Source organism: Ranitomeya variabilis, chromosome 5 (assembly GCF_051348905.1).
Source record: "Ranitomeya variabilis isolate aRanVar5 chromosome 5, aRanVar5.hap1, whole genome shotgun sequence".
NCBI classification, from domain to species: domain Eukaryota; kingdom Metazoa; phylum Chordata; class Amphibia; order Anura; family Dendrobatidae; genus Ranitomeya; species Ranitomeya variabilis.
In genome coordinates, this window is record NC_135236.1 from 316,313,850 (window position 1) to 316,559,887 (window position 246,038).

The 246,038-nt window shown below is 44.8% G+C and overlaps 2 protein-coding genes across 3 annotated transcripts; one reads left to right on the forward strand and one right to left on the reverse strand.

Annotated features, from left to right (window-relative positions):
• Positions 1-62,875: 62,875 nt before the first annotated feature.
• Positions 62,876-158,757, reverse strand: CDNF (cerebral dopamine neurotrophic factor). Its single transcript, XM_077264634.1, has 4 exons — positions 158,549-158,757; positions 96,215-96,342; positions 76,666-76,807; positions 62,876-63,142 (listed from the first exon to the last, which is right to left on the reverse strand). The coding sequence occupies exons 1-4, from the start codon at positions 158,652-158,654 to the stop codon at positions 62,964-62,966; spliced, it is 555 nt and encodes a 184-aa protein (XP_077120749.1). The 5' UTR covers positions 158,655-158,757; the 3' UTR covers positions 62,876-62,963.
• A 58-nt stretch (positions 158,758-158,815) lies between these two features.
• On the forward strand, positions 158,816-197,048 carry HSPA14 (heat shock protein family A (Hsp70) member 14). 2 transcript variants are annotated; one of them, XM_077264632.1, is made up of 14 exons: positions 158,816-158,985; positions 159,948-160,028; positions 160,112-160,194; positions 162,275-162,323; positions 162,887-162,992; positions 163,070-163,160; positions 163,656-163,760; positions 163,989-164,150; positions 171,304-171,459; positions 174,042-174,144; positions 177,096-177,311; positions 178,043-178,216; positions 178,771-178,838; positions 196,498-197,048. In XM_077264632.1, exons 1-14 carry the CDS (start codon positions 158,929-158,931, stop codon positions 196,574-196,576), a joined length of 1,530 nt encoding a protein of 509 aa, XP_077120747.1. In that variant the 5' UTR covers positions 158,816-158,928; the 3' UTR covers positions 196,577-197,048. The 2 variants fall into 2 exon arrangements, with proteins under 2 accessions (XP_077120747.1, XP_077120748.1); XM_077264633.1 differs by lacking the exon at positions 196,498-197,048 and having other exon boundaries at positions 158,825-158,985; positions 178,771-178,842.
• The last annotated feature ends 48,990 nt before the right edge of the window (positions 197,049-246,038 follow it).

A 246,038-nucleotide genomic window follows, 5' to 3' on the forward strand; every position in this document is an offset into this window, starting at 1 on the left:
TTTGTCATTCTGCAGGTCTGTGGCTGGGATCAGCTGTCTCGTTATCTGCTAGTTGGTTTCCTATTTAGCTCACCTGGACTTTCAGTTGTTGCCTGCTGTCGATGTATTCAGTGCTATTTTGATCTCTCCTGACTACCTTCGTTATCAGTCTCTCCAAGAGAAGCTAAGTTTCTGTTTGTTCATTTTTTGATCATCATTGTTCGATATGTTTCTTGGTTTATTATCTGTCCTTGTCCAGCTTGCTAATATGTGATTTCCTTGCTTGCTGGTAGCTCTAGAGGGCTGAGTTTCTCCCCTCACACCGTTAGTTGGTGTGGGGGTTCTTGAATTCTCAGCGTGGATATTTTGTATAGGGTTTTCTACTGACAACACAGTTTCCTATCTGTCTTCTGCTATCTAGTACTAGCGGGCCTCATTTGCTGAATCTGTTTTCATTTCTACGTTTGTATTTTCCCCTTACCTCACCGTTATTATTTGTTGGGGGCTTTCTATATCTTTGGGGTTATTTCTCTGAGGCAAGTGAGGTCTTACTTTCTATCTCTAGGGGTAGCTAGTTTCTCAGGCTGCGTCGTGACGTCTTGGAATTCAGGCACGTTCACCGGCTACCTTTAGTGTGTTTGGTTAGGATCAGGATTGCGGTCAGTCCAGTTACCACCTCCCTAGAGCTCGTTCTATGTTCAGTTACTTAGCTCGTCAGTTCTGTGATCCTCAGCCACTAAGGATCATAACAGTTCACATCAAAACAGCAGCTCTGGGAGGCTACTCTAACTTCATGCAAAGAAATACAAGCAGAAACTCTCCAAAAACTCACAAGTTCAATGGATGCAAGAATTGTGAGGCTGATATCAAAGACGGGTTCCTATGTTAACATGTAACTTGGCCTGTTAGGATGTTTTGGAGTTAAATAGCTTTTTTGTTCTGTGAATGTGACCTCCTAATGCTGCAAATTCTTCAAATGAGCATTTTCAGTTCTTTAAAACATATCAAATGTTTAGAAATCCTACTGTGCATAATAATTTGGAACAGTGCATTTTGAGTTTTTATTCATTTGAGAGATTAAACTGTTATCATTGGGAGGTCTCTTCAATAAAATTCAATGTATATGCTATGCTATGACTTTTATTAGACTGACTGTCATTTGCACCGACCATTTAGGACAATCAGAGAAAAATGTCATTTGCATAATAATTTGGAACATAGTGTAAATACACACATGGGGTTGTAAAATCTTTATTCTAAGCTTAAACCACCTGAAGACCCTCGTTCTGTAAAAGAAAAAAAAGGAAAAAGCAACAATATCCCATACCTTTCCGGCGTGCAGTCATGTCCCACGCTGTAAATCCATCTGAAGGGGTTAAATAATTTTACAACCAGGAGCCTGCTAATTCAGCCACACCCTGCCTACAGATGACATACGGATCACTGCTTAGGAAACATTTCTGCGTATTAAGCCTGTAAAAAACGGAGTGTGACCCCGGCCTAAGACGCTGCATTTTTGACGTAGCGAAAACACACAGCATCAAAAACCTTCCCAAAGCTCATCGTTGGAACGTAGCCTTAGGTGGCCGGAGACAAGCAGTGTTTATTGGAATTAAGCAATTAAGTTGTTTTATTCACTGCATAGATATGAAAAATGCCACTGATTTAATTGGCACTTTGCTTAAAATTGACCAGACTGGTACTATCCAAATATACAGCACAGTGCCAATACATTCTTTATTTCTGGAAATTACAGATTTCTCCACTATGAACTGTTTTCATGATACATGGATATGTAATTTGAATATTCACTTTACTGCCAAATTACATTGAACACCCCAAATAAGACATAGCAGCGGTTTATCCCAATATTCCACTATCCTCTTTGAAATGCTGTCTCCTAAAACAAGAGGTGAGACATCTAACATGCCACATCCCCCAATGTGAGGAAGTTAAGAGGAGCTTCCAGACTTACAAACTTGCAGTATGGTAAAGCTATTTAACAGGTGAATTGCAGATTACTGTGTGCGCAGATTACTGTTTGCACAGATTACTGTGTGTGCAGATTACTGTGTGCACAGATTACTGTGTGCACAGATTACTGTGTGCGCAGATTACTGTGTGCACAGATTACTGTGTGTGCAGATTACTGTGTGCACAGATTACTGTGTGCGCAGATTACTGTGTGTGCGCAGATTACTGTGTGCGCAGATTACTGTGTGTGCAGATTACTGTGTGCGCAGATTACTGTGTGTGCAGATTACTGTGTGCACAGATTACTGTGTGCAGATTACTGTGTGTGCGCAGATTACTGTGTGCGCAGATTACTGTGTGCGCAGATTACTGTGTACACTGAGCTGTGTAACACCGTCCGTGCTCTGGAAGGTACACTCTAAGGGTATGTGCACACGTTCAGGATTTCTTGCAGAAATTTCCTGAAGAAAACCGGAAATTTTCTGCAAGAAATCCGCATTTTTTTTTTTGCGTTTTTTTTCCGGTTTTTTCGCGTTTTTTTAGCATTCTGCAAGCGTAATTAGCTTGCAGAATGCTAAAGTTTTCCAAGCGATCTGTAGCATCGCTTGGAAAACTGACTGACAGGTTGGTCACACTTGTCAAACATAGCGTTTGACAAGTGTGACCAACTTTTTACTATAGATGCAGCTTATGCAGCATCTATAGTAAAAGATAGAATGTTTAAAAATAATAAAAAAAATAAAAAAATGCTTATACTCACCCAGATATCTCCTCACCGGCGTCCGGCTCCTCTTCCTATAACTGGTCTGTGCGCACAGGACCTTCCGTGACGTCACGGTCACATGACCGCTCACGACCAATCACAGGACAGTGACGTCATCGGCAGGTCTTTCGCCGCACACCAGCTACAGGAACCGAACGGCAGCGTGCAGTGGAGGCGGGAAGACATCGAGGGTGAGTATAGGACTGTTTTTTATTTTAATTCTTATTTTTTGACCACTTATATGGTGCCCAGTGCGTGGAGGAGAGTCTCCTCTCCTCCACCCTGGGTACCAACCGCACATAATCTGCTTACTTCCCGCATGGTGTGCACAGCCCCGTGCGGGAAGTAAGCAGATCAATGGACCCCTAGGTGTGCGGAATCCCCTGCAATTCCGCATTTTAATGAACATGTTGCTTTTTTTTCCGCCATGCGATTTTTTCGCGGAAAAAAAGGCTACATTTGCACAAAAAATGCGGAATACACTTAAAATAATAGGAGGCATATGTAAGCGTTTTTATCACGTTTTTATAGCGAAAAAACGCGAAAAAAACGCGAAAAATACTGAACGTGTGCACATGGCCTAAAGGTACCTTCACACTAAACGACTTTGCAGCGATAACGACAGCGATCCGTGACGTTGCAGCGTCCTGGATAGCGATATCGTTGTGTTTGACACGCAGCAGCGATCTGGATCCCGCTGTGATATCGCTGGTCGTTGCTGAAAGTCCAGAACTTTATTTGGTCGTCAGATCGGCATGTATCGTCGTGTTTGACAGCAAAAGCAACGATGCCAGCAATGTTTTACAATGGTAACCAGGGTAAATATCGGGTTACTAAGCGCAGAGCCGCGCTTAGTAACCCGATATTTACCCTGGCTACCATTGTAAAAGTAAAAAAATAAACAGTACATACTCACCTTCTGATGTCTGTCACGTCCCCCGGCGTCCGCGCTGCTGCTCAGAGCTTCCTGCACTGAATGTGTCTGTGCCGGCCGTAAAGCAAAGCACAGCGGTGACGTCACCGCTGTGCTTTCCGGCTGGGGCTTACACAGTGCAGAGAAGCACAGCGCCGGGGGACGCGACAGACACCGGAATGTAAGTATGTAGTGTTTTTTTTTTTTTACTTTTACACTGGTAACCAGGGTAAACATCGGGTTACTATGCGCGGCCCTGCGCTTAGTAACCCGATGTTTACCCTGGTTACCCGGGGACCTCGGGATTGTTGGTCGCTGGAGAGCTGTCTGTGTGACAGCTCTCCAGCGACCACACAGCGACGCTGCAGCGATCGGCTTCCTTGTCGATATCGCTGCAGCGTCGCTTAATGTGACGGTACCTTTATTTAGGCATTGTATTCGACATTTATATAGGAACTATACTCCTATGTTATTATATGCAAAAATATAAAAGATTGCGTAAAAATATGCAAGTTCAGAAGCTTAATGGTATGTGGAGCCTTATGCAAAAAAACATATTTTTTGCATACGGCTCAGTTGTTTCTTCCTGATGCAAATCAACCAGATCACAATTGATGCAAAAATGTACAAGTTGCAATCAAGGTATTTCTCTGTTTACTCCCAGGTGCAGCTGCACAACATTACATGAAATTGTGACTCGCACCAACTAATGCATTGGACAGGTGGAAAAGATCCCATTGCAAACGATGGGATCAGTTTCATCAATTTCTACATGATGCTTTTATTAAATGACAGTGCAGTAGTGGATATCTGAGGACACAACCTAAGGCCAGGGTCACACGAGCGAATGTTCTCTAGTGCGAGACAATCGGGCCGATTATGCCAATGACATTCAGATCAAAATCCGTCAGAGTTTGATACGAGTGTCACCTTAGTGTGATCCGATTCTCTCGCATGAGTGAATCCATCTCCTCCACTGCCTGGGTCTGAGGTAATCAGACTGCACTTGGATGACATCGCACCCATAGACTTGAAAGGACGAGTGGGATCCATATATCAGATGCGCTCACAGCATGCTGTGATTCTTCTCTCATGCCAAATCGGCATGAGAAAAAGATTGCAGATCTGAGCTGCCCCATAGAATAACGCTGGGCCCAGTGTTATCCAATAAAACATGAGATAGCATTAGGCCGTGACATACACTCATGTAAGCGAGCCCTTAGGCTTCACTAACACTGGCGTGTAAATAATTGGTCCCATTCTCATCCAGGAGTTTTTTCTCACTTGTCATCCATATGCAATCGATTTTTTTTACTCAGCAGCTATTAATCATTTACAGTTTCCTATGTTACAGAATTGTAATGTATCCATAAAAATCAGATGCTGTACTGATGGTTAATGCGGCATTTGTTTCTCGCAGTGCCCAATTTCGGAGTGAAATCATAGAAATATAGTTAGCAAGGCCAAAAAAAGACATTTGTCCATCCAGCTCAGCCTATATTCTGTCAGAATAAATCCCCAGATCCATGTCTTTCTAAATAACCTAATAACTGTAAGATACAATATTGTTACGCTCCAGGAAAACATCCATGCCTCTCTTGAACCCCTCGACTGAGTTCGCGATCATAGCATGCTGCGATTTTTTTTTTCTCATGCCGAATACAGCTGTGAAAAAAAAAAGCAGATTTGTACTGTCTCATGGAATAACATTGGTTCAAGGGCACTCTATCGGATTGCACTCGTCCAATTTATACTCTAGTGTGAGCGAGCCCTTTCATGGGAGAACTGATTGTGCTAAATGGCACAATATGGCTATAAAATATATACAGCTCTGGCAAAAATTAAGAGACCACTACATCAAAACCCTGTCATGGGCAGCCCAATGTCCAGACCTGAACCCCATTGAAAACCTCTGGAATGTATTTAAGAGGATGATGGATAGTAACAAGCCATCAAACAAAGAAGAACTGCTTACATTTTTGCGCCAGAAGCAGTGTGAAAGACTGGTGGAAAGCATGCCAAGACGCATGAAAGCTGTGATTAAAAATCTTGGTTATTCCACAAAATATTGATTTCTGAACTCTTCCGGAGTTAAAACATTAGTATTTTTGTTTCTAAATGATTATGAACTTGTTTTCTTTGCATTATTTGAAGTCTCAAAGTACAGTACAGTTTTTTTTAATTTTGACCATTTTTCTTTGTTAGAAAAAAAAAAATATTGCTTGGAAATTCGGAGACATGTTGTCAGAAGTTTATAGAATAAAAGAACAATTTACATTTTACTCAAAAATATATCTATAAAGAGAAAAATCAGACAAACTGAATATTTTGCAGTGGTCTCTTAATTTTTGCCAGAGTTGTATATGCACAAGTATATGTAAAGGAAACTTTCATCAAATTATTATTGAAAATGTACCGATGGCAAAATTATTGACAAATTGACCTGTAATTTTTATTTTATACCCCCGGTGTGCCCAGGCCCTGCAATACATAAGCAGGGCTTCTGAAGGAGCGCACATAATGGGGAGGTTTCCTAGGCTCGTTTTCAGCATGCATCACAATGTCTGTTTACAGGTACAGAGTTAGGCCACATTCACATTCAGTATTTGGTCAGTATTTTACATCAGTATTTGTAAGCCAAGACCAGTAGTAGGTGATAAATACAGAAGTGGTGACATGTTTCTATTATACTTTTCCACTGATTGTTCCACTCCTGGTTTTGGCTTACAAATACTGATATAAAATACTGACCAAATACTGAGCGTGTGAATGTGGTCTAATAATGCAACTGAGTGTAAAGATGGAGATTATGGATTGTAAATCGGCATTCTTTAGTCCGGGTGCACACGATCCAGAACTAGCAGCGCTTTGGACGCTGCACATGTTCGCTGCATCCAAAATCCTGCTGTCTATTGAACACAGGTAAATCCGCATGTGTTCACTGAACCGTATGGATTTACCGCATTCAGTATATTTCTATTGATGTAATTTCTCTTGCGGAGACTAGAAATTGACATGCTGCGGTCTGGAAAGACACGCCGCATGTCCGTCTCCACAGGTAAGCCGTAGGCGTCTATGGACGCATAGTGGGCATGGGATTCCTAGAAATCCCATCCACTATGCTGTTACATCTGCAGGTTTGACACTGCATAAATACGCAGCATCAAACCAGCAGTAGTTCCTGATCGTGGGCACGTACCCTTACAGCATTCATTGTTTACTGGCGCTTTTGTGGTGTTACCAAAGTGACAGATTATTTTCAAATCTCAATATTGAAAAAGAATAATAGGAAAATATAATTCTTCTTCTTAAGAAAAGCCATGTGAAGATGAAGTGGCAAAGTCCTTCCTAGCTACCCTAGCTGTCAATTTCATCTACAGATCTGACATTGCTTTGGTTGAACTTCCTTTTTTGTATTTTGCGTCAATGGATATTGCAGCCATCATACAATCTCATTTACACGTAATTCATTTAAGATCGAGGATATGTTGCTCTTTTTAAGTAGTCTATTAACAAATGTAATCATGATAGCACTTACCATTGGCACGGTGATTATTGTAGGCCTGGGAATGTGAGTGTGGATGGTGTCTACTTCAGATCCCGATATCTTGGAGCCGTAATATGATGCGCAATTCTTGATGCCATTTTTCTCGTAATGACAACATTGACCAAGGTCGTCCTCTGGAACACAGCCCATCTTTCTGTTTAGTCCACTGGATAAATTTGCACATGGCTGCCTAATAACAACAGTGCCCGCATCTGACTTTTGTACCTCAAGTGTATTGTTGCCAGATGGGTCAAACGGAACATTCTCCCTTTCATGTCTAAAACAGGTAAGAAGCCCAGAACAGGGAAATGCATGCATTTTCTATGCAAAATACCGTATCTTCACCTGAATGTGGTCTGCAAGTGTCGCTGCTCACGGTTCGCCTGGGGGTGGGATATCACCATTTCATCTTCTCGCTATTAACAACTTCCGTCATGTTAACATCCAGGTCTAGAGATTATTAGGATTCCAAATTAAAGAAGAAAACTGAGAACATCTACTGACTTTCTGTAATCCCCTGAGATCCTGAAACAAGCAGCTACTTTGTTTCTCCTTATTCACTTTCTCCAACCACAACAGTGCTACCATTGAGATAACTGGAGGGAAAAGTACTGAAAATTCCTTTCATCATGATCCATGCTCTTAGCAGCTAGGAAAATATCCAGTAAGGCAGCTTGAAAATTATCTACCACTACAATGGCAGGTCAGGGAACAAGTGACTGCATATGGAGTTACCTTGCTCCATGCGAATAGGCAGTGTAGCCTGATCGTTCTAAGTACCAGTATCCAAGTGTGTATCAGTGACATCATAACAAAAGAATAACCTACTCCAGTTACCCCCTTAAAATATGCATGAACAAAAATATATTGAAAATGATGTTGGTAATGAAGATCAAGATTACCCGTTTACGATCTGTTGTTGCCCTGAATAATTAACCCCTAAACTGCAAGGCTTGCATCAGGTTGCACCATTCTCCATTCCTTGGCTTTGCAAACTTTCGCTGAATCAGATGTGTTTTACAATTTCTTTCAATATTCAAAAACGTTTTTCACATTTTCTATTATGGAAGTCAGATCATGCAAATTGTAAATGAAAACTTAAATTTTTAAGGTGAAGGTTAACACTAAAAATATGCAAAATATACTGGTTGCATAAGCAGTAATTAATTCCAGTAAAAGTGAGCCATTACTATGGGTGAATCATAACAGTCACTGCAGGAAAGAAGTCAGTCCTATGTAGTTTAGCTTTCCTATTATTTTACAAGATGAGGACTAAGGTGTAATACATGGCTTACTGTAACTATATGACAGCTGCAAAATATTGGGTTATTTCATAATGAACTTGTTATTATGCATAACAGTTTACAGGAACCAGCATGTAAAGTGCATTTTTGTCATTTCAATGTAAAGTACAGTATTATGTTTACAAAAATTGATTTAAAAAATTGTAAAAAATAATTCTTAGCAAACTTCCAGTTATGAAATGTATATAGCTATCATTCCTAAGTACATTTTTACAGCATTAGTTTTAATTATCTTCTTAGAACCTCCTGTACATGTGATTACCAGACTAGTTAATTTTATTGCCTCAGAAAAGCAGAGAAAAGTGTTAATATCAGTCACAGATCAGAAAAAGTATGGGAGGTTGTTGAGGTTTGTTTATGGCACCAGCCATCTAAAGGTCCAGAGTCTGTTCACTCAACTTCAAAGCATCCTCCTCCTGGTATGAATAAGTGAAGCTTGAATTCTGGGGTAATATGACTTCATGGTGATCGACGTGGGGTAATATATGGAGTTAGTATTAATTGCCTCCCCCATGCATATGACACCAATTTGTTTTACGGGCTATTCTCCCTCGATATGATGGACAAAAGATTATGAGGTGAGATTGTTCCTTTTTGTAATAGTGGTCTATTAAGGACTATCTGAATTGTGTATGGCCTAAATGTATGGCCACATAAATTTTTGCTGAACGTTGAGGAGTTTTTCGCTTTTTAAATTATATGTATTATCGCACATGCTTGTGGTTGTGTCTTTGGTTTATATTTAGTTTAAGTATTCACCTTCTTTTCGTAAATAGCTTTTTAACTGCCAAGAGAGCAGGTTTTGCCTGCAGAAAAAAATGTAGCAAAACTGCAACATATGAACATAGCCTTATACTACTAGACATGTCCTTGCCTGACCTATCATATTTGTACACAGCGTGGCTTCTGCCGCTGCCACTAGATGACCACACACATCTCCTGCACTTGTTCAGTGTGTTTTTTAGCTAAAGTGTACTACTGATGGGAAGTGTGCCTTCATGAGGTATAATGATAAGTCATCTGTGGTGCCCCTGAGGGTCCAGCGCCACAGAGGTACTGCACCTCAGCTAGAGGTGTGGTACCCCACTCTCAGGTAAGGAGGGGGCACTACACGATACCTGCAAACTAGCATCCAGCACCACACCACTCCATACCAGGGGATCGTTGTGGACCCTATTTAGGGAAGGCCCCATCTCAGGCTGGAGGGCGAACTAAGTAGAGGGTGTGGCTGGAGGAAGTGGAGTGTTTTTATGGAAACAGGGGAGAGGTGGAGTTAGTCAGTTAGGAAGAGGAGTGTGAGAGAAAGGAGTTGGAGAGGAGCTCCAGAGAAAAGAGGTCCTAGGGGCCAGGGAAGTGAAGAATCCACCCGTGGCGCCCGAATCCATGCCAACCGTAGTCGGGTGGAGGGACCAGGTCGCAGTGGGAGACCGGCTACAGACTAGTGGAGAGAGTGTAAACTCAGCTAGCAAACTGGAGGCTGTGGTGTCTGTATGTGGGTCAGCCAAATCTACATACAAGCAGACTGAAAAGGCAGTCACATAGGGTGAAGGGGACCAGGAGGACATCGCACGACAAGACCTGAGGCTGCTGGCTTGGGACACTGTGTGTAAGGCGCAGGGCAGGAGAGTGTGAGCCAGCGCAGAGAGATGACCTGGATAGGTATACACGAAGGGGGTCCCAGAAAAGTGCACCCAAACTACCTGAGAGCTGGATGGACCACCGACCCGGAGTACACAGCACCCGGCTGTGAGTAAAGTGTGAAGACTGCACCCAGCTGTGTCTTCAGAATTATTTTCTGCGTCACCTGCCCAGTACTACAACAGTTACCATCATTAACTCCATATCTGCCCTGGGGCCCCACTCTACCCGTGGAGAGCTGAAACATCTCTGCTGAGTCACCATCGGCCCCAGTGGACTTGAACCACAGCGTCGGCCATCCCTTGCCGAACACCACGGGTGGCATCACAAATTAATCCTATATAACTTTTCCCCTTTCATCATTTTTATTGCACGCCCAGGGCCACGGAGTCGGGTCACGGCCCCGTGACATCCCCAAAGAACTGTCCGACCCAGTTCCGCGTACCCCACGGCCTTGGTGGACGTTGCACATCCATATCAGATCGGGATTGGCCTGACACCCAGCACCCTCACCGATCAGCTGTTCTTAGTGCCAATGGCAGCCAGATGTTAGCAGTTGCTGAACTGAACAGTACAACTTGGTCAACTATATAGTGGCCGCGGCCGAGTACATTTGCTTTCATTCAAAAGAATAGAAGTGGATCTGCAGTACCCTGCCACAGCTAGTACACAGATGCATGTGTTATATTGTTCCGCATCCATACACTGGTGGCACTGAGATGGATCTGATATTAGGTAGTGAAGTGACGCATTAAAAATAGACATTAAACAGCATTTACTGGAAATTAGAACTATATTTCCCAGCTTGGAACATGCTCTTAGACCGTTTTCACACAGCAGTATTTTGGTCAGCATTTTATATCAGTATTTATAAGCCAAAGGCAGAAGCAGAACATAAATAGAGAAAATTTGTAATATAAAGATTAACAACTCTTCTTTGCTTTGGATCCAATCCTAATCTTGGCTTATAAACTGCACATAACATTTTGCTGTGGATATTTGTGTATCTGAAAGCCTGTGTTGAACTACAGTATATAGTTGCTTACTAGAAGTAGTAATGTTTCAGATCATTAACATGTTTCTGATGCATCTTGTTAGCACACACCTTTGCATTATTACATTTTTCTGACAAGTAAAAGAACTGCATATTGTTGATTATTACAATGCAATTGCCACCACTAATAGACTGCTATACAGCGTGTCAGTAACCTAAGCCCTGTAATATGTAATAAGTGGGTGACTTCTGATTTTCTTATGCCGTTTAGTGGTGCTTTTCGTCTACCTTTAGATTAAAGTTGGAATATTTATTCAGGTGTTTTGACTCACACATGCTCCAACACATCATGAATCTCCAAAGCATTGCTGTCAAGTAGCAGAATAAATGTATTGTGAATCCAATTTATTTTATCTATTGTTCACAAGCCAGTTCTGGAGTATCATCAGATATCCTGTGCTGAGTGCGCTGACGTATTTCACATCCTTGCCTTTCCTTCAAGTTTTTCTAACTTGTCATCACAGGAAAGTTATATTGTTCCTCTGTTCCACTAATGTAAAACACATTTCTTATCCTTTGACTAGACTTGCAGAAAGTTCAAATAACCTAGGACAAAGTTTAAAACTCTATCTACAAATCAGCATGTATAATTGCTCCATGCCAGCAAACTGCCAAAACTTCTGCTTTTATACATGTGGGCATGTGTAAATGTTAGTGTAGTGGAGTGTCAGCGTAATAATATCCTCACCGGTTGCTGCAGTCTCCAGTATCCGACGCCATTTTGCTCCTCACCTGAATCATGTGACGTTAAATTAGACTCTCCAGAACACATTGCACTCTATATGTGAACCGGAAGTCTCTTTTACAATATAAGCCAATAAAGCCTCATTCTGGCGCTCCATAGGCGAACACTGTAAAAGCTACTTCCAGGTCACACTGAGTGCAGTATGATTCAGAGTTTCTTCATTAAGGTCACGTGACTCAGAAGAGGAGCGAAATGGCACCGGATACTGGAAAAGTTGGCAATTGGTGAGCATATTATTACACTAAGGCTAGGGTCACACGACCATAGATTGTCTCATCCGAGAGAATTGGATTGATTATGGTTATGGTAATGAAACTCAGACCAAACTCTGATCAGAGTTTGGTCAGAGTGTCAGCATAGTGTGATCCGATTCTCTCGGATGTGAGAATGGGTGCACACTCTAAGGAGAAGATGGAGAAAATGGAGAAATTTCATTCTGTATTTTGTGAGTCAGCGGAAATTGGACAGACTTAATCTGAGTGCAGACCAATGATTTCCACCCAACAGTCTTGAATTAGCAAGTCTCGTATAATCACAGCAGCTGCAATTTTTTTCTCATACCGAATCAGTATGAGAAAAAAAGTTGATCAGCAGTGCCCCATTACATATTATATTGGATAGCACTCGTCCGATTAATACAGTTTTGTGAGCGAGCTCTGACACTGTGCTACACTAACATTACAAAACATAAGGTAAAGGCAAAATGAGCAAATACCCTGCAATAAATAAATAAATAGAAACAGTGCATGAAAATAACATAGCGTTCTTAGTTAACATAATTTTAACTAAAAAAAAAAAACATAAAAGCCATCCCACCACATCAAGGTGACCCTATTAGGGATGGTCCTAACCTCTATTATTAAAATATATGTCTAATGATGTGAATCTGAATAAGGGCCAAGTAAGACAGAGACCCCGACTATGCTAACATTTACAAAGGATTAAGAAATAAGAACATTAAAAGGAGTGCTTATTTAACTAAATAACACCGTGTAATTTTTCACGTGTTTTTCATCTGATATTTACCTAACTTTAAGAACTCCTAATGGCTGGATTTTTATCTATTATGTCTATGTATGCAAAACCATAGAATTCAAAGAGGGTGTACTTAGTTTTTCTCATGACTATATTTTTCCCACTGGTATGAGTAATAATAAACACTTTTCCCAAATTCAGTGATCAAGTGCAGAAAGTGTACAATAAGTATATCACATGGTTATTTTAGCCATATTTAATTTTTGGCTGGAGAACCTCCTTATCTGCTTTTAGCCACTTCCAAAGCATACTTTCCCATGGCATGTGAAATATTAGTGTCTAAAATAGTAGTGTCTAGCAGTAGACTAGAGTCCCAGACACCGCGCTCAGGCATGCAGTGTAATTTCTTCCTGAGTGTAACTCAGCAGAAAATATTTGCCTGGCAGACAGCATAAAATAAGGATTAGACGTGATTCATATTGATGGCTGCATTATCATAAACATTAGCCACTCACACTGAAAAAAAAACATTAAGCCCCATATGCGGCATAAAAATAGCTGCTATCTGGCAAACATTTGCAATGTATATTTAGTAAGACAGTGTTTGCAATAAGAAATTGAAAATATTTTAAATGACGAAGCTAGCGGGGATATCATTTATCATAGCTACGTAGACAACGTCACCTTTTTACTAGGGACATACCAGCTAGAAAATGGTGATAATTTGGCCTACCAGAGGTCAAGGCCATGCCTTAATATTACGTTAAAACTATGCCAAGGTATGGTCACTCCTGTCAGTACGACCTTGTTGGCTGCACCTCTCCAACTACTAAAGCTTTTGAGAAGAGCTGAATTACATAGTAACATAGATTGAACGAGGGGGGACACAAAATATTTTACATAAACAAAATATCAAGTCCAGATATTCTTGTCAAAAGTTTTATTCCCAAACCATGGGAAACGTTTTCTGAATTTTCCCTGCTGTGATCTGTTCCTGCTTCTTGAAAGAAATATGCAGACAGAAAACATAACAAAAATATGACAGTTTAAAGGAAAGCAGTCGGCGGGATTTCACACCCCAAAGTATTTATATGTGCATGTCGCTCTTTCAAAGACAAATCCAGAAATACTTTTACGTGACCAGTCCATTCCTCCATTACTGAGAAACTAGTGTTTGAAGAGCTACTTGTAGATCTTCTGAAGCCTTTGTCTCAACAACTCTATTCCCTGCCCAGCGATCACTCCTCCTGCTTGACGGATGGTTCCTGTGCTTGAAGTCATACAGCGAGAGAAATAGGAGAAGGTGGAGTGGGGAGAAGAATAGAGCTGGAGTGACAGAGGCTTCAGAAGTACAAGTTGCTATTCAGCCTAATGTGAATATAAATTCAAATGCCAATTTCTCAGTAACAAAGGAAAGGACTGACCATGTAAAGGTATTGCTAGACTTGTCTTGAAAGAGCTACATGCACATATAAATAGTTAGGGGGTGAAATCCAATTTTGATGTGGTCACTCATCTTTTATTGTTGTCTCAAGACTACTTTGTGGGTGGTCAAAGTTAATTGTGCAATTTACTGCCTTTCCATGGATATACTGTTCAGTCATATGGCCAAAATCACCATGTAGTCCGACTCCAAGCCTTAAATGTAGATGTTTGGTTGAGGGTAGTTTCACACCTGCATTATTATTTCCATTATTCTGCTTTGTCTTAAGGCTTCAGCCTAAGAAGGCTTCCAATGCAGATTTGTTTATAGCCTTGGACTAGCCTTTCAAGCTGATCATGTGATGTCGAGCAGATTAGCTTTGTCTGTTTAATGGCCAATGTGAACATGCTCCTATTTTTGCAAGAATTGAAATGCTGCAGATTTAAATTAGCATCTGCAAGTCGTAAATAAGCAATGTGTGTGTCACGACTGTTGTCGGGTGTCCCGGGACCAGGGGCTCCTTCCCTGTCTCTAACGTTATGGGTGCCCTAGCTCGCCTTGCTCTCCTGATTACTTCTGATGATGAAGATGCCAGGGCCACGTACCTTGCCTTAGTTCCTGAATCCGCCCTCAGTCTGTACCCTTCCCCCAACCAAGGAAGAGGGGAGTAGTAGTGTACTGTAATACACCAACCAGACTAAAATGTAATATGAACAGGGGTAGCAAAAAATACCAAACATACAAATAAACTCACAAATGCAACAGAGGAATGCATCCAGGAGTGGAAGATGGGGTTAAACCATGTAGGAGAAGAAAAGAAATGACACACTCAAAAACTAGAAACAGTCACAGATAAACCCACCAAACTCCTTCTCCAATAACCACCAACAACCTCCAGCTATGCAGCAAATGCTATCTCTGACAATGAGTGCTAGCCAGGGCCTAGAATATATAGGAGATGAGAGCCTTAATAGCTCCAGGAGCTCTCAACTGAGCAAATTAACCCCAGCACTGCTAAAAGAAATTTACACCACTTAATAGAAGGTGAAGTGCTTCTAATCAGTGCAGGAGTAGGAGAAATCAGACGCTGTGGTCTTCAGGCTACTCTCAGTCACGGTAGAACTGTGACACTGTGCATGAGATTCAGGATTTTCATTCACTTTGCTGGCATCAGGAAACCCTTCAGGGTTTGTGACAAATCTGCAGTGAAAAAATTACAGCAAAAATGCAACGTGCACACAGTCTAAAAGAGGTGGTTCATTTAAACGGCTGATCTGCGGGGGGTATTATTGAGACCCCTACCAGTTCAATGTTGAAACTCTAACCTGAGGGTGGGCCATCAATATTATGTGCATGGAAACACCTTTTAAATCATGTGTGTGTCTGTGGAGTGTAAATAAACCACAATCCAAGCAACATTTTTACATTTAGTGTGAATGGAAATGATGTGGAAAAATATCCAATGTCTCCAGCACAATATAAGTATACTAGTCACAAAGACGTGCAGCTTTTTTCCAATATTTATATGTGAAATGTGGTTTAAAGATGATAGTAACTGCTCATCATAATTTCTTTTAAAATTAAATTTAGTAGTACCTAGTAAAATAAGATCTATCAATACTTTACCACTAGAGTTGAGCGACTTTTACTATTTTAGGATCGAGTCAGGTTTCGCGAAACCCGACTTTCTCAAAAGTCGGGTCGGGTGAAATCGGCCGATTATTGCGGAAAGTCGGGGGGTCGACCGAAACACGAAACCCAATGCAAGTTAATGGGGAATCAAAGTCGGCAGTGAGTGGAGGACAGGAAAACACCTACAGTGCCCATTTTAATGCCAAAAACATAAATTCTTGTTACTTAAGCTTGTAAATCTTAATTTACCTTATAATAATAGTTAGTCATTGAAAATTAGGGGTCATTTGGCTAAAGTTGTGGGGGGTAGGGCTGGTTCAAGTTTTTTGTGGGCCCAGGAAACGCGGACTATGTCATGGCGGTGGAGCAGGAAGAGGTAAGTATTTAAACTTTGCAAGTGCTGTGATCCTGAGCAAGCAGGGGGGCCCACTCGTTCGCATTGGCACTGGCACAGGGCCCCTCAAAGTACGGCGGTGTGTTTGACGGCGGGGGCCTCCCATCGGCAGAGACACTTTTGCGTACTATGAGGGGCCCTGTGCCAGTGACGTCACCAACGAGTATGCCCCCCACCTGATGAAGGAACCTGCACTTTCATCTGCACCTTCCTCTTTGTCCCCATGTAAGGTGGTATAGTATGCGGGAAGGGGAACCTGACTTTCAGCAGGGTCAGATTCTGGCTGTGTAGAGTGCAAGGGGAATGTAGTGGTCTGGGTCAATGTACCAGCAGACTCATCTAGCAGTGGCTGGGCAATGGGCAGGATGAGGAGGAAACACAGATATAGGCCCAAATAATAAAGTTGGCTAAATGCAGTTCAAATGTGGTAACAGGACTAAACAGGCGGCATTACTTTGTTCAGTGGAGGACAACTGTAATGAGTGGCAGACACAGTTACTAGGCCCAAGTAATAAAGTTGGCCAAATGCAGTTCAAAATTGGTAACAGGAGTAAAAAGGCGGCACTGCTTTGTTCAGTGAAGGAGAACAACAAGCAGCGGCAGACACCGTTAGTAGGCCCAACCAAACAATTAGGCCAAATGCAGTGTAATATCCGAAACAGGATGAAAATTGAGGCTCAGCTTTGTTCAGTGGAGGAGAAAAGCAAGGAGCGGCAGACACTGTTAGTAGGCCCAACCAAACAAGTAGGCCAAATGCAGTGTAATATCCAAAACAGCATGAAAATTGAGGCTCAGCTTTGTTCAGTGGAGGAGAAAAGCAAGGAGCGGCAGACACCGTTAGTAGGCCCAACCGAACAAGTAGGCCAAATGCAGTTTAATATCTGAAACAGGATGAAAATTGAGGCTCAGCTTTGTTCAGTGGAGAACAACACGCAGCGGCAGACACCGTTAGTAGGCCCAACCAAACAAGTAGGCCAAATGCAGTGTAGTATCTGAAACAGGATGAAAATTGAGGCTCAGCTTTGTTCAGTGGAGAACAACACGCAGCGGCAGACACTGTTAGTAGGCCCAACCAAAAAGTAGGCCCAAACAAACAAATAGGCCAAATGCAGTGTAATATCCGAAACAGGATGAAAATTGAGGCTCAGCTTTGTTCAGTGGAGAACACGCAGCGGCAGACACCATTAGTAGGCCCAACCAAACAAGTAGGCCAAATGCAGTGCAATATCTGAAACAGGATGAAAATTGAGGCTCAGCTTTGTTCAGTGGAGAACAACACGCAGCGGCAGACACCGTTAGAAGGCCCAACCAAACAAGTAGGCCAAATGCAGTGTAATATCCGAAACAGGATGAAAATTGAGGCTCAGCTTTGTTCAGTGGAGGAGAAAAGCAAGGAGCGGCAGACACCGTTAGTAGGCCCAACCAAACAAGAAGGCCAAATGCAGTGTAATATCTGAAACAGGATGAAAATTGAGGCTCAGCTTTGTTCAGTGGAGAACAACATGCAGTGGCAGACACCGTTAGTAGGCCCAACCAAACAAATAGGCCAAATACAGTGTAATATCTGAAACAGGATGAAAATTGAGGCTCAGCTTTGTTCAGTGGAGGAGAAAAGCAAGGAGCGGTAGACACCGTTAGTAGGCCCAACCAAACAAGTAGGCCAAATGCAGTGTAATATCCGAAACAGGATGAAAATTGAGGCTCAGCTTTGTTCAGTGGAGAACAACACGCAGCGGCAGACATCGTTAGTAGGCCCAACCAAACAAGTCGGCAAAATGCAGTGTAATATCCGAAACAGGATGAAAATTGAGGCTCAGCTTTGTTCAGTGGAGGAGAAAAGCAAGGAGCGGCAGACACCGTTAGTAGGCCCAACCAATCAAGTAGGCCAAATGCAGTTTAATATCCGAAACAGGATGAAAATTGAGGCTCAGCTTTGTTCAGTGGAGGAGAAAAGCAAGGAGTGGTAGACACCGTTAGTAGGCCCAACCAAACAAGTAGGCCAAATGCAGTGTAATATCCGAAACAGGATGAAAATTGAGGCTCAGCTTTGTTCAGTGGAGAAGAACAACACGCAGCGGCAGACATCGTTAGTAGGCCCAACCAAACAAGTAGGCCAAATGCAGTGTAATATCCGAAACAGGATGAAAATTGAGGCTCAGCTTTGTACAGTGGAGGAGAAAAGCAAGGAGCGGCAGACACCGTTAGTAGGCCCAACCAAACAAGTAGGCCAAATGCAGTGTAATATCCGAAATAGGATGAAAATTGAGGCTCAGCTTTGTTCAGTGGAGGAGAAAAGCAAGGAGCGTCAGACACCGTTAGTAGGCCCAACCAAACAAGTAGGCCAAATGCAGTGTAATATCCGAGACAGGATGAAAATTGAGGCTCAGCTTTGTTCAGTGGAGTACAACACGCAGCGGCAGACACCGTTAGTAGGCCCAACCAAACAAGAAGGCCAAATGCAGTTTATTATCTGAAACAGGATGAAAATTGAGGCTCAGCTTTGTTCAGTGGAGGAGAAAAGCAAGGAGCGTCAGACACCGTTAGTAGGACCAACCAAACAAGTAGGCCAAATGCAGTGTAATATCTGAAACAGGATGAAAATTGAGGCTCAGCTTTGTCCAGTGGAGAACAACACGCAGCGGCAGACACCGTTAGTAGGCCCAACCAAACAAGTAGGCCAAATGCAGTGCAATATCCGAAACAGGATGAAAATTGAGGCTCAGCTTTGTTCAGTTGAGGAGAAAAGCAAGGAGCGGCAGACACCGTTAGTAGGCCCAACCAAACAAGAAGGCCAAATGCAGTGTAATATCCGAAACAGGATGAAAATTGAGGCTCAGCTTTGTTCAGTGGAGGAGAAAAGCAAGGAGCGGCAGACACCGTTAGTAGGCCCAACCAAACAAGTAGGCAAAATGCAATTTAGTATCCGAAACAGGATGAAAATTGAGGCTCAGCTTTGTTCAGTGGAGGAGAAAAGCAAGGAGCGGCAGACACCGTTAGTAGGCCCAACCAAACAAGTAGGCCAAATGCAGTGTAATATCCGAAACAGGATGAAAATTGAGGCTCAGCTTTGTTCAGTGGAGAACAACAGGCAGCGGCAGACACCGTTAGTAGGCCCAACCAAACAAGTAGGCCAAATGCAGTGTAATATCCGAAACAGGATGAAAATTGAGGCTCAGCTTTGTTCAGTGGAGGAGAAAAGCAAGGAGTGGCAGACACCGTTAGTAGGCCCAACCAATCAAGTAGGCCAAATGCAGTTTAATATCCGAAACAGGATGAAAATTGAGGCTCAGCTTTGTTCAGTGGAGGAGAAAAGCAAGGAGTGGTAGACACCGTTAGTAGGCCCAACCAAACAAGTAGGCCAAATGCAGTGTAATATCCGAAACAGGATGAAAATTGAGGCTCAGCTTTGTTCAGTGGAAAAGAACAACACGCAGCGGCAGACACCGTTAGTAGGCCCAACCAAACAAGTAGGCCAAATGCAGTGTAATATCCGAAACAGGATGAAAATTGAGGCTCAGCTTTGTACAGTGGAGGAGAAAAGCAAGGAGCGGCAGACACCGTTAGTAGGCCCAACCAAACAAGTAGGCCAAATGCAGTGTAATATCCGAAATAGGATGAAAATTGAGGCTCAGCTTTGTTCAGTGGAGGAGAAAAGCAAGGAGCGTCACACAACGTTAGTAGGTCCAACCAAACAAGTAGGCCAAATGCAGTGTAATATCCAAGACAGGATGAAAATTGAGGCTCAGCTTCGTTCAGTGGAGTACAGCACGCAGCGGCAGACACCGTTAGTAGGCCCAAACAAACAAGAAGGCCAAATGCAGTTTATTATCTGAAACAGGATGAAAATTGAGGCTCAGCTTTGTTCAGTGGAGGAGAAAAGCAAGGAGCGTCAGACACCGTTAGTAGGCCCAACCAAACAAGTAGGCCAAATGCAGTGTAATATCTGAAACAGGATGAAAATTGAGGCTCAGCTTTGTCCAGTGGAGAACAACACGCAGCGGCAGACACCGTTAGTAGGCCCAACCAAACAAGTAGGCCAAATGCAGTGTAATATCCGAAACAGGATGAAAATTGAGGCTCAGCTTTGTTCAGTGGAGGAGAAAAGCAAGGAGCGGCAGACACCGTTAGTAGGCCCAACCAAACAAGTAGGCAAAATGCAATTTAGTATCCGAAACAGGATGAAAATTGAGGCTCAGCTTTGTTCAGTGGAGGAGAAAAGCAAGGAGCGGCAGACACCGTTAGTAGGCCCAACCAAACAAGTAGGCCAAATGCAGTGTAATATCCGAAACAGGATGAAAATTGAGGCTCAGCTTTGTTCAGTGGAGAACAACAGGCAGCGGCAGACACCGTTAGTAGGCCCAACCAAACAAGTAGGCCAAATGCAGTGTAATATCCGAAACAGGATGAAAATTGAGGCTCAGCTTTGTTCAGTGGAGGAGAAAAGCAAGGAGTGGCAGACACCGTTAGTAGGCCCAACCAATCAAGTAGGCCAAATGCAGTTTAATATCCGAAACAGGATGAAAATTGAGGCTCAGCTTTGTTCAGTGGAGGAGAAAAGCAAGGAGTGGTAGACACCGTTAGTAGGCCCAACCAAACAAGTAGGCCAAATGCAGTGTAATATCCGAAACAGGATGAAAATTGAGGCTCAGCTTTGTTCAGTGGAAAAGAACAACACGCAGCGGCAGACACCGTTAGTAGGCCCAACCAAACAAGTAGGCCAAATGCAGTGTAATATCCGAAACAGGATGAAAATTGAGGCTCAGCTTTGTACAGTGGAGGAGAAAAGCAAGGAGCGGCAGACACCGTTAGTAGGCCCAACCAAACAAGTAGGCCAAATGCAGTGTAATATCCGAAATAGGATGAAAATTGAGGCTCAGCTTTGTTCAGTGGAGGAGAAAAGCAAGGAGCGTCACACAACGTTAGTAGGTCCAACCAAACAAGTAGGCCAAATGCAGTGTAATATCCAAGACAGGATGAAAATTGAGGCTCAGCTTCGTTCAGTGGAGTACAGCACGCAGCGGCAGACACCGTTAGTAGGCCCAAACAAACAAGAAGGCCAAATGCAGTTTATTATCTGAAACAGGATGAAAATTGAGGCTCAGCTTTGTTCAGTGGAGGAGAAAAGCAAGGAGCGTCAGACACCGTTAGTAGGCCCAACCAAACAAGTAGGCCAAATGCAGTGTAATATCTGAAACAGGATGAAAATTGAGGCTCAGCTTTGTCCAGTGGAGAACAACACGCAGCGGCAGACACCGTTAGTAGGCCCAACCAAACAAGTAGGCCAAATGCAGTGTAATATCCGAAACAGGATGAAAATTGAGGCTCAGCTTTGTTCAGTGGAGGAGAAAAGCAAGGAGCGGCAGACACCGTTAGTAGGCCCAACCAAACAAGTAGGCCAAATGCAGTGTAATATCCGAAATAGGATGAAAATTGAGGCTCAGCTTTGTTCAGTGGAGGAGAAAAGCAAGGAGCGTCAGACACCGTTAGTAGGCCCAACCAAACAAGTAGGCCAAATGCAGTGTAATATCCGAGACAGGATGAAAATTGAGGCTCAGCTTTGTTCAGTGGAGTACAACACGCAGCGGCAGACACCGTTAGTAGGCCCAACCAAACAAGAAGGCCAAATGCAGTTTATTATCTGAAACAGGATGAAAATTGAGGCTCAGCTTTGTTCAGTGGAGGAGAAAAGCAAGGAGCGTCAGACACCGTTAGTAGGACCAACCAAACAAGTAGGCCAAATGCAGTGTAATATCTGAAACAGGATGAAAATTGAGGCTCAGCTTTGTCCAGTGGAGAACAACACGCAGCGGCAGACACCGTTAGTAGGCCCAACCAAACAAGTAGGCCAAATGCAGTGCAATATCCGAAACAGGATGAAAATTGAGGCTCAGCTTTGTTCAGTGGAGGAGAAAAGCAAGGAGCGGCAGACACCGTTAGTAGGCCCAACCAAACAAGAAGGCCAAATGCAGTGTAATATCCGAAACAGGATGAAAATTGAGGCTCAGCTTTGTTCAGTGGAGGAGAAAAGCAAGGAGCGGCAGACACCGTTAGTAGGCCCAACCAAACAAGTAGGCAAAATGCAATTTAGTATCCGAAACAGGATGAAAATTGAGGCTCAGCTTTGTTCAGTGGAGGAGAAAAGCAAGGAGCGGCAGACACCGTTAGTAGGCCCAACCAAACAAGTAGGCCAAATGCAGTGTAATATCCGAAACAGGATGAAAATTGAGGCTCAGCTTTGTTCAGTGGAGAACAACAGGCAGCGGCAGACACCGTTAGTAGGCCCAACCAAACAAGTAGGCCAAATGCAGTGTAATATCCGAAACAGGATGAAAATTGAGGCTCAGCTTTGTTCAGTGGAGGAGAAAAGCAAGGAGCGGCAGACACCGTTAGTAGGCCCAACCAATCAAGTAGGCCAAATGCAGTTTAATATCCGAAACAGGATGAAAATTGAGGCTCAGCTTTGTTCAGTGGAGGAGAAAAGCAAGGAGTGGTAGACACCGTTAGTAGGCCCAACCAAACAAGTAGGCCAAATGCAGTGTAATATCCGAAACAGGATGAAAATTGAGGCTCAGCTTTGTTCAGTGGAAAAGAACAACACGCAGCGGCAGACACCGTTAGTAGGCCCAACCAAACAAGTAGGCCAAATGCAGTGTAATATCCGAAACAGGATGAAAATTGAGGCTCAGCTTTGTACAGTGGAGGAGAAAAGCAAGGAGCGGCAGACACCGTTAGTAGGCCCAACCAAACAAGTAGGCCAAATGCAGTGTAATATCCGAAATAGGATGAAAATTGAGGCTCAGCTTTGTTCAGTGGAGGAGAAAAGCAAGGAGCGTCACACAACGTTAGTAGGTCCAACCAAACAAGTAGGCCAAATGCAGTGTAATATCCAAGACAGGATGAAAATTGAGGCTCAGCTTCGTTCAGTGGAGTACAGCACGCAGCGGCAGACACCGTTAGTAGGCCCAAACAAACAAGAAGGCCAAATGCAGTTTATTATCTGAAACAGGATGAAAATTGAGGCTCAGCTTTGTTCAGTGGAGGAGAAAAGCAAGGAGCGTCAGACACCGTTAGTAGGCCCAACCAAACAAGTAGGCCAAATGCAGTGTAATATCTGAAACAGGATGAAAATTGAGGCTCAGCTTTGTCCAGTGGAGAACAACACGCAGCGGCAGACACCGTTAGTAGGCCCAACCAAACAAGTAGGCCAAATGCAGTGTAATATCCGAAACAGGATGAAAATTGAGGCTCAGCTTTGTTCAGTGGAGGAGAAAAGCAAGGAGCGGCAGACACCGTTAGTAGGCCCAACCAAATAAGAAGGCCAAATGCAGTGTAATATCCGAAACAGGATGAAAATTGAGGCTCAGCTTTGTTCAGTGGAGGAGAAAAGCAAGGAGCGGCAGACACCGTTAGTAGGCCCAACCAAACAAGTAGGCAAAAGGCAGTTTAATATCCGAAACAGGATGAAAATTGAGGCTCAGCTTTGTTCAGTGGAGGAAAAAAGCAAGGAGTGGCAGACACCGTTAGTAGGCCCAACCAAACAAGTAGGCCAAATGCAGTGTAATATCCGAAACAGGATGAAAATTGAGGCTCAGCTTTGTACAGTGGAGGAGAAAAGCAAGGAGCGGCAGACACCGTTAGTAGGCCCAACCAAACAAGTAGGCCAAATGCAGTGTAATATCCGAGACAGGATGAAAATTGAGGCTCAGCTTTGTTCAGTGGAGTACAGCACGCAGCGGCAGACACCGTTAGTAGGCCCAACCAAACAAGTAGGCCAAATGCAGTTTAATATCTGAAACAGGATGAAAATTGAGGCTTAGCTTTGTTCAGTGGAGGAGAAAAGCAAGGAGCGTCAGACACCGTTAGTAGGCCCAACCAAACAAGTAGGCCAAATGCAGTGTAATATCCGAGACAGGATGAAAATTGAGGCTCAGCTTTGTTCAGTGGAGAAGAACATCACGCAGCGGCAGACACCGTTAGTAGGCCCAACCAAACAAGTAGGCCAAATGCAGTGTAATATCCGAAACAGGATGAAAATTGAGGCTCAGCTTTGTACAGTGGAGGAGAAAAGCAAGGAGCGGCAGACACCGTTAGTAGGCCCAACCAAACAAGTAGGCCAAATGCAGTGTAATATCCGAGATAGGATGAAAATTGAGGCTCAGCTTTGTTCAGTGGAGGAGAAAAGCAAGGAGCGTCAGACACCATTAGTAGGCCCAACAAAACAAGTAGGCCAAATGCAGTGTAATATCCGAGACAGGATGAAAATTGAGGCTCGGCTTTGTTCAGTGGAGAACAGCACGCAGCGGCAGACACCGTTAGTAGGCCCAACCAAACAAGTAGGCCAAATGCAGTGTAATATCCGAAACAGGATGAAAATTGAGGCTCAGCTTTGTCCATTGGAGAACAACACACAGCGGCAGACACCATTAGTAGGCAGTGGAGGACAGCTGTAATGAGTGGCGCAGACACAGTTTGTAGGCCCACATTAAAAAAGTAGGCTCCAAGCAGTTAAAAAATGGTTACCGGAGTACGCAGGCGGCATAGCGTTGTTCAGCAGAGAATGATTGTAAGGAGTGGCGCAGACAGACACAGGTAGTAGGCCTAAAATAAAAAAGTAGGCTCAATGCAGTTCAAAACTGGTAACAGGAGTAAACTGGCGGCATAGGTTTGTTCAGCGGAGGACGATTGTAAAGAGTGGGGCAGACAGACTTAGTAGGCCTAAAATAAAAAAGTAGGCTCAATGCAGTTCAAAACTGGTAGCAGGAGTAAACTGGCGGCATAGGTTTGTTCAGCGGAGGACGATTGTAAGGAGTGGTGCAGACAGACACAGGTAGTAGGCCTAAAAAAAAAAAGTAGGCTCAATGCAGTTCAAAACTGGTAACAGGAGTAAACTGGCGGCATAGGTTTGTTCAGCGGAGGACGATTGTAAGGAGTGGTGCAGACAGACACATGTAGTAGGCCTAAAATAAAAAAGTAGACTCAATGCAGTTCAAAATTGGTTACAGGAGTACGCAGGCGGTATAGCGTTGTTCAGCGGAGGACAACTGTAAGGATTGGCGCAGACACAGTTAGTAGGCCAAAATAATAAAGTGAGGTAAATGTCTGCCAAAAAAATGTTCATAAATAAACAGATGGTATAGCTAGGTACAGGGGTGGGCTCCTCTACTGAGTAGCAGACAGTGGTAGTTGGCGCAAAGTATTAACTGGTCTAAATGGATATTTTTACTATCTTCTATCATTTCAACAAATTTGTATTGGCAGTGCCATTGAAGGATTTAACAGCACAGACTACACAGTGGTGGAGCAGGGACAGGTAAGTTTTGCAAGTGGTAGAGCACTGTTCGACCTGGGGGGGAACACTCTCTCGTGGGCGGTGGTACTGGCACAGGGCCTCCCATATTACGACGGTGTGTCTGACATTGGTTGTGCACCACCACCGTCAGAGACACTTCATTGTACTATGAGGGACCCTGTGCCAGTGCCGTCGCCCAAGAGTGGGCACACCCACCTGTCCAGGCAAACGGCACTCGTACGGGGGCTTGCGCTAGGTGGTGACCACGGCCCTGTGGGGGAGTCAGGCCATTTAGGGAGGAAAAAAATGGCCTATGGTGGACATTAAGCAGCTGCAAATGGAGGAATTAGAGCAGTCAGTAAGAGGAGGCCAAAAGCAAGACATTTTTCAGGCAAGCTACATGTCATCAGGGGAAGGTGGGGCAAAATAATTTGAAATCCATGATTGGTTAATTTTCATGAAGGTTAGATCATCAACATTTCGGTTAGCCAGACGAGTCCTTTTTTCGGTCAGTATTGAACCAGCAGCACTGAAGACTCTTTCTGATAGCACACTAGCAGCAGGGCAAGCGAGCTCCTGTAATGCATATTCAGCCAATTCAGGCCAGGTGTCTATTTTAGATGCCCAGTAATCAAAGGGGAATGACCTGTGAGGGAGAACATCGATAAGGGAGGAAAAATAGTTCGTAACCATACTGGACAAATGCAGTCTCCTGTCGCTTTGAATTGAAGTCCACAATCTGGTCATAAAACCCATCTGTTCAACGCCACTTCTGATTTGTGCACCTCTAACACCTTTGCCATGTTGCCCCCTACAGCTCGTGTGAGAACCATCACCACCGCTGTGTGCTGTGAATGCCTGAACGAAACGGTCTACAAGAGTTGCTTGTTTGGTAGCCAATATTTGCTCAAGGTTCTCATGTGGCATGATATTTTGAAATTTTCCTTTATATCGTGGATCCAGGAGGCAGGCCAACCAGTAATCGTCATCGGTCATCATTTTGATAATGCGGGGGTCCCTTTTTAGGATACGCAAGGCATACTCAGCCATGTGGGCCAATGTTTCCAGGTGTTAATTCACTGCTTGTGCTGGGTTGAGGAGCACTGTCTTGCAAATCAACGTCACTTGTCTCCCGCAAAAACTCTGTTTCTGACCACCAGTTTCCATTGCCCCCTGAGAAGCATCCTCCGCCCATAAATATTCATTCCCATCATCCTCCTCCTCCTCCTCTTCATCCACCACCTCGTCCAGGAGAGTTCCCTGAGCAGACAATGGCTGATTGTCATCAAGGCTTCCCTCCTCCTCGGCTGCAGACGCCTGCTCCTTAATGTGCGTCAAACTTTGCATCAGCAGACACATTAGTGGAATGCTCATGCTTATGATGGCGTCATCTGCACTTACCAGCCGTGTGCATTCATCAAAACACTGAAGGACTTGACAGAGGTCTTGTAGCTTCGACCACTGCACACCTGACAACTCCATGTCTGCCATCCAACTGCCTGCCCGTGTATGTGTATCCTCCCACAAATACATTACAGCACGCCTCTGTTCGCAAAGCCTCTGAAGCATGTGCAGTGTGGAGTTCCACCTTGTTGCAACGTCGATTATTAGGCGGTGCTGAGGAAAATTCAGCGATCGCTGATGGTTCAGCATACGGCTGGAGTGTACGGGCGACCGGCGGATGTGCGAGCAAAGTCTTCCCACCTTCAGGAGCAGGGCTGGTAAACCTGGATAATTTTTCAGGAAGCACTGCACCACAAGGTTCAAGGTGTGAGCCAGGCAAGGTATGTGTTTCAGTTGTGAAAGGGCTATGGCAGCCATAAAATTCCTTCCATTATCACTGACTACCTTGCCTGCCTCAAGATGTACACTGCACAGCCATGACTGAGTTTCTTGCTGCAAGAACTCGGCCAGAACTTCCACGGTGTGTCTGTTGTTGCCCAAACACTTCATTTCCAACACAGCCTGCTAACGCTTACCACTAGCAGTTCCATAATGGGACACCTCGTGTGCAACACTGGCAGCTGCGGATGGAGTAGTCGTGAGACTGCGCTTTGTGGACGAGCTTTCGCTTCTGCTGGAGGAGGAGGAGGAGGGGTGGCGAACACCTACAGCTAACTGTTTCCTAGACCATGGGCTAGGCAGAACTGTCCCACTATGGCTGTCCCCTGTAGACCCTGCATCCACCACATTAACCCAGTGCGCCGTGATGGACACGTAACGTCCCTGGCCATGCCTACTGGTCCATGCATCTGTTGTGAGGTGCACCTTTCTACTGACTAATTGCCTCAGTGCATGGACAATGCGGTCTTTGACATGCTGGTGGAGGGCTGGGATGGCTTTTCTCGCAAAGAAGTGTCGACTGGGTAGGTCATAGCGTGGTACTGCGTAGGCCATTAGGGCTTTGAAAGCTTCGCTTTCAACCAACCGGTAGGGCATCATCTTTAACGAGATTAGTCTAGCAATGTGGGCGTTCAAACCCTGTGTATGCAGATGAGAGGGTGAGTACTTTCTTTTCCTAACGAGAGTCTCTTGTAGGGTGAGCTGGACTGGAGAGGTGCATATGGTGGAACTAGCGGTGGTGGTGGTGGACATGGCAGATTGAGAGAGGGTTGGTGATGGTATTCTCGATGTTGACCTACATACAGTGTTTCCTACCAAAAACCTTGTGATTCCCTGACTGCTTTGGCCTTGCGACGATACCTCCATATTTGCTGCTGGTGGTGTCCTAACCGGTGGGCTTACAGTAAGGGAAGCAATGTAGCGTTGCTGACTACCTTCATTCTGAGCAGGTGCACCAATGGTACGGGACGTTTGGTAGTTAGTCCAGGCTTGCAAGTGCATGCTGGTTAAATGTCTACGCATGCACGTTGTATTTAAATTTTGGGGATTCTTCCCTCTGCTAAAGGTCTTTGAGCATTTCTTACAGATAACTTTGCACTGATCATTTGGATCTTGGTTAAAAAATTGCCACACTCCACTATTCCTACTATGGAATAACCTTTTCAGGCATTGCACGCTGTGCTACTTTCACCGGATGGCCACACTGTCCTAAAACAGTTTTTTTTTGTTGACAAACGTTTTTGGCCTGAGACGGGCCTGCCAGATGAAAGCTGTTGCGATGTAGATGGCTGCTGCGGCTCATCCCCTTCCGCTTCTGAGCTACTGTCAGCGGCACCCTCTTCCCCCAATGGCTGCCAATCTGGGTCAACAACTGGGTCATCTATCACCTCCTCTTCAATGTCATGTGCACCTTTCTCTGTGTCACTGTGTAAGGTGCTATAGCGTTCGGGATGGGGCACCATAGTCTCATCAGGGTCAGATTCTGGCTCTGTACACTGCGAGGGCAATGTAGTGATCTGAGTCAATGGAACAGCATAATAATCTAGCTGTGGCTGTGCATCAGTGCACTCCATGTCCGATTCATCTTGTAATGGGCTGTTAACAATTTCCCTTTCTAACCCAGGCATGCTATGTGTAAAGAGCTCCATGGAGTAACCTGTTGTGTCGCCTGACGTATACTTCACTGTTGGTTTGGGTGAAGGACACAAGGAAGCGACTTGTTCCTGCCCGGGAGGACCCACTGACGACTCACTGCTTTTAAATTTGGAACTTTCAGAAGAGGAGGCGAAAGAGCTAGAGGCTCAGTCAGCAAGGAAAGCCAAAACTTGTTCCTGCTGCTCCGGCTTTAAAAGCGGTTTTCCTACACCCAGATAAGGGAGAATTCGAGGCCTTGTGTAGCCAGACGATGACGCTTGCTCAACACCTCCAGCCTTAGCTGCTATTTTGCTTTTCCCACTACCAACAGATGCTCCACCACCACCACCATCATTACCAGCTGGCAATGACCGCCCACGGCCTCTTCCAGCACACTTCCTCATTTTTGGGAAAATGTAACCGAAATAACAATCGTTATATGCTACTGTAAAACAAGGTAGAAGGTGTATCTAAACTTGTTAAGAATTTTAATCTCCCTTTTCTGGGGGGGAGACTGCAGCAAAAAACAGGCCCTGGGTATTACAGTACACAATGTAAGTGGCAGAATGTGGCTGGCAGATATACGACAAACAGAACTGACGTATATAAACTTGTTGGCAATTTAAATCTCCCTTTTTTGGGGGGGAGACTGCAGCAAAAAACAGGCCCTGTGTATTACAGTACACAATGTAAGTGGCAGAACATGTCTGGCAGATATACGACAAACAGAACTGGTGTATATAAACTTGTTGGCAATTTAAATCTCCCTTTTTTGGGGGGGAGACTGCAGCGAAAAACAGGCCTGTGTATTACACTACACAATGTAAGTGGCAGAACGTGGCTGGCAGATATACGACAAACAGAACTGACGTTGATCCACTTAGTGGCAATTTAAATCTCCCTTTTTTGGGGGGAGACTGCATCGAAAAACAGGCCCTGGGTATTACACTACACAATGTAAGTGGCAGAACGTGGCTGGCAGATATACGACAAACAGAACTGACGCATATAAACTTGTTGGCAATTTAAATCTCCATTTTTTGGGGGGGAGACTGCAGCGAAAAACAGGCCCTGTGTATTACACTACACAATGTAAGTGGCAGAACGTGGCTGGCAGATATACGACAAACAGAACTGATGTATATAAACTTGTTGGCAATTTAAATCTCCCTTTTTTGGGGGGGGAGGCTGCAGCAAAAAACAGGCCCTGGGTATTACACTACACAATGTAAGTGGCAGAACGTGGCTGGCAGATATACGACAAACAGAACTGATGTTGATCCACTTAGTGGCAATTTAAATCTTCCTTTTTTGGGGGGAAAACTGCAGCAAAAAACAGGCCCTGGGTATTACACTACACAATGTAAGTGGCAGAACATGGCTGGAAGATATATAAAAAAATACAAGGACTGTACTACAATTTCAATCTCCCTACAATGATCTCAGGACAAGTATGGCAGCCAGCAATAAAAAGGACTGCTGCACACAAAAGTGTGGACAAATAAACAAGATAACTGTGCAGAAAGGAACAACAGGATTTTTGCTTTTAAAAAAGCAGCTGGTTTGCACAGCGGTGTGCAAACAGCAATGCACCTATCAGGGAGCCTTATAAGGCAGCCTAATAAGCTACAGAGCTGATGCACAAAGATATAGCCTCCACTGTCCCTGCAAAACAAAGGTGATGTTGGACAGTGGAAATCGCTACAGCAGAAGCGGTTTGGGGGTTAATCTTCCCTCCCTAACGATATCCCTGCTTCTGATGAAGCTGCAGCAACCTCTCCCTATGCTGAGATCGGCAGAAGTAAGATGGCGGTCGGCGTGCATGCCCCTTTATAGCCCCTGTGACGCCGCAGACAGCAAGCTAATCACTGTCATGCCCTTCTCTAAGATGGTGGGGACCGAAACCTATGTCATCACGCTGCCTACACTCTGCATCCTCCTTCATTGGCTGAAAAATGGCGCTGAAAGCATCATACGAAACGCGACTTTGGCGCGAAGATCGCCGACCTCATGGCTGATCCCACAGTGGGATCGGGTCGGGTTTCACGAAACCCGACTTTGCCGAAAGTCGGCGATTTTTTTATTTGTCCGATCCGTTTCGCTCAACACTATTTACCACCATTTAAAATGGGTCAATGTCTATTGAAGATATTTCTAACTTGTGCATTAAATTACATACTAAGGAGTATTACATTTAGCCTTTACTTTTTTCAACTATTTATTTTGCAACTGTCTAATTACTATCCCTCCTGAGACAAGTTTGTACTTTGTACCAAAGAATTTTTGATAACAGGCATTCCCTCTCATCCCATGAACATAGCTACTATAATAATTCACCAATAATAACCTTTGGACCAACTAATATGAGATTACTTATATACATACTTTTGTTCTCTCGTACTTTTCTATCATGCAAAAGTACAGCCAAAGGGTTGCAATGGTTTGCAGTGACATTTTTCTATCGTCAGAACAGAAATGGAAATGGGATGATTTTTTACTTAATGGGTATATCCAGGACTTTATAAAAAACAAAAAATGTGCCTTAGCACAAACAGTAAGGTAGTTTCTACCTACCTGCTTGTCTACCCGTTGTTCACAGCGCCATTTTTCACCACAGACCGCTCTTGCTGGGGAGTCATCTGCCTCTGCTGGCATGAGGTCAACAGAGCGGCAGCTTCTTTTCCACCATGCTCTGTCAAAGGGGGTATGACTTCCAACGTAATTGTGATTGACAAATGGCTCACCCAGTTAGACAGCGGGAGTCCTGCTGTCAATCAGAATGACATCGAAAGTCCCTTCTTGTCAACAGAGCGAAGTGGAAAAAATCTAACGTTCGGTTGACGTAACATCAGCAGAAGTGGCTGAATCCCCGACAAGAACAGTCACAGATGAATGGTGCCATGCACAACAGGCAGGTTTTTCATAAGGTCCCAAATATACCCTTAAAGGCTGACTGCAGAACCAGGAGTCGAGCGTTGGATCTATGCCCAGCATTCTGCTTCATCTTGGCTTTATTTCCTTGGATTACTGTTGGACTCGGGGACTTATCATCTCTCCAAGCCATGGAGGCTTGGTTGATAGTAGCAGGTATGATACAGTGGATATATAAAATCCACACACCTGTTAAAATGTCAGGTTTTTGTCATTTAAAAAAAATCACACCAAGACGAATAATTGCAGAACTTTTTCCACCTTTCATGTTACCAATATTCTCTACAATTCAATTGAAAAATAAACTGAATTTTTTTTTTCTGGCGGAGAAATAAAAATAATGTGTTGGCATAAGTATGCACACCCTTAAAGGGAATGTGTCACCTCATGGATCCCAGTCAGACGCCTCTCACCCAGCCAAACTAGATCTCACACTTTGTACTGACGAGGGGCAGTACCTGTTAACACAGTGCCTGCAAATTGAGATTTTGGTTTTGTCTTTTATCCTAAGTCATGTGTCAAGGCTTGTTGTAGAGTCGATATTGACTTTTAGGATTGCTACTTCTAATAGGTGGCACTAGAGTTCTACTCCTCTTCCTCTCTGAAGAAATAATTTGCTAAGGGGTACTTCCACACAGTATTAGTTTAAAGGGTATCTGTCACCTCATTTTTCGCATATAAGCTGCGGCCACCGCCATTAGGGGCTTATCTACAGCATTCTGTAATGCTGTAGATAAGCCCCTGATGTAACCTGAAAGAAAAACAAGTTAGATTATACTCACCCTTTAACTAAAAATGCTTGTGAAACTGAACATGAATCTGAATGTGCTATGATAGTGCCGAATTTGAAATTGGCGAACATTTTCCAAGCAACTCATCTCTATTGACCACCCTCTAGTGCTTCACAGAGCGGAAATGTGCAGTAGACATTTTGAAGACATTCAGGCCTCTTTTCCTCTATCCCTTTATCGTTTTAATACTTTTTGGACAGGATTGTACTGTCTATATAATCCAGCTCTGCCATCCATGGGAAACACAGGCATCAAGTATGTTATGGAGTTATGCTGGTCTAACTGTCCCGGTCTCCTGATGAACCTTCTAATGGAGAGGAAACGCATTGGTGCAACGATTTTGGACACCTATTAAGGGAATTACATCTATTTCTCCAATTGTTTTACAATGCAGTCAGTCAATTTCACATAGTGATAGCCATCTGCAAATTCTGTTTATGCGTCTAAAATCATAACATCTGAACAGGCTACATTCATACACATGTATGGTATAGAGATGAGAAAGCACTAAAATGCTCGGATGCTCATTACTGGAACTGAGCAATTCCTAATGCTCGGATGTACGTTTTGGGAGACAATGGAAAATCCAAATACTTTTTCAGCATACCCTACAAAGAGGTCAGGGACGGAGTTAAAAAGTTGAAATGGATCGAAAAAGTGCTGAATGGAAGGAGAACAGAATTGGGAAGACCCCTGGAAGCATCTCTGACTCCCAGATTGCTGCTGAGAACAATGGTGTCACACTTTCACTCCACTTTAAGGAGTGACAATAAAATATTCAAAATGAACGAGAAATTGGAATTTACATATAGATGTATATATAATGACTTGTATATAAGGCAAAATTTAAAAGGATTAAAAAATAATAATTTAGGTATACCAAAATTTTATTTTTTTATTAAAAAATTTCAGTGTAATTTATGAAGGAAGCAAGAGCTACCAAATATGTGATGGAAGAGGGACTCAGATATACCCTGTATTAGACATAAAGGAAGGCCTCTGTTGTGAATTCTGCTTTTGGGTTCCCTCCGGTGGTGGTAGGTGGTAATGCAGTTGTCCCTGAGTTGCAGTCCTGGTCAGGTGTTTCTGCTGATTGCAGTTCTGACTGGGGTATTTAGGTGTGCAGGATCCATTAGTCCTTGCCAGTTGTCAATTGTTGTTGGGAGGTGTTGGACCTCTGCTTGGTTCCTCCTGCCTTTCTGCCAAATCAGCAAAGATAAGTGTCTGGTTTTTTTTCTGTGGCACACATGCTGTGTGCTTCATGATTCAGTGCTATTCTTTTGTGTTTTCTTGTCCAGCTTAGATTGTGTCAGTATTTTCTCAGTCTTGTTGGACTCTCTGGGGATGCAGATATTCATTCCACGTCTTTAGTTAGATTGTGGAATTTTTTGTATTATCTGCTGTGGATATTTTTTGAAGGGTTTTAATACTGACCGCCTAGTATTCTGTCCTATCCTTTCCTATTTAGCTAGAGTGGCCTCTTTTGCTAAATCTTGTTTTCTGCCTGCGTGTGTCTTTTCTTCTCCTACTCACAGTCAATATTCGTGGGGGCTGCCTATCCTTTGGGGTTCTGCTCTGAGGCAAGGTAGTATTCCTATTTCCATCTATAGGGGTATTTAGTCCTCCGGCTGTGTCGAGGTGTCTAGGGTTTGTTAGGCACACCCCACGGCTACTTCTAGTTGCGGTGTTAGTTCAGGATCTGCGGTCAGTATAGTTTCCACCTACTCCAGAGAAAGATTCATGCGGCTCCAAGGTCACCGGATCAAAACAGTACAACTGGCCAATAATGAGCTAAATGCATCTCAGAAGAAGGGAAAAAAGGTGTTGAGCCATTTTTTTTCTGCAGTCTGTTTTGTCTTTTTTTCCCTCTTTATTTATGGGTGGCTGAGGAGTCTTGTGCTAGCATGGATGTTCAGGAATTAGCTTCTCGTGTAGACCAGCTTGCTGCTAGGGTACAGGGTATTTCTGATTATATTGTTCAGACTCCTGTTTTAGAACCGAAGATTCCTACTCCTGATTTGTTTTTTGGTGACAGGTCCAAATTTTTGAGTTTTAAAAACAATTGTAAACTGTTTTTTGCTTTGAGACCTCGATCCTCCGGTGATTCCATTCAGCAGGTTAAAATCGTCATCTCCCTGCTGCGTGGTGATCCACAGGATTGGGCATTTTCCCTGGAATCTGGGAATCCTGCTTTGCTTAATGTAGACTCCTTTTTTCAGGCTTTAGGATTATTATATGATGAACCGAATTCTGTGGATCAAGCGGAGAAGACCCTGTTGGCCCTGTCTCAGGGTCAAGAGGCGGCAGAATTGTATTGTCAGAAATTCAGAAAATGGTCTGTGTTGACTAAATGGAATGATGATGCTTTGGCGGCAATTTTCAGAAAGGGTCTTTCTGAATCCGTTAAAGATGTTATGGTGGGGTTTCCCACGCCTTCCGGTCTGAGTGATTCTATGTCTCTGGCCATTCAGATTGATCGGCGTTTGCGGGAGCGTAGAACTGTGCGTGCTGTGGCGTCGTCCTCAGAGCCAATTCCTGAGCCAATGCAGTGTGATAGGATTCTGTCTAGGACAGAACGACAAGGACTCAGATGTCAGAATAGGTTGTGTTATTATTGTGGCGACGCTTCTCATGTCATTTCAGTCTGCCCTAAGCGGACAAAAAGGATCGCTAGTTCATTTACCATCAGTACTGTACAACCTAAATTTCTGTTATCGCTGTCCTTGATCTGCTCATTGTCATCATTTTCTGTCATGGCGTTTGTGGATTCAGGCGCCACCTTGAACTTAATGGATTTTGAGTTTGCCAGGCGTTGTGGTTTTCCCTTGCAGCCTTTGCAGAACCCTATTCCTTTAAGGGGGATTGATGCTACACCTTTGGCTAAAAATAAGCCTCAGTTTTGGACACAGGTGACCATACACATGGCGCCAGCCCATCAGGAAGATTGTCGATTTCTGGTGTTGCATAATTTGCATGATGTTATCGTGCTGGGTTTTCCGTGGTTGCAGGTAAATAATCCTGTGTTGGATTGGAAGTCTATGTCTGTGACTAGTTGGGGTTGTCAGGGGGTTCATAATGATGTTCCTTTGATGTCAATCTCCTCTTCTTCCTCTTCTGAAATTCCAGAGTTTTTGTCTGATTTTCAGGATGTATTCGATGAGCCCAAGTCCAGTTCCCTTCCACCGCACAGGGACTGTGATTGTGCGATTGACTTGATTCCAGGCAGTAAGTTTCCTAAGGGCTGACTTTTCAACCTGTCTGTGCCTGAACATACCGCCATGCGGAGTTATGTTAAAGAGTTTTTGGAGAAAGGGCATATTCGGCCATCTTCTTCACCATTGGGAGCGGGATTTTTTTTTGTTGCTAAGAAGGATGGCTCTTTGAGACCTTGTATTGATTATCGCCTCTTGAATAAGATCACGGTCAAGTTTCAATACTCTTTACCTTTGCTTTCTGATTTGTTTGCTAGGATTAAGGGGGCTAGTTGGTTTACTAAGATTGACCTTCGGGGGGCATATAATCTTGTTCGTATTAAACAGGGTGATGAATGGAAAGGAAAACTGCGTTTAATACGCCAGAAGGCCATTTTGAATACCTTGTGATGCCATTCGGGCTCACTAATGCTCCATCGGTTTTTCAATCCTTCATGCATGATATCTTCCGGACTTATATTAATAAATTCTTGATTGTATATTTGGACGATATTTTGATTTTTTCCGATGATTGGGAGTCTCATGTGGAGCAGGTCAGGATGGTATTTCAGATCCTTCGTGACAATGCTTTGTTTGTGAAGGGGTCTAAGTGCCTCTTTGGGGTGCAGAAGGTTTCTTTTTTGGGCTTCATTTTTTCTCCCTCATCTATGGAGATGGATCCGGTTAAGGTTCAGGCCATTTATGATTGGATTCAACCCACATCCGTGAAGAGCCTTCAGAAATTTTTGGGTTTTGCAAATTTTTATTGCCGTTTCATTGCTAATTTCTCCAGCGTGGTTAAACCCTTGACCGATTTGACGAAGAAAGGCGCTGATGTGGCGAATTGGTCCTCTGCGGCTGTCTCTGCCTTTCAGGAGCTTAAACGCCGATTTACTTCTGCTCCGGTGTTGCGCCAACCGGATGTTTCCCTTCCGTTTCAGGTTGAGATTGACGCCTCTGAGATTGGGGCAGGGGCCGTTTTGTCTCAGAGGGATTCTGTGGGTTCCTTGATGAAACCGTGTGCCTTCTTCTCCCACAAGTTTTCGCCTGCTGAACGCAATTATGATGTCGGCAATCGGGAGTTGTTGGCTATGAAGTGGGCGTTTGAGGAGAGGCGACATTGGCTTGAGGGAGCTAAGCATCGTATTGTGGTCCTGACTGATCATAAGAATCTGATTTACCTCGAGTCTGCCAAACGCCTGAGTCCTAGACAGGCTCGATGGTCCTTGTTTTTTTCCGTTTTGATTTCGTGGTTTCGTATCTTCCGGGTTCTAAGAATATTAAGGCTGATGCCCTTTCTAGGAGTTTTTTGCCTGATTCTCCTGAGGTCCTTGAACCGGTCGGCATTCTGAAAGAAGGGGTGGTCCTTTCTGCCATTTTCCCTGATTTACGGCGGGTTCTTCAGGAATTTCAGGCTGACAGACCTGACCGATGTCCTGTGGGGAAATTGTTTGTTCCTGACAGATGGACTAGTAGAGTGATTTCTGAGGTTCACTGTTCCGTGTTGGCTGGTCATCCTGGTATTTTTGGTACCAGAGATTTGGTTGGTAGGTCCTTTTGGTGGCCTTCCTTGTCGCGTGATGTGCGTTCTTTTGTGCAGTCCTGTGGGACTTGTGCGCGGGCCAAGCCTTGTTGTTCCCGTGCTAGTGGGTTACTTTTGCCATTGTCGGTCCCTGAGAGGCCCTGGATGCATATTTCTATGGATTTTATTTCTGATCTTCCGGTTTCCCAGAGGATGTCGGTTATCTGGGTTGTTTGTGACCGGTTTTCTAAGATGGTTCATTTGGTGCCTTTGCCTAAATTGCCTTCCTCTTCAGATTTGGTTCCGTTGTTTTTTCAGCTTGTGGTTCGTTTGCATGGCATACCGGAGAATATTGTGTCCGACAGAGGTTCCCAGTTTGTTTCTAGGTTTTGGCGGGCCTTTTGTGCTAGGCTGGGCATTGATTTGTCTTTTTCTTCTGCATTTCATCCTCAGACAAATGGCCAGACTGAGCGAACTAATCAGACCTTGGAGACCTATTTGAGATGCTTTGTGTCTGCTGATCAGGATGATTGGGTAGCCTTTTTGCCATTGGCCGAGTTTGCCCTTAATAATCGGGCTAGTTCAGTTACTTTGGTTTCACCTTTCTTTTGTAATTTTGGTTTTCATCCTCGTTTTTCTTCTGGGCAGGTTGAGCCTTCTGATTGTCCTGGTGTGGATTCTGTGGTTGACAGGTTGCAGCAGATTTGGGCTCATGTGGTGGACAGTTTGGTGTTGTCTCAGGAGGAGGCTCAACGTTTTGCTAACCGTCGTCGGTGTGTTGGTTCCCGGCTTCGGGTTGGGGATCTGGTTTGGTTGTCTTCCCGTCATGTTCCTATGAAGGTTTCTTCCCCTAAGTTTAAGCCTCGGTTTATTGGTCCTTATAGGATTTCTGGGATTATTAATCCGGTGTCTTTTCGATTGGCGCTTCCGGCCTCTTTTGCTATCCATAATGTCTTCCATAGATCTTTATTGCGGAAATATGTGGTGCCCGTTGTTCCCTCTGTTGATCCTCCGGCCCCTGTGTTGGTTGGTGGGGAGTTGGAGTATGAGGTTGAGAAGATTTTGGATTCTCGTTTTTCGAGGCGGAGGCTTTAGTACCTTGTCAAATGGAAGGGTTATGGCCAGGAGGATAATTCTTGGGTTTTTGCTTCTGATGTCCATGCTGCTGATTTGCTCCGTGCCTTTCATCTGGCTCGTCCTGATCGGCCTGGGGGCGCTGGTGAGGGTTCGGTGACCCCTCCTCAAGGGGGGGGTACTGTTGTGAATTCTGCTTTTGGGTTCCCTCCGGTGGTGGTAGGTGGTAATGCAGTTGTCCCTGAGTTGCAGTCCTGGTCAGGTGTTTCTGCTGATTGCAGTTCTGACTGGGGTATTTAGGTGTGCAGGATCCATTAGTCCTTGCCAGTTGTCAATTGTTGTTGGGAGGTGTTGGACCTCTGCTTGGTTCCTCCTGCCTTTCTGCCAAATCAGCAAAGATAAGTGTCTGGTTTTTTTTCTGTGGCACACATGCTGTGTGCTTCATGATTCAGTGCTATTCTTTTGTGTTTTCTTGTCCAGCTTAGATTGTGTCAGTATTTTCTCAGTCTTGTTGGATTCTCTGGGGATGCAGATATTCATTCCACGTCTTTAGTTAGATTGTGGAATTTTTTGTATTATCTGCTGTGGATATTTTTTGAAGGGTTTTAATACTGACCACCTAGTATTCTGTCCTATCCTTTCCTATTTAGCTAGAGTGGCCTCTTTTGCTAAATCTTGTTTTCTGCCTGCGTGTGTCTTTTCTTCTCCTACTCACAGTCAATATTCGTGGAGGCTGCCTATCCTTTGGGGTTCTGCTCTGAGGCAAGGTAGTATTCCTATTTCCATCTATAGGGGTATTTAGTCCTCCGGCTGTGTCGAGGTGTCTAGGGTTTGTTAGGCACACCCCACGGCTACTTCTAGTTGCGGTGTTAGTTCAGGATTTGCGGTCAGTATAGTTTCCACCTACTCCAGAGAAAGATTCATGCGGCTCCAAGGTCACCGGATCATAACAGGCCTCATACACATTTTGTTCAAATTGTCATGTAGTGATACTCGTAGACTCATAAAGGTTATGCGCTAAGTGCAAAGCCTGCCAAAAATTACAAGCAGGGTCATCCATACACCCTTGAAGGCACCATCTGTAATTCATTCAAATATTGTGAACAAAATGTAGCGGTGGTACTCCTACACTGATAAAGGCTCTGCACACAGTGCAAAGCCAGGAAAAAATGATAAGCAGGCTCATCCATAGACCCTTGAAGGCAACAACTGGAGGGCCTCATTAACATTTTTGAAAGTGTAGTTGATGTAGTCCTACACTCATAAAGGCTTTGCATGAAGTGCAAAACCAGGTAAAAAATATAAGTAGGGTCATCCAGTCATCCATAGACACTTGAAGATAATAACTAGTGGGCCTCATTCAAATATTGAAGATTAAAAACACTTTATGTTCTCCTGTCATCTGGTAGTGTGAAAAAGTGTGAGCTAATCCAAACTTTGTTCTTTTTTATCAGAGTGAGTCTGTCAACACTTTCTGTTGACAGGTGAAAGCGCCTGTCTGTTTTGACCTCCAGACGGCACTAAAAACCATCTCAGGCAAGACGCTATCAGCAGGGCAGCACAACACCTCCAAGGCATAGTGGGACAGCGCATGCCAGGTGTCCAGCTTTCAGACTCAAAAGCTGAAGGTCGCAGAGGAATTAGGGAGTACGCTGCTTTTTTCGGCCATGTATTGCTTGACCTCCTTATAAAAAATACCCGGTCATCAGGGCCTGGACGCTGGGATGGTGTCATGAAATTGGCCCAGCCCTTTGACATTGTACATCTGACTCTGCTGTGTGTCTCTCTCGCCTCTCCTCCTTGGTTGCTAAAGGGAAGCTTGCCCCCTGCCGATAGCATTCTTAGATGAGAATTTTTCCAACATATTTTCCACAATGGTCTTCTGCTATAGCATCATTTTAGTAGACCTCTCCACTACAAGAAGGAGAAATGCAAGGTGCTCTTTGTAGCATGGGTCTAGCAGGGTGATTAATGATTACTCTTTTATGGTCAAGATGAAAAGGAAAAGCAGTGGTACATAAAGTCACCATATGTGCCAAAGTCTCTACAGCCAACACTTCCCTGTCTCCACCATCATGACTACTCTCCATCTCCCCCTTCTCCATCTCTTTCTCCTCATTCAACCCCTCAGCCCATCCATGTAGGAGAGACGGGATGAAGATTGTGTGGGTACCAGCTTCTGTTGCACTGCCAGCTCCTGTTCCTTCTACTCCTCAGCCTTCATGTCGTCATTGTTACCCAATCCATGCTGTGCAGATGAGATGAGGCTGGGCTGGGTAGTAATCCCCTGTCTCATGTCTTCCTCCATCCCCACCTGTTCCGCATGCAAAGTTTCATGTTTAATTGTCAGCAGCAACTGTTTAAGTAGGCACAGAAGCAAGATCATTGCACTGATGATGTGTCATCACTGTTCACCACCTTTGTAGAGTCCTCAAAGTCTTAGAGAACTGTACAAATGTCAGACATCCTTGCCCACACTTCAGTTGTAATGTGTGGAGGCTGACCAGAATACCAATGAGTGTGCTGGAGCTGGTATTCCACTACTAGGCTCTGCTGCTAACAAAGCCTTGCCAGCATGGGCAGTGTAGAGTTCGAGCGCGTGGTCACGTTGTGCACCAGTCGGTGAGCAGGCACTTGCTTGCTCTGCTGCAGCACTGCCAGAGCAGCGTCAGCTGTGGCTGACTTGAAATGACGCTGACGTGTCATACCTTGACCAGAAGCTCTGGCAAATATGAGTAGGTTTTCAGAAACTGCTGAACTACCAAGTTGAGCATGTGGGCCAAGCATAGTACATGTGTGAGCTTACCAAGCTTCATAGGCTCCATAATTTTACGGTCATTATTACACATGACCATGCCTGGTTTTAGGTTCTGTGGCCAGAGCCACAGATCTGTTTGGTCTCTTATTCCTTTCAATAACTGTGTTTTGGTGTTCGGTTTGTCTCCTAGACAAATTAGCTTCAGCAGAGCCTTTTGCCACTTCACTGAGGTAGTGCTGCAGAGATTGCAGCTGATGTGTGTTCTGAGATAGCATGTTGGAGATGGAGGATGAGGAAGAGGAGGATGGGGTGCAGGAACTGGTGTTGGAAGTGGAGGAAACCCTGATAGAAGTAGGGCCATCAATCCTAGGTAGCACGTGCCGTGTCAGAGCGGGACTCGGCCCAGTCTCCACAATGTTTACCCAATGTGCCGTCATTGAAATGCAGCATACCTCTCCACAAGTGCTTGTCCACGTGTTGGTTGTTAAGTGGACAATCTGAATAGCCGTGTTGGTAAGGACACGGGTAATTTTCCTGGACACGCGTTGGTAGAAGGCGGGGATGCCACACCAGGAGAAATAGTGGTGGCTGGGGTCTGAGTACTGAGGGGATAAATTTGAACACCTGTAGCAGGCTAACTTTGATTTTCATTTCAAACAAACAATATTGCACACAAACCAAGTCCTGCAGTATATATGACAACAGTCAATTTTGTACATCTGAAGCAGGCCAATTCTGATTTTTATTTCAAACAAAGCAGGTTCTATAGTATATATGGTATGACAATAGTGAATTTTTTTAAACAAAAATATTTTGTGAACTGTACCAGGCCAAGCGGTTTATCAAAATTTGAACCCACCGTAATTTTACACAAAACACGTTAAACTATACGGATGACTAATTGAATCAATTATAAATGTTGGAGTGTTTTTTGACAGATTTATATACCACCTGTGAGGGGTTGACACACTTGGCTGCTTCCTCAGGTAGACACAGGAACCGTTCTGGTAAATAATCACCTGCTGGTTTATTGTGGATAGCATAAACCTTGGCAGAGTTCAGCAAAATAAACAGAGCCTTGCTGTCATAATGGTAACACAAACAAAACACAGTTCGTATGAGTCCTTTCTCTCCAGGGTTCACCTGCAGTTTTCCCCGCACAGTCCTTTAGCTCCTCCGGGAGCTCTGAGGGAGTTCCTGCTCTCCCAAATACACACCACAGACTGAACCACAAGTTCAGGTATATCACCTGGGCTGGTCACATGATCATGATATCGCTGCAGGTCCTCAAACACCTACAGGGAAAAGGGGTACAGTGAGCACCCTACCACCCACACTGCGGGTGCTCACATAAAACCGGCCCATTAAACTCTTTACACGGCCTCTCAGCACATAGTGTGCTGGAAACACCAAACACTCCGGTTTCATATCACTGACTGCTGCATGCGCAGTGACCTGTACCTCCCTTCCTCTACAAAGACAGTGACTCTGTCACATATTCCCCCTCCTTCTTCCCAAAGCTGGTGGGTTTTGGCACCATCAGACACTAGACAGGGAATTCGAGAGAGGGCATCTGCATTGCCATGTAACTTCCCTGGCCTGTGTTCAACATTAAACAATGGAATGCATTACCTAGGTTAATACGATTAATCCCCAATCCCCACAGTTTTAAGCGTGCCCTAAAAACTCATTTGTTCAGACTGGCCTACCGCCTCAATGCATTAACCTAACCATCCCTGTGTGGCCCATTCAAAAAAAAAAAAACATAATCAGGTTCCTCGCATCATGTTCTCATACACTTTATGCAGTTAATAGCACTCTGTGTCTGTACTGCTACATACTTAGGCTGATAACTGGTTCATGCAGCTTTACATGAACACCCGAGCCTTACACTATGGCTGGTCCAAATAACTAAAGCAATTGTTACCATCCACCTCTCGTGTCCCCCCTTTTCCTCATAGTTTGTAAGCTTGCGAGCAGGGCCCTCATTCCTCCTGGTATCTGTTTTGAACTGTGATTTCTGTTATGCTGTAATGTCTATTGTCTGTACAAGTCCCCTCTATAATTTGTAAAGCGCGGCGGAATATGTTGGCGCTATATAAATAAAAATTATTATTATTATTATAAGAAGTCCTGAAGAGCTAAGAACCACCTAGACACCCTGGCATTCTTACTCTTTTTCTCACTCAACCATCTCAGCGGGGCATGGTCTGACACGAATTTGAACCTACAGCCCAGAAGGTAGTACTTTAGTGTATCTACGGCCCACTTTATGGCCAAGCACTCCTTCTCCACAATAGCATAATTCTTCTCGCCAGAAGAGAGTTTCCGGCTCAGATACAGGATGGGATTCTCTTCTCTGTTTATTTCCTGTCAGAGCACCACTCCTAATCCAGCCTCTGAAGCGATGGTCTGTAACACAAATTCTTTCCTAAAGTCTGGTGCGACCAGAACGGGATGCCCACACAGAGCCTGCTTGAGTTCCTAAAATGCCCTCTCTGTGTCAGGAGTCCATTTTCCACAGTCGGTCTGGTGCCTACGAGGAAGTCCGTTAATGGGTTGGCAATCGTGGCGAAGTTCGGGATAAACCGCCAGTAATACCCCACAATCCCAAGGAATGCCCTCACTTCCTTCTTGGAAAGCAGTTGCAGCCACTTCTAAATTGCCTCTATTTTATTCAATTGGGGCTTGATTACACCTCTCCTGATGATGTAGCCCAGGTACCTGGCCTCCTCCTTCCCTATGGCACACTTCTTTGGGTTTATTGTAAAACCCGCTTTCCTCAAGGCATCGAGGACCACCTGTACTTTTGGGAGATGCGATCTCAGGTCAGGGCTGAAGATGACGATGTCATCTAAGTAGGCTGCAGCATACTTCCTAAGTGGCGCCAAGATCCGATGCATTGCCCTCTGGAAGGTAGCGGTTTCCCCCCCCCCACGCAGACCAAATGGCATCCTGGTGTAATGGAAGCAGCCATCCGGCGTTGAGAAGGCTGTCTTCTCTTTAGCGGTCTGCGACATGGGGATCTGCCAGAATCCCTTCATCAAGTTGAGGGTTGTGATATACCTCAGGGGCCCTATAGAAGAAAAAGGGAACAGAACATGCCCACAGAAAGGGAACACCCGGAGCAGGTAAAAAACATACTTTATTATCAAAAAAAATACAAAAAATTCTCAATTCAAACAATTTTGAACAGGACACAGCAACAACAGCGTTAAAAACATTTAAAAACCATAAAAGATGCATGTGCTAGTCATGCCTTGTGGTAATGGCAATGACAACCCACAAAACGACCCCTCCCAGCATAATGGTATAATATGACTCACAAAAAGGATAGATCAGATGATAGCAATATAATGCTACGCAAATTTAAGGCACGGTCAAATAAACATATGTAAAACCGTGCTTATTCACAGTACCATATTGGAAATAGAAAGGGGCATTGCCATTCCTTTTCTGATAGTAAGAAAAAGAAAGAAACAGAAACTCAAATACTCAGACCAAAAGATGTGGGAATCCTCAAGTCCTGGATGGAGCCATAGTAGCTGGGAGGGAAGAGAATGTGGGACAGACACCCACACGTATCGCCGCACTGACTGCGGCTTCTTCAGGGAAAATAGTGTACTGTGTCCCAGAATTATGAGGTATATATACAAAAGTAGCAAGCAACAGGTTAATTGGTCACCTGGAGGAAAGAGTCGGCTGGCTGGCCATGGAACAGAAAGAAAGCACATGGTGGCTGCCATCTTGTCAGTGTCCGTCTGTCGTCAATGGTCAATAAAGTCAATTGGAAAAAAAAAAAAGAAAGAAAAAGAATGGAAAAAATAATTGAAAAAAAGAATACTAAAAAGGGGCCACACAGAAATTGCGCATATATGACCAAAATGTCAAACATGAGGCTGATATGCCTCGGCAGTGATTCCGATATGTAGAACAGAAGAAAAAAAATTCAAGAACAAATTAAATAAATGAAGGAAAAAATAAATAAATAAATAAATAAAATAATATAACATAAAAAAATTAAATAATATAGTGAAATTACACAGAACCACATAAAAGTGCTAATTGACTATCACACTGTATAATGCATACTGAACCTTTATTAACCCATTGAGTAAAATACATATAGATCAAGGGGAGCCTAAAAGTCTCCTTCAACAAGCTACTTCAGATTAAACATAGTGTTTATATAGATGAAAAAGGGTAAAAAAAAAATATCTAAAGGGAATCAGGGAGAATGGTCAAATGACATCTCATAGCACAGAAACACATATCTCGGATAATGCTGAGCTCACGGGCCCTAGTCGCTCAATGAGTCCACGTGGGGCATCGGGTATGCGTCAATACTGGACACCTCATTGAGCTTGCGGTAATTGTTACAAAACCGCCACTCGCCACTGGGCTTCGGTACGAGGATGATGGGACTTGACCAGCCGCTTCTTGATTCCTCTATTACCCCGAGGTCCAGCATCCTCTTCACCTCTTGTGAGATCATCTCCCAGCATGCTTCGGGAACTCTGTAGGGCTTTGGGTTCACCCTTACATGCGGCTCCGTTAGTATGTCATGTTCATCGACCTGTGTGCTCCCTGGCAATTCCGAGAACAGATCAAGGTTTTGCTGCAGCAGTTCTTGACACTTTTGCTTCTGGACCAGTGTTACGTCTCTGCAATCATGACCTCATCGACCTTGGCTTCGGCACGGGCACCCAGGCAAGGAGCTTTCAGCGGTTCGTTGTCCAGCCAAGGTTTGAACAGATTTACATGGTACACCTGATACAGCTTCCTGCGACCAGGCTGGTGTACCTTATAATTCATGTCCCCCAGTTTCTCCACGATCTCATATGGGCTTTGCCACTTGGCCAGGAATTTGCTCTCCACCATAGGTATGAGCACTAGCACGCGGTCCCCGGGCTGGAACTGTCTCAGCCTTGCTGATCGGTTGTACACCCTTGCTTGGGCCTCCTGTGCATGGATGTTCCTTCATGATAGGCATTACATGAGCCATCCTGTCCTGCAGCTGGGTAACATGCTCTATCACGCTTCGGTGTGGCGTGACTTCAGCTTCCCAGGTTTCCTTGGTGATATCCAGGAGCCCTCGTGGATGTCGGCCGTACAGAAGCTCAAACGGCAAGAACCCAGTGGATGCCTGTGAAACTTCTCTGATGGAATAAAGCAAGAAGGGGAGTAGTTAGTCACAATCCCAACCGTACTTCTCAACGACGATCTTGAGCATAGCCTTCAAGGTCTTCTTGAAGCGATCCACCAGCACATTGGTCTACGGATGGTAAATGGAGGTTCATAGCTGGGTGATGTGGAGGACTCTACACAGCTCCCGCATCACTTTGCTCATAAAGGGGACCCCTGGTCCATCAAAATCTCTTTGGGCAACCGTTCCTGACAAAGATATGGACAATCTCCTGGGCTATACTCTTAGCTGAGGCGTTCCTCAGTGGCACTGCTTCCGGGTATCTGGTCGCGTAGTCCATGACCACTAAAATGTACTGATGTCCGCGTGATGATTTAACGAGGGGACCTACAAGGTCCATAGCAATCATCTCAAAGGGGATTTCTATCACAGGTAAAGGCACTAAGGGGCTTCAGAAGTGAGAGGTAGGAGCAGTTATCTGACAGGTGGGGCAGGACCTACATGAATTCAGGATCTCTCAGTAACACCCTGGCCAATAGAACCTCTGTAAGATTCTCTTCTTAGTTTTCTGCACCTGCAGATGTCCACCCAAAAGATGTGAATGGGCCATTTCTAAAACCCTCTACTGGTAGGGTCCTGGAACTAACAGCTGTTCCACTATCTCCTATCCCATCAGTTTGGTCACCCAATACAACAATTCACCATGTACTGTAAAATTGTAAAATGAGGAACTTGGTGTCAGTCCCCGGATCTTGAGCAACCCCATTGCATTTAGTCACATTTTCAAGTGCCCCCTTTAATGTGAGGTCCCAAAGTTGAGAAGTCCCAAAGTTCTCTTTGGGTATCTCTAAGTCAAGGAAACTGGGCTCCTCTGTTACCGTCTCATCCTTCTCTCCAGAGAGGGCGCACAGGGGAAACTCCTTCACTTCTGATTCTGAAGGAGTCGGCTTCAGACGGGCCTGGCTTTTGACCGAGACACTCTGTACATCCCCCTTTTGCCACAAGTTCCAAAACAGAGCAAAATCTGTGACAGGATGGATTAAGTCCTTTACTACCACAACCTCATGGGCTCTATCACCACAGTCTGTTCCCATGGCTACGTGAGCTACAGGGTAGTCCTTGGTGTCTCTGTGTATGCAGCAGACGCCCATCAGGATTAACTGATGGGGCAGTGTAGCACTGATTTGTGTCACCAGACTTCCAGAGTCCAACAGCCCAGGGACCGTCACCCAATTGACGGAGATGGCACACACCTGGGGACCGTTGCCGGGTTTACAGTCCATACTGCAGGCTGGGTAACCATAATAAGAGCAGTGCCTGACTAGGCTGCAGTCCATGGGTTCAGGAGACATATGATACCAGGCAGCTATGTGTCCAGGATTGTGACACCGCCATCAGACCACATCCTTCAGCACAGCCTTAGAGGTTACTTCAGCAGGATTGGGACGCTCCCCATTTCTGGGTCTAGTCACCCTCTGTGGTGAGCCCGCCCCTTTTGGGTATCCAAGTATGGGGAAGTAGTGACATCTGGTTTCCCGAGGGATTTCTCCATAACCTGATATCTCTCAACCAGGACGACCAAGTCATCTGCATTCCGGGGATTGCCCTGGGCAACCCAGGTCTATATTGGCCTGGGGAGGGAGTGGATAAACCTGTCCATCACCACACGCTCAACCACTTGGGCCTTATTAGAAGTCTCTGGCTGCAAACTCCTTTGAACCAGGTGCAACAGATCAAACATCTGGGAGCGTGGGGGTTTGTCGCCAGCATACGCCCAGCAGTGGACTCGCTGCGACATTACATACATTGTCACTCCCAGGTGTGCCAGAATTTCAGTCTTTAATTTGCCATATTCTGGAGGGTTAAGCCATAATATGCTTTTTGGGGTTCATCAGTCAAGTAGGGGGCCAGCATCTCCGCCCACTGTTCTGGCGGTAGCCTCTCACGCTTCGCTACCAGCTCAAACACAGTCAAAAAGACTTCAACATCATCCTCCGGGGTCATTTTCTGTATGGCTCATCTTACCGTTTTCCTGATGTATGCATCATCATCTGGAGATGGGGAGGAGACCACTGGCCTTACACGAATCTCTTCTGCGAGGAGCTCCATTTGCCGTGTTAGCGCCTCCAACTGCTGTCGCTGCTGCTGGTGTTGAAGCTGCTGTGCTAACAGCTTATTTGTCTCCAGCTGTGCTGCTTGCTGCTGTTCACTTGCGAGCTGATGTTGCTGCTGTACCTGGATGAGATGCTTCACAAGCTCCTCCTTGCTGACGGACGTCTCGTGCTGGAAGGCGGATTTAACCCACGACTAGTGTTGAGCATTCCGATACTGCAAATATCGGGTATCGGCTGATATTTGCTGTATCGGAATTCCTATACCGAGTTCCGATACTTTTGCTATATCGGATACCGGACTTGGAAGTTCCTATAGTGCAATTATGCACTATAATGGAGTGTGGGCGGTGCGTGGGCGGAGACTGCGTGTGTGTGTGCGCGGGTGGGGTCTGTGCGTGACCATTGGGGGTCTGTACGTGACTGCCGGGGCTCTGTGCGGGCTGCCAGGGGTCTGTGCAGGCATGCACAGAGCCCCAGCAGCCCCGCACAGAGCCTCGCACAGAGCCCCAGCAGCCTGCACAGAGCCCCGGCAGGCCCGCACAGAGCCCTGGCAGGCCCACACAGAACCCCGGCAGCCCGCACAGAGCCCCGGCAGCCCGTTCAGAGCCCCCGGCAGCCCGCACAGAGCCCCGGCAGGCACGCACAGAGCCCCGGGAGGCCAGCACAGAGCCCCGGCAGCCCGCACAGAGCCCTGGCAGCCTGCACAGAGCCCCGACAGCCCGCACAGACCCCCAAGAGGCCCGTACAGATCCCCGGCAGGCCCGCACAGACCCCGCCCGCACACACAGACACGCAGTGTCCGCCAATGCACCGGCCACACTCTTCCCCCCTCCGGAACAGGAAGGACAAGGACAGAAAGGGCTTATTTACATTCCAATATTTGTGTCCCATTGACATGTATTGGTATCGGGTATCGGCGATATCCAATATTTTTTGGATATCGGCCGATCCAATCCGATACCGATACTTCTGGATATCGGAAGGTATCGCTCAACACTACCCACGGCATGCAGTTGTCCTCAGTCTCTATGTCTGTTACTGGAACGCTGCTCACATCCGAAACACCATGTGGGAGGGGTTGACACACTTGGCTGCTTCCTCAGGTAGACACAGGAATCGTTCTGGTAAAGAATCACCTGCTGGTTTATTGTGGATAGGATAAACCTTGGAAGGGTTCAGCAAAATAAACAGAGCCTTGCTGGCATAACGGTAACACAAACAAAACACAGTTCATATGAGTCCTTTCTCTGTAGGGTTCACCTGCAGTTTTCCCGCACAGTCCTTTAGCTCAGAAACAATAACTTCAGATCAAAAAACATTTTTCTACTCCATGTCACCCTACACCAAGTGGTAAAAGGGGGGCTACAATAGCACAGGATGCTCTCAAATAGCAATATCACGCAAGAGAGAAAAAAGAGCACAAAGAGTCCCACATAAAAACAAGATCATAATTTATTCAAAATGACATATAAAACAAACAACTAAATGACAACAAGAATTCTTGGAGACAAAGATGAATAGCTGATATCACAGGTGTAAACACACAAGAACCACGTGTATTTACAGTTATACGAAAAAGTTTTAGCACCCCTATTAATCTTAAGCTTAATGTTGTATAAAAATTGTTCTTTTTGCAACAGCTATTTCAGTTTCATATATCTAATAACTGTTGGACACAGTAATGTTTCTGCCTTGAAATGAGGTTTATTGTACTAACAGAAAATGTGCAATCTGCATTCAAACAAAATTTGACAGGTGCATAAGTATGGGCACCCTTATCATTTTCTTGTTTTAAATACTCCTACCTACTTTTTACTGACTTACTAAAGCACTTTTTTGGTTTTGTAACCTCATTGAGCTTTGAACTTCATAGCCAGGTGTATGCAATCATGAGAAAAGCTACTTAAAGTGGCCACTTGCTTGTTGTTCTCCTGTTTGAATCTCCTCTGAACAGTGGCATCATGGGCTCCTCAAAACAACTGTCAAATGATCTGAAAACAAAGATTATTCAACATAGTTGTTCAGGGGAAGGATACAAAAAACTGTCAATTAACCTGTCAATTTCCACTGTGAGGAACATAGTAAGGAAATGGAAGAACACAGGTACAGTTCTTGTTAAGGCCAGAAGTGGCAGGCCAAGAAAAACATCAGAAAGGCAGAGAAGAAGAATGGTGAGATCAGTCAAGGACAATCCTCAGACCACCTCCAGAGAGCTGCAGCATCAACTTGCTGCAGATGGTGTCACTGTGCATCGGTCAACTATACAACACACTTTGCACAAGGAGAAGCTGTATGGGAGAGTTATGCGAAAGAAGCCGTTTCTGCAAGCACGCCACAAACAGAGTCGGCTGAGGTATGCAAAAGCACATTTGGAAGAAGGTCCTGTGGGCTGATGAAACCAAGATTGAGTTGTTTGGTCATACAAAAAGGTGTTATGCATGGTGGCAAAAAAACACAGCATTCCAAGAAAAACACTTGCTACCCACAGTAAAATTTGGTGTAGGTTCCATCATGCTTTGGGGCTGTGTGGCCAATGCCGGCATCGGGAATCTTGTTAAAGTTGAGGGACGCATGGATTTCTCTCAGTATCAGCAGATTCTTGACAATAATGTTCATGAATCAGTGACAAAGTTGAAGTTACGCAGGGGATGGATCTTTCAGCAAGACAATGATCCAAAACACCGCTCCAAATCTACTCAGGCATTCATGCAGAGGAACAATTACACTGTTCTGGAATAGCCATCCCAGTCCCCAGACCTGAATATCATTGAACATCTGTGGGATCATTTGAAGAGGGCTGTCCATGCTCGGCGACCATCAAACTTAACTGAACTGGAATTGTTTTGTAAAGAGTAATGGTCAAAAATACCTTCATCCAGGATCCAGGAACTCATTAAAAGCTACAGGAAGCGACTAGAGGCTGTTATTTTTGCAAAAGGAGGATCTACTAAATATTAATGTCACTTTTCTGGTGAGGTGCCCATACTTATGCATCTGTCAAATTTTGTTTGAATGCAGATTGCACACTTTCTGTTAGTACAATAAACCTCATTTCAAGGCAGAAACATTACTGTGTCCAACAGTTATTAGATATATGAAACTGAAATAGCTGTTGCAAAAAAACCTATTTTTATAAAACATTAATCTTAAGATTGATAGGAGTGCCCAAACTTTTTCATATAACTGTAAGTGGATGGGAGACCAAAAAATGGCAGCAAATCAGAAAAAAGTGCCAGAGCAAAAAATGGATAAGAAATTTCATAAGTGTGAGACGCTGGAGAGGAAAAAACAATACTGCTCAGAATCCAGTTATCAAAATTGTGTAATAATACAAGAAAAACTATTCTACATAAGAAGTATATATATAAAAATTGAGCGTAATGAGCAATAAAGTAGTCCAAACCAGTTGAAAAAAAATTGTCCTTTAGCTCCTCCGGGAGCTATGTGGGGGTTCCTGCTTTTCCAATACACAACACAGACTGAACCACAGGTCCAGGTATATCAGCTGGGCTGGTCACATGATTGTGACATCACTGCAGGTCCTCAAACACCTGCAGGTCCTGCAGGGAAAAGGGGTACGGTGAGCACCCTCCTACCCACACTGCGGGTGCTCACATAAAACTGGCCCATTAAACTCTGTATACGGTCTCTCAGCACATAGTGTGCTGGAAATGCCAAACACTCCGGTTTCATATCATTAACCGCTGCATGCGCAGTGACACGTATCTCCATTCCTCTACAAAGCCAATGACTCTGTCACACACCGTAATGTAACAATAATCACATTCAACGGTATGGATGAATAATTGAATCCATAAAATTATTTTGAAGGGTTTTTTTAGAGTTTTTTATACCACCGTGATATAACAAGAACCGCTTTAAACTGTATGGCTGACTAATTGAATCCATAAAAATTTGGGAAGTTTTTTGGGGAGATTTATATACCACCGTAATGTAACAATAACTGTGTTAAACTGTGTGGATAAATAATTGAATCCATTAAAAAAATTAAGGTTTTTTTTGTTTAATATACCAATGTAATGTAAAAAAGAATCATGTTAAACTGAATGGATGAATAATGAATCCATTAAAATTTTTGGAAGGGGTTTTTTGAGTTTTATATACCACTGTAATGTAAAAAGAACCATGTTAAACTGTATTGATGAATAATTGAATCCACAGTCTTTTGAAGGTTTATTTTGGAGTTTACTATACCACAGTAATGTAAAAAGAACCTTATTAAACTGTATGGATGAATAATTGATTTCATAAATATTTTGGAAGGTTTTTTTTGGAGTTTTATATACCACTGTAATGTAACAAGAACCGCTATAAACTATATGGATGAATAACTGAATCCATAAAAGTTTTGGAAACCTTTTTTGGAGTTTTATATTGTCATGTCGGACGCTGTTCAGACCAGGTCGTCCGACAGACAGCGGTAATTCCGCTTTTGTCCACTATGTGCTCATTGGCGTCGGCTACATTTTATCTAACTGGTACGGCGTTAATTTATCTGGTGCTCGGATTGGAAGCTGGGCCATGCCCACTGCCTTTAAATAGTTCTCCTGAACATTGGGCGTCGCTGATTATAGCTTCTGTCTTGTGCGTGGTTATCTCGGTCTGGAGTGGTGAGCTAGTAGTTGGAGTATCGTTGCTGGTGGTGTATTTCCCTTTGTCTTATTTGCTCCTTCCCATATTTGTATTTGTTTTGCCCTTTGCATTTATAGTGTATTCCTGAGTGACTGCGGCGTGGTGCTTATTTTTCCATTATCCTTGTCTGTGCTAACTGTGGGTATTGGAGTGTGGTCTTTTCACTGGGTGGTGGGCCGTGGTATCAGCCTAGGGTTGAAACAGGAGATAAGGCGAGGGTGGAGGCCCAGACATGCACACCATCAGTGTAAACTCTGGGAGAGGGACAGTCAGGGTTTCCCTAGTCTGAGGGAAATCGCAGGGGCCCGGGTTATTAGCTCTTTCATACCTAGGTCTCCCGTAACATTATAATCGGCCTATATAAAGAAAAAAAAAGAGTAGTTTTTTTTTGTCATGGATCCCATGACTTCCATAACCCGCCAGTTGGAGGCGCTGTCCCTACAGGTCACTGAGTTGAGGGGGGCAGTGCAGCAACAGGGACTAGCAGTATCTAATGTGCAAGCCGGAGTTACAGGTAAAGTTGCTGAGCCTAAGTTTCCTTTGCCAGAAAAGTTTGTTGGGGAACGCAGTAAATTTGTTTCTTTTCGTGAAGCTTGCAAACTGTATTTCCGTATGTGCCCGATCTCCTCCGGTAATGAGACTCAGCGTGTGGGCCTGGTGTTGTCATTATTAAGCGGGGATCCCCAAGCATGGGCGTTTTCTTTGCCGTCTGATTCTGCTACATTTAACTCTGTGGAGAGTTTTTTTTCTGCTCTAGGACACATCTACGACGATCCGGACAGAATGGCTCTAGCAGAGTTTAAGATACGCACTATTTGCCAGGGGGAGCGTGTTGCAGGGGATTTCTGTTCTGAATTTCGCCGCTGGGCGGTCGACACACAGTGGAATGACCCCGTGCTACGGAGTCACTTTATTCATGGAGTTTCTAATAGGGTTAAAAAAGCCCTCCTGATGTACGAGACTCCTGTTACACTAGTTTCCGCTATGAGTCTGGTTGTCCGCATTGATCGCCGTTTGCGTCAGGGGGATCATGAGACGCCGCCTGTGGGAGAAGGTTTAGGATCACGTGAGGTTGCTGCAGGTGAGTCCACGGAACCTATGCAAATCGCAGGGGTATCATATGTTAAGCATCGAGCCCCTGTACTCAGGAAGCAGGGAGCCTGTTTTTACTGCGTAAAACTGGTCATTTTATTAATATCTGTCCTCTGCTGTCAAAGAAAAACGCAACGGCGGAAAACTTCTAAGCTCAGAGGGTGTGGAGGAGACCAATCTGAGCTTATGTATATCCTCCATGATGGTTTCTCAGTGCATGCTCCCTGCCAAAGTTGTTGTCGCTGGCAGAGAGCTGCCAATCACTATTTTTGTGGATAGTGGTTCTGCCACAAATCTCATTGATGAGGAGTTTGCGCGCACTGCTGGTTTTAGGATCGAAAAACTGCCTCATCCTATCCGCGTTGTCACCATCAATTCTGCTCCTCTCCCACAGGGGGAGATTACTGAGTTTGTGGCTGAGGTTAAACTCCACATTGGGGTTCTTCATTTCGAGCAGGTTACATGTAAGGTGCTCAAGAGTCTTCCGGGACAATTGGTTCTGGGTTTTCCATGGTTGTCTACACAACCCGGTTATTGACGACTGGAAAACTCAGGACATAATTCAGTGGAGTGATTTCTGTCAGGAGAATTTCCTAGCCACATGTGTTTCTGCTGTGACTTCAAGCGTTCCTGAGTCACTTCTGGATTTTGTGGATGTGGGCCATGCCCACTGCCTTTAAATAGTTCTCCTGAACATTGGGCGTTGCTGATTATAGCTTCTGTCTTGTGCATGGTTATCTTGGTCTGGAGTGGTGAGCTAGTAGTTGGAGTATCGTTGCTGGTGGTGTATTTTGTGGATTCTCTGAGAAGGGTTGTTCAGAGTTGCCGCCACATCGCTCCTATGACTGTACTATCAGGTTTAAACCAGGGGCCAAATTGCCTAAAGTAAGGATGTTTAACATCTCCGGTCCGGAGAGACAAGCACTAAAGGATTACATTGCTGAAAGTTTGAGCAAAGGGCGCATCAGGCCTTCATCCTCACCAGTGGCAGCAGGGTTCTTCTTCGTTAAGAAGAAAGATGGTGGACTCCGGCCGTGTCTGGATTTCAGGGAGTTAAACCAGATTACGGTTCGTGATCCATATCCTATGCCACTGATACCAGATCTGTTCAACCAGGTGGCAGGTGCTAAGTGGTTTACCAAGCTTGATCTCAGGGGGGCGTACAACGTCATAAGAGTCCGTCAAGGTGATGAGTGGAAGACGGCTTTTAATACCCCTGAGGGTCATTTTGAAAATTTGGTGATGCCATTTGGGTTGACAAACGCACCTGCAGTGTTTCAACATTTCATAAATGATGTGTTCTCGCATGTTTTGGGGAAATTCGTTATTGTGTACCTACGTAGATGACATCCTCATATATTCTTGCGACCGTGATACTCATTTAGATCATGTCAGGCAGGTGTTACAGCTTCTCAGAGAGAATAAGCAATATGCAAAACTGGAGTAATGTGTATTTTCGGTACAGCAGTTGCCTTTCTTGGGCTATATTGTGTCTGCTTCTGGTTTTAAAATGGACACCGCTAAGGTGCAAGCGGTGCTGCATTGGGAAAGGCCTGATAACCTAAAAGCACTTCAGCGGTTCCTTGGGTTTTCAAACTACTATCGGAAGTTTATCAAGGATTTTTCTATCATTGCTAAACCACTAACTGACATGACTAAAAGGGTACCAATTTCTCCTTTTGGCCTGAGGCTGCTGTATGCACTTTTGAATCTCTTAAGAACAGGTTTATTTCGGCTCCCATTCTTGTGCAGCCAGATGTATCGAAACCCTTTGTTGTAGAAGTCGATGCGTCTGAGGTTGGTGTGGGGGCGGTGCTGTCACAGGGCTCATCCTTAAGCGGTTTGCGTCCATGCGCCTATTTTTCCAAGAAACTGTTGCCCGCCGAACGTAACTACGATATCGGCAACAGAGAGTTGTTGGCAATCAAATTGGCCTTTGAGGAATGGCGACACTTCTTGGAGGGGTCGGTTCATCAGGTTACTGTTATTACCGACCATAAAAATTTGCTTTATTTGGAGTCTGCCACGCGTCTGTCTCCCAGGCAGGCTCGCTGGGCATTGTTTTTCATGCGGTTCAACTTTGTTGTCACTTATAGACCTGGTTCTAAAAACACTAAGGCGGATGCTCTGTCCAGGTGTTTTCCGGGGGGGGGGAGCCTCGCGAAGATCCACCAGTACCCATCCTCCAAAAGGGTGTTGTGGTTTCGGCTCTCACTACCGAGGTTGAGGCTGAGATTGCCGAGGCCCAGGAGGAGGTACCATCTGAGCCTCCCATCAACAAAACGTTTGTACCACTTCATCTCCGCTTAAAGGTTTTGGCGGAGCATCATGATGCTGTCCTGGCTGGCCATCCAGGGATTAGGGGTACCTTGGAGTTGGTGTCTCGTCGGTTTTGGTGGCCCAAGATCCGACAGGACGTGGTCTCATACGTGTCAGCTTGCACCACGTGCGCTAGGACTAAGACGCCCCGCTCCCGTCCTGTTGGCACACTACTTCCTCTCGAGGTACCTAGTAAGCCATGGACGGAAATCTCCATGGATTTCATCACTGACTTGCCCTCCTCAGCTGGGAACACTGTCATCTTGGTGATTGTTGATCGGTTCTCAAAAATGTCGCACTTTGTGTCTTTTCCTTCGTTGCCTAACGCTAAGACTCTGGCTCAGGTATTTGTTTAGGAGGTGGTCAGACTTCATGGGGTTCCGTCTGACATCATTTCTGCTAGGGGGTCTCAGTTTGTGGCAAAATTTTGGAAAGCATTTTGCTCACGGCTGGGGATCAAGTTGTCTCATTCTTCGGCGTTTCATCCTCAGTCAAATGGTCAGACCGAGCGTATGAACCAAAATTTGGAACAGTACTTAAGCTGCTTTGTTTCGGATAACCAGGAGGAGTGGTCAAAGTTCCTTCCTTTGGCTGAGTTTGCCATCAATAATCACCGCCAGGAGTCGTTTGGGGAGTCTCCGTTTTTTTGTGTTTACGGGCTCCATCCTCAATTCTGTACTTTGAGTCAGGGGGGCTCTTCCGGCATCCCGGAGGATGACCAGTTAGGAACACAATTATCATCAGTCTGGAGGAGAGTTAAACAGCGCCTGTTGAGTGTGGGTGCTAGGTACAAACGTGTGGCTGACAGTAGGCATGTGCCAGGTCCGGACCTGAGTGTGGATGACTGGGTGTGGTTATCCACAAAAAACATAAGACTCAAAATACCATCTGTTATGATCTGGTGACCGTGGAGCCGCATGAGAGACTTTCTCAGGAGTAGGTGGTACCTGTACTTTCCGCAAACCCTAAACTAACACCGCAACTAGAAGTAGCCGTGGGATGTACCTAACAAGTCCTAGACACCTCGACACAGCCGGAGGACTAAATACCCCTATAGATGGAAATGGGAATTCTATCTTGCCTCAGAGCAGAACCCCAAAGGATAGGCAGCCCCCCACAAATATTGACTGTGAGTATAAGAGGAAAGACACACGCAGGCAGAAAAACAGGATTTAGCAAAAGAGGCACTTCTAGCTAAATAGAAAAGGACAGGACAGAATTCTAAGCGGTCAGTATTAAAATCCTAAAAATATCCACAGCAGATAATACAAATATACTACATCTAACTAAAGACATAGAAAGTATATCTGCATCTCCTGGGAATCCAGCATGACTGAAAAATCCAAACAAAGTCTAAGCTGGACAAAAACACAATGAATTGCACTGAATTGCAAAGCACACTGCATGTGTGCACAGAGACAAAAAAACAGACACTTATCTTAGCTGAATTGGCAGCAGGGCACGAGGAGCCAGAGAGAGATGCAATCCCTCCAAGTACAATGGACAACTGGCAAGGACTCATGGATCCTGCAAACCTAAATACCTAGTAGAGCTGCAATCAGCAGAAACAGCTGCCCTGGATTACAACCCCAAGACAACTGCACTACCACCAACAACCACTGGAGGGAGCCCAAGAGCAGAATTCACAACAACCATCCCTTAAATTGGGTCCACGGTTTATTGGTCCATTTAGGGTCGCCGCTGTCATTAACCCAGTAGCGTACCGGTTGGAGCTTCCTACGGTGTATAAAATACACGTGTTCCACAGATCGTTGTTAAAGAAGGTGGTGGGTCTTGTGGACACGACACCAATGCCTTCTCCAGTCTTGGTGGATGGTAATTTGGAATTTGAAGTCTCCAAGGTGGTTGACTCTCGTGTAGTGCGCCGCACTTTACAGTACTTGGTACACTGGCGTGGTTATGGGCCTGAGGAGAGGTCTTGGGTACCAGCCTCAGACGTTCATGCGGATCGGCTGGTCAGGTTGTTTCACCGCCGCCATCCGGACAAGCCGGGTCCTATAAGCCGTGAGGGCCCTGGGTGTTATGATTCCAATGGCAAAGAATCTCAGAAATTACAGCAAAGTCTGCAAACATAGATACCAGCTCATAGGGACGTGGTAACTAGGCTGACCATATACCTGATCCTAGCGCAAACACTAACAGCAGCCGGGGAACGTGCCTACGTTGATTCTAGACGTCTCGCGCCAGCCGGAGAACTAACTACCCCTATCAGGGAAAATAAGACCTCTCTTGCCTCCAGAGAAAAGACCCCAAAGTAATACAAGCCCCCAACAAATAATAACGGTGAGGTAAGAAGAAAAGACAAACGTAAGAATGAACTAGATTTAGCAAAGAGAGGCCCACTGACTAATAGCAGAATATAGTAAGAAGACTTATATGGTCAGCAAAAAACCCTGCAAAATATCCACGCTGAATATCCAAGAACCCCCAAACCGACTGACGGTATGGGGGGAGAATATCAGCCCCCCTAGAGCTTCCAGCAATAACAGGAATCACATATTGTACAAGCTTTACAAAAAATATGAACAATGCAAATGATCAAGAGTACGAAAGCAGGACTTAGCTTATCTTGCAAAGAACCAGGACCTGAAGACAGGAGCAAACAGAAGTGAACTGATTACAACGATGCCAGGCACTGGACTGAGAATCCAGGAAGTTTAAATAGCAACACCCCAGGCCTAACGAAGCAGGTGAGCACAAACCTGGTAAAAGACAATCCAAGTGCCAAATCACTAGTGACCACAAGAGGGAGCCAAAAAGTATAGTTCACAACACCTGGGGTCCCTCGTAGAAGGCGGGGTACTGTCATGTCGGACGCTGTTCATACAAGCTCATCCGACAGACAGCAGTAATTCCGCTTTTGTCCACTATGTGCTCATTGGCGTCGGCTAGATTTTATCTAGCTGGTCCGGGGTTAATTTATCTGGTGCTCGGATTGGAAGCTGGGCCATGCCCACTGCCTTTAAATAGTTCTCCTGAACATTGGGCATCGCCGATTATAGCTTCTGTCTTGTGCGTGGTTATCTCAGTCTGGAGTGGTGAGCTAGTAGTTGGAGTATCGTTGCTGGTGGTGTATTTCCCTTTGTCTTATTTGCTCCTTCCCATATTTGTATTTGTTTTGCCCTTTGCATTTATAGTGTATTCCTGAGAGACTGCGGCATGGTGCTTATTTTTCCGTTATCCTTGTCTGTGCTAACTGTGGGTATTGGAGTGTGGTCTCTTCACTGGGTGGTGGGTGGTAGTATCAGCCTAGGGTTGAAACAGGAGATAAGGCGAGGGTGGAGGCCCAGACATGCACACCATCAGTGTAAACTCTGGGAGAGGGACAGTCAGGGTTTCCCTAGTCTGAGGGAAATCGCAGGGGCCCGGGTTATTAGCTCTTTCATACCTAGGTCTCCCGTGGCATATATACCACCATAATGTAACAAAAGCCACGTTAAAGTGTTATATAGCACTGAAATTTAACACAAAGCATGTCATTCTGTATGAATGAGTCATTGAATCCTGACAAATTTTTAAGTGCTTTCTTGGACTGTTATATGCCACCCTAATGTCACAGAAAGCACCTAATACTGTATGGCTGACTAACTTAATCCAGAAAAATTGTTCAACACTTTTGTGAAGTGTTATGTACCACTGAAATTTAACACAAAGTACATAATATTGTACAGTATTAATGAGTAATTGACTCCAGACTTTTTTAATGCATTTTTGGAGTGTTACATACCACCAAAATTTAATAGAAAGCACATAATACTGTATGGATGACTAATTGAATCCAGAAAAAAATATTCAACACTTTTTTGAAATGTTATGAACCACTAGGATTTAACACAAAGCACGTAATACTGTTTGGATGAGTAATTGAATCTAGACACATTTTTTCAATGCTTTTTTGGAGTGTTATGTAGCATCCTAATGTCACAGTAAGCACCTAATACATTATGGATGACTAATTGAATACAAATTTTTCAACGCTGTTTTGGAGCATTATATTCCACCGAAATTTTACATAAAGCAAATAATAATGTATGGATGAGTAATTGAATCCAGAAAAAAATTAATGCTTCTTTGGAGTGTTGTATACCACGCTAATGTCACAGAAAGCATCTAATACTCTATGGATGAGTAATTGATCCAGCCACATTTTTCAATGCTTTTTTGGAGTGTTATATACCATCCGAATGTCACAGAAAACACATAATATGCTATGGTTGACTAATTGAATACAGACAAATTTTTCAACACTTTTTCAGAGTGTTATACAGCTCTGGCAAAAATTAAGAGACCACCACATCAAAACCCTGTCATGGGCAGCCCAATCTCCAGACACGAACCCCATTGAAAACCTCTGGAATGTAATCAAGAGGATGATGGATGGTCACAAGCCATCAAACAAAGAACAACTGCTTAAATATTTACGCCTGATGCAGTGTGAAAGACTGGTGGAAAGAATGCAAGACGCATGAAAGCTGTGATTAAAAATCATGGTTATTCCACAAAATATTGATTTCTGATTTTCTTCCTGAATTAAAACATTAGTATTGTTGTTTCTAAATGATTATGAACTTGTTTTCTTTGCATTATTTGAGGTCTGAAAGCACTGTTTTGTTTTTTTATTTTGATAATTTCTCCTTTTCAGAAAAAAATACAAAATTTATTGTTTGGAAATTCAGAGACATGTGGTCAAAAGTTTATAGAATAAATGAACAATTTACATTTTACTCAAAAATATACCTATAAAGAGAAAAATCAGACAAACTGAACATTTTGCAGTGCTCTCTTAATTTTTGACAGAACTGAACACTGCCATAATGTAACAGAAAACTTGTAATATTGTATAGATCAGAGGTGTCAAACTGCATTCCTCGAGGGCCGCCAACAGGTCATGTTTTCAGGATTTCCTTGTATTGCACAGGTGATAATTTAATCACCTGCACAGAATGATTACAGCACCTTGTGGAATGCTAAGGAAATCCTGAAAACATGACCTGTTGGCGGCCCTTGAGGAATGCAGTTTGACACCTGTGGTATAGATGACTAATTCAATCCAGAAAAAAATGCAAACATACCACCGTAATGTAACAAGAACTGTGCTAAACTATATGAATGACTAACTGAATACAGAAAAAATGTTTGAATGTATGTTTTGAAAGTTTAGTTGATGTACTCATAAACGCTTTGCAGAAAGTGCAAAGGTAGGAAAAGAATTATAAGGATGGTCATCCAGTCACCCATAGGCCACAGAAAAGAAACAACTGACTGGTCTCAATCAAATATGTAAGTGTAGTTACTGTACTCCTACACTCATAAAGGCTTTGCAGAAAGTACAAAGCCAGAAAAAAATTATAAGGAGGGTCATACAATCATCCATAGACCCCACAAAGAAAACAACTGGTGGGCCTCATTTAAATATTTTTAAAGTGTAGTTACTGTACTCCTACACTTAAAAAGGTTTTACACAAAGTGCAAAGCCAGGAAAAAAATATAAGAAGTGTAATACAGTAATTCTCTTCAGGTGTCCACTTCTTCTCCTTCCTCAGGAGGCTGGGGAGACTGCCTCTTCCTGCTTCCTGAAGCCCAATTCCCAGGTGACTGGGCTGTAAGTAACGGTGCCCCAACATGTAGAAATGGGCATCAGCCCCATGTGTCATCTGCACCATCGCCTGCTCGCATATATGAAGATAGTCCAATCTCTTGGGGATGGTAGTAGCCCCATCTCAAGCCTTCTCAAGGACCCTTGCCCAGCCCCTTTCATTCCTGAAGAAGGGTTCATCCTGCTCCCTTTCTTATGGGATCTCACCCACAGCATACCAGTGATGCTGCCCTTCCATTTTGAGGAGCGTGACCTTGGTTCCACTCATCAGCTCTTGCAGCCTTCAAAGCAAGTGTTTCTCTTCTATGTATACCCTGTAGTAATAGTTATGTAATTTTTTTATGCTTTCAGTTTAACAACCATGCGACAACTATAGCTAATTTAGAATGAGGGAGACTCAATTTTCTGTTTTAGGAGACTGAAGAAAGAATACATATTCAGAATTGCCAGGTCATTTTTGGTTTAATAAATAATTCAGCATAAGGTCTTTACTATTAAAATAAAGAATCAAAATCTTAATATCCACAACTACTCTAATAAAAACAATTACACATAAAATGTCAGTGTGAATTGATGATTTAATTTACATACAAAAATGTTAACCAGTCCAGATCGTGTCTTTCAATGGCATATTTCCTGATGCAGGTTTCAGAGATCCTCCTTTTGGCTTTTTACAGCATACTTTGGAATCAGCTCTTTTATGAGTTGTATATAGTCAGTTTTCTCTATGCAGGCTATGCATGCTTCTCCCCATCGGTCTAGTATCTTCTTCAAGTCTGCCACCTTCATCTTAGCCAAGTCCACAGAGTTTAGATCTATCTCCTTCTCTAAGTAACATAATATATAAGTGTAGAACATATTTAGAAATTATATCATATGCCACATTCAAATTATCTATAAAATATTTCTGAAATGGACACCAACTAGTCAATTGGTTATCTCAAGTCTGTCACGGATGTGGTTTGTGGAACCACTGTGCCAAGGACCGTGGAGAGCCTGGAGGGACTTGACTAAGTGAACACCTTACTGTTCACTAGAGCCTCTGATGGTGAGGTTAGACTTGGCTCTCGATGAACGCCAGGTGCCACTCCAGGACAGACCAACGGAAAAGCAGCAGCTGGAGCCAGAGAACAGACTGGAGGGAGCAGCTGGTAGAGTTTATATTAGAATTCAGCAGACAGTTCACATCCGAGTGCAGCAGACAGAGTTCACATCAGAGTGCAGCAGACAGAGTTCGTATCAGAGTGAAGCAGACAGCGTTTGTGTCAGAGTGCAACAGGCAGTGTTTGTATCAGAGTGCAGCTGACAGGATCTGCAGCAGAGTGCACCAGGCAGGATCCACATTAGAGTGCAGCAAGGAGGGTCTGCAGTTGAGTGCAGAAGGCAAGGTCTGTATTAGAGTGCAGCAAGCAGAGTCTGCAGTTGAGTGCAGCAGGGACTGGTATGCATCCTTACAAAACATAGACTGCAAAACAGGAAGGTTGCTCAGGCACCTCCCCAGTGGGGAAGAAGCAATATATACATAATGTCCCATAGCCATTGGCTGGGGAGGAAATAGCAAGTGCACTCGCTGGCCCTTTAAGAAAGCGGGAGCGCACCTGCACGTGCCCTAAGTACATGGGTAGAGGATCGGCTGGAAGCATGCCGAGCATGGGGAAGGGAAGAACTGTCTGCAGCATGGGAGAGTGAAGAGACACGCCGTTGACCCTGCCTGTCAGAGCAGGGTTCCGGCGTGGTGCTAACAAAGACAACCCATCTCCATATGCCTCATTAGATCATTCAGAGATGACAAAGGAAGTTTACACTGCACCATGATCATGAAACAAGCGTAGCTAGGAAAACTCATTTGATGATAATCATATAAATAGGCTGATAATCTCCTGAAGGGCAAGCAAATTGCTCGTTCATTGGATAAAATGATATTTTGATTTGCTCAAAAGATCATTGTTCTTGGCAGCACATTAACTGGTATAAACAGGACCTGTGCTGCCAAGAACAATAGCAGTCTGTGCACTGAGCGATCTATTACTGATTGCTCAGTAAACATGCAAAGTATGGCCTGTTGTGTAAATGTTTTTTTTAAACAGCAGCAAATTGGCAAATATTTACCATTTTATGGTCGTTTAACACAGCAAAATTGTTTAAAGTAAACCTGTCATCAGGATTTTGCTAAATAAACTACACGCATTGTCAGGTTGGCATTGTTACACTGATTAAAATAATACCTGGGTTGAAGAAATCCATCTTGTGGTTGTTTGCAGTTTTCACTTAACCCCTTCCCGACCTGTGACACAGCGTATGCGTCATGAAAGTCGGTGCCAATCCGACCTGTGACGCATATGCTGTGTCACAGAATGATCGCGTCCCTGCAGGCCGGGTGAAAGGGTTAACTCCAATTTCACCCGACATGCAGGGACAGGGGGAGTGGTACTTCAGCCCAGGGGGGGTGGCTTCGCCCCCCCGTGGCTACGATCGCTCTGATTGGCTGTTGAAAGTGAAACAGCCAATCAGAGCAATCTGTAATATTTCACGTATGAAAATTGGTGAAATATTACAATCCAGCCATGGCCGATGCTGCAATAGCCCCCCCGCTGTCCGATCGCACCCCCCCATACTTACCTAGTCCAGGTGCCTTCCCGGTGTCCTCGGTCTTCTCGCATGGGCGCCGCCATCTTGGAAAATGGCGGGCGCATGCGCAGTGCGATCAAAATAAAAAAATAGTAAATAAACCCCCCCCCTTTATCACCCCCATAGGTAGAAACAATAATAAAATACTGAAAATATATTTATTTTTGTTTTTCTGTTAGGATTAGGGTTAGGGTTAGGGTTAGGGTTGCACTTAGGGTTGCACTTAGGGATAGGGTTGCACTTAGGGATAGGGTTGCACTTGCGGTTGCACTTAGGGTTGCACTTAGGGATAGGGTTGCACTTAGGGTTGCACTTAGGGAAAGGGTTGCACTTAGGGATAGGGTTGCACTTACGGTTGCACTTAGGGTTGCACTTAGGGATAGGGTTGCACTTAGGGTTGCACTTAGGGTTGCACTTAGGGATAGGGTTGCACTTAGGGATAGGGTTGCACTTAGGGATAGGGCTGCACTTAGGGTTGCACTTAGGGCTGCACTTAGGGTTTAGAGTTGCACTTAGGGTTGCACTTAGGGATAGGGTTGCACTTAGGGATAGGGTTGCACTTGCGGTTGCACTTAGGGTTGCACTTAGGGATATGGTTGCACTTAGGGTTGCACTTAGGGTTGCACTTAGGGATAGGGTTGCACTTAGGGATAGGGTTGCACTTACGGTTGCACTTAGGGTTGCACTTAGGGATAGGGTTGCACTTAGGGTTGCACTTAGGGTTGCACTTAGGGATAGGGTTGCACTTAGGGATAGGGTTGCATTTAGGGATAGGGTTGCACTTAGGGATAGGGCTGCACTTAGGGTTGCACTTAGGGCTGCACTTAGGGTTTAGAGTTGCACTTAGGGATAGGGTTGCACTTAGGGATAGGGTTAGAATTAGGGTTAGGGTTACAATTAGGGTTAGAGTTAGGGTTAGAATTAGGGCTAGGGTTGGAATTAGGGTTAGAATTAGGCTATGTGCACATGGTGCAGATTTGGCTGCGGATCCGCAGCGGATTGGTCGCTGTCATGTTCCCAATGGCAGGGAATTAAACACATAACACGGGCAAAAACAGGACGAGCTCTAGGGTGATGGAACCTGAGCTGACCGCGATCCTGAACCTCAACACTCAACTAACAGCAGCCGGGGAACGTTCCTGGGGGGACTCTAGACGTCTCGCGCCAGCCGGAGATCTAGCTACCCCTATCAGAAGAATCACAGACCTATCTTGCCTCCAGAGAAATATTCCCACAGAAATAGCAGCCCCCCACATATAATGACGGTGAAATGAGAGGAAGGCACAAACGTAGTTATGAAAACAGATTCAGCAAAATGAGGCCCGCTTAAGCTAGATAGCAGAGGATACAAAAGGTGAACTGCACGGTCAGCTTAAAACCCTTCAAAATACCATCCTGAAATTACTTGAACTCATGTGCCAACTCATGGTACATGAGTGGTAATTTCAGTCCACTAGAGCAACCAGCAGCAGAGAATTACATATCTGCAAGCTGGACTAAAAACATGAAAGCAAACATGAAACAGGGAAATCCAGACTTAGCTTGTCTTGAAGGCCTAGGAGCAGGTAGCAAAGGTAACAGAGACACACTGATACATTGATAGCCGGCAAGGGAATGACAGGAAAGCCAGGTTAAATAGGAAACACCCAGCCTCTGATGGACAGGTGGAAACCAGAGACCGCAACCCACCAAAGTCACCCAGTACCAGCTGTAACCACCAGAGGGAGCCCAAAAACAGAATCCACAACAGTACCCCCCCCTTGAGGAGGGGTCACCGAACCCTCACGAGAACCCCCAGGGCGATCAGGATGAACTCTATGGAAGGCGCGGACCAAATCAGTCGCATGAACATCAGAGGCGACCACCCAGGAATTATCCTCCTGACCATAACCCTTCCACTTAACCAAATACTGGAGTTTACGTCTGGAAACACGAGAATCCAAGATCTTCTCAACAACATACTCCAATTCTCCCTCCACCAGCACCGGAGCAGGAGGCTCAACCGAAGGAACAACGGGCACCTCATACCTCCGCAATAACGACCGATGGAACACATTATGAATAGCAAACGATGCTGGGAGATCCAAACGAAAAGATACAGGGTTAAGAATCTCCAAGATCTTATAAGGACCGATGAACCGAGGCTTGAACTTAGGAGAAGAGACCTTCATAGGGACAAAACGAGAAGACAACCACACCAAGTCCCCAACAAGAAGTCGGGGACCCACGCGGCGACGGCGATTAGCAAACTGCTGAGTCTTCTCCTGAGACAACTTCAAATTGTCCACCACCTGATTCCAAATCTGATGTAGCCTGTCCACCACCACGTCCACTCCAGGACAATCCGAAGGCTCCACCTGACCAGAGGAAAAACGAGGATGAAACCCCGAATTACAAAAGAAAGGAGAAACCAAAGTAGCAGAACTAGCCCGATTATTAAGGGCAAACTCGGCCAGTGGCAAAAAGGCAACCCAGTCATCTTGATCAGCAGAAACAAAACACCTTAAATAAGTTTCCAAGGTCTGATTAGTTCGCTCCGTCTGGCCATTCGTCTGAGGATGGAATGCAGACGAGAAAGACAAATCAATGCCCATCTTAGCACAAAACGTCCGCCAAAATCTAGACACAAACTGGGATCCCCTGTCAGAAACGATATTCTCCGGAATCCCATGCAAACGAACCACGTTCCGAAAAAATAAAGGGACCAACTCAGAGGAGGAAGGCAACTTAGGCAAGGGTACCAAATGAACCATCTTAGAAAAGCGGTCACACACAACCCAGATAACGGACATTTTCTGTGAGACAGGGAGATCTGAAATAAAATCCATGGAAATGTGCGTCCAAGGCCTCTTCGGGATAGGCAAGGACAACAACAACCCACTGGCCCGAGAACAGCAAGGCTTAGCCCGAGCACACACTTCACAAGACTGCACAAAGGTGCGCACATCCCTTGACAAGGAAGGCCACCAAAAAGACCTGGCCACCAAGTCTCTAGTACCAAATATTCCAGGATGACCAGCCAACACAGAAGAATGGACCTCGGAGATGACTCTACTGGTCCAATCATCCGGAACAAACAGTCTTTCTGGTGGACAACGATCAGGTTTATCCGCCTGAAACTCCTGCAATGCACGTCGCAAGTCTGGGGAGACAGCGGACAATATTACCCCATCCCTAAGGATACCAGTAGGCCCAGAGTCTCCAGGAGAGTCAGGCACAAAACTCCTGGAAAGAGCATCTGCCTTCACATTCTTTGAACCTGGCAGGTATGAAACCACAAAATTGAAACGAGAAAAAAACAACGACCAACGAGCCTGTCTAGGATTCAGACGCCTGGCAGACTCAAGGTAAATCAGATTTTTGTGATCAGTCAAGACCACCACACGATGTCTAGCACCCTCAAGCCAATGACGCCACTCCTCAAATGCCCACTTCATGGCCAAAAGCTCCCGATTACCCACATCATAATTGCGCTCGGCGGGCGAGAATTTTCTAGAAAAGAACGCACATGGCTTCATCACCGAGCAATCGGAACTTCTCTGTGACAAAACCGCCCCCGCTCCAATCTCGGAGGCATCAACCTCAACCTGAAAAGGAAGTGAAACATCTGGTTGACACAACACAGGAGCAGAAGAAAACCGGCGCTTAAGTTCCTGAAAGGCCTCCACAGCCGTAGGAGACCAATTAGCAACATCAGCACCCTTTTTAGTCAAATCAGTCAAAGGTTTAACAACACTGGAAAAATTAGTAATAAACCGACGATAAAAATTAGCAAAACCCAAGAACTTCTGAAGACTCTTAACAGATGTAGGTTGTGTCCAGTCACAAATCGCCTGAACCTTGACGGGACCCATCTCAATAGTAGAAGGAGAAAAAATGTACCCCAAAAAAGAAATCTTCTGGACTCCGAAGAGACATTTTGAGCCCTTCACAAACAGAGAATTGACCCGCAGGACTTGAAACACCTTCCTGACCTGTAGAACATGAGACTCCCAGTCATCAGAAAACACCAAAATATCATCCAAATACACAATCATAAACTTATCCAGATATTCACGGAAAATATTGTGCATAAAGGACTGAAAGACTGAAGGAGCATTAGAAAGTCCAAAAGGCATTACCAAATACTCAAAATGGCCCTCTGAGAACTTACTGCCAGGAATTAATTCTATAGCACAGTCACAATCCCTATGAGGAGGGAGCGAATTGAGCTTAGGCTCCTCAAAAACATCCCGATAGTCAGACAAAAACGCAGGGACCTCAGAAGGAGTAGATGAAGCGATTGAAATCAGAGGTGCATCATCATGAACCCCCTGACATCCCCAGCTTAACACAGACATTGTTTTCCAATCCAGGACTGGATTATGAGTTTGTAACCATGGCAGACCAAGCACTAGTACATCATGTAAATTATACAGTACAAGGAAGCGAATCACCTCCTGATGAACGGGAGTCATGCGCATGGTCACTTGTGTCCAGTACTGCGGTTTATTCATAGCCAATGGTGTAGAGTCAATTCCCTTCAAAGGAATAGGAACTTCCAGAGGCTCCAGACTAAAACCGCAGCGTTTGGCAAATGACCAATCCATAAGACTCAGGGCAGCGCCCGAATCCACATAGGCATCGACGGAAATGGATGACAGTGAACAAATCAGAGTTACAGACAAAATGAACTTAGACTGCAGAGTACTAATGGCAAAAGATTTATCAACCTTTTTTGTGCGTTTAGAGCATGCTGATATAACATGAGCTGAATCACCACAATAAAAACACAATCCATTTTTCCGCCTATAATTTTGCCGTTCACTTCTGGACTGAATTCTATCACATTGCATAGTTTCAGGTGCCTGTTCAGAAGACACCGCCAACTGGTACACAGGTTTGCGCTCCCGTAAACGCCGATCAATCTGAATGGCCATAGCCATAGACTCATTCAGACCTGTAGGCGCAGGGAACCCCACCATAATATCCTTAATGGCCTCAGAAAGACCATCTCTGAAGTTTGCAGCCAGGGCGCACTCATTCCACTGAGTAAGCACCGACCACTTCCGAAATTTTTGACAATATACTTCCGCTTCATCATGCCCCTGAGAGAGGGCTAATAAAGCCTTTTCAGCCTGAATCTCCAGGTTAGGTTCCTCATAGAGCAATCCCAGTGCCAGAAAAAACGCATCCACACTGAGCAATGCAGGATCCCCTGGTGCCAATGCAAATGCCCAATTCTGAGGGTCGCCCCGCAGGAAAGATATTACAATCTTGACCTGCTGAGCAGGGTCTCCAGAGGAGCGAGATTTCAAAGAAAGAAACAATTTGCAATTGTTCCTGAAATTCAGGAAGGTAGATCTATCTCCAGAAAAAAACTCTGGAATAGGAATTCTAGGTTCAGACATAGGAGTGTGAACAACAAAATCCTGTATGTTTTGAACTTTTGCAGCAAGATTATTCAGGCTGGAAGCCAAACTCTGGACATCCATGTTAAACAGCTAAGGTCAGAGCCATTCAAGGGTTAAGAGGAGGTAAGAAGCAGCTAGACAGCAATTAAGGGCTAGGCAGCAAAACTCTGAGGGAAAAAAAAAAAAAAAAAAATTTCCCTTCAACACTTCTTTTTCTCCTGCTTCAGCCCAAACAATTAATACTTTGTGGGCCGGCTATACTGTCATGTTCCCAATGGCAGGGAATTAAACACATAACACGGGCAAAAACAGGACGAGCTCTAGGGTGATGGAACCTGAGCTGACCGCGATCCTGAACCTCAACACTCAACTAACAGCAGCCGGGGAACGTTCCTGGGGGGACTCTAGACGTCTCGCGCCAGCCGGAGATCTAGCTACCCCTATCAGAAGAATCACAGACCTATCTTGCCTCCAGAGAAATATTCCCACAGAAATAGCAGCCCCCCACATATAATGACGGTGAAATGAGAGGAAGGCACAAACGTAGTTATGAAAACAGATTCAGCAAAATGAGGCCCGCTTAAGCTAGATAGCAGAGGATACAAAAGGTGAACTGCACGGTCAGCTTAAAACCCTTCAAAATACCATCCTGAAATTACTTGAACTCATGTGCCAACTCATGGTACATGAGTGGTAATTTCAGTCCACTAGAGCAACCAGCAGCAGAGAATTACATATCTGCAAGCTGGACTAAAAACATGAAAGCAAACATGAAACAGGGAAATCCAGACTTAGCTTGTCTTGAAGGCCTAGGAGCAGGTAGCAAAGGTAACAGAGACACACTGATACATTGATAGCCGGCAAGGGAATGACAGGAAAGCCAGGTTAAATAGGAAACACCCAGCCTCTGATGGACAGGTGGAAACCAGAGACCGCAACCCACCAAAGTCACCCAGTACCAGCTGTAACCACCAGAGGGAGCCCAAAAACAGAATCCACAACAGGTCGCTGCGGATTCGTAGCAGTTTTCCATCACGTTTACAGTACCACATAAACCTATGGAAAACCAAATCCGCTGTGCCCATGGTGCGGCAAAAACAGCGCGGAAACGCTGCGTTGTATTTTCTGCAGCATCTCAATTCTTTGTGCGGATTCCACAGCGTTTTACACCTGCTCCATAATAGGAATCCGCAGGTGAAATCCACACAAAAAACACTGGAAATCCGCGGGAAATCCGCAGGTAAAGCGCAGTGCGTTTTACCTGCAGATTTTTCAAAAACAGTGCGGAAAAATCCGCACACAAATCCGCAACGTGGGCACATAGCCTTAGGGTTAGGGTTGGAATTAGAGTTAGGGTTGGAATTAGGGTTAAGACTAGGGTTAGGGGTGTGTTGGGGTTAAGGTTGGGATTAGGGTTAGGGGTGTGTTGGGGTTAGTGCTGGAGTTAGAATTGAGGGGTTTCCACTGTTTAGGCACATCAGGGGGTCTCCAAACGCGACATGGCGCCACCATTGATTCCAGCCAATCTTGCGTTGAAAAAGTCAAATGGTGCTCTCTCCCTTCCGAGCCCCGACGTGTGCCCAAACAGTGGTTTACCCCCACATATGGGGTACCAGCGTACTCAGGAGAAACTGGACAACAACTTTTGGGGTCTAATTTCTCCTGTAACCCTTGGGAAAATAAAAAATTGCAGGCTAAAAAATTATTTTTGAGGAAAGAAAAATGATTTTTTATTTTCACAGCTCTGCGTTATAAACTTCTGTGAAGCACTTGGGGGTTCTAAGTGCTCACTACACATCTAGATAAGTTCCTTTGGGGGTCTAGTTTCCAAAATAGGGTTACTTGTGTGGGGTTTCTACTGTTTAGGCACATCAGGGGCTCTGCAAACGCAACGTGACCCCCGCAGAGCATTCCATCAAAGTCTGCATTTCAAAAAGTCACTACTTCCCTTCCGAACCCCGACGTGTGCCCAAACAGTGGTTTACCCCCACATATGGGGTATCAGCGTACTCAGGAGAAACTGGAAAACAACTTTTGGGGTCAAATTTCTCCTGTTACCTTTGGGAATATAAAAAATTGCGGGCTAAAAAATCATTTTTGAGAAAAGAAAAATTATTTTTTATTTTCATGGCTCTGCGTTATAAATTTCTATGAAGCACTTGGGGGTTCAAAGTGCTCACCACACATCTAGATTAGTTCCTTTGGGGGTCTAGTTTCCAAAATGCGGTCACTTGTGGGGAGTTTCTACTGTTTAGGCACATCAGGGGCTCTGCAAACGCAACGTGACGCCCGCAGAGCATTCCATCAAAGTCTGCATTTCAAAATGTCACTACTTCCCTTCTGAACCCCGACGTGTGCCCGAACAGTGGTTTACCCCCACATATGGGGTATCAGCGTACTCAGGAGAAACTGGACAACAACTTTCGGGATCAAATTTCTCCTGTTACCCTTGGGAAAATAAAAAATTGCGGGCTAAAAATTATTTTTTGAGAAAAGAAAAATTATTTTTTATTTTCATGGCTCTGCGTTATAAACTTCTATGAAGCACTTTGGGGTTCAAAGTGCTCACCACACATCTAGATTAGTTCCTTGGGAGGTCTAGTTTCCAAAATGGGGTCACTTGTAGGGGAGCTCCAATGTTTAGGCACACAGGTGCTCTCCAAACGCAACATGCTGTCCGCTAATGATTGGAGCTAATTTTCCATTCAAAAGCCAAATGGCGTGCCTTCCCTTCCGAGCCCTGCCGTGCACCCAAACAGTGGTTTACCCCCACATATGGGGTATCAGCATACTCAGGAGAAACTGGACAATAACATTTGGGTTCCAATTTCTCCTGTTACCATTGGGAAAATAAAAAATTCCAGGCTAAAAAATCATTTTTGAGGAAAGAAAAATTATTTTTTATTTTCACGGCTCTGCGTTATAAACTTCTGTGAAGCAGCTTGGGGTTTAAAGTGCTCACTATGCATCTAGATAAGTTCCTTGGGGGGTCTAGTTTCCAAAATGGGGTCACTTGTGGGGGAGCTCCAATGTTTAGGCACACAGGGGCTCTCCAAACACGAAATGGTGTCCGCTAACGATTGGAGCTAATTTTCCATTCAAAAAGTCAAATGGCGCGCCTTCCCTTCCGAGCCTTGCCGTGCACCCAAAAAGTGGTTTACCCCCACATATGAGGTATCGGTGTACTCAGGAGAAATTTTAGGATCCATTTTATTCTGTTGCCCATGTGAAAATGAAAAAATTGAGGCTAAAATAATTTTTTTGTGAAAAAAAAGTACTTTTTCATTTTTACGGATCAATTTGTGAAGCACCTGAGAGTTTAAAGTGCTCACTATGCATCTAGATAAGTTCCTTGGGGGGTCTAGTTTCCAAAATGGGGTCACATGTGGGGGAGCTCCAATGTTTAGGCACACAGGGTCTCTCCAAACGCGACATGGTGTCCGCTAACGATGGAGATAATTTTTCATTCAAAAAGTCAAATGGCGCTCCTTCGCTTCCGAGCCCTGCCGTGCCCCCAAACAGTGGTTTACCCCCACATATGAGGTATCAGCGTACTCAGGACAAATTGGACAACAACTTTTGTGGTCTAGTTTCTCCTTTTACCCTTGGGAAAATAAAAAAATTGTTGCTAAAAGATCATTTTTGTGACTAAAAAGTTAAATGTTCACTTTTTCCTTCCATGTTGCTTCTGCTGCTGTGAAACACCTGAAGGGTTAATAAACTTCTTGAATGTGGTTTTGAGCACCATGAGGGGTGCAGTTTGTAGAATCGTGTCACTTTTGGGTATTTTCAGCCATGTAGAACCCTCAAACTCACTTCAAATGTGAGGTGGTCCCTAAAAAAATGGTTTTGTAAATTTTGTTGTAAAAATGAGAAATCACTGGTCAAATTTTAACCCTTATAACTTCCTAGCAAAAAAAAAATGTTGTTTCCAAAATTGTGCTGATGTAAAGAAGACATGTGGAAAATGTTATTTATTAACTACTTTGTGTTACATAACTCTCTGGTTTAACAGAATAAAAATTCAAAAGTTGAAAATTGCAAAATTTTCAAAATTTTCGCCAAATTTCAGTTTTTTTCACAAATAAACGCAGAAATTATCGACCTAAATTTACCACTAACATGAAGCCCAATATGTCACGAAAAAACAATCTCAGAACCGCTAGGATCCGTTGAAGCGTTCCGGAGTTATTACCTCATAAAAGGACACTGGTCAGAATTGCAAAAAACGGCCAGGTCATTAAGGTCAAAATAGGCTGGGTCATGAAGGGGTTAATGAGATTCTCATGCTTCTGGCCAGGCCTGTTGCCATCTGCGGCACATGCGCAGTAGCATCTATCGGAGAGCGCCGGCACCACTTTGCTGTAATTTGTTTTGGAAAGATCATAATATTAGCTGCACAAGCGCAATATTTAAAAATAGGAGGCAGGTCACTGAAGGTTCAGTGACCTGTCATTTAAGCCCACAAGTATGACAATGAGCTAAAGCACCAAAAACAGACTGAACGAAGTACGAGAATCTCATTAACTGAAAACTGCAAATAAAGATTAAACAACCACAAGACAGATTTCTTCAACCCAGGTATCATTTTAATCAGTGTAACAGCACCAACCTGACAATGCCTGTAGTTTACTTAGCAAAATCCTGATGACAGGTTCGCTTTACTGTATGTGTAGCCTTGCTTCTATCAACAGGAGGAGAAAGCTACTACAGTGGTGGTGACCAAAAGTTTTTTTAAAAAGTATGATTACTTCTGTCTGGTTGTTGTGATGCCATTTTCCTGGTGATTAACTGAAAGAGCATGAAGTTGTCATCATGCAAAACCATAATTTTAACCAAAAATGCGTTAGAATATAGGTATGGTCATTTAATTAAAGAAAAATGATGGCCAAAAGTTTTGCATATACTATTTATTGATAACAGCATAGATAGTAATTCATTGCTTACAAAGCCATAATTTAGTATTTTGTAGCATAACCTCTTGCTTTCAATAGTGCACCACACCAATGGGGCATTGAAGCCACTAGGGTATTCAAGACATTCTCGAGGGATCTTTCTCCATTCCATTTGCAAATCTGCAAACAATTCATATTTATTGCTATGGGTGCAGCTCCAACTCGTCACCCTAACTCATCCCAAAGGTGCTCTATAGGGTTTAAGCCTAAATGTTAGCGATTGTTGGGAAATGTAGTAAAGGAGAAGAAGAACCTGAAGAGGAAGTAATGACTGTGATGTGAAAGCAGAGCTAATGCCAGGGCATATGAAGCAAAACAGAAAGGAAAAAATGTAGCCCTCAGCAAAGCTAAGGGTGAAGTGACCCATGTCTTGGTTTGTAGGACAAACAGAGGGTTAGAGAATAAATATGGGTAGAAGCGCGGGTTCTGTGGAGTCAAAAGTTTAGAGGGGTTGGACAGTAAGGGGAGATGTTTACATTTGAGCAGGGCTTACCTGTCGGAGAAGGGGTGAGGGCTAGCAATCGGCACAAGGCACCAAGAGCAAAGGACCACCCTTTAATTTAGAGGTTAAAGTAAAGTAAAATATCAAAATGTTGATGATGATGTCATTGGGTCATTTCTGCGAGCTGTGGTGAGGGGGTTCTTGGAGTTGGTGGCAAAATTGTGGTTCGGAGGTTTTATATCAGGTGGATGGTAACCTCCGCTTTATGTTTGGATTTTGGTTAATTGCCTGGCGGTTTTTGGGACTCTACAGGGTGGAGTCCCTGGGAGTCAGTGTTATGGAAAAGGTTTTCCAGCAACAAAGGTGCCCTCGAGCCTGTAGTGGCGGCTGGAGGTAAAGCTGGATGGTTAATTATATTATTTACTGGTTTCCACCAGGTTTTGGAGCTCCAAGAACCTTCTTGCTAAAAGTTATTTACTGTAATGCTTGTTAATAAAAGGCCAATTTGGCCAATTTATCCAATGAAAAATGTGTTACGAGTGTTCATTTGAGGGAAGGGGTGTTCTGTGGGAGCGAAGCAGGGTTGTAAAAGGGGGTGTTGATATAAAAGTTGGTCAGTTGGAAGGAGCCTATACAATACTGCAGTCAAGATACTATGTGAAGTATATGGGGCTATTTAAGGACATTATTCTTTAAGCATTTATGGCAAAAACAGTAATTGAGTTATGGTAGTGGACAACCTCTTTAATGTCAAATCGCGATTGAAATCTGGATGCAAACCCAAAACATTGGTTAATTACTTTTATTGCAAATGCTTCAGCATTCTCCTCTATAATTTTGCAATAATGTTAAACATTTGGTTTATAAATGTACCAACATGTATAAAGAAAGTGCTAAGACACATTTCATTGAGTGCTTGACCTGATACATACCATATTTCAGTTCACAAATCTGAATGTCGATTTTCTTTAGCTTGTCACAAATTTTGTGTGTTGGAACATGTGCACTCATCGGACGAGTAACCTCACTGAGAATTTTTGTAGCTGCATTGCTTGTGGCCCCTAAATAATAACACTTAGAAAAAAAACTTGTATTATTAACATAATTACTTATGTAAAAAATATCTATATTATGAATGAATACAAAATCATATGTAGGAACTTTTATCGAATCAAACAATTCATTACTGAGAATTATCGAGAATTCTTATATGTGCGATTATCTTTATATTCCTTACATAAGACTAATACTTTCAAACAAGACATGGAAAGTGATAAGTTGGTAATTGGTCTATTAAAAGAAGCCAAAGTTCAAGAACCACAGCATGAAGGCTTATACAGATAAAGGTAGCTCAGCAGAGGCAATATATTGCACTAAATATAGAAACTAGACATTTTACAATGGGGCAATAAAAAAGTAAGTTATAAATGGAGCATAATAAAGAGACAAGTCTAATATTGTACTTGTTTTACAAATAAGTTTATGTTCACTGTAATGTTTGGAAATTTTCTGAAAGATACAAAAAATAATAAATATATTTAAACCATTTCTAATTAACCCCTTCATGACTGGAGCTTTTTTCGTTTTTGCGTTTTCGTTTTTCACTCCCCCCTTCCCAGAGCCATAACTTTTTTATTTTTCCATCAATATAGCCATGTGAGGGCTTGTTTTTGTGGGACGAGTTGTACTTTTCAACGACACCATTGGTATTAGCATGTTATGTACTTGAAAACGGGAAAAAAAATTCCAATTTTGGGGAAACTTCAAAAAAAGTGCAATCTCACACTTGTTTTTTGTTTGGCTTTTTTACTAGGTTCACTAAATGCTAAAACTGACCTGCCATTATGATTCTCCAGGTCATTACGAGTTCATAGACACCAAATATGTCTAGGTTCTTTTTTATCTAAGTTGTGAAAAAAAATTCCAAACTTTACTAAAAGAAAAAAAGTGCGCAATTTTACGAGACCCGTAGCGTCTCCATTTTTCGTGATCTCAGGTTGAGTGAGGGCTTATCTTTTGCGTGCCAAGCTGATGTTTTTAATAATAACATTTTGGTGCAGATACGATCTTTTGATCACCCATTATTGCATTTTAATGCAATGTCACGGCGACCAAAAAAACCTAATTCTGGAGTTTTGATTTTTTTTTTCTCGCTACCACGCTTAGCAATCACATTAATCGTTTTTTTCTATTGATTGATCGGGCGATTCTGAACTCGGCGATACCAAATAAGTCTATGTTTGATTTTATTTTTATTGTTTTATTTTGAATGGGGCAAAAGGGGGGTCATTTAAACTTTTATATTTTTGTATTATTTTTAATCACATTTTTTTTACTTTTGGCATGCTTCAATAGCCTCCATGGGAGGCTAGAAGCTGCCCTAACTTGATTGGCTCTGCTACATAGAGGCAATGTTCATATCGCCCCTATGTAGCAGAATTACTGCATTGTAATGAGCGCTGACCACAGGGTGTCGCTCATAGCAATCCAGCATCAACAACAATAGAGAGACCTCTGGTTGTCATGCCGACGCACCGGTATTTCCGGCCCGATGGCTGGAAGCGCCATGTAAATGCCGCTGTCAGAGTTTGACAGCGGCATTTAACTAGTTAATAGCCGCGGGCAAATCGCAATTCCGCCCTCGCCTATTGCGGGCACATGTCAGCTGTTGAAAACAGCTGACATGTTGCAGCTTTGAGGTGGGCTCAAGGCCAGAGACCACCTCAAAGCGGGGCTTCTGACGTTGGACGTACTATCCAGTCTGACGTCAAAAGGGGTTAAGTATCATCTTGCATAATAAATTACATTTATTATATACAGTGTGAAGGTTTTATAAGGTTGTGAAGGTCTTTAGACAGCTCACTGGTTTTACCCATCATGAGAAGTTTCTTGTGTGGCACCTTGGTAATGAGGCACCTTTTTATAGGCCATCAGTTGAACCAGCTGATATTATTTTTCAATAAGTGGCAGGATTGGCTTCTAATTACTGGTAGATTTCAGCTGGTGTCATGACTTTCCATGGCTTTTTGCACCTCTCTTTCTTCATGTGTTCAATACTTTTTCCCTGTTTCATTCCTAATTATTACACATAACTTAATTTGTGGACATTTATGGTGTGATTTCTTTGCCTGTGTGGGTTGGATGGATTGTTACAGTCATCTGGTGAGAATGTCATGTCAATATCACTTTTAGAAATATATTTATTTAGAAACTTGGTGACGTTTTCAATACTTATTTCACCCACTGTAATATATAGGTTGTAATAGGACAAGATTACACACATTGAACTCATAAACCAATTTTTAGCTACGGTAAGTCCATACTTATCCCTCTAGTATAATATATGGCACTAAAAGCTGTGCACTGAGATAAAACATTGTGAAGATATAAACTTTACTTTAAGCAATGAGTATGTAATGAACTACTTTAGGAACATCAGTCTGAGCAATGTGATAAAATAAACATTATAAAAAATATTTGGTTGCTTAATTTTTTCAATAACTATTAACTGTGTACTTACAAAATAATGGAAAACTATGGATATTGGAAGTTCTGAAATTCAATCTAAGAAAACCAAAATATATAATTTAAGTGGTCTTTACTATAAGAAGTAATGATTGCATATCGATAGGATATATAATTGCTTTCTGATCAGGGAGATTATGACTGAAGGACCCCTACCAATCCTCTGAGTGAATGGAGGCATGCTAGACAATCGATGAGGTTCCTACACAGACTTTCCTACACAACAATGCTCCAGCAAAGAGAACTTCAACTCAGCCACATTTACTTTCTACTTCCTTCCAGTGACTGTGATTGGCAGGGTTTTCAGAACTTGAGCAGATTGTGAAGTAATGGAATATCCAAATAAAATCACCAACAAATTGCATGCAAGTCAAAGTTGCATTCGCTTTGCATTGAAGCATATGGCAAGTGATTGTGAATGACTGACAACAAGCGACAGAAAAGATCCAACACATTTGGAAACATGTGACTCTGTGTTGTTTCCATGTGACAATATAGGAAATGATTATTCTTTAGGCCTACACTCATATTTCTGGCAAGCTGCATGGTTATCATGATTGACCAACACAATCATGTGCAGTCACAAATCAGACACAGGAATTACTGGAAATAAAATAATGTGTGCCAGATTACTATATGCAGAAAAAAAGAAAAATGATATGCAAAGCCACTAGTGTCATGATTCTCAATGGCGAGAGAACATAGCCCAGCATATATGAAACTAGCTCTTGGAAGATGGAAACTATACTGACCATGAACTAAACCTGCCGCACAACTAGAAGTGGCCGGGTAGCATGCCTACGTTTTTTATCCCTAGATGCCCAGCGCCAGCCGGAGAACTACCTAATCCTAGCAGAGGAAAAGACAGTCCTGGCTCACCTCTAGAGAAATTTTCCCAAAAGGCAGACAGAGGCCCCCACATATATTGGCGGTGATTTCAGATGAAATGACAAACGTAGTATGAAAATAGGTTTAGCAAAATCGAGGTCCGCTTACTAGATAGCATGAAGACAGAAAGGGCACTTTCATGGTCAGCAGAAAACCCTATCAAAACACCATCCAGAAATTACTTTAAGACTCTAGCATTAACTCATAACACCAGAGTGGCAATTTCCGCTCACAAGAGCTTTCCAGACACAGTAACGAAACAGCAGCTGTGAACAGGAACAAAATGCAAAAACACACAAGGACAAAAGTCCAACTTAGCTAGGAGTTGTCTAGTAGCAGGAACATGCACAGAAGGCTTCTGATTACATTGAGGACCGGCATGAAACTGACAGAGGAGCAAGGTTATATAGCGACTCCCACATCCTGATAGGAGCAGGTGAACAGAGGGGATGATGCACACAAGTACAATTCCACAAGTGGCCACCGGGGGAGCCCAGAATCCAATTTCACAACAGTACCCCCCCCCTCAAGGAGGGGGCACCGAACCCTCACCAGAACCACCAGGGCGATCAGGATGAGCCCTATGAAAGGCACGGACAAGATTGGAGGCATGAACATCAGAGGCAGTGACCCAAGAATTATCCTCCTGACCGTATCCCTTCCATTTGACCAGATACTGGAGTTTCCGTCTGGAAACACGAGAGTCTAAGATCTTTTCCACAACGTACTCCAACTCACCCTCAACCAACACCGGAGCAGGAGGCTCAACGGAAGGCACAGCCGGTACCTCATACCTGCGCAACAATGACCGATGAAAAACATTATGAATCGAAAAGGATGCAGGGAGGTCCAAACGGAAGGACACAGGGTTAAGAATCTCCAATATCTTGTACGGGCCGATGAACCGAGGCTTAAACTTAGGAGAAGAAACCCTCATAGGGACAAAACGAGAAGACAACCACACCAAGTCCCCAACACAAAGCCGAGGACCAACACGATGACGGCGGTTGGCAAAAAGCTGAGTCTTCTCCTGGGACAACTTCAAATTGTCCACCACCTGCCCCCAAATCTGATGCAACCTCTCCACCACAGCATCCACTCCAGGACAATCCGAAGATTCCACTTGACCGGAGGAAAATCGAGGATGAAACCCCGAATTACAGAAAAACGGGGACACCAAGGTGGCAGAGCTGGCCCGATTATTGAGGGCGAACTCCGCCAAAGGCAAAAAAGCAACCCAATCATCCTGATCCGCAGACACAAAACACCTCAAATATGTCTCCAAGGTCTGATTAGTCCGCTCGGTCTGGCCATTAGTCTGAGGATGGAAAGCAGACGAAAAAGACAAATCTATGCCCATCCTAGCACAGAATGCCCGCCAAAATCTAGACACGAATTGGGTCCCTCTGTCAGAAACGATATTCTCCGGAATACCATGCAAACGAACAACATTTTGAAAAAACAGAGGAACCAACTCGGAAGAAGAAGGCAACTTAGGCAAGGGAACCAGATGGACCATCTTAGAGAAACGGTCACACACCACCCAGATGACAGACATCTTCTGAGAAACAGGCAGATCCGAAATAAAATCCATCGAGATGTGCATCCAAGGCCTCTTCGGGATAGGCAAGGGTAACAACAATCCACTAGCCCGAGAACAACAAGGCTTGGCCCGAGCACAAACGTCACAAGACTGCACAAAGCCTCGCACATCTCGTGACAGGGAAGGCCACCAGAAGGACCTTGCCACCAAATCCCTGGTACCAAAGATTCCAGGATGACCTGCCAACGCAGAAGAATGAACCTCAGAGATGACTCTACTGGTCCAATCATCAGGAACAAACAGTCTACCAGGTGGGCAACGATCAGGTCTATCCGCCTGAAACTCCTGCAAGGCCCGCCGCAGGTCTGGAGAAACGGCAGACAATATCACTCCATCTTTAAGGATACCTGTGGGCTCAGAATTACCAGGGGAGTCAGGCTCAAAACTCCTAGAAAGGGCATCCGCCTTAACATTCTTAGAACCCGGTAGGTAAGACACCACAAAATTAAACCGAGAGAAAAACAACGACCAGCGCGCCTGTCTAGGATTCAGGCGCCTGGCAGACTCAAGGTAAATTAAATTTTTGTGGTCAGTCAATACCACCACCTGATGTCTGGCCCCCTCAAGCCAGTGACGCCACTCCTCAAAAGCCCACTTCATGGCCAAAAGCTCCCGATTCCCAATATCATAATTCCGCTCGGCGGGCGAAAATTTACGGGAAAAAAAAGCACAAGGTCTCATCACGGAGCAGTCGGAACTTCTCTGCGACAACACCGCCCCAGCTCCGATTTCAGAAGCGTCGACCTCAACCTGAAAAGGAAGAGCAACATCAGGCTGACGCAACACTGGGGCGGAAGAAAAGCGGCGCTTGAGCTCCCGAAAGGCCTCCACAGCATCAGGGGACCAATCAGCAACATCAGCACCCTTCTTAGTCAAATCAGTCAATGGTTTTACAACATCAGAAAAACCAGCAATAAATCGACGATAAAAGTTAGCAAAGCCCAAAAATTTCTGAAGACTCTTAAGAGAAGAGGGTTGCGTCCAATCACCAATAGCCTGAACCTTGACAGGATCCATCTCGATGGAAGAGGGGGAAAAAATGTATCCCAAGAAGGAAATCTTTTGAACCCCAAAAACACACTTAGAACCCTTCACACACAAGGAATTAGACCGCAAAACCTGAAAAACCCTCCTGACCTGCTGGACATGAGAGTCCCAGTCATCCGAAAAAATCAGAATATCATCCAGATACACAATCATAAATTTATCCAAATAATCGCGGAAAATGTCATGCATAAAGGACTGGAAGACTGAAGGGGCATTTGAAAGACCAAAAGGCATCACCAAATACTCAAAATGGCCCTCGGGCGTATTAAATGCGGTTTTCCACTCATCCCCCTGCTTGATTCGCACCAAATTATACGCCCCACGGAGATCAATCTTAGAGAACCACTTGGCCCCCTTTATACGAGCAAACAAATCAGTAAGCAGTGGTAACGGATATTGATATTTAACCGTGATTTTATTCAAAAGTCGATAATCAATACACGGCCTCAAAGAGCCGTCTTTCTTAGACACAAAGAAAAAACCGGCTCCTAAGGGAGATGACGAAGGACGAATATGTCCCTTTTCCAAGGACTCCTTTATATATTCTCGCATAGCCGCGTGTTCAGGCACAGACAGATTAAATAAACGACCCTTAGGGTATTTACTACCCGGGATCAAGTATATGGCACAATCGCACTCCCGGTGCGGAGGTAGTGAACCAACCTTGGGTTCTTCAAAAACGTCACGAAAGTCAGACAAAAATTCAGGAATCTCAGAGGGAATAGATGATGAAATGGAAACCAAAGGTACGTCCCCATGAGTTCCTTTACATCCCCAGCTTAACACAGACATAGCTCTCCAGTCGAGGACTGGGTTATGAGATTGCAGCCATGGCAATCCCAGCACCAAAACATCATGTAGATTATACAGCACCAGAAAGCGAATAACCTCCTGGTGATCCGGATTAACACGCATAGTCACTTGTGTCCAGTATTGTGGTTTATTACTAGCCAATGGGGTGGAGTCAATCCCTTTCAGAGGTATCGGAGCCTCCAATGGCTCCAAATCATACCCACAGCGTTTGGCAAAGGACCAATCCATAAGACTCAAAGCAGCGCCAGAGTCGACATAGGCGTCCGCGGTAATAGATGACAAAGAACAAATCAGGGTCACAGATAGAATAAACTTAGACTGTAAAGTGCTAATTGAAACAGACTTGTCAGGCTTCTTAGTACGCTTAAAGCATGCTGATATAACATGAGTTGAATCACCACAATAGAAGCACAACCCATTTTTTCGTCTAAAATTCTGCCGCTCGCTTCTGGACAGAATTCTATCACATTGCATATTTTCTGGCGTTTTCTCAGTAGACACCGCCAAATGGTGCACAGGTTTGCGCTCCCGCAGACGCCTATCGATCTGAATAGCCATCGTCATGGACTCATTCAGACTCGCAGGCACAGGGAACCCCACCATAACATCCTTAATGGCATCAGAGAGACCTTCTCTGAAAATCGCCGCCAGGGCGCACTCATTCCACTGAGTAAGCACAGACCATTTGCGGAATTTTTGGCAGTATATTTCAGCTTCATCTTGCCCCTGAGACAAGGACATCAAGGCCTTTTCCGCCTGAAGCTCTAAATGAGGTTCCTCATAAAGCAACCCCAAGGCCAGAAAAAAACGCATCCACATTGAGCAACGCAGGATCCCCTGGTGCCAATGCAAAAGCCCAGTCCTGAGGGTCGCCCCGGAGCAAGGAAATTACAATCCTGACCTGCTGTGCAGGGTCTCCGGCAGAGCGAGACTTCAGGGACAAAAACAATTTGCAATTATTTTTAAAATTTTGAAAGTGAGATCTATTCCCCGAGAAGAATTCAGGCAAAGGAATTCTAGGCTCAGACATAGGTGCATGAACAACAAAATCTTGCAAATTTTGTACCTTTGTGGCGAGATTATTCAAACCTGTAGCTACACTCTGAAGATCCATTTGAAACAGGTGAACACAGAGCCATTCAAGGATTAGAAGGAGAGAAAGAGAGGAAGGCTGCAGCATAGGCAAACTAGCAAGTGATTCAATTAAGAGCGCACTCAGAACTAGAGGAAAAAAAAATTGTAGCAGACTTCTTTTTTCTCTCCTTTCTCAGCCAGTAATTTAACCCTTTTTTTTGGGCCGGTCAAACTGTCATGATTCTCAATGGCGAGAGAACATAGCCCAGCATATATGAAACTAGCTCTTGGAAGATGGAAACTATACTGACCATGAACTAAACCTGCCGCACAACTAGAAGTGGCCGGGTAGCATGCCTACGTTTTTTATCCCTAGATGCCCAGCGCCAGCCGGAGAACTACCTAATCCTAGCAGAGGAAAAGACAGTCCTGGCTCACCTCTAGAGAAATTTTCCCAAAAGGCAGACAGAGGCCCCCACATATATTGGCGGTGATTTCAGATGAAATGACAAACGTAGTATGAAAATAGGTTTAGCAAAATCGAGGTCCGCTTACTAGATAGCATGAAGACAGAAAGGGCACTTTCATGGTCAGCAGAAAACCCTATCAAAACACCATCCAGAAATTACTTTAAGACTCTAGCATTAACTCATAACACCAGAGTGGCAATTTCCGCTCACAAGAGCTTTCCAGACACAGTAACGAAACAGCAGCTGTGAACAGGAACAAAATGCAAAAACACACAAGGACAAAAGTCCAACTTAGCTAGGAGTTGTCTAGTAGCAGGAACATGCACAGAAGGCTTCTGATTACATTGAGGACCGGCATGAAACTGACAGAGGAGCAAGGTTATATAGCGACTCCCACATCCTGATAGGAGCAGGTGAACAGAGGGGATGATGCACACAAGTACAATTCCACAAGTGGCCACCGGGGGAGCCCAGAATCCAATTTCACAACACACTAGCACCCATATAATGTAACATACAATCTGAATACTGAAGAATATAAAACCTAATTAAGTGATCACAGTGAGCTTAAAACACATGCACACATAGGCGGATTATAATGAGGGCAATCTGGGCTACCGCCTGGGGCCCGAGGCTCCAGGGGGGCCCATACTCAGATTGCCCTTACTATAACTTTTATAATGGCGCACGCCAGTATGTACGCACCACAAGCACAAGTGGAGCCTCAGGGACTGGAGCAGAGCGGCAAGGGAACAGGAGCCAGGTGCATATGTGGTGTTTTTTTGCATTAATATGCATATGGGATTTGTGCATAGGGAGTTACAGTATGTGGGGGCTCATAGTGTATATAGGGGCTATGTGAGAGCTTGTAATGTATACAGGAGCCTATGCGATGGCTCATACTGAATATAAGGTGCTATGTGGGGCTCATGCTTTATATTGGAGACTATGTACAGGTTCATACTGTATATAGGGGGCTATATGGGGGATCATGCTGTATATATGGAGGTTATGTACAGCTCATAATGTATATAGGTAGCTATGTAGGGCTTATACTGAATATATGGAGGCTATGTGAGGCTCGTTGTATATAGAAGGCTATGTGGGGTCTCATACTGTATATAGCAGGCTATATTATGGAGGGGCTATACATAAAGATCTATTTGCAGGGTCATACTGTACATAGGAGGCTATGTGCGGGCTCATACTGTATATGAGGTTATGTGCTGGTTTATATTGTATATAGGAGGCTACAGTATACAGGGCACATACTGTGTATAGGCAGCTATGTGCAGGCTCATACTGTATATAGGAGGCTATGAGGGGGCTCATAATGTATTTAGGGAGCTATGTGTGGGTTCATACTATATATAGGAGGAGCTATGTGTGGGCTCATTCTGTATATAGGCAGCTATGTGCAGGTCTCATACTGTATATATGTTGTGATTTTGCTTTTTGCTCCCTCTAGTGGTCATTAGTGATTTGACTCTGGAGCGTCTGTCTTTTCCTATATCCTCACCTGGGCCGTTAGTTCAGGGGCGTTGCTATTTAAGCTCCCTGGACCTTCAGTTCAATGCCTGGCATCGTTGAAATCAGAGCTAATCTGTTGTGCTCTTGTCCTCTGATCCTGGTTCCTGTTTTTCAAGCTAAGTCTGCTTCTTTGCTTTTTGCTTTTGTTTTGTTTGGTATTTTTGTCCAGCTTGTTCCTATCTGTATCCTGACCTTTGCTGGAAGCTCTAGGGGGCTGGAGTTCTCCCCCCGGACCGTTAGACGGTTCGGGGGTTCTTGAATCTCCAGCGTGGATTTTTATAGGGTTTTTGTTGACCAGATAAGTTATCTTGCTATATTCTGCTATTAGTAAGCTGGCCTCTCTTTGCTGAACCTGGTTCATTTCTGTGTTTGTCATTTCCTCTTACCTCACCGTTATTATTTGTGGGGGGCTTGTATCTTGCTTTGGGGTCCCTTTCTCTGGAGGCAAGAGAGGTCTTTGTTTTCTTCTCCTAGGGGTAGTTAGATTCTCCGGCTGGCGCGAGTCATCTAGCGATCACCGTAGGCATGATCCCCGGCTACTTCTAGTGTTGGCGTTAGGAGTAGCTATTTGGTCAACCCAGTTACCACAGCCCTATGAGCTGGATTTTTGTATCTTGCAGACTTACACGTTCCTCTGAGACCCTGTCCACTGGGGTCATAACAGTATGCCAGGCCAGTATTAAATGTTTAATGCATTGCAGAAGTGGGATTATAAGAAAGAAAATTTTGAGGTTTTTTTTCCCTCTCTCATTTTTTTTTTTCTTTTCCCCTTTACCTCAGAGTGGCTTAAGCTTGCTGCAGACATGAATGTCCAGACCTTGATTACAAGTGTGGACCAGCTTGCCGCTCGTGTGCAGGGTATACAAGATTATGTTACCAGAAATCCTAGGTCTGAACCCAAGATTCCGATTCCTGAACTGTTTTCAGGAGACCGATTTAAGTTTAGGAATTTCAGGAATAATTGTAAATTATTTTTGTCCCTGAAACCTTGTTCGTCTGGAGACTCTGCTCAACAAGTAAAAATTGTTATTTCATTCTTACGGGGTGACCCTCAGGATTGGGCTTTTTCGTTGGCGCCAGGAGATCCGGCATTGGCTGATATTGATGCGTTTTTTCTGGCGCTCGGTTTACTTTATGAGGAACCCAATCTTGAGATTCAGGCAGAGAAAGCCTTGCTGGCTATGTCTCAGGGCCAGGACGAGGCTGAGGTGTATTGCCAAAAATTTCGGAAATGGTCCGTGCTGACACATTGGAACGAGTGTGCACTGGCCGCTAATTTTAGAAATGGCCTTTCTGAGGCCATTAAGAATGTTATGGTGGGTTTTCCCATTCCCACAGGTCTGAATGATACCATGTCCCTGGCTATTCAAATTGACCGGCGGTTGCGGGAGCGCAAAACCGCAAATTCCCTCATGTTGTTGTCTGAACAGACACCTGATGTGATGCATTGTGATAGAATCCTGACTAGAAATGAGAGGAAAATTCATAGACGCCGGAATGGCTTGTGCTACTACTGTGGTGATTCTACACATGTTATCTCAGCATGCTCTAAACGTATATCTAAGGTTGTTAGTCCTGTCACCGTTGGTAATTTGCATCCTAAGTTTATTCTGTCTGTAACTTTGATTTGCTCACTGTCATCTTATCCTGTCATGGCGTTTGTAGATTCAGGTGCTGCCCTGAGTCTTATGGATCTCTCATTTGCTAAGTGCTGTGGTTTTATTCTTGAACCATTAGAAAATCCTATCCCTCTTAGGGGTATTGATGCTACGCCATTGGCAGAAAATAAGCCGCAGTATTGGACACAGGTGACCATGTGCATGACTCCTGAACACCGCGAGGTGATACGTTTTCTCGTTCTACATAAAATGCATGATTTGGTTGTTTTGGGGCTGCCATGGTTACAGACCCATAATCCAGTCCTTGACTGGAAGGCTATGTCAGTGTCTAGTTGGGGCTGTCGTGGTATTCATGAGGATTCCCTGCCTGTGTCTATTGCTTCTTCTACGCCTTCGGAAGTTCCGGAGTACTTGTCTGATTATCAGGATGTCTTTAGCGAGTCCAGGTCCAGTGCATTGCCTCCTCATAGGGAATGTGACTGTGCAATAGATTTGATTCCAGGCAGTAAATTTCCTAAGGGAAGACTGTTTAATCTGTCGATACCTGAACATACCGCTATGCGTTCATATATCAAGGAGTCTCTGGAGAAAGGACACATCCGTCCGTCTTCTTCCCCTCTTGGTGCGGGATTCTTTTTTGTGGCTAAAAAGGACGGATCTTTGAGGCCTTGTATTGACTATCGGCTTTTAAATAAGATCACTGTCAAATTTCAGTATCCTTTGCCGCTGTTGTCTGACTTGTTTGCCCGGATTAAAGGTGCCAAGTGGTTTACCAAGATAGACCTTCGTGGTGCGTACAACCTTGTGCGCATTAAGCAAGGGGATGAATGGAAAACCGCATTCAATACGCCCGAAGGTCATTTTGAGTACTTGGTGATGCCTTTTGGGCTCTCTAATGCCCCTTCAGTTTTTCAGTCCTTTATGCATGACATTTTCCGGAACTATCTGGATAAATTTCTGATCGTTTATCTGGATGATATTCTGTTTTTTTCTGATAATTGGGACTCGCATGTGGAGCAGGTCAGGATGGTCTTTAAAATTTTGCGTGAAAATTCTTTGTTTGTCAAGGGCTCAAAGTGTCTTTTTGGTGTACAGAAGGTTCCCTTTTTGGGGTTCATTTTTTCCCCTTCTGCTGTGGAGATGGACCCAGTCAAGGTCCGAGCTATTCTTGATTGGACTCAGCCCTCGTCAGTTAAGAGTCTTCAGAAGTTCTTGGGTTTCGCTAACTTCTACCGTCGTTTTATCGCTAACTTTTCTAGCATTGTGAAACCTTTGACGGATATGACCAAGAAGGGCTCCGATGTGGTTAATTGGGCTCCTGCTGCCGTGGAGGCTTTCCAGGAGTTGAAACGTCGGTTTACTTCGGCGCCTGTTTTGTGCCAGCCTGATGTCTCGCTTCCCTTTCAAGTTGAGGTGGATGCTTCAGAGATTGGAGCAGGGGCCGTTTTGTCGCAGAGAGGCCCTGGTTGCTCTGTTATGAGACCTTGCGCCTTTTTCTCTAGGAAGTTTTCGCCTGCGGAGCGAAATTATGATGTGGGCAATCGGGAGTTGTTGGCCATGAAATGGGCATTTGAGGAGTGGCGTCATTGGCTCGAGGGTGCTAAGCATCGTGTGGTGGCCTTCCTTGTCTAGGGATGTGCGGTCATTTGTACAGTCCTGTGGGACTTGTGCTCGAGCGAAGCCTTGCTGTTCTCGTGCCAGCGGGTTGATCTTGCCCTTGTCTGTCCCTAAGAGACCTTGGACACATATCTCCATGGATTTCATTTCTGATCTTCCGGTGTCTCAGGGCATGTCTGTTATCTGGGTGATATGTGATCGCTTCTCCAAGATGGTCCATTTGGTTCCTTTGCCTAAACTGCCTTCCTCTTCCGATCTGGTTCCTGTGTTTTTCCAGAACGTGGTTCGTTTGCACGGCATCCCTGAGAATATTGTGTCAGACAGAGGATCCCAGTTCGTTTCCAGATTCTGGCGATCCTTTTGTAGTAGGATGGGCATTGACTTGTCATTTTCGTCTGCTTTCCATCCTCAGACTAATGGACAGACGGAGCGAACTAATCAGACTTTGGAGGCTTATTTGAGGTGTTTTGTCTCTGCTGATCAGGACGATTGGGTGACCTTCTTGCCGTTAGCTGAGTTTGCCCTTAATAATCGGGCTAGTTCCGCCACCTTGGTTTTGCCGTTTTTCTGCAACTCTGGTTTCCACCCTCGTTTTTCTTCGGGTCATGTGGAACCTTCTGACTGCCCTGGGGTGGATTCTGTGGTGGATAGGTTGCAGCGGATCTGGAATCTTGTGGTGGACAACTTGAAGTTGTCACAGGAGAGGGCTCAGCGCTTTGCCAACCGCCGCCGCGGTGTGGGTCCCCGACTACATGTTGGGGATTTGGTGTGGCTTTCTTCCCGCTTTGTTCCTATGAAGGTTTCCTCTCCCAAATTTAAACCTCGTTTTATTGGTCCTTACAAGATATTGGAAATTCTTAATCCTGTATCCTTTCGCCTGGATCTACCTGTGTCGTTTGCTATCCACAACGTGTTTCATAGGTCCTTGTTGCGGCGGTACGTTGTGCCTATGGTTCCTTCTGCTGAGCCTCCTGCTCCGGTGTTGGTTGAGGGCGAGTTGGAGTACGTGGTGGAGAAGATCTTGGATTCTCGTCTCTCCAGGCGGAGGCTTCTGTACCTGGTCAAGTGGAAGGGCTATGGTCAGGAAGATAATTCCTGGGTGGTCGCCTCTGATGTTCATGCGGCCGATTTAGTTCGTGCCTTTCATGCCGCTCATCCTGATCGCCCTGGTGGTCGTGGTGAGGGTTCGGTGACCCCTCACTAAGGGGGGGGGTACTGTTGCGATTTTGCTTTTTGCTCCCTCTAGTGGTCATTAGTGATTTGACTCTGGAGCGTCTGTCTTTTCCTATATCCTCACCTGGGCCGTTAGTTCAGGGGCGTTGCTATTTAAGCTCCCTGGACCTTCAGTTCAATGCCTGGCATCGTTGAAATCAGAGCTAATCTGTTGTGCTCTTGTCCTCTGATCCTGGTTCCTGTTTTTCAAGCTAAGTCTGCTTCTTTGCTTTTTGCTTTTGTTTTGTTTGGTATTTTTGTCCAGCTTGTTCCTATCTGTATCCTGACCTTTGCTGGAAGCTCTAGGGGGCTGGAGTTCTCCCCCCGGACCGTTAGACGGTTCGGGGGTTCTTGAATCTCCAGCGTGGATTTTTATAGGGTTTTTGTTGACCAGATAAGTTATCTTGCTATATTCTGCTATTAGTAAGCTGGCCTCTCTTTGCTGAACCTGGTTCATTTCTGTGTTTGTCATTTCCTCTTACCTCACCGTTATTATTTGTGGGGGGCTTGTATCTTGCTTTGGGGTCCCTTTCTCTGGAGGCAAGAGAGGTCTTTGTTTTCTTCTCCTAGGGGTAGTTAGATTCTCCGGCTGGCGCGAGTCATCTAGCGATCACCGTAGGCATGATCCCCGGCTACTTCTAGTGTTGGCGTTAGGAGTAGCTATTTGGTCAACCCAGTTACCACAGCCCTATGAGCTGGATTTTTGTATCTTGCAGACTTACACGTTCCTCTGAGACCCTGTCCACTGGGGTCATAACAATATAGGAGGCTATGTGGGGGCTCATACAGTATTTAGGGAGCTATGTGCGGGCTCATACTGTATATAGGCAGCTATGTGTGGGCTCATAGTGTATATAGGAGGCTATAATGGGGGCTCATACTGTAACTGGAAGCTATGTGTGGGCTCCTATTGTATATAGGGAGCTATGTGGGGGCTCATATTTTATATAGGGAGCTATGTGCGGAATCATACTGTATATAAAAGGCTATATGGGGCTCATAATTTAAATAAGGTGCAATTTAGGGGCTCATATTGTATCTAGATAACTATGTGGTGGCTCATACTGTATATTGGGGGATATGTGAGGGCATATTGCCTGCGCCAGTGTGCTGTTATCCTCATTGCAGTACAGCTTATGGTCTCCTTTTCTTGTATAGGAGGCTATATGGGATTCATACTTTACTCTGGAGTCCTGGGTTCAAACCCCACCAAGGACAACATCTGCAAAGAGTTTGTATGTTCTCTCCGTATTTGCGTGAGTTTCCTCCAGGTACTCCAGTTTCCTCCCACATTCCAAAGACATACTGATAGGGAATTTAGATTGTGAGCCCCGTCGGGGACAGCGATGATAATGTGTGCAAACTGTAAAGCGCTGTGGAATATTTTAGCGCCAGCGTCAGACTGGAGCACCTTGGGCCCACCAGAGAAAATCACTCTTGGGGCCCACTATGTAGCTACATAGAAATAGATACAAGATCACCAATTGTGCAGTAAAATGCGCTAATATCAGGGTATAATATAAGGTAGTTCACGTCTTAATTATGTAGCAAGGGGTGGGGTAGCCCCTTTCCAGAATATAATTTAGCCCCATCATAAAATATAACGCAGTCCCCTCTCATAGAATATAATGCAGCACCCCACAAAATATAATGCAACCCCCTCAGGTATAACGCAGTCCCCACCATTTAATATTATGTAGCCCCCCTCATATAGTATAATGCAGCCACCACAGAATATAATGTAGTCAACTGAGAGAATGCAGCCCCACCACAGAATATAATGCAGCCCCCCATAGAGTATACTGTAGCCCCCTCACATAGTATGATGTAGCCCCCATAATATAATGCAGTCCCCTGAGAATAATGCAGTCCCCCCACAGAATATAATGTAGCCCCTTCATAAAGTATAATGCAGCCCCTCTCCACCCCATCATTTACCTCATCACCACCTCCATCATTGCCTCCTCCCCCACCACCTCCATCACTGCCCATTCCACCACCTGCATCATTGCCTCCTCCCCCACCAATAATGTCCAATTCATCACCTCCATCATTGCCTCCCCCCACCACCATCATTGCCCATCACCCCCATCATTGCCTCCCCCACCACCATCATTGCCCATCACCTCCATCATTGCCTCCCCCCACCATCATTGCCCATCACCTCCATCATTGTCTCCCCCACCATCATTGCCCATCACCTCCATCATTGCCTCCCCAACCACCATCATTGCCCATCACCTCCATCATTGCCTCCCACCACCACCATTGCCCATCACCTCCATCATTGCCTCCCACCACCACCATTGCCCATCACCTCCATCATTGCCTCCCCCACCACCATCATTGTCCATCACCTCCATCATTGCCTCCCCCACCACCATCATTGCCCATCACCTCCATCATTGCCTCCCCCACCACCATCATTGCCCATCACCTCCATCATTGCCTCCCCCACCACCATCATTGCCCATTGCCTCCATCATTGTCTTCTTTCCCACCATCATTGCCCATCACCTCCATCATTGCCTCCCCACCACCACCATCATTGCCCATCACCTCCATCATTGTCTTCTTTCCAACCATCATTGCCCATCACCTCCATCATTGTCTCCCCCCACCACCATCATTGCCCATCACCTCCATCAATGTCTCCCCCCACCAATATCATTGTCCTTCATCACACACACCACAGCTCACCGCAGCAGCAGCTCATCACACACACACTCTCACACACACACTCTCACACACACACACACACACACTCACACACACACACTCACACACACATGCAGGCATGCAGCACAGCTTACCTCCCTGCAACAGCAGCTCATCACACACACACACTCTCACTCACACACACACTCTCACACACACACACTCGCAGCACAGCTCACCTCCCAGCAGCAGCAGCTCATCACACACACACACTCTCACACTCACTCTCTCACACACACACTCTCACACACTCTCTCACACACACACACTCTCACACACACACACACACAGGCACGCAGCACAGCTTACCTCCCCGCAGCAGCTCATCACACACACACTCTCACTCACACACACACTCTCACACTCTCTCACACACACACACTCACAGCACAGCTCACCTCCCCGCAGCAGCAGCTCATCACACACACACACACACTCTCTTACACACATACACACACACACACGCAGGCACACAGCACAGCTCACCTCCCTGCAGCAGCCTGTCAGGACTCTGAACATTTTTTACCTTTTGTGCATTACTGCCCTTTTCCAAGATGGCGTCTTTGGTCTCATGTGCACTGTGTCTTCCTGCTATAAAACTCCACCCCAACCTTCAGTCTGTGCTAGAGTATTCTGCCTTGCATCCAGCTCCTGACCTCTGATTACTCCCTGGCTATATACCTGCTCCTGTGTGGTGATCCTGCTACTCTGCACTGAGTTCCTGCTGCATACACCAGTGGCAGTAATCCTCCTTCATCTGCTGCTCTTGTTTACTTCCATCTGCATTTGCTGGACATGTAAGCTGTTTCTGCTCTGCAAAAACCTGAGACTATTAACCAGGCCTCCCTGGTTGAGCTAAGATATGATTTGAACTGCCTTATAAGCTTATCTATCTGTGTTTGGACTAAGACAAGGATTTATTCGTGTCAAGTATACTCAAGAATAATTGTGCTTCATAGACTTTCTGCATGATTGCATTTTCCTCTGAAGTTTCCTATAGACTGCTGAGCTGCATTTGATATTTGCACCAAGTGTTGTGGATTTGAGTTTCTCTCTGCACCTGTTTGAATCAACGTGTGATAATATAGACTTTACCACTTATAAAACTGTGTCCTGTAGTTGTCTTGTTCCACGTAAAGAGTCTCCTGAGTTATCCCCTATAATTATTACACAGCCGCTCACCCCAGCAGCCTCTTCCTCTCTGGATTCCTGGAAGCTTTCTGACTGAGACAGCAGCACGCTGGATGTTGACGTCATCCAGCTGGGCTGTCTCAGACAGACAGGAAGCAGGATGCCGGGAGGTGAGCTGCTCTGTGTGTCTGTGTGCCTGCATGTGAGTGTGTGCAGTGCTGTGTGTGTGTGTGCGGTACTTTGTGTGTGTGTGTGTGTGTGTGGTGCGGCTTCACATGCGGACAGTGTTAGCTGCACTCTGCGGCTAATGCTGCCCGCTATTAAAGAGAAATGGTATTCACGCCTCTCCACGCCCATAGGGGCGTGAGGAAGCGTGAATATTCATTTGGCTTTAGCAGCGGGGACAGGATCCTGTCTCCAGCTGCTGCTACTGGCACAGGTTGGGCCCCCTTTACTCATGGGCCCTATAGCCACTTGCAAGGGGCCCCTGGAGCAGTGGGGGCCCTAAGCAGCTGCTGGCCAGTATGCCAGCAGGTGTCAGTGCCTGGGCCCACCGGAGAATCCTCCAGTTCTCCGGTGGGCCAGTCTGAGCCTGGTTAGCGCTATATAAAAAAAATAAAGAAGAATACTGTATTTTTGCAACAATATTTGTTTTTGCCTTCTAATTGGTTTTAATATGTTTGTGTTTTTGTTCACTTTTTTATATTCAGATTGTTTGTCATATTATATGGGTGCTAGTGCTTTAGCACACCATTTTATCTTTTTCTACATTTTGCTTTTTGATGTATGGCCCAGTACCACATCACCTAGGTGGTGTCGGTCTATTCTTCTCTAGATTATCATACGTCATCAATACATGAATTGAACGGTCTCCGGATTATGGAAGATCTACAGCATTCTATTACTTCCAGTGAAACACAGACCGTAATCATTGAATGTTTTAATTGCAATTACTGACAATATTTGACTAAATAATGTTTATTGCTATTATTAATCCATGAAAAATCTGCTTCCTTGTGTCAGTATGACAACCCGTCCATTGTGACGTGATTGAATTTTTCATATAGGTAGTTCTTAGAAATCTTTAGTTTCCATTACCCTATCTTTACAAGGCAGGATACCAGTTTGCATATTCCACTGCTGATCAATGTGTTTTGTATGTGAATTTTGTCACTGGGCCAAGCATGCTTTGAACTCCAGCCTCACAGATAGACGTGTTCATGCTGATTCCTACCAGACGGTTTTCTTTTCCTGTAGAATCTCTGCATGTGTCGATTAATTCTCTCTCTATGGCAGCTGGAGTAAAGTCAATATTTCTTTCGATTAAAGACTGGTAAAATCTGTGCAGATATTCTTTACAGACTGAAGAGAGAAATAAAAGAAATATATGCAATAACAGAATATATTCATAACATGAATGTATTTTCTCTGTATCTTTATTCATAAATTAATTTTTTGAAAAATCTAAATTTTCAGCTGCTTTAGGGAAGCATCACATGCCAGATTATCCTGGCCCATGTATGAACCAGTAGTTCCCCTGACCTGAATTATGCTATATGCGGTTGGTCTGGGCAATCATGGCTCATATACAGACTGTGAAACTAGGATTTGTGAAGGAGACGTTAGGACTCTTTCAGACAAACATATTTTTGGTCTGTGCAATGCCCATGTGCCAAACAAACCAATGCAAGAGAACAAAATAGCTAACACGTTTTTACACATGAATCAATGATCTATATGTATAAAAACTGCATCACAAGCAATACTGATCAGTTTTTCGGATCAGACTCTTCATTAAACTTAAAAAAAAAAAAAGAACAAAAGACACCACCTGAATGACATCCATTTTTAATGGATCCATTGCAATAATATTGGGGATATATTTGTGGATATATTAAAAGGATCATATAAACATCAAAAACCTATACATGGATGGCATACAAATATGAAAAATACCAAACAGAAGATATACACCACATGAAAATTATTGTCAATTTTTTTCTTGATGGTGTAAGGTGCCAGGAGTTACATGATAATTACGATGCCGTCTTGAGAATCCCAAATGAGTAACATTGTTACATTTGGTGCTAGAAGTGCGGGAAGCGTTCCTATGGAACATGTGTGACTGCTACAGAAATACTGCATGTTGTAGGTGAAGGCAGCTATAAGCCAGGGAGAATAGAAAAGCTGATTAAACACCTGTTGAAAGCCCAGGAGCAGCAGCAACAGCTGCAGCAGCAACAGCTACAGCAGCAACAGTTAGCACAACAGGAGACAAGTAAGCTGCTTATGCAACAGCTCGAGCAGCAACAGCAGCAGAAGATTGAATCACTCAAACAGGTGATTTGTGGCACGGCGGCAGCTTTGAATTCAAGGTCAGTTGATAATTTTTTATCTGGAAGGTGGTGAGGAGAGCCTTGCAGAAAATGATCCCGGGTGACGATATAGAGGCCTTTTTTTAAAGTGTCACCTATAGGAAGAAACTCCCGCAAGAGCAGTGGGCTGAAGTACTGTTGCCATACTTAACGGGGGAGCCACAAAAGGCCTACTATGATTTAACCTTAGAGGAAACCAAAGAATATGCTAAATTGAAACCCGAAATGATGGCGCACTTGGGGGTGACAGTCTGTCGGGGCACAATAAGTCCACCTCTGGGCATATCACCATGACATACCCCCCTCGCTCTCAAATGTTTGATCTGTTGCACCTTGTCCAAACATGGTTGCAGCTAGATTCCTCTACCCTATCGTAGATGGTAGAGCAAGTTGTAACGGTCCAGTTTTTGCACTCCCTTTTGAACCCGATGCTGACTTGGGAAGCTCAGGGAGTTTCCTGTAATGCCAATGGACTTGGTTGGACTTGTTGAGAGGTATCAGGGGTCGATGGTTCCTTGGGGAGGCAACCCACGCCATACTGACATTCCCATCAGGAGGCTAAAAAGAGGGGTGGGGCGTCCAAAGTCCAAGGGAGTGGCACAAGTCATGCTGAGGGTCTCATCAGGGATAGTAATTGCTGGATGTGTCACGACCCAGGTCATATAGCTGCCCATTGTCCTCTGACCACTGAGCAAAAGAAATGTAGCATGGGATGCTGGTGTTCTTTCTATGCTAATTCAGCTTGCAAAGTGGACTGTCCTCTGGGCGTGGGGCCCCAAGCTTGTCCAGTAAAAGCTAGTGGTCTGCAAATAAGTGCACTACTAGATTCAGAGTTTGGTGACCCTTGTGAGGGCCACACGCTCAAATTGAGCCCTGAGAAGAAGGTGGGCATCTGCTGCATTCAAGGGAATGCTAAAGACTATCTGGTGGCCAGAAGGTCGTTGAGACAGCCCGAGGTACTTAGTCCCATGAGGGCGATGTGGTCCTGGATTTATTGCATCCAATTATCATAGGTGAGGACTTTTTGCTGTTTTGGGACTTATGGAGTTGTGGAGACCTTGATTGCTCGGGTAAGAAACAGGTTGGCCCTAAAGAAGCCTGATAGGTTTCCCTTCTGTGTAATGGTAGGGGATGAGGAGGTAGTATCCCCGGATGCCGATGTTCCTGAGATAGGGGAGACCAGTGTAAATTTTGAGTCCATCCACCATAGAGACCTAACTGTAAAAGCAGCATTCAATAAGGTAACCATTATAAACAGCATAATGGTATAGCACAGAAGCCGAGGGCTGACACCAGATTTTCTTATTTCATGTTGAGTGTGTACTTATTGTATTGGGTTACTAAGGTGAGGAGAAGATAGTAGAACAATTGTTAGTACACAATTGTTAGTACCAGGACCCTATAGCTGAAGGGTGTTGGACATGGCCCATTCACATGTCTTGGGTGGCCATCTGGGGTGAACAAAACTCAAGAACGGGTCATGCTGTAGTTCTATTGGCAAGTAGGGTTGAGCGACTTTCATTTTTTTAAGATCGAGTAGGGTTTTGGGAAACCCGATTTTGTCCAGAGTCGAGTCGAGTGCAGTCGGCCGATTATCGCTAAAAGTCGGGGATCGACCGAAACACGAAACCCAATGCAAGTCAATGGGGAAGCATAGTCGGCAGTGAGTGGAGGCCAGGAAAACACCTACAGTGCCCATTTTAATGCCAAAAACATCCATTCTTGTTTCTGAAGCTTGCCAATCTTAATTAACTGTATAATAATAGTTGGGCATAAGGAATTGGGGGAAAGTTGTGGGGGGAGTAGGGCTGGCTCAAGTTTTTCGTGGGCCCAGGAAATGCGGACTACGTCACGGCGGTGTTGCAGGGAAAGGTAAGTATTTAAAAGTTGCAAGTGCTGTGATCCTGAGCAAGCAGGGGGGGCCCACTCGTTCGCATTGCCACTGGCACAGGGCCCCTCAAAGTACGGCGGTGTGTTTGCATGGCGGGGGCGCCTCCCACCAGCAGCGACACTTTTGCGTACTCTGAGGGGCCCTGTGCCAGTGACGTCGCCAACGAGTATGCCCCCCCACCTGATGAAGGAACCTGCACTTTCATCTGCACCTTCCTCTTTGTCCCTGTGTAAGGTGGTATAACATGCGGGAAGGGGAACCTTACTTTCAGCAGGGTCAGATTCTGGCTGTGTAGAGTACAAGGGGAATGTAGTGGTCTAGGTCAATGTACCAGCAGACTCATTTAGCAGTGGCTGGGCAATGGGCAGGATGAGGAGGAAACAGATATAGGGCCAAAGAATAAAGTAGGCTACATGCAGTTCAAAATTGGTAACAGGACTAAACAGGCGGCATTGCTTTGTTCAGTGGAGTAGCAAACCCAAGAGCAGCAGACACTGTTTCAAGGGCCTAACCACACTAGTAGGCCAAATGCAGTTTAATATCTGATAGTATAGGGCGAAAGCCAGAATGTGGAAGCTCAGCTTTGTTCAGTTGAGGACAACACCAGGGAGGGGCAGACACCTTTAGTAGGCCGGAAAAGCCTATTGCATTTTTTAAAATGGTAATTTGGAGCAGAAGGTTGAAGCTCAGCTTTATTTAGTTGAGGGCAACACCAGGGAGGGGCAGAAGCCGTTAGTAGGCCCTAACCACCATTTTTTTTTTTTTTAAAACCACTTAATGAGAGCCGGAAGGTTGAAGCTCAGCTTTATTTAGTTGAGGACAACACCAGGGAGGGGCAGAAGCCGTTAGTAGGCCCTAACCACCATTTTTTTTTTAAAACCACATAATGAGAGCCGGAAGGTTGAAGCTCAGCTTTATTTAGTTGAGGACAACACCAGGGAGGGGCAGAAGCCGTTAGTAGGCCCTAACCACCATTTTTTTTTTAAAACCACTTAATGAGAGCCGGAAGGTTGAAGCTCAGCTTTATTTAGTTGAGGACAACACCAGGGAGGGGCAGAAGCCGTTAGTAGGCCCTAACCACCATTTTTTTTTTTTTTAAAACCACATAATGAGAGCCGGAAGGTTGAAGCTCAGCTTTATTTAGTTGAGGACAACACCAGGGAGGGGCAGAAGCCGTTAGTAGGCCCTAACCACCATTTTTTTTTTAAAACCACTTAATGAGAGCCGGAAGGTTGAAGCTCAGCTTTATTTAGTTGAGGACAACACCAGGGAGGGGCAGAAGCCGTTAGTAGGCCCTAACCACCATTTTTTTTTTTTAAACCACATAATGAGAGCCGGAAGGTTGAAGCTCAGCTTTATTTAGTTGAGGACAACACCAGGGAGGGGCAGAAGCCGTTAGTAGGCCCTAACCACCAATTTTTTTTTTTTTAAAACCACTTAATGAGAGCCGGAAGGTTGAAGCTCAGCTTTATTTAGTTGAGGACAACACCAGGGAGGGGCAGAAGCCGTTAGTAGGCCCTAACCACCATTTTTTTTTAAAAACCACTTAATGAGAGCCGGAAGGTTGAAGCTCAGCTTTATTTAGTTGAGGACAACACCAGGGAGGGGCAGAAGCCGTTAGTAGGCCCTAACCACCATTTTTTTTTTAAAACCACTTAATGAGAGCCGGAAGGTTGAAGCTCAGCTTTATTTAGTTGAGGACAACACCAGGGAGGGGCAGAAGCCGTTAGTAGGCCCTAACCACCATTTTTTTTTTTTAAACCACATAATGAGAGCCGGAAGGTTGAAGCTCAGCTTTATTTAGTTGAGGACAACACCAGGGAGGGGCAGAAGCCGTTAGTAGGCCCTAACCACCAATTTTTTTTTTTTAAAAACCACTTAATGAGAGCCGGAAGGTTGAAGCTCAGCTTTATTTAGTTGAGGACAACACCAGGGAGGGGCAGAAGCCGTTAGTAGGCCCTAACCAAAGTTGAAGGCCAAATGCAGTTTAATTTCTGATACTATAGGCCGAAAGCCAGAAGGTGGAAGTTCCGATTTAGACAGTGGAGGACAATTTGAATTAGGGACTGCAGACAGACTTAGTAGGCTGTCCCCTGTGGACCATGCATCCACCACATTAACCCATTGCGCCGTAATGGACACGTAATCTTCCGTGGCCATGCCTACAGGTCCATGCGTCTGTTGTCAGGTGCACCTTTGTACTCACAGATTGCCAGAGTGCATGGACAATGCGGTCTTCTACATGCTGGTGGAGGGTTGGGATGGCTTTTCTCGCAAAAGAAGTGTCGACTGGTTAGCTTGTAGCGTGGTACAGCGTAGTCCATCATGGCCTTATTAATAGTAAATAAAATATATAACTAGGCTCTATGAACTTTTAAATAGGTTCCAGGGGTACACGGGCAGCATTGGTGTGGTCAGTGGAGGAGTATTGCAAGTAGGGGCTGCAGACAGGCTATCAAAGGCCTAAAATAACAAACAGTAGGCAGTCATGGCAGTTTTACATCGGTTACATGGATACACAGGCAGGCACTCCAGGCAGCATTGTGCTCAGTGGAGGAGTATTGCAAGTAGGGGCCGCAGACAGGCTATCAAAGGCCTAAAATAACAAACAGTAGGCAGTCATGGCAGTTTTACATCGGTTACATGGATACACAGGCAGGCACTCCAGGCAGCATTGTGGTCAGTGGAGGAGTATTGCAAGTAGGGGCCGCAGACAGGCTATCAAAGGCCTAAAATAACAAACAGTAGGCAGTCATGGCAGTTTTACATCGGTTACATGGATACACAGGCAGCTAGGTGGTGAGTGGAGGAGTATTTAAAGTAAGGACCGCAGACAGGCTATCAAAGGCCTAACATAACAAACAATAGGCTCATGGCAGTTTTACAGCGGTTACATGGATACACGGGCAGGCAGCTTGGTGGTGAGTGGAGGAGTATTTAAAGTATGGACCGCAGACAGGCTTCGAAGGCCTAACACAATAAAATGGGCTGGCTGTAGGCACTTTAAAATTGGTTCCAGGGGTACACGGGCAGCAGTGGTCTGGTCAGTGGAGGACTAGTGGAAGTATGGACCGCAGACAGGCTTCGAAGGCCTAACACAATAAAATGGGCTGGCTGTAGGCACTTTAAAATTGGTTCCAGGGGTACACGGGCAGCAGTGGTCTGGTCAGTGGAGGCCTAGTGGAAGTATGGACCGCAGACAGGCTTCGAAGGCCTAACACAATAAAATGGGCTGGCTGTAGGCACTTTAAAATTGGTTCCAGGGGTACACGGGCAGCAGTGGTCTGGTCAGTGGAGGCCTAGTGGAAGGAGGGACCGCAGACAGGCTTCGAAGGCCTAACACAATAAAATGGGCTGGCTGTAGGCACTTTAAAATTGGTTCCAGGGGTACACGGGCAGCAGTGGTCTGGTCAGTGGAGGCCTAGTGGAAGGAGGGACCGCAGACAGGCTTCGAAGGCCTAACACAATAAAATGGGCTGGCTGTAGGCACTTTAAAATTGGTTCCAGGGGTACACGGGCAGCAGTGGTCTGGTCAGTGGAGGCCTAGTGGAAGTATGGACCGCAGACAGGCTTCGAAGGCCTAACACAATAAAATGGGCTGGCTGTAGGCACTTTAAAATTGGTTCCAGGGGTACACGGGCAGCAGTGGTCTGGTCAGTGGAGGACTAGTGGAAGGAGGGAGCGCAGAAAGGCTTCAAAGGCCTAAAATAACAAACAATAGGCTCATGGCAGTTTTACAGCGGTTACATGGATACACGGGCAGGCAGCTTGGTGGTCAGTGGAGGAGTAGGGACCGCAGACAGGCTATCAAAGGCCTAAAATAACAAACAATAGGCTCATGGCAGTTTTACAGCGGTTACATGGATACACGGGCAGGCAGCTTGGTGCTGAGTGGAGGAGTAGTGCAAGGAGTGTCTGTCCCAGTACTCCCAAAATATAAATAGATGTTAATGTCTCGCAAAACAACCAAAACAAAAAAAAAGATGGCATACTTAGGTACAGGGGTGGGCTCATCTGCTGTGTTTCTGACATAGTAATTTGGCAGTAACTATTTAATGGTGCCAATATAGGACACAGACACAGACTACTTTAAGTTGCATCATAGATGTCTACAAATTTGTATTGTCAGTGCCAGACATTGAATGATGTCAGCGAATAGACTAAAGATTGGTGGAGCTGTGCGACATAATTTTGCACGTAGTACAGCCCAGTTTGAGCTGGGGTAGGGGGGAACTCTCTTGAGGCCGGCGGGACCGCCCCAGGGCCACTCATGTTACAACGGTGTGTCTGACGTTGGGTGCGCACCACCACCGCCAGAGACACTACATTGTACTATGAGGGACCCAGTAGCAATGCCGTCAACCAAAAGCGAGCACACCCACCTCTTCAGACAAACAGCAGTCTCACGGGTGCTTGCGCCAAGTCGCGATACCACGGCCCCGTGTGGGGAGTTTGGCCATTTAGGGAGGTGTAAACATGTCGTATGCTGTACAATCTGCAGCAGCAAATTAGACATTAGAAAAGTAATTCACAGGCAAGAGCTTTTCATAGGAAAGCTAGGTGTCGGCCGGGCAAGGTGGGGCAAAAGATTTTGAAATCCAGTTGTGGTTCATTTTAATGAATGTTAGATCGTCAACATTTTGGGTAGCCAGACGAGTCCTTTTTTCGGTTAATATTGACCCTGCAGCACTGAATACTCTTTCTGATAGGACACTTGCTGCCGGGCAAGCAAGCTCCTGCAATGCATATTCTGCCAATTCTGGCCAGGTGTCTAATTTGGAGGCCCAGTAATCAAATGGGAATGACGGTTGAGGGAGAACATCGATAAGGGATGAAAAATAGTTAGTAACCATACTGGACAAATGTTGTCTCCTGTCACTTTCAATTGATGCAGCAGTACCTGTCCTGTCTGCGGTCATAGCAAAATCACTCCACAACCTGGTCAGAAAACCCCTCTGTCCAACGCCACTTCTGATGTGTGCACCCCTAACACTCCTAGTCTGCTGCCCCCTGGAGCTCGTGTGAGAACGATCACGTGCGCTGTGTGCTGGGAATGCCTGAAGCAAACGGTCAACAAGAGTTGATTGTTTGGTTGCTAATATTAGTTCCAAGTTCTCATGTGGCATAACATTTTGCAATTTGCCTTTATAGCGTGGATCAAGGAGGCAGGCCAACCAGTAATCGTCATCGTTCATCATTTTCGTAATGCGTGTGTCCCTTTGTAGGATACGTAAGGCATAATCCGCCATGTGGGCCAAAGTTCCACTTGTCAAATCTCCGGTTGTGATTGGTTGAGGGGCAGTTGCAGGCAAATCTACGTCACTTGTGTCCCTCAAAAAACCAGAACCCGGCCGTGACACGCAACCAATTTCCTGTGCCCCCGTGAAAGTTTCCGCATTAAAAATATACTCATCCCCATCATCCTCCTCGTCCTCCACCTCCTCTTCGCCCGCTACCTCGTCCTGTACACTGCCCTGACCAGACAATGGCTGACTGTCATCAAGGCTTCCCTCTTCCTCTGGTGCAGACGCCTGCTCCTTTATGTGCGTCAAACTTTGCATCAGCAGACGCATTAGGGGGATGCTCATGCTTATTACGGCGTTGTCTGCACTAACCAGCCGTGTGCATTCCTCAAAACACTGAAGGACTTGACACATGTCTTGTATCTTCGACCACTGCACACCTGACAACTCCATGTCTGCCATCCTACTGCCTGCCCGTGTATCCTCCCACAAATAAATAACAGCACGCCTCTGTTCGCACAGTCTCTGAAGCATGTGCAGTGTTGAGTTCCACCTTGTTGCAACGTCTATGATTAGGCGATGCTGGGGAAGGTTCAAAGACCGCTGATAGGTCTGCATACGGCTGGCGTGTACAGGCGAACGTCGGATATGTGAGCAAAGTGCACGCACTTTGAGGAGCAGGTCGGAGAACCCAGGATAAGTTTTCAATAAGCACTGCACCACCAGGTTTAAGGTGTGAGCCAGGCAAGGAATGTGTTTCAGTTGGGAAAGGGAGATGGCAGCCATGAAATTCCTTCCGTTATCACTCACTACCTTGCCTGCCTCAAGATCTACTGTGCCCAGCCACGACTGCGTTTCTTGTTGCAAGAACTCGGACAGAACTTCCGCGGTGTGTCTGTTGTCGCCCAAACACTTCATAGCCAATACAGCCTGCTGACGCTTGGCAGTAGCTGGCCCATAATGGGACAACTGGTGTGCAACAGTGTCATCTGCCGATGGAGTGGTTGGCCGACTGCGTTCTGTGGAAGAGCTGTAGCTTCTGCAGGAGGACGAGGAGGAGGAGGAGGGGGTGCGAACGCCTACAGCCAACTGTTTCCTAGACCGTGGGCTAGGCACAACTGTCCCTAAATTGATGTCGCCTGTGGACCCTGCATCCACCACATTCACCCAGTGTGCCGTGATGGACACATAACGTCCCTGGCCATGCCTACTGGTCCATGCATCTGTAGTCAGGTGCACCTTTGTACTCACAGATTGCCTGAGTGCATGGACGATGCGCTGTTTAACATGCTGGTGCAGGGCTGGGATGGCTTTTCTGGAAAAAAAGTGTCGACTGGGTAGCTCGTATCGTGGTTCAGCGTACTCCATCAGGGCTTTGAAAGCTTCGCTTTCAACTAACCGGTAGGGCATCATCTCTAACGAGATTAGTCTAGCTATGTGGGCGTTAAAACCCTGTGTACGCGGATGCGAGGATAAGTACTTCCTTTTTCTAACCAGAGTCTCATGTAGGGTGAGCTGGACTGGAGAGCTGTAGATCGTGGAACTTTCGGGTGTGCCGGTGGACATGGCAGACTGAGAGACGGTTGGAGACGGTATTGTTTCCGCCGGTGCCCTACATGCAATATTTCCTCCTACAAAACTGGTGATTCCCTGACCCTGACTGCTTTTGGCTGGCAAAGAAACCTGCACAGATACTGCCGGTGGTGCGGAAAATGGTGGCCTTACAGTGACGGAAGGGATGTTGCGTTGCTGACTAGCTTCATTGGCCGAGGGTGCTACAACCTTGAGGGACGTTTGGTAGTTAGTCCAGGCTTGAGAATGCATGGTGGTTAAGTGTCTATGCATGCAACTAGTATTTAGACTTTTCAGATTCTGACCTCTGCTTAAGCTAGTTGAACATTTTTGACAGATGACTTTGCGCTGATCAGTTGGATGTTGTTTAAAAAAATGCCAGACTGCACTCTTCCTAGACTCTGATCCCTTTTCAGGGATTGCAGACTGAGCTTTAACCGGATGGCAACGCTGTGCTCCAACAGGTTTTGGCTTTGACACGCGTTTTGGTCCAGATACGGGCCCGGCAGATGGAACCTGTTGCGATGTTGATGCCTGCTGCGGCCCCTCCTCCACCTCCGCTTCTGAACTACTGCCGCCTGCACCCTGTTCCCCCAATGGCTGCCAATCGGGGTCAATAACTGGGTCATCTATTACCTCCTCTTCGAGCTCGTGTGCAACTTCGTCTGTGTCACTGTGTCGGTCGGTGGTATAGCGTTCGTGGCGGGGCAACATAGTCTCATCAGGGTCTGATTGTGGATCTGTACCCTGAGAGGGCAATGTGGTGGTCTGAGTCAAAGGAGCAGCATAGTACTCTGGCTGTGGCTGTGCATCAGTGCACTCCATGTCAGAATATACTTGTAATGGGCATGGCCTGTTAAATGTTTCACTTTCTAAGCCAGGGACGGTATGTGTAAAGAGCTCCATGGAGTGACCCGTTGTGTCGCCTGCTGCATCCTTCTCTCTTGTTGTAGTTTTTGCTGAGGAGGACAAGGAAGCGACTTGTCCCTGACCGTGAACATCCACAAGCGACGCGCTGCTTTTACATTTACCAGTTTCGGAAGAGGAGGCAAAAGAGCTAGAGGCTGAGTCTGCAATGTAAGCCAAAACTTGCTGTTGCTGCTCCGCCTTTAAAAGCGGTTTTCCTACTCCCAGAAAAGAGAGCGTTCGAGGCCTTGTGTAGCCTGACGACGAAACTGGCTCCACAGCTCCAGACTTAGGTGGAATATTTTTATCCCCACGACCACCTGATGCTCCACTACCACTACCATCATTACCAGCTGACAATGAACGCCCACGACGACCTCTTGCACCAGACTTCCTCATTGTTTTAAAATCTTAACCAAAGTAACTTTATTTGTTGCTATCAAACAACTTACACGGTGAGCTATAACTTCAGTATGATTTCAATATCCCTTAACAGGTTGGTGAGACCACAAGGAAAATCAGGCACAATGTTACACACTCTGTTTTCTGTGGCACAAAATCACAGAGATGACACACACGCAGGACTGTCACTCAAGCACTAATGTCAATATTAATCTCCCACCTAATTTATTTATTTTTTTTTCTCAGGGAGACTTTAGAAACCAAATAATATTAAAAAAAAAAAAAAAAGGCTTTCTATGGCCCACAATTAGAGAGAGAGAGGTGGCACAACCAGGAGTCAAGACTGGCACACAAGCTGAAAGGGCAATATTACTCTCCCACTGTTTTTTTAGGTTTTTTTTTTTTTTTCAGGGAGAATTAGAAACCAAATAATATTAAAAAAAAAAAAAATAGGCTTTCTATGGCCCACTGAATGAAAGGGAGAGAGGTGGCACACCCAGGAGTCAAGACTGGCACACAAGCTGAAAGGGCAATATTACTCTCCCACTGTTTTTTTATGTATTTTTTGTTTTTTTCAGGGAGACTTTAGAAACCCAATAATATTTAAAAAAAAAAATAAATAGGCTTTCTATGGCCCACTGAATGAGAGGGAGAGAGGTGGCACACCCAGGAGTCAAGACTGGCACACAAGCTGAAAGGGCAATATTACTCTCCCACTGTTTTTTTAGGTTTTTTTTTTTTTTCAGGGAGACTTTTGAAACCAAATAATATTAAAAAAAAAAAAAAAAAAAAAAAATATAGGCTTGCTATAGCCCACTGAATGATAGCGCACACACAGCAGTGGCACACAAGCCCTGACTGAGGCCAATATTTTTCTCCCACTGATTGATGTAGTGTTTCTGTGTTGAGGTAGATTTTAGAACACAAATCACGGAAAAAATAAATAGGCTTTCTATGGCCCACTCAGTGAGAGATGGCACACACAGGGATGGCACTGTAGCAGAAATGCCAATCTTAATCTCCCACAAAAAAAAAAAAAAACAAAAAAAAAACTGTCCTACAATTACTATCTCCCTGCAGTAATGTAAGCCAGGTATGGCAGGCAGCAATAGGAGTGGACTGATGCACAAATTAAATAAAAAGTGTGGACAAACAAAAAAGATAGCTGTGCAGAAAGGAAGGAACAAGAGGATATGTGCTTTGAAAAAAGCAGTTGGTTTCCACAGTGGCGTACACACAGCAATACAGCTATCACGGAGCCTTCTAGGGCAGCCCAATGAGCTACAGCGCTGAGGGGAAAAAAAAAAAAAAATAGCTTCCACTGTTCCTGCACACCGAAGGTGGTGTTGGACAGTGGAAATCGCTGCAGCACAAGCGGTTTGGTGGTTAGTGGACCCTGCCTAACGCTCTCCCTGCTTCTGACGAAGCGGCAGCAACCTGTCCCTAAGCTCAGATCAGCAGCAGTAAGATGGCGGTCGGCGGGAACGCCCCTTTATAGCCCCTGTGACGCCGCAGACAGCAAGCCAATCACTGCAATGCCCTTCTCTAAGATGGTGGGGACCAGGATCTATGTCATCACGCTGCCCACACTCTGCGTTCACCTTCATTGGCTGAGAAATGGCGCTTTTCGCGTCATTGAAACGCGACTTTGGCGCGAAAGTCGCGTACCGCATGGCCGACAAGCACAGGGGTCGGATCGGGTTTCATGAGACGCCGACTTAGCCAAAAGTCGGCGACTTTTGAAAATGATCGACCCGTTTCGCTCAACCCTATTGGCAAGTCCTGCCCCCCCCCCCCCAGTTGACCGCTCCAACCTCTCACTTCTGAAATCCACTTGTGCCACTATCCATTAATAAATGACAAGAATGCTAAGACCACAAAAAACAAAAAGACAGCGCCATGTTGTTGTTTGTTGTTTGTTTTTTGTGGTCTTGGTACTGTCTGGGATGGGCTCCCTGGTTGTGGACGTTCGCCCTTGTGTCCGCTGAGACCTTCAATCTATATATAAAAGGGTGCGGTTTTGACTTTCTTTTGTTATGACAAGAATGCTAGTCCTGAGGAGGTTTTCAAAGTGATTTTTTATGGGTTTTTTTCCCAATGCTTTTGTGCAGCCTTTTTCACTTCAATATTAGGTTTTGTTTGCATTTGACAAGGAAGCTGCATAAAAGAAATTACATGTTTTTTTGTACCGTGCTTTTCAGAAACTTGTGAAAAAAAATCTTACTGTATGATCAGCAATAGGATGTGGCTTTGAGGGGATTCTCTGTGTGAACATACCCTTAGATGTTACATTGCCATTTCCTCAAGATTCAACCAATCACTGTGGGTCTGAGTTTTGTAATCACTGGTAATCCGATTTTGTCGAGAGGGGAAAATCAGTGTGTCTGCCCATTTTTCATGAAATTGTAAGGCCAATCATATAATACATAATCGATCTGGGTGGACTCAATTTTAAGACACTCTTTGCAGTTATGTTCTCATTTTAATCAAGGGGAAGGTGTGGCGCCCCAGGGTCCTGGTCGTCACAGTAGCATTGCTTTCCTCACGGGGAGAGTGATGTTACGCTTGAAGGCAAGAAGGGATAACTGTAACCAGGTACCACAAGCATGCAACACATTCACACTCCAGGCCACCAGGGGGAGCTTTTGATCCTATTTACTAGGTGACTCCCTATATATATTGTGGTGCGGTGACCCACGTTACAGAGAGGGGGTGCTGTGTGTGTGCTTCAAGATGCGCTTGGAGGCATAAATGTGATGAGACTAAGTCCGGAGAGGATGACTTGATGTAGCGGTAGGGGTAGTTGCTGCTTGCTAGAAAAGTTCTGCACTTTAATAAAGAAAATGTTTGTTTTGCACTCTGAAGCCTTAAGATAGTATACCCGTAGTGGGTAATAGCATTTCATAGTTATTATACTGTTCTCTATTGTTAAAAGTATGCGTACCATGTAAATAAGTTCTTGCAACGTTCAAGTGTTCTCACCTCCCATAAAGGGAAGCTCTAGTTTATATAATATTAACTTGTTCTACATGTTTCATTGCATTTCAAAAATTGTATGTCTTTTGCTAAAACATTGGTGTTCTTTTCCCAGTCTAGGAGTACTGGATTTAATGGGGGGGGGGAGTCACAGTAGCACTGCTTTCCTCACGGGGAGAGTGATGTTACGCTTGAAGGCAAGAAGGGACAACTGCAACCAGGTACCACAAGCATGCAACACATTCACACTCCAGGCCACCAGGGGGAGCTTTTGATCCTATTTACTAGGTAACTCCCCAAATATATATATCTGGTAGTCTGTAGGGAAAGTCAGTCAGTTCTTGCCAGGAAACAGACTGGATGAGTCTGAGGCAGAAGAAGGTTTATGGAGCTGTGTAGCCACAGTGCAGCAGTTCCTGGAAAGAGACATTCAGAAAGCTGAATACATTGCAGTGAACATGCAGGAGAGCAAAGCACAGGAGAGGATACCAGGGGGAGACCAGCCCCAAGCAGGCTGCCTCCTTCTGAGGCACAGTGACCGGTAGCCAGAACACCGAGGATTGTAAGGCTCTCCACGACTTACATCAGAGACCGGCAGAACAACTGAACTCCACATTCCCTGTCCGCCTTAGTACCCAGGAGGAACGGTGACACCCTTAGAGGCTGGGGCGTACTAGAGTCCCTATAAACTGCCTCAAGTCACCAGTCATACGGGTCGTGTGACCCCTGGGTAAGGGGACTCCTAACTTGTCTTCAAGCTAGCCGGACCCTGCCTGCCTTGTGATCTGGTGCCCTGGACTGTGGCTGCCTGAAGTCTTCAGTAAACAAGGTATAGAGACTGCAAACCTGCGTCCTCGTTCTTTACTGCGCCATTCACCATCTTCCATCTACACACCAGGAGCCCTGAGGATATACTTCACCTGTGGGAAGGTATACCATCTAGCTGCCATAACATCACCCCAGAGGACCCCTGTTATGATCCTTAGTGGTTGAGGATCACGAATTACTCCAGCTAAGTAACAAACATAGGACAAGCTCTAGGGAGGTGGCAAACTGGACTGACCGCAAATCTGAACCTATCCAAACACACTAGAAGTAGCCGGTGAACGTGCCTAAAAATCCTAGACGTCTCGAGCCAGCCTGAGGAACTAACTACCCCTAGAGAGAAAGAAAGACCTCTCTTGCCTCCAGAGAAACAATCCCCAAAGATATAGAAGCCCCCAACAAATAATAACGGTGAGGTAAGAGGAAGGCACATACACAGGGGTGAAAACAGATTCAGCAAATGAGGCCCACTAATACTAGATAGCAGAAAATAGTAAAGGGGTCTGTGCGGTCAGTAAAAAACCCTTACAAAATATCCACACTGAGATTTCAAGAACCCCCGCACCAACTAACGGTGTGGGGGGAGAAACTCAGTCCCCTAGAGCAACCAGCAAGCGAGGAGATCACATCTTAGCAAGCTGGACAAGAAACATGATGAATGCTGATAATCAAAAAATGAACGGACAAAAACTTAGCTTGTCTTGGAGAGGCTGGGAGCAAGGTAATCACAAGGAATCTGAAGAGCACTGAATACATTGATAGCAGGCAAGGAACTGAGTATCCAGGTGAGCTAAATAGGAAACCAACCAAGGATAACGAACCAGCTGATGCAGCCAACCTGCAGAAAGACAACACTACACAGTACCGCTTGTGACCACTAGAGGGAGGCTAAAAATAGAGTTCACAACAGTACCCCCCCCTTGAGGAGGGGTCACCGAACCCTCATCAAGACCCCCAGGGCGATCAGGATGAGCCGCGTGGAAGGCACGAACCATATCGGCCGCATGAACATCAGAGGCGACAACCCAGGAATTATCCTCCTGACCATAGCCCTTCCACTTCACCAAATACTGAAGCCTCCGTCTAGAGATATGAGAATCCAAAATCTTCTCCACCACGTACTCCAATTCTCCCTCGACCAGCACCGGAGCAGGAGGCTCAACAGAAGGAACCACAGGTACCACATACCTCCGCAACAAAGACCTATGGAACACATTATGAATGGCAAACGATGCTGGGAGATCCAAATGAAAAGACACCGGGTTAAGGATTTCCAAGATCTTATAAGGACCGATGAAACGAGGCTTAAATTTAGGAGAGGAGACCTTCATAGGAACATACCGAGAAGACAGCCACACCAAATCCCCAACACGAAGTCGGGGACCCACACCGCGGCGGCGGTTGGCAAAGCGCTGAGCCTTCTCCTGTGACAACCTCAAATTGTCCACCACATGGTTCCAAATCTGCTGCAACCTATCCACCACAGAATCCACCCCAGGACAGTCAGAAGACTCAACCTGACCCGAGGAAAAACGAGGATGGAAACCAGAATTGCAGAAAAAAGGCGAAACCAAAGTAGCAGAACTAGCCCGATTATTAAGGGCAAACTCGGCCAATGGCAAAAAAGTCACCCAATCATCCTGATCAGCAGAAACAAAACATCTCAAATAAGTTTCCAACGTCTGATTAGTTCGCTCGGTTTGGCCGTTAGTCTGAGGATGGAAGGCCGACGAAAAAGATAAATCAATGCCCATCTTAGCACAAAAAGTCCGCCATAACCTGGACACAAACTGGGATCCTCTATCAGACACAATATTTTCAGGAATGCCATGCAAGCGAACCACATTCTGAAAAACAGAGGAACCAAATCGGAGGAGGAAGGCAACTTAGGCAAGGGCACCAAATGGACCATCTTGGAAAAACGATCACACACCACCCAGATGACAGACATTTTCTGAGATACTGGAAGATCCGAAATAAAATCCATGGAAATGTGCTTCCAAGGTCTTTTCGGGACAGGCAAAGGCAAAAGCAAACCGCTGGCACGAGAACAGCAAGGCTTAGCCCGAGCACAAATCCCACAAGACTGCACAAAGGAACGCACATCCCGCGACAAGGAAGGCCACCAGAAGGACCTAGCCACCAAATCTCTGGTACCAAAAATCCCAGGATGACCCGCCAACACCGAAGAATGAACCTCGGAAATAACTCTGCTGGTCCATCTATCCGGGACAAACAGTCTCTCTGGTGGACAACGGTCAGGTCTATCCGCCTGAAATTTCTGCAGCACTCGTCGCAAATCTGGGGAATTGGCAGACAAAATCACTCCCTCTCTGAGAATACCAGCCGGCTCAGAAACTCCCGGAGAGTCAGGCACAAAACTCCTAGAAAGTGCATCAGCCTTCACGTTCTTCGAACCAGGCAGGTATGAGACCACGAAGTTGAAACGGGAGAAAAACAGCGACCAACGAGCCTGTCTAGGATTCAGGCGCTTGGCAGATTCGAGGTAAATCAGGTTTTTGTGATCAGTCAAGACCACCACACGATGTTTAGCTCCTTCGAGCCAATGTCGCCACTCCTCAAATGCCCACTTCATAGCCAACAACTCCCGATTACCAACATCATAATTCCGCTCGGCAGGCGAAAACTTTCTTGAAAAGAAAGCACATGGCTTCATCACAGAGCCATCAGAGCTTCTCTGCGACAAAACAGCCCCTGCTCCAATCTCAGAAGCATCAACCTCGACCTGGAAGGGGAGAGAGACATCTGGTTGACATAAGACTGGAGCTGAAGAAAACCGGTGCTTCAGTTCCCGAAAGGCCTCCACGGCCGCAGGAGACCAATTAGTTTCATCAGAACCCTTCTTGGTCAAATCCGTGAAAGGTTTAACCACGCTAGAAAAATTAGCGATGAAACGACGGTAAAAATTAGCGAAACCCAAGAACTTCTGAAGACTCTTAACAGACGTGGGCTGAGTCCAGTCATGAATAGCCTGGACCTTGACTGGGTCCATCTCCACAGTAGAAGGAGAAAAAATAAAACCCAAAAAGGAGACCTTCTGTACTCCGAAGAGGCATTTTGAGCCCTTCACAAATAAAGCATTAGCACGCAGGACCTGAAACACCATCCTGACCTGCTTCACATGGGACTCCCAATCATCAGAAAAGACCAAAATGTCATCCAGATAAACAATCATGGAAGATGTCATGCACGAAGGACTGAAACACAGAAGGAGCATTAGAGAGTCCAAAAGGCATCACTAAGTACTCAAAATGGCCTTCGGGCGTATTAAATGCTGTTTTCCATTCATCTCCCTGCTTAATGCGCACAAGGTTATACGCACCACGGAGATCTATCTTAGTGAACCAACTGGCCCCCTTAATCCGAGCAAACAAATCAGACAATAGTGGCAAAGGATACTGAAATTTGACTGTGATTTTATTCAGAAGACGATAATCTATACAAGGTCTCAAAGAACCGTCCTTCTTGGCCACAAAAAAAAATCCTGCACCAAGAGGGGAAGAGGATGGGCGAATATGTCCCTTCTCCAAAGACTCCCTTATATAACTCCGCATCGCGGCATGCTCTGGTATAGACAAATTAAAAAGTCGTCCCTTAGGGAATTTACTACCAGGAATTAAATTTATAGCACAGTCACAATCCCTATGAGGGGGCAGGGCACTGGACCTGGGCTCATCAAATACATCCTGGTAGTCAGACAAAAACGCAGGGATCTCAGAAGAAGTGGAAGAAGCAATAGACACCAACGGAGTATCGCCATGAATTCCCTGACAACCCCAACTTGACACAGACATAGCTTTCCAATCCAAAACTGGATTATGAGCCTGCAGCCATGGCAGACCCAAAACGACAACATCATGCAAATTATGCAGAACGAGAAAGCGAATCACCTCCTGATGTACGGGAGTCATGCACATGGTCATTTGCGTCCAATACTGAGGCTTATTCTCAGCCAATGACGTAGCATCAATTCCCCTCAGAGGAATAGGAAATTCCAAAGGCTCAAGGACAAAACCACAGCGCCTGGCAAACGACAAATCCATCAGATTCAGGGCAGCACCCGAATCCACAAAAGCCATAACCGAGTAGGACGACAAAGAACAAATCAAAGTAACACACAAAATAAATTTAGGCTGTATCGTACCAATGGTGACAGGTTTAGCGATCTTTTTTAAACGTTTAGAGCATGCTGAGATAACATGAGTAGAATCAACACAGTAAAAGCACAACCCATTTTGACGTCTATGACTTTGTCGCTCAATTCTGGTCAGAGTTCGGTCACATTGCATAGACTCAGGTCTCTGTTCAGAAAATACCGCCAAAGGATGAGCAGATTTGCGCTTCCGCAAACGCCGATCAACCTGAATGGCTAAAGCCATAGAATCACTCAGACTTGTAGGGGTGGGAAACCCCACCATAACATTCTTAACGGCCTCAGAAAGACGTTCTCTGAAATTTGCAGCCAGGGCACACTCATTCCATTGAGTAAGCACCGACCATTTCCGAAATTTTTGACAATACACCTCTGCTTCATCCTGACCTTGAGAGATAGCCAGCAACGCTTTTTCTGCCTGATTCTCAAGATTAGGCTCCTCATAAAGCAGTCCAAGAGCCAGAAAAAATGCATCTACATTAAGCAATGCAGGATCTCCTGGCGCCAGAGAGAAAGCCCAATCTTGTGGGTCGCCACGCAACAAGGAGATAACAATTTTAACCTGCTGAGCGGAATCATCAGAGGAACGAGGTCTCAGAGACAGAAATAACTTACAATTATTCTTAAAATTCTGAAACCTAGATCTATCTCCAGAAAACAACTCAGGAATGGGTATCTTTGGTTCTGACATAGGGCTATGAATAACAAAATCCTGAATACTTTGCACCCGTGCAGTAAGATGATCCACACTAGAAGTCAGAGTCTGAACATTCATGTCTGCAGCTGAGCTCAAAACCACCCAGAGTTCAAGGGGATGAAAGAAGCTAAACAGACTGCAGCAAAGGAAAAGCGGGAGAAAAAAAAAAAAAATGTACTCAGGTCTTCTTTTTATCCCACTTCTGCGATGCATTAAACACTTTGTTGGCCTGCTATACTGTTATGATCCTTAGTGGTTGAGGATCACGAATTACTCCAGCTAAGTAACAAACATAGGACAAGCTCTAGGGAGGTGGCAAACTGGACTGACCGCAAATCTGAACCTATCCAAACACACTAGAAGTAGCCGGTGAACGTGCCTAAAAATCCTAGACGTCTCGAGCCAGCCTGAGGAACTAACTACCCCTAGAGGGGAAAGAAAGACCTCTCTTGCCTCCAGAGAAATATTCCCCAAAGATATAGAAGCCCCCAACAAATAATAACGGTGAGGTAAGAGGAAGGCACATACACAGGGGTGAAAACAGATTCAGTGTTGTGAATCCGCTTTTTGGGCTCCCCTGGTGGTTGCTGGTGGTACTGGTGACTTGTGTGTGCTTTGCTGTCTCCGTTCACCTGCTCCCATCAGTGTTTGGGAGTTTCCTATTTAGCCTTGCTCTCCAGTCATTTCCTTGCCGGTCATCATTGTAACCAGAGCCTTCGGTTGCATGTTCCTGCTACTAGTCTGCTGATCAGCTAAGTGGACTTTGTCCTTTTGTTTTGTATCTTTTGTCCAGTTTGCAGTTTTTGTTATTCTCTGTAGCTGGAAGCTGTTGCGGGCTGAAATTGCCACTCCTGTGTCATGAGTTGACACAGGAGTCTTAAAGTAATTTCAGGATGGTTTTTTGAAAGGGTTTTCAGTTGACCGTGAAGTCCTCTTTTGTATCCTTCTGCTATCTAGTAAGTGGACCTCTCTTTGCTAAATCTACTTTCATACTGTGTATGTCTTTTCCTCTTAACTCACCGTTATTACATGTGGGGGGCTGCTATCATCTTTTGGGGTATTTCCCTAGAGGTAAGCCAGGTCTGTTCCTTCCTCTACCAGGCGTAGTTAGTCCTCCGGCTGGCGCGTGGCATTTAGGAAGTTGTAGGTATGCTCCCTGGCTACTATTAGTTGTGTGGTAGATTTAGCTCACGGTCAGCTCGAGATTCCATCTCCCAGAGCTCGTCCGTTATTTTTGTGTTCTGATGTTTCCCTGCCATTGGGAATCATGACAGTATGACCGGCCAATGTTAAAGTTATTGGCAGAAGAAAGGAGAGAAAAAAGAAGTCTGTAGATTTTTATTTTTTTTTTCCCCTATGCTTGCTCCATAGTTGGATCAGTTGTATTTCAGCTCTAATTACAGCCTTTGCCTTTCTCTCCTTCTAATCCTTGAATGGCTCTGATCTCACCTGTTTAAAGATGGACCCTCAGAGTTTGGCTGTAGGTTTAAATAATCTTGCTACCAAGGTTCAAAATTTACAAGATTTTGTTATACATACTCCGATGTCTGAACCTAAAATTCCTACACCAGAGGTGTTTTCCGGAGATAGATCTCGGTTCCTGAATTTCAAATATAATTGTAAATTGTTCCTTTCTCTCAGACCTCACTCCTCTGGAGATCCTGTCCAGCAGGTTAAGATTGTAATCTCTTTGCTGCGAGGTGACCCTCAAAATTGGGCATTTTCATTGACACCAGGGGATCCTGCGTTGCTCAATGTGGATGCGTTTTTTCTGGCTTTAAGGTTGCTTTATGAGGAACCTAATTTGGAGATTCAAGCTGAAAAAGCTTTGATAGCCCTATCTCAAGGGCAAGATGAAGCTGAGATATACTGCCAAAAATTTCGTAGATGGTCTGTGCTTACTCAGTGGAATGAGTGTGCCCTAGCGGCAAATTTCAGAGAGGGCCTTTCTGATGCCGTTAAAGATGTTATGGTCGGGTTCCCTGCGCCCACAGGTCTGAATGAGTCCATGACAATGGCTATTCAGATTGATCGGCGTTTGCGGGAGCGCAAACCCGTGCACCATTTGGCGGTATCTTCTGAAGAGACGCCAGAGAAAATGCAATGTGACAGAATTCTGTCCAGAAGCGAGCGGCAGAATTATAGGCGTAAAAATGGGTTATGCTTCTATTGTGGTGATTCTGCTCATGTTATATCAGCATGCTCTAAACGTACAAGGAAGGTTGACAAGTCTATTTCAATTGGCACTTTACAGTCTAAATTTATTCTGTCTGTAACCTTGATTTGTTCATTATCAGTTATTACCGTGGATGCCTATGTGGACTCTGGCGCCGCTCTGAGTCTTATGGATTGGTCCTTTGCCAGGCGCTGTGGGTTTGATTTAGAGCCTCTGGAAGTCCCTATACCTCTGAAGGGTATTGATTCTACGCCTCTGGCTTGTAATAAACCACAATTCTGGACGCAAGTGACTATGCGTATGACTCCAGACCATCAGGAGGTGATTCGCTTCCTTGTGTTGTACAATTTGCATGATGTTTTGGTGCTTGGATTACCATGGTTACAATCTCATAACCCAGTCCTTGACTGGAAAACAATGTCTGTGTTAAGCTGGGGATGTCGGGGGGCTCATGGGGACATACCTTTGGTTTCCATTTCGTCATCTATTCCCTCTGAGATTCCGGCATTTTTGTCTGATTATCGTGATATTTTTGAGGAGCCAAAAATTGGTTCACTCCCTCCCCACAGAGATTGTGATTGCGCCATAGATCTGATTCCTGGCAGTAAATTTCCAAAGGGTCGTTTGTTTAACTTATCTGTACCTGAACATGCTGCTATGCGAGAGTATATTAAGGAGTCCCTGGAAAAGGGACACATTCGTCCTTCTTCATCTCCTTTAGGAGCTGGTTTTTTCTTTGTATCTAAAAAGGATGGCTCTCTGAGGCCTTGTATTGATTATCGACTCCTGAATAAAATTACAGTCAAATATCAGTATCCGTTGCCTTTGCTGACTGATTTGTTTGCTCGCATAAGGGGGGCTAAGTGGTTCTCTAAGATTGATCTTCGTGGGGCGTATAATTTGGTGCGAATTAAGCAGGGGGATGAGTGGAAAACCGCATTTAATACGCCTGAGGGCCATTTTGAGTATTTAGTAATGCCTTTCGGCCTTTCTAATGCACCTTCAGTCTTTCAGTCCTTAATGCATGATATTTTCCGTGAATATTTGGATAAATTTATGATTGTGTATTTGGATGATATTTTGATTTTTTCTGATGACTGGGAGTCTCATGTTCAACAGGTCAGGAGGGTTTTTCAGGTTTTGCGGGAGAATTCTTTGTGTGTAAAGGGTTCAAAGTGTGTTTTTGGGGTTCAAAAGATTTCCTTTTTGGGGTACATTTTTTTCCCCTTCTTCTATTGAGATGGACCCTGTCAAGGTTCGGGCTATTTGTGACTGGACGCAGCCTACTTCTCTTAAGAGTCTTCAGAAATTATTGGGCTTTGCTAATTTTTATCGCCGATTTATAACTGGTTTTTCTGGCGTTGCTAAACCTCTGACGGATTTAACCAAAAAGGGTGCTGATGTTGCCAATTGGTCCCCTGCTGCTGTGGAGGCCTTTCGGGAGCTTAAGCGCCGCTTTTTGCCTGCCCCTGTGTTGCGCCAGCCTGATGTTTCTCTTCCCTTTCAGGTTGAGGTCGATGCTTCCGAGATCGGAGCGGGGGCGGTTTTGTCGCAGAAAAGTTCCGACTGCTCAGTGATGAGACCTTGTGCGTTCTTTTCTCGAAAATTTTCGGCCGCCGAGCGAAACTATGATGTTGGTAATCGGGAGCTTTTAGCCATGAAGTGGGCATTTGAGGAGTGGCGTCATTGGCTTGAGGGTGCCAGACATCAGGTGGTAGTTTTGACGGATCACAAGAATCTGATTTATCTAGAGTCTGCCAGGCGCCTGAATCCTAGACAGGCACGATGGTCGTTGTTTTTTTCTCGGTTTAATTTTGTGGTTTCATACTTACCGGGTTCTAAAAATGTTAAGGCAGATGCTCTTTCTAGGAGTTTTGAGCCTGACTCTCCTGGGGATTCTGAACCTGCTGGTGTCCTTAAGGATGGGGTGGTTTTGTCTGCTGTCTCCCCAGATCTGCGACGTGCTTTGCAAGAATTTCAGGCGGATAGACCTGATCGTTGTCCGCCTGGTAGACTGTTTGTTCCTGATGATTGGACCAGTAGAGTCATCTCGGAAGTTCATTCTTCTTCGCTGGCAGGTCATCCTGGAATTTTTGGTACCAGAGATTTGGTGGCTAGATCCTTCTGGTGGCCTTCCCTGTCTCGGGATGTGCGTGTTTTTGTGCAGTCTTGTGATGTGTGTGCTCAGGCCAAGCCTTGTTGTTCTAGGGCTAGTGGGTTATTGTTGCCCTTGCCTGTTCCGAAGAGGCCTTGGACGCACATCTCTATGGACTTTATTTCTGATCTTCCTGTTTCTCAGAAGATGTCTGTCATCTGGGTGGTGTGTGACCGTTTTTCTAAAATGGTTCATTTGGTACCATTGCCTAAGTTGCCTTCCTCATCTGAGTTGGTCCCTCTATTTTTTCAAAATGTGGTTCGCTTGCATAGTATTCCGGAAAACATCGTTTCTGACAGGGGAACCCAGTTCGTGTCTAGATTTTGGCGGGCATTCTGTGCCAGGTTGGGCATTGATTTGTCTTTTTCGTCTGCATTCCATCCTCAGACTAATGGCCAGACGGAGCGAACTAATCAAACCTTGGAGACTTATTTGAGGTGTTTTGTGTCTGCTGATCAGGATGACTGGGTTGCCTTTTTGCCATTGGCAGAATTTGCTCTTAATAATCGGGCTAGCTCTGCCACTTTGGTTTCTCCTTTCTTTTGCAATTCAGGGTTTCATCCTCGTTTTTCATCTGGTCAGGTGGAATCTTCGGATTGTCCTGGAGTGGATGCGGTGGTGGATCGGTTGCATCGGATTTGGGGACAAGTGGTGGACAATTTGAAGTTGTCTCAGGAGAGGACTCAGCAGTTTGCTAACCGCCGTCGTCGTGTTGGTCCTCGCCTTCGTGTTGGGGACTTGGTGTGGTTGTCTTCCCGTTTTGTCCCTATGAGGGTTTCTTCTCCTAAGTTTAAGCCTCGGTTCATCGGTCCTTATAGGATTTTGGAGATACTTAACCCTGTGTCCTTTCGTTTGGACCTCCCGGCATCTTTCGCTATCCATAATGTATTCCATCGGTCGTTGTTGCGGAGATATGAGGTGCCGGTGGTTCCTTCTACTGAACCTCCTGCTCCTGTGCTGGTGGAGGGTGAATTGGAGTACGTTGTAGAGAAGATCTTGGATTCCCGTATTTCCAGACGGAGACTTCAATATCTGGTTAAATGGAAGGGCTATGGTCAGGAAGATAATTCTTGGGTAACTGCCTCTGATGTTCATGCCTCGGATTTGGTTCGTGCCTTTCATAGGGCTCATCCAGATCGCCCTGGCGGTTCTCGTGAGGGTTCGGTGCCCCCTCCTTAAGGGGGGGGTACTGTTGTGAATCCGCTTTTTGGGCTCCCCTGGTAGTTGCTGGTGGTACTGGTGACTTGTGTGTGCTTTGCTGTCTCAGTTCACCTGCTCCCATCAGTGTTTGGGAGTTTCCTATTTAGCCTTGCTCTCCAGTCATTTCCTTGCCGGTCATCATTGTAACCAGAGCCTTCGGTTGCATGTTCCTGCTACTAGTCTGCTGATCAGCTAAGTGGACTTTGTCCTTTTGTTTTGTATCTTTTGTCCAGTTTGCAGTTTTTGTTATTCTCTGTAGCTGGAAGCTGTTGCGGGCTGAAATTGCCACTCCTGTGTCATGAGTTGACACAGGAGTCTTAAAGTAATTTCAGGATGGTTTTTTGAAAGGGTTTTCAGTTGACCGTGAAGTCCTCTTTTGTATCCTTCTGCTATCTAGTAAGTGGACCTCTCTTTGCTAAATCTACTTTCATACTGTGTATGTCTTTTCCTCTTAACTCACCGTTATTACATGTGGGGGGCTGCTATCATCTTTTGGGGTATTTCCCTAGAGGTAAGCCAGGTCTGTTCCTTCCTCTACCAGGCGTAGTTAGTCCTCCGGCTGGCGCGTGGCATTTAGGAAGTCGTAGGTATGCTCCCTGGCTACTATTAGTTGTGTGGTAGATTTAGCTCACGGTCAGCTCGAGATTCCATCTCCCAGAGCTCGTCCGTTATTTTTGTGTTCTGATGTTTCCCTGCCATTGGGAATCATGACAATTCAGCAAATGAGGCCCACTAATACTAGATAGCAGAAAATAGTAAAGAGGTCTGTGCGGTCAGTAAAAAACCCTTACAAAATATCCACACTGAGATTTCAAGAACCCCCGCACCAACTAACGGTGTGGGGGGAGAAACTCAGTCCCCTAGAGCAACCAGCAAGCGAGGAGATCACATCTTAACAAGCTGGACAAGAAACATGATGAATGCTGATAATCAAAAAATGAACGGACAAAAACTTAGCTTGTCTTGGAGAGGCTGGGAGCAAGGTAATCACAAGGAATCTGAAGAGCACTGAATACATTGATAGCAGGCAAGGAACTGAGTATCCAGGTGAGCTAAATAGGAAACCAACCAAGGATAATGAACCAGCTGATGCAGCCAACCTGCAGAAAGACAACACTACACAGTACCGCTTGTGACCACTAGAGGGAGCCTAAAAATAGAGTTCACAACAGACCCCTTAAAGCAGCGTCGCATCACGAACATAAACTTTATTCCCTTTAAAGACCTTTCCCTTTTACATGGGCGCCCAGGGCCACATACCGGGTCGCCGCCACTGTGACATCCCCCTGTGAACTCAGGACCCGGTACCGAGTACTCCACGGCCCAGGCGGTGCGACTCAAAGGCATGACATTATAATGGAAAAGAGAGATTGGCGCCACTCAATAAACCAATATAGGGAAGATCCAGTTAGCGTGTGATTAAGGGCGCACTCAGATGGCCGTATAACACGATAATCGGGTTCCTAGAGCACGGACTGGCCAGCGGCTTTCCTGTCCCGAGCATGACAGCCGCATACGAATACATGCAGTCACACTAGGATCAGGACAGTTGCCAGTCCGAGGATTGTGATGAGATTGTTAGCCATGTTATACAGCCATCTGACTGCACCCTAAAGCCATGTTCACACTTTGCGGGTGACCTCTGCGGGTTCTCCCGCAGCGGATTTGATAAATCTGCAGGGCAAAACCGCTGCAGTTATCCCTGCAGATTTATCGCGGTTTGTTCCGCGGTTTCCGCTGCGGGTTTCCGCCTATACTATTGATGCTGCATATGCAGCAAAATGCAGCATCAATAGTAATGTTAAAATAAAAAAAAAAGTTTATATACTCACACTCTGACGTCTCGATCTCCTCGGGGCTGCACCCGGCGCTCCGGTTCCAAAGATGATGTGCGAGAAGGACCCTTCGTGACGTCACGGTCATGTGACCGCAATGTCACGGTCATGTGACCGCGACATCACCGCAGGTCCTGCTCGCACAGCAACTCTGACCGGCCGGCCGCGTGCAGCGCTGAGAGGTGAGTATAACATGATTTTTTATTTTAATTCTTTTTTTTACCCCAAATATGGTTCCCAGGGTCTGGAGGAGAGTCTCCTCTCCTCCACCCTGAGTACCATCTGCACATTATCCGCTTACTTCCCGCATCGTGGGCACAGCCCCATGCGGGAAGTAAGCGGTTCAATGCATTCCTATGGGTGCAGAATCGCAGCGATTCTGCACAAAGAAGTGACATGCTGCGGGTTGTAAACCGCTGCGTTTCTGCGTGGTTTTTCCCGCAGCATGTGCACTGCGGTTTGCGGTTTCCATAGGGTTTACATGTTAATGTAAACGCTATGGAAACTGCTGCGGACCCGCAGCATCAAAATCGCCACGGATCCGCGGTAAAAACCGCAAAGTGTGAACATGGCCTAAAGCTAATAAAGAACAAGATATCAAAGATACACTAAATCGCATTCATCACATAGACAAATTGAAAAAAACAATCAAATATATTTTATTTAATTAAAAATAATAAACACACATGAATTAAAATTATTTTAAAAAAAGAGGACATAGAGAACATAGACCAAACAACAATTAGTCATATTCATGACTGTAATGGGCGGCACCACATGACCGCTCATACAGGAGAAGCTGCGGCGCGGAGAGGATGCTTCGAGGGAGCCGGGTGAGTATTTTCTTTCCAGCGGGGGGGGGGGGGGGGGGGGGGGCGCACGGGGGGGGGGAGGGGGGGGAAACAAAGATCTTTATTTCTACAGCAAAAAAAACAAAATACAATGATTTTTCATTTCTTCTCTCCAGCGAACGCTGCTGGAGAGAAGAAATGAATAGGGGCTTCAGCACCACGCTGGGGAGACAGCGCTTACTGTAGCGCTGTCTCCTGCATTGCACACGGACAGCATCCGTGTGCGGTACGTGTCTTACACGGACCCATTGACTTTAATGGGTCCGTGTGATCCGTGCGCTCCCACGAACACTGACATGTCTCCGTGTTTTGCACGCAGACACACGGTCCGCGAAAACACGCTGACATGTGCAGAGACACATTGATTTTAATGTGTCTACGTGTGTCAGTGTCTCCGGTACGTGAGAAAACTGACACCTCACCCATTCTCCCATGGAAGATAAATCGGGTCACAGTAAAATGACACTTGGCTCACGCTCGCAGCAGAGTTTGAGCCAAGGGTCATTTGCACATAGCATCCGATTATTTCACATGAAAGAACCATAGGACGCTACTTGCCAGTTTGAGTGAGCCCTAAGGAACTGTGGTATGTGTTTCATTTCAATAGATCACATCAGAATATTTGAAATCACTTATTTCTGGTTTTATCTGTATCTTTAGAATCTATGGAAAATGCATTGGAGGTTGATGGAATAAATGGCTTGGCAATTTGCTGCAATTTAGTGGAGACCAATAAGTTGATGTGACACGACATGACAGATCTAACAATGTCAGAGTATGAGGTTTGTAGAAACGTGATCCTTGTTATACAGGAAACTCTCCATAGCACATCATGTGTGCAGCTTTCCCACAGCCGTAAACTCACATGTGACCAGCAAGCTATTTTCCAGTTCCCACTGGGTGTCACTGGATCACGCTGATGGATGCCCAAACGCTTTTCACATGACATTGTGACATCACTGCAGATTTGTAATATACTTTCCTCTAATCAAAGATACAGCTTAAGGCTACGTTCACATTTGCGTTGTGCGCCGCAGCGTCGGCGACGCAACGCACAACGCAAACAAAAACGCAGCAAAATGCACGCTAAAACGCTGCGTTTTGCGACGCATGCGTCCTTTTTGGCCGAAATTGGACGCAAAAAAAATGCAACTTGCTGCGTCCTGTGCGCCCTGACGCGTGCGCCGCAAAAAACGCATGTGTCAAAAAACGCATCACAACGCATGTCCATGCGTCCCCATGTTAAATATAGGGGCGCATGACGCATGCGGCGACGCAGCGGCGCCCGACGCTGCGTCGCACAACGCTAATGTGAACTTAGCCTAAGATGGCAGCGATCCGTTATACAGATAGGAGCTGGCACTGAGAGTTTTATCAGCAGTGCTGCGGAGGAACATCCACTTTGCAAGATGTGAAAACTGAGTCACGAAAACTCTGCAGTGATTTACTATATATTCTTATTAGAATTGTGCAGTGGGTGCCAACATAGGTTTCTCAACTCATTGGCCTAAATGTTAGCTTTCCACTAAAGCAAAAACACAGCAAAAGGACATACAAAATAAAAAAAACTGAAAAAAAGCATCTGTAGTCACAAACACAGGTGACAATACTAAAGCTGCGGCAGCCCCAATAATAAAGGCAGAGGCAACATAGGTGCAAAATACTGTTGAAACAAGCACTCACACACCTACCAATTCATGGAGGGGGTCACCTAGTATTAGAATCACACACGGATAAGGTTAGTATAGGGCGCCAGTCACACTGATGGAGTGCAGTGTCCAGCTTACAGCCTAGCATTGATGCCCATACTATTAGATTAGGAGGGCTACCCAGCATTATATGAATACACCACATGAGGCGTGGTACGCTAGTTTATAAGGGCAATATTGCTGCATCCTGCATCAAAAAGAAACAAAAAGTAAAATATATATAATATACATTTGACCTCTTCCAGTATTTTCATATAGTCAAACTGATCCATGGTGCCTGGCATGCGTTAAATGGGCCCAACTCCATAGCATGAGAAACATCCTCAAACCATATTGCTTGCACCTCCATGTTTTACAGTCTTCACAGTATACTTGTGGCTTGAATTCAGTGTTTATGGGTCGTCTCACAAGCAGTCTGCGTCCTTTAGACCCAATAGTAACAATCTTGCTCTCATCTGTCCATAGAATGTTGCGCCACTTCTCTTTAGCCAGTCAATGTGTTCTTTGGCAAATTGTAACCTTTTCAACATGTCTTTTTCAGCAATTTTACTTTACGAGGGTTTCTTGCAAATAGTTTGGGTTCACGTAGGCATCTTCTGATGATTGCAGAACTCAAAGGTAAATGGAGATCTTCTGTGATCTCCCTGGAGCTGACCATTGGATGCTTTTTTGCCATTCTTGTAATTCTATGACCTATGCGGATGGTAGTATTTCTTTTCCTACCACGTGTTTCAGATTTTGTTTGCCATTTTAAATCAAAGTTCTTTCGCCTTCGGTACAATGTTTGGAATTACCCATTTTACTTATTGAGCAAGGGCTAACACCAGCAGGTACAACATTTGCTGTCCTCCTTTTTTCAATAAAGGTCATAATTGACACCTTTTTACTCACAGAATGAAAGATCTCACTAATCGAACTCCGCACTGCTATTAATTAGAACTCCCCCTTTCATTAAATGAGTAAATTACACCCAATTAGCAAGGTACATGACTGTTGATTACTCTCCTACACCTAATCATTTTATTTATTTTTTCCATGTTGTATGATCCTTTCAGCCAAAAGCAGTAATTAAACACATTAGTAATGTTAGACTGCTATTATTTTGCACATAACTGTATTAGTGACTAACAGCCTTCTCTTTCTGAGCCTGCGTACAGAGATAGATTTTAGTCCCTAATAGGACCATCCATTTGACCGAAAAGCCCAGAAAGAGATTTAAATGAAAACTGGTGATACTGAATCTTTCTCCACAAAGCTATGTCAGCAGTATTATCATTACTGGCACTGGTGAGGTGTAAGCAGTCATGTAACAACTGGTCCACTCATCGTAATGAAGCTGCGGTGGAGGCCTGTGTGCGCACAGAGGAACATGTTACAATACAAAAACAGAGCTGAAGTTCAAACTGGAAAGAATTGTTTTATTCTTATTCACAATGGCTGAACATCAGTTTATATAGAATAACTCTGTAATAAGTTCAGTAACATTGTAATTGTATTACATCACTCATCTTGAAATAAGTTACAGCCCATTTTATAGTTGTAGTCACAAATCTAGTCTGAAACGGCAGTTCTTGGTTCTTAGGTACACCTCTACACATTGAAAAAGCAGGATTACTCACCAGTAATGCTCTTTTAAAGGGAACCTGTCACCCCGTTTTTTGAAGATGAGCTAAAAATAGCGTTAAATAGGGGCAGAGCTGGGCGTTACATTAGTGTCTTTGTGTGCCTTTATTACCCACCTATGCTGCCGAAATACCTTTGTAAAGTCTCCGTTTTCTGCTGTCACTCACGCTGGTCTGGTCCTATGGGCGTGGTGACAGCGCTGTTTCTCCCCCAGATCAGGCTCATCATTACATTGGTGGCGTAGTGGTGTGCGCATGTCCAACAGAGAATATCCACTGCCCAGGAGATGAAAAAGAGCGCGATCTGCGCTATTCAGCCGTTTACCGGTGGGTGCGGCCATCTTTCCTGTGGCCGCGCGTGCGCAGATGGAGCGCTCTGCTGCCCGGGGCTTCAGGAAAATGGCCGCGGGATTCCAAGCGTGCGCAGATGGAGATCGCGGCGGCCATTTTCCTGAAGCCCCGGGCAGCAGAGCGCTCCATCTGCGCACGCGCGGCCACAGGAAAGATGGCCGCGCCCACCGGTAAACGGCTGAATAGCGCAGATCGCGCTTTTTCATCTCCTGGGCAGTGGATATTCTCTGTTGGACATGCGCACACCACTACGCCACCAACGTAATGATGAGCAGGAGTCTGGGGGAGAAACAGCGCTGTCACCACGCCCATAGGACCAGACCAGCGTGAGTGACAGCAGAAAACGGCGACTTTACAAAGGTATTTCAGCAGCATAGGTGGGTAATAAAGGCACACAAAGACACTAATGTAACGCCCAGCTCTGCCCCTATTTAACGCTATTTTTAGCTCATCTTCAAAAAACGGGGTGACAGGTTCCCTTTAATGAGTCCACGACAGCACCCACTTGAGAGAGGGATTCACCCATAGGAACAGGAAACCTACAGAAATAAAAGGGGCGGCCCACCTCTCCTCCTCAGTTGGATTTCAGAGTACCAGAGGAACCGCCCAAATGCAATATAATCTTATACATCCAGGAATCTTATTTTACTATTTATCTACATCTTAATATGTGTACTATTTACAACTAACTTAGGGAGGGTAGTGAGTGGGTGCTGTCGTGGACTCATTAAAAGAGCATTACCGGTGAGTAATCCGGCTTTTTACCCTTCGCCACGACAGCACCCACTTGAGACTTCTAGAGACCCATCACCTGGGAGGGACCACCGTGCCGTGGATAGCTCTGCCAAAGGCTAGGTCAGAAGATGAAAAATTGAGTCTGTAGTGATTTTAGAAGGTGCACGGAGTCGACCATGTTGCTGCCTTACATATAGATTCAATTGGGATGTCTGCCCTTTCTGCCCAGGAGGATGCCATGGCTCGATGCTGAATGCACCCTTATACCCTCCGGAGGATTTTCATCTTTCGCGGAGGATGCCAGGTAAATCGCATCCCTGATCCAATGGGATAAGGTGCCCCTCTCGTGACTCCGTACCCCTTTCTGTGGCCCTGAAAGGATATAAATAGAGCCCTAAGCTGCCTCCAATCCCTAGATCTATCTATGTACTTTATGACTGCTCTCACATCTAGGGTGTGAAATGTTTCTTCTTCTGGAGTTGAGGAATCACTAGAGGAGGGAAGAAAGATCTGTTGTGATCTGTGAAATTTCGCTGCCACTTTAGGAAGATACGAAGGATCCGGCTTCAGTACTAATCTGTCCTGGGATATCAATAGAAAAGATGGATCTATGGATAGCGCCTGGATATCGCTAACCCTCCTAGCTGACGTCAGCGCTACTAAAAGGGCTGTCTTTAGAGATATATATTTTAGTGGAACAGAATATAACGGTTCAAAGGGAGGCCCTGTTATGGCATCCAGGAACAGATTCAAGTCCCAGGAGCGAACCCGAGATATGTGGACCGGATTCATACGTTCGCATGCTGTGATGAACCGAGAGATCCACCTGTCTCCTGCTACATTATAACCGTAAAGGGCAGATAAGTGGACTTTTAATGTATTAACTGACAGGCCCAAATTTCTACCTCTTTGCAGGAATTCTAAAATAGGTGTAATCGGAACTTCCCTAGAGCAGATGTCCGCATGGAATTCTAGGAATTTTCTCCATATCTTAGTATAAATTTTTGTTGTAGATGGTTTCCTACTCTGTCGGAGCGTATTGACTAACCCTTCCAAAAAACCTCTTGATCTTAATAACTGCCTCTCAAGTTCCAGGCCGTCAAGTGGAGACTCTCCACTTGAGGATGGAAGAATGGCTCTTGAGAGAGCAGATTGGGGACTGAAGGGAGGACCAATGGGTCTGAGATTGGCATGGCTTGCAGCCAGGAGAACCGTGGCCTCTTGGGCCAAAATGGTGCGATCAGGATTATTCTCGCCCTCTCCTCCCTGATCTTTCTGATGACCAGTGGCAACAGTATTATTGGCGGAAAGGCGTACGCTAGCTTGAATTGCCATGGAGCATGAAAGGCATCCAGTATCTCCGGATGGTCTGTTGTATTCAGGGAGGCGAATCTCTGTACCTGCTTGTTCTTTCTCCTGGTGAAAAGGTCTACTTGAGGAAGACCCCACAACCTCACGATTTCTCTGAATATTTGGGGATTCAGACACCATTATCCTTGCCTCAACGTATGGCGGCTTAGAAAATCTGCTCTTGAATTGTCCTTACCCCTGATATGAAGAGCAGAGAGTGATAGTAAATGACTTTTGGCTAAATCAAAAATTTGCTTTATGATATATTTACTATCAGTGTCTGTAAAGTGAGTATCTAACATGTTTGCCTATAGAAAACCCATCTGCGTTGGTGATATAGCTAGCTTTGTTCTAAATTAACAGTTTATATCCTCAAAAACCTACTCTGCCTACCTACAACAATCAAAGCACATCTGAAGCGTAAAAACTGGAATCATAGCTCTGTGTTTTTCATTTAATAATTCACAAGAAATAAAATAATGATGAACTGCAATCATGTAGATCTCTTAGCACCAAAAGTAAACAAGCACTAATAAAGGTAAAGAATAAAAGTAATCAAAATGTTCGCTGGTCAAGTGTCCTACATAGTTATTATAAGCATATGGACATTGAATTTTGCAGGAAATACTGCTTTAGGTATCTAGAAGTATTTTAATGTACCAGCGCCATCTGGAGGATGCATTTCACTGTACATTTCAATTGGCATGCTAGAAAAAGGAAGAGTGCATACTATGAAATATATAATATGTAAAATGTGTGCGTAAAAAATAACTAGCTACAATAATTATAACAATATGAATGATTCTAACAATGAAACAAAAAATAAGATTTCAAGTTTAAAAAGGAATCTGTCAGCTCCTGGGATGTATATAACCTATTACTATGGTCATACAGGTGATAGAAATGTTAAACTAGCCCTACCTGTGTGCCTTATATTAATGGTCTTTGTTGTTAAGAAGTCATATTTTATTTCTGTATGCTAATGATTTCTTGCAGGCTCCAGAGCGTGCGGTGCCTGGAAGAAATCTCTGCCTAGTGACTTGTTAAAGCACCCCCCTCCCATCAGCATTACAGTGCCCTGTTACACGTAATGGTGGCCCCTGAATCCTGCAATAGCGTGATTATACAGCACCTATTCCACCCTACTATGGGCATTGGCTTCAGCGTTCTTCTGTGCAGGAATGTGCAACGATAAGGTGCTCTCCCCACTTCCTTCCTCCCTGCATAGTTAGGTGCCATAGAGTTTCTGATGTCCCTGTCACCCATGTATACATGGTGGGAGAGCACCTTATCGCCACGCACGCCGGAGGTCAGCAGTGACTCACCTGCCCAGATGAATACTGAGGCCAATACTCATAGTAGGGTGGAATAGGTACATATAATCTCGCTATTGCAGGGCTCAGGCGCTGGATTCCGTGGCCACCATAATGCCTCACAGAGCACTGACGCTGCTGGGAGGTGGGTGGTCACAGATATGATGCATACAGGTAGGACAAATTTAACATTTCTACCACCTGTATGCCCATAGTAATAGGTTATATACATCACAGGGGGCGACAGATTCCCTTTTACATAAAAGGGCTATTAACCCCTTTCTGACCTCGGACGGGATAGTACGTCCGAGGTCAGAAGCCCCGCTTTGATGCGGGCCTCCGGCGCTGAGCCCGCATCAAAGCCGGGACATGTCAGCTGTTTTGAACAGCTGACATGTGCCCGTAATAGGCGTGGGCAGAATCGCGATCTGCCCGCGCCTATTAACTAGTTAAATGCCGCTGTCAAACGCAGACAGCCGCATTTAACTACCGCATCCGGCCGGGCGGACGGAAATGATCGCATCGCCGACCCCCCGTCACATGATCGGAGGTCGGCGATGCTTCAGAATAGTAACCATAGAGGTCCTTGAGACCTCTATGGTTACTGATCCTCGGTAACTGTGAGCGCCACCCTGTGGTCGGCGCTCACAGCACACCTGCATTTCTGCTACATAGCAGCGAACATCGGATCGCTGCTATGTAGCAGAGGCGATCGTGTTGTGCCAGCTTCTAGCCTCCTATGGAGGCTATAGAAGCATGGCAAAAGTTAAAAAAAGTAAAAAAAATGTGAAAAAAATAAAAAAGATATAAAAGTTTAAATCACCCCCCTTTCGCCCCAATCAAAATAAATCAATAAAAAAAAATCAAATCCACACATATTTGGTATTGCCACGTTCAGAATCGCCCGATCTATCAATAAAAAAAAACATTAACCTGGTCGCTAAACGGCGTAGAAAAAAATCGAAACGCCAGAATTAAGGTTTTTTGGTCGCCGCGACATTGCATTAAAATGCAATAACGGGCGATCAAAAGAACGTATCTGCACCGAAATGGTATCATTAAAAACGCCAGCTCGGAACGCAAAAAATAAGCCCTCAACCGACCTCAGATCATGAAAAATGGAGACGCTATGAGTATCGGAAAATGGCGCAATTTTTTTTTTTTAGCAAAGTTTGGAATTTTTTTTCACCACTTAGATAAAAAATAACCTAGTCATGTTTGGTGTCTATGAACTTGTACTGTCCTGGAGAATCATAATGGCAGGTCAGTTTTAGCATTTAGTGAACCTACCAAAAAAGCCAAACAAGAAACAAGTGTGGGACTGCACTTTTTTTGCAATTTCACTGCACTTGGAATTTTTTTCCCGTTTTCTAGTACACGACATGGTAAAACCAATGATGTCGTTCAAAAGTACAACTCATCCCGCAAAAAATAAGCCCTCACATGGCCACATTGACGGAAAAATAAAAAAGTTATGGCTCTGGGAAGGAGGGGAGCGAAAAATGAACACGGAAAAACGGAAAATCCCAAGGTCATGAAGGGGTTAACAACTGATGACTAGTGATGAGCGAGTGTGCTTGTTACTTGTTTTCCGAGCATGCTCGGGTGTTCTCCGAGTATCTTGGGCGTGCTCGTAGATTATGTGAGTCCGAGCAACTGCATGATTTGTGGATGTTAGACAACCTGATGCAGGGATTGCCTGTTAGGGAATCCCCACATGTATTCAGGCTGTCTAGCAGCCACAAATCATGCAGCGGCAGAGATTCAATCATAATCTACGAGTACGCCCAAGATCCTCAGAGAACACCCAAGCATGCTTGGTAAACTCGAGTAACAAGTATACGCGCTCATCACTACTGATTTCTTATGCATGGTATACAAAGTAGAAACCTCAGCACAAAAAGAAAATGGGACTGTAGGTCTTGCTGCAGTGTTATTTTGATTCAGCAAAGAGTGAAAACAGATATGGCTCTACGTTTCGACAGAGAGCGGTCTTTGTCAAGGACATCTGTGTGTAGCAGGAGCGGGGAGAATCAGGACATGCAGTACAGTGTAAGCAGGGAGTCAGCCGTGGGGCTTAAACTCTGACACGATTCCCCGTTCTTGCTACACACAGATGTCTTTTCTAGTAGTGTGGCAAATAAATAATTGGCATCAGCCATCTCAGAGCCATTAATAGGCCAAATAAATCATTTTTGTGGACCGGAATGTGTTTTTTGAAGTCTGGGAAATAAATTGTCATTATCTGTCTCGCTGCCATTTATAGGCCAAGCAATACTTTTACTGTACCGTGTATCTATACGAGTAGTGTGTGTAAAAATTTATTGTACTCTGCAGCATTTTTTTGCGAGTAATATGTGTAAAAAATTATTGTAAAACAACAAAAAAAAAAACACCGGCACGATGGAACATATGGTTACATCAGCTGCAGTAGGTTGACTTACTCGGTTCGAGATGAACACAGCAACCGTTTCTATTTAAAGCCTATCTGGTTTATTGCACTCCTCATAAACCACATCACCAGAAAACATAAATACAGCCTTTGTCCAGCAGAAGGTAAAACAAAGTAACAAGTCCATACAATAATGTTGGTTAGCCCACCTGGCTTAGATTTCAGCTTCCATGTCCCGTTAGCAGAGGACATTCAATCCAGGAGACCTGCGATCTTCATACATCCAGCTTTCCTTAACCTCTCCAGAGCCTGGACCTTCAGACCCACCCACACTCAAATGCTTTAGAAAGCTGGGTTTTTACCCTCTGGATTCTTCCCACTCTATAGCTGTTTAATCATCCTAGCACTAAACATGGCTGATTAACCCCTCTCATCGCTTAGTGTGCTGGATGATTTTTCCAAAGGTTTATATTACTGAAGCTAACAACTTCAGTGCTACATATACAGGGGTTGGACAAAATAATGGAAACACCTAACGTTTTGGCATCATAATCTTCGAACATGTGATAAACATGCAAACCGTGACATATGGTAATGTTTTGTAGTTGATTATTTGTGTTATGTGATATGTGCATGTAAATTAACTGTTTGTTTTGCATAATTGTAAGAACATTGATGAGAACCTGATACCAATGGCAGACCTCTCGGATTTTCAAAAAGGCCAAATTGTTGGTGCTCGTATGGCAGGCGCTAGTGTAACAGAAAGTGCCCGAATGCTTGGTGTGTCAAGAGGTACTGTCTCCAAAGTAATGACTGCGTTTGCAAGAGAAGGAAAAACGTCCGCAGCAAAGCACAGGTCCGGCCGAAAGTCAAAGTTGACTGGGAGAGACCGTCGGACTCTAAAGCGAATTGTGAGAGAGGATCGCAAGACTACAGCTCCGAAAATCACTGCTGAGCTCAGTGAAAACCTACAGAATCCAGTTTCCATGAAAACTGTTCGTCAGGAACTGCAAAAATCTGGATTCCACGGAAGAGCTGCAATTAGAAAACCGCTGCTCTCAATGACAAATGTTTCCAAGCATTTAGTGGTGTAGAACACCAGAATTGGTCCCTCGAGCAGCGGAAACATGTGATATTCTCAGACGAATCATCGTTTACCCTATTTCTGACCTCCGGCCGAGTGTACGTTTGGAGACAGCCGAAGGAACCATGCCATCCAGACTGCCTTCTCCCAACCATTAAAATATGGTGGAGGTTCTGTGATGATCTGGGGTGCTATTTCGTGGAGATCCGCTGGGCCAATGATATCCCTTCATGGAAGAATTAACAGCCGAGATTATTTAGGCATTTTGGGCGACCAAGTGCATCCAATGGTTCAAGCACTGTTCCTGGAGGGGAACGCCATCTTTCAAGATGATAATGCACCAATTCATACAGCTAGAATCGTTAAAGCATGGCACGAGGAACATTCTAATGAAGTTGAGCATCTCATCTGGCCCCCACAATCCCCAGACCTCGACATTATTGAGCATTTATGGTCGATTTTAGAGATTCGAGTTAGACGTCGATTTCCACCGCCATCGTCGCTCAAAGAACTGGAGGGTGTTTTAACTGCAGAATGGGCTAAAATTCCATTGGAAACAATTCACACCTTGTATAAATCCATACCTCGGAGAATTGAGGCTGTAATTGCCACAAAAAGTGGACCTACTCTATATTAAACTAACTTTTGTTGATGTTTCCAGGTGTTTCCATTATTTTGTCCAACCCCTGCATCTCCCCTCTAGTACTTAGCCAGTGGACTTTGTCAAATGTCCCCCCGCCCAAAGCCGGGGGTTTTGGTACCTTCACTCACCAAACAGGGAAGTCTACACAGGGCATCTGCATTGCCATGCAGCTTCCCAGGACTGTGTTCCACATGAAAGTTTTGAAGTCTTATAGCCCTGAGTTTCAACTCTTGAAACGCCATCTCTGCTTCAAGAAACCATTTGGCTATTGAAGGTCGGTCAGGGGTGCAGCTGTCATGGTGAAATTTGGGATACCCTGCTGATAGTTTCCCAACATTCCTAGAAATGCCCAAACCAGTTTTTTAGAGACCTGGGTTTCGTCATCAGTATCATCAGAGATGCACTGCTGTGCTCCACTGACCATTTGAACTACCCCTCCCACGTACTCCTCCTCCAACAGAAGGGTATCAGTGCACTCTTTCTCTTGGAATTGGGGGGCATGTTCAAGTGGATGGCCCATGGAACCATAATCAAAAACCAGAAGTGACGGCTGCATGACTTGAAACTCAGACTGCTTGCCTGATTTACAAAGGGGGTGAGTTGAAAGACAGGTGCCCATGGGTTGCAGGTGAAGAATCCCCTATTTGATGCTCTTCTCATTGTTTTCAACCCCAAAAAGTGAAGTTCTCCATGGCCTATATACAGATAGACAGTGGCCAGCAAATTTTTACACTGCCTGTTTTCAGAGTAATCCCCACCTCATCCCCCAAAACAAACCCACAAAACCAGTGTTGGCTACCTCCTCTTCCTACGTCTCTTCCACTTACATCCCAATCTCCCCCTCCACTTGGACCCCTGCCTCCTGGTTCTAGAATATTTTTTTTAATTCTATGCACTTTTAAGTCAGTTTACTAACAAAGAAAAACTCACAAAAACAGTGGTGGATACCTCTTTCACCTACACTGCCATATTCTCCTACACTTGGACCTTTGCATCCTTGTTCAAGCTTACTTTTGCAGCCCCCGAGCCCTGACTATGACCATATTACAGCCATTTTAAAGCACCGAAGTTCAGGTCCTCATTGACTTCTGTTGGATTTGGGTCCGGGATCAAGTTTAAGTTTGGACCCAAACAAAAAATGTTTCTGTATATTTGTCGAATAGGAATATCCACGGGTCTGCTCATCATTATTGCCTATCAATATGTCTTTAGAGTGTGGGCAAAAACCTGAGTATTTGGAGGAAACCTACACAAACACGGGGAAAACATATAAACTCCTTGCAGATGTTGTCCTTGGTGGAGTTTGAACCAGGATCCCTATGCTGCAAATTCAATTGAATGAGGGCACTACATTGTTTGAGAAGCACTGCTTCATCGACAGGTTCAGCCAAGTTTTTATGTATAAGGGCACCGACTGATGGTAGTGGGAAGTTGTCGACCACACTTTCCGATTTTTTACTGCAGATCACATGGTTCTCCCAGTGATAAGCTGCTGCCCGACGTGTCAGCCTGTTACTTTTTCATAGAGAATACAGGAGCTTTCAGCTGAAGGAGAGCTCCTGTGTATATAGGAGAATCAGCAGAGATGACTGTCAGCCAATCGCCCTAAGCATCGTTTGGCCGACAACCATCTAATGCCCATGGCCTTTAGACTGCTTAAGCTTGGCGATAATAGCCTTTCTGTTCAGCACAGCTCTCTTCTATTGTGAGCAGAGAATAACTTGTCCATCAAAGCCGCTATTCATAGGGTATTTAAAGGCATGTGAGCACCTATTCAATCACAGGTTAGCTTGATTTTTGTTGTTTCAAACAAAGCGTGTCATTGTTTCCTGGCATTGATTTCAATTTTATATGTTTTTCTTATGAAGTTTTTACTGCCTTATTTTTATATCTTGTACTTTTATGTATTAAACATAGGGGTGTTTCTCTAAACCCTTTATTTTAGGAGCTATTTTACATGGCGTTCTTAAAAGGTTATTCCTAAAATGAGAACTTTACTGATTCCCCTCTTCCACTCTATGACCACAATCTTCTTTAATTCTCTGTCGAGAACTGTCACCCCGGTCAGGCCACTCCCACTTATAGAAAGTGTAGTCATCATTGGCCCCAATCTCCTCCCTCTCATGTCCTGTCTTTGCACTGAAGCATTGCAAAGTGCCCTGGATGAAGCTGCACCTCCTACACATAGAACACCTCAACACAGAAGCGACAATGCCACACACTGCATACAGGAAAGATATATATCTTGGTACCGTGTTAGCCAGTAGATAGAAAAATATTTAGAATTGAGAGTCCTCAGTGGTTGATACCTTTTAATGGCTAACTGAAAAGATGGTAACAAATTGCAAGCTTTCGAGACTACTCAGGCCTCTTCATCAGGCATAGATTAATACAAAATCTGACGAATCACATATTTATACACAAGACAGCAGAAAGATAATGCAATGGATAGGACAAGTGACATGAAGCAGAGCTATCATTATGGGAGAGGGGGATAAACAGTTGTGTCCATAAATATTGGGACAGTTCATAGATTAGGAGTGTGAATGTTTTATTGTCCTCTGATTGGGGTCTGGTTCTGTGTTGTGATGCCCCTACAAGGTCTGAAGAGCAAATTCCTTACCTGATGTAGAAAGACATAAATAATGTGACACATTCATTCCTGCACTGTGTCAAAGGTCGTCTCAGCTTACACTCCCAGCCCCTTCTGTCTCTCTGAGATTTGAAATTACCCTTTAATACAAGTAATCTCATGTCCATGGTGATGTGGTCAGAGAGACAAAAATGTATTGCCACAGGTAGATCTATTATTTTTTCCCTTTTCGCGTGGCGATGAGAGTTCATCCTTGTTCTCAGTTTTTGCCGTCTCCCCTATATACAGACCCCCAGTTGGAAATTTAGTACAAATAATTAGGTACACCACATTAGATGTGATGCAGCTGAAAGTACCTAGGATCTTGTAGTCCTGATGTGAATTGGGGATCTTTATCTTGTCCGTGGTCATTATAAATGGACAGGTTTTACATTTTTTTCTGGTTGCAAGGAAAGGTTCCTGCAGCTGTTTGAGAGGACAAGGAGCTTCTAACAATGATACTTCTTAGATTTGGGGGCTGCCTAAAACACAGCAGTGGGGGGGTTTGGAAAAATGGATTGTAAGCGGGCATCTTTTTGTAGTAAAGGTTGTAATTTCCATGCAGCTCCCCTTAGCACCTCCAGATTTGGATTGAAAGTGACTACTAGAGGTACCCAGTAATTTTCTTCTTTAGCTTTGTAATGTAGCAGGTGATTCCTTGATATTCTACTTGCTCTTGTAATTTGTCTTTCTGAGGCGACCAAGGTGTTCATCCCTATCCATGGGGATGGAACATATACGATTGTATCTGATGGCTTGGCTGTAGACAATAGAGTTTTTTGTGTTTTGGATGGAAACTGTCCCATTTAAGGTATGTTGGACGGTTGATTGGCTTCTGATACAGGGATGTTTCTATTTCATTGTTCTGCAGCTTAATGATGGTGTCCAAAAAGTTAATTTAAGTGCTGGAGTAGTTGAGTGTTAAGTTGATGGTGGGATGAAATTGATTAAACTGTTCATGGAACGTCTTTAGCTGTGGCTCAGACTCCGTCCAGATGATTAAAATATCATCAATGTAGCGGTAGCAGGCCAGAGGCCTGATGGGACATGAGGACAAAAAGTCGCTTTCAAGCTTGGCCATGAAAAGATTTGCATACTGTGGGGCCATTTTACTTCCCATTGCTGTGCCAGTCTCCTGTAGATAGATCTTCTTGTCACATTCAAAGTAATTGCGGATGAGAATGAATTTTATAAGTTTCACCACAGAATCAGCATCAGTCCCTGTGTTTTCCAGGAAGAACTTGCAGGCACTTAATCCATCTTGGTGTGGTATATTGGAGTACGAAGATTCCACTTCCATGGTGGCCAGGATGGTTCCTTCTGGTAGAGGAGCTATTGCTGCTAGTTTAATCAATAGGTCAGTTGTGTCCTGAATGTAGCTGGGTGTATCCTTTACCAGTGGTTTATAACTACCCTCTACCCATCAAGATACCTGCACAGTAAGGGTGCCCACACAAAATAATTGGTCTTCCTGGATTTTCAGATTTGTGGATTATAGGAACCATGTAGAATGTCCCTATTCTTGGACTCTCTGGTATCAGGTCATCGGGTGCCTCTAGTAGTCACCTACAATCCAAATCAGGAGGTGCTAAGGGAAGCTGCATCGAAATTACAACCTTTACTACAAAACAATGCCCGAATACAATCCATTTTTCCTGATCCCCCACTACTGTGTTTTAGGCAGCCCCCAAATCTAAGAAGTATCTTTGTCAGAAGCTCCCTGTCCTCTTAAACAGCTACAGGAACCTTTCCTTGTAACCAGAAAAAATGTAAAACCTGTCCATTTATAATGACCTGTAAAACCTGTCCATTTATAATGACCACTGACAAGATAAAGACCCCCAATTCACATTAGGACTACAAGATCCCAGGTACTTTCGGCTTCATCACATCTATGTGTTGTACCTAATTATTTGTACTAAATGTCCAACTGGGGGTCTGTATGTAGGGGAGACAGGGCAAAACCTAAGAACAAGGATTAACTCTCATCTCCACACAATAAGAGAATAGATCTACCTGTGGCAAAACATTTTTGTCTCCCTGATCACAGCACCATGGACATGAGATTACTTTTATTAAAGGGTACGGTAATTTCAGATCTCAGAGAGACAGAAGGGGCTGGGAGTATAAGCTGATGATGACCTTTGACACACTCGTCATGAATGTGTCACATGGATTTATGTCTTTCTACATCAAGGAATTTGCTCCTCAGACCTTGTGGGGGCATCACAACACAGAACCAAACCCCAATAAGAGGGCAATAAAACATTCACACTCCTTTTCTATGAACTGTTCCAATATTTATGGACACAACTGTTTATCCCCTCTCCCATGATAGCTCTGCTTCACGTCACTTGTCTTATGCATTGCATTATCTTTCTGCTATGTTTTGTATAAATATGTGATTCTTTAGATTTTGTATTAATTTAGCCTGATGAAGAGGCCTGAGTAGTCTCGAAAGCTTGCAATTTGTTACCATCTTTTCAGTTAGAAAAAGAAAACAAAAAGCAGCACCAAAAGAAAACAAAGGGTGCAAAAAATCCTTCCAGGTATATACCAAACCTCATGCTATAATCCAGAAAAATGAAGGCAGCACTCCAATAGAAAAAATAAAGGTGGTTTATTGGCCCATGTGCGACGTTTCAGTCCAGGATGTGGACCTTTCTCAAGCATCTTTTCAGTTAGCCATTAAAAGGTATCAACCACTGAGGACTCTCGATTCTAAATATTTTTCCACACACTGCAAACACTTTCTCCAGCAGCGCTCCAGGTGTGCCGAATGTTTGTGGAGAAAATTCAATCTGGACAAAGATTTCATCCATTATAAGTTTATGCTTAAAACGTACAACTCTACCCTTCACCTCTCTAAATAAACCTACTTCAACATTCTCATCACAGCAATAGCCAAAAATCTCAAACGGCTCTTTGACACTTTTCATTCTTTCCTCAATCTAAGAATACAGATCCTCACCACTGACCTCAGCACTGACAATCTGGCCACTTATTTCGAAGAAAAGAATTGACCATATCCAACAGGAAATTTTTTCCCATCCCCTATTGTTATGCATTCTCCTCCCACCTGCACTGCATCTAGCTCACTTTCTTTTTTTGAACCAGTCACTGAAGTAAACAGGCTCCTTACATCTTCTCGCCCTATCTGGAGCAGTGACCCTATTCCCTCACATCTCCTCCAGTCCCTTTCCTGAGCTGTCACCACTCACATCACTAAAATATTTAATCTCTCGCTCTCATCTGGTATTTTTCCCTAATTTAAACATGCAAGCATACACCCATTACTTAAAGGGAACCTGTCACCCCGTTTTTTCCGTATGAGATAAAAATACTGTTAAATAGGGCCTGAGCTGTGCATTACAATAGTCCAGCGTAGTGGTTTGCGCAAGCCCAAGTCCAGAATCCACTGCACAGGGGAGGGAAAAGAGCGCGATCTGCGCTATTCCCCTGATGATCGGTGGGGGCGGCCATCTTCCTGTGGCCGCGCGTGCACAGATGGAGCGCTCTGCTGCCCGGGGCTTCAGGAAAATGGCCGCGGGATGCCGCGCGTGCGCAGATGGAGATCGCAGCGGCCATTTTCCTGAAGCAGAGATGCGAACTCTGCTTCAGGAAAATGGCCGCCGCGATCTCCATCTGCGCACGCGCGACATCCCGCGGCCATTTTCCTGAAGCCCCGGGCAGCAGAGCGCTCCATCTGCGCACGCGCGGCCACAGGAAGATGGCCACCCCCACCGATCACCAGGGGAATAGCGCAGATCGCGCTCTTTTCCCTCCCCTGTGCAGTGGATTCTGGACTTGGGCATGCGCAAACCACTACGCCACCAACGGAAAAATAAGCAAGATCTGGGGGAAGACACCACGCCCATCTGACCAGACCAGCCTGATTGACAGGCGAAAACGGCTACTTTGGTAACGTATTTCGGCAGCATAGGTGGGGAATCGGGGGTCCACAAAATACACTATTGTAATGCACAGCTCAGGCCCTATTTAACAGTATTTTTATCTCATACGGAAAAAACGGGGTGACAGGTTCCCTTTAAAAAACACCCCTCGACCAGAACTGTGCTGCTAACTAAAGACCTGTCTATAATCCCCCCCATCATCTGTAAACTCCTGGAACATTTGGTCCATTCCTGTCTGATCCCCTCTCAGATAACTCTTCTTGACCCTTTACAGTCTCCTGAAACTGCCCTCACTAAAGTCGCTAATGATCTACTAAAAGCTAAATCTAATTGTTACTACTCCATGTGGATTCTCCTGGATCTCTCTGCAGCATCTAACACTGTAGATCACCAGCTCTTCCTCACTATGCTCCATTCTATCAGCCTCAAACAAACCACTGTCTCCTGGTTCTCCTACCTCTATAACTGCTCCTTTACTCTATCTTTTGCTGGCTCCTCTTCCCCTTACTGTCGGGTTCCTCAGGGTTAAGTCCTAGGGCCCCCTCGTTTTTCCCTGTACACTACCCCTATTGGACAAACCATCAGTAGATTCGGTTTTCATTACCATCTGTATGCTGATGATACTTAATTATACACATCACCACCTGACATAACCCCTGCATTACTACAAAATACCAGTGACTTTTATTCCATTGTCTCGAACATTATGTACTCACTCTATCCAAAACTGAATTTATAAAAAAAATGAACTCTGTGTTTCCTTCATCCACTAACATACCTATGCCCAATATTGCAATTTCCGTGTGTGATTCTGCCATTACTCCCTAGCAACATGCCCGCTGTCTTGGGGTCACTCTTGATTCATATTTTTCATTCACCCCCTTACATCCGTTCACTTGCTCGCTCATGTCATCTACAACTCAAAAACATCTCTAGAATTCAACCTTTTCTTACCTTTGACTGGGCAAAAACTCTTACTGTAGCTCTTCATTCTCACCTGGACTATTTAACTCTCTATTAATCGGTCTCCCTCTTACCAAACTCTCACCTCTCCAATCCGTCCTGAATGCAGCAGACAGTATCTTATTCCTTTCCAACCACTACACCAATGTCTACACCCTGTGCCAGTCATTGCACTGGTTGCCCAACCACTACAGAGTTCAATACAGACTTATCACTCTCAGTCACAAAAGCGCTCCACGTTTCAGCACCACCTTGCATCTCCCTCCCTCGTCTTCGTCTACCACGCTACCCGTGCCCTCCGTTCTGCCCATCCTCTATAATCCGAACCTCCCACATCTGTCTCCCAAGACTTCACAAGTACTGTGCCAATTCATTGGGATGCACTACACAGTGCAATTTGATTAATTCCCAATAGCAACAGTTTTAAGCGTGGCCTAAAAACACATTTTTTTAGACTGGAGTATCGCCTCACCACACTTATCGAAATATCCCCATGCAAAAATGTCTTCAAAATCAGGACCCTCTTAGCATCTGTTCACACACACTGAATGTGCTTAATACCCATGTGCTTAATACCCATGTGCTTAATACCCATGTGCTTAATATCTCTCTGTGTCTGTACACATCCTGGCTGGTGACTGCTTCATGTAGCGTTATTTGACCCCCCCTATGTATTTTATTGATGGCTGGACTCTACAATATAAGCATTTTTACCATTCACCTTTCGTGTCTCCCATTTCCTCATAGATTGTAAGCTTGCAAGCAGGGACCTCACTCCTTTTGGTATACGATTTGAGTGTTACTTTGTAATGTCTTTCATTGTGAGTGTTCAAGTCCCCTCTAAAATGTAAAGTGCTGCGGAATATGTTAGCGCTATATAAATAAAACATTATTATTATGTTATCCCTTACCCTAGATAGGGGATAACTTACCAATTGCTAGTGGTTTGAAGGCTAGAACCTCCTACGATGCCAAGAGCTTTGGGACCGAGCCCCATCTAGAATGGGGGAAGATGCAAAAAGTCAACCTCCACGTCATACATTGTCTATGGAACTGTTAGAAAAAGCAGAGTGCAGTCCCTCACAATTTCCAGAGCCCTCATCTCAGGAGGTCCCAGCAGTCAGACTTCCAGCAATACATTATCCCCTATATTATGGATATCCTTTTCAAACTCCAAAATAAGGAAACAGTTTACATGGTGTATTTTTTTTTAAACCTTTGGCTTTTCCCATAGCAAAGTGGTCTCTCGCACTCAAAAGACCAGCAGACACTTCCCGTCCTGCCTGGCTTTTAACTCTAGATATCTTCAGTGCTTGAGTTCTTTCCCAGTTTCAGAGCATTTTTGAACATGACTTAATTTTCTCCTTGGCCATTACCATCTTAAACAAGATGCTTTGGTGCATGGTATAGCACCCAATATGAAACATTTGTGCCAGCAATACTGTGTATTACTGTCTCATATTGCATGAATTATTAAAGAAATACACACACACACATACATGAAGTCTCATGGGCTTTAGGAAAAAGTGCATGCACATCACACAACATTTGCCAATAAACCTGTCAGAAGTTAGGCCACTTTTAAACTTCCTTTACTACTGACTAAAGAGGGTGTCCACTCTGGACAACATCTATCCAATAGGAGTGTTGTCCAGCAATGACCTGTGATCAGCAGAGGAAGAGACTGCTTAGTATTGACTTTTCTTCCTTTGAGGCTACTGAGAAAAACAAGTCAGTGGTCTCTTGTTTAGAACACTGAAATGCCAGGCAGGTCTAGCAGTGGGAGCAGTATTCTTTTTGCCATGTACAGGAGTAAAGTGGCACCAACTTTTTGATCTGCAAATATTAGTATGGATGGCCGTCCACATACACCTTCTTATAGCACAGCATAAATTCAAAAGCGGGTTAAAGCAGGAGAAAGGAGAAGAGAAAAACAATGGACTACGGCAGTTTCGAGTCCTGTAGAAGCGACAGTTAAGACGTGAAATGGCCGTAGTCCGTTGTTTTTCCTCTCTCCTGCTTTAACCCGTTTTCACCTGCTCACCACAAAGAATGAAGTCCATGAGTGTGGTACAAAGTAATCTTTTTTTCTTTTTTATATAGCGCTAACATATTCCGCAGCGCTTTACAGTTTTGCACATATTATAATAATAATAATAACTTTTATTTATATAGCGCCAACATATTCCGCAGCGCTTTACAAATTATAGAGGGGACTTGTACAGACAATAGACATTACAGCATAACAGAAATCACAGTTCAAAACAGATACCAGTAGGAATGAGGGCCCTGCTCGCAAGCTTACAACTATGAGGAAAAGGGGAGACACGAGAGGTGGATGGTAACAATTGCTTTAGTTATTTGGACCAGCCATAGTGTAAGGCTCGGGTGTTCATGTAAAGCTGCATGAACCAGTTAACTGCCTAAGTATGTAGCAGTATAGACACAGAGGGCTATTAACTGTATAAAGTGTATGAGAACATGATGCGTGGAACCTGATTGTTTTTTTTTTTTAATGGGCCACACAGGGATAGTTAGGTTAATGGGTTGAGGCGGTAGGCCAGTCTGAACAAATGAGTTTTTAGGGCACGCTTAAAACTGTGGGGATTGGGGATTAATTGTATTAACCTAGGTAATGCATTCCAAAGAATCGGCGCAGCACGTGTAAAGTCTTGGAGACGGGAGTGGGAGGTTCTGATTATTGAGGATGCTAACCTGAGGTCATTAGCAGAGCGGAGGGCACGGGTAGGGTGGTAGACTGAGACCAGAGAGGAGATGTAGGGTGGTGCTGAGCCATGGAGTGCTTTGTGGATGAGGGTAGTAGTTTTGTACTGGATTCTGGAGTGGATGGGTAGCCAGTGTAATGGCTGGCACAAGGTAGAGGCATCGGTGTAACGGTTGGTGAGGAATATGATTCTGGCAGCAGCATTCAGGACAGATTGGAGCGGGGAGAGTTTGGTAAGAGGGAGGCTGATTAGTAGAGAGTTACAATAGTCCAGACGAGAATGAATAAGTGAGACAGTAAGAGTTTTTGCAGAGTCGAAAGTAAGAAAAGGGCGAATTCTAGAAATGTTTTTGAGATGCAGATAAGAAGAGCGAGCCAGTGATCGGATGTGAGGGGTGAATGAAAGCTCGGAATCAAGGATGACCCCAAGGCAGCGGGCATGTTGCTTTGGAGTAATGGTGGAACCGCACACGGAGATGGCAATGTCAGGCAAAGATAGGTTAGTAGAGGGAGAGAACACGAGGAATTTAGTTTTTGACAGGTTCAGTTTCAGATAGAGGGAGGACATGATGTTATAGACAGCGGTAAGACAATCACTGGTGTTTTCTAAAAAGGTCGGCGTGATAACAGGAGAAGAGGTGTATAATTGGGTCTCGTCAGCATAGAGATGGTACTGGAAACCAAATCTACTGATTGTTTGTGCAATAGGGGCAGTATACAAAGAGAAGAGGAGGGGGCCTAGGACTGATCCTTGAGGAACCCCAACAGTAAGGGGAAGGTGAGAGGAGGAGGAACCAGCAAAACATACAGTGAAGGATCGGTCAGAGAGATAGGAGGAGAACCAAGAGAGAACGGTGTCCTTGAGGCCGATGGAGCGGAGCATAGTGAGGAGGAGTTGATGATCCACAGTGTCGAATGCTGCGGAGAGATCCAAGAGAATTAGCATGGAGTAGTGACCATTAGATTTAGCTGTTAGTAGGTCATTAGAGACTTTAGTGAGGGCAGTTTCAGTAGAGTGTAAAGAGCGGAAGCCAGATTAAAGTGGGTTGAGAAGAGAGTTATCTGAGAGATAGCGGGTAAGACGGGAGTGGACCAGGCGTTCGAGGAGTTTAGAGATGAAGGGAAGATTAGAGACAGGTCTATAATTAGCGGCACAATTTTGGTCGAGGGAGGGTTTTTTAAGTAATGGATGTATGATGGCATGCTTAAATGAGGAGGGAAAAATACCGGAAGTGAGGGAAAGGTTGAATATTTTTGTTAGGTGAGAGGTGACAGCCGGGGAAAGGGACTGGAGGAGATGTGACGGAATGGGGTCACTGGTGCAAGTGGTCGGGCGAGAAGATGCAAGGAGCCTGCTTACTTCTTCTTCTGTAACTGGTTCAAAGTCATAGGGTGAACTAGATGCAGTGGGGGAGGGAGAACAGTGCATGGTATGAAGAGATTGGGAGATGATTTCCTGTCGAATGTGGTTAATTTTTTCTTTGAAGTAATTGGCCAGATCGTCAGCGCGGAGATCTGTGGTTGGGGCCTGCTCTCTTGGGTTGAGTAGGGACTGGAAAGTGTCAAAGAGACGTTTAGGGTTATTTGACAGTGAGGTGATGAGGGTGTTGAAATAGGTTTGTTTGGAGAGGTGAATGGCAGAGTTGTATGTTTTTAGCATGAACTTATAATGGATGAAATCTTCGGGTAGATTAGATTTTCCCCACAGACGTTCGCCGCACCTGGAGCACCGCTGCAGGAAACGTGTTTGCAGCGTGTGCCACGGTTGTCGCCGTCTGTGCCGAGTTGTTCTATGTATAGGAGGTGCAGCTTCATCCAGGGCACTTTGCAGGGTTTCATTGTAATGCTTCAGAGCAGAATCAGGATATGAGATGGAGAAGATTGGGGCCAATGAGGACTGCAAGTTCTTCATAAGTTTTTGGGTGTTAATGGCCTGTATGTTTCTATAAGTGTGGAAAGTGGGGGTGACCTGAGCGTGGTGGCAATTCTTGATAGAGAATGAAAGAAGGTTGTGGTCAGAGAGCGGGAGAGGGGAGTTTGTGAAATCACCCACTGAGCAAAGCCGGGAGAAGACCAAGTCAAGGGAGTTTCCATCTTCATGCGTTGGAGAGTTAGTATGCTGCGAGAGGCCGAAAGAGGAGGTTAGAGATAAAAGGCGAGAAACAGATGGGGAGAGGGGAGAAGCAATGGGGATGTTGAAATCACCCATGATAAGTGTGGGGGTGTCACAGGAGAGAAAGTGTGGAAGCCAGGTGGCAAAGTGATCCAGGAACTGATGAGAGGGGCCGGGAGGACGATACACCACCGCCACTCGCATGGAGAAGGGGACGTAGAGTCTGACAGCATGGACCTCAAAGGAAGGGAATACAAGTGAGGGTACTTGGGGGATAACTTGGAAGGTACATTTGGGTGAAAGGAGCAGACGAACGCCTCCACCTGCTCTGTTGTCTGATCTTGGGGTATGAGAAAAGTGTAGTCCACCATATGAAAGAGCAGCAGCAGCGGTGGTGTCTGACTGCTGGATCCAGGTTTCAGTAAGAGCCAGGAGATTAAGAGAGTTAGAAAGGAAAAAGTCATGAATGAAGGAGAGTTTATTACACACAGAGCGAGAATTCCAAAGGGCACAATTGAAAGAGACAGAAAGCATGCAGGGAATATTAATAAGGTTAGAGGGGTTTCTGGGTGTAGCAGTTGGGAGGTTTGACTGGCTATAACATGGGGGGCCGGGGTTGGGAGAGATGTCTCCAGCGACTAGGAGGAGGATAGAAAGAGTGAGCAGATGGTTAAGTGATTTGTGAGAGCGTTTCTTGTGTTGGATGGTGGGACTAAATGGATCTGCGCTGTTAATCAATGTGAACAGAGCATGAGTGCTATACATAGGAAAGGCAAGGACAGAGGGGCCGATATGGATGGAGTGTAAAGAGTTTATGCAAGGGCGGTGAATGTGAGTGAATGCAGCAGCCAGGATATAGATTATACAGATACATATGGTGAGTATTTGTTCTGTTTCAAGTGAATAGCGAATAGGTTTAGATTGTCTTACCTGTCTCCTGCCCTGTCTGCCATGTTAAAACTGCCGAATACTTAGAAAATATTATCATCACTGTCCCCGATGGGGCTCACAATCTAAATTACGTTTAATTCAATACATATGGGCAAGTGCTACTCCTACTGTTTGAAGTATTATTTTTAGAGTCTCTCTGCTATAAAGCCACATTCACACATTCATTATTTAAGTACTTGTCTTAGCTGCATTTTTGATGGATAGCACATATACCCTTTATAGTCATTAAGGCTATGCACATATTTGTATTTTGCAAACAGATCAAAATATCAGATACAGAACTCTGATCAAAATCTGTGTTTTTCATATAATATATATATATATATATATATATATACATATATATATATATATATATATATATATATATATACAGGGCCGTATTTAGAGTTTCTGCTGCCCTAGGCACTTTTAGTGCTGCCTCCCCCATTGGTGAGTATGACACTATCGGCAGTGACTTTGGCAAGAATCGCTGTTGTGAAAATAGCCTTTTGCAGCAGATCGGGCAGTTTTTTCTCATCTGCCGCGTAACGGATCACTTACAACGGATCACTTACGGCAACACTGCGTTTGGCTTCATTCATTCCCTATGGGATTTGTGGCACTTGCTGTGATCTGGCAAATGCGGTACCATACCTCCCAACTCTTGAAGGGAAAGAGGTATAAAGGTTGCAGCGCACTTAGTGCGCCGCGGCAAATTTTAGGCCACGCCTCTGACCACACCCATTTCACAACTAGTCACACCCATATCCAAGTCCCAACCACACCCATTTAGCACTGCTGATCACAACTGTTTCATATACAATAATTATAACCAAAAAAATATGGCCGCACATGATGCTCCATACTGTATAATGACCGCACATGATGCTCCATACTGTATAATGACCGCACATGATGCACCATACTGTATAATGACCGCACATGATGCTCCATACTGTATAATGACCGCACATGATGCTCCATACTGTATAATGACCGCACATGATGCTCCATACTGTATAATGACCGCACATGATGCTCCATACTGTATAATGACCGCACATGATGCTCCATACTGTATAATGACCGCACATGATGCTCCATACTGTATAATGACCGCACATGATGCTCCATACTGTATAATGACCGCACATGATGCTCCATACTGTATAATGACCGCACATGATGCTCCATACTGTATAATGACCGCACATGATGCTCCATACTGTATAATGACCGCACATGATGCTCCATACTGTATAATGACCCCACATGATGCTCCATACTGTATAATGACCCCATATGATGCTCAATAGTGTATAATGCCCCCCTCCCATCTTGTATGCATGGCTCACCTTCCTCCCATCCCATATGCATGGCTCATATCCCCCCGCGTATGCATGGCTCATAATTCCCCCCCCCCGTATGCATGGCTCATATCCCCATATGCATGGCTCATAATTCCCCCCCACCTCCTGTATGCATGGCTCATAATTCCCCCCCTGTATGCATGGCTCATATCCACCCCCACCCCCTGTATGCATGGCTCATATCCCCCCCACCTCTTGTATGCATGACTCATATTCCCCCCTATGCATGGCTCATCTCTCCACCCCCCCTGTATGCATGGCTGGTCCCGGGGGGGGGGGGGGGGCGCTGGGGGGGCGGGGGTTGGGGCGGTCGGGAGGTGGGGAAAAAAACAAAACAAAAAAAAAAAACCTTGCTCGCTTGCTCAGGTGCCGCCCCCCGCATCGTCCCCGCCCTAGGCACGTGCCCTCGAGTGCCTAGTGGCAAATACGGCCCTGTATATATATATATATATATATATATAGAGAGAGAGAGAGAGAGAGAGAGAGAGAGAGAGAGAGAGAGAGAGAGAGAGAGAGATTAGAAAAAGGAAGGCAGCACTCCAATATTTGCAAAGGTGAAAAAAGCTGTGACGTTTATTTCAGACCCACATCTTCATACGACGTTTCGGCTCACACTGAGCCTTTCTCAAGCAGTGGGAGGTTACAATTCATATGCTTATATACATGTGATTCACAATTATTTGCATACCATATAGCCATACGAGTGTTTGCAGTGTTAATTAGAGGTTAATTCATTTTATAAGTGTTTGTTTAATATACAAAGTGCATTGTGCTAAAGTGCTGTTTATGGACTATTTAGACTCCATTAATCCTCCCATGATTTACTTCCAACTTATTACGTTCTCATATAACAGGATATTACCATAATAGTTCATATTTACCAGTATCATTAACGTTTTTAGCGCTTACCACACCAAATGAACGAGACCCACATGGAGGACTGCATGGACGCCAGTCTCGGCGTTCTCTATACTCTACTGCGCATGTCTGAATATTAACTTCCTGGTGTGCGAGTCAGTGAGATTGCGCCTGCGCATAGGTGCCTTGTCAGCGCCGCTCCACCATCTTAGTTGTGGCATTCCACTTCATGTTACTTATTATTTAGCGCTTCTGCGCTGGGCACAATATTTGCCACACTGCACCTCCTATATATGGCTATTACGTTAATAATGATATTAATAGCATTGGTCTGATGATTTTTTCACAAAATTTTTATTACTTATATGATTCACTCTTGGCTAGCAGGAAAATACCTTGTTCAGGCTATCTCCCACTGCCAATGAGCCTCTGCATTGATCCATGTCCTTCTCAGGTCACATGATCACTGCAGCAGGACCCATATGAGTGTATCCTAATTACAACTAAAAAAAGGAAGTATTACTTAGACCAAATTAGTTGAAATTTATTTTATTAACGCCATATTTATACATTATTCTCATTTTAATCTCACTGGCCAGCAGACCAAAAATACTTTATATATACATATATATACATATACATACACACATATATATATATGATAAATTATTACCACAAATTGTACCATATTTTTTGTTTATTTTTATTTTTTTATTTATTATGTCCTCCTTTTTGGTCTGCTGGCCAGTGAGATTAAAATGAGAATAATGTATAAATATGGCGTTAAAAATTTTGTGAAAAAATCATCAGACCAATGCTATTAATATCATTATTAACGTAATAGCCATATATAGGAGGTGCAGTGTGGCAAATATTGTGCCCAGCGCAGAAGCGCTAAATAATAAGTAACATGAAGTGGAATGCCACAACTAAGATGGTGGAGCGGCGCTGACAAGACACCTATGCGCAGGCGCAATCTCACTGACTCGCACACCAGGAAGTTAATATTCAGACATGCGCAGTAGAGTATAGAGAACGCCGAGACTGGCGTCCATGCAGTCCTCCATGTGGGTCTCGTTCATTTGGTGGGGTAAGCGCTAAAAACGTTAATGATACTGGTAAATATGAACTATTATGGTAATATCCTGTTATATGAGAACGTAATAAGTTGGAAGTAAATCATGGGAGGATTAATGGAGTCTAAATAGTCCATAAACAGCACTTTAGCACAATGCACTTTGTATATTAAACAAACACTTATAAAATGAATTAACCTCTAATTAACACTGCAAACACTCGTATGGCTATATGGTATGCAAATAATTGTGAATCACATGTATATAAGCATATGAATTGTAACCTCCCACTGCTTGAGAAAGGCTCAGTGTGAGCCGAAACGTCGTATGAAGATGTGGGTCTGAAATAAACGTCACAGCTTTTTTCACCTTTGCAAATATTGGAGTGCTGCCTTCCTTTTTCTAATCTCTATGATACTTGGGTGGATGAGTGGACTGTCCTGCCTGGAAGGCTTGGCACCCGTCGGTGAGCTTGTGCTGTTTTCATCTTTTTTGTATCTATATATATATATATATATATATATATAAATCCAGATGTCTGAATTCATCCTAATAGAGGAAGGTTGCTCTAGCCTAATACAGTGTATAGAAAGAGGTTTTTTAAAAAAGATCTTTTACATTTTATTTGTTAGCAAAATGCATGTTAGCTTCACATTATTAATAAACACTAAAATATTATTCGTTTATTAAAAACATTTAACATGTTGCAATATATTTCAGGTTTACACATGCACACTTTATACATGAAAAGGAAACATTTGATTTAAAGGGGTTCTCAAGTCTTCTGATAAAAGTCCAAATTGATAAGTCTGCGGTCACTCTGTGTGACTGCAGATTTATGAATCCCCCAGTGCACGCGCTGTGGGGATTCACCGACTTCTGAGTCGGAATAGGAGGGTATGTATGTGTTACACATACTCCCAGTAAGTGGGGGTTGCCTCGCTCCATGCACTTGTGCTGAGTGTATGGAAGAGAGGCCGCACCCACTGGCCAGGAATATGGACCAGACAGCCCCTTTAAGTATGTGATTTGCATACTTCTGGCCACATTACAAATAAATGTGCCTGCTTCCACAACTGTGGAGTCGGTAGGCCAAACCTTCGACCACGACTCCCGACTCTACAGCATTGCCTCATTACTAAGCATGATGTACATAAAGTGCAGCACAGGAATAGAACAGACATTTATAGGATACTTCATAACTTTCCCAAATTCTTATGAAAACATTTACAGCATATCCTGCACTGAACTACTGTACCCAATTTATTATTATTTGTCAGAGTCGGTCCATTTTATACCAACTCCAAAAAAATGGACACAGACTCCAACCCCACAGCCCTGCTGGCTTCTCTCACTACGAATGAATTGAGAGGAGCCGAGCACATCTAGTCGACATATTCCACAAGTATGGAAATTAAATACTTGTGGTCATGTGACCACCATCTCTCACCAGCAATGATGGTGAATCCTGACAGCACAGCGCACGCTGTCAGAATTCCAAGATCTGCAGTCGCAGATGGAGGAAAGCCGAGATTGTCCATCCGCGCCTGCCTCTAAACGATTTTTCCAGGAAAATGGCTGCGGATGGAGATCTCGGCTTTCCTCCATCTGCGCCTGCACTGAGTAAAAAGCCGGACCCCAGAAGAATGGCGGCCGCCATATGCCGCTACCGCTTGCTGCCGTATCACCACCGCACACTGCAGGACCACCGCAACGCCTCCAGCTCCGGGCCTGCAGCAGTGACCCCTTGGTAAGAACGCTTCACAGCGGCCACCACCCCCAGTAAGCAATAAGATGCCTGGATTGTAAGAAGCACCATTTTATTAAAAAAAAGGTTTTTTTCCTATTTTTCTCCTCAAAATTTGGGGTGCATCTTATAATCTGATGCATCTAATAAACCGCAAAATACAGTAATTCCTGAAAAGCACCTGAAAGGTTAATGAACTACTTGACAGCAGTTTTCAGTATGTCAGGAGGTGCTGTTTTTAAAATGGTATCACTTTTGGGGGTTTTCCAATATATAGGACCCCTAAAGTCACTTCAAACCTGCATGGGTCCCTAAATTTTTTTTTTTTTTTAATTAAATTTCCATGTAAAAATGAAAAATTGCTGCTACATTTTTAAACTTCCTAAAATGCTAACAAAATAAAATAACATTTTACAAATGGTGCTGATTTAAAGCAGATATAAGGGAAAAGTTAGTTATTAATGTTTTTGTGTGGTATGACGATCTGGATTAAAGGGATAATCAAAGTTTGAAAATTGCTAATTTTTTTTCATTTTTTGTCAATTTTTTTTTTAATTTTATTTATAAATACCGTATTTTTGAGACTAGAAGACGCACCGGATCATAAGACGCACCCCAAATTTTGAGATGGAAAATAGCAGAAAAAAGATTTTTATAAGATAGGGGTCCGTCTTCTTGTCCGACTTTACGGTATCTTACCTGAAAGCCAGCTACCTTTGACAACTACTTTAGAGGGGTTGTCTCAAACGGACTTTTCAGGAGCACATCGTACATTGGTGGGCAGAGCAGACTGCCAGCGAAGACTGAGTTTGGACCAGCCATGCGCTCTTGCCGCAGACCCAAACTAATCTCTTTCCAAGACTCCTAGCAGCTTTACCTCTGCAGCATAGGAAAGGTGCAGTGGGACGGAGGTGGGGCTAAGGGCTCTTTCAGATGTCTGCGATCATCAGTCCGATCTCAGATTGCAATGCACGGACTGGCCTCGTATTTCTATGTGGCTTTCACGATGGGGGACAGGAGACGTTCAGCCAACTTAGTTCATTGTGATCAGAGATCGGACTGATGATTGCAGACATCTGAAAGATCCCTAATGCAGCGATCTGGTCAGTCTCAAAGTGCCGTGAGCAGGCTGTATGCATAAACTATGTCCAGGATGGGAGTACAGGGTGGTCAGTTACCTAGGCAACAAGCTGTACACAAGAACATATAAAATATCTCTATTCTTGACAACTGAGAAGGGTTGTAATAAAGAGCAAACTGCGAAGCATCTTGTTTTTACTAAAACCGCGATCTTACCCATGTGTGAGCCCCTTTATGGGGCAGCTCAGGATCTATCTATATAATTGTCTAAGGGGTACTCCTGTCTGTTTGTCTGTCGCGGAAATCCCGCGTCACTGATTGGTCACGGCTGGCTGGGCGCGACCAATCAGCGACAGGCTTAGTCTGGCCACTCCTTACTCTCAAGTCAGTGCCCCCTCCCTACTCCCCTCCAGTCAGTGCCAGTGTGTCGCCCCATCCCGGACCAACTTTTTACTATTGATGCTGCCTATGCAGCATCAATAGTAAAAAGATTTGTTAAAAATAATTTTTAAAAATAAAAAATTGCGCTATTCTCACCTTCCACCATGTACCAATGCGCGCGATGCTGCCACCAGCTTCCGTTGCCAGTCATCTGGGTAATTTCGCAATGCATCACTGGGAACGGAAGCTGGCGGCAGCATCGGGACAGCTTCGGAGGACGCCGGAGAGTGAGTATATAACTATTTTTTATTTTTTTAACAGGGATATGATGCCCACACTGCTATATACTATGTGGGCTGTGCTATATACTACGTGGGCTTTGCTATATACTACGTGGCCTGTGTTATATACTGCCTGGTTTCTATATACCTGGGCTGTTATATACTACGTGGGCTGTTATATACTGCGTGGCTGTTATATACTGCGTGGGCTGTTATATACTGCGTGGATGTTATATACTGCGTGGGCAGTGTTATATACTGCGTGGGCTGTTATATACTGCGTGGATGTTATATACTGCGTGGGCTGTTATATACTGCGTGGGCTCTGTTATATACTGCGTGGGCTGTTATATACTACGTGGGCTGTGTTATATACTGTGTGGGCTGTGTTATATACTATGTGGGCAGTGTTATATACTAAGTGGCTGTTATATACTGCGTGGCTGTTATATACTACGTGGGCTGTTATATACTGCGTGGGCTGTGCTATACACTGCGTGGGCTGTGTTATATACTGCGTGGGCAGTGTTATATACTACGTGGCTGTTATATACCACGTTGGCTGTGTTATATACTGTGTGGCTGTTATATACTGCGTGGGCTGTGTTATATGCTGCGTGGCTGTTATATACTACATGGGCTGTTATATACTGCGTGGCTGTTATATACTACGTGGGCTGTTACATACTACGTGGGCTATGTTATATACTATGTGGGCAGTGTTATATACTACGTGGCTGTTATATACACTACGTGGCTGTTATATACTGCGTGGCTGTTATATACTACGTGGGCTGTTATATACTGCGTGGGCTGTTATATATTGCGTGGGCTGTTATATACTACGTGTGCTGTGTTATATACTACGTGGGCAGTGTTATATACTGCGTGGGCTGTTATATACTGCGTGGCTGTTATATACTGCGTGGGCTGTGTTATATACTGCATGGGCTGTGTTATATACTGCGTGGCTGTGTTATATACTGCGTGGCTGTTTTATACTGCGTGGCTGTTTTATACTGCGTGGCTGTTATATACTACGTGGGCTGTGTTACATACTACGTGGGCAGTGTTATATACTGCGTGGGCTGTGTTATATACTGCGTGGCTGTTATATACTACGTGGGCTGTTATATACTACGTGGGCTGTTAAATACTACGTGGGCTGTTATATACTACGTGGGCTGTGTTATATACTGCGTGGCTGTGTTATATACTGCGTGGCTGTTTTATACTGCGTGGCTGTTTTATACTGCGTGGCTGTTATATACTACGTGGGCAGTGTTATATACTATGTGGGCAGTGTTATATACTGTGTGGGCAGTGTTATATACTGCGTGGCTGTTATATACTACATGGGCCGTGTTATATACTATGTGGGCAGTGTTATATACTACGTGGCTGTTATATACTACGTGGGCTGTGTTATATACTACGTGGGCTGTTATATACTACGTGGGCTGTTATATTCTGCGTGGCTGTTATATACTACGTGGGCTGTGCTATATACTACGTAGGCAGTGTTATATACTACGTGGCTGTTATATACACTACGTGGCTGTTATATACTACGTGGGCTGTTATATACTGCGTGGCTGTTATATACGTGGGCTGTTATATACTGCGTGGGCTGTGCTATATACTGCGTGGGCAGTGTTATATACTACGTGGCTGTTATATACTACGTGGGCTGTGTTATACTACGTGGGCTGTTATATACTACGTGGGCTGTGTTATATACGTGGGCTGTTATATACTGCGTGGGCTGTGCTATATACTGCGTGGGCTGTGCTATATACTGCGTGGGCTGTGCTATATACTACGTGGCTGTTATATACTACGTGGGCTGTGTTATATACTACGTGGGCTGTGTTATATACTGCGTGGCTATTATATACTACGTGGGCTGTGTTATATACTGCGTGGCTTATATACTACGTGGGCTGTGTTATATACTACGTGGGCTGTGTTATATACTGCGTGGCTATTATATACTACGTGGGCTGTGTTATATACTGCGTGGCTTATATACTACGTGGGCTGTGTTATATACTACGTGGGCTGTTATATTCTGCGTGGCTGTTATATACTACATGGGCTGTGCTATATACTACGTAGGCAGTGTTATATACTACGTGGCTGTTATATACACTACGTGGCTGTTATATACTGCGTGGCTGTTATATACGTGGGCTGTTATATACTGCGTGGGCTGTGCTATATACTGCGTGGGCTGTGCTATATACTACGTGGCTGTTACATACTACGTGGGCTGTGTTATATACTGTGTGGCTGTTATATACTACGTGGGCTGTGTTATATACTACGTGGGCTGTGTTATATACGTGGGCTGTTATATACTGCGTGGGCTGTGCTATATACTGCGTGGGCTGTGCTATATACTACGTGGCTGTTATATACTACGTGGGCTGTGTTATATACTGCGTGGCTATTATATACTACGTGGGCTGTGTTATATACTGCGTGGCTTATATACTACGTGGGCTGTGTTATATACTGCGTGGCTATTATATACTACGTGGGCTGTGTTATATACTGCGTGGCTTATATACTACGTGGGCTGTGTTATATACTACGTGGGCTGTGTTATATACTGCGTGGCTATTATATACTACGTGGGCTGTGCTATATACTGCGTGGGCTGTGCTATATACTGCGTGGCTATTATATACTACGTGGGCTGTGTTATATACTACGTGGGCTGTGCTATATACTGCGTGGCTATTATATACTACGTGGGCTGTGTTATATACTACGTGCCTACGGCAGCCAATGCTGGGTCACACCCACTAGTCACAGTGCTGCGTGTCCATGCTCAGGACTAGGCCCATGTGGCCGTATTTAGCAGTGTATGTCATGTGACCCGGCCAGGCGTCTGATAGACACGAGGCTTTCATGGCTTCGTCCTATCACTGAGCAGTGAGTCATGCACACTGCCGGCACTGCACGCAGCACACAGGTCAGCAGGCCATGCAGCACTGAGCACACCTGCCTCACCTTCACACTCAGCCTGAGGCGTAGCCCTCACTGACAGGGCCCAGAGCAGGCCCAGCCCCAGACATCTCCACGCAGTCCTCACAGACACGCGCGTCACACGTATCATAGTGGCCGTCCGTTCTCCTTCCGGTTCAGGGCCCACTACCGGCCGGCACACACAGCGCTCCTACACAGCCGGTGACGTCACGCCGGAAACAACGTCAGTAACGGGAAATGTCGCTCCGCCCCTGCTATGTCACCTTCTGATTGGTTGCATTCTAGAGCCGTGATCTCCCATGTGACCCTTCTCCGTCCGTCCATTGGCTGCTGCATCTCGCAGTTGTACACACAGTCGTGTCCGCATTGGCTGGAGAAGATTGTCTGTACTGCCAGGCTCTGGCATGGCGGCGATCGGTGTGCACTTGGGCTGCACGTGTGCGTGTGTCGCCGTGTATAAGGTGCAGTACTCCTTCCCTCCTTTGTAGCTGGCATCTAGCGGCGGTCACTGGTAGCGGATAGGAATATCAGGCCCGGCACAAAGGGCAGAGGCGTGTGGGAGCCTGGCATCGGTACCACCATCATCATCATCATTATATTCCATGGCGCTCATGTGACATGTACACGCCCTGTGGCCCCATCAGTGGCGCAGGGAGTATGGGCCCCACATGTCCCCGGGCCCCAGTGCTAGCAGGAGATCCCTGCAGTGTGGGGCCAGGATGTCAGTGACACTGGGATTTGTGCTCACACTGGACTCTATCCGGCACTGGTGACCAATCGGATAGGTCGTGCAGGGGAATATTGTGGCCATCTGCTCTAGTCACGTGCAAAGCCTTGGTAGCCAGCATACTGGAAGAGCGGTTACAGGGCGAAAATGGCGTCTTATTCTCCCTGCAGCCTGTCATCGGGGCGATGGAAGGAGGGGTGCAGTCACCACTCAGTGAGCATGGCTGGGACCGCTCCCCGACACCTGGCCGCCTGCTCTTCGTACATACGCTGCAGAGCAGGCTGGGAGTAGCGAGCGGTGACTGTAACAGTTCCCTCCCCATGAGAGTGGCTACAGGGAAGATGTCAGTTACTTTTCTCCCTGTAGCTGCTCTTCCAGGTCGCCGGCTATTTACCTGAGGATTATTGCTAGATCTGTAGGCTAATAGCATTTCTGGAGGTGGCAGGTTCCTTTTACATCTCATGCACACAGATGTATTGTGACCTTATCTGAATGCCGTGTGTTCAGCCTTTCATTCTGGTCTTTGCTCTGTTAATACAGCTGTGGTGTGAATAATACAGCTGTGGTGTGAATAATACAGCTGTGTTGTGAATAATACAGCTGTGTTGTGAACAGACCCCCCACTTCCAGTATATATTGGCCGTTACATGTATTATTTTACAATACACAGGTCTGACATGTAGCTCTCTCTTCCAGGATGGCCGTGCTGACGTGGTGGCCAATGATGCCGGTGACAGAGTTACACCCGCAGTGGTTGGGTACTTGGAGAATGAAGTGGTAAGGATGCACCTCTGGAATATTGGGGGCCCAACTTTTCAACTTTTTTATCATTTTCAATTACATTTTTCTTATTTTTACAGATCGTCGGTCTAGCAGCAAAACAAAGTCGAGTAAGAAATGCTACAAATACTGTGGTCAAAGTCAAACAGATTTTGGGAAGGAGGTAAGAAAACTGTTATTATTGCTCCCTCAAAGTTAGTTATAATTATGTACACATTTACTGTGTCACATACAGAATTTATCTGCCTAAGGCTGTGTGCACACGTAGCAGATTTTTCACATTTTTTTCGCGTTTTTTTGCTATAAAAACGCTATAAAGCCGCAAAAAAACGCTCACATTAAGCATCCTATTTAATAGAATGCAATCCACATTTTTTGTGCACATGCTGCGTTGTTTTCCTGAGCGGAATCGCATTCCAGAAAAAAACGCAGCATGTTCATTAAATTTGCGGAATCACGGGGATTCCGCACACCTAGGAATGCATTGATCTGCTTACTTCCCGCACGGGGCTGTGCCCACCATGCGGGAAGTAAGCAGATCATGTGCGGTTAGTACCCAGGGTGGAGGAGAGGAGACTTTCCTCCACGGACTGGGCACCATATAATTGGTAAAAAAAAAAAAGAATTAAAATAAAAAATAGTGATATACTCACCTTCTGATGGCCCCGGTGTCTTACCGCCTCTCAGTGGTGCACGCGGCCGCTTCCGTTCCTATAGATGGTGTGTGTGAAGGACCTGCGATGACGTCGCGGTCACGTGACCATGATGACGTATAGGAAAGGAAGCCGCTGAGGAGATCGGGAGCCATCAGAAGGTGAGTATAACCATTTTTTAAATTATTTTTAACATTATATCTTTTACTATTGATGTTACATAGGCAGCATCAATAGTAAACAGTTGGTCACACTTGTCAAACACTATGTTTGACAAGTGTGACCAACTTGTCAATCAGTTTTCCTAGTGATGCTACAGATCGCTTGGAAAACGCTAGCATTCTGCGAGCTAATTATGCTTGCAAAACGCTAGTTTTTAGCAGGAATATGCATGCCAATTCCGCATGCGAGATACCCCCACGGCAGGAGTTGCAGAATTGACACGGAAATTTCCGCGGCAATTCTGCGACGTGTGCACTTAGCCTAAATGTGGTGACTCACCTTCTTTCTTCAGGAACGCACCGCTTCTCTGCCTCCCAGCTTCATGTTTGGTGGTAGTGGTGGGGGGGGTGTTCGGTGCTCCTGAAGATAGACAGTTCGGTCCCGCGGCATGGTGGCCCCACTGGCCCAGACTGAGCATTCTCCCATGCTGCCTGAGACAGCTGTGCCTGTTAGTTTTGAAGTAAGCTCCAGAGCCACACGAGAAGGCTCAAAATCATGGATGCCAGCTCTGGAGCTCCTTGCTCAGTAAAGCAGCCACACTAAGATTACACGGTGGCCAGTAACATTGACAACAAGCTGTACTGTATAACATGAAGAATTCCTCTGTTCTTAAAGGGAACCTGTCACCCCCAAATTTGAAGATGAGCCAAGCCCACCGGCATCAGGGGCTTATCTACAGCATTCTGGAATGCTGTAGATAAGCCCCGATGTATCCTGAAAGATGAGAAAGAGGTTAGATTATACTCACCCAGGGGAGGTCCCGGTGCGGTCCTGTCCGATGGGCATCGTTTTCCGATCCGGGTCCTCCCATCTTCATACGATGACGTCCTCTTCTGGTCTTCACGCTGCGGCTCCAGCACAGGCGTACTGTCTGCCCTGTTGAGGGCAGAGCAAAGTACTGCAGTGCACAGGCGCCGGGAAAGGTCAGAGAGTAAATATACTCTGATGATTGTGCCATAGTTATTTAAAAACTCATTTTTGCACAACGCATTAAGGCATGTTGTCAGGAGTTTCTATTTAGGTAGCTGTACTATGAAGTAAATTGCTAATTTAGCTGTAACACTCACTGACATGAGAATATGTATTAAAAATGCCATTTTTTTCTGCTTATCTTATATATGCTACATAGGCTATAATGGGCAGTTAGCTATATATTTATGCACATAAGCACTTTAGTATGGGTTTTCCTCTTTTTTAGGCTACTCATTGGATATATTACCCATAAATTGGTATGACAATAGTTATGGAATAGGCTACTTGTGGCTTACCTTAATAATAATTGCCATAATGAAAAGGAATAGTTTTCTGGTTATATGAATGATCTGCTTTGTGTTGTATACCGTAACTGACATTTTAATACCACTCCAGCTCTGAAGACCCATACGCACAGAAACACATCTCTGAAAGCAAATGTTCAGTAAGTACATGGCTGTTATGGTTTCCAATACCATTAGGGCATACGTTTCCTGCATGCGTGGTGATTTACTTACTAATTTAACATTGATTATGAATTTAAAAATAAACTTTATATTAAACCGTAATTTCTTTCAAAATAAACAAGCTCTCATACATTCGGGCTGCAAAAAATATTATGTGGGGAGAAAATGGGCACAGAAACAGTAATTGGCTGCATCCTTAAGAGGTTACCAGGCACTGCGGAATAGGGGCACTTGTAAACACTTGTTGTCTAGATGACATTGCATCAAACTATATCCTGCTCACGGCATAAATTAATTTATTGCCCAGCCAGACGTGAAGCCCATGCATTGGATTGCAATAGCAAGAATACCTGCATTTTAGTGATCCGAGAGGCTCTCGACACTTGCAGCACCACTGATCAGAACCTCTGAAATGACATAGGAACAGTTCTATAAAATGATAGCTAAGCATTAAAGCTGGCCAATCCCTTTAGGTTACAGTTTCTGGTGTTTGCCACCTTTTAGATACATTGGCAGAAAAATATGTGTGTTATAATTACAGGTGGTTGAAAAAGGAGGGAAACTTCGATATGAAATCGACACAGGGGACATCGTGAAACTTGTGAGTCCAGAAGATGTTGCCAAACTGATCTTCAGTAAAATGAAAGGTGCCCATGATCCATTTTCACAGTTATGTCCCTTATCGTCTGTTTCACGCTGACCAAACTTTGGTGTTGCTCCTTAGAGACGGCCCAATCTGCTCTGGGATCTGATGTCAACGATGTGGTTATCACTGTACCGTTTGATTTTGGTGAAAATCAGAAAAAAGCTCTTGGGTAAGAAAGCGATCCATATTATGAACAGTATTACAAGATACTAATGCTTAGGCTGATACGCAGGGCTGTGCAGTTTTCCAGTAGTATTGAGATTTTGCATGAAGCCATAAAAAGACTGCAGCCATTGAGATCTGCTGCGGTTCTCCCCTGCGTCACGCTGCTGAATGTGAGTGCTGCCTTCCACATGGCTCCTGATTGTCCTCTACTCAGTACTTTAATGGTTGAAGCAGCAGTTTGTACTCCAGCACGCAGAGTTAGAAGGGAGGACAGCGGTGTCATACACACAAACATTACATGCACAAACACCCGTCTCCTTCACATCTATATCTGAGTGTACACTACTCCTTCGGTCACATACTTTGGAACAGTTGGAAGATATTAGTACTCCGAGGCAGCGGAGGCCACATAATAACACACATGCAACCTCAATATTGTGAACGATCAGCAGCAGTGTAAGGGTAATGCCATTTAATTACTATTTTATCTGTAATCCAGGGAAGCAGCCGCATCTGCTGGATTTAATATACTGCGTATGGTCCATGAACCATCTGCAGCCCTGTTGGCCTATGGAATTGGACAAGATTCACCCATGGGGAAAAGGTACAGTAGCTTGCTCTATATTACAGATTCCAGTTTAGTATTACTATGCTATTTAAGTGATAATGTTTATGTGCTGGTTACACGTGCTGCTTTTTATGCTTCGTGGTGGGCTTATATAGGCAGATCCTCTACAATTCGAGGTCCATGGTGTTACATGCCCCCCAGCTTTAGGTTGTAGAAGTGTGGCCGTAAGGTGCTCATCTGTCTGTGTGCTTTCCTTATTTATAGCAATGTTTTGGTATACAAACTGGGAGGTACATCCCTGTCTGTCACTATGATAGAAGTTAACAGCGGAATATACCGGGTCCTTGCCACAAAGACTTACGATACTATTGGAGGAGTGTGTTTTACAGAAGCCTTAGCTCAGTACCTTGCTTCTGAATTTCACAGGTAAGTTCTATTATTTTATGCTTTATTCTAAAGCTTTTCTTTCTTTTACTATCTTTTAGATGTCTTCCATCCCTATGTCTAAATACCTTCTGATTGGTGCAGATTCAGATAACTGCACACAAATATGATGCTTCATGTGATGCTCTGATTTAGCTATTCACCAGTATGGCATCTGGCATCTGGCAGGTCGCTTATCCCTCAGTGACCTGCTCTCTATTTTACATAATAAATATTATATAATATACAGGGTGGTCCAAAAGTAGGTGGACAGTATGTGTAATAGGGTTATGAAGGGGGAGATTCATCAAACATGGTGTAAAGTGAAACTGACTCAGTTGCCCTTAGCAGCCAATCAGATTCCACCTTTCTTTTTCAAGAGTCTGTGAAGAATGAAAAGAGGAATCTGAGTGGTTGCTAAGGGCAACTGAGTCAGTTTCACGTTACACCATGTTTGATAAATCTCCCCCTTCATAACCCTATTACACATACTGTCCACCTACTTTTGGCTCACCCTGTATATGAAAAACAAATTGCATGTGTAATGCACAGTTAATTTTATTTCATACTATAAATAAATTTATTTATAAAAATGTGTCTCGAAATGGCGCCTGCGCAGTAGCAGCCATTGGTTATCTGATAACTGCTACTGCGCAGGCGGCGCCATCTTGGAGGAGACACATTTATTTTTCTCTAGCAAGATGGCGCCGCCTGCACATTAGCAGTTATTAGATAACCAATAGCTGCTAATGCGCAGGCAAGACCGGCGCCATTTTGAGACACTTTTTTTTTTTTTTTTCTGAATTTATAGTATGAAATAAAAGAATTAACTGCACATTACACATGCGATCAGGCTGCAGCGCGGGTGTTATTTTTTTTTTCCAGAAAAAAAAAAATCCTATCGATCAATATTATTGTCTAAGGGTCACTTCCGTCTGTCTGTCCTTCTTTCTTTCTTTCACGGATATTCATTGGTCGCGGCCTCTGTCTGTCATGGAATCCAAGTCGCTGATTGGTCTCGCCAGCTGCCTGTCATGGCTGCCGCGACCAATCAACGACGGCCACAGTCCGATTAGTCCCTCCCTACTCCCCTGCAGTCAGTGCCCAGCGCCCGCTCCATACTCCCCGCAGTCACGGCTCACACAGGGTTAATGCCAGCAGTAACGGACCGCGTTATGCCGCGGGTAACTCACTCCGTTACCGCCGCTATTAACCCTGTGTGACCAAGTTTTTACTATAGATGCTGCCTATGCAGCCTCAATAGTAAAAACATCTAATGTTAAAAATAATAAAAAAAAATAACAAATCATTATATACTCACCTTCCGCCGCCTTTCCCGCTCCTCGCAACGCTCCGGTGACCAGTCCATGCAAGCGGCAGGTTCCGGTGCTAAGGATTGCATGCAACAAGGACCTGCCATGACATCACGGTCGTGACCGCGACGTCATCGCAGGCCCTGCGCGAGAAGGACCTGCCAGGACGTCACGGTCATGTGACCGCAACGTCATCACACCCTGGAACCGGAAGCTGCAGTGTCACAGCACACAGGCGACAGAACTGGTACCCTCGGAAGGTGAGTATATGTTTATTTTTTAACCTGTGACCTACGTGGCTGGGCAATACACTGTGTTCCAAATTATTATGCAAATTGGATTTAAGTGTGATAAAGATTTAATTGTTTTGTTTTTCAAATAAACTCGTGGATGGTATTGTGTCTCAGGGCTCAATGGATCACTGAAATCAATCTTAAACACATGGGATAATTAGTTTTCCAGGTGATTCTAATTAAAGGAAAACTACTTAAAAATGATGTTCCACATTATTAAGCAGGTCACAGTTTTCAAGTAACATTGGAAAGAAAAAGGATCTCTCTGCTGCTGAAAAGCATCAAATAGTGCAATGCCTTGGTGAAGGGATGAAAACATCAGAAATTTCCCGAAAACTTAAGCGTGATTATCGTACTATCAAGAGATTTGTGGCTGTATCTGAGCACAGATGTGTTTGTGCTGATAAAGGCATAATGAGGAAGATTTCTGCCAGGCAAGTTTATCGGATTAAGGCTATGTGCACACATCAGGATTTTGTCAGGATTTTTCATCAGGATTTGTAGCCAAAACCAGGAGTGGAACAATTAGAGGAAAAGTATAATAGAAACATATGCACCACTTCTGCATTTATCACCCACTCCTGGTTTTGGCTACAAAACCTGAGGAAAAATCCTGACAAAATCCTGACGTGTGCACATACCCTAAAAGAGCAGCTGCTAAAAAGCCATTACAAAGCAGCAAACAGATATTTGAAGCTGCTGGTTGCTTCTGGAGTCCCTCGAACCTCAAAGTGTAGGCTCCTTCAAAGGCTTGCTGTGGTGCATAAACCTACTATTCGGCCACCCTTAAACAGTGTTCACAAGCAGAAATGGTTGTATTGGGCCCAGACATACATGATGACTAATTTCCAAACATTCTTGTTTACTGATAAGCGTTGAGCAACCCTGGGTGGTCCAGATGGATGGAGTAGTGGATGGTTGGTGGATGGCCACCATGTCCCAACAAGGCTGCAACGTCAGCAAGGAGGTGGAGGAGTCATGTTTTGGGCCGGAATCACGGAGAAACAGCTGGTAGGGCCCTTTAAGGTTCCTGAAGGTGTGAAAATGACCTCTGCAAAGTATATAGAATTTCTGACTGACAACTTTCCTCCATGGTATAAAAAGCAGAAATGTGCCTTCAGGAGCAAAATCATCTTCATGCATGACAATGCACCATCTCATGCTGCAAAGAATACCTCTGAGTCATTGGCTGCTATGGGCATAAAAGCCACCATCTTCCCCTGACCTCAACCCTATAGAGAACCTTTGGAGTATCATCAAGCAAAAGATCTAAGGGTGGGAGGCAGTTCACATCAAAACAGCAGCTCTGGGAGGCTATTCTGACTTCATGCAAAGAAATACAAGCAGAAACACTCCAAAAACTTACAAGTTCAATGGATGCAAGAATTGTGAAGGTGATATCAAAGAAGGGGTCCTATGGTAACATGTAAGGCTACTTTCACACTAGCGTCGGGCTCGGCCCGTCGCAGTGCGTCGGGCCGAGGTTACCGACGATGGCGTTCTCTGTGCCGCGCAATGGGGGCAGCGGATGCATTTTTCCAGTGCATCCGCTGCCCCATTGTGAGGTGGGGGCAGAGTTCCGGCCGCGCATGCGCGGTCGGAAAAAGCAGACCGTCGGCAGCAAAAAACGTTATATGTAACGTTTTTTGCTCCCGGCGGACCGCCACAACATGGCGCAACCGTCTCACGACGGTTGCGACGTGTGTCAATGCGTCGCAAATGCATCGTTAATGTTAGTCAATGGGAAAAAAACGCATCCTGCAAGCACTTTTGCAGGATGCGTTTTTTTGCCAAAACGACGCATTGCGACGTATTGAAAAAAAACGCTAGTGTGAAAGTAGCCTAACTTGGCCTGTTAGGATGTTTTGGAGTTAAATAGCTTTTTGTTCAATGAATGTGACCTCCTTATGCTGCAAATTCCACAAATGAGCATTTTCAGTTCTTTAAAACATATATCAAATGTTTAGAAATTCTACTGTGCCTAATAATTTGGAACAGTGCATTTTGAGTTTTTATTCATTTTGGAGATTATACTGTTATCATTGGGAGGTTTCTTCAATAAAATTTGATGCATTCTCTAACGGGTGATGACTTTTATTAGACTGTCATTTGCACCAACCATTTAGGAAAATCAGAAAAATGTCATTTGCATAATAATTTGGAACATAGTGTATACTACGTAGCTGGGCAATATACTACGTGGCTCTGTGCTGTATACCACGTCACTGGGCAATATACTACGTAACTGGGCAATATACTACGTGGCTGGGCAATATACTATTTGGCTGGGCAATATACTATGTGGCTGGGCAATGTACTACGTGGACATGCATATTCTAGAATACCCGATGCGTTAGAATCGGGCCACCATCTAGTGTGTGTATATGTATGTGTATGTATGTATACAGGTCCTTCTCAAAAAATTAGCATATAGTGTAAAATTTCATTATTTACCATAATGTAATGATTACAATTAAACTTTCATATATTATAGATTCATTATCCACCAACTGAAATTTGTCAGGTCTTTTATTGTTTTAATACTGATGATTTTGGCCTACAACTCCTGATAACCCAAAAAACCTGTCTCAATAAATTAGCATATTTCACCCGTCCAATCAAATAAAAGTGTTTTTTAATAACAAACAAAAAAACCATCAAATAATAATGTTCAGTTATGCACTCAATACTTGGTCGGGAATCCTTTGGCAGAAATGACTGCTTCAATGCGGCGTGGCATGGAGGCAATCAGCCTGTGACACTGCTGAGATGTTATGGAGGCCCAGGATGCTTCAATAGCGGCCTTAAGCTCATCCAGAGTGTTGGGTCTTGCGTCTCTCAACTTTCTCTTCACAATATCCCACAGATTCTCTATGGGGTTCAGGTCAGGAGAGTTGGCAGGCCAATTGAGCACAGTAATACCATGGTCAGTAAACCATTTACCAGTGGTTTTGGCACTGTGAGCAGGTGCCAGGTCGTGCTGAAAAATGAAATCTTCATCTCCATAAATCATTTCAGCCGATGGAAGCATGAAGTGCTCCAAAATCTCCTGATAGCTAGCTGCATTGACCCTGCCCTTGATGAAACACAGTGGACCAACACCAGCAGCTGACATGGCACCCCACACCATCACTGACTGTGGGTACTTGACACTGGACTTCAGGCATTTTGGCATTTCCTTCTCCCCAGTCTTCCTCCAGACTCTGGCACCTTGATTTCCGAATGACATGCAAAATTTGCTTTCATCAGAAAAAAGTACTTGGGACCACTTAGCAACAGTCCAGTGCTGCTTCTCTGTAGCCCAGGTCAGGCGCTTCTGCCGCTGTTTATGGTTCAAAAGTGGCTTTACCTGGGGAATGCGGCACCTGTAGCCCATTTCCTGCACAAGTCCACTGCTTCCTCAGGTTCCCCAAGGTCTGGAATCGGTCCTTCTCCACAATCTTCCTCAGGGTCCGGTCACCTCTTCTCGTTGTACAGCGTTTTCTGCCACATTGTTTCCTTCCAACAGACTTACCATTGAGGTGCCTTGATACAGCACTCTGGGAACAGCCTATTTGTTGAGAAATTTCTTTCTGGGTCTTACCCTCTTGCTTGAGGGTGTCAATGATGGCCTTCTTGACATCTGTCAGGTCGCTAGTCTTACCCATGATGGGGGTTTTGAGTAATGAACCAGGCAGGGAGTTTTTAAAAGCCTCAGGTATCTTTAGCATGTGTTTAGAGTTAATTAGTTGATTCAGAAGATTAGGGTAATAGGTCATTTAGAGAACCTTTTCTTGATATGCTAATTTATTGAGACAGGTTTTTTGGGTTATCAGGAGTTGTATGCCAAAATCATCAGTATTAAAACAATAAAAGACCTGACAAATTTCAGTTGGTGGATAATGAATCTATAATATATGAAAGTTTAATTGTAATCATTACATTATGGTAAATAATGAAATTTTACACTATATGCTAATTTTTTGAGAAGGACCTGTATATACTGATGGATACGTAATCAGAGCACCAGATGAAGGCCTCCTCAAGGCACGAGTATATACTTAATTAAAAACTGGAAATACGAATGAAACAACCACAAGACGGATTTCATCAACCAAGGTATCACTGTAATCAGTACCACGTTGCCGACCTAACACTGTGTGTAGGTTACTGAGAACAATCCTACTGATAGGTTCCCATATTGTCTGATTTGAAGGCGCTGAGCCCATTTGCTGAAATTTAGCCCTGAAACTCAAAAGGAACCTCCAGCATGATTCTTTACTGTTTGCATCCAGCCCTTACACAACAGACTGCCTTTTGTTTCAGATAAATATTTCATATCTTTGACTCCTCGTTCAAGAGCACCTGATGTTATCTTTCTGAATCCTGCTTCCCATGTTTTCTTGTATAGTTGAGTCACTTGGCCTAATTTCCATGTCAAAGCTATGGGTTTTGGGCCACAATTCTTCGAAGAAGAGCTCTTTTGGCTAGACTTCCCCAGACATTTATTGGGTGTAGCTGGGTCCCCACTGGTTGTTGCCAGTTCTGTGCTGATGGCACTGCTGGACATCTTCTAATTTCAAAGGAAACTAAGCATGATGTCTTTAATCTACTGCACTAAGTTTCCTTGGCCAAACACTGCATCTACTGTGCTCAATGTTGCCCTGTTCTTGATGTCCTTTGTGCTGAGAAATACAGGCAAGATACATATCCATCATGTAATACTATCAGAGAGCCATCGTATTGTCTCTAAATATATTCTGCAGCAGTACAACCGTATACATATAGTCAATAGCATAAAGAATGATCTTCAGCAGAATTAAAAAAACAAGAACTCCTGAAACTGATGATCCCCTTAGACCCTGACCAACATGAATGAGTCTGTGTGGGATTACATGAAGTGACAGGAGTTGTTCAAGTCTAAATGCTCAGAAGAACTGGTGATTTCTCCAAGATATTTAGAATATCCTCTGTCCTGAGTTCCTACAAAAACTGTGTCTAAGTGTACCTTGAAGAATTGATGCTTTGATGCCGCTTTAAAGGCAAAGTATGGTTACACCAAATATTAATTTGAATTAGATTTCTGTTTTGTTAATTCATTTTGTATTTTAATTGATAAATTAAACTGTTAAGACTTGTATTCTTGAAAGAATTCTTACTTTGCAGCATTTTTTCCATACCTGCGTAAAACTTTGCCACAGTATTGTAAAATTTATAAACCCATATGGTAAACGCTGTAAAGAGAATAGTAATCGATAAGGCCTTGCCCAGCTCCAGTGATCATGGAGGTGATGATCTGTATACAGCTAACTTTATAGCGTGTAATGTACAGTAATGTCCTTTTAAATGGCTTATTGCAGTAAGAATTCATTTATTTTAAAAGTCAGGATGTAATCCTACAAGCAGAAATTATTAAAAGTACATGCCTGATATGTGTGAACCTAGACTAAAACTGCACTAAGACTTAATTTTGGTGAATTTTTTTCATTTACTAAATAAAGTATACAGGGAAGGTGAGTGGTAGGGAAGCTTTATAATAAAATGTTTTTTGTTTTGTTTTTTTCTGGTTAGGTCATACAAACAAGACATCAATGGAAATGCCCGAGCAATGATGAAACTAATGAACAGTGCTGATCTGGCCAAGCATTCTCTGTCCAATTTAGGAAGTGCCAATTGTTTTGTGGATTCATTGTATGATGGCATTGATTTTGAGTGCAATGTCTCTAGGTAATGTTTTTCATTCTTTTTCCTCCTGGGTTTTGCGCTATTGTTGGATGTGATTGTAGATTCTGTAGTCTATGGGTAGATATACGTTTATCGGAAAGACTGTTGTAGATTGAAATCTGCAATAAAATCTTAATCTATACATTGCAAAGGGTACAATCTATTGTAGAAATTTTGTAGAATAATTTGGCATGCTTCAGACTTAAAATATATATAATGCAGGTCAATATCAATACAATTATTCAGTGTGTGAATGAGTTATTAGACATCACATGTACTCTGAGGCCATGGGCAGACAGATAGATGTTCTGCATGTTATAAAGTATTAGCATATAATAGTAATATGTCATATTTGGTAGTTGATGATTAGTTATTACCGCATATACGCGAGTATAAGCTGACCCCCCCCTAATTTTGCAACAAAAAACTGGGAAAACTTATTGACTCGAGTATAAGCCCAGGGTGGAAAAAGCAGCAGCTACCGGTATATGTCAAAAATAAAAATAGATACCAATAAAAGTAAAATTAATTGAGACATCAGTAGGTTAAGTGTTTTTGAATATCCATATTGAATCAGGAGCCCCATATAATGCTCCATGCAGTTCTTTATGGCCCCATAGATGCCCCATATAATGCTCCATGCAGTTATGGCCCCATATAATGCTCCATACAGTTATGGCCCCATATAATGCTCCATGCAGTTATGGCCCCATATAATGCTCCATACAGTTATGGCCCCATATAATGCTCCATGCAGTTATGGCCCCATATAATGCTCCATGCAGTTATGGCCCCATATAATGCTCCATGCAGTTATGGCCCCATATAATGCTCCATGCAGTTATGGCCCCATATAATGCTCCATGCAGTTATGGCCCCATATAATGCTCCATGCAGTTATGGCCCCATATAATGCTCCATGCAGTTATGGCCCCATATAATGCTCCATACAGTTATGGCCCCATATAATGCTCCATGCAGTTATGGCCCCATATAATGCTCCATGCAGTTATGGCCCCATATAATGCCCCATATAATGCTCCATGCAGTTATGGCCCCATATAATGCTCCATGCAGTTATGGCCCCATATAATGCTCCATGCAGTTATGGCCCCATATAATGCTCCATGCAGTTATGGCCCCATATAATGCTCCAGCCAGTTATGGCCCCATATAATGCTCCAGCCAGTTATGGCCCCATATAATGCTCCAGCCAGTTATGGCCCCATATAATGCTCCAGCCAGTTATGGCCCCATATAATGCTCCAGCCAGTTATGGCCCCATATAATGCTCCAGCCAGTTATGGCCCCATATAATGCTCCAGCCAGTTATGGCCCCATATAATGCTCCATGCAGTTATGGCCCCATATAATGCTCCATGCAGTTATGGCCCCATATAATGCTCCATGCAGTTATGGCCCCATATAATGCTCCATGCAGTTATGGCCCCATATAATGCTCCATACAGTTATTGCCCCATAGATGCCCCATATAATGCTCCAGCCAGTTATGGCCCCATATAATGCTCCAGCCAGTTATGGCCCCATATAATGCTCCATGCAGTTATGGCCCCATATAATGCTCCATGCAGTTATTGCCCCATATAATGCTCCATACAGTTATGGCCCCATACATGCCCCATATAATGCTCCATACAGTTATGGCCCCATATAATGCTCCATGCAGTTATGGCCCCATATAATGCTCCATGCAGTTATGGCCCCATATAATGCTCCATGCAGTTATGGCCCCATATAATGCTCCATACAGTTATGGCCCCATAGATGCCCCATATAATGCTCCATACAGTTATGGCCCCATATAATGCTCCATGCAGTTCTTTATGGCCCCATAGACGCTCCATATAGCATTGTGCCTCATATAATGCTGCTGCTGCAATAAAAAAAAACAAAATCACATACTCACCTCTCGTCGCTGCCCGCTGCTCCTCAGCGTCCCGTCTCTCCGCACTGACTGTTCAGGCAGAGGGCGGCGTGCACACTAATGTCATCGCGCCCTCTGACCTGCAGAGTCACTGCAAGAGGACGGGAAGACTGAGCGGCGCCCGGCGAATGGAATGCGGACAGGTGAATATGAAATACTCACCTTTGTCCCGGCGCTCCTGACGCTGTCCCTGCCTGTCCCATGGTACCGCAGCTTATTCCTGTAATGAGCGGTCACTGGTACCGCTCATTACAGTAATGAATATGCGGCTCCGCCCCTATGGGAGTAGAGTCCATATTCATTACTTTAATGAGCGGTACCACGTGACCGCTGAATAGAGGAAGAGCTGCAGCAAGGGAGACCATGGGACAGGCTGGGACAGCGTTAGGAGCGCCGGGAGCAGGTGAGTATGCGACACTGCTCTCTCCCCCTCACCCGCCGACCCCACTGCCGACCATGACTCGAGTATAAGCCGAGAGGGGCACTTTCAGCCCAAAAATTTGGGCTGAAAATCTTGGCTTATGCTCGAGTATATACAGTAGTTATTTTAGTTTTAATTGTTTTGTCTTTAAAACTGGTTACTCCTCTTACCCCCTCCCCTTTTTTGTTTTTCCATTTATGCGACTGATTTTTCTTGCAGGGCTCGATTTGAGCTCATCTGTTCATCTCTGTTTAATCAGTGTATTGATCCAATAAAAGTCCTACTGGATAAGGTTGGTGTCAAGGCGACAGATGTGAATCAGGTATGCATTTTGTCAGTATTATGTAATGTCTCATTATTTTAAATAAACGACCTTGCCGGCACATTATTCTTTGCTTCCTAAAGACGTGTGGTTTCTTTGCCAGCTTTACCGTAGAATTTATGTGGCCCTGTTGTCGTTTCTCAGTGTTAGAGATGGTATAAATCCTATTCAATTGGCCATACCAGCGGTTTGTGGCCACTGCACAGGAGCGAGAGTGCTGCCTAATACCTGCAGTTTTCTGCCTCCTATATATTTATTATTTTTATTTCTTTGCTTTATTCATATTCTTCGGCATTTCACACACCTTATCACTGTCTATACTGGTGCTCACAATCTAAAATCCCTATAAGTATGAAGAAACGAGAGCTCCTGGAGGAAATCCATGTAAACACCAGGGGAACGTATACACTTCTTGCATCATATACATTAGACTGACGTCAGTCAATATCATCTGGTTTGGTTGACAGTCTATTGTGTATGGAGGCCCCGGCTCTCCCCCCAATACACGATGCCATGGTAGATAATGATCTGGCATGTCTGATCTTGGTAGGCCGATCCTTTTGTTCTCGGTAAACCACCGTCTGAGAAGTCTGGCAGTGGCTCTCTCGAAGAGACTACAGTTGTACTCCGCAGATTGAGTGCTTCTGTGTATGGGAGAGTGTGGCGCCAGAGCTGCCGGCTGAACCATTGTACAGCTCACATTCAACATGTTAGCAAAGACAATTTCAGTCTATATCTTATGTGTCTTGCCTAATTGACAGGTGATAAAAGTGAAAAAATGTCTGGCACAATTTTGAATATCAGTTCTCTACTTTTTTTTTTTTTTTTTTTTTTTTTTTTTTAAACCACCACTCAGTCATTTTTTTAAAATTATTATTATTATTATTATTATTATTACACTTCTGCAGTGGTGCTTTAAATGTAAAACACCTTCTGACATTTTCATCTATTTTCACCGCCGCTCCGGTCAGTCGCCGGCAAAAACTGACCTGCCTGCAGCTCCAGTGTTTGGAGTTGCACAGACGTCATTTTTCAATAAAATGTGATGTAGAAATACTTGCCACTCATATAGGTGTGTTTAAGAACCTATTTATTGGATGAAGAAATTTCTGAAAAATGAGACATTTCGGTCAATTCCTGACCCTTCACCAGTCATCTGGATTGAGGAGATCTGTGTGGCAGCGCGCTGTGTGAGGGTTTGCAGTGTCCACTGCTAAGACAGGCAGTGCTTCCAGATGACTGATGAAGGTCAAGTTTTGACCGAAACGTTTTTTTTTTTTTTTTTTTTTTTTCTGGAACTTCTTCATCCAATAAATAAGTTCTTAAGCACACCTATACGAGTGCCAAGTATTTCTAGATCACAGCTGATGGATTTGGTTATCCTACTTGTGCACCACCAGAATTCCAGAAGTGCCGTGTTTTCCTAATTAATTTTTCAATAAAAGTCTGAGAGCCTCGTTCTGGCTCTCATAGACTTGTATTGAGAGCTTGTGACGTAGCTTCTGACTTCCAGACACCGAAAACCGGTGAAGGGGGAGGGGGTGAGTGTGTGACCAGAGACTTAAATTTAACCCCTTTCCGACATCGGGGGTAAAATTACACCGATGCCGGTCTTCCTTTTGATGTGGGCTCCAGTACTGAGCCCACATCTTTTCCGGCACATGTCAGCTTCCAGCAGACCTCTAAGGTTGTCACTGCCTGACTGATATGAGCGCCTCTCAGTGGTTGGTGCTCATAGCAAGAGAGGAATTGAAACGTAAAAAATGTTTTTAAAAATGTTTAAAAAATATATAAAAGTTCAAATCGCCCCCCTTTTGCCTCATTTAAAAGAAAACAATAAAAAAAATATATCAAACCTACATATCTTTGGTATCGCCGGGTTCAGAATTGCCCCATCTAGCAATATAAAAAAAAAAAAAAAAGAATTAACCCGAAAATGTGAAAAAAAAAAAAAAGTCAAAACGCTAGAATTGCCTTTTTTTGGTCGCTGCAACATTGCATTAAAATGCAATAACGAGCGATCAAAAGATCATATCTGCACCAAAATGATACCATTAAAAACATCAGCTCGGCGCTCAAAAAGTAAGCCCACACCCAACCAGAGATCATGAAAAATGGAGATGCTTCGGGTATCAGAAAATTGCTTTTTTTTTTTTCTTTTTTATACAAACTTTGGAATTTTTTTTTCACCACTTGGATAAAAATGAACCTAGACATGTTTGGTGTCTATGAACTCGTAATGACCTGGAGAATCATAACGGCAGGTCTGATTTAGCATTTAGTGAACCTAGCAAAAAAGCCAAACAAAAAATAATTGTGGAATTGCACTTTTTTTGCAATTTCACCGCACTTGGAATCTTTTTTCCTGTTTTCCAGTACACGATATGTTAAAACCAATGGTGTCGTTCAAAAGTACAACTCTTCTGGCAAAAAAAAGCCCTCACACGGCCATTTTGGCCGAAATATAAAAAGGTTATGGCTCTGGGAAGAAGTGGAGCAAAACAAATGAAAATGCAAAACCAAAAATACCTCTGGTTGTTAAGGGGTTAAAGCGCCACTTCAGCACTGAAGAAACAAACGATGGAGTGGTGCTTTAATGTAAAATGTAAAAATGTATGCTTTTTTTCTTCTGTAGTTTGCATAATATTTGACAGTCCTTGTCCTGGCACTTTGAAATAAATGTGCTTTTTATTTATTCATAAAAAAAACTACTTAACACCAAATAGATAAATTGTAGATAAGGTAGGTCATCAGTATGAGGTGAGAGGGTGTCCAACACCTGGTGCACCCATTGATGGACTGTTAGTTGCTTTGCCAGCAGCCAGATGTGTACACTTTATATACAATTGCATAGTGCAATGCGTAGCAAAATGAATATGCATTGTATGTTTTGATATTTTGTAGGCATTCTTTGCTGTTTTCTAATTGCTAAAATTTCCTTGGCATCGTAGGTGGTTTTATGTGGTGGGTCAGCTCGCATGCCCAAACTGCAGCAATTGATACGTGATTTATTCCATGACGTGGAATTGCTCAATAGCATACCACCAGATGAGGTGATTCCTATAGGAGCTGCTATAGAAGCTGGAATTCTACTGGGCAAAGAAAATCTATCCATGGAATTAGACACCATTACTATTGAGTGCTCTGCCAGTGACATAATGGTTAAGGTTTGTATTCCAGGCAATGGCGAAATTAAAATAAAAGCATGCATGGGGTGTATAATAAGATACATGGGAAAGAAACTTGTGATCAAGTATGACCATGCACAGAGAAATTCTCTAACGCAGCTTTGTCCTAGTTGTAGGATACACATTGTATGTCTGTTTTTATTGGTTTGTAGTCTGCTTAGATCTTCTTGAGTTTCAGCTGTGCGTTCACAACATAAGAGCTTTGCTACAGTAGTTATGTAACAAAGCAAAATTGCCAGAATATCATAAATATATTGAGAAGACTTAGAGCTAATCAAGGCTTGCTTTATTATACCGTGTATGTCACATGTCAGTTGGGGGATTATGGAGTAGACGCCAGCCTTATTATACAGCGGACACCGCCCTGCAACTTCCAGGATTGGAGTTTACACCTCAGACCCTGCGATGAATAGTGGCCACGGCAGTGAAGTAGTGAAACAGATGGATTGCCCAAAATACTGAAAGCAGCCTACCCCTGGCTTGCTAACTTAGGACTCTTAGCCCTGCAATACATTATAGAGTCAATTAAATGGTGCCATGAAAGAATAGAACTTGTCCTGCCTAAAACCAGCTTTCATATGGCTGTGATGATGGAAAAATACAGTTATGAATCTTGTAAAGCTTGGTTGAGAAAAAAAATGGCGGCAGGGGTCAATGGCCAAATGTTCCTACTTTAGTATTTACTATCTTTTCCACTTGTATCGTCACAGGAGGCTGATGAGTCAGGCGCTGAAAAGTTCTCGATTTTATTGCCGTCAGGTACACCGCTTCCTGCCCGTAGACAGCACTCCTTACAAGCGCCTGGTAACTTTACCTCTGTTTGCTTGGAACTGTACGAGTCAGTTCGAAAGTCAAGCACACCAGAAAACTTAAAATTTGCACAAGTAAGATATTAATTCTCATTTACTTATTTATTATTTACATATAAATACATACAATGTCCTAATATATTTCTAGTTTCTCTTTCTGTCCCTCCTCCGTCTCTCTGTCCCTCCTCCGTCTCTCTGTCCCTCCTCTGTCTCTCTGTCCCTCCTCCGTCTCTGTCCCTCCTCCGTCTCTCTGTCCCTCCTCCGTCTCTCTGTCCCTCCTCCGTCTCTCTGTCCCTCCTCCGTCTCTGTCCCTCCTCCGTCTCTCTGTCCCTCCTCCGTCTCTCTCTGTCCCTCCTCCGTCTCTCTCTGTCCCTCCTCCGTCTCTCTGTCCCTCCTCCGTCTCTCTCTGTCCCTCCTCCGTCTCTCTCTGTCCCTCCTCCGTCTCTCTCTGTCCCTCCTCCGTCTCTCTGTCCCTCCTCCGTCTCTCTCTGTCCCTCCTCCGTCTCTCTCTGTCCCTCCTCCGTCTCTCTCTGTCCCTCCTCCGTCTCGCTCTGTCCCTCCTCCGTCTCTCTCTGTCCCTCACTAATTCTAACATGAATAGCTAGATAACTTGACATTTGTTTTCACAGATTGTACTTAAAGATCTACAGAAGAAAGATGGTGTTCATGACATAGTAACTGTACTTACAATGAAGAGGTAAAATGATTTGTTAATTGACTCAACTTCCCTATACACTTTATAATGAAGTTACTTATCCAATAAATGCAGCATGTATGAGGTTATAAGTAGACTTGCATTTCATATGAAAAAGGAGTATGAAACTACATCAGATCATGCAAAGTTTGTATACAAGATATAGCGTCTTATCACTGAACCAAGCAAAAATGTACTTTTTTTTTTTTAATAAGGCTGTGGGCTCCAGCTATAAGGCTAGGAAGACCATCTGCTAAATTTCTTTTTTTTATATTTAATGCTTTGGAGCAAGTGAAGACATGCCCTATAAGAATCACTTTTGTCTACAATTGAAAGACTGCTTGCCTAAAGACACAGGGCATAAAGCCAGTTTTTTTTTTTCGTAAGAGAGACCCTCACACTATCAGTATTTGGTCAGTATTTTACATCAGGACTTGTAAGCCAAAACCAGGAGTGGATGATAGAAACACGTCACCACTAGGGTTGAGCGAAACGGATCGGACATTTTCAAAAATCGCCGACTTTCGGCAAAGTCGGGATTTGTGAAACCCGATCCCAGTGTGGGATCGGCCATGCTGTCGGCGATCTTCGCGCCAAAGTCGCGTTTCGTATGACGCTTTCAGCGCCATTTCTCAGCCAATGAAGGTGGACGCAGAGTGTGGGCAACGTGATGACATAGGTCCTGGTCCCCACCATCTTAGAGAAGGGCATGACCGTAGTTGGCTTGCTTTCTGCGTCATCACAGGGGCTATAAAGGGGCGTGCACGCCGACCCCCATCTTACTTCTGCCGATCTGAGCATAGGGAGAGGTTGCTGCAGCTTCGTCAGAAGAAGAAATATACTTAGGGAGGGAAGATTAACCCCCAAACCGCTTGTGCTGTAGCGATTTCCACTGTCCAACACCACCTTTTCTTTGCAGGGACAGTGGAGGCTAGATTTCTGTGCATCAGCTCTGTAGCTTATAAGGCTCCCTGATAGCTGCATTGCTGTTTGTACGCCGCTGTGCAACTGCTTTTTTAAAAGCAAAAGTCCTGTTGCTCCTTTCTGCACAGTTCTATTGTTTATTTGTCCACACTTTTGTGTGCAGCAGTCCTTTTTATTGCTGGCTGCCATACTTGTCCTGAGATCATTGTACGGAGATTGTTATTGTAGTACAGTCCCTTTTTTTTTATATATGTACAGTGGGGCAAAAAATTATTTAGTCATTCACCAATAGTGCAAGTTCCACCACTTAAAAAGATGAGAGAGGCGTCTGTAATTTACATCATAGGTAGACCTCAACTATGGGAGACAAACTGAGAAAAAAAAATCCAGAAAATCACATTGTCTGTTTTTTTATCATTTTATTTGCATATTATGGTGGAAAATAAGTATTTGGTCAGAAACAAAATTTCATCTCAATACTTTGTAATATATCCTTTGTTGGCAATGACAGAGGTCAAACGTTTTCTGTAAGTCTTCACAAGGTTGCCACACACTGTTGTTGGTATGTTGGCCCATTCCTCCATGCAGATCTCCTCTAGAGCAGTGATGTTTTTGGCTTTTCGCTTGGCAACACGGACTTTCAACTCCCTCCAAAGGTTTTCTATAGGGTTGAGATCTGGAGACTGGCTAGGCCACTCCAGGACCTTGAAATGCTTCTTACGAAGCCACTCCTTCGTTGCCCTGGCGGTGTGCTTTGGATCATTGTCATGTTGAAAGACCCAGCCACGTTTCATCTTCAATGCCCTTGCTGATGGAAGGAGGTTTGCACTCAAAATCTCACGATACATGGCCCCATTCATTCTTTCATGTACCCGGATCAGTCGTCCTGGCCCCTTTGCAGAGAAACAGCCCCAAAGCATGATGTTTCCACCACCATGCTTTACAGTAGGTATGGTGTTTGATGGATGCAACTCATTATTCTTTTTCCTCCAAACACGACAAGTTGTGTTTCTACCAAACAGTTCCAGTTTGGTTTCATCAGACCATAGGACATTCTCCCAAAACTCCTCTGGATCATCCAAATGCTCTCTAGCAAACTTCAGACGGGCCCGGACATGTACTGGCTTAAGCAGTGGGACACGTCTGGCACTGCAGGATCTGAGTCCATGGTGGCGTAGTGTGTTACTTATGGTAGGCCTTGTTACATTGGTCCCAGCTCTCTGCAGTTCATTCACTAGGTCCCCCCGCGTGGTTCTGGGATTTTTGCTCACCGTTCTTGTGATCATTCTGACCCCACGGGGTGGGATTTTGCGTGGAGCCCCAGATCGAGGGAGATTATCAGTGGTCTTGAATGTCTTCCATTTTCTAATTATTGCTCCCACTGTTGATTTCTTCACTCCAAGCTGGTTGGCTATTGCAGATTCAGTCTTCCCAGCCTGGTGCAGGGCTACAATTTTGTTTCTGGTGTCCTTTGACAGCTCTTTGGTCTTCACCATAGTGGAGTTTGGAGTCAGACTAATTGAGGGTGTGCACAGGTGTCTTTTTATACTGATAACAAGTTTAAACAGGTGCCATTACTACAGGTAATGAGTGGAGGAAAGAGGAGACTCTTAAAGAAGAAGTTACAGGTCTGTGAGAGCCAGAAATCTTGATTGTTTGTTTCTGACCAAATACTTATTTTCCACCATAATATGCAAATAAAATGATAAAAAAACAATGTGATTTTCTGGATTTTTTTTTGTTTGTCTCCCATAGTTGAGGTCTACCTATGATGTAAATTACAGACGCCTCTCATCTTTTTTTTTTTCAACAATAAGTTTTTATTGAAACATTTTCAAGTTTACAAATGATTCAATAACTCAGGTATCATTACAAACTGTAAATCAACGTGTGCATAAAAGGCGTGTAAGCAAATAACACGTAGTTCTTCAATCAAACAACTACAAGGGGTAGGGGGGAGATGGAGTAAGGCACAAGTGGGGGAAAAGAAAAAAAAGGGAGAGGGGAGGGGGGGGGGGAAGCCCGAGGGTGAGATTGCGTTGTGTACAGTAATTATGAAGAGTTATTCTGAATCAGACAGTTCAGGGTTGGTTAGGTAAAGTACAGGTACCGCAAGGGGAGTGTGATTGGTATATTCCGCCCAGGGGAGCCATATTCTTTCAAATTTACCAACTTTGTCCATGAGAATGGCCGACAGTTTCTCATTAATCATATACCAAGAGAGGCGAGACTTAACTGCGGAAAAATCTATAGTTGATTTTTTCCAGGCCAAAGCTATTGTTTGCTTGGTTGCTAGAAATATAAATGATATAAGAGCCTGGGTGTGTTTGGGAGTGTTGGGGATGCGTTTATTGAGCAGGGCCTCCCAGGGGTTCTTTCTGAGGTTTATATTTGTGACCGAGAAAACTAAATGGTAAACTCTGATCCACAGTCTCCTGACCGTCGGGCATAGCCACCAGGTATGGAACATATCTCCAGTAGAGTTGCATCCTCTGAAGCAGTTTGAGGGGTAGTTGGCCACTGCCTTAGCTACTCTTGCTGGGGTCAGGTACCAACGGGTTAATACTTTATAATTAGTTTCTAACATAAGGGTATTTAGGATTCCTCCAGTTGAGGAGGACCAAATTTGGGACCATTCGGAATCAGTCAGGGTAGATCCAATATCGGACTCCCATCGAGATGTATATTTTAGACAATTTCTATGTGAGGGGGAGTTGATTTGCGAATAGAGGAGAGATATAGTGCCTGTGGCGTGTGGGTTTTGACGGCATCTTTGTTCAAATGAAGTGAAAGAGTATGGGGGATCAGAATTCTTCAGTAAAGAGCTGATAAAGTTCTTGAGTTGTAAATATCGAAATACCTCTCCGGGGGGGAAACCATATTTCTCTCTAAGGGCTGGGAATGGGATAATCCCATCTACATTAAAGAGGTGGTGGACTTTAGTTATCCCCGCTTCAACCCACTTACAGAAGTATCTTAGGGGACCCATTCCTGGGGGAAATAGAACATTACCCCAAATTGGGGCGAGAGGCAAAAAGGGTGAGATTAGTTGTGAGGAGTACTTGTGGGAGTCCCAGATTGCAAGGGAATGCTTTATTATGGGGTTTGAAATATGTTTACGTTGGGTTGGGAGAATCCATAGTATTGTGTCTAGAGTGTCGGGTTGTAGTTCTGCGGGTTCTAGAGAAGGCCATAATGGGGGTTCAGTGTAGGCATGATATAGGGTCAGTTGGCCTAGTTGAGCTGCGCGGTAGTATTTGGAAAGGTTGGGAACTCCCAAACCTCCTTTTAGGCGATGTCGGTAGAGAGTAGCTTTGTTAACCCTGGGGAGGCCTCCCCTCCAAACAAAGGCATCTATTGTTCTTTGGGCCATTTTAAGGAAGTGCGATGGGATAGGGATTGGTAAGACTCGAAATAGGTAAAGTAGCTTGGGGAGGATAGACATTTTCAGGGCTCGCACACGGCCTAACCATGAAAGATGCAATTTCTCCCAAGACTGAAGCAAAAGGCGAAGTTTACGAAACATGGGGGGATAGTTGGCGGTGTAGAGAGAGTCTAGGTTAGCCGTCAGTTTCACTCCCAAATAGTCCAAGTGTTTAGTAACCCACTGGAAAGGAAAGTCGTTTTGGAGGTTTGTTATAGTTGATTGTGGGAGGGATATATTCATGGCGTAGGATTTGGTGGTGTTTATTTGTAGGCCGGATAATGCTCCGAAGTTTTGTAAGGCTTGGAGAAGGGCTGATAAAGACTTCTGGGGGGACGATAAAAGGAGCAGGATGTCTGCAAACATGAGTAGCTTGTGTGGGACTGCCGCCACCTCCACCCCTTGTATGTTAGAGTTGAGGCGTAATTGGATGGCTAGTGGTTCGAGCGCCAGGAGAAACAGCAGGGGTGAGAGTGGGCAACCCTGTCGGGTGCCTCTGCTAATTGGAAAAAGCGTAGAGGAAAAGCCACTATAACGCACATAGGCGGAAGGGGAACTATAGAGTGCATGAATCCAGGAGAGGAAATTGTCGGGAAACCCCCATCTCTGCAGCACCGCAAACAGATAGGGCCACGATACAGAGTCGAAGGCTTTTTTAATGTCTAATGACAGTAGCATACTTGATATATTACGGTGCTTACAGAGATGTAGTAGGTGGGAAATCCTCCGTATGTTGTCAGAGGCTTGTCGACGTGGAACAAAGCCTACTTGGTCTTTATGGATTAATGCTCCTAAGCCTGAGTTCAATCTTTGGGACAGGATTTTGGCCAATATTTTAAGGTCAATATTAACTAGAGATATCGGCCTATAATTGGACCAGAGTAAGTGATCTGTGTTGGGCTTAGGTATCATAGAGATTGCAGCCATTAATGAGGCCGCACCTGGTTTGTTTCCGTCTCTCAGGGAATTAAAATAATTGACGAGGTGGGGGATCAATAGCGGGGCGTATTTCTTATAATAAAGGGCCGTGAACCCGTCGGGGCCTGGTTTTTTGTTAGTTTTCAGATTTTTAATGGCTATCTCAATTTCGCTAGGTGTTATAGCTTGATCAAGGAGTTAGATCATATCGGGGCTAAGGGCTGGAAGGGGAACCGAGTCTAAAAAGTTCTTCAGGGTGTCTGTGTCTGTGGCAGCTGGGGCACTATATAACTGTCTTAGTTTCTGTTGAAATAAACAGACAATTTGCTGTGGGTTGGTTGTGACACCTGTGGAGGTGCGGAGGCGTATGGGGGGTCTAGGTAAGGGTTGGCATTTCAAACGACGAGCGAGGTTAGAATTGTTTTTATTGTTAAGGGCATAGAAGTGTTGTTGTGACCAGCGTATAGCTCGGTCAGCCTTCTCGGAGAGGTGTAGATCTAGTTCCGTCCGTGCATGAAGAAGATCCCGATACGTAGCAGGTTGGGGTGCAGTTTTCATCTGTGACTCCAAGGTTGACACCCTGCTCTCCAAATCCGCTATCTTCGCGTTTCTATCTCTTTTTTTTTTACGAGAGGCCTCTTGGATACAGAAGCCTCTGAGTACTGCTTTGTGTGCCTCCCATAGGGAAACTGGTGAAGAAGCTGATTGCTTGTTCAGAGAGAAATATTCGCCAATGTGATTTTTCAGTTTTTGGGCAATGTCAGGATAGGAGAGCAGTGAGTCGTTTAGGGTCCAGTTGAACGAGCGGGGCCACGGGTGGAGTGTTGAGCAGATGACCAGGTATGGGGAATGGTCTGACCAGGGGGTAGATTGGATTGAGATGCTTGATATGTTGTGAATAAAGGAAGGATGGACTAAGACATGATCAATTCTGGTATATACTAGGTGGCGTGCGGAGAAAAAGGTATAATCTCTTTCGGTAGGGTGAAGTTCCCTCCATAAGTCTATCCAATGATATTGGGAGAGAAGTTTGTTGAGAGCAGTCGAGTCAGCCGAAGGGTATGGGGGCGGAGTAGGAGAATGGGGGCTTGAGGATTTGTCTAGATTAGCTTTAAGTATGCAATTGGAGTCTCCACATAGAATTGTGGTGCCCTGTGCGTGTTCTGAAATTAATTCTAGTAGTTGAGAGAAAAAGGCAGCTTGATGGGTATTGGGAGCATAGTAGGAGACAAAGGTCACCAATTCATCCATTATAGTGCCCGTCACCATAATATAGCGGCCTTCCTTATCAACTACTGAAGACTTAAAAACAAACGGGACAGTTTTTTCTTGAAACAGATAGCCACACCTTTGGTTTTGTTTGGGGCATTAGCGGAATAAAAGAGTGCGTAAGAGGCGGACAAGAATCTAGGACAGGATTTAGTTGAAAAATGCGTCTCCTGGAGACATACTACATCTGCCTGCTGAGATCTGTAATAGCGGAACGCCTTGGTGCGTTTATGTGGGGAGTTGAGTCCCCTCACGTTGTGCGATAAGATTGTGAGTGGCATTGTGGGAGATTGGGAGGTAGGCTTGTAGTAATTATTACTTGCGGTATATCAATGGGGATGGAGAGCGTCTTACAGAATGGACTTGACGAGCAGTGTAAGCTCGGGCAGGTAGTTGGGTTAGGGGATGGGATAGATTGGATAGTGCCTTCAGTATAAGTGGGGTGAAAAAGCTTGTTAAGGGAAAAGGAGGAACTGTAATGTTGGCTAAGCACTATGTGCTGAGCGGCAGTGTGTGAGGACACTGTAGGGTCGTTGGGGTCTGCTAGGGGCAGCGCGTGAAAAAAAAAAAAATATATGTCGTCGTAACGGGGTACTGGAGTAGATAGGTGATAACGACAGGCTGGGGGTCTGATTCAGCTATCCTGGGGATATTCAATGATGGCCTATCTTGTCAACTTGTTATAGCTGCTAGTAAACGGGGGGCATAGATCTAATAACAAAACATAACAACTATGCCTAAGAATGTAACTAGCTAAGGCCAGGGTGTAATTTTAATACAGTTAACATTATAGCAAGATGGGATATGTGAAACCTGTCACTAGAGTGTAACCGTTAACAGAGAAAAAGAAGAAGAAACAACACTGTATTAACTAGTGGATTGAGCATATTCACTTGTCTGTGGTGAAGAACAGGTCCAGCGATGAGTTCAATCCAGTCCAATGTCCCAGCTGTGATGAGGAACCAATAGTTTCCGGCAGGGGAGTGTTGAAGTTGCGCAGTTCGGGAGCGTCTATAGAGATAAACTAAGGAAACACATATAACCAAATTATCTTAGAACTGTGGAGAATCTGACAGGATAGTCAGTAGGGCATCAGGGGCCCAGAATAGGGCCAGCGGATGTTAAGCTTGTCACGGGGGGTCAGGCGGAGCTCGCGGACGGGACTGGCGGCTCTCAGGCCGAGGCCGAGAAAGGGCAGTCGGAGAATTTGAAACGGAATCCATGAGCTGTAATTTGGCCAAGCAACGGCTCGCTCCTTCGGGGGAGAGAACAGTGTGGATCATGTCGCGATGAGAGAATATCAATTTAAAGGGGAATCCCCAGCGATACTTGATATTGTTGGAACGCAGTACCTCCAAGTACGGCTTCATGGCTCGACGTTTGGCAATAGTAGTGGGGGCCAAATCTGAGAACAGCTCGTACAAGTGGCCCTGGAATGTTAGCGGTGCAGATTTTCTAGCCGCCTGCAGGAGCTGCTCTTTAGTTTTGTAAAAGTGCATTTTGAGAATGATGTCTCTCGGTGGGCCATCTGGCTTGCGCTTACTCAGGGCTCTGTGGATGCGGTCCATTTCTAGGCGCTCAATGGAGATTCCCGGTAGGAGTTCTTGAAACAGGGCTGTTGCGGTGGATTGTACATCAGTGACCGATTCTGGTATACCTCTGATCCTGATATTGCTTCTGCGGTCTCGGTTTTCAAAGTCCTCTAGCTTGCTATTGAGGGTGTGGATCTCGTCATGTAGCATCTCAATGTCTTTTTCGTGGGTTGCTAGGTTTGCAATGGTCGAGTCCATTTTGTCCTCGAGGTCAGAGGTACGGGAGCAGAGTTCTCTGATTTCTTTGGTTAGGTCTTTAGTCAGTTTGTCTGACATCTTGAGCAGTTCAGAATGTAAAATAGATTGGAACTGCGACAGTAGAGCCGATTGATCCAGGGTAGGGGTGTTAGGGGTCTTAGTTGTAGAGGCCGGGATCATCTCAGAATCTGCTCCGTCGGGTATGGAAGAGTTAGAGGACTCTGAGTGTGAGAGCGGGTCGGGGGACATGTCAGCCTCCAAGTCTGTTAATACGGCAAACCTGTTGCTGGGTTGTTTTGAAGTGGTTCTGCGCGCTTTAGGCATGAGGGCAATTAGAGTATGGATGGGAGTACAACCCCGTGACAATTTTCCCCCGTATTAAGAAAGCTAAGATCTAGGACAAGACATATTGCGCAGTGACCCCTAGCAGATGCGCAAGGGTATGGTTAAGGCATTGCAGCAATCATTATGCTATTCCGTATAGTAAGTCTGGATAGGTTGTGCCAATGGAGATTGTCTCGAGTTAATAAACAGCGGGTCTGGAGGCCGGCAGAACCAGAAGCTGTCCACAGGGGCCGAGAGGGGAACCACGATGGTGACAGCTCGTCGGGGGCTGTATGTATTTAGCTGGAGAGGACAATAACCCCCCTGTATTCAAAGCACGGACCCCTCACTGATGACCCAGGTGGGGGAGTATAACATGAGGCGACCTCTCACCTCTTCAGTCCGACGTCGGGAGGCACTCTGTCCACCGGTGGGCCTCAAATTCCCCACAACAGACCAGTGAGATGATGTGCACGGGCGTACAGCCTCAGGGGGTCAGTGTGCAGCGTCTATGGGGCTGCAAGTAATGGCGGCGCGTCCCTCACTTATCTTACAGCAGCCGGCCAACAGCGTGGGCCACGCGCCCCCTAGCGGCCACAGCCTCCGCCGCGGGGCCTAGACGTCGGGAGAAGCCCAGGGGATCAGCAGGCGGCACAACGCGGCGGCAGTCCCGGGGCCGCCGGTGCGTGGGTGAGTACCGCCGGTTTATCTCTTCAGCGGCGCAAATCGGAACGCCCGCCGCCACCTTTATGGCCCAGGGGGAGGCAGGAAAACCCGTGGGCCCGCAGCGTCCACCGCAACTCACCGCCCGGCGGCCTCCACTCCCTCTCGGCGACGTCCCGACCTCGGCAGCAGGGATCCTCCGATTCCAAGGTGGTGGGGGTGGACGGACTTTCCTGCCCGTTGGCGTCCGGGTCGTCCCGCTGATGCAGGGAGGTGTCGGGAGCTCCCCGGCCTGAAGCGCCTCACAGGCCTCAGGCCCGAATGTAGGCCTCGGGCTGGCGTTGCAGTTCCAGACCGCTTTTTTTCACCTTCGTGGCCAGATAATGCGTCCGTGGCCCAGGGGCTATATGTTGCTGCCCTTGTACCCTATGGATGGGTGGCCAAATTGTATTAAAGCGGGTGGATTACCCTAGCAGCTCAGGGAGCTCAGGGAAGCACGTCTTGCTTCTTTGGCAGCTGGCCACGCCCCCCTGCCTCATCTTTTTAAGTGGTGGAACTTGCACTATTGCTGACTGACTAAATACTTTTTTGCCCCACTGTATATCTTCCAGCCCCTTTCTGCCACGTATACTGTGTAGTGTAATACAGTGGGCCTGAATTTTGCAGCAGTCTCCCACACATAAAAAGGGAGATTTATATTGCCACTAAGTGCATCTGCGTCAGTTCTGTTTGGCGTATATCTGCCAGCCACTTTCTGCCACGTACACTGTGTAGTGTAATACAGTGGGCCTGATTTTTGCAGCAGTCTCCCACACATATAGAAAGGGAGATTTAAATTCACAACAAGTTTATATACACCTTCTACCTTGTTTTACAGTACCATATAATGGTTGTTAGTTTGGTTACATTTTCTCAAGAATGAGGAAGTCTGGTGGAAGAGGTCGTGGCCATGGGCGGTCATTGCCAGCTGGTAATGATGGTGGTGGTAGTGGAGCATCTGGTGGTAGTGGGAAAAGCAAAATAGCACCTAAGCCTCGAGTTGTTGAGCCAGCGTCATCGTCTGGCTACACAAGGCCTCGAACGCTCCGTTTTCTGGGAGTAGGAAAACCGCTTTTAAACCTGGAGCAGCAGGAAAACGTTTTGGCTTTCCTTGCTGACTCAGCCTCTAACTCTTTCGCCTCCTCTTCGGAAAGTTCAAAATTTAAAAGCAGCGAGTCGTCGGTGGATGCTCCCGGTCAGGAACAAGTCGCTCCCTTGTGTCCTTCACCCAGAACAGTGAAGGATGCGTCAGGCGACACAACAGGTTACTCCATGGAGCTCTTTACACATACCGTGCCTGGGTTAGAAAGGGAAATTAACAGGCCATTACAAGATGAATCGGACATGGAGTGCACAGATGAACAGCCACAGCTAGATTATTATGCTGTTCCATTGACTCAGATCACAACATTGCCCTCGCAGTGTACTGAGCCAGAACCTGACCATGATGAGACTATGGTGCCCTGTCCCGAACGCTATAGCACCTTACACAGTGACACAGAGGAAGGTGCACAGGACATTGAAGAGGAGGTGATAGATGACCCAGTTGTTGACCCCGATTGGCAGCCATTGGGGGAACAGGGTGCCGCTGGCAGTAGCTCTGAAGCGGAGGAGTATGAGCCGCAGCAGGCATCAACATCACAACAGCTTTCATCTGGCAGGCCCGTATCTGGCCAAAACCGTGTGTCAAAACCAAAAACCGTTTTAGGACAGCGTGGCCATCCGGTGAAAGTAGCACAGCATGCAATGCCTGAAAAGGTATTCAATAGTAGGAAGAGTGCAGTCTGGCAATTTTTTAACCAAGATCCGAATGATCAGTGCAAAGTTAGCTGTAAGAAATGCTCAAAGACCTTTAGCAGAGGGAAGTGTTGTGGATTCTGTTTGTGGGCTCCCTCTGGTGGTTACTGCTGGTACTGGGTGACTTTGGTGGGTTGCGGCCTTTGGTTTCCACCTGTCCATCAGAGGCTGGGTGTTTCCTATTTTACCTGGCCTTTCTGTCATTCCCTTGCCGGCTATCAATGTATTCAGATGTGCTCTGTTTGGTTCCTGCCTACCTGCTCCCAGATCTTTCAGGATAAGCTAAGTGCTGATTTTCAGTTGTTTGGTTTTTTTTCCAGCTTGCTTATTATGTCTCTATGCTAGCTGGTAGCTCTAGTGGACTGAGGTTCTCCCCATGTGCCATGAGTTGGCACATGGGTTCTTGTAATCTCAGGATGGTTTTTTTGATTAGGGTTTTTTGCTGACCGCTCAGACCCCTTTTCTATCGTTCTGCTTTCTAGTTTACAGCGGGCCTCAATTTGCTGAACCTATATATATCATCTCTATGTGTGTGCCTTCCTCTCATTTCACCGTCAATACATGTGGGGGGCAACTATACCTTTTGGGGTTCATTCCTCTGGAGGCAAGTGAGGTCTTATTTTCTCTGCAGTACTAGTTAGCTCTTAGGCTGGTGCGTGGCGTCTAGAACCAACGTAGGCACGCTCCCTGGCTATCTCTAGTTGCGTTTGTCAGGCGTAGGGCAGCGGTCAGCCCAGGTTCCATCACCCTAGAGCTCGTCCGATATTTTGTATTACTTTGCTTGTCCCTTGCTATCCCTAGCCATTGGGATTCATGACAGGGAAGAATCCCCTAAATTTAAATACAACGTGCATGCGTAGACATTTATCCAGCATGCACTTGCAAGCCTGGACTAACTACCAAACGTCCCGTAACGTAGGTGCACCCGCTCTGCATGAAGCTAGTCAGCAACGTTTTATTGCTTCCCTCACTGTAAGCCCACCGTTTAGGACACCACCTGCAGCAAATGTGGAGGTATCGTCGCAAGGCCAAAGCAGTCAGGGAATCACCAGGTTGTTGGTAGGAAACACTGTATGTAGGCCAACAGCAAGAATACCCTCACCATCCCTCTCTCAATCTGCCATGTCCACCACCACCCCCGCTAGTTCCACCATATGCAGCTCTCCAGTCCAGCTCACCCTACAAGAGACTCTCGTTAGGAAAAGGAAGTACTCATCCTCTCATCCGCGTACACAGGGTTTGAACGCCCACATTGCTAGACTAATCTCGTTAGAGATGATGCCCTACCGGTTGGTTGAAAGCGAAGCTTTCAAAGCCCTGATGGCCTACGCAGTACCACGCTATGACCTACCCAGTCGACACTTCTTTGCGGGAAAAGCCATCCCAGCCCTCCACCAGCATGTGAAAGACCGCAGTGTCCATGCACTCAGGCAATCAGTCAGTAGAAAGGTGCACTTCACAACAGATGCATGGGCCAGTAGGCATGGCCGGGGACGTTACGTGTTCATCACGACACACTGGTTTAATGTGGTGGATGCAGGGTCCACAGGGGACAGCCATAGTGGGACAGTTCTGCCTAGCCCACGGTCTAGGAAACAGTTGGCTGTAGGCGTTCGCCTCCTCCTCCTCCAGCAGAAGTGAAAGCTCGTCCACAGAGCGCAGTCGCACGACCACTCCATCCGCAGCTGCCAGTGTTGCAGACGAGGTGTCCCATTATGGAACAGCTAGTGGTAAGCGTCAGCAGGCTGTGTTTGAAATGAAGTGTTTGGGCGACAACAGACACACCGCGGAAGTTCTGGCCGAGTTCTTGCAGCAAGAAACTCATTCATGGCTGGGCAGTGTACATCTTGAGGCAGGCAAGGTAGTCAGTGATAACGGAAGGAATTTTATGGCTGCCATAGCCCTTTCGGAACTGAAACACATACTTTGCCTGGCTCACACCTTGAACCTGGTGGTGCAGTGCTTCCTGAAAAGTTATCCGGGGTTACCAGCCCTGCTCCTGAAGGTGCGAAGACTTTGCTCGCACATCTGCCGGTCGCCCGTACACTCCCGCCGTATGCAGAACCATCAGCGATCGTTGAAGCTTCCCCAGCACCGCCTAATAATCGACGTTGCAACAAGGTGGAACTCCACACTGCACATGCTTCAGAGGCTGTGCGAACAGAGGCGTGCTGTAATGTATTTGTGGGAGGATACACATACACGGGCAGGCAGTTGGATGGCAGACATGGAGTTGTCAGGTGTGCAGTGGTCGAAGCTGCAAGACCTCTGTCAAGTCCTTCAGTGTTTTGAGGAATGCACACGGCTGGTAAGTGCAGACGACGCCATCCTAAGCATGAGCATCCCACTAATGCGTCTGCTGATGCAAAGTTTGACGCACATTAAGGAGCAGGCGTCTGCAGCCGAGGAGGAGGGAAGCCTTGATGACAGTCAGCCATTGTCTGCTCAGGGAACTCTCCTGGGCGAGGTGGCGGACGAAGAGGAGGAGGAGGATGATGGGGATGAATATTTATGGGAGGAGGAAGCTTCTCAGGGGGCAATAGAAACTGGTGGCGTTGCAAGGTCAGGTACAGGGTTTTTGCGGGAGACAAGTGATGTTGATTTGCCAGAAAGTACTCCTCAACCCAGCACAAGCAGTGATTTGACACCTGGAACATTGGCCCACATGGCTGATTATGCCTTGCGTATCCTAAAAAGGGACCCCCGCATTATCAAAATGATGACCGATGACGATTACTGGTTGGCCTGCCTCCTGGATCCACGCTATAAAGGGAAATTGCAAAATATCATGCCACATGAGAACCTTGAGCAAATATTGGCTACCAAACAAGCAACTCTTGTAGACCGTTTGGTTCAGGCATTCCCAGCACACAGCGGCGGTGATGGTTCTCACACGAGCTGCAGGGGGCAACATGGCAGAGGTGTTAGAGGTGCACAAATCAGAAGTGGCGTTGGACAGGGGTTTTATGACCAGGTTGTGGAGTGATTTTGCAATGACTGCAGACACGACAGGTACTGCTGCATCAATTCAAAGTGACAGGAGACAACATTTGTCCAGTATGTTTACAAACTATTTTTCCTCCCTTATCGATGTTCTCCCTCACACGTCATTCCCCTTTGATTACTGGGCATCTAAAATGGACACCTGGCCTGAATTGGCAGAATAATGTATTACAGGAGCTCGCTTGCCCAGCTGCTAGTGTGCTATCAGAAAGAGTATTCAGTGCTGCTGGTTCAATACTGACTGAAAAAAGGACTCGTCTGGCTACCCAAAATGTTGATGATCTAACCTTCATGAAAATGAACCAATCATGGTTTTCTAATTATTTTGCCCCACCTTCCCCTGCTGACACGTAGCTTTCCTGTAAAAAGGTCTTGCTTTTGGCCTCCTCTTACTGACTGCTCCAATTCCTCCATTTGCAGCTGCTGAATGTCCACCATAGGCCATTTTTACACCTCCCTAAATGGGCTGACTCCCCCCACGGGGCCGTGGTCACCACTTGGCGCAAGCACCCGTGCGAGTGCCGTTTGCCTGGACAGGTGGGTGTGCCCACTTTTGGCCGACGGCACTGGCACAGGGTCCCTCATAGTACAATGAAGTGTCTCTGGCGGTGGTGGTGCACACCCGTCAGACACACCATCGTAATATGAGTGGCCCTGGGCCAGTACCGCCTCCCACGAGAGTGTCCCCACCCCCCCCCCCCCCAGCTCAAACAGTGCTCTACCACTTGCAAAACTTACCTCTCACTGCTCCACCACTGCCCTCCATTTAGGCCTGTGAATACTGTGCGCGAACTACCACTGTCTGCTACTCAGCAGAGGAACCCACCCCAGTACCTACAGTAGCTTTGCCACCTGTTTATTTAGGAACATTTTTTTTTGCAGACATTTAGCCCACTTTACTATTTTGGCCAACTTACTGTGTCAGCCACTTCTTCCAGTTGTCCTCCACCGAACAAAGCAGTGCCGCCAGTTTACTCCTGTTACCAGTTTAGAACTGCATTGAGCCTACTTTTTTATTTTAGGCCTACTAAGTCTGTCTGCGCCACTCCTTGCAATCGTCCTCCGCTGACCAAACCAATGCTTCCTGTGTACCCCTGTAACCTATTTTAAACTGCATTGAGCCTACTTTTTTATTTTAGGCCTACTACGTGTGTCTGTCTGCGCCACTCAATACAGCTGTCCTCCACTGAACAAAGCTGAGCTTCAATCTTCAGGCCTATATTTTGAATATGAAACTGCATTTGGTCTACTAGTTTTGTTGGGCCCTACTAACGGTGTCTGCCGCTCCTTGGTGTTCTCCTGTGCTTTTCTCCTGTGCTTCAATCTTCAGGCTTTCGGCCTATATTTTGAATATGAAACTGCATTTGGCCTACTAGTTTGGTTGGGCCCTACTAATGGTGTCTGCTGCTCCTTGCTTTTCTCCTCCACTGAACAAAGCTGAGCTTCAATCTTCAGGCTTTCGGCCTATATTTTCAATATGAAACTGCATTTGGCCTACTAGTTTGGTTGGGCCTACTAACGGTGTCTGCCGCTCCTTGCTTTTCTCCTCCACTGAACAAAGCTGAACTTCAATCTTCAGGCTTTCGGCCTATATTTTGAATATGAAACTGCATTTGGTCTACTAGTTTGGTTGGGCCTACTAACGTTGTCTGCCGCTGCTTGTTGTTCTCCACTAAACAAAGCTGAGCTTCATTTATCAGGCTATATCCGATATTAAACTGCATTTGGCCTACTTGTTTGGTTGGGCCTACTAACGGTGTCTGCCGCTGCTTGTGGTTCTCCTCCACTGAACAAAGCTGAGCCGCAATTTTCATCCTGTTTTGAATATTAAACTGTATTTGGCCTACTTGTTTGGTTGGGCCTACTAACGGTGTCTGCTGCTGCTTGTTCTCCTCCACTGAACAAAGCAGTGCCGCCTGTTTACTCCTGTTACCAATTTTGAACTGCATTTGGCCCACTTTATTATTTGGCCCTACTAACTGTGCCTGCCACTCATTACAGTTGTCTTCCACTGAACAAAGCAATGCCGCCTGTTCAGTCCTGTTACCACATTTGAACTGCATTTAGCCTACTTTATTATTTGGGCCTACTAACTGTGTTTCCTTCTCATCCTGCCCATTGCCCAGCCACTGCTAGATGAGTCTGCTTTTACATTGACCAAGACCACTACATTCCCCTTGCACTCTACACAGCCAGAATCTGACCCTGCTGAAAGTCAGGTTCCACTTCCCGCATACTATACCACCTTACACGGGGACAAAGAGGAAGGTGCAGATGAAAGTGCAGGTTCCTTCATCAGGTGGGGGGGCATACTCGTTGGCGACGTCACTGGCACAGGGCCCCTCATAGTACGCAAAAGTGTCTCTGCCGGTGGGAGGCGCTCCTGCCATCCAACACACCGCCGTACTTTGAGGGGCCCTGTGCCAGTGCCAATGTGCACGAGTGTGCCCCCCCTGCTTGCTCAGGATCACAGCACTTGCAAAGTTGAAATACTTACCTCTCCCTGCTCCACCGCCGTGACGTGGTCCGCGTTTCCTGGGCCCACGAAAAACTTGAGCCAGCCCTAACCCCCCCCCCCCAACTTTAGCCAAATGACCCCCAATTTTCAATGCCTAACTATTATTATAAGGCAAATTAAGATTGACAAGCTTAAGTAACAAGAATTGATGTTTTTGGCATTACAATGGGCACTGTAGGTGTTTTCCTGTCCTCCACTCACTGCCGACTTTGCTTCCCCATTGACTTGCATTGGGTTTCGTGTTTCAGTCGGATCCCCGACTTTTCGCAATAATCGGCTGATTTCACCCGACCCGACTTTTTGACAAAGTCGGGTTTCGCGAAACCCGACTCGATCCTAAGAAGTAAAAAGTCGCTCAACTCTAGTCACCACGTCTGTATTTATCAGACTTTTCCTCTGACTGTTCCTCTCCTGGTTTTGGCTTACAGTATATTCCCTTCTGTGACAGGATACACTGCCAGAGATCAAATGGCTATGGGCATCTGTGCCTTCATCTTTCAAGGCTGGTTTAAAACCTTTGTCATTTTCATGGTTTTTGGAAGGGAACTAATGCATTTTTACTGTTGATTAACCAATAAATCTCCATCAGGACTTGCTGCTTTTGCTCAAATATATTTTTTTCATCTATGGAAGCTGTGGGGAAATTAAATATTAGGCCGGGGTCACACTTGCATGTGCAGTGCGAGAAACTCACCCGAGTTTCTCGCACCAATACCCGGCACTGACGCCGGCACTCGGGAGCGTGCATGTATTTCTATGCAGCTGAACGCTCCATTCCCGAGTGCAAGTTTCTCGCATTGCACACGCAAGTGTGACCCCTGCCATACTATAATTTGTAAACTTAGTGATTTTAATAGTAATTTTTTTTTTTTTTTTTGCAAATCTCAGGATTGAGTTATTCAGCCTCCTGTAAGACTGAGTGATCTTGCTTCCATGTTCTGCAGGGTTTACACATATTTGGTTCATCATTATTGTTTGTTTTTATTTTTACAGAGATGGCTCATTACATGTAACTTGCACTGACAAAGACACTGGAAAGTCAGAAATGATCACCGTCGAAGACTCCTCTTGAGCAAGGATCAATCATACCACATTTATGAGTCCAAGGACAAGTTCAGACATTGCCATCGGCTTCTTTTCATTGTTGTATACAGTCCAAATGTGAAAAAATAAGTCAAGCTTTTCATAATTTATTTGTCTGACTTGTCCGTTAGTAACAGTGGTGTTTGGACCCAAAGACTTACCACTGCGCCTGTACACCGCTATGCGCATGCCCTCCTGTAGCAGCTATTCATTTCAGAGTGGCGGTTTTAACAAACACTTTGGGGTCTCTTAACCCTATTACCTACCAATCGGCATCCCAATACAGCCTCTAGAATTTAGGAAAAAACGAATTAAATGATACGTAAACTCATATACCCTGCATACAACTCTCATGCGCTATATAACATTTTATGAAAGTTTAATATGGTAGATGAATTTAAATGGTCACTGTAGTTTCAATAAACTTTTCAGAAATCTATAGTACAAGAAAATAGAAGAAACTTTGTATTATGTCACATAAGCCAGTGTTTCCCTTCCTCTGCCTCCTGAACTCACTATCCACTAAAAAAAAAGCCTTAAACTGTTATGCCCACATGTCCAGTAATAATCATCATCAACTTTTTTACTTTTTTTGTCTGTTAAAAAAACTGATTTCAGCTGTATCCATTTTTTTTTTAGCATTGAAGTTTATGAAAAATGGATCTGTTAAATGGTCATCCATTGTTCTTTAATTTGAAAAAGATCCGTGTTTTGCTTACTGGATCAGTTTCAAATGGAAGAAAACAAATCGCATCACCGATAGCTGCTACTGCGCAGGGGCAGTGGGCACACTTTCAAATTTTTTTTATTTTTTTTTTGAATATCAGGAGAACCTTTAAATATTAGGACAGTATATATGTGATTATGCTGCAGCATTGGTGCCACGTCCATCGCCTTCCTGCAGGAGGTTTTTTTTTTTTCAATATGTATATATAATATTCAGTATGCAAACCAGGGGGCAGGTCAGTGAGAGATCAGTGACCTGTCAGCAGGCTGCATTATACCTAATCAGAGCACCACAAAAAGACTCCCCTACACACACACACACACACACACACACACACACACACACGCACACACACACGCTGCCCCAGAGCACGAGCATATAATTAACTCCAAAGTGAAAATAAAGATTAAACAACCACAGGACAGATTTCATCAACCCAGGTATGATTGTAATCAGTATAACGGCGCCGACCTAACACTGTGTGTAGCTTAGGTCTTTGCAGCTAGTCTCCAATCTCTAGTTCGTGAACTGAGGAGAAGTTTACAACTGAAAATTATAGTGAGATGCGGCAAAGCAAATGCTGGTGAATAGTGATGATTTAGTATGGAAATCTGTTTTCCCTTCCTGCCCCAACAGATGGGGATATTATCTGCCCTGAGAATTGATAGGACAGGTATCAATAAAAATTTGACTGAACACTGTATAAGTGGATCGTAACGCCATCCCATTTGGTGTTTTAAACTTTTATTAGTGGTGTGAATGTCTTGTGCTGCTGACAGGACTAAGGAAAACAGATTTACATTCTAAATCCTCACTTCCCTTACAGCAGCACAACAGATGGGGATATAGAAAGAACATCCTTTTAGGAGAGACCTACTGCACCTATCTCAAAACTGGCTGCCAAAGGCTGTCTTTTCTATGTGTCTTTACATAGAGTTTTACATTGAGTAAGTAAATTTATTAGGAGTGGCGGAGAGCCCACGTCCCATATTTGCTCCACTGACTTAAGGAGCATAATGCAACACTTGAGGATGAGATTCTAGGCTTCTAGAATATTGCAGTTTTCTAAATGTAGGCCTACTACAGCTGTGTCCTACTGGTGTGGCTGATATTTTAGGTTTTTCTCCTTTTGCCAGAAAGGTATTTTCTTTTCAAGCTGCTGGCCCTAGATGACAAAAGGTCACTGTCATTGCATAGTCTGCTGGAGAACTGGAAAAGAGAAGAAAGATGACTAGTGACAAGCAAGAGAAATCTTTGGATTAAGCAATGGTAAAACCTCAGCACGTCCTATTCTGGATGGCAAAAAAGGTGCTGAATGACCCAGAGCAGGAAGATTATTTGCAGAGGTTTCTCGCAAGTTCTCAAAGACAGAACCACACACATGCAAAAAATTTGAGACAAGTCCCTTGGATGTCAGTAGAGCAGTGCAAACTACACTGGGAAGATAAGTTTGGCTTCTTTGAGACTAATTCGGATGAGGTCTGTGGCCCTGCCATACTTTATTATCTGGAAGAAACAAAATCCGTGGTATTAACGTCATATCAACTGGAAGTTTTGTGAGCACTTGATATGCAACTCCTTCATGTCCCAAACCAATAGGATAAGAAGACAGAACATAAGCCAAATTACCTTCAGGATATTAAGGCTGAAACATTGCTTGTTCTTAGGATGAGCCTAGAACATTAATGATGTCCAGATGAGCTCTCCAGCCCCACTGAGAGTTGTCGGCCTGGTACTCAGAGGAAACTAGGAGTCTGATGTAATGGACACTTTCTGACTTTGCTGTCAGAAGCCAAAGTAAGGCTATGTGCACACGTCAGGATTTTGTCAGGCTTTTTCATCAGGTTTTGTAGCCAAAACCAGGAGTGGGTGATAAATGCAGAAGTGGTGCATATGTTTCTATTATACTTTTCCTCTAATTGTTCCACTCCTGGTTTTGGCAACAAATCCTGAGGAAAAAACCTGACAAAATCCTGACGTGTGCACATAGCCTCAAGCTCCTCTAAGGAAGCTAAGTAGACATTTATATTACATTCATAATAGTCAAAGACCTTAGAAAACAAGGGTTACAGATGAACTCTCCATTGCTTACACTGTATTTCATGTGTGTGGGCCATAGCAAGAGTCAAGTATTTCCAATCTACATTGAAGAAAGAGATATTCTGTCATTCCTGAAAGTTCTGACTGCAAAACAATGATTAGGTACATTTAATTCAGTGAAGAATATAGCCATTCTCCTCCCATCATGGTCACTCTTGGAAGCCTGCATCACTGCTCCCAGAACATGCTGAGATGGCTTCCTTTACCACTAAAACTAATCTCGCTTTAACAAGGTCAAAGCTGTTTTTAAATCTGAGGCCACACTCTACAGGAGACTTCATCTTGTTATAATAAGAATTAATTAATAAGACTAACATCTTATTGTAAGAAGATCTGCAAAAGAAATATGTTAGTCTGCTCTTACCATCTGTCCGGTTGAGGTCAATCAGACAAGAAAAAAGATAGAGGTGTGATTTGGGGCACCTTTTATATAGTGTTCAAGTGTCAATTAAAATTTCTACCTGTCCTATCAGTGTGTATGAAGTAGAATATATTTATCTCTTGTGCTAATGTAATGAAAATGCAGTATTCAATTTAAGTAATGCCTAGAAACATTCCTCATATGCACACACAACAGCTTATTCTGGTAAGTTACACAAAAAGGGTTTCACAGAGAATGTGATAAAACATAGCCACTGTCACATATTTCAAGTTGCAAACCACCTAGTCATGTGTCATGATGCGTTGCAGATTGAATAAACACCACTCAAAATGTCTCATCTGTCACAGGGAACAGCATCATGAACAAGCATAACTAATCTTCTCACAAACCGAGTTACTCACACTTGCCAGGCAAGTTTATGACTTACATTTCACATGAGCTTTAGAAAAATTGGACTGGACTTTGGTGGATAAGGGCAACTTTTCCAACCTTGCTGTGTAATAGTTTTGATATAGCTGCTACACCATTATGTTTATCCAACATTCTTATGTGGCTCTGTGTATGTTTTTGTTTATTGTAATACTCCTCTACCTTTGCAAATAAAATTGACAATATTACAAGTCATCTATTGTTTTAACATGTTTTTTTTTTCTTGTGGTGGAAAGCAGTATGCATCTGTATTTAATTTATGAAAAATTAGGCCAACCAAAGTATCCAAATAATTACAAGGTCTGGTTATTTTTTGTGTACTGTAACATTAATGGATAAGGTTACCAGTATGGACTTAAAGAGGAGATGTCACCAGGTAAAATGTGGCCAGTGTTTGCTGCTTATTCCCGCTTCTCCCGTGTATTCCTTTTTTTTATTATTATTATGCTGTACAGTTCCAAAGTTATGGACTTCTTGTTTAGTACTAACTATTATGGTCTTTACCAAGGACATGTGACTCAAAGGATTCCCTGGGGGCTTGTCTTTAGGTTCCTCTGCATAATTACCCTGTGAGCTACTTTCCCCTTTGTTAAAGACCATAAAAAGTAGCACTAAATAAAAAAGCCCCCATCTCTGAAACCAAATGTCAGATTTGAGAAAAAACAAAAGACTGATTACTCTGGAGCAGCGGGAATAAAATGAGTGTAACTTTTTTAACTGGTGACAGGTCTTTTTTAAAAACTACATATCGAATGTTTTGTTTTGCATTTTTTAGAAGAAGCCTGCCTGAACCAGAGACTTGTTAAAGGGTTGTCCAGCTTAAAATGAAAAGTCTGCAGTCATTCTGTGTGACCACACACTTGTGAATCCTACAGTAGTGCACACTCTGTGCTTTGAGGATTCGCCGTTCTCTGCTTCGGGAAAGGTTAGGTATATGATATGCATACTTCGGGGCAGAACCCGTCTAATGAGTGTGGCCAAGCTCAATACACTTGTATTGGCGAGGTTGTGCCCACTATTCGGCCGTGCCAACTAGACAGGGTGTGGCCTTGCTACATACACTTGTATGAAGCTGGTCTTTGCCCTCTAGACTGATTCTGCCAGGGAGTGTTCATTTCGCATACCCGTTCCCAGGGCAGAGCAGCACACTGTGTTGCACCCTGGGAGGATTCAGAAGTCTGCAATCACACAGAGTGACTGCAGACTTTCCATTTTAGGCTGGACAAACCCTTTAAAGGAGTTCTTTATCAGGAAGTGCTGTTTTTTTTACCAGCTGAAAAATGTTCTATTATCACTGAAAAGTTAAAGATTGTGAATTTGACAAGTGTTGGGTTCACGTATAATACATTTTTTTTACTTTTAATTTGTGGTTCCAGTATTGACAGCAAGAATAGTGGAGCTTGCTATGATACTTCTGCTCTAAAAAATAATGGATCTCACCTGGAAGCTGACAGGTCTCATTATAAATCATTAGTCTAAAAGAGGATTGGTTGGGAATGGGATCTGTTTATAAAATGGACTAATTATAGATCCATTATGATTAGAAGCTATGCTGGTGGTCATGGAGAGAGAAGCTATTCTTGTCACTCAGCTTGTATTTCTGATTGTTATTTTTCCTTATCGGTATGTTTCCACGGTCCGGAATGGCTCAGGATTTGACACAGGTAAAATCTGCACCACATCTGCGTATGAGGTCACTGTCCGGTCACCTGCTTTTTTTATGCGGATTTGTGTGTGTTTTTGTAAGCTAAATAAAGATATACCAAAAAAAAATTGTGATGTAATTTCCTTGTCCAACCACTTTTTTTTACATACTCCATTGAAGAACAATGTTTACACACACAGGTAGGTAGATAAATCTAGAGATAGATGGATCTATTATTATCTATAATCTATCATATCTATCTATTGAATTTATTTATATAGAACCATTAATTCCATGGTGCTGTACATGAGAAAGGGGTTGCGTACAGAGTTATAGATATCATTTACAGTAAACGAATTTACGATGACAGACTGGTACAGAGGGGAAAAGACCCTATCCTTGCGGACTTACATTCTACGGGATAATGGGGAAGAGACAGAAGGTCGGGGTCCAGCAGTTCTGGCGGTGGTGAGGCGGCGGCTCGGTTATTGCAGGCTGTAGGCTTTCCTGAAGAGATGGGTTTTCAGGTTCCGTCTGAAGGATCTGAGGGTGGTGGATAATCTGACATGTTGAGGTGTGGAATTCCAGAGGATGAGGAATATTCCGGAGAAATCTTGGAGGCGGTTGTGTGAGGAACGAATAAGCAAGGGGGAGAGTAGGAGGACTTGGGAGGATCGAAGATTATGTGAGGGAAGATATTGGGAGATTAGTTCAGAGATATAGGGAGGAGACAGGTTGTGGATGGCATTGTAGATCAGAGTTAGTAGTTTGAACTGGATTAGTTGGGGAATTGGGAACCAGAGGAGGGATTTGCAGAGGGGAGAAGCAGGAGAATAGCGAGGAGAGAGGTGGATTAGGCGGGAGGCAGAGTTGAGGACAGACTGGAGTGGTGCAAGAGAGTTAGCGGGGAGGCCACAGAGGAGGGTGTTGCAGAAGTCGAGGCGGGAGATGATGAGGGCATGCACAAGAGTTTTAGGTAGCAAAGAGAAAGACATTTGAGCTAAATAAAAATAAAAACAATGAGCATTTCACCAGGAAAAAGCTGGATCCTATGATACATGTAGATTTGAAAGGGAAATCCAGATTCTACCCAATTCAAAGTCAGGGTCATCACATCAAAACCTTTACTGATTTGGTCCTAGAGGACTTCAAGGGACTAAAGTTAAGGTACCTTCACACTGAACAACTTAACGATAGTGATCCGTGTCGTTGCAGCGTCCTGGATAGCGATATCGTTGTGTTTGACACGCAGCAGCGATCAGGATCCTGCTGTGACATCGTTGGTCGGAGCTAGAAGGCCAGCACCTTATTTCGTCGCTGGATCACCCGCTGACATCGCTGGATCGGTGTGTGTGACACCGATCCAGCGATGTGTTCACTTGTAACCAGGGTAAATATCGGGTTACTAAGCGCAGGGCCGCGCTTAGTACCCCGATATTTACCCTGGTTACCATTGTAAAAGTTAAAAAAACACTACACTACCTTCTGATGTCTGTCACATCCCCCGCCGGCGGCTTCCCTGCACTGAATGTGTCAGCGCCGGCCGGCCGTAAAGCAGAGCACAGTGGTGACGTCACCGCTCTGCTTTAGGGCCGGCGCTTACACAGTGCAGGGAAGCGGACGCCGGGGGATGCGACAGACACCGGAATGTAAGTATGTAGTGTTTGGTTTTTTTTACATTTACACTGGTAACCAGGGTAAACATCGGGTTACTAAGCGCGGCCCTGCGCTTAGTAACCCGATGGTTACCCGGGGACTTCGGCATCGTTGGTCGCTGGAGAGCTGTCTGTGACCGCTCTCCAGCGACGCTGCAGCGATCGGCATCGTTGTCTATATCGCTGCAGCGTCGCTTAATGTGACGGTACCTTTAGGAAAAAAAAACATAAAAAGATAAAATCCGGTGGCAACCTCACGGAGTTGGAATAGAAAGCAATTTCCACCCTGAAAAATAATAGGAATATTATTATAAGAGCGCGGATAAGGGAGGGGGGATATCCATCCAAGATAGAAACAAAGCAGATACCAGCACATATGGGCTATCCAATATGGACATATACAGTAAATCCACACATACAATGAGTTAATCAAAGATGGAGCATCATTGGGGATTTTAAACAAATATGAGAAGGATTTTTTGCTCATGAAAGATCCAGCAATGGCATTCTTATACCATCTTACCAAGCTGCATAAAAATATTTGCAACCCCCCAGGAAGCCCGATCATCTGCGGGATTGGTGCATTGACCTCAAATCTAGCAGCTTATAGAGATGGAATAATGAACCTCAAAGTCAGTCAGTTGAAAAGTTTTTTAAAGGGAACCTGTCACCCCCAAAATCGATGGTGAGGTAAGCTCACCGTCATCAGGGGCTTATCTACAGCATTCTGTAATGCTGTAGATAAGCTGCCGATGTTACCTGAAAGAGGAGAAAAAGACGTTAGATTATACTCACCCAGGGGCGGTCCCGCTGCGATGGGTGTCTCAGGTCCGGTACAGCGCCTCCCATCTTCATTCCATGACGTCCTCTTCTGGTCTTCACGCCGTGGCTCCGGCGCAGGCATACTTTGCCTTGTTGAGGGCGCGAGGCACAGCGTGTGACGTCACACCTGCTACGGGACGGCACAGGATCCTGATGAAGAAGGACGCACCTCCTTCGAAACGCGTCGGTTTCCTTTCTGGTCTCTGTGCCGTCCCGTAGCAGGTGTGACGTCACACGCTGTGCCTCGCGCCAGCAACTTGCTCTTCTGCTCGTATTTAGGGACACCACCGGCCGGGGCTTTCCCTGGCTCTGCGAAGCTACTTTGTTGTGCCGCTGTGCGGCGATTGACTGCTCTGGCCTGCCTACTCCTTTGACTGCACTTCTGCTTGCTGAATCCTAGCCCGCACCACTAGAACGGACTCCTCGGCACACCACGCTGTCCTCCCACCTTAACCAGGAAGGACTCCATGTTACTCATCTCAGCGGTGAGTTTCGGCTCCTTAGGGCACTTAGTATCATAACTGTTTTTACAAGTTTACGTTCGTCCCCATCTTACCAATCAAGGAACAATATAATTTGTGTCCTGCAGGATAGTTAATTACGCACACGATTTTACAGCTTGTAGCCCCACTACATTTCTTCACTATAGTGCCTGCACACATTCTTGATGGGTATTATGCCTGCCTAAAGCATTATAGTTCATTTTTTGGGGGACTATATCTTCCGTTTCAGTTTTGTGCTCATTTGTATTTCTCTGATCATGCGGGATATATCATTACTTGCATCTTGCTTAGGAACCCAGCACGTATACTGTCTGTACAGCCCCACCACATCTTTTCACTGCAGTGTCCATCCAGAATTTCGATGTGCATTGGGCCTGCATTGGCACACTAGTTTATGTCTCATTTCTTCTGATTCTGCATCCCTATAGTGCGGAATCAGCTATAATTACACTTATTGGCTTTTACCATTGACAGTGGGGGCACCTACCTGTCCTCTTTCCTGCTGCTTAGGGATCTTGTTTGTTTACGGTGAGGTAGCGTGGGTGTTACACTTTATTCGATGATGGTAAAGGTAAAATAATAACAAAGAATTTTTTCAAAAAAGTTGATGCCAACAGCTATGTACACTACAAAAGTAACCATTACAACAAATGGCTGGCAAATGTACAAAAAAATCAGTATCAACGAATAAGGAAAAATTGTACCTTATTAAAAGATAAGGAACAAAGCAAATGTCTGAGAGATTTTTAGAGCATGAATACCCCTAAAAACTAATTTAAAAAAAAGCATACTCAGAGGCAAAGGGAATTTCACAAAGTAGTTTAACCCCTTCCCGACCTTTGACGCATACGCTGCGTCATGAAAGTCGGTGCCAATCCGACCTGTGACGCAGCGTATGCGTCATGGAATGATCGCGTCCCTGCAGATCGGGTGAAAGGGTTAACTCCAATTTCACCCGATCTGCAGGGACAGGGGGAGTGGTGCTTCAGCCCAGGGGGGGTGGCTTCACCCCCCCCGTGGCTACGATCGCTCTGATTGGCAGTTTCACTTTCAACAGCCAATCAGAGCGATTTGTAATATTTCACCTAAAAAACTGGTGAAATATTACAATCCAGCCATGGCCGATGCTGCAATATCATCGGCCATGGCTGGAAATACTGAAGTGACCCCCCCACCCCACCGATCACCCCCCCAAGCCACCGATCTGTCCCGTAGTCCCCTCCGTCCTGTGCTCCGCTCCCCCATCCTCCTGTCCGCTCCCCCCGTGCTCCTATGTCACCCCCCGTGCTCCGACGCCCCCCCCGTGCCCCGATCTCCCCCCCTTATACTTACCGAGGCTCCCGGTGTCGGTCCGTCTTCTCCATGGGCGCCGCCATCTTCCAAAATGGCGGGCGCATGCTCAGTGCGCCCGCCGAATCTGCCGGCCGGCAGATTCGTTACAAGTACATTTTGATCGCTGTGGTAGGTTCTATCACAGCGATCAAAATAAAAAAAATAATAAATAAACCCCCCCCTTTATCACCCCCATAGGTAGGGACAATAATAAAATAAAGAAAATATTTTTTTTTCTTTTTCCACTAGGGTTAGGGTTAGAACTAGGGTTAGAAATAGGGGTAGGGTTAGGGGTAGGGTTAGGGATACGGGTAGGGTTAGGGTTTGGGGTAGGGTTAGGGTTATTATGGCATGTGTACACAGTGCGGATTTGGCTGCGGATCCGCAGCGGATTGGCCGCGGATCCGCAGCGGATTGGCCGCAAATCCGCAGCGGATTGGCCGCTGCAAATTCGTAGCAGTTTTCCATCAGGTTTACAGTACCATGTACACCTATGGAAAACCAAATCCGCTGTGCCCATGGTGCGGAAAATTCCATGCAGAAACGCTGCGTTGTATTTTCCGCAGCATGTCAATTCTTTGTGCGGATTCCGCAGCGTTTTACACCTGTTCCTCAATTGGAATCCGCAGGTGAAATCCGCACAAAAAAACACTGGAACTCTGCTGTAAATCCGCAGGTAAAACGCAGTGCCTTTTACCTGCAGATTTTTCAAAAATCGTGCGGAAGAATCTCACACGAATCCGCAACGTGGGCACATAGCCTTAGGGTTAGGGTTGGAATTAGAGTTAGGGTTGGAATTAGGGCTAGGGTTGGAAATAGGGTTAAGATTAGGCTTGTGGTTAGGGTTACGGATAGGGTTAGGGGTGTGTTGGGGTTACAGTTGTGGTTAGGGTTGGGATTAGGGTTAGGGTTGGGATTAGGGTTAGGATTAGGGATAGGGTTGGAATTAGGGTTACGGGTGTGTTGGGGTTAGGGTTGTGGTTAGGGGTGTGTTGGGGTTAGGGTTGTGATTAGGGTTATGGCTACAGTTGGGATTAGGATTAGGGGTGTGTTGGGGTTAGTGTTGAAGTTAGAATTGAGGGGTTTCCACTGTTTAGGCACATCAGGGGTCTCCAAACGCAACATGGCGCCACCATTGATTCCAGCCAATCTTACGTTCAAAAAGTCAAATGGTGCTCCCTCCCTTCCAAGCCCCGACATGCGCCCAAACAGTGGTTTACCCCCACATTTGGGGTACCAGCGTACTCAGGACAAACTGGGAAACAACTGTTGGGGTCCAATTTCTCCTGTTACCCTTGCAAAAATAAAAAATTACTTACTAAAACATAATTTTTGAGGAAAGAACAATTATTTTTTATTTTCACGGCTCTGCGTTATAAACTTCTGTGAAGCACTTGGGGGTTGAAAGTGCTCACCACACATCTAGATAAGTTCCTTCGGGGGTCTAGTTTCCAAAATGGTGTCACTTGTGGGGTGTTTCTACTGTTTAGGCACATCAGGGGTTCTGCAAATGCAACATGATGCCCGCAGACCATTCCATCAAAGTCTGCATTTCAAATGTCACTACTTCCCTTCCGAGCCCTGACGTGCGCCCAAACAGTGGTTTACCCCCACATTTGGGGTACCAGCACACTCACAACAAACTGGGCAACAAATATTGGGGCCCAATTTCTCCTGTTACCCTTGTGAAAATAAAAAATTGCTTGCTAAAACATCTTTTTTGAGGAAAGAAAAATGATTTTTTATTTTCACGGCTCTGCGTTGTAAACTTCTGTGAAGCACTTGGGGGCTGAACGTGCTCACCACACATCTAGATAAGTTCCTTGGGGGGTCTAGTTTCCAAAATGGGGTCACTTGTGGGGGGTTTCTACTGTTTAGGCATATCAGGGGCTCTGCAAACGTAACATGATGCCCGCAGACCATTCCATCAAAGTCTGCATTCCAAAACGTCACTACTTCCCTTCCGGGCCCCGGCATGTGCCCAAACAGTGGTTTACCCCCACATATGGGGTATCAGCGTACTCAGGAGAAACTGGACAACAACTTTTGGGGTCCAATTCCTCCTGTTACCCTTGCAAAAATAAAAAATTCTGGGCTAAAAAAATATTTTTGAGGAAAGGAAACACATTTATTATTTTCACGGCTCTGCGTTATAAACTTCTGTGAAGCACTTGGGGGTTCAAAGTGCTCACCACACATCTAGATAAGTTCCCTTGGGGGTCTAGTTTCCAAAATGGAGTCACTTGTGGGGAGTTCCTACTGTTTAGGCACATCAGGGGCTCTGCAAACGCAACCTGACGCCCGCAGAGCATTCCATCAAAGTCTGCATTTCAAAACGTCACTACTTCCCTTCCGAACTCCGACGTGTGCCAAAACAGTGGTTTACCCCCACATATGGGGTATCATCGTACTCAGGAGAAACTGGGCAACAACTTTTGGGGTCCAATTTCTCCTGTTACTTTTGGGAAAATAAAAAACTGTGGGCTAAAAAATAATTTTTGAGAAAAGAAAAATTATTTTTTATTTTCATGGCTCTGCGTTATAAACTTCTGTGAAGCACTTGGGGGTTCAAAGTGCTCACCACACATCTAGATTAGTTCCTTGGGAGGTCTAGTTTCCAAAATGGGGTCACTTGTGTGGGAGCTCCAATGTTTAGGCACACAGGGGCTCTCCAAACGCGACATGGTGTCCGCTAATGATTGGAGCTAATTTTCCATTCAAAAAGCCAAATGGCGTGCCTTCCCTTCCGAGCCCTGCCGTGCGCCCAAACAGTGGTTTACCCCCACATATGGGGTATCATCGTACTCAGGACAAACTGGACAACAACATTTGGGGTCCAATTTCTCCTATTACCCTTGGGAAAATAAAAAATTCTGGGCTGAAAATCATTTTTGAGGAAAGAAAAATTATTTTTTATTTTCACGGCTCTGCGTTATAAACTTCTGTGAAGCACCTGGGGGTTATAAGTGCTCACTATGCATCTAGATAAGTTCCTTGGGGGGTCTAGTTTCCAAAATGGGGTCACTTGTAGGGGAGCTCCAATGTTTAGGCACACAGGGGCTCTTCAAACGCGACATGGTGTCCGCTAACGATTGGAGCTAATTTTCCATTCAAAAAGTCAAATGGCACGCCTCCCCTTCCGAGCCTTGCCGTGCACCCAAACAGTGGTTTACCCCCACATATGAGGTATCGGCGTACTCAGGAGAAATTTCCCAACAAATTTTAGGATCCATTTTATCCTGTTGCCCATGTGAAAATGAAAAAATTGAGGCTAAAAGAAATTTTGTGTGAAAAAAAAAGTACTTTTTCATTTTTACGGATCAATTTGTGAAGCACCTGAGGGTTTAAAGTGCTCACTATGCTTCTAGATAAGTTCCTTGGGGGGTCTAGTTTCCAAAATGGGGTCACTTGTGGGGGAGCTCCAATGTTTAGGCACACAGGGGCTCTCCAAACGTGACATGGTGTCCGCTAGCGATGGAGATAATTTTTCATTCAAAAAGTCAAATGGCCCTCCTTCCCTTCCGAGCCTTACCATGTGCCCAAACAGTGGTTTACCCCCACATGTGAGGTATCGGTGTACTCAGGAGAAATTGTCCAACAAATTTTAGGATCCATTTTATCCTGATGCCCATGTGAAAATGAAAAAATTGAGGCTAAAATAATTTTTTTGTGAAAAAAAAGTACTGTTTCATTTTTACGAATCAATTTGTGAAGCACCTGGGGGTTTACAGTGCTCACTATGCTTCTAGATAAGTTCCTTGGGGGGTCTAGTTTCCAAAATGGGGTCACTTGTGGAGGAGCTCTAATGTTTAGGCACACGGGGGCTCTCCAAATGCGACATGGTGTCCGCTAAAGATTGGAGCCAATTTTTCATTGAAAAAGTCAAATGGCGCTCCTTCCCTTCCGAGCCCTGCCGTGCGCCCAAACAGTGGTTTACCCCCACATATGAGGTATCAGCGTACTCAGGACAAATTGGACAACAACGTTCGTGGTCCAGTTTCTCCATTTACCCTTGGGAAAATAAAACAAAATTTCACTAAAAATCATTTTTGTGACTAAAAAGTTAAATGTTCATTTTTTACTTCCATATTGCTTCTGCTGCTGTGAAACACCTGAAGGGTTAATAAACTTCTTGAATGTGGTTTTGAGCACCTTGAGGGGTGCAGTTTTTAGAATGGTGTCACTTTTGGGTATTTTCAGCCATATAGAACCCTCAAACTGACTTCAAATGTGAGGTGGTCCCTAAAATAAATGGTTTTGTAAATTTTGTTGTAAAAATGAGAAATCACTGGTCAAATTTTAACCCTTATAACTTCCTAGCAAAAAAAAATTGTTTCCAAAATTGTGCTGATGTAAAGTAGACATGTGGGAAATGTTATTTATTAACTATTTTGTGTCACATAACTCTCTGGTTTAACAGAATAAAAATTCAAAATGTGAAAATTGTGAAATTTTCAAAATTTTTGCCAAATTTCCGTTTTTTTCACAAATAAACTCAGAAATTATCGACCTAAATTTACCACTAACATGAAGCCCAATATGTCACGAAAAAACAATCTCAGAATCGCTAGGATCCGTTGAAGCGTTCCTGAGTTATTACCTCATAAAGGGACACTGGTCAGAATTGCAAAAAACGGCAAGGTCATTAAGGCCAAAATAGGCTGGGTCATGAAGGGGTTAATACATGGGACAGAAAATAAAAAATCTAGTCACCTACAGCAATTTCCTAAAGTTCCAGGTTTTTGCATTGAAAATTACTTTGGAACTTGCCATATTATGGTCACTGCATCCCAAATGCTTCCTGACCTGTAGAACTTAAATTGTATCTGGTTCATTTGACAGAACCAGATCCAGCAGATGCCTTCCCCTGGTCGGTTCATCTACCAGCAGAGAGAAGAAAATGTCCTGAATTGTGGATAAGAACTTGCAGCTTTTAGCACAACCAGAAAATTCTATGCCCATTGAATGTCTGGATAGATAAAATCCCCCATAGTAAGGACCCTATTATTATTTGCTGCCTTTTATATTTGCTGCAGCATTTCATCCTCTACCTGTTCAGCTATATTAGGAGGCTTATAGCAAATTCCAATTAGCAGCTTTCCATTATTGCCATCCCCATGTACATTTACCCATACTGACTCTACATTGTCGCAGCTCCCCCCAATGTCGTAATTGAGCACTGGCCTTGTTAGATTTAAGAAAAATACACACCCCTCTACCTTTTCTGTCTTTCCTGTCCTTTCTAAATGTAGTGTAACCTTCTATGTTTGTCATCCAGTCATGGCTTTTGTCCAGCAAAGTTTCCATAATGCCCACCACACCGTATTCTGTGCCTGACATAAGAGAGTCCCCAATTCATTCATTTTGTTTGCAATACTTCTTGCATTTGCCACTAGATATTTAATATTATTAGCACATTTATTACACATTCTCACCTTCCTATGTTCCTTGCATGTCCTAGCCCTGCCCTAAATCCTCATTGATCCCAACTGTCTCACTCTCTCCTCCGTCCATCTGATCATTTTTTCCCTAAGCACAGCTGACCCTCACTATTGAGGTACAACCCTTCCCTACCATAGATCCTGTAGCCGACAGAGAACTTGTCCCAATTCTCCATGAACCCAAACCCTTCCTTCCTGCACCAATTTCTAAGCCACTTATTTCTTTCTAGTGATGCGCAGAATTTGTGTAACCTCCACCTTGGAGGTCCTGGCCTTCAACTTCTCTCCTAGTTCCCTGTAATCATTCTTAAGGACCTTCCACCTTCCTCTAACTGTGTCATTGGTACCAATATGTACCATGACCTCTGGGTTTTTCCCAGACCCTAACAGCAATCTGTCTATCCGATCCGCAATATACCAAACTCGAGCACCCAGCAGACAACACACTGTTCGGCATTCACGGTCTCGGTGGCAGATGACCCTGTCTGCCCTCCTAATTATAAATTCCCCTACCACCAACATCTGTCTGGCCTTTGCTGCACTCCTATCTCCTTTCTTCCTACAGCAGTCATTTTCCTAGTTGCTAGGAGCAATGTCCTGCTATAGTGATTCCAGTCCTGGGCTTGCATTACTAATATCAGCCAAACAGGCATATTTACTAGGTTGTGCCAGATCAGGACTGGGCTCACTGGCACTTTTCCAGCCTATCTCTTATTGTAACTGTAACCAAGCTGCATACTTCTGAGTCCTGAACTTCCCCACCTCTACCCTCCCCCATATCATTGGCCCCAGCCAGTGCATGCTCAGTGAACTCTAAACTCCTCTCCAGGTTTGCAGTGCTCCTTAGTGTTGCCAGCTGCACATTTAGATCCATTACTTGGGCTTCCAAACATGTAACTTGCTGATATTGAGTGCAGATATATTCACCCTCAAACGGCTGTTCAGGGTATGCATACATCTCACAAGGTGCACGCTGGGCAGCATTATCCATGGACTGTAGGTAATCAATAGTCAAAAGTAAGGGTCATAAGGTCAAGGGAACATTTATTTAGGATCTGTTTATAAACTTTACATACCGTAACTCGTTTTTTTCCATGAAAATGGTAGGTTTCAGAGGAACCCACAGTCCTTAAGAGATTCTTTGGATGATTAGATGGATAAGTAATATATCATCTTTAATACTTGTCCCTTATTCTTTTGTACATCTGTTTACACATTATTTTTTCTATATTTCACTTGTTTTATACACAGTATATCTGAAGGTCTATACTGAGATAAATCATTTTTGTTCTACATCAACTGAGTGCCAAGAGCTTCACAGATATTACATTACAGATTGGGTTCCTACATGTACACCTGCTGTCAGGAGTGCCGTACTAACTGTACTACTACAATTTTTGTTGCAGACATTTCTGCAAGTAAAATGCTGCCTAAAATAAACATGCATCTTTTCTTATTCATTAGCATGAGTGAAAAACGCTACAAAAATTGAACAGCTGAAAATCTGACACAGATCCTATAAGGAACATCCATATTGCATCCAATTTTTACAGTTACCTTAAAGGGGTTGTCCACTACTAGGACAACCCCTTCTTAAACTAAATGTTATGCCCTGAAAAAGTAATAAATCCTATACTCTCCTCCTGTGCTGGCGCCGGTACAGCGGTGTCTGCACTCTTCCCGGGGCTGTGTTGCAGTATTGTGACACGTGACACTGGCGCTCAATCAGCGCTGGTGTCACTGTCTCTGCCTTTGAACTGAACATGAAGAGGAAACCAGGGCTGCAGCTGATCCCGGACTTCCTCTTCATGTTCAGTTTGTCCAAAGGCGGAGACAGTGACGTCAGCGCTGATTGGGCATTGGACATTACGTGTCATTCCACCGTATCACAGCCCCAGGGACTGCGAATGCTGACATTGCTGGAACGGAGCTGGCACGGGAGGTGAGCATAGGCTATATTATTTTATCGGGGCTGAACAGTTATTTTAAGAATGGGTCGTCCTAGTAGTGGACAACCCCTTTAACCGGGGGAACTGTGTTTGATCATGTACATTAAACTGATGATCTATAAATACAGATGAAAATTGTTTGAATTTTCTGGATGAAAATTGGGTGATTTTTCACACAGTTGTCTGACACTGGATCTTAGGCTGGGTTCACATTGCGCTAGAGGTGTCCGTTAGATGGACTATGTTACACCGTGGCATAACGCGGTGTAACTCAGCCAGTTAACACCGCCATTAATTCCAATGTCAAACGCATCGCTAGCGCATGCCCATAATGGACGTGTGCTAGCGATGTGCCGTCATTGAGTGACGGACCCTGGAACGTGGGCTGCAGCGTTTCCCGGTCCGTTACTGCTAGCGCAGATAGAGCATCTGCTAGCTCTATCTGCGCTAGCGCGATGTCATGTCAGCACTTGTGTTAACAGCAGCCCGTTAACGCATGTGTTGAACGGGCTGCTGTTAACGCAATGTGAACCTAGCCTTAACCATCAGTGTTTCTTTTTTTTTTTTTTTAATACAAATAAAACTGATGCAAGAATGAATAGCACACAGTCAGCTCACCTGGAGATCTGCCACCTCTCATCTGTTCCTGCACGGAGGTTAGATCACACAGTTCATAGGAGAAAATACGATGATTCCAGCAGGAAATTCAAGTAAAAATTATTGTTTATTTCTTCATATTTAAAAATATAGATAATGGTAAACCACTCAAAAACATGTTACACAGCAACACGCATCAAAAGTTCGTGGAATGGCAGCGTTATTCCAAGATGCAAGAATGATGTTGATATCCCAAGCTTCTCCTAGCAGTCAGTGAAAACCAAAGAACACGAAGATGCAACAAAAATATCATCAGTGTCAGTGTGTGGTTCGAGTTTTCCAAGTATGTTTCAAGTTTGATCCATGACAGAATCAACAAAGAACATGCTGTTTTTGTTTTTTTCTAAGCACATAGGCCCTGATTCATCAAAGCTTTTACAATAGAAAACTGGGAGGAGCACTAGCCAGTCAAAGTCAGCAAACCTGCTAGCAATTTTAGCAAGGCGCCCTGAGGCGAACACCACTAATAAGATGTGTCTAATTCGGTAAGCGGTGTACACGTCTTAATTACTTTGGTGCATCGCTACTCCAGTGCGCCCTTCATTAAGACTGGTGTGTGCAGGAAACACTGCTTTTGGGGGCAGTTTCTCTTCTAAAGTATTTTTCCTATTGGACATTGCCTTGCCTAGAGCAGATTCCATCAGGATACGCTGTAAAGCAATAGCATACACTTTTTTTTATCACCAGGTGTCTTTCAAGAAAAAAATAGAATGTTGAAAAGACTCATATGAACAGCAAAGTGGACTCCCCATAGAAAGTAGGAAGTACAGTTATATGAAAAAGTTTGGGCACCCCTATTAATCTTAAGCTTAATGTTTTATAAAAATTGTTTTTTTTGCAACAGCTATTTCAGTTTCATATATCTAATAACTGTTGGACACAGTAATGTTTCTGCCTTGAAATGAGGTTTATTGTACTAACAGAAAATGTGCAATCTGCATTCAAACAAAATTTGACAGGTGCATAAGTATGGGCACCCTTATCATTTTCTTGTTTTAAATACTCCTACCTACTTTTTACTGACTTACTAAAGCACTTTTTTTGGTTTTGTAACCTCATTGAGCTTTGAACTTCATAGACAGGTGTATGCAATCATGAGAAAAGCTACTTAAAGTGGCCACTTGCAAGTTGTTCTCCTGTTTGAATCTCCTCTGAAGAGTGGCATCTTGGGCTCCTCAAAACAACTGTCAAATGATCTGAAAACAAAGATTATTCAACATAGTTGTTCAGGGGAAGGATACAAAAAGCTGTCTCAGAGATTTAACCTGTCAATTTCCACTGTGAGCAACATAGTAAGGAAATGGAAGAACACAGGTACAGTTCTTGTTAAGGCCAGAAGTGGCAGGCCAAGAAACACATCAGAAAGGCAGAGAAGAAGAATGGTGAGATCAGTTAAGCACAATCCTCAGAGCACCTCCAGAGATCTGCAGCATCAACTTGCTGCAGATGGTGTCACTGTGCATCGGTCAACTATACAACGCACTTTGTTTTTTTGTCGCCATGCATAACTCCTTTTTGTATGACCAAACAACTCAATCTTGGTTTCATCAGTCCACAGGACCTTCTTCCAAAAAGAAATTGGCTTCTCCAAATGTGCTTTTGCATACCTCAGCCGACTCTGTTTGTGGCGTGCTTGCAGAAACGGCTTCTTTCGCATCACTCTCCCATACAGCTTCTCCTTGTGCAAAGTGCGTTGTATAGTTGACCGATGCACAGTGACACCATCTGCAGCAAGTTGATGCTGCAGCTCTCTGGAGGTGGTCTGAGGATTGTGCTTAACTGATCTCACCATTCTTCTTCTCTGCCTTTCTGATGTGTTTCTTGGCCTGCCACTTCTGGCCTTAACAAGAACTGTACCTGTGTTCTTCCATTTCCTTACTATGTTCCTCACAGTGGAAATTGACAGGTTAAATCTCTGAGACAGCTTTTTGCATCCTTCCCCTGAACAACTATGTTGAATAATCTTTGTTTTCAGATCATTTGACAGTTGTTTTGAGAAGCCAATGATGCCACTCTCCAGAGGAGATTCAAACAGGAGAACAACTTGCAAGTGGCCACTTTAAGTAGCTTTTCTCATGATTGCATACACCTGGCTATGAAGTTCAAAGCTCAATGAGGTTACAAAACCAAAAAAAGTGCTTTAGTAAGTCAGTAAAAAGTAGGTAGGAGTATTTAAAACAAGAAAATGATAAGGGTGCCCATACTTATGCACCTGTCAAATTTTGTTTGAATGCAGATTGCACATTTTCTGTTAGTACAATAAACCTCATTTCAAGGCAGAAACATTACTGTGTCCAACAGTTATTAGATATATGAAACTGAAATAGCTGTTGCACAAAAAACAATTTTTATAAAACATTAAGCTTAAGATTAATAGGGGTGCCCAAACTTTTTCATATAACTGTAGTTAATATGAAGTGTTAACAAAGTGGTTTTTAACGTTTTGATTTTTTAAGGCGATTTTTGGACAGGATTTTGCTTCACAGCAAAAACTTCTGTGTGAACTGAGCCTTAGACTATTTGCCTCTTTATACAGTGGTCAAAAACATCTGTTTTTTTTAAAGAACAAGACACTTCAATAATTAGAGGAGAACTTGAGTCATATGTATCTCAAAATATAGATATTTTATTAAGGGTAGATATTTACCACATAGACTAAATACAAGTACATATAATAGGATATGATAAGATAGTGTGATCCCAAAAAAGGAGTAACAGTCACAGGGTGGATCAGGACAACATATTATGCTAAATAATTACATATACATGTAGAAAGTAATGCACATAAGCAATGTAACTAAAACAGGCAGGACAATCGGTGAGTCACTTGTTTCTACCAAGACTAATCAGTTCCACCTATTAGGCCGGCGTCACACTGGCGTGTTTTACGGACGTATGAGAGGCGGAGAAAATACGGATTTCATACGGTACCATGATTCTCTATGGCCCTGCTCCTATCTGCCGTATTTTACGGATCCGTATTATACGGTCTTGTACGGCCGTAGAAAATAGAAAATCGCAGCATGCTGCGTTTGTCAGCGTATTGCGCAAAAAATCCGCCAATGAAAGTCTATGGGGGGGGCGAGAAAATTACGGATTACACACGGACCATGCGTGTGACTTGCGAGAAATACGCAGCGGTGTTCTCTAGAAAAGCCGGCAATTCAGTGCGGTGTACTGTAAAATCACACTGACAGGTTAGAATAGAATAGGTAGAATAAGTGTGTACACATAGAATAGGTATATATATATATATATATATATATATATATATATATATATATATATATATATATATACACACTCACCGGCCACTTTATTAGGTACACCATGCTAGTAACGGGTTGGACCCCCTTTTGCCTTCAGAACTGCCTCAATTCTTCGTGGCATAGATTCAACAAGGTGCTGGAAGCATTCCTCAGAGATTTTGGTCCATATTGACATGATGGCATCACACAGTTGCCGCAGATTTGTCGGCTGCACATCCCAAAGATGCTCCATACAAGGCAGGATGGATCCATGCTTTCATGTTGTTTACGCCAAATTCTGACCCTACCATCCGAATGTCGCAGCAGAAATCGAGACTCATCAGACCAAGCAACGTTTTTCCAATCTTCTACTGTCCAATTTCGATGAGCTTGTACAAATTGTAGCCTCAGTTTCCTGTTCTTAGCTGAAAGGAGTGGTACCCGGTGTGGTCTTCTGCTGCTGTAGCCCATCTGCCTCAAAGTTCGACGCACTGTGCGTTCAGAGATGCTCTTAGGCCTACCTTGGTTGTAACGGGTGGCGATTTGAGTCACTGTTGCCTTTCTATCAGCTCGAACCAGTCTGCCCATTCTCCTCTGACCTCTGGCATCAACAAGGCATTTCCGCCCACAGAACTGCCGCTCACTGGATTTTTTTTCTTTTTCGGACCATTCTCTGTAAACCCTAGAGATGGTTGTGCGTGAAAATCCCAGTAGATCAGCAGTTTCTGAAATACTCAGACCAGCCCTTCTGGCACCAACAACCATGCCACGTTCAAAGGCACTCAAATCACCTTTCTTCCCCATACTGATGCTCGGTTTGAACTGCAGGAGATTGTCTTGACCATGTCTACATGCCTAAATGCACTGAGTTGCCGCCATGTGATTGGCTGATTAGAAACTAAGTGTTAACAAGAAGTTGGACAGGTGTACCTAATAAAGTGGCCGGTGAGTGTATATGTCAGTGAGACACATATATATACATTTATATTGAATTCAGCGCAAGATAGCAAAAAAGCCGGTAATTCAATTGCCGGCTTTTGCACTCTCCTTCACAAACCCGACAGGATATGAGACATGGTTTACATACAGTAAACCATCTCATATCCCTTTTTTATTACATATTCCTCTTTAGTAATGTAACAAGTGTCTGTGTGTAAAATTTTGAAGTTCTAGCTATTAAATTAAAGGGTTAAATTCCGGGAAAAATTGGCGTGGGCTCCCGCGCAATTTTCTCCGCCAGAGTGGGAAAGCCAGTGACTAAGGGCAGATATTAATAGCCTAGGGAGGTACCATGGTTATAGGACCCCCCTGGCTAAAAACATCTGCCCCCAGCCACCCCAGAAAAGGCACATCTGGAAGATGCACCTATTCTGGCACTTAGCCTCTCTCTTCCCACTCCTGTGTAGCGGTGGGATATGGGGTAATGAAGGGTTAATGTCACCTTGCTATTGTAAGGTGACATTAAGCCAGGTTAGTAATGGAGAGGCGTGAATTATGACACCTATCCATTATTAATCCAATAGTATGAAATGGTTAATAAAACACATTATTAAAAAGTATTTTAATGAAGTAAAGACACAGGGTGTTTCAATATTTTATTATACGCTCAATCCACCTGAAGACCCTTGTCACCTGAAATAAAGTTAAACAAAACAAACAACAATATTCTATACCTTCCGTCGATCAGTCTTGTCCCACGCTGTAAATCCATCTGAAGGGGTTAAATCATTTTACACTTAGGAGCTCTGCTAATGCAGCTGTGCTCCTGTCTGTAAAATTTAGTGAATGAATGGAATGCAGGGGAATGTCCTGTAGTTTCCTCGAGTCGCGGTGATGCGCCCTCTGCTGGATGAACTCATATGAACTCGACCGTGGGACCTTTTCTGAAAATGATTTGTCCATTTTGCAAGCCTGCGCAAAAAAATCGCCGTACGGAAGCCATACGGATGCCATACGGATGACACACGGATACATTTGTCCATAAACATCGCATCCTCGCATTGAATATGTAACAGTGTTTTATGAAAATTACTGCGTATTACGGCCATAAAATATGGACCGTATTTCCCTACGCTGAGTGTGACGCCGGCCTAACCATCACCATGTTTAGGGCTAGCATGCATTGCCAAAAACCATTACAATGTATCAGACATAAGTAGCATAAGGTATGCAAGGGTTAATCTTCTATATAATTGTCTAAGGGTCACTTCCGTCTGTCTGTCCTTCTGACTGTCACGGATATTCATTGGTCGCGGCCTCTGTCTGTCATGGAATCCAAGTCGCTGATTGGTCTCACCAGCTGCCTGTCATGGTTGCCGCGACCAATCAGCGACGGCCACAGTCCGATTAGTCCCTCCCTACTCCCCTGCAGTCAGTGCCTGGCACCCGCTCCATACTCCCCGCAGTCACCGCTCACACAGGGTTAATGCCAGTGGTAACGGACCGCGCTATGCCGCGGGTAACTCACTCCGTTACCGCCGCTATTAACCCTGTGTGAACAAGTTTTTACTATTGATGCTGCCTATGCAGCGTCAATAGTAAAAACATCTAATGTTAAAAATAATAAAAAAAATAAAAACTCATTATATACTCACCTTCTGCCGCCTTTCCCAATCCTCGCGACGCTCTGGTGACCGCTCCATGCAAGCGGCAGGTTCCGGTGGCAAGGATAGTCTGCGAGAAGGACCTGCCATGACGTCACGGTCATGTGACTGCGACGTCATCACAGGTCCTGCGCGCCTGCGCGAGAAGGACCTGCCGTGACGTCACGGTCATGTGACCGCGACGTCATCACAGGTCCTGCGCGGCTGTGCGAGAAGGAGGCGACAGAACTACAAGGGGACCTCGGAAGGTGAGTATATGTTTATTTTTTATTTTTTAACCTGTGACATACGTAGCTGGGCAATATACTACGTAGCTGGGCAATATACTATGTGACTGGCCAATATGCTACGTGGCTGGGCAATATACTACGTGGCTCTGTGCTGTATACTATGTCGCTGTGCAATATACTACGTGGCTCTGTGCTGTATACTACGTTACTGGGCAATATACTACGTTACTGGGCAATATACTACGTGGCTGGGCAATATACTACGTCACTGGGCAATATACTACGTAACTGGGCAATATACTACGTGGCTGGGCAATATACTATGTGGGCTGGGCAATATACTACGTGGGCTGGGCAATATACTATGTGGGCTGTGCAATATACTACGTGGACATACAGGTCCTTCTCAAAAAATTAGCATATAGTGTTAAATTTCATTATTTACCATAATGTAATGATTACAATTAAACTTTCATATATTATAGATTCATTATCCACCAACTGAAATTTGTCAGGTCTTTTATTGTTTTAATACTGATGATTTTGGCCTACAACTCCTGATAACCCAAAAAACCTGTCTCAATAAATTAGCATATCAAGAAAAGGTTCTCTAAACGACCTATTACCCTAATCTTCTGAATCAACTAATTAACTCTAAACACATGCAAAAGATACCTGAGGCTTTTAAAAACTCCCTGCCTGGTTCATTACTCAAAACCCCCATCATGGGTAAGACTAGCGACCTGACAGATGTCAAGAAGGCCATCATTGACACCCTCAAGCAAGAGGGTAAGACCCAGAAAGAAATTTCTCAACAAATAGGCTGTTCCCAGAGTGCTGTATCAAGGCACCTCAATGGTAAGTCTGTTGGAAGGAAACAATGTGGCAGAAAACGCTGTACAACGAGAAGAGGTGACCGGACCCTGAGGAAGATTGTGGAGAAGGACCGATTCCAGACCTTGGGGAACCTGAGGAAGCAGTGGACTGAGTCTGGTGTGGAAACATCCAGAGCCACCGTGCACAGGCGTGTGCAGGAAATGGGCTACAGGTGCCGCATTCCCCAGGTAAAGCCACTTTTGAACCATAAACAGCGGCAGAAGCGCCTGACCTGGGCTACAGAGAAGCAGCACTGGACTGTTGCTAAGTGGTCCCAAGTACTTTTTTCTGATGAAAGCAAATTTTGCATGTCATTCGGAAATCAAGGTGCCAGAGTCTGGAGGAAGACTGGGGAGAAGGAAATGCCAAAATGCCTGAAGTCCAGTGTCAAGTACCCAGTCAGTGATGGTGTGGGGTGCCATGTCAGCTGCTGGTGTTGGTCCACTGTGTTTCATCAAGGGCAGGGTCAATGCAGCTAGCTATCAGGAGATTTTGGAGCACTTCATGCTTCCTGGCACCTGCTCACAGTGCCAAAACCACTGGTAAATGGTTTACTGACCATGGTATTACTGTGCTCAATTGGCCTGACAACTCTCCTGACCTGAACCCCATAGAGAATCTGTGGGATATTGTGAAGAGAAAGTTGAGAGACGCAAGACCCAACACTCTGGATGAGCTTAAGGCCGCTATTGAAGCATCCTGGGCCTCCATAACATCTCAGCAGTGTCACAGGCTGATTGCCTCCATGCCACGCCGCATTGAAGCAGTCATTTCTGCCAAAGGATTCCCGACCAAGTATTGAGTGCATAACTGAACATTATTATTTGATGGTTTTTTTGTTTGTTATTAAAAAACACTTTTATTTGATTGGACGGTTGAAATATGCTAATTTATTGAGACAGGTTTTTTGGGTTATCAGGAGTTGTAGGCCAAAATCATCAGTATTAAAACAATAAAAGACCTGACAAATTTCAGTTGGTGGATAATGAATCTATAATATATGAAAGTTTAATTGTAATCATTACATTATGGTAAATAATGAAATTTAACACTATATGCTAATTTTTTGAGAAGGACCTGTACATATTCTAGAATACCCGATACGTTAGAATCGGGCCACCATCTAGTTAACCATATTGTGTCTCCTTTTGTCCGGGATGCGGTCACATCGTGGACAAGAGGAGACACAATATGGGTAATTAACCCTTGCATACCTTATGCTACTTATGTCTGATACATTGTAATGATTTTTGGCAATGCATGCTAGCGCTAAACATGGTGATAGTTATAGGTGGAACTGATTAGTCTTGGTACAAACAAGTGACTGATTGTCTTACAAGGAAACAGATATAGCGGGCACCACATCAATATACACAACAGGGATCTACCAAGTGCATATGAAACAGCACAAAGAAAAAAACAAGAAAAAGGATATGCACACAGAACGGATCAACCTGAATATCAAACTTTATTTATGTATTTTATACAAACAAGGCAAAGAAGGTAACAAATTTAAAAACATTTAAAAACCAAAAAGGCTAAATAGCCCAACCATAATCACCCCAAACGGACCCAACAATACAATAATGGCAGTGCTCATACATAATACAAGTGGGTTAAATACAAATCTCCAAATATAGAAACTCTCATATAAATCAAAGAAATAGATATACCATACAATAGGCTGCCAGCCAACCCCCAAAAAGCTTGTTATATAAGATATAGGAGATATAGTGGTGGGTCTCCTGCCCCCACAGAGTAAAATACCTGTACATCCTGCCAACCCTATCTTTCATACAGTTAACGTGCACTACCAACAAACAAGGCAACCCCTGGCATATAAGAAATGAAGAGTCATACTGACCCCAAATATCACATAGATATACTGCCCAGCCTAGACAAGATGTCCCAAAATATAGTATAAAAGTTGATTAATCGGCCGGCATACCAATTCCATAATGGTGGTCAGATTTGCCAGAGCAATTACATAATACCAAATGCAGTCCGTGAGGGAGTGAAAAGGCCCCACGCGTATCGACGCTACTAGAGCGTCTTCCTCAGGGGAGAATGTGAGCTTTACTCAAACCCTGCCAAGTTTATATAGAAATAATCACGTTCAAATAAACATCACCTGTGAAGGCATAGCGGCGTGCAGGAGAGCTGTTGTGAAATTGGATTCTGGGCTCCCCCGGTGGCCACTTGTGGAATTGAACTTGTGTGCATCATCCCCTCTGTTCACCTGCTCCTATCAGGTTGTGGGAGTCGCTATATAACCTTGCTCCTCTGTCAGTTTCTTGCCGGTCAACAATGTAATCAGAAGCCTTCTGTGCTTGTTCCTGCTACTAGACAACTCCCAGCTAAGTTGGACTTTTGTCCTTGTGTGTTTTTGCATTTTGTTCCTGTTCACAGCTGCTGTTTCGTTACTGTGTCTGGAAAGCTCTTGTGATCGGAAATTGCCACTCTGGTGTTATGAGTTAATGCTAGAGTCTTAAAGGAATTTCTGGATGGTGTTTTGATAGGGTTTTCTGCTGACCATGAAAGTGTCCTTTCTGTCTTCCTGCTATCTAGAAAGCGGACCTCGATTTTGCTAAACCTATTTTCATACTACGTTTGTCATTTCATCTAAAATCACCGCCAATATATGTGGGGGCCTCTGTCTGCCTTTTGGGAAAATTTCTCTAGAGGTGAGCCAGGACTGTCTTTTCCTCTGCTAGGATTAGGTAGTTCTCCGGCTGGCGCTGGGCATCTAGGGTTAAAAAACGTAGGCATGCTACCCGGCCACTTCTAGTTGTGCGGCAGGTTTAGTTCATGGTCAGTATAGTTTCCATCTTCCAAGAGCTAGTTCTCATATATGCTGGGCTATGTTCTCTCGCCATTGAGAATCATGACAGTTTGACCGGCCCAAAAAAGGGTTAAATTACTGGCTGAGAAAGGAGAGAAAAAAGAAGTCTGCTACATTTTTTTTTTTTTTCCTCTAGTTCTGAGTGTGCTCTTAATTGAATCACTTGCTAGTCTGCCTATACTGCAGCCTTCCTCTCTTTCTCTCCTTCTAATCCTTGAATGGCTCTGTGTTCACCTGTTTCAAATGGATCTTCAGAGTGTAGCTACAGGTTTGAATAATCTCGCCACAAAGGTACAAAATTTGCAAGATTTTGTTGTTCATGCACCTATGTCTGAGCCTAGAATTCCTTTGCCTGAATTCTTCTCGGGGAATAGATCTCACTTTCAAAATTTTAAAAATAATTGCAAATTGTTTTTGTCCCTGAAGTCTCGCTCTGCCGGAGACCCTGCACAGCAGGTCAGGATTGTAATTTCCTTGCTCCGGGGCGACCCTCAAGACTGGGCTTTTGCATTGGCACCAGGGGATCCTGCGTTGCTCAATGTGGATGCGTTTTTTCTGGCCTTGGGGTTGCTTTATGAGGAACCTCATTTAGAGCTTCAGGCGGAAAAGGCCTTGATGTCCTTGTCTCAGGGGCAAGATGAAGCTGAAATATACTGCCAAAAATTCCGCAAATGGTCTGTGCTTACTCAGTGGAATGAGTGCGCCCTGGCGGCGATTTTCAGAGAAGGTCTCTCTGATGCCATTAAGGATGTTATGGTGGGGTTCCCTGTGCCTGCGAGTCTGAATGAGTCCATGACGATGGCTATTCAGATCGATAGGCGTCTGCGGGAGCGCAAACCTGTGCACCATTTGGCGGTGTCTACTGAGAAAACGCCAGAAAATATGCAATGTGATAGAATTCTGTCCAGAAGCGAGCGGCAGAATTTTAGACGAAAAAATGGGTTGTGCTTCTATTGTGGTGATTCTACTCATGTTATATCAGCATGCTTTAAGCGTACTAAGAAGCCTGACAAGTCTGTTTCAATTAGCACTTTACAGTCTAAGTTTATTCTATCTGTGACCCTGATTTGTTCTTTGTCATCTATTACCGCGGACGCCTATGTCGACTCTGGCGCTGCTTTGAGTCTTATGGATTGGTCCTTTGCCAAACGCTGTGGGTATGATTTGGAGCCACTGGAGGCTCCGATACCTCTGAAAGGGATTGACTCCACCCCATTGGCTAGTAATAAACCACAATACTGGACACAAGTGACTATGTGTGTTAATCCGGATCACCAGGAGGTTATTCGCTTTCTGGTGCTGTATAATCTACATGATGTTTTGGTGCTGGGATTGCCATGGCTGCAATCTCATAACCCAGTCCTCGACTGGAGAGCTATGTCTGTGTTAAGCTGGGGATGTAAAGGAACTCATGGGGACGTACCTTTGGTTTCCATTTCATCATCTATTCCCTCTGAGATTCCTGAATTCTTGTCTGACTTTCGTGACGTTTTTGAAGAACCCAAGGTTGGTTCACTACCTCCGCACCGGGAGTGCGATTGTGCCATAGACTTGATTCCGGGTAGTAAATACCCTAAGGGTCGTTTATTTAATCTGTCTGTGCCTGAACACGCTGCTATGCGAGAATATATAAAGGAGTCCTTGGAAAAGGGACATATTCGTCCTTCGTCATCTCCCTTAGGAGCCGGTTTTTTCTTTGTGTCTAAGAAAGACGGCTCTTTGAGGCCGTGTATTGATTATCGACTTTTGAATAAAATCACGGTTAAATATCAATATCCGTTACCACTGCTTACTGATTTGTTTGCTCGTATAAAGGGGGCCAAGTGGTTCTCTAAGATTGATCTCCGTGGGGCGTATAATTTGGTGCGAATCAAGCAGGGGGATGAGTGGAAAACCGCATTTAATACGCCCGAGGGCCATTTTGAGTATTTGGTGATGCCTTTTGGTCTTTCAAATGCCCCTTCAGTCTTCCAGTCCTTTATGCATGACATTTTCCGCGATTATTTGGATAAATTTATGATTGTGTATCTGGATGATATTCTGATTTTTTCGGATGACTGGGACTCTCATGTCCAGCAGGTCAGGAGGGTTTTTCAGGTTTTGCGGTCTAATTCCTTGTGTGTGAAGGGTTCTAAGTGTGTTTTTGGGGTTCAAAAGATTTCTTTCTTGGGATACATTTTTTCCCCCTCTTCCATCGAGATGGATCCTGTCAAGGTTCAGGCTATTGGTGATTGGACGCAACCCTCTTCTCTTAAGAGTCTTCAGAAATTTTTGGGCTTTGCTAACTTTTATCGTCGATTTATTGCTGGTTTTTCTGATGTTGTAAAACCATTGACTGATTTGACTAAGAAGGGTGCTGATGTTGCTGATTGGTCCCCTGATGCTGTGGAGGCCTTTCGGGAGCTCAAGCGCCGCTTTTCTTCCGCCCCAGTGTTGCGTCAGCCTGATGTTGCTCTTCCTTTTCAGGTTGAGGTCGACGCTTCTGAAATCGGAGCTGGGGCGGTGTTGTCGCAGAGAAGTTCCGACTGCTCCGTGATGAGACCTTGTGCTTTTTTTTCCCGTAAATTTTCGCCCGCCGAGCGGAATTATGATATTGGGAATCGGGAGCTTTTGGCCATGAAGTGGGCTTTTGAGGAGTGGCGTCACTGGCTTGAGGGGGCCAGACATCAGGTGGTGGTATTGACTGACCACAAAAATTTAATTTACCTTGAGTCTGCCAGGCGCCTGAATCCTAGACAGGCGCGCTGGTCGTTGTTTTTCTCTCGGTTTAATTTTGTGGTGTCGTACCTACCGGGTTCTAAGAATGTTAAGGCGGATGCCCTTTCTAGGAGTTTTGAGCCTGACTCCCCTGGTAATTCTGAGCCCACAGGTATCCTTAAAGATGGAGTGATATTGTCTGCCGTTTCTCCAGACCTGCGGCGGGCCTTGCAGGAGTTTCAGGCGGATAGACCTGATCGTTGCCCACCTGGTAGACTGTTTGTTCCTGATGATTGGACCAGTAGAGTCATCTCTGAGGTTCATTCTTCTGCGTTGGCAGGTCATCCTGGAATCTTTGGTACCAGGGATTTGGTGGCAAGGTCCTTCTGGTGGCCTTCCCTGTCACGAGATGTGCGAGGCTTTGTGCAGTCTTGTGACGTTTGTGCTCGGGCCAAGCCTTGTTGTTCTCGGGCTAGTGGATTGTTGTTGCCCTTGCCTATCCCGAAGAGGCCTTGGACGCACATCTCGATGGATTTTATTTCGGATCTGCCTGTTTCTCAGAAGATGTCTGTCATCTGGGTGGTGTGTGACCGTTTCTCTAAGATGGTCCATCTGGTTCCCTTGCCTAAGTTGCCTTCTTCTTCCGAGTTGGTTCCTCTGTTTTTTCAAAATGTTGTTCGTTTGCATGGTATTCCTGAGAATATCGTTTCTGACAGAGGGACCCAATTCGTGTCTAGATTTTGGCGGGCATTCTGTGCTAGGATGGGCATAGATTTGTCTTTTTCGTCTGCTTTCCATCCTCAGACTAATGGCCAGACCGAGCGGACTAATCAGACCTTGGAGACATATTTGAGGTGTTTTGTGTCTGCGGATCAGGATGATTGGGTTGCTTTTTTGCCTTTGGCGGAGTTCGCCCTCAATAATCGGGCCAGCTCTGCCACCTTGGTGTCCCCGTTTTTCTGTAATTTGGGGTTTCATCCTCGATTTTCCTCCGGTCAAGTGGAATCTTCGGATTGTCCTGGAGTGGATGCTGTGGTGGAGAGGTTGCATCAGATTTGGGGGCAGGTGGTGGACAATTTGAAGTTGTCCCAGGAGAAGACTCAGCTTTTTGCCAACCGCCGTCGTCGTGTTGGTCCTCGGCTTTGTGTTGGGGACTTGGTGTGGTTGTCTTCTCGTTTTGTCCCTATGAGGGTTTCTTCTCCTAAGTTTAAGCCTCGGTTCATCGGCCCGTACAAGATATTGGAGATTCTTAACCCTGTGTCCTTCCGTTTGGACCTCCCTGCATCCTTTTCGATTCATAATGTTTTTCATCGGTCATTGTTGCGCAGGTATGAGGTACCGGTTGTGCCTTCCGTTGAGCCTCCTGCTCCGGTGTTGGTTGAGGGTGAGTTGGAGTACGTTGTGGAAAAGATCTTAGACTCTCGTGTTTCCAGACGGAGACTCCAGTATCTGGTCAAATGGAAGGGATACGGTCAGGAGGATAATTCTTGGGTCACTGCCTCTGATGTTCATGCCTCCGATCTTGTCCGTGCCTTTCATAGGGCTCATCCTGATCGCCCTGGTGGTTCTGGTGAGGGTTCGGTGCCCCCTCCTTGAGGGGGGGGTACTGTTGTAAAATTGGATTCTGGGCTCCCCCGGTGGCCACTTGTGGAATTGAACTTGTGTGCATCATCCCCTCTGTTCACCTGCTCCTATCAGGTTGTGGGAGTCGCTATATAACCTTGCTCCTCTGTCAGTTTCTTGCCGGTCAACAATGTAATCAGAAGCCTTCTGAGCTTGTTCCTGCTACTAGACAACTCCCAGCTAAGTTGGACTTTTGTCCTTGTGTGTTTTTGCATTTTGTTCCTGTTCACAGCTGCTGTTTCGTTACTGTGTCTGGAAAGCTCTTGTGATCGGAAATTGCCACTCTGGTGTTATGAGTTAATGCTAGAGTCTTAAAGGAATTTCTGGATGGTGTTTTGATAGGGTTTTCTGCTGACCATGAAAGTGTCCTTTCTGTCTTCCTGCTATCTAGAAAGCGGACCTCGATTTTGCTAAACCTATTTTCATACTACGTTTGTCATTTCATCTAAAATCACCGCCAATATATGTGGGGGCCTCTGTCTGCCTTTTGGGAAAATTTCTCTAGAGGTGAGCCAGGACTGTCTTTTCCTCTGCTAGGATTAGGTAGTTCTCCGGCTGGCGCTGGGCATCTAGGGTTAAAAAACGTAGGCATGCTACCCGGCCACTTCTAGTTGTGCGGCAGGTTTAGTTCATGGTCAGTATAGTTTCCATCTTCCAAGAGCTAGTTCTCATATATGCTGGGCTATGTTCTCTCGCCATTGAGAATCATGACAGAGAGCGCTTCCATCTTGCTGCTCGTTTGCTCAGCAAAAGCTTCCGGGTAAGTCCCTCGACCCCCCCCCACATCACACACACACACACACACATACATCAAAGAGCGCATGGGCGTTCTCCCTCAAGGCAAATAAGCCGGAGTAGGATGCGCCTGTGCACGGATGGCCGTGACGACAATATATATGTCAGAAACCTCCTGTGCCCTAATTAGCGCATGCGTGTACCTGAATGTATTCCTTGCGCCGGAATCAAAATGCGCCTGCGCACAGGATATTGAACCAAATGATACAGCCATCACGAGCAGCGACAGGCAACACAGCCCATACTGAGCGAGCATGCGCTCCAGCAATAAGGGCAGGACAAGCACTGAAAAAATCAGCACACATAAGGGAAGTGGGGGGGAGGACAAACGTATATGAAACTATTACGCTGGCGCATAGGCTGTTAGAACGAGTAATATAGCAATTACAGACAGGGCAGATGACGCAGCCCACACTGAACGCGCCTGTGCTCCAGAAATTGGGGCAGATACAGATACTGCAATAAAGAGACGGCACACAACTACGGAGTGGAAGGAAAAGAATGAAGGCGTATAAATAGTTTGAAATGCCTGGACCATCTACTGCACACGCACTGGGTCGACTAAACTAGCTAATGCAGGCTTGGATATTCAAATTCACATATCATACGGAGGCCCCCCAAGATATACACTATGCGGCGCAGTGTCCAGGACCATACAAGTTCCCATGTGTAGTACTATCAATCATGAAGGCCCTATAAGAATGCACTGGAACAACATTCTTCCATGCAAACCAAGTCCCCATGGTGATGGAGGGCATCGGGTTTTGCACTAATTGTGCCACAAGGCACATCCATATGTGTCAGAGATCCAAGGTGACAGTTTTGGTTCCGTTAGTAAAATATCCCAATTTTTCTTCAGGATCTCATATTCCTGACCCCACTGGTTATGGTATGTAGTGATAAGATCAACTGTACGCTTAGGACTTCTCTTTTTAGGTCTCAAAGTTTCCTCCCGTGCCAAATTCTGAGAGTGCTGAAACGCCCGTGCTACAATCTTGCGTGGATAGCCCCTAGCTCGGAATCTGTTTGTCAGTTTCCATGATTCCTCCAAAAAATCCTTATGGGCTGAGCAGTTCCTCTTTATTCTGAGAAACTGGCCCTTAGGTATACCATTCCACAGATGAGCAGGGTGTGCGCTGGTGTAATGTAGCAAACCGTTTGTTGCTGTCTCCTTCCTGTGCAGGTTAGTGGTGATGCAGTTGTCAGTCATGGTGACCTTTAGGTCCAGAAATTCTACCGTAGAGGAGGAAACAGTAGATATCAATCTGATTTTTTAGGGGTTGTCATTAAGATAGTCAATAAACAGGTGACACTCTTCCAAGGAACCAGTCCAAAAGAACAGAATATCATCTATGAATCTGTACCACTTAAGTACAGGCTTCTGAAACCGAGTGGTGGTGTATACATGAACCTCCTCCCACCACCCCATAAACAAGTTTGCGTACGATGGCGCACATCTCGCGCCCATGGCGGTGCCGGACGCCTGCCTATAATAGGCACGATCAAACAAGAAGTAGTTTTTTTCAAGAACTACCCTCAAAAGATCCAGGATAAATGAGTCATGGTCCCTGTCCCTACTCGATTTCTTATCCAAGAAGTAAGCAATTGCCTCAAGGTCCAAGTTGTGTTCAATGTTGGTGTATAGGGATTCCACGGCTGTTCGGTTTGTTCAATTAGGTGCATTGAATCCCTAATATAAGATCCTAGGGAATAAACAAGAGGTTGGAGAAAAAAATCAAGATATATACATGGTCTCTCAAAGAGACCCCAATCCCCGAAATTATAGGCCTACCTGGGGGGTTGTCCAACCTCTTGTGCACCTTAGGCAGCATATAAAATGTAGGTACCCTCGGTGTGTCAATCATCAGAAAATCCTTCTCCCTCTTGTTAATAATTCCTAGGCCAAAAGCTGTCGCGATCAAGTGGTCCAGTTGTCTCTTAAAAACATCTGTAGGGTCCGAGGGTAAGACCTGATAATCAGAAATGTTTGATAATTGACGTTTTGCCTCCATCACGTAAAGGTCTTTTGGCCAAATCACAATGTTCCATCCTTTGTCAGCCTCCTTAATGACAAAGGAGTCTTGTTTCTTGAGATGTTGAAGAGCACGTATCTCCTCTTTGGTAAGATTGTTTGGACCATTGTAATGGGTCCTGATGTTACGAATATCCCTACTGACAGTGTCAAAAAAGACCTGAATGACCGGAAAAAGTGAAAACATAGGAGTGGCTTGTGAGGGAATACGCCCCGTAAATCTGCAAATCTTACCAACTTCTCCTTCACTCTCCTCCAAAAGTTCCAGTAAGTCACGAAACACCTGTCTATCCTTGTCCGGTAATGTATCAATCACTGATGGTTTGTGATAAAGGAGTTTGAACGTCAACTGTCTACAAAACAGGCACAGATCCTTTGTCAACTCAAATTTGTTAAGGGGGTTGGTGGGAGAAAAAGAGAGCCCTTGTACACAAGATAGCAAATCTCTAATTGCGTCGCCTCTGTGGTATATAGATATATGGATGTGCCTTGTGGCACAATTAGTGCAAAACTCGATGCCCTCCATCACCATGGGGACTTGCTTTGCACGGAAGAATGTTGTTCCAGTGCATTCTTGTGGGGGCCTTCATGATTGATAGTACTACACATGGGAACTTGTATGGTCCTGGACACTGCGCCGTACAGTGTAAATCTTGTGGGGCGCCGTATGATATGTGAATTTGAATATCCAAGCCTGCATTAGCTAGTTTAGTCGACCCAGTGCGTGTGCAGTAGATGGACCAGGCATTTCAAACTATTTATACGCCTTCATTCTTTTCCTTCCACTCCGTGGTTGTGTGCCGTCTCTTTATTGCAGTATCTGTATCTGCCCCAATTTCTGGAGCACAGGCGTGTTCAGTGTGGGCTGCGTCATCTGCCCTGTCTGTAATTGCTATATTACTCGTTCTAACAGTCTATGTGCCAGCGTAATAGTTTCATATACGTTTGTATCCTCCCCCCACTACCCTTATGTGTGCTGATTTTTTCAGTGCTTGTCCTGCCCTTATTGCTGGAGCGCATGCGCGCTCAGTATGGGCTGTGTTGCCTGTCGCTGCTCGTGATGGCTGTATCATTTGGTTCAATATCCTGTGCGCAGGCGCATTTTGATTCCGGCAAATGGAGTACGTTCAGGTACACGCATGCGCTCATTAGTGCACAGGAGGTTTCTGACATATATCGTCGTCACGGCCATCCGTGCGCAGGCGCATCCTACTTCGGCTTATTTGCCTTGAGGGAGAATGCGCATGCGCTCTTTGATGTATGTGTGTGTGTGTGTGTGTGTGTGTGATGTGGGGGGGGGTCGAGGGACTTACCCGGAAGCTTTTACTGAGCAAACGAGCAGCAAGATGGAAGCGCTCTCCTGCACGCCGCTATGCCTTCACAGGTGATGTTTATTTGAATGTGATTATTTCTATATAAACTCGGCAGGGTTTGAGTAAAGCTCACATTCTCCCCTGAGGAAGACGCTCTAGTAGCGTCGATACGCGTGGGGCCTTTTCACTCCCTCACGGACTGCATTTGGTATTATGTTATTGCTCTGGCAAATCTGACCACCATTATGGAATTGGTATGCCGGCCGATTAATCAACTTTTATACTATATTTTGGGACATCTTGTCGAGGCTGGGCAGTATATCTATGTGATATTTGGGGTCAGTATGACTCTTCATTTCTTATATGCCAGGGGTTGCCTTGTTTGTTGGTAGTGCACGTTAACTGTATGAAAGATAGGGTTGGCAGGATGTACAGGTATTTTACTCTGTGGGGGCAGGAGACCCACCACTATATCTCCTATATCTTATATAACAAGCTTTTTGGGGGTTGGCTGGCAGCCTATTGTATGGTATATCTATATCTTTGATTTATATGAGAGTTTCTATAATTGGAGATTTGTATTTAACCCACTTGTATTATGTATGAGCACTGCCATTATTGTATTGTTGGGTCCGTTTGGGGTGATTATGGTTGGGCTATTTAGCCTTTTTGGTTTTTAAAGGGGACCTGTCACCCCGTTTTTTCCGTATGAGATAAAAATACCGTAAATAGGGCCTGAGCTGTGCATTACAATAGTGTATTTTGTGGACCCTGATTCCCCACCTATGCTGCCAAAATACGTTACCAAAGTCACCGTTTTCGCCTGTCAATCAGGCTGGTCTGGTCAAATGGGCGTGGTGACATCGCTGTTCCTTCCCCCAGATCTTGCTTAGTTTTCCGTTGGTGGCGTAGTGGTTTGCGCATGCCCAAGGCCCGAATCCACTTCATAGGTGTGGAAAAAGAGCGCGATCTGCGCTATTCCCCTGGTGATCGGTGGGGGCGGCCATCTTCCTGTGGCCGCGCGTGCGCAGATGGAGCGCTCTGCTGCCCGGGGCTTCAGGAAAATGGCCGCGGGATGCCGCGCGTGCACAGATGGAGATCGCGGCGGCCATTTTCCTGAAGCAGAGTTCGCATCTTGGCTTCAAGAAAATGGCCGCTGCGATCTCCATCTGTGCATGCGCGGCATCCCGCGGCCATTTTCCTGAAGCCCCGGGCAGCAGAGCGCTCCATCTGCGCACGCGCGGCCACAGGAAGATGGCCGCCCCCACCGATCACCAGGGGAATAGCGCAGATCGCGCTCTTTTTCCACACCTATGAAGTGGATTCGGGCCTTGGGCATGCGCAAACCACTACGCCACCAACGGAAAACTAAGCAAGATCTGGGGGAGGGAACAGCGATGTCACCACTCCCATTTGACCAGACCAGCCTGATTGACATTCGAAAACGGCGACTTTGGTAACATATTTCGGCAGCATAGGTGGGGAATCAGGGTCCACAAAATACACTATTGTAATGCACAGCTCAGACCCTATTTAACGGTATTTTTATCTCATACGGAAAAACGGGGTGACAGGTTCCCTTTAAATGTTTTTACATTTGTTACCTTCTTTGCCTTGTTTGTATAAAATATGTAAATAAAGTTTGATATTCATGTTGATCCCTTGAGTGTGCATATCCTTTTTCTTGTTTTTTTCTAAGTGACTGATTGTCCTACCGGTTTAAGTTACATTGCTTATGTGCATTGCTTTCTACATGTATATGTAGTTATTTAGCATAATATGTTGTCCTGATCCACCCTGTGACTGTTAAGGTACCTTCACACTAAGCGACTTTACAACGATATCGCTAGCGATCCGTGACGTTGCAGCGTCCTGGCTAGCGATATCGTTGTGTTTGACACGCAGCAGCGATCAGGATCCTGCTGTGAGATCGCTGGTCGTTGCTGAAAGTCCAGAACTTTATTTCGTCGCTGGATCTCCCGCTGACATCGCTGAATCGGTGTGTGTGACACCGATCCAGCAATGTCTTCACTGGTAACCAGGGTAAACATCGGGTTACTAAGCACAGGGCCGCGCTTAGTAACCCGATGTTTACCCTGGTTACCATTGTAGATATAAACAGAAAAAATGGAGTACACGTCCATAACTAGTTAAATGTAAATTTATTAGGTCACAAAATTACAGAAACCAATAAGTTAAAGTCAAATAGACATACAATTACAAATTCATTCAGCTAAAGAGAGCCGGGTAGCACAGACCAAGAAAACTAGTATGGATCATCCCAGACGTCCTCTATTGCCATAAGGTGCATAGTGCAATCATATATGGGCACATTCCCCTGGGGTATAGTAAAGGCGTATTGTACACATTTAAATGAGCCCTGTACACAAGCTCTAAAGTGTCGTATGCATTATAAATTATCCTCCAGGTTCTTACCCAAATGCCGGCATCAGGTAGGGATCCACACCGTTGCCCCAACGCGCGTTTCGCGTCGGCTTCGTCAGGGGGCGGTGCTGCTGGATATCCGGAAGCTATATTTAAAGGTCCCCCACTAAAGACTAGTGCTTCCACCTGTGGCGGCGCATGTGGACCACTCGTCCGGCCAGGTAGTGCATCATAAACGGCGTCCAAGATGGCGCTGCGGTTCACAGCTCCGTCACGATGACGTCACTGCACCGCACGCGTCATCACACGGCGCCGCCCAAGATGCCCCGGGACATGGACGGCAGAAGACATGCGCACTGTGGAGCGAGTAAGTAAACAGTGCCGAGTGACTAAATCAGAGGGGAGGGATATATTTAACCCATTCATGGGAGGAATTCCGCAAACCCACATATAATCCAAACGCAGAAGGGAAGGGGAAAGGAGCAGAGTGAGAGTGATAGATGGTGAATATTAGTGCGGCAAAAAGCCGTAAACATCATTCAATATAACAACATATACATAGCCTCTCTCAATATATGCAAATCAAACTAAATATTAAATTTGAGAGATAATAATAGAACTAAAGCTTGTGGTAGGTAGTGCATGAATAATACATATGCCAAATATTAAGACAGATAAAAGGGGCATATTATAATCATAATCAAGTGAAAGGCATATAATTTACATACATTAGTAGACAAAAAAAGAAAAAAGTGATAAAAAATGGCACATAAATATACATCACAAAAAGGTGTAATGCAAAAAAGGGCTCCATCCTCCACACAGGTTAGAATTCCACCAAGCACTATGTCAGAGAGGTTTGAGGCAGAGACGACCGATTGTTCATATTTCTGGTCGCAAGTCATATATGCCTTCTCCAATCGGGGGACCACCTCAATAGTACCATGAATGATATATAGAAGACACTAAATACAACAGATAAAAAAATCATTAAAACCAGAGAAAAAAGACATACAGCAACACAAACATGTAAAAAATTCCGGAGACACCAGGGATAGGCGCTATAGAAAGGAACTGAAACTTAATTATTCATTAAGGACTGCAGGGGCCATGGTATTCAATGTTGAAATCCAACGGCATTCTCTCTGTGCCAACCTCTTTTTGGCGTCACCTCCTCTAATGCCTAACCTAATCCTATCAATGCCCCAGGCCTTAAAGTCTTTGGGATTACATTTATGGTGTCGGCTGAAGTGTTTTGGGATAGGTTTGAGATCATTCTCCTCCACATCACGTGCTGCTTTTATATCTCGAACGTGTTCGCGTATGCGAACACGCAATTCTCTTGATGTCAGTCCGATATACACTAAATTACATGTACAGGTGGCATAGTATACCACGTGAGTTGTCTTGCATGTAATGTGTTCTTTAATTTGGAAATCACGTTTTCCATCAGATGAAACAAATGATACGGCTCTAACAAGATTTTGACACGCGAGACAGTCACCACATGGGAAGAAACCATTTTTTTGTCTCCCAACTTTAAATGGATCTGGTATTCTGGCCACGTAGTGACTGTGCACGAGTATGTCTCTCATGTTACTGCTCCTACGTGCTGTCATTAGAGGTTGATCAGACAAGCATCTCCCAAGCAATGGGTCAGTAGTTAGGACAGGCCAATGTTTTTTCAGGATGTGTCTCATTTCCTCCCATTTGTGATTAAACGTAGACACAAACCTGGGTTGATTGTCCCATGGTTTTGATTTCATCTTCCTCTTCTCAGCCAGGTGATCACTCCTAGACATTTTTTTAGCCCTTATATAACCTTTTTTAACAGCACGCCCACTATAACCGCGCTGCTTAAAACGCTCCCCAAGGTCCACAGCCTGCCTCTCAAAGAGTAAATCAGAGACACAGATCCTTCGGGCCCGAAGGAACTGTCCTATGGGGATGGCTCTTATCGTGGAGGGTGGATGGGATGAGGTTGAATGTAAAAGTGCATTCACTGCGGTCTCCTTCCTATACATATCCGTATAGATATAGCCATTGTCTTGGACCCTTAACGTGATGTCAAGGAAGGAGATCTCGCAAGAATGGTATTGATACGTGAGCCTAATGTTGGAGCCGTTATCGTTCAATCCTACCATAAACTTCTGTAACTCCAAAACATCATCAATATATCTGTACCACCCAAGAACTTGGGGAGCGGCCTGTGCGCCACTCTGGAAGATTTCACGTTCCCAAAAACCCAAAAATAAATTAGCATATGACGGCGCACAGGCCGCTCCCATGGCGGTGCCCTGTCGCTGGAGAAAAAAACGATCTTTAAAAACAAAAAAAATTGTGTGTCAGGATGAACTCCAACAGCTCCAACACCAGCTCACGTAAGTCTGGATCCAAATTGCTGGACTCCAGAAAAAACCTGGAAGCCCGCATCCCATCCACATGGCGGATGCTAGTGTATAGGGATTCAACATCCGCCGTTACGAGTAACATATCCTTCTCCACGATAAGGCCATCCACCCATCTCAGGACGTCCGTGGTGTCTCTGACATAGGAGGGCAGAGTCTCAACCTGTGGTTTTAAATAATGTTCAATAAATTTACATGTTGCATCACACAGCCCTCCTATGCCAGAGACAATGGGACGCCCCGGAGGCGAGACCAGATCTTTGTGGACCTTGGGGAGTAGATAAAAAGTAGGTATCACTGGACATTGTACAAGGAGGCCACCTAATGTTTTTTTTATTTATGATCCCCCTTTCAAATGCCATTTCAAGAATATTTTGTAATTGAGTTTGGAAAACAGGGAGAGGATTTTGTGATAACGGGGTATAGGTATCCCTATTCCTTAGTTGCCTAAATGCTTCTTTCTCGTACCTCTCCACTGGCCAGATGACCACGTTTCCCCCCTTGTCAGCTGGTTTTATCACGACATCGTCCCACGTTTTAATTTCATTTAACGCCCCCCTCTGCATAGCTGTGAGATTATCACGTTTTTTATAGTTAGATATTTTATTGAAGTCATCCATCACTAACTTAACAAAAATTTCCACCTGAGGGCAAAGTGACAAGGGGGGAAAAGTGGTACATCTGGCCACTATAGGAGGTGGAGAGGCACTTACCCCTTCAACAAGAGACTCCCGTTCCAATTCTTCAAGATTTTTTAAAGTTTCTAATTCAATGGGATCAGTTATTTCCTCATTTCCTGAAGAACGTAAATGTAGTCTTTTAAGAATAATCTTCCGGGCGAAGAGATGAAGGTCCTTCAGCGCTATGAAAGAATCAAAGTTGTTACATGGAGAAAAAGACAGGCCCAAACCCAACACCTCTTTTTGTGGGTCAGAGAGAACATGAGTGGACAAATTGATTACCTCCAATACATTGGTTTTCAATTTTTTATCCATTGGAGGAGATGTATTTGTAGCGCCCCCACCGCCGCAGGGCCGAGGGGTACCCGGTACCGGGCCTCTGAGTCTCTGCTCTGGGGTTGTCACGGTGGCTAGGCCCCGGTCCGTGACCCTGCCGAAGGGCGCACAGTAAAATCATACCTCCCAACTTTTGAAGATGGGAAAGAGGGACAAAGTTTGCGGCGCGCAAAGCGCGCCGTGGCAAATTTTAGGCCACGCCTCTGACCACACCCATTCATAATTAGTCACACCCATATCCACGTCCCAAGCACACCCATTTAGCACTGCTGATCACACTGTTTCATATACAATAGTTATAAACAAAAAAATATGGCCACACAGTGCTCCATACTGTATAATGACCACACATGATGCCCCATACTGTATAATGGCCACACATGATGCTCCATATTGTATAATGACCGCACATGATGCTCCATACTGTATAATGACCGCACATGATGCTCCATACTGTATAATGACCGCACATGATGCTCCATACTGTATAATGACCGCACATGATGCTCCATATTGTATAATGACCGCACATGATGCTCCATACTGTATAATGACTGCACATGATGCTCCATATTGTATAATGACCACACATGATGCTCCATACTGTATACTGGCTGCACATGATGCTCCATATTGTATAATGACTGCACATGATGCTCCATACTGTATAATGACCCCACATGATGCTCCATACTGTATTATGGCCACAGTTCTCCATACTGTATAATGACATACAGGCACGCAGCTCACACACATGCAGCATCACACACACAGTATCACACATACACATGCAGCATCACAAACGCAGCTCACAAACACATGCAGCTTTGACACAAATGCATCACACATGCAGCCATCACACACACACACAGCCATCACACACACACGCAGTCATCACACACACACACGCAGCCATCACACACACAGCCATCACACACACACACGCAGTCATCACACACACACGCAGTCATCACACACACACGCAGCCATCACACACACACACACGCAGCCATCACACACACATGCAGCCATCACACACACACGCAGCCATCACACACACACACACGCAGCCATCACACACACACACACGCAGCCATCACACACATGCAGCCATCACACACACACGCAGCCATCACACACACACACACGCAGCCATCACACACACACACACACACGCAGCCATCACACACATGCAGCCATCACACACACACACATGCAGCCATCACACACACCCAGCCTTCACACACACCCAGCCATCACACACACACACACCCAGCCATCACACACACACACCCAGCCATCACACACACACACCCAGCCATCACACACACACCCAGCCATCACACACACCCATCACACACACACACCCATCACACACACACACCCATCACACACACCCAGCCATCACACACACCCAGCCATCACACACACCAGATACCTCATACACACATGACACACACACAAATGCAGCATCACACATCTCACACACACACACACATCACACACACACAATCTCCTCTGTGGTGCAGGGGCGGCTGATCTGTCCATGTGCACTGCAGCTCTTCAGTTTCTCCGGCTGCTCACAGCTCTGCACTGTCCCGGCACCTCCCCCGTCTCTCCTTCTCTGCCGGGATAGCAGCTAAGAGCAGGAGACGCCAGAGCTCCGTGCACACACAGGAGGAAGTGAGTCGCTGACCTCTCATCTTGATCGCTGCTGGCTCTCTTCCTCAGCGTGGCAGCGCCGCACACACAGGGGGCGGGGGCAGGGGGGGGGGGAGGGATCGGTCGGGAGGAGACCCAGCATGTATAAGAAAAAAAAAACAGCCACAAACCTAAGCTACTCAGGTGCCGCCCCCTGCATTGTCCCTGCCCTAGGCACGGGACATTAGTGTCCCGCCCGGGATCCCGGGGCTGGCTGTCAAAATCAGGACAGTCCCGCGGGATCCGGGACGGTTGGGAGGTATGGTAAAATGATAGGAACCAGTGTAAATGGATGATGATAATAGTGGTGAGGCTGTAGTGGTGCAGTGCAGAAAATAACGAGGACACCAGGTTGCAGTCTCTTTACCTCTTTACTGAAGATCTCTGGGTCCTCAGTCCAGAATACGGTTCACCAGGCTGCGCAAGTCCGGCCGGTCCAATGGCACCTCCAGAGTTCTCTTCACAGGTGGAAATCTGTGCCTTCCTGCTTGCGCTATGTGTTGTGGTCCTTCCCTGCTGTGCTTACAGAAAGTCCCCACAACTGTTGTGTCTGTTTCTTAAGTTCCCTCACAACTCGATTAGATGATGTTCTGCTAATCCTCCGTCCCTCCCTGATGTTCTGGTTGGGACGGCACCCGTTTGATGGGTAGGCTCGGAGCTCTTCCGGGACCCTAGAGTCGCCCCTCTCCACAAGTTGCCCCCCAAGACTGCATAGGTGATTTGTGTGAGACAGCCCGCCTTAGACTGACTGTCCTGCCGCTGTTTAGAGTATTGCTTGAAGCTGAATGTTATAATACTCTCTCGGCGTTCCGGCCACCGGTAGTGCGCCTCAGTAGGATGTAGCCTCGGTCTTACAGCACGACTCCTACTGGTATTCTCCTATTGCTTTGATCTCGTTTCTCACTCAGCACAATCTATCTCGCTTCTGATCCTTCCTTGGGCACCGCCGCTATGCTGAGCAGGCACGGTCCCATTACGTTCTTTCAAGTTGCCAAGCCTCTGTCAGGATCCCACCCCTGACAGAGACCCTACTGTATCTTCCCCTACAACACCCTCTGCCACCAGGTGTTGTCTGATCCAACCCAGTCAGCTTTCTGATCTAACTTCCTGCCTGACCCCCAGTTTACCCACAATGGTGGGGAGTGGCCTAGTGAATAGAACCCTTAGCTCCCCCTGGAGGCCCGTGTCATGGTTCCCAATGGCAAGGGAACGTAAAAAACACATAAGTAACGAACGAGCTCTCGGGTGATGGAAACTCGAGTTGACCGTGAGCTAAATCTACCACACAACTAACAGTAGCCAGGGAGCATACCTACGGCTTCCTATATGCCACGCGCCAGCCGGAGGACTAACTACGCCTGGTAGAGGAAGAAACAGACCTGGCTTACCTCTAGGGAAATACCCCAAAAGATGATAGCAGCCCCCCACATGTAATAACGGTGAATTAAGAGGAAAAGACATACACAGTATGAAAGTAGATTTAGCAAAGAGAGGTCCACTTACTAGATAGCAAAAGGATACAAAAGAGGACTTCACGGTCAACTGAAAACCCTTTCAAAAACCATCCTGAAATTACTTTAAGACTCCTGTGTCAACTCATGACACAGGAGTGGCAATTTCAGCCCGCAAGAGCTTCCAGCTACAGAGAATTACAAAAACTGCAAACTGGACAAAAGGTACAAAACAAAAGGACAAAGTCCACTTAGCTGATCAGCAGACTAGTAGCAGGAACATGCAACCGAAGGCTCTGGTTACAATGATGACCGGCAAGGAAATGACTGGAGAGCAAGGCTAAATAGGAAACTCCCAAACACTGATGGAAGCAGGTGAACAGAAGAAGCAAAGTGCAAACAAGTCACCAGTACCACCAGCAACCACCAGGGGAGCCCAAAAAGCGGATACACAACAGGCCCGACTGTGAAATGTATTGGTGTCTGTGATACCTGATCAGATGAACTCCTTCAGTGCCATCAGACGTGCCATAGCTCCCCTTAGCGGCGGAGCCACAGTACTGCAACGACCAGGACTCTGGGGCGCTGCATATTCATTTTCCGCTTGTTTCTCAATCGCCTATTTCTCCACTCATTATTTCTCTCCTGATCCCTTCTAGTCCAAGTAGATCTTACATTGTCAGTTCTCTGCATCCTATCCTCAGCTGAGGATACCGAGGAGATAGATGTAGAACGGCTTCTAGGCAGTGTTTTATTAACCCCTTTCTGACATCTGACGTACTATCCCGTCGAGGTGGGGTGGGCCCGTATGACCACCGACGGGATAGTACGTCATCACCGATCAGCGGCGCTCACGGGGGGAGCGCGGCCGAGTGTCAGCTGCATATCGCAGCTGACATCTGGCACTATGTGCCAGGAGCGGTCACGGACCGCCCCCGGCACATTAACCCCCGGCACACCGCGATCAAACATGATCGCGGTGTACCGGCGGTATAGGGAAGCATCGCGCAGGGAGGGGGCTCCCTGCGGGCTTCCCTGAGACCCCCGGAGCAACGCGATGTGATCGCGTTGCTCCGAGGGTCTCCTACCTCCCTCCTCACCGCAGGTCCCGGATCCAAGATGGCCGCGGCATCCGGGTCCTGCAGGGAGGGAGGTGGCTTACCGAGTGTCTGCTCAGAGCAGACACTTGGTAAGCCTGCAGCCCTGCACAGCAGATCGCAGATCTGGCAGAGTGCTGTGCACACTGCCAGATCAATGATCTGTGATGTCCCCCCTGGGACAAAGTAAAAAAGTAAAAAAATATTCCCCACATGTGTGTAAAAAAAAAATAAAAAAAATATCCTAAATAAAGAAAAAAAAAAAAAATATTATTCCCATAAATACATTTCTTTAGCTAAATAAAATAAAAAAAAACAATAAAAGTACACATATTTAGTATCGCCGCGTCCGTAACGACCCAACCTATAAAACTGCCCCACTAGTTAACCCCTTCAGTAAACACCGTAAGAAAAAAAAAAAAAACGAGGCAAAAAACAATGCTTTATTATCATACCGCCAAACAAAAAGTGGAATAACACGCGATCAAAAAGACTGATATAAATAACCATGGTACCGCTGAAAACGTCATCTTGTCCCGCAAAAAACGAGCCGCCATACAGCATCATCAGCAAAAAAATAAAAAAGTTATAGTCCTGAGAATAAAGCGATACCAAAATAATTATTTTTTCTATAAAATAGTTTTTATTGTATAAAAGCGCCAAAACATAAAAAAAATGATATAAATGAGATATCGCTGTAATCGTACTGACCCGACGAATAAAACTGCTTTATCAATTTTACCAAACGCGGAACGGTATAAACGCCTCCCCCAAAAGAAATTCATGAATAGCTGGTTTTTGATCACTCTGCCTCACAAAAATCGGAATAAAAAGCGATCAAAAAATGTCACGTGTCCGAAAATGTTACCAATAAAAACGTCAACTCGTCCCGCAAAAAACAAGATCTCACATGACTCTGTGGACTCAAATATGGAAAAATTACAGCTCTCAAAATGTGGTAATGCAAAAAATATTTCTTGCAATGAAAAGCGTCTTTCAGTGTGTGACAGCTGCCAATCATAAAAATCCGCTAAATAACCCGCTATAAAAGTAAATCAAACCCTCCTTCATCACCCCCTTAGTTAGGGAAAAATAAAAAAATTAAAAAATGTATTTATTTCCATTTTTCCATTAGGGTTAGGGTTAGGGCTAGAGTTAGGACTAGAGTTAGGGCTAGGGTTAGGGTTAGGGCAAGGGTTAGGGTTGGGGCTGGGGTTAGGGCTAGGGTTAGGGTTGGGGCTAGGGTTAGGGCTAGGGTTAGGGCCAGGGTTGGGGCTAGGGTTAGGGCTAGGGTTGGGGCTAGGGTTAGGGCTAGGGTTAGGGCTAGGGTTAGGGCTAGTGTTACGGCTAGTGTTAGGGCTAGTGATAGGGCTAGGGTTATTGCTAGGGTTAGGGCTAGGGTTGGGGCTAGGGTTGGGGCTACAGTTAGGGTTGGGGCTAAAGATAGGGTTAGGGTTTGGATTACATTTACGGTTGGGAATAGGGTTGGGTGTGTCTGGGTTAGAGGAGTGGTTAGGGTTACTGTTGGGATTAGGGTAAGGGGTGTGTTTGGATTAGGGTTTGTTATAATTGGGGGGTTTCCACTGTTTAGGCACATCAGGGGCTCTCCAAACGGGACATGGCATCCGATCTGAATTCCAGCCAATTCTGCATTGAAAAAGAAAAACAGTGCTCCTTCCCTTCAGAGCTCTCCCGTGTGCCCAAACAGGGGTTTACCCCAACATATGGGGTATCAGCGTACTCAGGACAAATTGGACATCATCTTTTGGGGTCCAATTTATCCTGCTACCCTTGGGAAAATACAAAACTGGGGGCCAAATAATAAGTTTTGTGGGAAAAAAAAGATTTTTTATTTTCACGGCTCTGCGTTGTAAACTGTAGTGAAACACTTGGGGGTTCAAAGTTTTCACAACACATCTAGATAAGTTCCTTGGGGGGTCTAGTTTCCGATATGGGGTCACTTGTGGGGGGTTTGTACTGTTTGGGTACATCAGGGGCTCTGCAAATGCAACGTGACGCCTGCAGACCAATCCATTTAAGTCTGCATTCCAAATGGCGCTCCTTCCCTTGCGAGCTCTGTCATGCGCCCAAACAGTGGTTCCCCCCCAAATATGGGGTATCAGCGTACTCAGGACAAATTGAACAACAACTTTTGGGGTCCAATTTATCCTGATACCCTTGTGAAAATACAAAACTGGGGGCTAAAAAATCATTTTTGTGAAAAAAAAATTTTTTTTTATTTTCACGGCTCTGCGTTATAAACTGTAGTGAAACACTTGGGGGTTCAAAGTTCTCACAACACATCTAGATAAGTTCCTTGGGGGGTCTAGTTTCCAATATGGGGTCACTTGTGGGGGGTTTGTACTGTTTGGGTACATCAGGGGCTCTGCAAATGCAACGTGACGCCTGCAGACCAATCCATTTAAGTCTGCATTCCAAATGGCGTTCCTTCCCTTGCGAGCTCTGTCATGCGCCCAAACAGTGGTTCCCCCCCAAATATGGGGTATCAGCGTACTCAGGACAAATTGAACAACAACTTTTGGGGTCCAATTTATCCTGATACCCTTGTGAAAATACAAAACTGGGGGCTAAAAAATCATTTTTGTGAAAAAAAAAAATATTTTTATTTTCACGGCTCTGCGTTATAAACTGTAGTGAAACACTTGGGGGTTCAAAGTTCTCACAACACATCTAGATAAGTTCCTTGGGGGGTCTAGTTTCCAATATGGGGTCACTTGTGGGGGGTTTGTACTGTTTGGGTACATCAGGGGCTCTGCAAATGCAACGTGACGCCTGCAGACCAATCCATTTAAGTCTGCATTCCAAATGGCGCTCCTTCCCTTCCGAGCTCTGTCATGCGCCCAAACAGTGGTTCCCCCCCACATATGGGGTATCAGCGTACTCAGGACAAATTGGACAACAATGTTTGGGGTCCAATTTATCCTGATACCCTTGTGAAAATACAAAACTGGGGGCTAAAAATCATTTTTGTGAAAAAAAAAAAGAATTTTTATTTTCACGGCTCTGCGTTATAAACTGTAGTGAAACACTTGGGGGTTCAAAGCTATCAAAACACATCTAAATAAGTTCCTTAGGGGGTCTACTTTCCAAAATGGTGTCACTTGTGGGGTTTTTTAATGTTTAGGCACATCAGGGGCTCTCCAAACGCAACATGGCATCCCATCTTAATTCCAGTCAATTTTGCATTGAAAAGTAAAATAGCGCTCCTTCTCTTCCGAGGTCTGCTATGCGCCCAAACAGTGGTTTACCCCCACATATGGGGTATCGTCGTACTCAGGACAAATTGCACAACAACTTTTGTGGTCTAATTTCTTCTCTTACCCTTGGGGAAATAAAAAAATGGGGGCGAAAAGATCATTTTTGTGAAAAAATATGATTTTTTATTTTTACGGCTCTGCATTATAAACTTCTGTGAAGCACTTGTTGGGTCAAAGTGCTCAACACACATCTAGATAAGTTCCTTAAGGGGTC

What these genes read in the sequence shown, in the direction of transcription:
- HSPA14 (XM_077264632.1), top strand. Translation starts at nt 158,929, where the DNA reads ATGGCGGCGATCGGTGTGCACTTGGGCTGCACGTGTGCGTGTGTCGCC. An exon ending in AATCAGAAAAAAGCTCTTGG is followed by an intron (nt 163,161 to 163,655) that starts GTAAGAAAGCGA and finishes TCTGTAATCCAG; the next exon opens with GGAAGCAGCCGCATCTGCTG. An exon ending in AGGCGACAGATGTGAATCAG is followed by an intron (nt 174,145 to 177,095) that starts GTATGCATTTTG and finishes TTGGCATCGTAG; the next exon opens with GTGGTTTTATGTGGTGGGTC.
- CDNF (XM_077264634.1), bottom strand. Translation starts at nt 158,654, where the DNA reads ATGATACGTGTGACGCGCGTGTCTGTGAGGACTGCGTGGAGATGTCTG. An exon ending in GCCTCAGGCTGAGTGTGAAG is followed by an intron (nt 96,343 to 158,548) that starts GTGAGGCAGGTG and finishes TTCTCTCTTCAG; the next exon opens with TCTGTAAAGAATATCTGCAC. An exon ending in GATTTGTGAACTGAAATATG is followed by an intron (nt 63,143 to 76,665) that starts GTATGTATCAGG and finishes TATGTTACTTAG; the next exon opens with AGAAGGAGATAGATCTAAAC.